This window comes from Salvelinus alpinus, chromosome 1 (genome assembly GCF_045679555.1).
Source record: "Salvelinus alpinus chromosome 1, SLU_Salpinus.1, whole genome shotgun sequence".
Lineage (NCBI taxonomy): Eukaryota > Metazoa > Chordata > Actinopteri > Salmoniformes > Salmonidae > Salvelinus > Salvelinus alpinus.
In genome coordinates this window covers 18,989,597-19,266,787 of record NC_092086.1, presented here as the reverse complement: position 1 = coordinate 19,266,787, position 277,191 = coordinate 18,989,597, and the positions used below count along the sequence as shown (strand labels likewise).

The window sequence follows — 277,191 nt, the reverse complement described above, 5'->3', positions numbered from 1 at the left end:
TTGTAAGAGTGTGCTTAACTGTATTTTTCATTTACTTTATAGTTCTCACGGAAGGTGATAATTCTGACTAAATCTACAGAATAAAGCCGCCAGTTAAAATCAAGGAACGGTTGTGCTCGTGATTACTGGAGGGAGCTACACGCCATAATACCAAAGAAGAAGACCCTTCCTTCGCAACAGCTCTGCTCCGTGTAGCGCAGGAAGGATGAATGCCCTAACTTCCACCAAGGCTGCTTCGCTGTCAATTGTTTATGGCCGCAACAGACGTCGGATTGAACAGACATCGGGTTTTACTGGTTCGCTCCACAGATAGCGCTGCTGTAACCCATCTAGTATTTTAAAGGCTACTTTTGCTGTGCCTGAGACAATTCAAACTAGCTGGACGGTCGAAGAGGACGTTGTTCCAACAGACTCTCGTGTAGAGGTAGACGATAACAGACAACAGGATTATTGGTGGATAGGGTGAACGTTTTATTGACTCTAATAGATCAGGTAAAATCTTATCCAGGATCGATCAGAAGTAAGATTAACCCACATCCGACATTTATTTGTCACAACTTAAATCGAGTTTTGATATTTAAAAATGTTTGATTGCTCTGGTCTAGCTGTTCTTTATCCGAACGCTGTAACAAAGAAAGTAACTAGTGTAGGCTAGCTACATATTTACTGTCACTTTTTTGTTGTTGAAGAAACGCTGAAGAAAGAATAGTTTACACGATGGATCGGGTAAGTTTGGTTTAATTTTATTAACAGTATGCTTACTGTGGTGTATAACATGTCTAGTTATCATCTTTGATCTCCCATATCCATTCGTTCCATTTGAACAGCTGGACAAAATAAACAATGATGGTAATAAACACTTGGGATATTTTGTCCTTCAGCAAAGTACCCTACTAGCCAAGGCCATGTGTAACGAGTAGGTAAAGTCAGAACCATGGAGAAATGAGGCCAAGCCTACACCTTGCAGTAGCGGTGTGTGGGTAAAAACACCGGGAAGGCAGAAAAAAGAGCCAAATTACAGCCTGTGTTGTGATAATTGCGTTGTTTGCTCTATAACCTGTTAGTTCATTTGCCTTGACTCAGACAAGACTTGAAGACAGTGGCAGAATAAATTCAACCACACCTTTTGTTCAATCATAAAACTGGAGAGCAACGTCTGTCCTGTGAAGTAAACAAAACATTTTGCATTCTAACAAACAGTTACATGACATACAGCATGGTCAAGCCAGTTAATTTTTCCGACATTTTCAAACTACTAAATAACTATTGGTTTAGTTACCACAAGTGTCATGGAAAAATTGCAAGATTATGTTATAATGCTTTTATTGCATCAAATGGTTGTTTTATTCGACAGAACAGAGTATTCTGTTCACTATTGTGGGTGTGTTCTACTGAGGATGGGCCTCTGGGAGATAACACTGACAGGAGATTTACCATGTCTTTTGGGTGATAAAACCTAAAGAGCATTCCAGAGGAGTTAATGTTTCTGCTCTATACCGTACCAGGGAGAGATGGTTCCCGTTTGGAGTCAGAGGGCCAGACACTGGTCTATACAATGAAAACTGTTGACACAGCAGATGCTGTCTGCTATGTATTATAAGTATCTTTCATACAAATCTTAACCTTGTGACCAATTCTATGTATCTGTTGTTCGTCATGTAGGTTGAAAGGGGTGTATCTTGGCTATAAAAGACCTTTGTACTTTTGTCTCGCCACTCTCAACGGATCATTAGAAATGGTGAATCGTTGACAAGTCATTGCTATTGCAAAGCTCTCATTATTAAAGATTTAGTTTAAGTATAACTCTGACTTGTGTGATAAGTTTGTCTCTCCTCATTTGATAGTAAAGAAACGAACCACCACACAAGTCACACAGAAAACAGGGGCTGCCTCCACTATTCCAGCACTACCTCACGTGAACATTTCCATCCATTAAGAACCAATGATGTGCGCCGGAAGAAATGGCGGCAGTTTTACGTGTGTCCAACCAATTGTGCTATTATGTGTTTTTCTCACGTTATTTCTAACTTATTTTGTACATAATGTTTCTGCAACCATATCTTATGGCAAAAAAGAGCTTCTGGATATCAGGACAGCGATCACTCACCTCGGATTAGACAAAGATTTTTTCTTCAACAAGCAGGACTCACAGGACATTCACCAAACACCCACCAAGGCCAACATCCCCGTTAAGAGGAAGAGACGCAGGTACAGAGGACACAGAGCGGGGTGCCTCGTTCGGATCCGCAGAAGGCGAGTGGGAAAGCTGCCGTTACCGTCAATATTACTCACCAACATGCAATCATTGGACAATAAATTAGACAATAAATTAGACGAGGTACGATCACGAATATCCTACCAACGGGACATCCAAAACTGTAATATCCTATGTTTCATGGAATTGTGGCTGAATGAGGACATGGATATTCAGCTAGCGGGATATACGCTGCACCGGCAAGATAGAACAGTAACAGAACAGAACACTATGTTAAGACGAGGGCATATTTGTAAACAGCAGCTGGTGCACGAAATCTAAGGAAGTCTCTAGATTTTGCTTGCCTGAAGTAGAGTATCTTGTGATAAATTGTAGACCACACTACTTGCCTAGAGTTCAGCTATACTTTTCGTGGCTGTTTATGTACCACCACAGACGGATGCTGGCACTAATACCGCACTCAGTCAGCTGTATAATCTTACTTTGCTACCTGACAACTTTACGGTTTTAACTTTTTAATTACCGTTTATATTTTTAGTTTTTCCCTCACACAACTTTTTTTTCATTCAACTTTTTCACTCCGGACATGGTTCGTCAGGACCTCCAACAGCCGAAGCTAAGTAGTAACATTAACATGATGCCTTCTAATTGCAGTCGCTGTACTCATAATATACAGGAGAATGATCGCCTTACGGCGAGGATAGCTGTGCTGCAAGCCCAGCTTCAGACGCAATCGTTAGGCAAGGGTAATTTCAGTGTAGGAAAGGATGAAACAGTGTCTGTGCCACCAGTAAGTACAGATAGTAGTATAAATCCCCTCGCACAGTCTCCGCAGCCGGACAACTTTCTCATGGCTTCTGGAGGGAAATGCTGTAGGAATGCTCAACCGGTGTCGCTCATTCAGCCGACAGAAACTTTCAACCGGTTCTCCCCATTAAGCAGCGAGTCGGAGTCAGAGGCCGAGCTTTCTCTGGTCTCTACTCCTCCCGTTACGGGGTCTGAGACACCGAAGCCTCCCACCATTAGCTCTGACAACTTGAAAACCCTAGTCATTGGCGACTCCATTACCCGCAGTATTAGACTTAAAACGAATCATCCAGCGATCATGCACTGTTTACCAGGGGGGCAGGGCTACCAACGTTAAGGCTAATCTGAAGATGGTGCTGACTAAAGCTAAAACTGGCGAGTGTAGAGAGTATAGGGATATTGTTATCCACGTCGGCATCAACAATGTTAGGATGAAACAGTCAAAGGTCACCAAGCGCAACATAGCTTCAGCGTGTAAATCAGCTAGAAAGATGTGTCCGCATAGAGTAATTGTCTCTGGCCCCCTCCCAGTTAGGGGGAGTGATGAGCTCTTCAGCAGAGTCTCACAGCTCAATCGCTGGTTGAAAACTGTTTTCTGCCTCTCCCAAAAGATAGAATTTGTAGTTAATTGGCCCTCTTTCTGGGACTCACCCACAAACAGGACCTAGAATGGCCTGTTGAGGAGTGACGGACTCCATCCTAGCTGGAGAGGTGCTCTCATCTTATCTACGAATATAGACAGGCCTCTAACTCCCCTAGCTCCACAATGAAATAGGGTGCAGCTGTTAGCCAGCCTGCCAGCTTAGTGGAGTCTGCCACTAGCACAGTCAGTGTAGTCAGCTCAGCTATCCCCATTGAGACCGTGTCTGTGCCTCGACCTAGGTTGGGCAAAACTAAACATGGCGGTGTTCGCTTTAGCAATCTCACTAGAATAAAGACCTCCTCCATTCCTGCCATTATTGAAAGAGATCGTGATACCTCACATCTCAAAATAATGTTAGATCCCTCACTTCCAAGGCAGTTATAGTCAATGAACTAATCACTGGTCATAATCTTGATGTGATTGGCCTGACTGAAACATGGCTTAAGCCTGATTAATTTACTGTGTTAAATGAGGCCTCAACATTTACGACAGCAAATTTCAATTTACAAAAACCCCCGACGTTTTTGTCTTTTGAGCTTCTAGTCATGAAATCTATGCAGCCTACTCAATCACTTTTTATAGCTACTGTTTACAGGCCTCCTGGGCCATATACAGCGTTCCTGAGTTCCCTGAATTCCTATCGGGCCTTGTAGTCATGGCAGATAATATTCACATTTTTGGTGACTTTAATATTCACATGGAAAAGTACACAGACCCACTCCAAAAGGCTTTCGGAGCCATCATCGACTCAGTGGGTTTTGTCCGACCTAGTTTTGTCCCATGGAATAAATGTTTTGGATCTTAATGTTTTTTCTCATAATCCTGGACTATCGGTCCACCATTTTATTACGTTTGCAATCGCAACAAATAATCTGCTCAGACCCCAACCAAGGAGCATCAAAAGTTGTGCTATAAATTCTCAGACAACCCAAAGATTCCTTGATGCCCTTCCACACTCCCTCTGCCTACCCAAGGACGTCAGAGGACAAAAATCAGTTAACCACCTAACTGAGGAACTCAATTTAACATTGCGCAATATCCTAGATGCAGTTGCACACCTAAAAACTAAAAACATTTGTCATAAGAAACCAGCTCCCTGGTATACAGAAAATACCCGAGCTCTGAAGAAAGAGCTTTTTCTGAAGAAAGCTTCCAGAAAATTGGAACGGAAATGGCACCACGCCAAACGTCTTCCGACTAGCTTGGAAAGACAGTACCGTGCAGTTTCGAAAAGCCCTCACTGCTGCTCGATCATCCTATTTTTCCAACTTAATTGAGGAAAATAAGAACTGTCTTTTTGATACTGTCGCAAAGCTAACTAAAAAGCAGCATTCCCCAAGAGAGGATGGCTTTCACTTCAGCAGTAATAAAATCATGAACCTCATTGAGGAAAAGATCATGATCATTAGAAAGCAAATTACGGACTCCTCTTTAAATCTGCGTATTCCTCCAAAGCTGAGTTGTCCTGAGTCTGCACAACTCTGCCAGGACCTAGGATCAAGGGACACTCAAGTCTTTTAGTACTATATCTCTTGACACAATAATGAAAATAATCATGGCCTCTAAACCTTCAAGCTGTATACTGGACCCTATTCCAACTAAACTACTGAAGAGCTGTTTCCTGTGCTTGGCCCTCCTATGTTGAACATAATAAACGGTTCTCTATCCACCGGATGCGTACCAAACTCACTAAAAGTGGCAGTAATAAAGCCTCTCTTGAAAAAGCCAAACCTTGACCCCAAAAATATAAAAATAACTATCGGCCACATATCGAATCTCCCATTCCTCTCAATTCTTTTAGAAAAAGCTGTTGCGCAACAACTCACTGCCTTCCTGATGACAAACAATGTATACGAAATGCTTCAGTATGGTTTTACACCCCATCATAGCACTGAGACTGCACTTGTGAAGGTGGTAAATTACCTTTTAATAGCGTCAGACCAAGGCTCTGCATCTGTCCTCGTGCTCCTAGACCTTAGTGCTCGCTTTTGATACCATCGATCACCACATTCTTTTGGAGAGATTGGAAACCCAAATTGGTCTACACGGACAAGTTCTGGCCTGGTTTAGATCTTATCTGTCGGAAAGATATCAGTTTGTCTCTGTGAATGCTTTGTCCTCTAACAAATCAACTGTAAATGTCGGTGTTCCTCAAGGTTCCGTTTTAGGACCACTATTGTTTTCACTATATATTTTACCTCTTGGGGATGTCATTCGAAAACATCAGCCGTATTTAGCACTAACAGAAGTTTATTTAGTGCGTTAAAGTAGAGCATTGCAGTAGTCTAACCTAGAAGTAACAAAACCATGGATACATTTTTCTGCTTAATATTTGGACAGAAAATGTTGGATTTTTGCAATGTTACGTAAATGGAAAAAAGCTGTCCTTGAAACAGTCTTGATATGTTCGTCAAAAGAGAGCTCAGGGTCCAGAGTAACGCCGAGGTCGTTCAGTTTTATTTGAGACGACTGTACAACCATCAAGATTAATTGTCAGATTCAACAGAAGATCTCTTTGTTTCTTGGGACCTAGAACAAGCATCTCTGTTTTGTCCGAGTTTAAAAGTAGAAAGTTTGCAGCCATCCACTTCCTTATGTCTGAAACACAGGCTTCTAGCGAGGGCAATTTTGGGGCTTCACCATGTTTCATTGAAATGTACAGCTGTGGTCATCCGCATATGCTAAATACGGCTGCTAGAATCCTGACTAGAACCCCAAAATTTGATCATATTACTCCAGTGCTAGCCTCCCTACACTGGCTTCCTGTTAAGCAAGGGCTGATTTCAAGGTTTTACTTCTACCTACAAAGCATTACATGGGCTTGCTCCTACCTATCTTTCCGATTTGGTCCTGCCGTTCATACCTACACGTATGCTACGGTCACAAGACGCAGGCCTCCTAATTGTCCCTAGAATTTCTAAGCAAACAGCTGGAGGAAGGGCTTTCTCCTATAGAGCTCCATTTTTATGGAATGGTCTGCCTACCCATGTGAGAGACACAGACTCGGTCTCAACCTTTAAGTCTTTATTGAAGACTCATCTCTTCAGTAGGTCCTATGATTGAGTGTAGTCTGGACCAGGAGTGTGAAGGTGAACGGAAAGGCACTGGAGCAACAAACCACCCTTGCCGTCTCTGCCTGGCCGGTTCCCCTCTCTCCACTGGGATTCTCTGCCTCTAACCCTATTACAGGGGCTGGCTTACTGGTGCTCTTCCATGCCGTCCCTAGGAGGGGTGTGTCACTTGAGTGGGTTGAGTCACTGACGTGGTCTTCCTGTCTAGGTTGCCCCCCCCCTTGGGTTGTGCCGTGGTGGAGATCTTTGTGGGCTATACTCGGCCTTGGCTCAGGAGGGTAAGTTGGTGGTTGAAGATATCCCTCTAGTGGTGTGGGGGCTGTGCTTTGGGAAAGTGGGTGGGGTTATATCCTGCCTGTTTGGCCCTGTCTGGGGGTATCATCAGATGGTGCCACGTTGATAGTCACTGAGCTCTTCAGTAAGGCCACTCTACTGCCAATGTTTGTCTATAGAGATAGCATGGCTGTGTGCTCAATTTTATATACCTGTCAGCACCGGGTGTGGCTGATATAACCAAATCCAATAATTTGAAGTGGTGTCCACATACTCAAGAATGTACTGTATTTATACTGTGGACTCCGACATTGCTCGTCCTAATATTATTATATTTGTTAATTTGATTATTTTACTTTTAGATGTGTGTATTGTGAATTGTTAGATATTACTCTACTGTTGGAACTAGGAACACAAGCATTTCGCTACACCTGCAATAAGATCTGCAAAGTCCATGGGAGTAGCTAGCTAGCATTGGAAAACCCTATTACATTGCATGCATTCTAAGGTAGCAGCGTGACAATTTGGTTTTGAACAGATGTAGCTAGCTAGCTATGTTTTGTGGAAAAATGTGGGCCTGGCATTTGGACGTGAACTTCCTATGTTAGCTAGCTTTTGTGTCGATGTCAGCTGTTGTCTGCTAGCTAGCTAATGGCTATAGTTATTTGTGTAAAAAACCTTCCATAAACAATTACAGCTAGTTAACTTTATTTGCCTGTTCGTTAGCTAGCTAGCTACAGAGGATAACTTAGCTGCTGGACTTTGGACAAGCAAGCTAACTTAGCTAATAGCAGCTGTATTGTTGCCAGGCAACAGAGATACTGACCAGGTTTGATAGAACTCTGAGATTTGTAGCACATCGTTGGTTCTTAATTAATGGACAAGTGCGCACGTGAAAGTTGCGCCCCTGTTTTTTGGTGTATTTGAGTTGAAGGAAAAAGGAAACCGCACACTGCTCTTGATAGTATCACCGATATTTAATAAGCTTACGTATCGGCCTTCGTCAGAGCTTTTGTGATTTTTTTAAAATTTGCACCCTTTATCTAGACCTGGCCCCACCCACATCCGTTCTACACATCGAAGGGGGTTGGAGGCAAAGGAAAAACAAATAAGTGCTACCAAATATAACAATATGCATTTCATAGATATTACAAAAGTGTATAAATAAGGCGTATTGAACTCGTCTGTAAAACCTCAATGAGGACATAGCAAGTTCTCATTAGTCATTGGGTACATCGTACGAAAAACGTCAGAGTAATCTACAATAGACGCATATTTCATGTTCAAATTCACAACATCACATACATAGGCATTTCATCATTAAGTCCTTTAGGAAATCATGTCTGGAGTGTCTTTTACTCAGAGTTTTATTAATCTCCCCTGTCTGATATCTTAACTTTCTCTATGCCACAAAATCTAAAGGTGGAAATGTCATGCTTCAGCTCATTGAAATGTACAGCGACTGGATAATCCCTGTCGTTTCTCCTAATTTAACTTTTATGTTCACTAATTCTCTGTTTGAGAGAGCGGGTGGTTTTACCGACATAAGAGCCCACATGGACATTTAATAATGTAAATAACATGGGTGGTGGAACACGTAATAATGTAATTTATTTGGAACCGTTTTTCTGTGTGTGGGTGACAGAAATATTCACACTTCATCATATTGTTGCACTGTGCGCATCCTCTGCATTTATAGCTACCATTTGGTAGAGGGCGTAAAAGAGCTTGGCTGATTTTCTTTTGTGGCTGGCAGTTGGCATGAACCAATTTATCGCATAAATTGCGACCTCTCCTATACACAATAAGTGGTGGATATTTAAATTCAGACGCTAAACTGTGTCCGATGATAAAATATGCCAGTGTTTCTTGACCACACCTCCCACTTTCGCGAATTCAAAGTATATGTAGTTGTGAACATTACGGAGTGTTCTTTAGCTTTAACGGGTCTTTTTTGTAGCAGTTCATGTCGTGTTTTTTCCAATATCAAATTATGAGCTTCATTCACACATTGTGACGAATAGCCTCTTCTTAGAAACCTCATGCGCATCTCCGCTGCTTTTTCTAGATAGTCCTCTGTGGAGTGGCATATACGGCGCAGTCTAAAAAAATGGCTTCTTGGAAGTCCTCTTTTTAATGGCTCAGGGTGGAAGCTGTCCCCCTGTAATAGAGTATTTCTGTCCGTTTCTTTTCTATACAGAGTTGTAAACAGGGTTCCATTTGATTTCTCAATCCACACATAGAGATAATGAACACGTTGAGTGTCACGTTCAAAAGTGAATGTGAGATAAGGGTCAATGTCATTGAGTAGTGCCATAAAATCTGACAGCTCTTCAGTTCCTTCCCATATACAAAAAATGTCGTCAATATATCGATACCACTTCAGGACTTTATTCAAAAATGGATTCTCGTTTTCATTATTAACAAAACGTTCTTCAAAAAGACCCATATAGAGGTTAGCATAGATCGGAGCAAATGTATCGATGTTCCATTCGTTTGGAGGTAGTATTCATCATCAAACCTGAAATAGTTATACGTCAAAACATATTCAGCCAACTCTAGAATGAAGTTTGTTGGTGGATATTCATTAGTATCTCTGTCTCCCAAATAGTGTGCTAGTACTGCCAGCCCCACATGGGAATGCTGGTATATAGACTCTCGACATCTAATGTGACCAAAATACAGTCTTCTTTTAAACCCGTTATTGGTGAGATCTTGTTTATGAAGTCTTTAACATATGATGGCAATGCTTGCACATGAGATTGAATAAAAGAGTCTACAAAATTCGACAATGGCTCTAGCATTGAGCCTATTCCTGCAATCACTGGTCTGGCTGGATAGTTGCCTTGTGTTTTAGGTTTGTGTAATTTCGGTAAAATGTATAGGCATGGACGTATGGCACATTTGCAGCAAAGATATTCATATTCAGGTTTTGAGATAAGGTGGTTTAATAGGGCTTGCTCCAGATTAGAGCATATATCCCTTTGGAACACCTGTGTGGGATCAACACTCAGTTTTCTATCGAAACGTTCATTGCTCAGATGTTCGAGTGCCTTTTTAATGTTGTATTACTATTGTTCACTCTGCACTCTGAAATCTTGTAAGTATACACATAAGTAAAAGACGTACCAAGTATACAATGGATCCACTACGAGAGATCAACTCACTTACCACGCATTGTGCGAGTACCCTTTCATTCACACAAGAGGCCAATAAGATTATTTTTCCTACCTCCAACATGGACAACCCAGTTCCACACTCGACTGTCGAACTGAAAATCCAACTCCAGAGACTCCGAGAGAAAGAAAGACGTTTGCACATGGCACCACTCTTAGAGTATTGGCGCAACAAGCGCATTCCAAGAGGACTGAGAATACAGAAGGAGCCTACAATAGGGAAAAACGACAAAACTTTCGTCCAGCAATGGAGTGAAATACTCAACAAATGCACATTAGATTTAATGCTATTAATCGTGGAACATGTGTCGAAGGAAGTGAAAGAAGTTAAGATTAGCGAACATGAGATTATAATGAAGGAGATTCTAGGCCCTAATTTTACAGCCAAAGACGACACGATCAAGCAGTCCATTGGGAAATACAGAGACTCTACAAGATCAAGAAATGCCAGTATCTGACGAAGGACGTGAGATTATTAAATATCGGTGATACTATCAAGAGCAGTGTGCGGTTTCCTTTTTCCTTCATCTTGTTCAATTGTTGCCACGCACCTGCAAATTAGTTTGCTCAGATGTGCGAGTACCTTTTGAATTTGGTGTATTTGAGTTGTCACTGCAGTAGACTAAGCATAGGTGATTATATGATGTTGAAGTTGAAATGGTGCTTGAATAGTGGAGGCAGCGCCTGTTTTATTTGCGGTAACTAATTCAATAGTTTAGTAGTCGGGAACATTAACTTGCTTGACCATTCTGTAGGAATTGTGAACCTAACAAGACAGATGTTGCTCTCCGGTTTCATGATTTAACAAAGGTGTGGTTGAAATGATTCTGCCACTGTCGTCTCGGCTGTGTCAAGGCATATGAAGTAACAGGCTAGAACAAAAAACGCAATTATCACAACACGTGGGTTGTAATATGGCTTCCCAGGTGATTTTACCTACACACCTCTACTGCAAGGTGTAGCCTTGGCCTCATTATTTCTCCATGGTTCTGACTTTAGCTGCTTGTTGCGCATTGCCTTGTATCAATCTGTGTGCTTAAGGCTAGTAGGGTACTTTGCTGAAGGACAAAATATCCCAAGTGTTTATTACCACCATTGTTTATTTTGTCCAGATGTTCAAATGGAACGAATGGATATGGAAGATCAAAGATGATAACTAGGCCTAGACATGTTATACACCACAGTAGGAATACTGTTCAACCAAACTTACCCGGTCCATAGTTACCTATTCTTTCTTCAGCGTTTAAAAGTGACAGTAAATCTGTAGCTAGCCTACACTACAGTTAGTTTCTTTGTTACAGCGTTCAGATAAAGAACAGCTATACCAGAGCAATCAGACGTCCTTTTCAATATCAAAACTAGATTTAAGATGACAAATAAGTGTCTGATATAGGCTAATCTTACTTCAGAAAGATCCTGGATAAGATTTGACCTGATCTATTAAAGTCAAAACGTTTAACACCCTATTCACCAAGAATCCTGTTGTCGTCTAACTCTACCCGAGCGTCACTTGGAACAACCATCCTCTTCGAGAGTCCAGGTAGTTGTATTGTCTGATGCCCAGTAAGTGTAGCCTATAAAATACCAGACTGGTTACCGCTGCGCTAGATTTGTGTGTCCCTTACCAATTAGAGGAGGGTGGTATGTGCATTAACATTAGGATAGTAATACATTAAAACATTGGTTTAGGTGTTATTACATGATCGGTTGAAGTCATTATGTTATTCATAAATGATTACTCACCTGATAACGTAACTTACTACATTAAATGGAAAACGTTATTACTATAACGATTCAATATTTTATAATTAACAATCAATATATTACATTTACCGGTTTTATTACATTATAAATCTAAAAGTTATTACATTAACCGTTGTTACAAGACACAACATGCATAGTTCTTGCCTTGACCCCATGGATATTTTTATTCAATGTATAATTGATTAATTTTTAGGAACAAATCAATTTAGATATTATAAAACAAATTAAAGTTATTGTTTAGAAGATAATGGCTTGAATTTTAAATCAATTGAATATATGATTTTTCTTTTAATTTAACCTTTATTTAACTAGGCAAGTCAGTTAAGAACAAATCCTTATTTAGAATGACGGCCTACCGGGGAACAGTGGGTTAACTGCCTTGTTCAGGGGCAGATGACAGATCTTTTACCTTGTCCGTTTGGGATTCGATCCAGCAACCTTCCGGTTATTGTTGAAACATTATTCTACATAATGACATTTAATAATAATAGTATCATGAGTATATGAAAGAAGATACAACTATCAACATCCCTCCCACACACACACACACACAGGTTCCCTATAACATTTCCTATGATAACATTTATCCATTTAGATCAATGTGTGATATTACATAGACACAGGGGAGACCTGATCCTAGATCAGAGCTGCATATTATGCTGCACAGAGGTTACCATGGTGATCAGACTGAGGCAACTGTTTAAGAATATGACTGTTCACTGGATGTTTTCTACTGATCCTTTATTTAGGGATCTGGAACCGGTGCCAGAAGGGAGGGAGACGAAATATGGCACGTTTGCTTTCTGGTGTTTTTTCATTGGCCCTGAACGAGCAAAGCTCTTCCCACATAGACAGACATAGGGTTTCTCTCTAGTGTGTGTTCGCTGGTGTGAATTCAGGGTCCCTGATTCAGCAAAGATCTTTCCACACTGATCACAGCTATAAGGCTTTTCTCCTGTGTGTGTTCGCTGGTGTGCAGTCAGGGTGGAAGCTCGAGCAAAGATCTTTCCACACTGATCACAGCTATAAGGTTTCTCTCCAGTGTGTATGCGCTGGTGTTTATTCAGGGTGGAAGCTACAGCAAAGCTCTTTCCACACTGATCACAGCTATAAGGCTTCTCTCCAGTGTGTACACGCTGGTGTATGGTTAGTTTATCTGATACAGCAAAGCTCTTCCCACACAGATTACAGATATAAGGTTTCTCTCCAGTGTGTATGCGCTGGTGTCTAATCAGGGTGGAAGCTACAGCAAAGCTCTTTCCACACTGATCACAGCTATAAGGCTTCTCTCCTGTGTGTACACGCTGGTGTATGGTTAGGGCTCCTGCATTAACAAAGTTTTTCCCACAATCAAGGCAGGGGTAAGGCTTCTCCCCTTCATAAATTCTCAGATGATATTTGAAGGTGTTATATGCAGCAAAGCTCTTCCCACACTGATCACAGCTATAAGGCTTCTCTCCTGTGTGTGTTCGCTGGTGTGCAGTCAGGTTGGAAGCTCGAGCAAACCTCTTCCCACACTGATCACAGCTATAGGGCTTTTCTCCTGTGTGTTTTCGCTGGTGAATTATGAAGGACCTCCGTGTAGTGAAACTCTTCCCACAGTCAGAGCAGCTGTGGTGAGATTTCTTCTCTGTACGTCTGTGCTGGTGTTTGAGGTGTTCTGATTGGGAGAGACTCTTCTCTGTCACGTCAGCAACATGATGTTGTTGAGGCTCCCCAGATGATAAGTCCCTCCCACTGAGAGAACGATGGTTAGGAGTGTCCCCTGTGAAACAAAATACATTTAATAACTAGGTTTTGGAAATATGAGTCCATAAACAAATATCAACAATATATTACTCAGTGGACAGTTTATTAGGTACGCTACCCCGTTCATGAAAATAGGTCACTCCTACAGACAGACTCCTACAGACGTGGCTATGGCTTGCTATATAAAGCAGACAGACAGGCAGGCAGAGACATTAAGTTCCTGTTTGATTGATCATCAGAATGGGCAAAACAAGTGACCTAAGCGACTGAGCGTGGTATGATCGCCGGTGCCAGGCGCACCGGATCCAGTATCTCAGAAACAGCCGCTCTCCTGGACTTTTCACACACGACAGTGTCTAGAGTTTACTAAGAATGGTGCATCAAAAAAGCAAACATCCAGTCAGCGGCAGTCCTGTTGGTGTAAACAGCTCATTGACCAGAGAGGTCGCAGGAGAATGGCAAGAATCGTGCAAGCTAACAGGCGGGCCACAAACAGACAAATAACGGCAGTGTATCTGAACATTGTCGCATCTGAACATTGTTGCTGACCAAACCCAATAGAGTATCTTTAGGATGAGATGGAACGGGCTGTTGGCAGTATGAATGTGCTGCCGTCCAATCTGTAGCAACTGCATGATACCATCGCGTCAGCATGAACCAACAACATCCCTGTGGTACGTTTCCGATACCTTGTAGAATACACGCTCCGGACAATTCAAGCTGTTTTGGAGGCAAAGGGGGGTCCGTTCCGGAACTGAATGGGCGTACCTAACAAACTGGCCACTGAGTATATATTGTTTATCAATCAATTAATAGAATTTGCAGAAGCAGATTGTAGTCTCATCCACCCCCCCACTGTTCTTACTTGATGAAATCAAATCTCCATCTCCCTCCTCGTGTCCTTCTCTCACAGTTCCACTCTGCCCTGGTGTTTTCCTGCAGTCGACCAGCCGCACAGACACCTTCTTCAGACCCAGCAGTAAGGCGCTACCAGGAGAGTTGTGACCCAGGGACTCCGGCAGGGTGGAGGGGGACGGGCTAGCACTGTTCTGGTGACCACAGGAAGTATTGTACATAGAATATCATTAGACCAATTTGTTTTATTACTTTAGTCCAAATCTCTGATTGATGGCTGTATCCTTATAATACCTCCTTTCTCCTGAAGTGTGTCATCGTTCACTACTTTCCACAAATGTACGTTTAAAAAAAAAAAAAAACTTTGGCACATTTTTCAAATGGAAGATGTTTATATTTTTTCACTCTTAAAACAAATGTCAAAACTGATAACTCTTAATGCCCCGTCTGATGTTCAGAACCTATGAGGATTAATTGGAGTTCACCCCTGAGTTAATATTGATTGATGCAAGATGGCGCAGACAGAGATGATCACCTCGCTTCGAGTCCTTAGGAAACTATGCATGTTTTTTATGTATTATTTCTTACCCCCAAGAAATCTTAAGTCTTATTACATACAGCTGGGAATAACTATTGGATATAAGAGCGACGTCAACTTACCAACATTACGACCAGGAATACGACTTTCCCGAAGCGGATCCTTAGTTTGGACCACCACCCAGGACAGTGGATCTAATCCCAGAAGCCTACCCAAAACAATGTCGCCGCAGAACAGGCAGACGGAGCGGCCTCCTGGTCAGGCTCCGTAGGCGTGCACTTTGCTCACCGTTTCCAAGTATACTACTTGCCAATGTCCAGTTGCCTTCCAGAGGGATTGCCTTCCAGAGAGACATCAAAGATTGTAACATTCTCTGTTTCATGGAAACATGGCTCTCTCGGGATATGTTGTCAGAGTCGGTTCAGCCAACGGGCTTCTTCATGCGTCGCACCGACAGAGATAAACACCTCTCTGGGAAGAAGAAGGGCAGGGGTGTATGCTTCATGATTAAAAATTCATGGTGTAATCATAACAACATACAGGAACTCAAGTCCTTCTGCTCACCCAACCTTGAATTCCTTACAATCAAATGCCGGCCATATTATCGCCCAAGAGAATTCTCATCAGTTATCACAGCTGTGTATATACCCCCTCAAGCAGACACCACGACGGTCCTCAAGGAACTTCTCTGGACTCTATGTAAACTGGAAACCATATATTCTCGGGCTGCATTTATTGTAGCTGGGGATTTTAGCAAATCACATTTGAGAACAAGGCTACCTAAATTCTATCAGCATATCGATTGCAGCACGGGCAATACACTCGATCCCTGCTACTCTAACTTCCACGATGCATACAAGGCCCTCCCTCGCCATCCCTTCGGCAAATCCGACCACGACTCCATCTTGCTCCTACCGTCTTAAAGGCAGAAACTCAAACAGGATGTACCCGTGACTAGAACCATTCAATGCTGGTCTGACCAATCGGAATCCACGCTTCAAGATTGTTTTGATCACGCCGATTGGGAAATGTTCCGGTCAGCCTCAGAACAACATCGATCTATACGCTGACTCGGTGAGTGAGTTTATAAGGAAGTGCATTGGAGATGTTGTACCTACTGTGACTATTAAAACCTACCCTATCCAGAAACTGTGGATGGATGGTGGTATACGGGCATAACTGAAAGTGCGAACCACCGCATTTAACCACTGGGAATATGGCCGAATACAAACAGTGTAGTTATTCCCTCCGCAAGGCAATCAAACAAGCGAAATGTCGGTATAGTGACAAAGTGGAGTCGCATTTCAACGGCTCAGACACGAGACGTATGTGGCAGGGTCTACAGGCAATTACGGACTACAAAAAGAAAACCAGCTACGTCACGGACAACAACGTCTCGCTTCCAGACAAACTAAACACCTTCTTTGCCCACTTTGAGGATAATACAGTGCCACAGTCGTGGCACGCTAACAAGGACTTCCCCCCCTCCTACTCCGTGGCCGACGTGAGTAAGACATTTAAACGTGTTAACCCTTGCAAGGCTGCTGGCCCAGATGGCATCCCTAGCCGCGTCCTGGTGTGTTTACGGACATATTCAATCGCTCCCTATCCCAGTCTGCTGTCCCCACATGCTTCAAGATGGCCACCATTGTTCCTGTACCGAATAAGGCAAAGATAACTGAACTAAATGACTAAAAATACCTCAAGATCTCATTGTGGTATTTTTGTGCATTCAAATTGACAATCGATAAAATGCAATGTTGTTCGTTGTCCGTAGCTTCTGCCTGCCCATACCATAACGCCACCATGGGGCACTCTGTTCACAATGTTGACACCAGCAAACCGCTCGTCCGCACGATACCATACACATGGTCTGCGATTGAGAGGCCTGGTTGGACGTACTGACAAATTTTCTCAAACGTAGTTGGAGTCGGCATATGGTAAAGAAATGAACAATACATTTTCTGCCAACAGCTCTGGTGAACATTCTTAGTCACCATGCCAATTGCATGCTCCCTCAACTTGGAGACATGCGGCATTGTGTTGTGTGACAAAACTGCACATTTTAGAGTGGTCTTTTATTGTCCCCAGCAAAAGGTTCACCTGTGTAATGAACACGCTGTTTAATCAACTTCTTGATCTGCCACACTTGTCAGGTGGATGAATTATCTTGCATTTAGAGAAATGCTCACTAACCAGGATGTGAACAAATTTGTGCCAAAAAAATTTGCTTTTTGTGCATCTAGAACATTTCTGTGATCTTTAATCTCAGCTCATGAAACATGGGACCAACACTCTACATGTTGTGTTTATATTGTTGTTCAGTGTATATGAAAGCAAGCTTTGATTTTACACTTGCAAGACCATCATGTTTAATTGACCAAGCAGTTTTTTCTTGTAGTAATGTGGAGCCTGACTGCATTAGCTTCAACCTTTGTTGTAATTGAGAAGAAAACAAATATTTCGTAACATATTTCTTGCCCTCAGTAGCCCCTCACCACTGGAATGGCGGTGCATGGCAGAGTTGTTGACAAATATCCAACACATGGGCTAGTCCAGCATCCAGATTGGAACTGTAAAAATAATCAACCCAGTCAATTGGCAAAGTACTTAGTTTGGCACTGTTGATCTGCACAGATTTGGATTAAAAATGTCAAGACAGGAGAAGGAGCATATTTTAATTTATTCTGGATGCTTGAAACTGGTGAGTTTGTCCTGATGTTAGCAAGCATCTGCTCACTGCAGTGGACAACATGCTGTTTATATTTTTGTATTGTTTTCTCAGCTACAGTTTGAGTTGTGTCCTGTCTGACAGTGAAATATGGCAAGATCTTGCCGTAGATTGGACTACAGAGTAGCTAGCTAGTGTTGCAAAAGCCAAATTGCATTGCAAGGTAGCATCGTGACACTTTACACAAAGTTTGGTGTTGGTTTTGAACTGATGTAGTTAGCCATCTATGTTTTGTGGAAATATTTAGCACTGGCATTTGAAAGTGAACTAGTTATCGTTAGCTACCTTCTGTGTTGAGGTTATATGTTGTTGTCTAGCTCTAGCTAGCTAATGGCTGAAGTTATTTGTGTAACAAATCTTCCATGAACAAATATAGCTAGCTACATTTCTTTGCCTATTCATTAGCTAGCTTTCAGCTGACTGGTGTTAGCCAGCTATTTACAGAGGCTAGCTGCTGGACTTAGGACAAGCAAGCTAACATTAGCTAATAGCAGCTGTATTGTTGCAGAGCAACAGTCGATGTTCCCGAACAGATTTCACTTGATTTCCCAAATTAAGCACTGGGTAGCTGTAGGAACAGGGTTGGAGAGCCCATGGCATACAGAGCACTGGGTAGCTGTAGGAACAGGGTTGGAGAGCCCATGGCATACAGAGCACTGGGTAGCTGTAGGAACAGGGTTGGAGAGCCCATGGCATACAGAGCACTGGGTAGCTGTAGGAACAGGGTTGGAGAGCCCATGGCATACAGAGCACTGGGTAGCTGTAGGAACAGGGTTGGAGAGCCCATGGCATACAGAGTTTGGGTGGAATATCACCTGTCGCGCAGCGAGAGTATGCTCCTCAAACAGTGGTTGATGAGTGAAATAAGTGTTTTTATATTTATTTCTTAGTTGCTCATATTAAGCACATGCTCTGCAACAACAACAACAAAAAAGTAGCCTACCTGGTCAGTGTGCTGCCACCATTTGCTATTCAAGTGCGTAAGGATGACATGTCTTTTCCCCCCTGTTCCCTTTCCTGCCCATTTGATAAAGGGCAATTCTAAATCAGAACAAGATTAAATTGAGAATAGTCTGATGGGTGAAAATCTGATCACTTGATGAGAGAACAGCTGTGCAGCCTGAGGCAAGGAACAGGGCACAAGCTTCTTCTTTTTTGTGCAACTTCCTGAAATCATCAATAGGCTGTAGTCACATTGTGCAGCCCATATATGTTTTGATTTCAAATACATTCTATAAGGTTTATAATTTACAAACGTTTATAATTGCCAAATAACTCCAAATGTAGCATATAGGACCCGGTTTCAAATGAACACTTTTACGCTCAACATGGCCACTTCATATTCGCTCCAGAATGGGAAAAATATCCTATTTTATTCAGCTAAGATCAATTATATTCTTCTTACTATAACAATTATTTAATATAAAAGAATGACATGGGCCTTAAGTATATTTTGTCAGCTAAATGAACAAGCCTACACCCTTTGCCAGCAGCATACCACACTGCGTCTGAAGCTAAGCAGGGTTGGTCCTAGTCGGTCCCTGGATGGAAGACTGGATGCTGCTGGAAGTGGTGTTGCAAGGCCAGTAGGAGGCACTCTTTCCTCTGGTCTAAAAAAAAAATCCCAATGCCTCAGGGCAGTGATTTGGGACATTGCCCTGTGTAGTGGGACGTCAGCTGACTGGAGTTAGCTAGCTATTTACGGAGGCTAGCTGCTGGATTTTGGACAAGCAAGCTAATAGCAGCTGTATTGTTGCTGACCAGTTTAGATAACATATTTTTAGCCGAATCTCAGAATTTATAATTGTCAGAAATGCTACAAAAAAGGAACTCATTGTTGGTAATGGACGGAATGTGCATGTGAGCGACACATTATGAAATGTAATAAAATCTATTGCACCTACAAACTTAAGTCAATCCATTTTTTTTTTTTATCAAATCAATTTATGGTAGCTATATGCTCGTTTCAATCTGACTTCTAGACTTTGAGCTAGGTGGGTGTAGAAAATACTCTGAAAACTCACCAAGGTAAAGTTGGTAACCCTAACCCTTTCAGACATTCGCCAAAGGCCATTTAAAATTGTAAAAATCAATAACTAATTAATTGATTGTCACAGAAACAAAGATAGATATGGTTTATTCTATAAATGTCAAGTATACTTTTACAACCTTTGTTTTTGATCTGATATAGATACATCTATAAAAACGCCATTTAAAGCAGTATAAATCAATAACTAATTTGATAGAATAATAATTGATACATGCCCTCTATCAAATCAAAACTGGAATTTCTGCTCAAAGCAAAGGTTGTAAAAGTATACTAGACATGTATAGAATAAATCATACCTAGTTTGATAATTCTGTCATAATCAGTGAAAACGTTGATTTATATAGCTTTAAATTGTATTTTATAGATTTGATGTCCAATCAAAACTGGAATGTTTACTCAAAAGGTTGTAAAAGTATGCTAGACATTTATAGAATAAATCATATCAATTTGATGATTCTGTGACAAACGGTGAATGAGTTATTGATTTATACAATTTTAAATGGCTTTTGGCGAATGTCTGTCCGAATGTGTGAATATAAACCCAACTTTCCCTTGGTGAAATCTCAATTGCTAAGGACCCTGTTAGAAATCTGGTATATGGTACTCTGTAACAGCTGGACAGATCACGATGAGGTGGGGAGTGTGTTGTGTATCTCCAATCAAGATCATTTGCGAGATTTAATCGACATTGGTGTAATAATGGCTTAGATATGATGGCAGGGAGATTTTAAATTTATCATTGCGCTTCAACCAATGCATAATCAGCGCGACTACAACATAATGGAATAGAACTATAAAATGTGAAAAATTTTGCAAAAGTGAGACGTTGCATGCATCATTGGTGTAGCTTCTCAATGGCCAATACGTAGCATCAGCAACCCAGGGTTTATATACATCACTGGTGTTGCCGATGCCTAATTATTTCTCCATGGTTATGACTTGACCTGCTGGTTGCGCATTGCTTGTATCATCAATCTGTGTGCGATTGGCTACTTTGCTGAAATTACCACCATGTTTTCTTTTGTCTAGATGTTCAAATGGAACGCCGGGTGTGGAATATCAAAGAAAACTAGACCTAGACATTGTATACACCACAGTAGGCACTGTTCATAACAGTCAACCAAACTTACCCGATCCATCGTGGAAGCGATTCTTTCTTCAACGTTTCTTCAAATATATAAAAAAAAAAACTAAATGTGTACGCTAGTTACTTTGTCACGGCGTTCAGATAAAGAAAAGCTAGACCAGCGCAATCAAACGCCCTTTTAAATATCAAAACTGGATTTAAATTGTGACAAACAAACGTCTCATGTAGACTAATTTTACATTTATTTGGATTGAAAACTCGATAGAGGATGTAACAAACAACTTCCTGTTGATGCTTTTCAGCTTCTTCTGTGGTGTTTGAGGTGCCGCCACCTACCGTACATAGTCATCAAGACTTCTTTTCAAGTGGGTGAGGCGGTTTAGGGAGGGTCATTTATTGCTAGAAAATAACTGTTTGTATTGCCACAAACATATTGTATGTTAAATGAATGGCAAAAATGTAGGCTATTTTTAGTATAATTAATACATCATTAATCTATTTAAATAGTAAATTATTAGATGTATCACGTTTTTTGTGTCATCCTCAATGCTTGTAAATGCATTATGTCCATGTGTGGTTGTACTGTTTTAAAATGGTCAAATACAATAAAAATCACAACAAATCGAAGGGATTTATTGGAACAACTAAAACAGCTTGCTGGCTGGCTGGCTGTGGTTTGCTGGAAGGTGGCAGGCCAAATTTGAGATGAGAGAAATTCCTTGTTATTGTCTTTCTTATGAACTCATTGATACCTTTGGTGGCATGTGTTGTGGGGTATGCTTTAAGAATTCCCTTCACTGGAACTAAGGGGCCAAGCCCGAACCATAAAACAGCCCCAGATAATTATTCCTCCTCCACCAAACTTTACAGTTGGCGCTATGCATTGGGGCAAGTAGCGTTCTCCTGGCATCTGCCAAACCCAGATTTGTCCGTCGGCGGCAAGCCTTCCACCACTCCAGCCGACACTTCGCATTGCGCATGGTGATCTGAGGCTTGTGTGCTGCTGCTCAGCTATGGAAACCCATTGCATGAAACTCCTGACGAACAGTTATTGTGCTGACATTGCGTTCAGAGGCAGTTTGGAACTCAGTATGGAATGTTGGAACTGAGACCGAACGATTTTTACACGCAATGCGCTTCAATACTCGGTGGTCCCATTCTGTGAGCCTGTGTGGCCTACCACTTCTCGATGGAGACATTGTTGCTCCTAGATGTTCTACTTCACAATAACAGCACTTACAGTTGACCAGGGTAGCTCTAGCAGGGCAGATATTTGACAAACTGACTTGTTGGAAAGGTGGCATCCTATCAGGGTGCCACGTTGAACATCACTAATCAGTAAGGCCATTCTGCTGCCAATGTTTGTCTATGGAGATTGCATGGCGGTGTGCTCAATTTTATACACCTGTCAATAAAGGGTGTGGCTGAACTAGACAAATCCAATCATTTGAAGGGGTGTCCACATACTTATGAATGCACTGTATTTATACTCTGGACTAATATTGTTATATTTCTTAATTCCATTCTTTAACTTTTAGATGTGTGTAACATTATTGTCGTGAATTGTTAGATATTACTGCAATGTTGGAACTAGGAACACAAGCATTTCACTACACCGGCAATGAGATCTACCAAGTATGTGTATGGACCAATACAATCTGATTTGATTTCTCAGCTACAGTTTGAGTTGTGTCCTGTCTGACAGTGAAATATGGCTAGCTCTTACCATAGCTTGAACTATGGCGTTGCTAGCTAGCGTTTGTGGTAGAAATTACAACATTGTTATTCAAATTACCTTTTATATTAGAATGTATTATTCAATTAGTACTTTCACACTGTCTGTTGGCCTGAGAGGAGCCTCTGAGGCTTAATGCTGGCAATTGGATTTGCGATGCCTTGGTGAAAAGACCTAAAGACTACATTCCATTGCATGATTAGTGTCTGTGTCAAATGCTGTTCTGTCTGCCAGGGGAACTCTCCCTCCATTTTCTCTCTCCCACATCGCAAATGCGATGCGTTATAAGGTAGCAGCGTGACAATTTGGTTTAACTGATGTAGCTAGCTAACTATGTTTTGTGGAAAAATGTAGGACTGCCGTTTGGACATGAACTAGCTGTTCTTGTCTGCTGGCTAATGTTGATCATTGGATATGGAGAAGGGTGAGCCGGTCAAGGATCGATTCAGACAAGGTGGTAAATTGTATGACAAGCGACAGTTTTATTTAAGAGTAAAGATATCTGGTACAAGCGTGCACGGACTTATTCATTTAGCTCATATGGAACTTGCAGAAAAAAGCCCAGATAACAGAGTGCATAGACATTTTATACAGCACAGAAAGTAGGTTGAGTCTGGAAGTTCTGGTCCTCTGGTTGGTCCTGATGAGTTGGGCGAGGTCCCCTTCAGGCTAGTATCACTGTCCCATTGGCTCTGAGTAGAGTTCTTTGTCTTCAAAAATGTTCAGCTAAAACAGGAGATTAGGTGTGTGCGTAGATGTGCCTATTTTGACATTTCTGTGTGTCTCTGTAAAATGTTCAGACTGAAGAGGAGATTTTGTGTGTGCGTAGATGTTCCTGTCTTATCAGTGTTTATAAAAGGTTTATGTCAGCCCTCTGTCCTTGGGTATGTGTGTGTCTCAGTATCTCGTGAAATGCAGTACCAAGCACCCTTTTCTTATCGGTGTTTTATGACAGGTTTACGTCAGCCCTCTGTCCTTGGGTGTGTGTGTGGGTCTCTGTATCTGTTTATGAGTTTGTGAGAAACCCTGTTTTTGAAAGAAGTTAGTTATAACAATGTAATAGCAATATGCTTGTGTTATTTTAAATGGTATTTATTACACTAACTAATGGCTGAAGGTATTTGTATAACAAACCTTCCATAAAAAAATGACAGCTCGCTACATGTCTTTGCCTGTTCGTTAGCTAGCTACATGGGTTAGCTACTGGACTTTGGGCAAGCAAACTAACGTTAGTTAATAGCAGCTGTATTGTTGCCTGGTTAAAAAGAACTAGGGTTGCCAACTGTCCCCGTATTCCCAGGATGTCCCTTATATTGGGCTAAATTGGTTTGTCCCATACGGGACCTCCCTTGTCCCGTATATTCTCCAATCACAGTATAGCATAAACCCGGCAATTTCTGCAAAGTAATTTCTGTTGTTGTTCGGTTGGTTTGGCATATCAAGGAAATATGGATAAACCTGCAAAAAAGAAAACTGTGCAGCTACAACAAACAATGTGAAGCAAAAAAGACTTGGGTTAAGCCCGTCAGTGGTGACTCGATGAAAGCTTTCTGTACTTTATGCCGTCGGGAATTCTCAATTGGCCATGGAGGGGAGAATGACCTAACTCGGCATGCATCCACAGAAATGCACAAGGCGGCCATGCTAGCTTAAGGTGCTAGCAATATCGGTGCTTTCTTCGTGACATCTGCGGAAAATGTTTTGTTTCATGACTCTGTTGTCATGAAAATGTTGTGAAGAAGATGCACTTGGTGAAGAACAAAAGCTGAGATGATTACAATTAATGTTTTTGGACCAAAGACTGCAGGATATTTTGGATGATCTGTCCCTGACCGAAGGTGAGGCAGTGTATTTCTCAGTTGCCAGTGATGCCTCCAACAAGGTAAATAGAAACATGTGTCCAGTGTGTGTGAGATATTTCTCTGTGTCTGATGGAGTGCAGTGCAAGTTACTTGACTTTTATGACGACAGTGATGAAACTGCAAATGGCATACATCAAGCTCTGATGAACCGTCTGGAAAAGCATGAACTGGAATTACATCACAGCCTATGCAGCAGATAATGCCAATGTCAACTTTGGAAAACACCTCTCCGTTTACCAGTTATTAAGCAGTGCCAACAATCACATTCTGAAAGCTAATTGCCCAGCTCACATAGCTCATAAATGCCTTCAAGCACGCCTGCGATCAGCTGTCAGTGGATATTGAGACAATTGTTATAAAGATCTACAGCCACTTCTCAGTATCTGCTTCCCTAAGAGAGGAAATGCCTGCATTTTTTGCCTTCGTTGACATTTAGTGGCGTAAAATTCTGTGACATGTTCGCACACGATGGCTCTCTCTTTGTACAGCTGTCGATCGTCTCCTGCAAAGCTGGCCAGCTCTTACATTATACTTCAGGTCCCTTGGGGAGACCTGTGCTGTTGCACTGAAGAGTATTTTTGAGTATGAAGAAAAAAACGGAAGCTGCTGAGATTTATCTGTGCTTTTTCCATAATGTGGGGTGTGTTTTCGACCAACTCGTAAAAAAGCTGGAGGAAACGACGCTCTGCAAGTCCAAAAGTTAAAAATGAATATGATTCAGCGAAAACAGGACAGCTTTTTTGGATACCAGACCAAGCAGTTGATGGACAAACGGCAGCAACAGGACTTTGTGAAATTCTATGACACATTGACAAGTGGTTTGATTTTGTCACGTTCCTGACCTTATTTCCTTTGTTTAATCTTTGTTTAATTTTTTCAGGACGTGAGTGGGTGTAGTCTATGTTATGTGTTTCTTTGTTTAGGTTTGTCTTATTGGCCTGATATGGTTCTCAGAGGCAGGTGTTTTACGTTGTCTCTGATTGGGAACCATATTAAGGTAGCCTGTTTTCACTGTTGGTTTGTGGGTGATTGTTCCTGTTCGTGCGTTCATGTGTTTTATGTTCTCTAGTTCAGGACTGTAGCTTCGTTGGTTTTCGTTTGTTTATTGTTTTGTTCGTATTGAAGAAGTATTCTAATAAATATGGATACATACCACGCTGCGCTTTGGTCCTCCTCTCCTTCTACCGACGAAAGCCGTTACAGATTTCTCACTAGAAAAGGTAATGGTGAAACTGAAACCGATGGGCCTCTATGAGGAGCTCCCCTTCACTGACCTGGAGCAGGTGGTGGTTGCCCTCAAAATGACAGAGACAGTCAGTATGGACCAATCCTTTGAAGAGGCTTGTGCTAGCCGGGAGGAAATCCAGAAATCCAGACAGGATACCATGAAATCCACCAGTGAGAAGTGGGTGGCAGTTTTCCAAAACCTAGGGAAAGCCAACTTGAGTCGTGGAAATATTCAGTCAATAATATTTCTCAAATACCAGAGCCTGTGAGTTCAATTAGACTTTATTACAAAGTAATAGAAGCCGAGCTTGTTCATGAAGTAACTCCTTTCCAGCCTTGGCACACACTTTTTATATAGTTTTCATCCTTACATCACACACAGTAACTCTTTATGTTAATGATTCATCCCCTCTGGCATTTAGCCACCGTTATCTTTTTGCCTTGCACTAATTTTAGCTTGGTTTCACATTAAGGCATAGATTCTGTTGGTGGCGTAACCATAGCGACAGCAAACATTAGGCCATAGCAATGGTACAAAAATAAACAGACATGCCCACTCCCAAGACAGATGCATATCTAATGGTGTCTAATGACCTAGATACACATATAGAGTGCACCTATCCTGCTGACTACTATGAAATGTCCAATGGGCACACATACTCTGGAAAATTCCCAATATATGTTCAGGATTGTCTCATTTGTCCTCAGTGTACCAGGCTCAAATGGATTTTCTCTCTGATGACCATTAACTGGTCAGACTCTAGAAACAGATGCAGCACAGATGTGACAGAGCTGATCAAAAATGAACTTCAAATATCTGTGAACTGTGACTTGTCATGTAAGGACTTTTCTCTAGCTATGCAAAAGGACAAAGGACTGCTTGAATCAGTCAAGAACAGCAAAAAATATTAATGGAAAAAATAAACCCCTCTTTTGCATTTGAAATGTAATGTTTTGTTGCTGTTAAGGTCCAAATTGGGATTTCTTTGATCATTTATTTTGAGGTTTATTCACATAAGTGTACATAATGATACAGTTTTAGTAAATCTATAAACTAAATGGAATATAAAAATGTTTTGCCTTTCCAATTGAATAAGAATATACACTGTATATTAATAAACACCATACCCACACCGCCGTGGCACCGTGCACGCCACCTTTTGTCCCTTATTTGGTAGTGAGAAAGTTGGCAACCCTAGATAGAACTCAGATTTGGCTGAAAAGAAATTACCAATATCAGAATGCTACAAAAAGGTAGCACATCAAATCAAAGTTTGTCACGTGCGCCGAATAATAAATGCTTACTTACAGGCTCTAACCAACAGTGCAAAAAAAAGTATTAGGTGAAAAGTAAAGAAATAAAAACAACAGTTAAAAGACTGAAAAATAACAGTAGGGAGGCTACATACAGGCACCGGTTAGTCGGGCTGATTGAGGTAGTATGTACATGTAGATATGGTTAAGGTGACTATGCATATATGATAAACAGAGAGTAGCAGCAGCGTAAAAAGAGGGGTTGGGGGGACACACACAATGTAAATAGTCCGGGTAGCCATTTAATTACCTGTTCAGTAGTCTTATGGCTTGGGGGTAAAAACAGTTTTTGTCGACTTGGCACTCCGGTACCGCTTGCCATGCAGTAGTAGAGAGAACAGTCTATGACTGGGGTCGCTGGGGTCTTTGACAATTTTTAGGGCCTTCCTCTGACACCGTCTGGTGTAGAGGTCCTGGATAGCAGGCAGCTTAGCCCCAGTGATGTACTGGGCCGTACACACTACTCTCTGTAATGCCTTGCGGTCGGAGGCCGAGCAATTGCCGTACCAGGCAATGATGCAACCAGTCAGGATGCTCTCGATGTTGTAGATGTAGAACTTTTTGAGGATCTCAGGACCCATGCCAAATCTTTTTAGTTTCCTGAGGGGGAATAGGCTTTGTCGTGCCCACGACTGTCTTGGTGTGTTTGGACCATTCTAGTTTGTTGGTGATGTGGACACCAAGGAACTTGAAGCTCTCAACCTGCTCCACTGCAGCCCTGTCGATGAGAATGGGGGCGTGCTCGGTCCTCCTTTTCCTCTAATCCACAATCATCTCATTAGTCTTGGTTACGTTGAGGGATAGGTTGTTATTCTTGCACCACCAGGCAAGGTCTCTGACCTCCTCCCTGTAGGCTGTCTCGTCGTTTTCGGTTATCAGGCCTACCGCTGTTGTGCCGTCTGCAAACTTAATGGTGTTGGAGTCGTGCCTGGCCATGCAGTCGTGGGTGTACAGGGAGTACAGGAGGGGACTGAGCACGCATCCCTGGGGGGCTCCAGTGTTGAGGATCAGCGTGGCAGATGTGTTGCTACCTACCCTCACCACTTGGGGACGGCCCGTCAGGAAGTCCAGGATCCAGTTGCAGAGGGAGGTGTTTAGTCCCAGGATCCATAGCTTAGTGATGAGCTTTGAGGGTACTATGGTGTTGAACACTGAGCTATAGTCAACGAATAGCATCCTCACATAGGTGTTCCTTTTGTCCAAGTGGGAAAGGGCAGTGTGGAGTGCAATAGAGATTGCATCATCTGTGGATCTGTTTGGGCGGTATGCAAATTGGAGTGGGTCTAGGGTTTCTGGGATAATGGTGTTGATGTGAGCCATTTCCAGCCTTTCAAAGCACTTCATGGCTACGGACATGAGTGCTACAGGTGTGTAGTCATTTAGGCAGGTTGCCTTCGTGCTCCTGGGCACAGGGACTATGGTGGTCTGCTTGAAACATGTTGGTATTACAGACTCAATCAGGGACATGTTGAAAATGTCAGTGAAGACACCTGCCAGTTGGTCAGCACATGCCTGGAGCACACATCCTGGTAATCCGTCTGGCCCCGCAGCCTTGTGAATGTTGACCTGTTTAAAGGTCTTAGTCACGTCGGCTACGGAGAGCATCCGTAACAGCTGATGCTCTCATGCATGCTTCAGTATTGCTTGCCTCGAAGTGAGCATAGAAGCGATTTAGCTCATCTGGTAGGCTCGTGTCACTGGGCAGATCGTGGCTGTGCTTTCCTTTGTAGTCTGTAATAGTTTGCAAGCCCTGTCACATAAGACGAGCGTCGGAGCCGCTGTAGTACGATTCAATCATAGCCTTGTATTGTCGCTTTGCCTGTTTGATGGTTCGTCGCAGGGCATAGCAGGATTTCTTATAAGCTTCCGGGTTAGAGTCCTGCACCTTGAAAGTGGCAGCTCTACCCTTCAGCTTAGTGCGAATGTTGCCTGTAATCCATGGCTTCTGGTTGGGGTATGTATGTATAGTCACTGTGGTGACAACGTCCTCGATGCACTTACTGATAAAGCCAGTGACTGATGTGGTGTACTCCTCAATGCCATCGGAAGAATCCCGGAACATGCTCCAGTCTGTGATAGCAAAACAGTCCTGTAGTTTAGCATCTGCTTCATCTCACCACTTTTTTATAGACCGAGTCACTGGTGCTTCCTGCTTTAATTTTGGCTTGTAAGCAGGAATCAGGAGGATAGCGTTGTGGTTGAATTCACCAAAAGGAGGGCGAGGGAGAGCTTTGTACACGTCTCTGTGTGTGGAGTACAGGTGATCTAGAATTTCCCCCCCCTCTGGTTGCACATTTAACATGTTGATAAAAATTAGGTAGAACTGATTTAAGTTTCCCTGCATTAAAGTCTCTGGCCACTAGGAGCGCCGCCTCTGGGTGAGTGGTTTTCTGTTTGCTTATTTCCTTATACAGCTGACTGAGTGTGGTCTTAGTGCCAGCATCTGTCTGTGGTGTAAATAAACAGCCACGAAAAGTATAGCTGAAAACTCTCTAGGCAAGTAGTGTGGTCTGCATTTTATCACAATATACTCTACTTCAGGCAAGCAAAATCTAGAGACTTCCTTAGATTTCGTGCACCAGCTGCTGTTTACAAATAATTAATCCAAAAGTGAAAATGCTGCCCCCTAAATCAAAGAAGTTAATGAATGGAAATGTTCACGTGAGGTAGTGCTGGAATAGTGGAGGCAGCCCCTGTTTTCTGTGTGACTTGCAGTAAAACTAAACCAATAGTTATTTAGTAGGTCGAAAATGTCTGAAAAATTAACAGGCTTGACCATGCGCTGTAGGTCATGTAACTGTTTGTTACATGCAAAATGTTTTGTTTACTTCACAGGACAGACGTTGCTCTCCGGTTTTATGATTGAACTAAATGTGCGGTTGAATTTATTCTGCCACTGTCTTCATGTCTTGGCTTTGTGAATGCAAATGAATTTACAGGTTATAGAGCAAACAACGCAATTATCACAACACATAGGTTGTAATTTGGCTCTTTTCTGCCTTCTTCCCGGTGTTTTTACCCACACACCGCTACCTCAAGGTGTAGGTTTGGCCTCATTTCTCCATGGTTCTGACTTTGCCTACTCGTTACACATTGCCTTGTATCAATCTGAGGGCTTTAGGCTAGTAGGCTACTTTGCTGAAGGACAAAATATCCCAAGTGTTTATTACCACCATTGTTTATTTTGTTCAGCTGGTTCATCCTTGGGAGCAATTTCCAAACGACTGAAGGTACCACGTTCATCTGTAGACACAATAGTACGCAAGTATAAACACCATGGGACCACACAGCCATCATACCGCTCAGGAAGGAGACGCGTTCTGTCTCCTAGAGATGAACGTACTTTGGTGCGAAAAGTGCAAATCAATCCCAGAACAACAGCAAAGGACCCTGTGAAGATGCTGGAAGAAACAGGTACAAAAGTATCTATATCCACAGTAAAACGAGTACTATATCGACATAACCTGAAAGGCCGCTCAGCAAGGAAGAAGCCACTGCTGCAAAACCGCCATAAAAAAGCTAGACTACGGTTTGAAACAGCACATGGGGACAAAGATTGTACTTTTTGGAAAAATGTCCTCCGGTCTGATGAAACAAATATAGAACTGTTTGGCCATAATGACCATTGTTATGTTTGGAGGAAAAAGGGGGAGGCTTGTGTAGTGGAAAATCACTTCAAATATAACTCTTACAAGAACTTTGTGAACTCAAATATGATTTTTAATACAAATTGTATCGCAATCTGGAATGTCCGCGGAACACACACCTCTCAGAAGTCCAGTCCTTTATATTTATACCCACATAGTATTGTCCATCCCTTATGAAGTCATTCACCACCATCTGCTTTCAATTAGTTTATAATGGTGGCCGGACCCTCTATCCCAGTGTGTCAGACCCCATGCCCCTTCCCTTCACCACTAAATCAATGCACTCTTTGTTCTGTTCTCCCCTATCCTTAGTGTGTCCAATTGCCTTAGGCGCCTCTCTGTCTGACATGTATGTATGTAATGGAATGGTCAGACCATATGTCTAGTGTCCAATTGCTTTAGGCGCCTCTCTGTCTGACATGTATGTACGTAATGGAATGGTCAGACCATATGTCTAGTGTCCAATTGCCTTAGGCGCCTCTCTGTCTGACATGTATGTTATTTTACTGTTCATCTATCTTATACCTCTATATGTTATCCATGTGTCTAATTGTACTCCTACACTTGCAAGCCGAAGAACACCATCCCAACCGTGAAGCACGGGGGTGGCAGCATCATGTTGTGGGGGTGCTTTGCTGCAGGAGGGACTGGTGCACTTCACAAAATAGATGGCATCATGAGGAAGGGAAATTTAATTGGATATATTGAAGCAACATCTCAAGACATCAGTCAGGAAGTTAAAGCTTGGTCACAAATGGGTCTTCCAAATGAACAATGACCCCAAGCATACTTCTAAAGTTGTGGCAAAATGGCTTAAGGACAAGAAAATCAAGGTATTGGAGTGGCCATCACAAAGCCCTGACCTCAATCCTATAAAAAATTTGTTGGCAAAACTGAAAAAGCATGTGTGTGCAAGGAGGCCTACAAACCTGACTCAGTTACACCAACTCTGTCAGGAGGAATGGGCCAAAATTCACCCAACTTATTGTGGGAAGCTTGTGGAAGGCTACCCGAAACATTTGACCTAAGTTAAACAATTTAAAGGCAATGCTACCAAATACTAATTGAGTGTATGTAAACTTGTGATCGACTGGGAATGTGATGAAAGAAATAAAAGCTGAAATAAATAATTTTCTCTACTATTATTCTGACATTTCACATTCTTAAAATAAAGTGGAGATCCTAACTGACCCAAGACAAGTACATTTTACTAGTATTAAATGTCAGGAACTGTGAAAAACCAAATGTATTTGGTTAAGGTGTATGTAAACTTCCGACTTCAACTGTACATCAGGTTTGTGTGTGTACGTTTTGAGGAAAGCTAAGCAATATGATATCTGAAATATATTTTATCTTCAATTAAACCTGAAATAAGTCCACTTCTCTTGGCTCTATCAACTTAACTTGCACGTCGGTGTTTTGTTTGTTACATGTACAAGGGGGAGGACGTATAATGCTTCCATGCAACAGTCTCTTTCAGCTCACAAGCCAGGCAGCACCCAATTTCATTGCTGTTTGCAGCAAATTTTTCTGTAGCAATTTTTTTTTGCTACTTTCCCGGTGTGCTCTACTGAACATAACCCAGGTCTTCATATGGTCACAGTGTGCTCTACTGAACACAACCCAGGTCTTCATATGGTCACGGTGTGCTCTACTGAACATAGCCCAGGTCTTCATATGGTCACGGTGTGCTCTACTGAACACAACCCAGGTCTTCATATGGTCACGGTGTGCTCTACTGAACACAACCCAGGTCTTCATATGGTCACGGTGTGCTCTACTGAACACAACCCAGGTCTTCATATGGTCACGGTGTGCTCTACTGAACATAGCCCAGGTCTTCATATGGTCACGGTGTGCTCTACTGAACATAACCCAGGTCTTCATATGGTCACGGTGTGCTCTACTGAACACAACCCAGGTCTTCATATGGTCACGGTGTGCTCTACTGAACATAACCCAGGTCTTCATATGGTCACGGTGTGCTCTACTGAACACAACCCAGGTCTTCATATGGTCACGGTGTGCTCTACTGAACATAACCCAGGTCTTCATATGGTCACGGTGTGCTCTACTGAACACAACCCAGGTCTTCATATGGTCACGGTGTGCTCTACTGAACATAACCCAGGTCTTCATATGGTCCCGGTGTGCTCTACTGAACATAACCCAGGTCTTCATATGGTCACGGTGTGCTCTACTGAACACAACCCAGTTATTCATATGGTCACGGTGTGCTCTACTGAACATAACCCAGGTCTTCATATGGTCCCGGTGTGCTCTACTGAACATAACCCAGGTCTTCATATGGTCACGGTGTGCTCTACTGAACATAACCCAGGTCTTCATATGGTCACGGTGTGCTCTACTGAACATAACCCAGTTCTTCATATGGTCACGGTGTGCTCTACTGAACATAACCCAGGTCTTCATATGGTCACGGTGTGCTCTACTGAACATAACCCAGTTCTTCATATGGTCACGGTGTGCTCTACTGAACATAACCCAGGTCGTCATATGGTCACGGTGTGCTCTACTGAACATAACCCAGGTCTTCATATGGTCACGGTGTGCTCTACTGAACATAACCCAGGTCTTCATATGGTCACGGTGTGCTCTACTGAACATAACCCAGGTCGTCATATGGTCACGGTGTGCTCTACTGAACATAACCCAGGTCGTCATATGGTCACGGTGTGCTCTACTGAACATAACCCAGGTCTTCATATGGTCACGGTGTGCTCTACTGAACATAACCCAGGTCGTCATATGGTCACGGTGTGCTCTACTGAACATAACCCAGGTCTTCATCCTTTGTTTCTGACATGAATAGCAGTAGTTAGTACACAACATTTCTACATTTCTTGTGTCCAATTGTTTTATTTCATACAAGGTCATGAATGTGTACAAAGGTCATTTTTGTACAGATATACAGATAATACAGATACAGGAACAGAGTGAGAAAATATTATAAAAGCGTATAAAATGTATTTGAAACCATTCTGGTGTGCCTAGCCAGTGGTTCACCTGTTCTCAAACAGTCGTCTAAAGTTGGATCCAACCAGTGGTATCTATTGAGACTCCGATTCATACACTCATATCAGTTTCTCTCATACCTCCACACTAACCAGCGTGACCACTGTCCATTCTCTGACCCCTATTGAAGACAATCGATAAGTGTCCAAAATGGCATCCTATTACCTACATAGTGCCCAGATTGGCTCTGACCAATAGTAGTGCACTAAAGGGAACAGGGTGTGATTTCAGATAGGCCTACAGTGTATAATACTGAGTCAGCATGATCACACTATGACAATAACATTCTATTTGATATTCTGAGGTGGGAAACTAAATATGAATGTCAAATCATATCAGCTATTATTTCTGCTGTAGCTAGCTAACATCTTATTATAAACTTATAATACTCACTTTAAAAAGAAGAAAATGTAGAAGGGAATTCATAGCATTTCTCTATTTGTATTCTACCATTAGAGTATGTAGTAGTACAGTAGTAGTTTAACATATTCAAGCAACAAAAACATTTTGTTTACAGTAGAATTACTTAGCTGATCAAACATTTTTAGAAAAATCTAAATCAAAGAAAATAACATTTGTGACATTCTGAAGAACAATATAACAAACAATATCCAGATAAAAGTGATCCATGTACCCTTTGCTTATAGCAGTGTTTTAGGATGATGATTTAACCTGAAGCTGCATAGGAAACGACAGACAGAAGGCACAGTTCCCATGTTACTGGGCATACTGTATCACGACTAGACAATATGGTGTGTTATTTATGATGGTCTATGGCCTGTACAGAAGCATTAGCTAATGTTTGCAGTTATGTTTGATCACATTCATTGTACATCACTATCCATTTCCATGAGCTGCTAAACGACCGCTGCCTTCGCTTGAGGACACATTGCTGTAAGGTACCTCATTCCACTGCAAAGAAGATCGGTATGGACTGAACAAGGAAGAGTTTTTGTGATATGCGTATCTCACCGGGTTTCTGCAAGCCTTCCTTCAATGCTCTACTATGCTCATACTTTAAGTTAGTAGTCTATCTATAGGATGTTCAATGTCAAATGTACAGTGTTGTATCAAAGAATACTGAGGTCTATTATGGAAAAACATGATTTGTACAAATTAAAACAAATGGATTGGTCTAACAAACTTCGACACCTTTTTAACTGCAAGAAGACATTAACTATCTACAGTGCCTTGCAAAAGTATTCATACCCCTTGGATTTCTTCACATTTTATTGTGTTACAAAGTGGGATTAAAATTGATATAATTGTATTTTTTTGGTCAACGATCTACTCAAAATACACCAAAGTCAAAGTGGAATATTTTTTAATATTTTTTTTGAAGATTGATAAAATCTAAAATATAGCCCCTTTGTTCAGGCAAGCCTAAATGAGTTTGGCTTAACAAATAACAAAAGTTGGCGCCGGAGCAGAAGGCAGACGTTTTACGTCCCCCAACCGATTGGGTTTTTGTGTTTTATCTGCGTTGTTTGTAACTTATTGTTTTACTATTTTTGTACATAATGTTACCGTCTCTTATGATTGAAAATGACTTCTAGACATCAGGACTGAGATTACTCACCACGGACTAGCAGAATCCTTTTTCTTCTTTCACAACTCTGACGAGCGCGAGGCGGAGGATATACGGCTCCCTCGGGAACAGGCCCGACCCCAGTGATCTGCGTGAAGAGGAGGTGGAGATAGAGGCCGGAGGGCGGACTGCCTTCTGAGGAGTAGGCGGCGATCGAATAAACCCCCACTCCCCGCAATTCTGCTCGCAAACATGCAATCTTTGGACAATAAAATGGACGAGTTATTGGGAAGATTAAACTACCAACGGGGCATTAAAAACTGTAGCATCATATGCTTCACGGAGTCGTGGCTGAACGACGACAATATCATCATACAGCTGGCTGGTTATACTATGTACCGGCAGGATAGAACAGCGGCATCTGGTAAGAGAAGGAGTGGCGGTCTATGTATTTTTGTAAACAACAGCTGGTGCACGATATCTAAGGAAGTTTCGAGCCATTGCTTGTCTGAGGTAGTTACTCATGATAAACTGCAGACCACATTACCTACCGAGAGAGTTTTCATCCATATTGTTTGTAGCTGTTTACATACCACCACGATAGCATTGGATGAGCTATATTCCGCCATAAGCAAACAAGAAAACGCTCACCCAGAGGTGGCGCTCCTAGTAGCCGGGGACTTTAATGCATGGAAACTTAAATCCGTTTTATCTAATTTCTATCAAGATGTTAAATGTGCAACCAGAGGGAAAAGAACTCTGGACCACCTATACTCCACACACAGAGATGCATATAAAGCCCTCCCTCGCCCTCTATTTGGCAGATCTGACTAATTCTATCCTCCTGATTCCTGCTTATAAGCAAAAATTAAAGCAGGAAGCACCAGTGACTAGATCAATAAAAAAGTGGTCAGATGTAGTAGATGCTGAGCTACAGGACTGTTTATCTAGCACAGACTGGAATATGTTCCGGGATTCCTCCAATAGCATTGATGAGAACAACACATCTGTCATTGGCTTCATCAATAAGTGCATCGATGACGTCATCCCCACAGTGACCGTACGTACATACCCCAACCAGAAACCATGGATTACAGGCAGCATCCGCTCTGAGCTAAAAGCTAGAGCTGCCGCCTTCAAGAAGCGGGACTCTAACCCAGAAGCTTATAAGAAATCCCCGCTATGACCTCCGACGAGCCGTCAATACAGGACTAAGATCGAGTTGTACTACACCGGCTCTGATGCTCGTTGGATGTGGCAGGGCCTGCAAACCATTACAGACTACAAATGGAAGCACAGCCCAGAGCTGCCCAGTGACACGAGCCTACCGGATGAGCTAAACTACTTCTATGCTCGCTTCGAGGCAAATAACACTGAAACATGCATGAGAGCACCAGCTGTACCGGAAGACTGTGTGATCACGCTCTCTGCTGCCAATGTGAGTAAGACCTTTAGACAGGTCAACATTCACAAGGCCGCAGGGCCAGACGGATTACCAGGACGTGTACTGCGAACATGCGCTGACCAACTAGCAAGTGTCTGCACTGACATTTTCAACCTCTCCCTGTCCGTGTCTGTAATACCAACATGTTTTCAGCAGACCATCATAGTGCCTGTGCCCAAGAACACGAAAGTAACCTGCCTAAATGACTACAGACCCATAGCATTCGAGTCTGTAGCCATGAAGTGCTTTGAAAGGCTGGTCATGGCTCACATCAACACCATCATCCCAGAAACCCTAGACTCACTCCAATTTGCATACCGCCCCAAAAAATCCACAGATGCTGCAGTCTCTATTGCACTCCACACTGCCTTTTCCCACCTGGACAGAAGGAACACCTATGTGAGAATGCTATTCATTGACTACAGCTCAGTGTTCAACGCCATAGTGCCCTTAAAGCTCATCATTAAGCTAAGGACCCTGGGACTAAACACCTCCCTCTGCAACTGGATCCTGGACTTCCTGACGGGCTGTCCCCAGGTGGTAAGGGTAGGTAACAACAAATCCGCCATGCTGATCCTCAACACAGGGGCCACTCAGGGTTGCGTGCTCAGTCCTCTCCTGTACTCCCTGTTCACTCATGACTGCACAGCCAGGCACGACTCCAACACCATCATTAATTTTGCCGATGACACAACAGTGCTCGGCCTGATCACCGACAACGAGACGAGCCTATAGGGAGGAGGTCAGAGACCTGGCCATGTGGTGCCAGGACAACAACCTCTCCCTCAACGTGATCAAGACAATGGAGATGATTGTGGACTACAGGAAAAGGAGGACCGAGCACGCCCCCATTCTCATTCGACGGGGCTGCAGTGGAGCAGGTTGAGTGCTTCGAGTTCCTTGGTGTCCACATCACCAACAAACTAACATGGTCCAAGCATACCAAGACAGTTGTGAAGAGAGCACGACAAAACCTATTCCCCCTCAGGAGACTGAAAATATTTGGTATGGGTCCTCAGATCCTCAAAAGGTTCTACAGCTGTACCATCGAGAGCATCCTAGCTGGTTGCATCACTGCCTGGTATGGCAATTGCTCGGCCTCCGACCGCAAGGCACTACAGAGGGTAGTGCGAATGGCCCCGTACATCGCTGTGGCCAAGCTTCCTGCCATCCAGGACCTCAGGACCAGGCAGTGTCAGAGGAAGGCCCTGAAAATGGTCAAATACTCCAGCCACCCTAGTCATAGACTGTTCTCTCTGCTACCACACGGCAAGCAGTACCGGAGCGCCAAGTCTAGGTCCAAGAGGCTTCTAAACAGCTTCTACCCCCAAGCCATAAGACTCCTGAATATCTAGTCAAATGGCTACCCAGACTATTCACATTGCCCCCCCCCCCCACCCCTGTCCACACCACTGCCACTCTCTGTTGTCATCTATGCATAGTCACTTTAATTAACTCTACCTACATGTACATACTACCTCAACTAACCGGTGCCCCCGCACATTGACTCTGTACCGGCACCCCACTGTAAATGTTATTTTTTACTGCTCCTCTTTAATTACTTGTTACATTTCTCTCTTATTCTTATCCATATTTTTTTTAACTGCATTGTCGGTTAGGGGCTCGTAAGTAAGCATTTCACTGTAAGGTCTACACCTGTTGTATTCGGCGCATGTGACTAATATCATTTGAAGTTATATGGACTCACTGTGTGTAATAGGGGTTGACATGATATTTTAGTGACTAACCCTTCCTCCGTCCCCCACACATACACCATCTGCCTTCAGTCAAGTATTGAATTTCAAGCACAGATTAAATTACAAAGACCAGGGACCTTTCTAAAGCCTTATACAGAAGGGCAGTGATTGGTAGATGGGTAACAATAACAAATCAGACATTGAATATATATTTAAGCATGGTGAAGTAAATTATTATTATGTGGATGGTGTATTTAACCACCCAGACACATAAAAGATGCAGTCCTCCTTTTGAACTGAGCAGCAGGATTGAAACACCTCAGGGATGTCACCATGGTGATTTAAAAAAAGCTGTGATGGGAGAAAACTGAGGTTGGCCCAACAACATTGTAGAGACTCCACAATAATGACTTACAATGGCAGATTGAAAAGAACAATACAAATATACAGAATAAAAATATTCCAAAACGTGCATGTTGTATGCAACAAGGCACAACATTAATACTTAAAAAACCCCACTGCAAAGCCTTACATTTGGGGCAAATCCAACAACACTGAGTAACTAACTGCCTCCTTATTTTTAAGCATGGTGGTGGCTGCATCACGGTATGGGTATGCTTGACATCGGCAAATACTGGGGAGTTTTTCAGGATAAAAAGAAACGGGATGAAGCTAAGCACATGCAAAAATCCTTGAGGCTTCAGTCTGCTTTACACCAGTCACTGGGAGAGGAATTCACTTTTCAGCAGGACAATAACCTACAACACAAGGCCAAATCTACACAGGAGTATTTTACCAAGAAGACAGTGAATGTTCCTGAGTGGCCAAGTTACAGTTTGACATAAATCTGCTTAAATCAATAGCGAGACTTCTTGACAGAGCTTGAAGAACTTTAAAAAGAATAAATGGGCTAATATTGTACAATCCAGGTGTGTAAAGCTTTAAAAGACTTACCCAGGAAGACACAGTCAAATGTATTGATTTAGGGGGCTCAATACTTATGTAATGACTATATTTTTGTTATGTAATCTCTATTCATATTAAATCAATAAAACACTTTGACTTGAGTATTTTGTGTAGATTGACAAAATGTTTTATTTATTTATTTTTAATCCCACTTTGTACCAACAAAATGTGAGGAAACCCGAGGGGTGTGAACACTTTTGCAAGGCAGTGTAAGTGTAGTGGTGGAGCCTCCCTAACGCCCATCCTAGTTGACAGCAGTTCTGGGCTAGCATGTAGGCCTGCTGCAGGGCTGCCCAACCCTCTTCCTGAAGACCTACCATCCTGTACTTTTTCACTCACTCACCTGATTCTAATTATTAGCAGGTCACCCAGACCTTAACTAGTGAAATCAGGTGTGTTTGATTACGGTTGGATTGAAAACCTACAGGATGGTAGATCTTCAGGAAGAGCGTTGGGCATACTTGGTTTAAAATATCAAGTAATAGTTTTAAATGAAAAAGTATTTACAAATGTACTTATGTTATACTGTACATCTACATCCAGTGTAACTATCAATTTACTGTAATATAACCAATATAGATACCACACGTTGTCCTCCCTCTCAGTATTTACCTTCAACCTCTTAGACAGTTTGCTGTACATTATTTAAAGTTACAGGAACATAGAAATGAAAAATATATGTTCATCATTATCAGTATTGTGACAGCTAGAGAGGCCAGAGACCTACAGGGGTCTTAAGGGGAGAGCGAGGGGCCAGGGACACACAAGCTGGTTAGGGGGAGGTGGTGGGGCCAAGGACCCCCAGGGCCCTACAGGGTGGTTAAGGGAAGGATGAGCGGCCAGGGACTCCCAGGGGCCTACAAGGGTGTTGTGAGAGGAGGATCGGAGGCCAGGGAGCCCCAGGGGCCTACAGGGGTGCTGTGAGGGGAGGGTGAGAGGGCAGGGGCCTACAGGAGTGCTGTGAGAGGCCAGGGACCCACAGGGGTGCTGTGAGGGGAGGGTGAGAGGCCAGGGGCCTACAGGGGTGCTGTGAGGGGCGGGTGAGAGGCTAGGGACCCACAGGGGTGCTGTGAGGGGAGGGTGAGAGGCTAGGGACCCACAGGGGTGCTGTGAGGGGAGGGTGAGAGGCCAGGGACCCACAGGGGTGCTGTGAGGGGAGGGTGAGAGGCCAGGGACCCACAGGGGTGCTGTGAGAGGCCAGGGACCCACAGGGGTGTTAAGGGGAGGATGAGGGGCCAGGGGCCTAGAGAGGTGTTAAGGGGAGGTTGAGAGGCCATGGACCCACAGGGGTGCTGTGATGGCCCCTGCTAGTAGAATATAGGGGCTGATCTGTCATCATTGATGGGTTGTCTGAAGTAAATCTCCAGGGCTCGGTCACTGTGGAGAGAGGGAGCAAGGAAGAGAGATGTTTAGTCTGGATAGAACACACATGGAAGACACTTGGGTCAAACCCCTAATCCCAACTCATCACCCCCCCTAAGGTATTCATCTTCAGTCTGCTGTTTGGTAGATTATAGTGACCCCTATAGAAACCAGAAAGTACAATAACAGTAGCCATTCTCCATTGACTAAATACTGTTGTTTCTGAATGTGTGTCTGTAGTTAATATTTATAAAGTGAATGTTAGAGGCAGCATGCAGGCGAGAACAAACAATGCTGTAGTGCTTATTATTGGAGTGAAGTGTTAAACATGTACTCTGAGAGTACAGAACAGACAGGCAGGGTTAGAAGGACTTAGGAGTCTTCTGACACTTTTACCTCCATGGAAAAACATTATTTTGCAACCCAGGGCCTCCTGGATTGGCTGGAAGAAACCCCGCCTCAGGAAGGAAAGCCAATCAGAGAGGTCGAAGGTTGGAAAAGGAAAAAACAAAAACAGGGATATCCAGCACCTTACTGAAGCCAGACAGCCAATGACAGCCAAGAGAACCAGAGAGAGTGTGATTAGTTGGTTGGCTGAGTGAGTGAGTGAGTGAGCGAGCGAGCGGCGATGGAGGCTGGTGACTTACTGACGTCCTGTTCTTTCAGAACCGGGACATTTCTGGACCCAAACTGGAAGGTAAAGAAAACCCTTGGGTTTGACTGCCTTAGTGTGCATCCAAAACTGCACCGTATTCCCTATGCAGTGCACTACGTTTGAGTGTACTATGTAGGGAATAGGGTGCTTAAAGCTCATCTCTCATAGTGAAGTCATGCATAGTGAGGTCACAGTTCTTAAAGGCATTGGCACAGCTAGTTAGTCTGATGTCAGATGAACATACATACGTTAACTGATATAGGGTTCATTTCCCAGGCACAAATTAAACCTGGAATGTGTCCACAACGGAACCCTATTCTCTATATAGTGCACTACTTTAGACCAGAGTCCTGATCAAAAGTAGGGCACTATAAAGGGATTAGGGTTCCATTTGGGGAGGCAATCTATTCCTGGTTTAAAAATCATGGTTACTTGAGAAATTATTTTTGTTCCAAGACTACAGGATTCATCTGTGTCTGGGAAGCCAGCTCTTTGACTGGATTTGTGAAGAATGATGGAAGACTGACAATACACATTTTCATGCCCTCAACTTAGCCAAGTCACAGCCTGATGTTTGTCTGCAGACATGATGTGTAAAAAGCCTATAGCACAGCACCTTCTCTACTACAGGTTTCCACAACCAGGGGTACTAGGACTATACACAGGGGGTACTAGGACTATATAACGGGTGGTACTAGAACTGTACACAGGGGGTACTAGCACTATACACAGGGGGTACTAGGACTATACACGGGGGGGTACTATGACTATACACAGGGGGTACTAGGACTATACACGGGGGGGTACTAGGACTATACACAGGGGTACTAGGACTATACACAGGGGGGTACTAGGACTATACACCAGGGGTACTAGGACTATACACAGGGGGTACTAGGACTATACACGGGGGGGTACTATGACTATACCAAGGGGGTACTAGGACTATACACGGGGGGGTACTAGGACTATACACAGGGGTACTAGGACTATACACAGGGGGGTACTAGGACTATACACCAGGGGTACTAGGACTATACACAGGGGGTACTAGGACTATACACGGGGGGGTACTATGACTATACACAGGGGGTACTAGGACTATACACGGGGGGGTACTAGGACTATACACAGGGGTACTAGGACTATACACGGGGGGGTACTAGGACTATACACAGGGGTACTAGGACTATACACAGGGGGTACTAGGACTATACACGGGGGGGTACTAGGACTATACACGGGGGGTACTTGAAAAGACTCATGAGACTACAGGGTTATTGGTAAAATGCATGGGTTTGGGGGGGTTACTCCGGGCACAGCAGAATTCAGTTGGTGGTACAGTAACAGAAACAGTTTGGGAACCACTGCTCTACTAGATACATCCACAGAGCCAGAAACTAGGGCAGCGTCCCAAATTACACCCTATATGGGCCTTGGTCAAATATATATATTTTAAATTAAACCAGGCAAGTCAGTTAAGAACAAATTCTTATTTACAGTGACGGCCTACACCGGCCAAACCCGGACGATGCTGGGCCAATTGTGCGGCGACCTATGTGACTTCCAATCACGGCTGGTTGTGATACAGCCTGGAATCAAACCAGGGTGTCTGTAGTGACTGCTGAGATGCAGTGCCTTAGACCGCTGCGCCACTTGGGAGCCCAAAAGTAGTGCACTGTGTAGGGAATATGGGTGTCGTTTGGGATGCGCCCTACGGCTTCAGGCTATAACCCTCATACAAACCAGGATTATATTCACATGGCAGCAAAACTAGAGACATACTGTCTAAAGAAGGAGAGGAGGCAGGAAGGAAAGGAGAGGAGGCAGGAAGAAAAGGAGAGGAGGCAGGAAGGGAAAGGAGAGGAGGCAGGAAGGAAAGGAGAGGAGGCAGGAAGGGAAAGGAGAGGAGGCAGGAAGGAAAGGAGAGGAGGCAGGAAGGGAAAGGAGAGGAGGCAGGAAGGAAAGGAGAGGAGGCAGGAAGGGAAAGGAGAGGAGGCAGGAAGGAAAGGAGAGGAGGCAGGAAGGGAAAGGATGTAGGAAGGAAAGGAGAGGAGGCAGGAAGGAAAGGAGAGGAGGCAGGAAGGAAAGGAGAGGAGGCAGGAAGGGAAAGGAGAGGAGGCAGGAAGGAAAGGAAAGGATGTAGGAAGGAAAGGAGAGGAGGAAGGAAGGGAAAAGAGAGGAGGCAGGAAGGAAAGGAGAGGAGGCAGGAAGGAAAGGAGATGAGGCAGGAAGGAGAGGAAGCAGGAAGGGAAAGGAGGTAGGAAGGAAAGGAGAGGAGGCAGGAAGGAAAGGAGAGGAGGCAGGAAGGAAAGGAGAGGAGGAAGGAGAGGAACACATCTATAGTGCCATTCACCACACACTGATACTCAAATGGTTCAAATCACATCATGATGACGTGGCGATCAGAGCTTGGTTGCTATGGGATGCCAGAAGTAGTGCATAGAGGATGAGGTGTGGACGATGCAGACGCCATGACAATACTTCATATGTGGGAAATTATGTGATGAGTGATGATTCACAAATAAAAAAGATGTCAGAAACAAGAACAAGTTTGGTCAGTACTGGTCCAAAACATACTGATGTCAATCAAAAAAAAAAAAACTTTTTCAATTTGTTTTCCAAAAAAATATATTTTTTAAGTCATTAATTTGACAGAACAGATTTCTCGTCTGAACAAACTGTTTATTAATATATAGATATGTTTTATTTAGAATACTTTTTGTAAAAAGTCACCATACATTCAATGTCAAAGTTCAATAGTATCACATTTCTGATCATTGCGCCGTAGCATGCTCAAAGATAATAATTACTTTTTATATTATTCAAATAAATATTTTGTATTTTTCTGGAAATCTTTTTACAACAACACTTAACGCATTTTTCAAAGAAATTAAGACCAAAAAAGGACATAATCACTCAGAACATACGATGATAATCATATTATTAAACATATTGTTTGTACTTTCCTTCAACTAGATCACAGCAGTTATGGAGAAAATTAGACAAAGGTCATGGAAGGTTCAAATAGTTGTAGAGGGGTCAATGATGACTGCCCCAACTGCTGAAAGAGCATATTCAGGGGTCAGAAAAGGTCCAAACTGAGGTCCATCAAATGAATATTTCAGACTGACCACTCATGGGATGGCTTGGAGGAGGTCCTAGAAAGGACTCGATGTATATAGTGTGATTTGAAACCAGATATATTTTGAACTGTGAAACATTTATTAATATTTTTTTCAAAAGAATCATCTTGATTTAAAGAATCATAAGAAGAGAAAAATACGAAATTCATCTGGGATGGTAATAATCACCCAGACAAAAGTTGATCAAATAAAAGTGATTCTTGTGTCAAATTTGAAGGGGTGTCCAAGTTAAACTATGATATTTATATTCCACAACCTAAGTTGCACATTAAACTACCACAGAAAAAAAGGAACATTTCAGAAGTAAGGCATAATGACTCAGTCGACAAAAACCTCAAATCGACATCAGCGTTGACAGGTCACACCAGGCAATGAGTGCAGCGCCACATAGTGTATATCAAAGGAACAACAGACAGAATATCTGCACAGCCTCACTGCAAACAAAGGCTATGTCCCAAATAGCACCCCTTCCCTATAGAATGGCCCCTAAGGGCCCTGGTCAAATTGTACATAGGGAATAGGGTTCCATTTGACACATCCAAAGTCTCCATTATCATGTTAAGTCATTCCACGTGCTTTAGAAAAGCAGTCCAGTCCAGTGGCTGAGTGAGTACAATGACTGTATACAATGTTGATATTTTTGGCACTTGTACCGTACACGAACATGTCTTTTCAGATTTAACAAAATGACACAACCATGTACATGCATGAAAGTCAAAAGACAAGCAGTGGCAAAGGCAGTCTCTTGTTTGAGATTGAGAGTTAGTAGTGTCCATTTCGTCTCTCGCACGGACATTGATTAGATAGAGAAGTTCAAAGTTTAGAGTTCAGAGTGGGAAACGCTGCAAGCCGATTGGTGGACGGGCTCCTCCCTGGCTCTCCCTCTCAGCGCCCTCCTCATCCTCTACCCACCAACCGCCACTGTCACCGCCACCGACCCGAGGAAGGAAGGAGTGAAGGAGGGATCAAGGAGAGGAAGAAAGGACAGAAAGGAGGGATGAGACTTGGAGCTCTTCCACTTAGAGAAGGAGTGCGTGGAAGCAGGGGGGAGGAGGGGGATACAGGGAGACTGAGGGGAGAGACAGGGAGGAGACTAAGGGGGAGACTAAGGGGAGCCTGAGGGGGAGAGACTAAGGGGGAGAGTCTAAGGGGTGAGATTGAGGTGGAGAGACTAAGTGGTGAGATTGTTGGGGAGAGACTGGAAAGGGGGGGGGGGGGGGGGCTGGGAAGAGAGGGGGAGGCCCCTGTGCTATCCGGTAGGGAGCTGTCTCTGTCTGTTCTCACACTGTCGAAATCAATTTGCCATCGGGATCAGAACTGTGGAACAAGGAACAAAGAGAAAGGAAGCTTGCCAGGTGGGAAGAGAAGAGACACACTCCGAGAGAAGATGGAGGGACAAGACAGCCACAAGGCAAGGAAGGCAGGCAGGCAGGGGTGGATTTGGGAGGAGCGGTGTAGGGAGGAGAGGTGTGCTGTACCATCAGCGTGTTTTGAGTGGATCAGTTTGAACAAGGCACAGAATCACTCATCTTGATCACACGATGAGTAGTGATCACTAGTTAGTTGGAGATCAGGGGTTCTGCACAGTCAGACTGCAGTGTCGTCCATCTCAAACACGCACCATGAGTAGCAAGTACCTCCCTCCCACCTAAACCTCCCACACCAAAACACACCTGGCTGCCATAGTTACCGAGATGGGACTTCCTTCATCAGGGTCATGTTCATTAGGACACACAAAACGCTTTGCAACAGACATTTGCATTTCTTATTGTACAAGTCCAGGTTAGTACCACTTGTTTCAGTCAGTTTTCCTCCGTTTGGTAACCTAATGAACACGACCCAGGCCTCTATATCACTATCTGCATATTAATGATGATAGCAGAAAACTAACTTTTGAAGGGTAAAGAAATTGAATGTATTGATAATTTGAATGTTTCACAGAATCACTTGTCTTTTTGAACAATAGGCAAATTCAACCCAAGTAACCTAGAGGCCATTTGTGATGAGGTAATCCAAGTCATCTGGTTGGCAGTGGGGGTCTGGTGTAAGATGAGTTCAGTGCCTCTAGGGTGGAGACACCCTGGGCCCGTTAGGTCTATAAATACAAGATCTGACCCAGAACCAGATATTCAGGAACAAAAGGAGTATGTAAAACGACCATAGACTTGGATAGACAGCTCAAGTGCAACAAAGCCTGTTTTAGCATGGACAGCTCCATTGAGGACATTCACTATTTTGAAGTAGTCAACTGGGTGGGACTTCCTATTGGTTATGGAAGGATCACATGATTCCATCCAGGTCATCAGGAGGGATCAGCCAATGAATGATACTACGGAACAAACATTATATAAATGGAGGTGGTTGTAAATAGCCAACCTTGGATTTATACCTGTTCAGACAACAGACTACAGGTGGCAGTGTTGATCATTTCAGTTTGTTAACCGACTGTCAATAGAAGAAGAAGAATAAATTGCCTTCTTTCTTTTAGAGGAAAACTCCACACAAAAGCGATCTTTTGGTATTTGTTTCATTAGTCCATTGTTGACATAGTCCCCCAAAAGTTTTGGTTGAAGTTACATATGTTGAAAACTTGATTGCTGACAGGTAAAACGTTTTTGGTACTACGTCAACAATGGACTAATGAAACAAATACCAAAAGATCGCTTTTGGGTGGAATTTTCCTTTAAAATGGAGAAATCCCTCAATGGTGCTACCAATGCTGTCACAGAAGCCATTATGGCAAAGATGCAAAAAAGAGCTCTCTATCAAACTCTATGTAGAAGGACTTGGAGCGCCAGACCAGAGCTCATCAGAGCTCCAGCCTCACCAAGCAGTGATGTCAACATGTGGTCAGAATGATGTAATTCGATATGTCACAACACACATACATACAAGTAAACACACGCACACACACGCGATTGCGCACACACACCTTCCCCATCGTCAGACAGACAGAAATAAATCAATCTCTTCAGATTAACCTAGGTTAACCCCTCCTCCCACAGCAGTGGATCTGACTTCTGATTGGATTACAGAAACGAACTCTGTCCCAAATGGAACCCTATTCCTAATTAGCTGCACTGCTGCTGAAAAGGGCCCATAGGGCTGTGGTCAAAAGTAGTGCACTATAGGTAATAGGGTGCCATTGGGCTCTGGTCAAAAGTAGTGCACTATGTAGGGAATAGGGTGCCACTTGGGATAGAGTCAGTTTGAGAGACAAACATTGACTCAGAAACAGTTGGAGAATAAACCTTCTAGACACTAGTTATATGAAATGCTGTTGTCATTAAATAACACAAGTCAATATAGCAGCTATGGAGTCTGAGGAAAAAGCAAGCAAGACCCAAAAAGAGGAGAAATGAAAGCTTCCTCAGAGCTGGACATCCAAGACTGGTCTTATATAATATATGCCATTTAGCAGACACTTTTATCCAAAGCCTGAAGAGCTGCAGTGTCTCCAAGTTTTAACTCCGACTAAACAACTAAACTTCCACATCAAAGCAATATCAGTCTTTAATGATCTATACTGAACCAAAATATAAACACAACATGTAAAGTGTTGGTCCCATGTTTCATGAGCTGAAGTAAAAGTTCCGAATTTTTCCATACGCACAAAACAGCTTATTTCTCTCAAATTCTGTGCACAAATTTGTTTACCTCCCAGTTAGTGAGAATTTCTCTTTTGCCAAGATAATCCATCCACCTGACAGGTGTGGCATATCAAGAAGCTGATTAAACAGCATGATCATTACAAAGGTGCATCTTGTGCTGTTGACAATAAAAGGCCACTCTAAAATGTGCAGTTTTGTCACACAACACAATGCTACAGATGTCCCAAGTTTTGAGGGAGTGTGAAATTGGCACGCTGACTGCAGGAATGTCCACAAGGGCTATTGCCAGAGAATTTCATGTTCATTTCTCTACCATGCCGCGTCCAATGTCGTTTTGGAGTATTTGGCAGTCCATCCAACCGGCCTCACAACAACAGACCACGTGTAACCACGCCAGCCCAGGACCTCCACATCCAGCTTCTTCACCTGCGGGATTATCTGAGACCAGCCACCCAGACAGCTGATGAAACTGAGGGTTTGCACAACCGAAGAACTGTCAGAAACAGTCTCAGGGAAGCTCATTTGCATACTTGTAGTCCTAATTAGGGTCGTGACCTGACAGGCGTCGTAACAGACTTCGCTGGCCAATGGCACGCTGGAGAAGTGTGCTCTTCACAGATGAATCCCGGTTTCAACTGTACCGAGCAGATGGCAGACATGGCGTTGTGTAGGCGAGTGGTTTGCTGATGTCAATGTTGTGAACGGGGTGCCCCATGGTGGCGGAGGGGTTATGGTATGGGCAGGCATAAAATAAGGACAACAATTGCATTTTAATCGATGGTAAATTGAATGCACAGAGATACCATGACGAGATCCTGAGGCCCATTGTTGTTCCATTCATCCGCCACCATCACCTCATGTTTCAGCATGATAATGCACGGCCCCATGTCGCAAGGATCTGTACACAATTCCTGGAAGCTGAAAATGTGCCAGTTCTTTCATGGCCTGCATACTCACCAGACATGTCATCCATTGAGCATGTTTGGGATGCTCTGGATCAACGTGTACAACAGCGTGTTCCAGGTTCCGCCAATATCCAGCAACTTTGCACAGCTATTCCACAGGCCTCAATCAACAGCCTGATCAACTCTATGGGAAGGTGATGTCGTGCTGCATGAGGCAAATCATGTTCACACCAGATGCTGACTGGTTTTCTGATCCACACCCCTACTTTTTAAGGTATCTCTGACCAACAGATGCATATCTGTATTCCCAGTAGTGTGAAATCCATAGACTAGGGCCTAATGAATTTATTCCAATTGAATGATCTCCTCTTATGAACTGTAACTCATGTTGCGCTTATATTTTAGTTCATTGTAGTTTTATTTTTACTCTCATATCCCAGTCTAGTCAGTGCTGTGTATCTAGTCATTCATACTACATCGTGATCAGTCATTCATACCACTCAATGTAACTACCAGGTAGGAACAGTAGTTCACATTCATACTACATCGTGATCAGTCATTCATACCACTCAATGTAACTACCAGGTAGGAACAGTAGTTCACATTCATACTACATCGTGATCAGTCATTCATACCACTCAATGTAACTACCAGGTCAGTACAGTAGTTCACATTCATACTACATTGTGATCAGTCATTCATACCACTCAATGTAACTACCAGGTCAGTACAGTAGTTCACATTCATACTACATCGTGATCAGTCATTCATACCACTCAATGTAACTACCAGGTCAGTACAGTAGTTCACATTCATACTACATCGTGATCAGTCATTCATACCACTCAATGTAACTACCAGGTAGGTACAGTAGTTCACAACCATACTACATCGTGATCAGTCATTCATACCACTCAATGTAACTACCAGGTCAGTACAGTAGTTCACATTCATACTACATCGTGATCAGTCATTCATACCACTCAATGTAACTACCAGGTCAGTACAGTAGTTCACATTCATACTACATCGTGATCAGTCATTCATACCACTCAATGTAACTACCAGGTAGGTACAGTAGTTCACAACCATACTACATCGTGATCAGTCATTCATACCACTCAATGTAACTACCAGGTCAGTACTGTAGTTCACATTCATACTACATCGTGATCAGTCATTCATACCACTCAATGTAACTACCAGGTCAGTAGTTCACATTCATACTACATCGTGATCAGTCATTCATACCACTCAATGTAACTACCAGGTCAGTAGTTCACATTCATACTACATCGTGATCAGTCATTCATACCACTCAATGTAACTACCAGGTCAGTACAGTAGTTCACATTCATACTACATCGTGATCAGTCATTCATACCACTCAATGTAACTACCAGGTCAGTAGTTCACATTCATACTACATCGTGATCAGTCATTCATACCACTCAATGTAACTACCAGGTCAGTACAGTAGTTCACATTCATACTACATCGTGATCAGTCATTCATACCACTCAATGTAACTACCAGGTCAGTACTGTAGTTCACATTCATACTACATCGTGATCAGTCATTCATACCACTCAATGTAACTACCAGGTAGGTACAGTAGTTCACAACCATACTACATCGCGATCAGTCATTCATACCACTCAATGTAACTACCAGGTCAGTACTGTAGTTCACATTCATACTACATCGTGATCAGTCATTCATACCACTCAATGTAACTACCAGGTCAGTAGTTCACATTCATACTACATCGTGATCAGTCATTCATACCACTCAATGTAACTATCAGGTCAGTAGTTCACATTCATACTACATCGTGATCAGTCATTCATACCACTCAATGTAACTACCAGGTAGGAACAGTAGTTCACATTCATACTACATCGTGATCAGTCATTCATACCACTCAATGTAACTACCAGGTCAGTACAGTAGTTCACATTCATACTACATCGTGATCAGTCATTCATACCACTCAATGTAACTACCAGGTCAGTAGTTCAGGACGGTTGATAATAAGGTTCTTACCTTGCAGCAGCAAAGCGACTGTCATAGTCCTCAAGGGCAGGCTGAAATGGAAAAGAACATTATCATGACACAGTTCATTCCTACATTAGAACACTCCTTAATAACACACAGTTCATTGCTACATTAGAACACTCCTTAATAACACACAGTTCATTCCTACATTAGAACACTCCTTAACACACAGTTCATTCCTACATTAGAACACTCCTTAACACACAGTTCATTCCTACATTAGAACACTCCTTAACACACAGTTCATTCCTACATTAGAACACTCCTTAACACACAGTTCATTCCTACATTAGAACACTCCTTAACACACAGTTCATTCCTACATTAGAACACTCCTTAATAACACACAGTTCATTCCTACATTAGAACACTCCTTAACACACAGTTCATTCCTACATTAGAACACTCCTTAACACAGTTTCTTAATATATTTTGTTTTATTGAACCTTTATTTAACTGGGCAAGTCAGTTGTTATTTACAATGACGGCCTACCAAAAGACAAACGGCCTCCTGCGGGGACGGGGGCTGGGATTAAAAATAAAAATAAATAAAAATGTATTAGAACACATTAGAACACTCCTTAATAGAGGCCGATTAATTAGGGCCGATTTCATGTTTTCATAACAATCGGTAATCGGCCTTTTTGGGACGCCGATTATGGCGGATTACATTGCTATCCACAAGGAAACTGCGTGGCAGGCTGACCACCTGTTACACGAGTGCAGCATCAAAAGGACCTTGTGGCTGCAAGGAGCCAAGGTAAGTTGCTAGCTAGCATTAAACTTATCTTATAAAAAACAATCAATCTTCACATAATCACTAGTTAACTACACATGGTTGATGAAATTACTAGGTTAACTAGCTTGTCCTGCATTGATTATATGCAATGCGGTGCCTGTTAATTTATCATCGAATCACAGCCTACTTCAACTTCGCCAAACGGGTGATGATTTAACAAAAGCGCATTCGCGAAAAAAGCACAATCGTTGCACAAATGTACCTAACCATAAACATCAATGTCTTTCTTAAAATCAATACACAGAAGAATATATATTTTTTAAACCTGCATAGTTAGTTAATATTGCCTGCTAGCATGCATTTATTTTAACTAGAAATTGTGTCACTTCTCTTGCATTCAGTACAAGCAGAGTCAGGGTATATGCAGCAGTTTGGGCCACCTGGCTCGTTGCGAACTGTGTTTCTTCCTAACAAAGACCGTAATTAATTTGCTAGAATGTTACATAATTATGACATAACATTGAAGGTTGTGCAATGTAACAGCAATATTTAGACTTAGGGGGTTGCCACCCGCTCGATAAAATACGGAACGGTTCCGTATTTCACTGAAAGAATAAACGTTTTGTTTTCGAAATGATAGTCTCCGGATTTATCCATATTAATGACCAAAGGCTCATATTTCTGTGTGATTTTATGTTATAATTAAGTCTATGATTTGATAGACTGTCTGAGCTGTCTGACTGAGCAGTGGTAGGCAGCAGCAGGCTCGTAAGCATTCAGTCAAACAGCACTTTCCTGGTTTGCCAGCAGCTCTTAGCAATACTGGGATGCACAGCGCTGTTTATGACTTCAAGCCTATCAACTCCTGAGATTAGGCTGGCAATACTAAAGTGCCTATAAGAACATCCAATAGTCAAAAGGTATATGAAATGCAAATGGTATAGAGAGAAATAGTCGATGCGTCATAATTCCTATAATAACTACAACCTAAAACTTCTTAACTGGGAATATTGAACCACCAGCTTTCATCTGCTCTCATGTTCTGAGCAAAGAGCTTAAACGTTAGCTTTCTTACATGGCACATATTGCTCTTTTACTTTCTTCTCCAACACTTTGTTTTTGCATTATTTAAACCAAATTTAACATGTTTCATTATTTATTTGAGACTAAATAGATTTTATTTATGTATTATATTAAGTTAAAATAAAAGGGTTCATTGTTCATTCAGTATTGTTGTAATTGTCATTATTACAAATATATGTATAAAAATCGTCTGATTAATCGGTATCGGCTTTTTTTGGTCCTCCAATAATCGGTGTCGGTATCAGCGTTGAAAAATCCTAATCGGTCGACCTCTAGTCCTTAATACACAGTTCATTCCTACATTAGAACACTCCTTAACACAGTTCATTCCTAAATCTCACAAATCCTGCCGTTAATAGTTAATACCTTACAAATCCTGCCGTTAATAGTTAATACCTTACAAAGATAACATTAGCATGGCCTAATGATACATCAATGACTGTGCGTAACTGTATTTTAATTTGACATTTTTTATTCATCTTTATTTAACTAGGAAAGTCAGTTCAGAACAAATTCTTATTTACAATGACGGCCTACCCCGTCATTGTTCTGAACTGACTTTTGGACCCTAACAACGCTGGGCCAATTGTGCGCCACCCTATGAGATTCCCAATCACAGCTGGTTGTGATAGTCTGGAATCGAACCAGGGTCTGTAGTGATGCCTCTAGCACTGAGACGCAGTGCCTCGGATCGCTGAGCCACTCGGGAGCCCCAAGTATGGTCATGTATGATCACTCACACAGTGTCTATTTTATAGATGTACTTTCAGAAACTCTCATGTATAAAAGCAGTTATTGAAAGAGAGCCTCCAGCAGATGGCGCCAGAGCCATGTTCCTACTCTATATCCCTGTGTTCTCCTGCAGTATTACTCCTTACAGTACATGGTGTTAACAGAACAATACACCAAAATGACTGGAGTCCTCCAGATAGCCAATCAGACACCTCTACTCTCCAGACTGAATCAACCACAGTGGATTACTGGGAAGAGGGCGTGTTCTGAGTGGGAGATTGTGTTTGTCGTGTGTCTTTAGAAGTATATGGCTGTCTGTTTCAGTTGTGTAGAGAAAATGGTTTTAGGGCCGTGGCCTGGTGTGTGTCAGCGTCCTTCCATCTGTGTGTCAGCATCTGTCCGACTGCGTGTTCGCTCGCAAACACTGACCTGTGTGGTAAAGCCTGCCATGCTGTAGGGCCTGGGTCTGCTCTGTGCCAGGCTCTGTGCCAGCAGGCGGGCAGTCAGGCCGTAGTCGGGCATGGGCAGAGACATGTCGCTCTCCAGCAGGTTCCCGGTGCTGCTGCTCTTCCCATGGTGCAGACTGGAGGGGACAGCAATCATTCAGTCAATCAAATCAATCTTTACTGACCGTGAAGAGATGAGATGGTACTGGACATGATCATATTATTGTTCCAGTCTGAACGGTATAGTCCTGGCTAGGATATTAGTTACTTCCTGAATGGTATAGTACTGGCTAGGATATTACTTACTTCACCTGAACGGTATAGTACTGGCTAGGATATTAGTTACTTCCTGAATGGTATAGTACTGGCTAGGATATTACTTACTTCACCTGAACGGTATAGTACTGGCTAGGATATTAGTTACTTCCTGAACGGTATAGTACTGGCTAGGATATTAGTTACTTCCTGAACGGTATAGTACTGGCTAGGATATTAGTTACTTCCTGAATGGTATAGTACTGGCTAGGATATTACTTACTTCACCTGAACGGTATAGTACTGGCTAGGATATTAGTTACTTCCTGAACGGTATAGTACTGGCTAGGATATTAGTTACTTCCTGAACGGTATAGTACTGGCTAGGATATTAGTTACTTCCTGAATGGTATAGTACTGGCTAGGATATTAGTTACTTCCTGAATGGTATAGTACTGGCTAGGATATTACTTACTTCACCTGAACGGTATAGTACTGGCTAGGATATTAGTTACTTCCTGAATGGTATAGTACTGGCTAGGATATTACTTACTTCACCTGAACGGTATAGTACTGGCTAGGATATTAGTTACTTCCTGAACGGTATAGTACTGGCTAGGATATTAGTTACTTCCTGAACGGTATAGTACTGGCTAGGATATTAGTTACTTCCTGAACGGTATAGTACTGGCTAGGATATTAGTTACTTCCTGAATGGTATAGTACTGGCTAGGATATTAGTTACTTCCTGAACGGTATAGTACTGGCTAGGATATTACTTACTTCACCTGAACGGTATAGTACTGGCTAGGATATTAGTTACTTCCTGAATGGTATAGTACTGGCTAGGATATTACTTACTTCACCTGAACGGTATAGTACTGGCTAGGATATTAGTTACTTCCTGAACGGTATAGTACTGGCTAGGATATTAGTTACTTCCTGAACGGTATAGTACTGGCTAGGATATTAGTTACTTCCTGAACGGTATAGTACTGGCTAGGATATTAGTTACTTCCTGAATGGTATAGTACTGGCTAGGATATTAGTTACTTCCTGAACGGTATAGTACTGGCTAGGATATTAGTTACTTCCTGAACGGTATAGTACTGGCTAGGATATTAGTTACTTCCTGAACGGTATAGTACTGGCTAGGATATTAGTTACTTCCTGAACGGTATAGTACTGGATAGGATATTAGTTACTTCCTGAATGGTATAGTACTGGCTAGGATATTAGTTACTTCCTGAACGGTATAGTACTGGCTAGGATATTAGCTACTTCCTGAATGGTATAGTACTGGCTAGGATATTAGTTACTTCACCTGAACGGTATAGTACTGGCTAGGATATTAGTTACTTCCTGAATGGTATAGTACTGGCTAGGATATTAGTTACTTCACCTGAACGGTATAGTACTGGCTAGGATATTAGTTACTTCCTGAACGGTATAGTACTGGCTAGGATATTAGTTACTTCCTGAACGGTATAGTACTGGCTAGGATATTAGTTACTTCCTGAACGGTATAGTACTGGCTAGGATATTAGTTACTTCCTGAATGGTATAGTACTGGCTAGGATATTAGTTACTTCCTGAACGGTATAGTACTGGCTAGGATATTAGTTACTTCCTGAACGGTATAGTACTGGCTAGGATATTAGTTACTTCCTGAACGGTATAGTACTGGCTAGGATATTAGTTACTTCCTGAACGGTATAGTACTGGATAGGATATTAGTTACTTCCTGAATGGTATAGTACTGGCTAGGATATTAGTTACTTCCTGAACGGTATAGTACTGGCTAGGATATTAGTTACTTCCTGAACGGTATAGTACTGGCTAGGATATTACTTACTTCACCTGAACGGTATAGTACTGGCTAGGATATTAGCTACTTCCTGAATGGTATAGTACTGGCTAGGATATTAGCTACTTCCTGAACGGTATAGTACTGGCTAGGATATTAGCTACTTCCTGAACGGTATAGTACTGGCTAGGATATTAGCTACTTCCTGAACGGTATAGTACTGGCTAGGATATTACTTACTTCACCTGAACGGTATAGTACTGGCTAGGATATTAGCTACTTCCTGAATGGTATAGTACTGGCTAGGATATTAGTTACTTCACCTGAACGGTATAGTACTGGCTAGGATATTAGTTACTTCCTGAATGGTATAGTACTGGCTAGGATATTAGTTACTTCACCTGAACGGTATAGTACTGGCTAGGATATTAGTTACTTCCTGAACGGTATAGTACTGGCTAGGATATTAGTTACTTCCTGAACGGTATAGTACTGGCTAGGATATTAGTTACTTCCTGAATGGTATAGTACTGGCTAGGATATTAGTTACTTCACCTGAACGGTATAGTACTGGCTAGGATATTAGTTACTTCCTGAACGGTATAGTACTGGCTAGGATATTAGTTACTTCACCTGAACGGTATAGTACTGGCTAGGATATTAGTTACTTCACCTGAACGGTATAGTACTGGCTAGGATATTAGTTACTTCCTGAACGGTATAGTACTGGCTAGGATATTAGTTACTTCCTGAACGGTATAGTACTGGCTAAGATATTAGTTACTTCCTGAACGGTATAGTACTGGCTAGGATATTAGTTACTTCCTGAACGGTATAGTACTGGCTAGGATATTAGTTACTTCCTGAACGGTATAGTACTGGCTAGGATATTAGTTACTTCCTGAACGGTATAGTACTGGCTAGGATATTAGTTACTTCCTGAACGGTATAGTACTGGCTAGGATATTAGTTACTTCCTGAACGGTATAGTACTGGCTAGGATATTAGTTACTTCCTGAACGGTATAGTACTGGCTAGGATATTAGTTACTTCCTGAACGGTATAGTACTGGCTAGGATATTAGTTACTTCACCTGAACGGTATAGTACTGGCTAGGATATTAGTTACTTCACCTGAACGGTATAGTACTGGCTAGGATATTAGCTACTTCACCTGAACGGTATAGTACTGGCTAGGATATTAGTTACTTCACCTGAACGGTATAGTACTGGCTAGGATATTAGTTACTTCACCTGAACGGTATAGTACTGGCTAGGATATTAGTTACTTCACCTGAACGGTATAGTACTGGCTAGGATATTAGCTCCTTCACCTGAACGGTATAGTACTGGCTAGGATATTAGTTACTTCACCTGAACGGTATAGTACTGGCTAGGATATTAGCTCCTTCACCTGAACGGTATAGTACTGGCTAGGATATTAGTTACTTCACCTGAACGGTATAGTACTGGCTAGGATATTAGTTACTTCCTGAACGGTATAGTACTGGCTAGGATATTAGTTACTTCACCTGAACGGTATAGTACTGGCTAGGATATTAGTTACTTCACCTGAACGGTATAGTACTGGCTAGGATATTAGTTACTTCACCTGAACGGTATAGTACTGGCTAGGATATTAGTTACTTCACCTGAACGGTATAGTACTGGCTAGGATATTACTTACTTCACCTGAACGGTATAGTACTGGCTAGGATATTAGTTACTTCACCTGAACGGTATAGTATTGGCTAGGATATTACTTACTTCACCTGAACGGTATAGTACTGGCTAGGATATTAGTTACTTACTTCACCTGAACGGTATAGTACTGGCTAGGATATTAGTTACTTACTTCACCTGAACGGTATAGTACTGGCTAGGATATTAGTTACTTCACCTGAACGGTATAGTACTGGCTAGGATATTAGTTACTTCACCTGAACGGTATAGTACTGGCTAGGATATTAGTTACTTCACCTGAACGGTATAGTACTGGCTAGGATATTAGTTACTTCACCTGAACGGTATAGTACTGGCTAGGATATTAGTTACTTCACCTGAACGGTATAGTACTGGCTAGGATATTAGTTACTTCACCTGAACGGTATAGTACTGGCTAGGATATTAGTTACTTCACCTGAACGGTATAGTACTGGCTAGGATATTAGTTACTTACTTCACCTGAACGGTATAGTACTGGCTAGGATATTAGTTACTTCACCTGAACGGTATAGTACTGGCTAGGATATTAGTTACTTCACCTGAACGGTATAGTACTGGCTAGGATATTAGTTACTTACTTCACCTGAACGGTATAGTACTGGCTAGGATATTAGTTACTTCACCTGAACGGTATAGTACTGGCTAGGATATTACTTACTTCACCTGAACGGTATAGTACTGGCAAGGATATTAGTTACTTACTTCACCTGAACGGTATAGTACTGGCTAGGATATTACTTACTTCACCTGAACGGTATAGTACTGGCTAGGATATTAGTTACTTACTTCACCTGAACGGTATAGTACTGGCTAGGATATTAGTTACTTCACCTGAACGGTATAGTACTGGCTAGGATATTAGTTACTTCACCTGAACGGTATAGTACTGGCTAGGATATTAGTTACTTCACCTGAACGGTATAGTACTGGCTAGGATATTAGTTACTTCACCTGAACGGTATAGTACTGGCTAGGATATTAGTTACTTCACCTGAACGGTATAGTACTGGCTAGGATATTAGTTACTTCACCTGAACGGTATAGTACTGGCTAGGATATTAGTTACTTCACCTGAACGGTATAGTACTGGCTAGGATATTAGTTACTTCACCTGAACGGTATAGTACTGGCTAGGATATTAGTTACTTCACCTGAACGGTATAGTACTGGCTAGGATATTAGTTACTTCACCTGAACGGTATAGTACTGGCTAGGATATTAGTTACTTCACCTGAACGGTATAGTACTGGCTAGGATATTAGTTACTTCACCTGAACGGTATAGTACTGGCTAGGATATTAGTTACTTCACCTGAACGGTATAGTACTGGCTAGGATATTACATACTTCACCTGAACGGTATAGTACTGGCTAGGATATTAGTTACTTACTTCACCTGAACGGTATAGTACTGGCTAGGATATTAGTTACTTACTTCACCTGAACGGTATAGTACTGGCTAGGATATTAGTTACTTACTTCACCTGAACGGTATAGTACTGGCTAGGATATTAGTTACTTCACCTGAACGGTATAGTACTGGCTAGGATATTAGTTACTTACTTCACCTGAACGGTATAGTACTGGCTAGGATATTAGTTACTTACTTCACCTGAACGGTATAGTACTGGCTAGGATATTACTTACTTCACCTGAACGGTATAGTACTGGCTAGGATATTAGTTACTTACTTCACCTGAACGGTATAGTATTGGCTAGGATATTAGTTACTTCACCTGAACGGTATAGTACTGGCTAGGATATTAGTTACTTCACCTGAACGGTATAGTACTGGCTAGGATATTAGTTACTTCACCTGAACGGTATAGTACTGGCTAGGATATTAGTTACTTCACCCGAACGGTATAGTACTGGCTAGGATATTAGTTACTTCACCCGAACGGTATAGTACTGGCTAGGATATTAGTTACTTCACCTGAACGGTATAGTACTGGCTAGGATATTAGTTACTTCACCTGAACGGTATAGTACTGGCTAGGATATTAGTTACTTCACCTGAACGGTATAGTACTGGCTAGGATATTAGTTACTTCACCTGAACGGTATAGTACTGGCTAGGATATTACTTACTTCACCTGAACGGTATAGTACTGGCTAGGATATTACTTACTTCACCTGAACGGTATAGTACTGGCTAGGATATTACTTACTTCACCTGAACGGTATAGTACTGGCTAGGATATTAGTTACTTCCTTCACCTGAACGGTATAGTACTGGCTAGGATATTAGTTACTTCCTTCACCTGAACGGTATAGTACTGGCTAGGATATTACTTACTTCACCTGAACGGTATAGTACTGGCTAGGATATTAGCTACTTCCTGAATGGTATAGTACTGGCTAGGATATTAGTTACTTCACCTGAACGGTATAGTACTGGCTAGGATATTAGTTACTTCCTGAATGGTATAGTACTGGCTAGGATATTAGTTACTTCACCTGAACGGTATAGTACTGGCTAGGATATTAGTTACTTCCTGAACGGTATAGTACTGGCTAGGATATTAGTTACTTCCTGAACGGTATAGTACTGGCTAGGATATTAGTTACTTCCTGAATGGTATAGTACTGGCTAGGATATTAGTTACTTCACCTGAACGGTATAGTACTGGCTAGGATATTAGTTACTTCCTGAACGGTATAGTACTGGCTAGGATATTAGTTACTTCACCTGAACGGTATAGTACTGGCTAGGATATTAGTTACTTCACCTGAACGGTATAGTACTGGCTAGGATATTAGTTACTTCCTGAACGGTATAGTACTGGCTAGGATATTAGTTACTTCCTGAACGGTATAGTACTGGCTAAGATATTAGTTACTTCCTGAACGGTATAGTACTGGCTAGGATATTAGTTACTTCCTGAACGGTATAGTACTGGCTAGGATATTAGTTACTTCCTGAACGGTATAGTACTGGCTAGGATATTAGTTACTTCCTGAACGGTATAGTACTGGCTAGGATATTAGTTACTTCCTGAACGGTATAGTACTGGCTAGGATATTAGTTACTTCCTGAACGGTATAGTACTGGCTAGGATATTAGTTACTTCCTGAACGGTATAGTACTGGCTAGGATATTAGTTACTTCCTGAACGGTATAGTACTGGCTAGGATATTAGTTACTTCACCTGAACGGTATAGTACTGGCTAGGATATTAGTTACTTCACCTGAACGGTATAGTACTGGCTAGGATATTAGCTACTTCACCTGAACGGTATAGTACTGGCTAGGATATTAGTTACTTCACCTGAACGGTATAGTACTGGCTAGGATATTAGTTACTTCACCTGAACGGTATAGTACTGGCTAGGATATTAGTTACTTCACCTGAACGGTATAGTACTGGCTAGGATATTAGCTCCTTCACCTGAACGGTATAGTACTGGCTAGGATATTAGTTACTTCACCTGAACGGTATAGTACTGGCTAGGATATTAGCTCCTTCACCTGAACGGTATAGTACTGGCTAGGATATTAGTTACTTCACCTGAACGGTATAGTACTGGCTAGGATATTAGTTACTTCCTGAACGGTATAGTACTGGCTAGGATATTAGTTACTTCACCTGAACGGTATAGTACTGGCTAGGATATTAGTTACTTCACCTGAACGGTATAGTACTGGCTAGGATATTAGTTACTTCACCTGAACGGTATAGTACTGGCTAGGATATTAGTTACTTCACCTGAACGGTATAGTACTGGCTAGGATATTACTTACTTCACCTGAACGGTATAGTACTGGCTAGGATATTAGTTACTTCACCTGAACGGTATAGTATTGGCTAGGATATTACTTACTTCACCTGAACGGTATAGTACTGGCTAGGATATTAGTTACTTACTTCACCTGAACGGTATAGTACTGGCTAGGATATTAGTTACTTCACCTGAACGGTATAGTACTGGCTAGGATATTAGTTACTTCACCTGAACGGTATATTACTGGCTAGGATATTAGTTACTTCACCTGAACGGTATAGTACTGGCTAGGATATTAGTTACTTCACCTGAACGGTATAGTACTGGCTAGGATATTAGTTACTTCACCTGAACGGTATAGTACTGGCTAGGATATTAGTTACTTCACCTGAACGGTATAGTACTGGCTAGGATATTAGTTACTTCACCTGAACGGTATAGTACTGGCTAGGATATTAGTTACTTACTTCACCTGAACGGTATAGTACTGGCTAGGATATTAGTTACTTCACCTGAACGGTATAGTACTGGCTAGGATATTAGTTACTTCACCTGAACGGTATAGTACTGGCTAGGATATTAGTTACTTACTTCACCTGAACGGTATAGTACTGGCTAGGATATTAGTTACTTCACCTGAACGGTATAGTACTGGCTAGGATATTACTTACTTCACCTGAACGGTATAGTACTGGCAAGGATATTAGTTACTTACTTCACCTGAACGGTATAGTACTGGCTAGGATATTACTTACTTCACCTGAACGGTATAGTACTGGCTAGGATATTAGTTACTTACTTCACCTGAACGGTATAGTACTGGCTAGGATATTAGTTACTTCACCTGAACGGTATAGTACTGGCTAGGATATTAGTTACTTCACCTGAACGGTATAGTACTGGCTAGGATATTAGTTACTTCACCTGAACGGTATAGTACTGGCTAGGATATTAGTTACTTCACCTGAACGGTATAGTACTGGCTAGGATATTAGTTACTTCACCTGAACGGTATAGTACTGGCTAGGATATTAGTTACTTCACCTGAACGGTATAGTACTGGCTAGGATATTAGTTACTTCACCTGAACGGTATAGTACTGGCTAGGATATTAGTTACTTCACCTGAACGGTATAGTACTGGCTAGGATATTAGTTACTTCACCTGAACGGTATAGTACTGGCTAGGATATTAGTTACTTCACCTGAACGGTATAGTACTGGCTAGGATATTAGTTACTTCACCTGAACGGTATAGTACTGGCTAGGATATTAGTTACTTCACCTGAACGGTATAGTACTGGCTAGGATATTAGTTACTTCACCTGAACGGTATAGTACTGGCTAGGATATTACTTACTTCACCTGAACGGTATAGTACTGGCTAGGATATTAGTTACTTACTTCACCTGAACGGTATAGTACTGGCTAGGATATTAGTTACTTACTTCACCTGAACGGTATAGTACTGGCTAGGATATTAGTTACTTCACCTGAACGGTATAGTACTGGCTAGGATATTAGTTACTTACTTCACCTGAACGGTATAGTACTGGCTAGGATATTAGTTACTTACTTCACCTGAACGGTATAGTACTGGCTAGGATATTACTTACTTCACCTGAACGGTATAGTACTGGCTAGGATATTACTTACTTCACCTGAACGGTATAGTACTGGCTAGGATATTAGTTACTTACTTCACCTGAACGGTATAGTATTGGCTAGGATATTAGTTACTTCACCTGAACGGTATAGTACTGGCTAGGATATTAGTTACTTCACCTGAACGGTATAGTACTGGCTAGGATATTAGTTACTTCACCTGAACGGTATAGTACTGGCTAGGATATTAGTTACTTCACCCGAACGGTATAGTACTGGCTAGGATATTAGTTACTTCACCTGAACGGTATAGTACTGGCTAGGATATTAGTTACTTCACCTGAACGGTATAGTACTGGCTAGGATATTAGTTACTTCACCTGAACGGTATAGTACTGGCTAGGATATTAGTTACTTCACCTGAACGGTATAGTACTGGCTAGGATATTACTTACTTCACCTGAACGGTATAGTACTGGCTAGGATATTACTTACTTCACCTGAACGGTATAGTACTGGCTAGGATATTACTTACTTCACCTGAACGGTATAGTACTGGCTAGGATATTAGTTACTTCCTTCACCTGAACGGTATAGTACTGGCTAGGATATTAGTTACTTCCTTCACCTGAACGGTATAGTACTGGCTAGGATATTAGTTACTTCCTGAACGGTATAGTACTGGCTAGGATATTAGTTACTTCACCTGAACGGTATAGTACTGGCTAGGATATTAGTTACTTCACCTGAACGGTATAGTACTGGCTAGGATATTAGTTACTTCACCTGAACGGTATAGTACTGGCTAGGATATTAGTTACTTCACCTGAACGGTATAGTACTGGCTAGGATATTAGTTACTTCACCTGAACGGTATAGTACTGGCTAGGATATTACTTACTTCACCTGAACGGTATAGTACTGGCTAGGATATTACTTCCTTCACCTGAACGGTATAGTACTGGCTAGGATATTAGTTACTTCCTTCACCTGAACGGTATAGTACTGGCTAGGATATTAGTTACTTCCTTCACCTGAACGGTATAGTACTGGCTAGGATATTAGTTACTTCCTGAACGGTATAGTACTGGCTAGGATATTAGTTACTTCCTGAACGGTATAGTACTGGCTAGGATATTAGTTACTTCACCTGAACGGTATAGTACTGGCTAGGATATTAGTTACTTCACCTGAACGGTATAGTACTGGCTAGGATATTAGTTACTTCACCTGAACGGTATAGTACTGGCTAGGATATTAGTTACTTCACCTGAACGGTATAGTACTGGCTAGGATATTAGTTACTTCCTGAACGGTATAGTACTGGCTAGGATATTAGTTACTTCACCTGAACGGTATAGTACTGGCTAGGATATTAGTTACTTCACCTGAACGGTATAGTACTGGCTAGGATATTAGTTACTTCACCTGAACGGTATAGTACTGGCTAGGATATTAGTTACTTCACCTGAACGGTATAGTACTGGCTAGGATATTAGTTACTTCACCTGAACGGTATAGTACTGGCTAGGATATTACTTACTTCACCTGAACGGTATAGTACTGGCTAGGATATTACTTACTTCACCTGAACGGTATAGTACTGGCTAGGATATTAGTTACTTCACCTGAACGGTATAGTACTGGCTAGGATATTAGTTACTTACTTCACCTGAACGGTATAGTACTGGCTAGGATATTAGTTACTTACTTCACCTGAACGGTATAGTACTGGCTAGGATATTAGTTACTTACTTCACCTGAACGGTATAGTACTGGCTAGGATATTAGTTACTTCCTGAACGGTATAGTACTGGCTAGGATATTAGTTACTTCCTGAACGGTATAGTACTGGCTAGGATATTAGTTACTTCACCTGAACGGTATAGTACTGGCTAGGATATTAGTTACTTCCTGAACGGTATAGTACTGGCTAGGATATTAGTTACTTCCTGAACGGTATAGTACTGGCTAGGATATTAGTTACTTCCTGAACGGTATAGTACTGGCTAGGATATTAGTTACTTCACCTGAACGGTATAGTACTGGCTAGGATATTAGTTACTTCCTGAACGGTATAGTACTGGCTAGGATATTAGTTACTTCCTGAACGGTATAGTACTGGCTGGGATATTAGTTACTTCCTGAACGGTATAGTACTGGCTGGGATATTTGTTACTTCCTGAACGGTATAGTACTGGCTAGGATATTAGTTACTTCCTGAACGGTATAGTACTGGCTAGGATATTAGTTACTTCCTGAACGGTATAGTACTGGCTAGGATATTAGTTACTTCCTGAACGGTATAGTACTGGCTAGGATATTAGTTACTTCCTGAACGGTATAGTACTGGCTAGGATATTAGTTACTTCCTGAACGGTATAGTACTGGCTAGGATATTAGTTACTTCCTGAACGGTATAGTACTGGCTAGGATATTAGTTACTTCCTGAACGGTATAGTACTGGCTAGGATATTAGTTACTTCCTGAACGGTATAGTACTGGCTAGGATATTACTTACTTCCTGAACGGTATAGTACTGGCTAGGATATTAGTTACTTCACCTGAACGGTATAGTACTGGCTAGGATATTAGTTACTTCCTGAACGGTATAGTACTGGCTAGGATATTAGTTACTTCACCTGAACGGTATAGTACTGGCTAGGATATTACTTACTTCACCTGAACGGTATAGTACTGGCTAGGATATTAGTTACTTCCTGAACGGTATAGTACTGGCTAGGATATTAGTTACTTCACCTGAACGGTATAGTACTGGCTAGGATATTACTTACTTCACCTGAACGGTATAGTACTGGCTAGGATATTAGTTACTTCCTTCACCTGAACGGTATAGTACTGGCTAGGATATTAGTTACTTCCTTCACCTGAACGGTATAGTACTGGCTAGGATATTAGTTACTTCCTAAACGGTATAGTACTGGCTAGGATATTAGTTACTTCCTGAACGGTATAGTACTGGCTAGGATATTAGTTACTTCACCTGAACGGTATAGTACTGGCTAGGATATTAGTTACTTCACCTGAACGGTATAGTACTGGCTAGGATATTAGTTACTTCACCTGAACGGTATAGTACTGGCTAGGATATTAGTTACTTCACCTGAACGGTATAGTACTGGCTAGGATATTACTTACTTCACCTGAACGGTATAGTACTGGCTAGGATATTACTTACTTCACCTGAACGGTATAGTACTGGCTAGGATATTACTTCCTTCACCTGAACGGTATAGTACTGGCTAGGATATTAGTTACTTCCTTCACCTGAACGGTATAGTACTGGCTAGGATATTAGTTACTTCCTTCACCTGAACGGTATAGTACTGGCTAGGATATTAGTTACTTCCTGAACGGTATAGTACTGGCTAGGATATTAGTTACTTCCTGAACGGTATAGTACTGGCTAGGATATTAGTTACTTCACCTGAACGGTATAGTACTGGCTAGGATATTAGTTACTTCACCTGAACGGTATAGTACTGGCTAGGATATTAGTTACTTCACCTGAACGGTATAGTACTGGCTAGGATATTAGTTACTTCACCTGAACGGTATAGTACTGGCTAGGATATTAGTTACTTCCTGAACGGTATAGTACTGGCTAGGATATTAGTTACTTCACCTGAACGGTATAGTACTGGCTAGGATATTAGTTACTTCACCTGAACGGTATAGTACTGGCTAGGATATTAGTTACTTCACCTGAACGGTATAGTACTGGCTAGGATATTAGTTACTTACTTCACCTGAACGGTATAGTACTGGCTAGGATATTAGTTACTTCACCTGAACGGTATAGTACTGGCTAGGATATTACTTACTTCACCTGAACGGTATAGTACTGGCTAGGATATTAGTTACTTCACTTCACTGAACGGTATAGTACTGGCTAGGATATTAGTTACTTCCTGAACGGTATAGTACTGGCTAGGATATTAGTTACTTCCTGAACGGTATAGTACTGGCTGGGATATTTGTTACTTCCTGAACGGTATAGTACTGGCTAGGATATTAGTTACTTCACCTGAACGGTATAGTACTGGCTAGGATATTAGTTACTTCACCTGAACGGTATAGTACTGGCTAGGATATTAGTTACTTCACCTGAACGGTATAGTACTGGCTAGGATATTAGTTACTTCACCTGAACGGTATAGTACTGGCTAGGATATTAGTTACTTCACCTGAACGGTATAGTACTGGCTAGGATATTAGTTACTTCACCTGAACGGTATCCTGAACGGTATAGTACTGGCTAGGATATTAGTTACTTCCTGAACGGTATAGTACTGGCTAGGATATTAGTTACTTCCTGAACGGTATAGTACTGGCTAGGATATTAGTTACTTCACCTGAACGGTATAGTACTGGCTAGGATATTAGTTACTTCCTGAACGGTATAGTACTGGCTAGGATATTACTTACTTCCTGAACGGTATAGTACTGGCTAGGATATTAGTTACTTCACCTGAACGGTATAGTACTGGCTAGGATATTAGTTACTTCCTGAACGGTATAGTACTGGCTAGGATATTAGTTACTTCACCTGAACGGTATAGTACTGGCTAGGATATTACTTACTTCACCTGAACGGTATAGTACTGGCTAGGATATTAGTTACTTCCTGAACGGTATAGTACTGGCTAGGATATTAGTTACTTCACCTGAACGGTATAGTACTGGCTAGGATATTACTTCCTTCACCTGAACGGTATAGTACTGGCTAGGATATTAGTTACTTCCTTCACCTGAACGGTATAGTACTGGCTAGGATATTAGTTACTTCCTTCACCTGAACGGTATAGTACTGGCTAGGATATTAGTTACTTCCTAAACGGTATAGTACTGGCTAGGATATTAGTTACTTCCTGAACGGTATAGTACTGGCTAGGATATTAGTTACTTCACCTGAACGGTATAGTACTGGCTAGGATATTAGTTACTTCACCTGAACGGTATAGTACTGGCTAGGATATTAGTTACTTCACCTGAACGGTATAGTACTGGCTAGGATATTAGTTACTTCACCTGAACGGTATAGTACTGGCTAGGATATTACTTACTTCACCTGAACGGTATAGTACTGGCTAGGATATTACTTACTTCACCTGAACGGTATAGTACTGGCTAGGATATTAGTTACTTCACCTGAACGGTATAGTACTGGCTAGGATATTAGTTACTTACTTCACCTGAACGGTATAGTACTGGCTAGGATATTAGTTACTTCCTTCACCTGAACGGTATAGTACTGGCTAGGATATTAGTTACTTCCTTCACCTGAACGGTATAGTACTGGCTAGGATATTAGTTACTTCCTGAACGGTATAGTACTGGCTAGGATATTAGTTACTTCCTGAACGGTATAGTACTGGCTAGGATATTAGTTACTTCACCTGAACGGTATAGTACTGGCTAGGATATTAGTTACTTCACCTGAACGGTATAGTACTGGCTAGGATATTAGTTACTTCACCTGAACGGTATAGTACTGGCTAGGATATTAGTTACTTCACCTGAACGGTATAGTACTGGCTAGGATATTAGTTACTTCCTGAACGGTATAGTACTGGCTAGGATATTAGTTACTTCACCTGAACGGTATAGTACTGGCTAGGATATTAGTTACTTCACCTGAACGGTATAGTACTGGCTAGGATATTAGTTACTTCACCTGAACGGTATAGTACTGGCTAGGATATTAGTTACTTCACCTGAACGGTATAGTACTGGCTAGGATATTACTTACTTCACCTGAACGGTATAGTACTGGCTAGGATATTACTTACTTCACCTGAACGGTATAGTACTGGCTAGGATATTACTTACTTCACCTGAACGGTATAGTACTGGCTAGGATATTAGTTACTTCACCTGAACGGTATAGTACTGGCTAGGATATTAGTTACTTACTTCACCTGAACGGTATAGTACTGGCTAGGATATTAGTTACTTACTTCACCTGAACGGTATAGTACTGGCTAGGATATTAGTTACTTCCTGAACGGTATAGTACTGGCTAGGATATTAGTTACTTCCTGAACGGTATAGTACTGGCTAGGATATTAGTTACTTCACCTGAACGGTATAGTACTGGCTAGGATATTAGTTACTTCCTGAACGGTATAGTACTGGCTAGGATATTAGTTACTTCCTGAACGGTATAGTACTGGCTAGGATATTAGTTACTTCCTGAACGGTATAGTACTGGCTAGGATATTAGTTACTTCACCTGAACGGTATAGTACTGGCTAGGATATTAGTTACTTCCTGAACGGTATAGTACTGGCTAGGATATTAGTTACTTCCTGAACGGTATAGTACTGGCTGGGATATTAGTTACTTCCTGAACGGTATAGTACTGGCTGGGATATTTGTTACTTCCTGAACGGTATAGTACTGGCTAGGATATTAGTTACTTCCTGAACGGTATAGTACTGGCTAGGATATTAGTTACTTCCTGAACGGTATAGTACTGGCTAGGATATTAGTTACTTCCTGAACGGTATAGTACTGGCTAGGATATTAGTTACTTCCTGAACGGTATAGTACTGGCTAGGATATTAGTTACTTCCTGAACGGTATAGTACTGGCTAGGATATTAGTTACTTCCTGAACGGTATAGTACTGGCTAGGATATTAGTTACTTCCTGAACGGTATAGTACTGGCTAGGATATTAGTTACTTCCTGAACGGTATAGTACTGGCTAGGATATTACTTACTTCCTGAACGGTATAGTACTGGCTAGGATATTAGTTACTTCACCTGAACGGTATAGTACTGGCTAGGATATTAGTTACTTCCTGAACGGTATAGTACTGGCTAGGATATTAGTTACTTCACCTGAACGGTATAGTACTGGCTAGGATATTACTTACTTCACCTGAACGGTATAGTACTGGCTAGGATATTAGTTACTTCCTGAACGGTATAGTACTGGCTGGGATATTAGTTACTTCCTGAACGGTATAGTACTGGCTAGGATATTAGTTACTTCCTGAACGGTATAGTACTGGCTAGGATATTAGTTACTTCACCTGAACGGTATAGTACTGGCTAGGATATTACTTCCTTCACCTGAACGGTATAGTACTGGCTAGGATATTAGTTACTTCCTTCACCTGAACGGTATAGTACTGGCTAGGATATTAGTTACTTCCTTCACCTGAACGGTATAGTACTGGCTAGGATATTAGTTACTTCCTAAACGGTATAGTACTGGCTAGGATATTAGTTACTTCCTGAACGGTATAGTACTGGCTAGGATATTAGTTACTTCACCTGAACGGTATAGTACTGGCTAGGATATTAGTTACTTCACCTGAAGGGTATAGTACTGGCTAGGATATTAGTTACTTCACCTGAACGGTATAGTACTGGCTAGGATATTAGTTACTTCACCTGAACGGTATAGTACTGGCTAGGATATTACTTACTTCACCTGAACGGTATAGTACTGGCTAGGATATTACTTACTTCACCTGAACGGTATAGTACTGGCTAGGATATTACTTCCTTCACCTGAACGGTATAGTACTGGCTAGGATATTAGTTACTTCCTTCACCTGAACGGTATAGTACTGGCTAGGATATTAGTTACTTCCTTCACCTGAACGGTATAGTACTGGCTAGGATATTAGTTACTTCCTGAACGGTATAGTACTGGCTAGGATATTAGTTACTTCCTGAACGGTATAGTACTGGCTAGGATATTAGTTACTTCCTGAACGGTATAGTACTGGCTAGGATATTAGTTACTTCACCTGAACGGTATAGTACTGGCTAGGATATTAGTTACTTCACCTGAACGGTATAGTACTGGCTAGGATATTAGTTACTTCACCTGAACGGTATAGTACTGGCTAGGATATTAGTTACTTCACCTGAACGGTATAGTACTGGCTAGGATATTAGTTACTTCCTGAACGGTATAGTACTGGCTAGGATATTAGTTACTTCACCTGAACGGTATAGTACTGGCTAGGATATTAGTTACTTCACCTGAACGGTATAGTACTGGCTAGGATATTAGTTACTTCACCTGAACGGTATAGTACTGGCTAGGATATTAGTTACTTCACCTGAACGGTATAGTACTGGCTAGGATATTACTTACTTCACCTGAACGGTATAGTACTGGCTAGGATATTACTTACTTCACCTGAACGGTATAGTACTGGCTAGGATATTACTTACTTCACCTGAACGGTATAGTACTGGCTAGGATATTAGTTACTTCACCTGAACGGTATAGTACTGGCTAGGATATTAGTTACTTACTTCACCTGAACGGTATAGTACTGGCTAGGATATTAGTTACTTACTTCACCTGAACGGTATAGTACTGGCTAGGATATTAGTTACTTCCTGAACGGTATAGTACTGGCTAGGATATTAGTTACTTCCTGAACGGTATAGTACTGGCTAGGATATTAGTTACTTCCTGAACGGTATAGTACTGGCTAGGATATTAGTTACTTCAACCTGAACGGTATAGTACTGGCTAGGATATTAGTTACTTCCTGAACGGTATAGTACTGGCTAGGATATTAGTTACTTCCTGAACGGTATAGTACTGGCTAGGATATTAGTTACTTCCTGAACGGTATAGTACTGGCTAGGATATTAGTTACTTCACCTGAACGGTATAGTACTGGCTAGGATATTAGTTACTTCCTGAACGGTATAGTACTGGCTAGGATATTAGTTACTTCCTGAACGGTATAGTACTGGCTAGGATATTAGTTACTTCACCTGAACGGTATAGTACTGGCTAGGATATTAGTTACTTCCTGAACGGTATAGTACTGGCTAGGATATTAGTTACTTCACCTGAACGGTATAGTACTGGCTAGGATATTAGTTACTTCACCTGAACGGTATAGTACTGGCTAGGATATTAGTTACTTCACCTGAACGGTATAGTACTGGCTAGGATATTAGTTACTTCACCTGAACGGTATAGTACTGGCTAGGATATTACTTACTTCACCTGAACGGTATAGTACTGGCTAGGATATTACTTACTTCACCTGAACGGTATAGTACTGGCTAGGATATTACTTACTTCACCTGAACGGTATAGTACTGGCTAGGATATTAGTTACTTCACCTGAACGGTATAGTACTGGCTAGGATATTAGTTACTTACTTCACCTGAACGGTATAGTACTGGCTAGGATATTAGTTACTTACTTCACCTGAACGGTATAGTACTGGCTAGGATATTAGTTACTTCCTGAACGGTATAGTACTGGCTAGGATATTAGTTACTTCCTGAACGGTATAGTACTGGCTAGGATATTAGTTACTTCACCTGAACGGTATAGTACTGGCTAGGATATTAGTTACTTCCTGAACGGTATAGTACTGGCTAGGATATTAGTTACTTCCTGAACGGTATAGTACTGGCTAGGATATTAGTTACTTCCTGAACGGTATAGTACTGGCTAGGATATTAGTTACTTCACCTGAACGGTATAGTACTGGCTAGGATATTAGTTACTTCCTGAACGGTATAGTACTGGCTAGGATATTAGTTACTTCCTGAACGGTATAGTACTGGCTGGGATATTAGTTACTTCCTGAACGGTATAGTACTGGCTGGGATATTTGTTACTTCCTGAACGGTATAGTACTGGCTAGGATATTAGTTACTTCCTGAACGGTATAGTACTGGCTAGGATATTAGTTACTTCCTGAACGGTATAGTACTGGCTAGGATATTAGTTACTTCCTGAACGGTATAGTACTGGCTAGGATATTAGTTACTTCCTGAACGGTATAGTACTGGCTAGGATATTAGTTACTTCCTGAACGGTATAGTACTGGCTAGGATATTAGTTACTTCCTGAACGGTATAGTACTGGCTAGGATATTACTTACTTCCTGAACGGTATAGTACTGGCTAGGATATTAGTTACTTCACCTGAACGGTATAGTACTGGCTAGGATATTAGTTACTTCCTGAACGGTATAGTACTGGCTAGGATATTAGTTACTTCACCTGAACGGTATAGTACTGGCTAGGATATTACTTACTTCACCTGAACGGTATAGTACTGGCTAGGATATTAGTTACTTCCTGAACGGTATAGTACTGGCTGGGATATTAGTTACTTCCTGAACGGTATAGTACTGGCTAGGATATTAGTTACTTCCTGAACGGTATAGTACTGGCTAGGATATTAGTTACTCCACCTGAACGGTATAGTACTGGCTAGGATATTAGTTACTCCACCTGAACGGTATAGTACTGGCTAGGATATTAGTTACTTCACCTGAACGGTATAGTACTGGCTAGGATATTAGTTACTTCCTGAACGGTATAGTACTGGCTAGGATATTAGTTACTTCACCTGAACGGTATAGTACTGGCTAGGATATTAGTTACTTCACCTGAACGGTATAGTACTGGCTAGGATATTAGTTACTTCACCTGAACGGTATAGTACTGGCTAGGATATTAGTTACTTCACCTGAACGGTATAGTACTGGCTAGGATATTAGTTACTTCACCTGAACGGTATAGTACTGGCTATGATATTAGTTACTTCACCTGAACGGTATAGTACTGGCTAGGATATTAGTTACTTCACCTGAACGGTATAGTACTGGCTAGGATATTAGTTACTTCACCTGAACGGTATAGTACTGGCTAGGATATTAGTTACTTCACCTGAACGGTATAGTACTGGCTAGGATATTAGTTACTTCACCTGAACGGTATAGTACTGGCTAGGATATTAGTTACTTCACCTGAACGGTATAGTACTGGCTAGGATATTAGTTACTTCACCTGAACGGTATAGTACTGGCTAGGATATTAGTTACTTCACCTGAACGGTATAGTACTGGCTAGGATATTAGTTACTTCACCTGAACGGTATAGTACTGGCTAGGATATTAGTTACTTCACCTGAACGGTATAGTACTGGCTAGGATATTAGTTACTTCACCTGAACGGTATAGTACTGGCTAGGATATTAGTTACTTCACCTGAACGGTATAGTACTGGCTAGGATATTAGTTTCTTCACCTGAACGGTATAGTACTGGCTAGGATATTAGTTACTTCACCTGAACGGTATAGTACTGGCTAGGATATTAGTTACTTCACCTGAACGGTATAGTACTGGCTAGGATATTAGTTACTTCACCTGAACGGTATAGTACTGGCTAGGATATTAGTTACTTCACCTGAACGGTATAGTACTGGCTAGGATATTAGTTACATCACCTGAACGGTATAGTACTGGCTAGGATATTAGCTCCTTACTTCACCTGAACGGTATAGTACTGGCTAGGATATTAGCTACTTACTTCACCTGAACGGTATAGTACTGGCTAGGATATTAGCTACTTACTTCACCTGAACGGTATAGTACTGGCTATGATATTAGCTACTTCACCTGAACGGTATAGTACTGGCTAGGATATTAGCTCCTTACTTCACCTGAACAGTATAGTACTGGCTAGGATATTAGCTACTTACTTCACCTGAACGGTATAGTACTGGCTAGGATATTAGCTACTTACTTCACCTGAACGGCATAGTCCTGGCTAGGATATTAGCTACTTACTTCACCTGAACGGTATAGTACTGGCTAGGATATTAGTTACTTCACCTGAACGGTATAGTACTGGCTAGGATATTAGCTACTTCACCTGAACGGTATAGTACTGGCTAGGATATTAGCTACTTCACCTGAACGGTATAGTACTGGCTAGGATATTAGCTACTTCACCTGAACGGTATAGTACTGGCTAGGATATTAGCTCCTTACTTCACCTGAACGGTATAGTACTGGCTAGGATATTAGCTACTTACTTCACCTGAACGGTATAGTACTGGCTAGGATATTAGCTACTTACTTCACCTGAACGGTATAGTACTGGCTAGGATATTAGCTACTTCACCTGAACGGTATAGTACTGGCTATGATATTAGCTACTTCACCTGAACGGTATAGTACTGGCTAGGATATTAGCTCCTTACTTCACCTGAACAGTATAGTACTGGCTAGGATATTAGCTACTTACTTCACCTGAACGGTATAGTACTGGCTAGGATATTAGCTACTTACTTCACCTGAACGGTATAGTCCTGGCTAGGATATTAGCTACTTACTTCACCTGAACGGTATAGTACTGGCTAGGATATTAGCTACTTACTTCACCTGGAGCTTCTCCTTCTCACTCTCTGGCAGCACACGTGTGTAAGAGAAGGGGAACCAGCCACGCCTGACGGGGAAACAGGTAAGATGAGTTAAGATGATGACGCATGCTGTAAACTACATTAGAGCTGAATCCTCCTGAGATCTGCGGTTAACTCTGACTTCTGTGGAAATCACACATTGATGTTAACCAAAGACTTGGGCAAAATCCTCAGTTCTGAATGTCAGTCTACAGGTTAATATGCAGCACAGGAGGTTGGTGGCACCTTCATTGGGGAGGACGGGCTCGTGGTAATGGCTGGAGCGGAGTAAGTGGAATGAAATCAAATGCATCAAACACATGGTTTTCATTCCATTTACTCCGTTCCAGACAGTATTATGAGCCGTTCTCCCCTCAGCAGCCTCCATTGATATGTAGTACTGAACACACAAGCTTTCATCCCATGTCTCTGTGATAGACACACACTTACATCTTGTTCTTCTCGTTCTCCCCGTAGTGCCATCCATCACGGGCCTCTGGGACCAGCAGGGTGATGACGTCTCCCTCAGAGAAGCTGAGCAGGGTGCCGTTGTCTCCGGCCGCGTGGGAGAAGATGGCCTGGACACGGGCACGACCGTTCTTCTCCAGCCCCGCTGCCATGGAGCTAGACCTGGGCAGGGTACGGGTCTCACCTGGGGCCGGGGTGGAGAAGGGGGACATCAGTGTGACGCTACACAGCACTATGTGGCTCCTGGAAGAGTTTTAACTAAGGAAGATGCTATGTTAGTTGATAACTTGGTTACTAAGACTAGCTGATTCACAACATCATTGTTATTCCCATCTGCTTTGGGGAGATTAACCTGTTTACGTGACGCTGGCAGTATACGCTTCTCTTACCAGAGAGTAATGTAACAGTATACAGTTATCTGCCAGAGACTAGCAGAGTTAGCTTAGGTTCTCTTACCAACAGAGGTCTTGTTCTTGGCAGGCTGGGGCCTGCGGACGGGCAGGGTATTGGAGTAGTGCTCACTGACCTGCATAGAGATACATGCATTACCTTTATATTATCTACATACAGTGTGTGTGTGAGATATATATGCTCAGTAGCCAGTTTATTAGGTACACCACCCCGTTCATGAAAATAGATCACTCTTCCAGACAGTGAGTCACGTGGCTGTGGCTTGCTCTATAAAGCAGGCAGACAGGCATCGAGGCATTCAGTTACTGTTCGATTGAACGTTAGAATGGGCAAAAACAAAGTGACCTAAGCGATTATCAATCACATAGAACGCTTCTCAACCAATCACATTGCTTGTTTTAACCCAGTGTAGAAGCAACAGTTACAGAATCATCTGCATCCACTTGAATATTAACAGACACACATTTACATTACATTTTAGCATTAGCAGACACTAAGATGGATCCCTGGAGGATACCAATTGTACATTCCCATCGCCAAGCAACTGTACAATATACTACCAGTATATACTATCTAAGTAATTCTGTGTTCTGTGCTGACCTGTCTCTGGGTGGGGGCCTGTCCCTGGGGTAGGGAAGGGGCCTGGGGGGAGGAGGGTCTTCCTTGGAGCTGGGAGACTGACACCCCTCCCTCCGTCCAGTACTCTTCCTCTCCGTGGAGTCCTGTCGTACCGTTCACCATGGACATCCCATCTGAACCCATCAGCCTCTGGAAACAGGGAATATATACATTCAGAAACATGCAGTACAGCAGGGATCATCAACTAGATTCAGCTGCAGGTTAAAGAAATGTTTTGAGCGTATGATCGGTGGGCCGGAACTTCATCATTTGTAGACTGTAAATTTGACGAGCCACCAGTTGGGGAACCCTGCACTACATGACACATTAACTACAGTAGTATATTGTACATACATTCATATACGGTCTGGTATCTATAGTGTGTGTAGGTTGTGTAGGAGAAGTTACAGTATATTCATATACGGTCTGGTATCTATAGTGTGTGTAGGTTGTGTAGGAGAAGTTACAGTATATTCATATACGGTCTGGTATCTATAGTGTGTGTAGGTTGTGTAGGAGAAGTTACAGTATATTCATATACGGTCTGGTATCTATAGTGTGTGTAGGTTGTGTAGGAGAAGTTACAGTATATCCATATACGGTCTGGTATTTATAGTGTGTGTAGGTTGTGTAGGAGAAGTTACAGTATATCCATATACGGTCTGGTATCTATAGTGTGTGTAGGTTGTGTAGGAGAAGTTACAGTATATCCATATACGGTCTGGTATCTATAGTGTGTGTAGGTTGTGTAGGAGAAGTTACAGTATCTCCATATACGGTCTGGTATCTATAGTGTGTGTAGGTTGTGTAGGAGAAGTTACAGTATATCCATATACGGTCTGGTATCTATAGTGTGTGTAGGTTGTGTAGGAGAAGTTACAGTATATCCATATACGGTCTGGTATCTATAGTGTGTGTAGGTTGTGTAGGAGAAGTTACAGTATATCCATATACGGTCTGGTATCTATAGTGTGTGTAGGTTGTGTAGGAGAAGTTACAGTATATCCATATATGGTCTGGTATCTATAGTGTGTGTAGGTTGTGTAGGAGAAGTTACAGTATATTCATATACGGTCTGGTATCTATAGTGTGTGTAGGTTGTGTAGGAGAAGTTACAGTATATCCATATACGGTCTGGTATCTATAGTGTGTGTAGGTTGTGTAGGAGAAGTTACAGTATATTCATATACGGTCTGGTATCTATAGTGTGTGTAGGTTGTGTAGGAGAAGTTACAGTATATCCATATACGGTCTGGTATCTATAGTGTGTGTAGGTTGTGTAGGAGAAGTTACAGTATATTCATATACGGTCTGGTATCTATAGTGTGTGTAGGTTGTGTAGGAGAAGGGAAGAATCGCCCTCCGACTGGAGGGGGGGGGGTATTAAAAAAGTGAGATGATGGATAAGCTTTTGGCAAAGATCCAGTTAGAGAATGAATATCCAGATAGAGGTGTTGTTCATAGGTCATATGTAAGCCTCCACTTCTCATCTTACAAAACAAGTCTAATACCTAATTAATAAGCTGCATCATTAAAAGTGTAATATGTAAATGAGTAGTTTAGTTTCCCCACCGAGGGCCAGAAGTCTCTGGCTACAGGCTGATTTAGTCTACTGTTTACTCAGGAAGCAGAGACAATTTATTCACAGACACACTCGCCTGAAATACAAGCTTAAATTAAGAGTATCAATTAATTTGTTGTAATTAGGTGTGTATTCTCTACATTTCTTATATACTCATGTTATTATTAGCGCTTAAACGATTTAAGCTATTAAAACGAAACCAACTTCCAAATATCCAGACTGCCCCAACCCGGGTTGCTTGAAAAAATATTTTGGATAGCATTTATACTTTTTAAACTATAACCATATTTAAATGAGCTCCTAATGCATTTCATATCGGGGGGGGGGGGGGGGGACATAGACTTGAATGGTAAAACATTTAATTTCTATTAATCTCCTCTTTCCCCATTTAAACTGTCAAACTGACCCAAACTGTCAAACTGCCAAACTGACCCAAATTAGATTAATTGCATTCAGTTAACATTTATACTTCATGTAACCATTTAAAAAATGTCAATAAAAGCTCCATAGGCTTGAATGGGAAGTATTTGGATTTGACTCTGCTCTTAAACCGTTTAAGCTATCAATGTCAAACTAATGTTCAGACTGACCCAACTTAGATTGCATGCATTCAGATTTAATACTGTTTATACTTTTTCAAATATAAGCATTTAAAATGTGCATATATTTACATGGGTTTGAATGAGAACCACAGTAATACAGTGGTAGGTATTTAAAATGGTCCTTCTCCTTGGCCAAATAAGCTACAAGACCAACTTAACTTCCTAACTATCCTAACTTCAAGATCGTTATTAACTTTAACTATAAATTAACTACACTGCTCAAAAAAATAAAGGGAACACTTAAACAACACAATGTAACTCCAAGTCAATCACACTTCTGTGAAATCAAACTGTCCACTTAGGAAGCAACACTGATTGACAATAAATTTCACATGCTGTTGTGCAAATGGAATAGACAACAGGTGGAAATTAAAGGCAATTAGCAAGACACCCCCAATAAAGGGGTGATTCTGCAGGTGGTGACCACAGACCACTTCTCAGTTCCTATGCTTCCTGGCTGATGTTTTGGTCACTTTTGAATGCTGGCGGTGCTCTCACTCTAGTGGTAGCATGAGACGGAGTCTACAACCCACACAAGTGGCTCAGGTAGTGCAGCTCATCCAGGATGGCACATCAATGCGAGCTGTGGCAAGAAGGTTTGCTGTGTCTGTCAGCGTAGTGTCCAGAGCATGGAGGCGCTACCAGGAGACATCAGGAGACGTGGAGGAGGCCATAGGAGGGCAACAACCCAGCAGCAGGACCGCTACCTCCGCCTTTGTGCAAGGAGGAGCACTGCCAGAGCCCTGCAAAATGACCTCCACCTCTTGCTAATTGCCTATAATTTCCACCTTTTGTCTATTCCATTTGCACAACAGCATGTGAAATTTATTGTCAATCAGTGTTGCTTCCTAAGTGGACAGTTTGATTTCACAGAAGTGTGATTGACTTGGAGTTACATTGTGTTGTTTAAGTGTTCCCTTTATTTTTTTGAGCAGTGTATTTAAATGTGCATCAATTACCATAAAATAACTCACCAACAGTAACTCTTCAACCGTTCAAGCTAGAATCACCAAACCAACTTTCACAGGTTCAAGCTATCCTAACTTCAAATTCTTAAAAACATTGATCAACTGTAACTGTATGAATTTGCATAAATGTGCACCAAATAACCCACCAACAGTAAGTTTTGAACCATTCAAGCTATAGGCAGCAAACCAACTTTCACAGGTACAGGCTATCCTTTTCAAATTCTTAACTTTGATCAACTAACTATATATATATATTTGCATACATTTGCATAAAATAACCCACCAACAGTAAGTCTTGAACCGTTCAAGCTATAGGCAGCAAACCAACTTTCTCAGGCTATCAATCAATCAATTAATTGATCCTTCACAAGCTAGCGTGCACACCACATTTTCTTCAGGATATGTACTTCTAGAGTTATGTTAGAGTCTGTTCTGTCATCTTCAAAGATATTGTACGCTTCCATGTGCTTCATATATTTGACACCTTTAACTGTTCTGACTCCTTTAACCGCTCTGACTCCTTTAACCGCTCTGACTCCTTTAACCGCTCTGACTCCTTTAACCGCTCTGACGCTCTGACTCCTTTACCGCTCTGACTCCTTTAACCGCTCTGACTCCTTTAACCGCTCTGACTCCTTTAACCGCTCTGACACCTTTAACCGCTCTGACTCCTTTACCGCTCTGACTCCTTTAACCGCTCTGACACCTTTAACCGCTCTGACACCTTTAACCGCTCTGACTCCTTTAACCGCTCTGACTCCTTTAACCGCTCTGACTCCTTTAACCGCTCTGACTCCTTTAACCGCTCTGACGCTCTGACTTCTTTAACCGCTATGACTCCTTTACCGCTATGACTCCTTTACCGCTATGACTCCTTTAACCGCTCTGACTCCTTTAACCGCTCTGACGCTCTGACTTCTTTAACCGCTATGACTCCTTTACCGCTATGACTCCTTTACCGCTATGACTCCTTTACCGCTATGACTCCTTTAACCGCTCTGACGATATGACTCCTTTAACCGCTATGACTCCTTTACCGCTCTGACTCCTTTAACCGCTCTGACACCTTTAACCGCTCTGACACCTTTAACCGCTCTGACACCTTTAACCGCTCTGACACCTTTAACCGCTCTGACACCTTTAACCGCTCTGACACCTTTAACCGCTCTGACACCTTTAACCGCTCTGACACCTTTACCGCTCTCTGACACCTTTACCGCTCTGACACCTTTAACCGCTCTGACGATATGACTCCTTTAACCGCTATGACTCCTTTACCGCTATGACTCCTTTAACCGCTCTGACGCTATGACTCCTTTAACCGCTATGACTCCTTTAACCGCTCTGACACCTTTAACCGCTCTGACACCTTTAACCGCTCTGACACCTTTAACCGCTCTGACACCTTTATCGCTCTGACACCTTTATCGCTCTGACACCTTTATCTATCTGATTGCATTAAACCTCTTATTTTGTATATAATTGCCTTAATGTTGCTGGACCCCAGGAAGAGTAGCTGCGGTCTTGGCAGGAACTAATGGGGATTGATAATAAACCCCAGGAAGAGTAGCTGCTGCCTTGGCAGGAACTAATGGGGATTGATAATAAACCCCAGGAAGAGTAACTGCTGTCTTGGCAGTAACTAATAAAAACAAATACAATTCACAGCTGAATATTAATATTCCCAACACCTACAGAGTAAGAGAAACCTTCCCCAGACATCAACATTACCAGCCCGCTCACCCAGACCCACCACTCACCGCCTGGTGCCCCAGCCCACCACCCATGAAGACGGCCAGTTCTGGGGGGACAGGGAGTGGCTGAGCCCCGGGGATGGGGTCAGAGATGACCAGGTTGGACAGGTTAGACTTGGAGGTGTTCAGGGGGCTGGAGCCGCCCATGGTCAGGGAAGCGGTGCCCGTGCTGGACCCGGAGCCCATCTGCTGGGCTAGGAGCATGGCCCGCTCTGGTAGCTTGTTGGGGTCTGAACAAGCCTGCTGCCATACTGGGATCTTCTGGGTCAGCAGGTCTTTACCCTGGACAGATAGAGATCAATCAATAAGCCAACACACACCAGATGAGGACAGACAACAGTCATTGATTAGTGTAACACATGGAAGCTATAACACATGACTACGACTTAGAGATCTACTTCTCTAGACGGAAGCTATAACACATGACTACGATTTAGAGATCTACTTCTCTAGATGGAAGCTATAACACATGACTACGATTAAGAGATCTACTTCTCTAGAATGAAGCTATAACACATGACTACGATTAAGAGATCTACTTCTCTAGATGGAAGCTATAACACATGACTAAGATTTAGAGATCCACTTCTCTAGACGGAAGCTATAACACATGACTAAGATTAAGAGATCTACTTCTCTAGATCCTTGTCGTCTTGACTACAACATCTATCACACCAAGCTCTTCTGATCTAACACATATCATCACCTTGAAGATCTCCAGTCCTCTTTCATGGTAACTTTCACTCTCCCTCCAACATTCCTGTTCTGTTCCTCTCTTATATTCTCTCTCTGCCTGAGTTCCAAATGGCTCTCTATTCCCACCCTACTTTGTATGGGCTCTGGGCAAAACTAGTGCACTATGTAGGGAATAGGGTGCCATTTAAGAGACAGGCTCTATTCAGCCCCATTCATCCCAGAGAGCAGAGCAGCTTCCCTGTGTGTGCCTGACCTATGGTACAGGGCTGAGTGGGCAGCACTGGAGACAGGGGCTATGTGTGTGTGTGTAGAACCAACCAGGCTGCACCAGTGAGTCCCAGGTGACTCAGACCACAATCTAGATGCTTCGCTGCGGCAGCTGTACTCTCACTCTCTCGCTCGCCAGTCTCTCTTACTCTCTCCGTCTCTCTCTCTCTGTGCGTCTCTCTCTCTTTCCCCTCACTCCGAGAGGACTCTTCAGCACAGCCTTTGAACTCGTCCCACACACACCCCCCTGTGCTGATTAAACCACTGGACTCCGTGTTCTAGAAATGGTCTGCAGTAGTGTGTGTGTTTGTACGTACTTGTCGCCCCGTCCGCCACACACACACACCAACCCTCCCTAGTAATCCCAGGAGACAGCTGCACTAACACCCACCCATCCACCCACACCTGTACAACCTCTTTACATATCCTCCTCTCCATAACAATGTTTCTCAGGACATACGTTAATATTAATAGGTCCCGTGTAGCTCAGTTGGTAGAGCATGGCGCTTGCAACGCCAGGGTTGTGGGTTCGTTTCCCACGGGGGGCCAGTACAAAAAAGTATGAATGTATGTACTTGTAAGTCGCTCTGGATAAGAGCGTCTGCTAAATGACTTAAATGTAAATGTAAATGTTAATATGCAGCAATGAAATTGACTATGAATATTATATCAACTGGATCTATCATGAAGCCAGAACATCTCCAAACTGCATGTCATATATTATGTCCCAAATGGTAACCTATGAAAAAGGGCCCTGGTCTAAAGTAGTGCACTACATAGGGAATAGGGTGCCATTTGGGATGATACCTTAATCTGTTTACCATTGAGACAGACAGATACCAAACCCATGCATTTTACATTGCCACCTGGACAACAAACCCCCCCTTCCCCCCACAGACCCAGTTGTGTTAACCCTTACCTTGCCGTGGTAGGCGCTGCTGTTCTTGGCTACAGCACACTGTCTGTCCACCAGGAAACAGTACCTCCTGCGCTCCTCAGACAGAGCCGTCTTGTAGCCCTCTGCTATGAAGGTGTCCAGTTCACTCTGCTTACTACTGATGGTCTCCACAAACTACAGGACAAAACACAGGAGACAAGAGGTTAGACAGTGGCCCTCCAAAACACACCTTTATATGTTAGGACAAAACACACCTTTATATGTTAGGACAAAACACACCTTTATATGTTAGGACAAAACACACCTTTATATGTTAGGACAAAACACACCTTTATATGTTAGGACAAAACACACCTTTATATGTTAGGACAAAACACACCTTTATATGTTAGGACAAAACACACCTTTATATGTTAGGACAAAACACACCTTTATATGTTAGGACAAAACACACCTTTATATGTTAGGACAAAACACACCTTTATATGTTAGGACAAAACACACCTTTATATGTTAGGACAAAACACTAAGTCCATGTAAACTGTGTTGTAAACATCCATTGTGCACCTGTGTGTGTTGATAATGAACTCAGTAATAACAGTGTCAGGTCTGTCTGTGTGTTGATAATGAACCCAGTAATAACAGTGTCAGGACTGTCTGTGTGTTGATAATGAACTCAGTAATAACAGTGTCAGGTCTGTCTGTGTGTTGATAATGAACTCAGTAATAACAGTGTCAGGTATGTCTGTGTGTTGATAATGAACTCAGTAATAACAGTGTCAGGACTGTCTGTGTGTTGATAATGAACTCAGTAATAACAGTGTCAGGACTGTCTGTGTGTTGATAATGAACTCAGTAATAACAGTGTCAGGTCTGTCTGTGTGTTGATAATGAACCCAGTAATAACAGTGTCAGGTCTGTCTGTGTGTTGATAATGAACTCAGTAATAACAGTGTCAGGTCTGTCTGTGTGTTGATAATGAACTCAGTAATAACAGTGTCAGGACTGTCTGTGTGTTGATAATGAACTCAGTAATAACAGTGTCAGGTCTGTCTGTGTGTTGATAATGAACTCAGTAATAACAGTGTCAGGTCTGTCTGTGTGTTGATAATGAACTCAGTAATAACAGTGTCAGGACTGTCTGTGTGTTGATAATGAACTCAGTAATAACAGTGTCAGGTCTGTCTGTGTGTTGATAATGAACTCAGTAATAACTCCGTGTGAGAACACTCGGTCTGGGAAAGAGAGTTTCTTCATCTCCGACACACTGGGGATCAGATATATGACTCTGTTCCAACACACACACACACACACACACACACACACACACACACACACACACACACACACACACACACACACACACACACACACACACACACACACACACACACACACACACACACACACACACACACACACACACACACACACACACACACACACACACACACACACGAACGAGTGGAGCTCCCAGCCAGTCAGCCATTCTTATTGACTTGTATCATATCTCTACAGTGTGAGTGACAGACACAGTATCTAATGAGACCGCTCTCTCACTCTCGATCCACACACAATACAGAAATCTCACAACAATCATATTCAATCATATTACCCTATTCTCCCGTAGCTTCATCAGTCGAGGCTGATTAGAGCTGAAAGGAACGAGGCTGATTAGAGCTGAAAGGAACGAGGCTGATTAGAGCTGAAAGGAACGAGGCTGATTATAGCTGAAAGGAACGAGGCTGATTAGAGCTGAAAGGAACGAGGCTGATTAGAGCTGAAAGGAACGAGGCTGATTAGAGCTGAAAGGAACGAGGCTGATTAGAGCTGAAAGGAACGAGGCTGATTAGAGCTGAACGGAACGAGGCTGATTAGAGCTGAACGGAACGAGGCTGATTAGAGCTGAACGGAACGAGGCTGATTAGAGCTGAAAGAGCTGAACGGAACGAGGCTGATTAGAGCTGAACGGAACGAGGCTGATTAGAGCTGAAAGGAACGAGGCTGATTAGAGCTGAAAGGAACGAGGCTGATTAGAGCTGAAAGGAACGAGGATGATTAGAGCTGAACGGAACGAGGCTGATTAGAGCTGAACGGAACGAGGCTGATTAGAGCTGAACGGAACGAGGCTGATTAGAGCTGAAAGGAACGAGGCTGATTAGAGCTGAAAGAGCTGAACGAGGCTGATTAGAGCTGAACGGAACGAGGCTGATTAGAGCTGAACGGAACGAGGCTGATTAGAGCTGAAAGGAACGAGGCTGATTAGAGCTGAAAGGAACGAGGCTGATTAGAACTGAAAGGAACGAGGCTGATTAGAACTGAAAGGAACGAGGCTGATTAGAACTGAAAGGAACGAGGCTGATTAGAACTGAAAGGAACGAGGCTGATTAGAACTGAAAGGAACGAGGCTGATTAGAACGAGGCTGATTAGAACTGAAAGGAACGAGGCTGATTAGAGCTGAAAGGAACGAGGCTGATTAGATTTGAAATGTGCCACTATACACTGAGCTCTGGGGTGTATTCATTAGACGAAGACCATAGCAAACAGTTGAAAAATGTTTTGTAATGGAAAATATTTACTCCAAATGGAAAACATTTGCAACAAAAAGGAGAGTTCAGTTATCTTCCATTAGGTTGTTTGGTTGTGTTTGGTGTGAGTTGAGACAGAGCAGTTACACATCTTCACCAGCACTGGGCGCTGCTTCCCCACTGACTAACACCAGCACTGGGCGCTGCTTCCCCAGTGACTAACACCAGCACTGGGCGCTGCTTCCCCACTGACTAACACCAGCACTGGGCGCTGCTTCCCCACTGACTAACACCAGCACTGGGCGCTGCTTCCCCACTGACTAACACCAGCACTGGGCGCTGCTTCCCCACTGACTAACACCAGCACTGGGCGCTGCTTCCCCACTGACTAACACCAGCACTGGGCGCTGCTTCCCCACTGACTAACACCAGCACTGGGCGCTGCTTCCCCACTGACTAACAGTGGACACCTGTACATTGGAATTCCAACTGTGGTGAAATCAACAAAACCAGACAGATGAAACTGAACAAAATCAAAACTACTTTAGTTGGATGAAATAGCTTGTGCATTAGGATAAACCCACTAACTATCCTTTACAACAACCTGAGATGGAAGGATCATGACTAGAGATTCCTGTCTCTGTGTGTGTTTTGTGTTTTGTGTCTGTGTCTGTGTGTGTTTGTGTTTGTGTGTATGCGTGTTACCTAGCCAGAGCAGAGCAATAAAGCTAGTCGTGATGGGAGCCATTTCAATGAACCATTACAGCACAGAATGGAACATAGAAGTCTGACAAGATGAAGATGGTTTTATTCTCTTTTTTATCAGTTATTTCTGTTTTGTGAAAAAGTTAGACTGCTGTGGAATGAGTCACGCTACATACTGCAGAGCGAGAGAGAGAGAGAAAATACATAGTATCTGGACCAGCACGTTTGAAAAGACGGCCTGACATTTCAGCCTGTTTTGGTGGGATGGAGCTTTGGCCTGCATGGCTCAGGTGGTGGCTGAGGTCCATGATGATCTTCTCTGCCTTCCTGTGACATTTCTTCAGCCTCCTATTGCGCCTTCTTCACCACACTGTCTGTGTGAGTGGACCATTTCAGGTTGTCAGTGATGTGCAAGCAGAGGAACTTGAAGCGTTTCAACCTCTCCATAGCAGCCCCATCGATGTGTTCTCTCTGCAAGTCCACGATCAGCTCCTTTGTTTTGTTGACATTAAGGGAGAGGCTATTTTCCCGGCACCACTCTGCCAGGGCTCTCACCTCCTCCTTGTAGGCGGTCATTGTTGGTAATCAGGCCAACCACTGTTGTATCATCGGCAAACTTGATGATTGAGTAAGAGATCAATAGTCAAGTCCATTATTCAAGACCAAGGAAGCTCCACTAATACATATAGCCTGTTCATTTCTGAACTGTGTGTAGGTGATAGTTCAGAAATTAACATGTAGGATGGGCCTATGTTCATTTCTGAACTGTGTGTAGGTGATAGGCCCATCCTACATGTATCTAGCAGTTCTGGGCATCAAAGACTAATAAAAGAATGAACAGTACATGATGCTATTCCTGTGCTTTATTCCTGCACACACAACCATCCTATCCATATATATATCTCTCTATCCATCCAGCCAGCCATCCATCCAGCCAGCCAGCCATCCATCCATCCATCCATCCATCCATCCACTACCGTTGAAAAGTTTGGGATCTTTCTTATGAAACTCATCAGTCTATTCTTGTTCTGAGAAATTAAGGCTATTCCATGAGAGAAATTGCCAAGAAACGGAAGATCTCGTACAACGCTGTGTACTGCTCCCGTCACAGAACAGCGCAAACTGGTTAGAACCAGAATAGAAAGAGGAGTGGGAGGCCCCGGTGCACAACTGAGGAAGAGGACAAGTACATTAGTGTCTAGTTTGACAAACAGGCGCCACACTCAAGTCCTCAACTGGCAGCTTCATTAAATAGTACCCACAAAACACCAGTCTCAACGTCAACAATGAGGAGGTGACTCCGGGATGCTGGCCTCCTAGGCAGGGTTGCAAAGGAAAAGACATATCTCAGACTGGCCAATAAAAATAAAAGATTACGATGGGCAAAAGAACACAGACACTGGACAGAGGAACTCTGCCTAGAAGGCCAGCATCCCGGAGTCGCCTCTCGAAAATCAAAAGAATTCAGCCAAAAATTGTACACCTCCACAAGTCTGGTTCATCCATAGGAGCAATTTCCAAACTGCTGAAGGTACCACGTTCATCTGTAGACACAATAGTACGCAACTATAAACACTATGGGACCACGCAGCCGTAATACCGCTTAGGAAGGAGACGCATTCTGTCTCCTAGAGATGAGCGTACTTTGGTGCGAAAAGTGCAAACCAATCCCAGAACAACAGCAAAGGACCTTGTGAAGATGCTGGAGGAAACAGGTACAAAAGTATCTCCATCCACAGTAAAATGAGTTCTATATCGACATAACCTGAAAGGCCGCTCAGCAAGGAAGAAGCCACTGCTCCAAAACTGCCATAATAAAGCCAGACTACGGTTTGCAACTGCACATGGGGACAAAGATCGTACTTTTTGGAGAAATGTCCTCTGGTCTGATGAAACAAAAATATAAAGTTTTGGCCATCATGACCATTGTTATGTTTGGAGGAAAAAGGGGGAGGCTTGCATGCCGAAGAACACCATCCCAACTGTGAAGCACGGGGGTGGCAGCATTATGTTGTCGGCGTGCTTTGCTGCAGGAGGGATCGGTGCACTTCACAAAATAGATGGCATCATAAGGAAGGAAAATGATGTGGCTATATTGAAGCAACATCTCAAGACATCAGTCAGGAAGTTAAAGCTTGGTCACAAATGGGTCTTCCAAATGAACAATGACCCCAAGCATACTTCTAAAGTTGTGGCAAAATGGCTTAAGGACAACAAAGTCAAGGTGTGGCCATCACAAAGCCCTGACCTCAATCCTATACAAAATTTGTGGGCAGAATTGAAAAAGTGTGTGCGACTTCAACCGTATATATATATATCCATCTATCCATCCATGACTCTTTCTATGTAAGCAACCTTTCGGGTGCAAATAAGGACTTGTCAAGAGTGTTCGTGTCCAGGGGCCTCCCGGGTGGCACAGTGCTAGCTGTGCCACCAGAGATTCTGGGTTCGAGCCCAGGCTCTGCCGCAGCTGGCCGCGACCAGGAAGCCCATGGGGCGGCGCACAATTGGCCCAGCGTCGTCCGGGTTAGGGAGGGTTTGGCCGGCAGGGATATCCTTGTCTCATCGCGCACTAGCGACTCCTGTGGCGGGCCGGGCGCAGTGCACGCTGACCAGGTCGCCAGGTGTTTCCTGCGACACATTGGTGCGGCTGGCTTCCGGGTTGGATGTGCATTGTGTCAAGAAGCAGTGCGGCTTGGTTGGGTTGTGTTTCGGAGGACGCATGGCTCTCGGCCTTCGCCTCTCCTGAGTCCGTACGGGAGTTTCAGCGATGAGACAAGACTGTAACTACCAATTGGATACCATGAAATTGGGGAGAAAAAATGGGTAAAATATATTTTTAATTAAAAAAAAAGTGTTTGTGTTCTACGGGAGGAGTGATCCTCCGTGATAATGCACTGGGTGACTACACTACAATACTTTACAGTATAGCATCAGGAAAGGGGATTCAGGGGGATTCACCAAGGGATTCAGCATCATTTCCTCCCCGTAGAACAGCGGTCCCTCTTCCTCCACCAGGGGATTCAGCATCATTTCCTCCCTGTAGAACAGCAGTCCCTCTTCCTCCACCAGGGGATTCAGCATAATTTCTTCCCCGTAGAACAGCGGTCCCTCTTCCTCCACCAGGGGAATCAGCATCATTTCCTCCCTGTAGAACAGCGGCCGCTCTTCCTCTACTAGGGGATTCAGCATCATTTCCTCCCTGTAGAACAGCAGTCCCTCTTCCTCCACCAGGGGATTCAGCATCATTTCCTCCCTGTAGAACAGCGGTCCTTCTTCCGCCACCAGGGGATTCAGCATCATTGCCTCAAGCTCTTTTCAATTCCTTCAATTCAGGTTACTGTAACGAATATATTACAAAAAGTACGAGATAAAGGGGATTTCATCCAATGTTTTAAGCCAAATAAATCACAACCAAAATATTTAAGGAGCTCCAGGGTCCTCTGAGACAGTCTGAGCTGTCATTAACAGACTGTGGAGTGGTGGAGAGTGTGTGGTGTTGGTGTGTGTGTGTGTGTGTGTGTGTGTGTGTGTGTGTGTGTGTAGTATTCATCTAAAGGTCCTTCCTGCTGCATCTAGCCTTGGTCCACTCTAGTCAACTACATAACGAGATCATTAGCAGCATTAACATCACAGGGCTACTAAGCAGCGTGTGTGTGTGTGTGTGTGTGTGTGTCATGCTACAAAAGGCAAAGAAAAAGCACTGAGCACAGAGATGTAGGAGGGGGAGGGAGGAGGGAAAGAGATGGTGAAAAAGCCAGAGAGACAGAGAGCGAACAACAAACACAGAGAACCTAACCATTCCTGTCATCCACCAGACTGCACTCACACATCATTTACTTCCATGACACAACAGAAGAGAAGAAAACATTCGGTCACACCCACCGCCATCTTAAACACATGTTTAGTGTGTGAATTATATTATGATGAAAAACAACATCAGCGTTCAACATTCACAACCCTGTTAGAAGGTGTGTGTGTTATAATGATTCATTCCAATCAATCAGCTTTTAATCAGTTTCTCTAATAGCATTCCCTTGTTAGTCCCCCCAGGCTGGTGAGGTACTACTGTAGCTGGCTGCTGTTCCCAGGCTGGTGAGGTACTACTGTAGCTGGCTGCTGTTCCCAGGCTGGTGAGGTACTACTGTAGCTGGCTGCTGTTCCCAGGCTGGTGAGGTACTACTGTAGCTGGCTGCTGTTCCCAGGCTGGTGAGGTACTACTGTAGCTGGCTGCTGTTCTCAGGCTGGTGAGGTACTACTGTAGCTGGCTGCTGTTCCCAGGCTGGTGAGGTACTACTGTAGCTGGCTGCTGTTCCCAGGCTGGCGGTATAAGAGTCTGTGTAGGACTGTAGGCTGCGGTTCTGTAGTCCCTGTGGGGCGTGTGAGTGCGCATGTGTGTGTGCGTGTGGGGGGGACTGTAAACTGTAGTTGTATTGTCCCTGTGGTGCTCCAGCACAAATTAGTTGACTCATCCCTCCCTCCCCCACAGTCATACTGTACGTGATATGATCAGGGAAATTGAGCAGTCTGAAAATGAGAAGGGAGATTGCTTTCTCCTCTCCCTGGTAAGGTACCGTGTATTATTAGTACCAAGGCTAGACGAGTTGGGACCTGTCTGCAGGTGGGCCCAACAAGCAAACAGCCAAGCCATACTTTTTTCATCAAATATCAACATACTAGGCTCACCCATACAGAGAATGTGTAACCTAAAGCGTAATTGCGTTGATTCCCGCCCGTGGTTGATTTGGGTGCATCATGTCCTCTTATCTCATTAACAGCTGTTGTCAAACAGTCAGTCTGGAAAGACCGTTCGCTTCCTCAGTGAATTCTACTAGATGAAAAGCCAACATGAGTATAACATCCTCACATTTAAAGCATTCCTGATTGTTTAAATTTCACACTATAAAACGTTCTATTCTCGAAAACCTAAAATGCCTACTCTTTAGAATGCAAGTATGGGAATTGGGACACGGCCAACGTGTTTGTTTTCTATGACATTGTTTTTGTTTGCATTTGTCATTCAGAGCTCATCTGGTCTCAGTTTGACTCCCTGATGAAATACAGGTAACATAAGCCTGCTAAAGGGATGGGGCTGGAGACAGTGTTAGATAGTGCTCTATATATTACAGTACTCAACACTCTCTCCCTAGTCCTGTGACAGACAATACCGAGACCTTGAGACTAAGGTCCAATCTGACATTTTTGTCAAATAGGAGTTAGTCCCATAGGAGTTAGTCCCATAGACATTGTCTTTAGATGGTTCTTGAAAAAGTACTAGACTATAAAGTTATATCTGCATAAACCCCAATGCAAACCAATCAAAAGCCTGAACAAATACAGACGGACCAATCAGAACACACGTCTTTGCCAGTAAAAACTGAACATGTCTAAAAACTGGACTGTGTCAGATAGGACCTTACGGCCCTGAAATATCGATCTGGGTTCAACCTTAAAAGGGTCTATCTGCAATTGCACCCCTCTAAAAAACTATATATTTACAAATGTCTCAGGATTTTGATCCTCTGCACTTTAGAACCTTTAAGGTGAGGACCTTAATGGGTTATGAAAGAAGAAGTCACTACCAAACAGTTCTGAGATCTGGGATTTGAAAACTTTGATGCTCAATTTCTCCGAACTATGCTTTGAACAGATAGAACGTTATCAAATCACATTTTATTGGTCAAATACACATATTTAGCAGATGTTACTGTGGGTGTAACGAAATGCTTATAGTCCCAACGTCACACAGTGGCAAGCCACATCTAACACTTATAGACTGTCCCTGTCACCAGAGGAAGGCCTGGAGCATCCAGACGAGAGGAAAGGCCTGGAGCATCCAGACGAGAGGAAAGGCCTGGAGCATCCAGACGAGAGGAAAGGCCTGGAGCATCCAGACGAGAGGAAAGGCCTGGAGCATCCAGACGAGAGGAAAGGCCTGGAGCATCCAGACGAGAGGAAAGGCCTGGAGCATCCAGACGAGAGGAAAGGCCTGGAGCATCCAGACGAGAGGAAAGGCTGGAGCATCCAGACGAGAGGAAAGGCCTGGAGCATCCAGACGAGAGGAAAGGCCTGGAGCATCCAGACGAGAGGAAAGGCCTGGAGCATCCAGACGAGAGGAAAGGCCTGGAGCATCCAGACGAGAGGAAAGGCCTGGAGCATCCAGACGAGAGGAAAGGCCTGGAGCATCCAGACGAGAGGAAAGGCCTGGAGCATCCAGACGAGAGGAAAGGACTGGAGCATCCAGACGAGAGGAAAGGCCTGGAGCATCCAGACGAGAGGAAAGGCCTGGAGCATCCAGACGAGAGGAAAGGCCTGGAGCATCCAGACGAGAGGAAAGGCCTGGAGCATCCAGACGAGAGGAAAGGCCTGGAGCATCCAGACGAGAGGAAAGGCCTGGAGCATCCAGACGAGAGGAAGGGCTGGAGCATCCAGACGAGAGGAAAGGCCTGGAGCATCCAGACGAGAGGAAAGGCTGGAGCATCCAGACGAGAGGAAAGGCTGGAGCATCCAGACGAGAGGAAAGGCCTGGAGCATCCAGACGAGAGGAAAGGCCTGGAGCATCCAGACGAGAGGAAGGGCTGGAGCATCCAGACGAGAGGAAAGGGCTGGAGCATCCAGACGAGAGGAAGGGCTGGAGCATCCAGACGAGAGGAAGGGCTGGAGCATCCAGATGAGAGGAAGGGCTGGAGCATCCAGATGAGAGGAAGGGCTGGAGCATCCAGACGAGAGGAAAGGCTGGAGCATCCAGATGAGAGGAAAGGCTGGAGCATCCAGATGAGAGGAAAGGCTGGAGCATCCAGATGAGAGGAAAGGCTGGAGCATCCAGATGAGAGGAAAGGCTGGAGCATCCAGATGAGGTAACAGGGGAGCCCAGCAAAACATGAAAAGCCCCCCCTAGGAGGGGTGTGTCACTGACGTGATCTTCCTGTCCGAGTTAGCGCCCCCGTCGGGTTCGTGCCGTGGGGGAGATCTTCATGGGCTATACTCGGCCTTGTCTCAGGGTAGTAAGTTGGTGGTTTGAAGATATCCCTCTAGTGGTGTGGGGGCTTTTTACTCACTCAATCACCGTGTTCCGGACCTGCTGTTTTCGACTTCCTCTCCAACTCTCGGCTATGAAAAGCCAACTGACATTTACTCCTGAGGTACTGACCTGTTGCACCCTCTACAACCACTGGGATTATTATTTGACCCTACTGGTCATCTATGAACATTTGAACATCTTGGCCATATACTGTTATAATCTCTACCCGGCACAGCCAGAAGAGGACTGGCCACCCCTCAGAGCCTGGTTCCTCTCTAGGTTTCTTCCTAGGTTCCTGCCTTTCTAGGGAGTTTTTCCTAGCCACTGTGCTTCTACACCTGCATTACTTGCTGTTTGGGGTTTCAGGCTGGGTTTCTGTACAGCACTTTGTGACATCGGCTGATGTAAAAAGGGCTTTACAAATACATTTGATTGATTGAAATATATTTTATTGATGGTCCCTGAACAAGCAGCAGTGTCAGGCTCCAGCTTTAATATCGATCAGTTGGATGTCTCTTAACCCTGACAGTTATGGCTGGCTACCCCTCACCACACTGCAGGCCTTACACTAACTCTGGAATCACACATTTACAAGAGCAGACCTGCTACAGCTACCAGACCTGCTTTTACAGAGCGTTCAGCCCAACCCTGTGGGCTGAGCTACAGTAACAGGGGACCTGAGCAGAGTGTTTCAATCACTGATACATGCCAGAGTAACACACACATACAGAGAAAAACTGAGTGAGGGTTTCGAAACAGGACAAGTAAACAGTTTGTTTTCTTACTTCCTGTGTGTCCTCTCTCTCCCTGCCCACTCAGGGCAGAGCAGTACTGTGTCCACGGTTCTCCAATACTCTCCACCCTCAGTCCTGGCCCTGGGTGCATCTAATCAGCATAATGAAAATACAGTATTCACATCTAAAGCTAGCCATCAGCCTGGTGGAGATGTATTACCAACTAACCATTTGAAGCTATCCATCAGCCTGGTGGAGATGTATTACCAACTAACCATCTAAAGCTATCCATCAGCCTGGTGGAGATGTATTACCAACTAACCATCTAAAGCTATCCATCAGCCTGGTGGAGATGTATTACCAACTAACCATCTAAAGCTACCCATCAGCCTTGAGGAGATGTATGACCAACTAACCATCTAAAGCTATCCATCAGCCTGGTGGAGATGTATGACCAACTAACCATATGAAGCTATCCATCAGCCTGGTGGAGATGTATGACCAACTAACCATCTAAAGCTATCCATCAGCCTGGTGGAGATGTATGACCAACTAACCATCTAAAGCTATCCATCAGCCTGGTGGAGATGTATGACCAACTAACCATCTAAAGCTATCCATCAGCCTGGTGGAGATGTATTACCAACTAACCATCTAAAGCTATCCATCAGCCTGGTGGAGATGTATTACCAACTAACCATCTAAAGCTATCCATCAGCCTGGTGGATATGTATGACCAACTAACCATCTAAAGCTATCCATCAGCCTGGTGGAGATGTATTACCAACTAACCATCTAAAGCTATCCATCAGCCTGGTGGAGATGTATTACCAACTAACCATCTAAAGCTATCCATCAGCCTGGTGGATATGTATGACCAACTAACCATCTAAAGCTATCCATCAGCCTGGTGGAGCGGTATTACCAACTAACTATCTAAAGCTATCCATCAGCCTTGTGGAGATGTATTACCAACTAACCATCTAAAGCTATCCATCAGCCTGGTGGAGATGTATTACCAACTAACCATCTAAAGCTATCCATCAGCCTGGTGGAGATGTATTACCAACTAACCATCTAAAGCTATCCATCAGCCTGGTGGAGATGTATTACCAACTAACCATCTAAAGCTGTCCATCAGCCTGGTGGAGATGTATTACCAACTAACCATCTAAAGCTATCCATCAGCCTTGTGGAGATGTATTACCAACTAACCATCTAAAGCTATCCATCAGCCTGGTGGAGATGTATTACCAACAAACCATCTAAAGCTGTCCATCAGCCTGGTGGAGATGTATTACCAACTAACCATCTAAAGCTATCCATCAGCCTGGTGGAGATGTATTACCAACTAACCATCTAAAGCTATCCATCAGCCTGGTGGAGATGTATTACCAACAAACCATCTAAAGCTGTCCATCAGCCTGGTGGAGATGTATTACCAACTAACCATCTAAAGCTATCCATCAGCCTGGTGGAGATGTATTACCAACTAACCATCTAAAGCTATCCATCAGCCTGGTGGAGATGTATTACCAACTAACCATCTAAAGCTATCCATCAGCCTGGTGGAGATGTATTACCAACAAACCATCTAAAGCTGTCCATCAGCCTGGTGGAGATGTATGACCAACTAACCATCTAAAGCTATCCATCAGCCTGGTGGAGATGTATGACCAACTAACCATCTAAAGCTGTCCATCAGCCTGGTGGAGATGTATTACCAACTAACCATCTAAAGCTATCCATCAGCCTGGTGGAGATGTATGACCAACTAACCATCTAAAGCTAGCTAAGATGGCACAAACAGATCTGGTCCTGAGGTGAGTAAAAGTGTGTTGACCCCTTTATCCCTTGCTTGTGTGAGCGAGTGAGTGAGTGAGTGAGAGAGAGCAGCCGTGTGTCCATGTGTCTGTACGCGTGTGCGTGCGTCCATGCGTGTAGCCGTGGGTGTGTGTGTATGCATGCGTCCGTGTCGGCCCTTCCATAGAGACTGACCTGCATCTCCTTCTCTCCGTACTTGGAGGGGTTCTTGCTGCCTTGGCTCTTCCTGCGGAGTTTCTTCAGTTCAGTCTGACACTTCTCCAGACTCTCTCCCTTACTCTTGTGCTCCACTTGGTACTTCTTCAACGCAGCCTGAAGGGGGCAGGAGAGAGCACACAGAAAGTTAGTTTATCAGCACTGGGGAGAACAAGCTGCCCTTTTAGAGTTTACCTTAGGTCAGTGTCTAGGGGGCAATGTCACCCTATATCGATCTGTCATAGAGTATGTAACAAGCTGCCCTTTTAGAGCTGGACAAACGCTTGTCTCTCTAAGGCCCTGTGGGAACTATCTATTAGCCTCCTGAAGCCCTGTCATCTTATCTGTCTGAGCACATCTCAACAGCTGTCTATCATGTGGCAGTGCTGGAGACAGACCATTATGGGAGGGCTAATCAGGATTACCATGATGTGTGTGTGTGTGTTCAGATCCTCCCTGCCTCACGTTAACTTTAATACGTTATCTCCCACTCCCACCCTAGCCAGATCCAGTAATCTGATCTATTCCATGACTAACACATGTGATTCAACTCATCAAGGGCTTGATGATTAGCTGACCAGTTGAATCAGGATCACACAGTGTGGAACAGAGGAATAGGTTTTGGGAGACACCTTTAATGGATAGAGATAATGTGGACTTTGTACTGGTCTCCAACTAGCAATCTATATGGGAACTTTGTCCAGCGGATTGGTAATCTATGGTAAATTTTCCTGTTCAACCGTTCAGCATTTCAGGAACTTGTCCAAGCCCTGACATCTGTGAGTGATTGAGAGCGGTTGTAAAATGCTGGTCAAGTAATCATTTTTCAGACAGAGCGCGAGAGAGATAAGTCAAGGAAGCCTGGTTTGTTGTAAAGTAAGCCTAATGTACTTTATATTGGTATGAGAGGATGAATCGTTCATTTCTGACAGGCAAACGGAACTTGATGAAGACTCGCTGCTATAGCAACTCTGCTTTGGTCTTGATGATAAAATGTAACGTGTAGCCTACAAACGAGACAATAAACCCTTTAATTGTCTGCACATACATACTTGTGAAATGTTGCATTATTCAATAGTGTAATATGTTTTAGAATAAAAGTGTGTCATTGTTGAATTGTTTGTGCTTACTGGCTAGTGGCTCCTGTGATATTGATATTTATGCTCAATTTGAGCTGCGGACCAAGCCACAACGAAAAGGTAAGGCAAGGGTGTAATGTGAAAAGTAGAAATCTCTTTCGCCACCCCGTTCCTCAGACTTCCTTCATGTCTCGTAGTGGGAAAAGGGACGAGGTCTTTAGGTGGCTTTCATTTGTTCATGTTGCTTACCCCCATGTTGTTTACCCCCATGTTGTTTACCCCCATGTTGTTTACCCCCCATGTTGTTTACCCCCCATGTTGTTTACCCCCATGTTGTTTACCCCCCATGTTGTTTACCCCCCATGTTGTTTACCCCCCATGTTGTTTACCCCCATGTTGTTTACCCCCATGTTGTTTACCCCCCATGTTGTTTACCCCCATGTTGTTTACCCCCATGTTGTTTACCCCCATGTTGCTTACCCCTTTTCAGATATACCAAGAAGATGCTCTAAAAATGCAGGCCTGGTAAATGAGTGGGATTCTGTCTGAGTATAAGTCAGTGAGAGAGAGAGAGAGATTCCTCCATGGGGAGGAACTATAGCTACAAGTTTCCTTCCTGATGGAAAATGTCTGTTTTCCTGAAATGACTCGCAAGCAACATTAATAATTCACAAAGCAAAACCATTGCTATTATCGCTGATGCCATTTTTTAAAAGGAATTCATTACTGTGAATGGATGGCATTTTAATACCCAGAACAGCAGTCTAAGGCTAGCTTCCAAATGGCACCCTATTCCCTATACCAGGGGTAGTCAACTCTTACCCTACGAGGTCCAGAGCCCGCTGGTTTTCTGTCCTACCTGATAATTAACTAGATCCACTTGATGTCCCAGGTCTAAGTCAGTGCCTGATTAGAGGGGAACAATGAAAAAAAAGTAGTGGAACTGGCTTCAAGGTCCAGAGTTGAGTTTGAGGGCCCTAGATAGTCCACTACTTTTAATGAAAGCCCATAGGGTAGTAGTGCACTATATAGGGAATAGGGTGCCATTCGAGATGGATGATAATGTATGAGGACTCTGGCTTGTTAGACAGATGGCATTCAGAAAGGAAAAGTGTTTTCTGTCTGTGTGTGTGTGTGTGTGTGTGTGTGTGTGTGTGTTTTCCTATTGAAAAGAATAAGCATCAGAGGATTAGTGAACCAATTGATCGTTGATCTCTTATCAGTGTAAAGGAACAGAAACATCTCTGATGGGTCTATAGCGGCATTAAAACACAGAGGTTCATTGTGGGAATAGCCTCCAGTTACTACAGAATGAGGCATATTTAACATCAGCTACTGGCAGGGTTTGGTTTGAACCCGGTTTCATAAGAGTTCCCAGAACACTTACTGGTCGCATCCCAAATGGCATCCTATTGCCTATACAGTGCACTACTTTTAACCAGAACCCAATTGATCTTGGTCAACAGTAGTGCACCACATAGGGAATAAGGTGGTACACACTGGGAGGTACACACAGTTGCCCACAGAACAGTGTGACAGAGAAAAAATAAATAAATGTTGACTTAAAAATAATAATAGAATTCTAAGAAAGACAGACCACAAACTGCCGGACAGAACAGAGACAAACAAGCTATGAATAGGAGAGGGCTGCTGGAGGGAAATCTGGATGTCCACACAGAGAAACAGACAGAAACCGTGCTTACATTTGTATAGGATCACGTGTCTCTATTATGCATGGGAATACTTGGGGAACAGATTTCTTCAAATAAAATCACTTGGAGATGATTTTCTGGTGTTTTTACAGTCTTACAGTATGTCCAACAATGAACATTTAAAAATAAAGAATAATAAAATAAAAAATATATACTACTTTTTTGGGCTCAGATAGAAACCCTGCGGGCCGCCAGTTGGGGAACCCTGGCGTAGCATACCCAACAGGCTAATGCTACAGCTAGTGTACCCAACAGGCTAATGCTACAGCTAGTGTACCCAACAGGCTAATGCTACAGCTAGTGTACCCAACAGGCTAATGCTACAGCTAGTGTACCCAACAGGCTAATGCTACAGCTAGTGTACCCAACAGGCTAATGCTACAGCTAGCGTACCCAACAGGCTAATGCTACAGCTAGTGTACCCAACAGGCTAATGCTACAGCTAGTATACCCAACAGGCTAATGCTACAGCTAGTATACCCAACAGGCTAATGCTACAGCTAGTATACCCAACAGGCTAATGCTACAGCTAGTGTACCCAACAGTCTAATGCTACAGCTAGTGTACCCAACAGTCTAATGCTACAGCTAGCATACCAACAGTCTAATGCTACAGCTAGCATACCAACAGTCTAATGCTACAGCTAGTACAATGGTGTATGATGATGACAACAACACCACCTCATCCCCCTATCCTGCAGCACAGACACACTGCTGCTCCTCCACATGGAGTTGGCTGGTTGCAGCCCGCTCACATCCCACTCATTCTAAGTATATCACTCCTGCTGCTTCAGACTTCAATGCATGCTGCAGGAAATGTTAGGTTGTAATTTTCTCTTTGCTTATTGGTTATGTAGTTTCTAAATATTCTAGAGTTGTTTTCTCTAAAGCTTCATTTTCGGGAAAAGGAGCCTTACTGTTTAAATGGAGGTCCAGAGTAAGAACACCAAACACTTTGGCAAAGACATGGTCTGAATAACTATGGTGCTGACGGGGGACAGTAGGTGAAAGTCTGACATGGTCTGAATAACTGTGGTGCTGACGGGGGACAGTAGGTGAAAGTCTGACATGGTCTGAATAACTGTGGTCTGAATAACTGTGGTGCCGACGGGGGACAGTAGGTGAAAGAGTAGCTGTTCAAAATAGAGGTTGACCGATTATGATTTTTCAACGCCGATACCGATACCGATTATTGGATGACCCAAAAATCGGTATCGGCCGATTTTTATTTATTTATTTGTAATAATGACAATTACAACACTACTGAATGAACATTTATTTTAACTTAATATAATACATCAATAAAATCAATTTAGCCTCAAATAAATAATGATAAGTTCCTTGCTCAGAACATGAGAACATATGAAAGCTGGTGGTTCCTTTTAACATGAGTCTTCAATATTCCCAGGTAAGACGTTTTAGGTTGTAGTTATTATAGGAATTATAGGACTATTTCTCTCTATACCATTTGTATTTCATATACAGTGGGGAGAACAAGTATTTGATACACTGCCGACTTTGCAGGTTTTCCTACTTACAAAGCATGTAGAGGTCTGTCATTTTTTATCATAGGTACACTTCAACTGTGAGAGATGGAATCTAAAACAAAAATCCAGAAAATCACATTGTATGATTTTAAGTAATTAATTAGCATTTTATTGCATGACATAAGTATTTGATCACCTACCAACCAGTAAGAATTCCGGCTCTCACAGACCTGTTAGTTTTTCTTTAAGAAGCCTCTCATACAATGATATTTTCTGGATTTTTATTTTAGATTCCGTCTCTCACAGTTGAAGTGTACCTATGATAAAAATTACAGACCTCTACATGCTTTGTAAGTAGGAAAACCTGCAAAATCGTCAGTGTATCAAATACTTGTTCTCCCCACTGTACCTTTGACTATTGGATGTTTTTACAGGCACTTTAGTTTTACCAGTGTAACAGTATAGCTTCCGTCCCTCTCCTCGCCCCTACCTGGGCTCGAACCAGGAACACATCGACAACAGCCACCCTCGAAGCATCGTTACCCATCGCTCCACAAAAGCCGCGGAGCAAGGGGAACAACTACTCCAAGTCTCAGAGCGAATGACGTCACCGATTAAAACGCTATTAGTGCACACCCCGCTAACTAGCTAGCCATTTCACATCGGTTACACCAGCCTAATCTCGGGAGTTGATAGGCTTGAAGTCATAAACAGCTCAATGCTTGAAGCATTGCTAAGAGCTACTGGCAAAACGCAAGAAAGTGCTGTTTGAATGAATGCGTACGAGCCTGCTGCTGCCTACCATCGCTCAGTCAGACTGCTCTATCAAATATCAAATCATAGACTTAATTATAACATAATAACACACAGAAATACGAGCCTTTGGTCATTAATATGGTCGAATCCGGAAACTATCATTTCGAAAACAAAACGTTTATTCTTTCAGTGAACCGTATTTTATCTAACGGGTGGCATCCCCCTAAGTCTAAATATTGCTGTTACATTGTACAACCTTCAATGTTGTCATAATTATGTACAATTCTGGCAAATTAATTACGGTCTTTGTTCGGAATAAATGGACTTCACACAGTTCGCAACGAGCCAGGCGGCCCAAACTGCTGCATATACCCTGACTGCTTGCACGGAACGCAAAAGTAGTGACACAATTTCCCTAATTATAAGAAATTCATGTTAGCAGGCAATATTAACTAAATATGCAGGTTTAAAAATATATACTTATGTAATGATTTTAAAGAAAGGCATTGATATTTATGGTTAGGTTTGGTGCAACAGTGCTAAATCATCACCCGTTTAGCGAAGTAGGCTGTGATTCGATGAGAAATTAACAGGCACCGCATCGATTATATGCAATGCAGGACACGCTACAAAAACTAGTAATAATATCAACCATGTGTAGTTAACTAGTGATTATGTGAAGATTAATTGTTTTTATAAGTTTAATGCTAGCCAGCAACTTACATTGGCTTCTTGCTGCCCTCGCGTAACAGGTAGTCAGCCTGCCACGCAGTCTCCTCGTGGAGTGCAATGTAAGGCAGGTGGTTAGAGCGTTGGACTAGTAACCGGTAGGTTGCAAAAATGAATCCCCGAGCTGACAAGGTAAAAATCTGTCGTTCTGCCCCTGAACAAGGCAGTTAACCCACCGTTCCAAGGCCGTCATTGAAAATAAGAATGTGTTCTTAACTGACTTGCCTAGTTAAATAAAAGGTGTAAAAAAAATATATAATATATATTTTTTAAATCGGCCAAATCCGTGTCCAAAAATACCGATTTCCGATTGTTATGAAAACTTGAAATCGGCCCTAATTAATCGGCCATTCCAATTAATCGGTCAATCTCTAGTTCAAACGCAAAGTGTGTTTGTGTGTTTGGGCCGGGATGATAATCGTTAGTATCTTGGGAAGGAAACAGAAAACAAAGCGGATTTAACTTCTTAAGGAAAACAGCCCTAATGTTGGAAACAAACATCATTATGTTGTCATCCAGAGTCCTGTATTTTCCCCAAGCTACAGCACACAATATTCTACAGCAGGTTTTTAAAAGGAACAAAGAGTTAAATCTGCTTTGTCTTTTCATTTTTGTCATGTAAAAAAATATTGCGATACTGATATGGTCACAGCCCTAGTGGGTGTGTGTGTGTGGTTCAGCCATTTAGTCAGATGCTCACCGTCAGGTAACGAGCATCCAGCTCAACCTTCTTCTCCAGCTCAGACAGCAGCTCGTTGTGGAAAGACTTCAGCTGCATGGACGGACAGATGGAGAGATTGAGGGGTGTAGAGAAGCACAGGGTTAATGGTGACGTCACTCTCACAACAGAACAGACTTAGGACCAGGTGATCATCCTGACCATGTGATCATATAGAGGATATATAGAGGAACATCATGTATTCTAAGCCTTATAATAACACAAATACATGCTTATAACGCTGGTTTTACAATAGCTGTTTTTTCTATACATCGGCAGGACAGAACGGCAGCGTCGGGTAAGCTCAGGGGAGGGGGCGTGTGTCTTTATTAACAACAGCTGGTGTGCAATCTCCAATATTATGGAAGTCTCCAGGTTCTGCTCGCCTGAATTACAATACCTCATGATAAGCTGTAGACCTTAAACTCTCTCGGTAAATAGTTTTCATCTATATTTTTCGTAGCCATCTATTTACCACCACAAACCGATGCTGGCACTAAGACCGCACTCAACGAGCTGTATAACACAAACCCTCCCCTAAGCAAACAGGAAGATGCTCACCCAGAGGCAGCGCTCCTATTGGCCGGTGATTTTATTTTAGAATTTTTTACTTTTACCCCTTTTTCTCCCAAATTTCATGGTATCCAATTGGTAGTTATAGTCTTGTCTCATCGCTGCAACTCCCGTATGGACTCGGGAAAGGCGAAGGTCGAGAGCCATGCATCCTCCGAAACACGACCCAACCAAGCCGCACTGCTTCTTGACACACTGCCCGCTTAACCCGGAAGCCAGCCACACCAATGTGTCGGAGGAAACACCGTACACCTGGTGACCGTGTCAGCGTGCATGCTCCCGGCCCAGCACAGGAGTCGCTAGAGCGCAATGGGACAAGGACAAACTCTCCCCTAACCTGGACGACGCTGGGCCAATTGTGTGCCGCCCCATGGGTCTCCCGGTTGCGGCTGGCTGCAACAGAGCCTGACTCGAACCAGGATCTCTAGTGGCACAGCTATCAACTGCGATGCAGTGCCTTAGACCACTGGCCCACTCGAGAATCCGGCAATTTTATTACAGGAAAACTGAAATCTGTTTTACTTAATTTCTACCAGCATGTCACCTGTGCAACCAGAAGCGGAAACTCTAGACCACCTTTACTCCACACACAGAGACGCATACAAAGCTCTCCGTCGGTCTCCGTTTGTCAAATCTGACCATAACTCTATCCTCCTGATTCCTGCTTACAAGCAAAGACTCAAACAGGAAGTACCAGTGACGTGTGCAATACAGAAGTGGTCCGATGAAGCGGATGCTTAGCTACAGGACTGTTTGCTAGCACAGAATGGAATATGTTCTGGGATTTATCCGTTGGCATTGAGAAGTTTACCACATCAATCACCAGCTTCATTAATAAATGTGTCGACTACGTCGACTCCATAGTGACCGTACGTACATATCCCAACCAGAAGCCATGGATTACAGGCAAAATACGCACTGAGCTAAAGGTTAGAGCTGTCGCTTTTTCAAGGAGAGGGACACTAATGCGGACACATAAGAAATCACGTTACGCCCTCTGACAAACCATCACAGGCAAAGCATCAATACAGGACCAAGATCAAATCCTACTAAACTGTCTCTGACGCTCGTCAGATGTGGCAAGGCTTGCAAACTATCACGCATTACAAAGGGAAACCCAGCCACGAGCTGCCCGGTGACGCAAGCCTACCAGACGAGCTAAATACCTTCTATGCTCGCTTCGAGGCAAGCAACACTGAACCATGCATGAGAGCACCAGCTGTTCCAGACAACTGTGTGATCACGCTCGCCGTAGCCAATGTGAGTAAGACCTTGAAACAGGTTAACATTAACAGGGCCAGACGGATTACCATGATGCATACTCGGCGCATGCGCTGACCAGCTGGCAAGTGTCTTCACTGACATTTTCAACCTCTCCCTGACCCAGTCTGTAATGCCTACATGTTTCAAGCAGACCACCATAGTCCCTGTGCCCAACAACACCACGGTAACCTGTCTAAATGACTATCGCCCCGTAGCACTCACATCTGTAGCCATGAAATGCTTTGAAAGACTTGTCATTGCTCACATCAACACCATCATCCCAGACACCCTGGACCCACTCCAATGTGCATACCTCCCCAACAGATGACGCAATCTCTACTTTACTCCACACTGCCCTTTCCCACCTGGACAGAAGGAACACCTACATGAGAACGCTGTTCTTAGACTACAGCTCAGCATTTAAATCAAAGTTAATTGACCTCTATTCCTACAGTACACCATCTCCTCTAGCAATCTGCTTATGATTGTGTCATAAAGTCCTTATGAAGGTTCATATACCCACCATCTCCTCTAGCTGTACTTGGATCTGTCTGTGGACCTCCGCCATCTGAAACAGCACGTCCCCTAAAGAGAAACACACAGAGCAGATGTCAACAAACATCCCTCACTACAGACAGGGGAGAGAGGGAGGAAAAGAGGGAAGAGGAAAGAGCGAGAGAGAGCGAAGAGAGAGCGAGAGAAAGTGGGAAGAGCGGGAGAGAGAGAGCGAGAGAGCGAGAAAGCGAGAGAGAGAGAGCGAGAAAGCGAGAGAGCGAGAGAGAGCGCGAGAAAGCGAGAGAGAGAGCGCGAGAGGGGAGAGAGAGAGCACGAGAGGGGAGAGAGAGAGCACGAGAGGGGAGAGAGAGACCCCAGTGTGCAGAGAACCCATGCAGCAACACAACGACACAACAGACGCACTAACAGACAGAGGACAGACTGGTAGCCAGGATGGTGCATGGTGGAACATTGGATGTCTCAACAGGAAACACATTTAACAGATAAATAAAATACAATGACACATTAAACAAGACAGAAAGGAAAGGAGGAGGGAAGGAAACGATGCAAATAAACGAGAAGGACCTCTTCTAAAGAAGATGTAGTGAAAGAAAGCACTTCAAAAAGGGGTACAAGCAAAAAATATATATTATTCAAACTTGATATAACTGCTGGTGTTTTATGTCGGGATCAAACATATTGCCTTGGTTGGTTTATCTTTATATTGGCAATATGACAAATAAATAAATAAAAAACAGCTAATCTCCAAACGAAAGAGGAGTGAAAGAGAGAGAACTAAAGAAGGAGAGGTGAGGGAGAGTCATGCAGCCAGTGGAAGACTTGTCCTGGTGTTTTTAATATACCTACATGCTGCCTCTTCTGATTATGCAATGCATTGTAAAGAAAAGGAACAAAATATCTAGATTGAGAAAAGAACAGAGAGCGGAGACCTTGAGAGACAGAAATACAGAGAGACCTTGAGAGACAGAAATACAGAGAGAGACCTTGAGAGACAGAAATACAGAGAGAGACCTTGAGAGACAGAAATACAGAGAGAGACCTTGAGAGACAGAAATACAGAGAGAGAGCGAGAGAGACAGAAAGAGAGAAAAAGAAAGAGACATTACAGAGAGGATGGAAACAGGTTCCCATTACCAAGTCCAAACCCTCCTTTAGCAAACACCAGAGGACTATGAACAAGACTAAACAGAGTGTCTACTCTAAATACACATTGGTAAAATAGTCAGACCCAGAGTGAATTTGTGATTAAAGCAAAGCCATTTATAATGGAAATACATTTTCAAATAGCACATTTATTAAATATTTGCGTGAAATATTTGTAAAGAACCTCTACCACAAAGTCAAGACTAGTTTTATGTGTTTGATGACCCTTTACTAAAGAACATTAAAGAGTCTAAGTCTTCAAACCTTAGAAATCTTTCTATCAGAGAACTCCTTCCATCAAGTCCTCAGAACCATCTGATGTTAAGAAGATGGGGCCTGATCCATCTCAGATCTAATGTTAAAAACACTCTGATCCATCTCAGTTCTAATGCTAAAAACCCTCTGATCCATCTCAGTTCTAATGTTAAAAAGACTCTGATCCATCTCAGTTCTAATGTTAAAAACACTCTGATCCATCTCAGTTCTAATGTTAAAAACACTCTGATCCATCTCAGTTCTAATGTTAAAAAGACTCTGATCCATCTCAGTTCTAATGTTAAAAACACTCTGATCCATCTCAGTTCTAATGTTAAAGACTCTGATCCATCTCAGTTCTAATGTTAAAGACTCTGATCCATCTCAGTTCTAATGTTAAAAACACTCTGATCCATCTCAGTTCTAATGTTAAAGACTCTGATCCATCTCAGTTCTAATGTTAAACACTCTGATCCATCTCAGTTCTAATGTTAAAGACTCTGCTCCATCTCAGTTCTAATGTTAAAAACACTCTGATCCATCTCAGTTCTAATGTTAAACACTCTGATCCATCTCAGTTCTAATGTTAAAAACACTCTGATCCATCTCAGTTCTAATGTTAAAAACACTCTGATCCATCTCAGTTCTAATGTTAAAGACTCTGATCCATCTCAGTTCTAATGTTAAAAACACTCTGATCCATCTCAGTTCTAATGTTAAAAACACTCTGATCCATCTCAGTTCTAATGTTAAAAACACTCTGATCCATCTCAGTTCTAATGTTAAACACTCTGATCCATCTCAGTTCTAATGTTAAACACTCTGATCCATCTCAGGTCTAATGTTAAAAACACTCTGATTCCATCTCAGTTCTAATGTTAAAAACACTCTGATCCATCTCAGTTCTAATGTTAAACACTCTGATCCATCTCAGTTCTAATGTTAAACACTCTGATCCATCTCAGTTCTAATGTTAAACACTCTGATCCATCTCAGTTCTAATGTTAAAAACACTGATCCATCTCAGTTCTAATGTTAAAAACACTCTGATCCATCTCAGTTCTAATGTTAAAGACTCTGATCCATCTCAGTTCTAATGTTAAACACTCTGATCCATCTCAGTTCTAATGTTAAACACTCTGATCCATCTCAGTTCTAATGTTAAAAACACTCTGATCCATCTCAGTTCTAATGTTAAAAACACTCTGATCCATCTCAGTTCTAATGTTAAAAACACTCTGATCCATCTCAGTTCTAATGTTAAAAACACTCTGATCCATCTCAGTTCTAATGTTAAACACTCTGATCCATCTCAGTTCTAATGTTAAAAACACTCTGATCCATCTCAGTTCTAATGTTAAAAACACTCTGATCCATCTCAGTTCTAATGTTAAAAACACTCTGATCCATCTCAGTTCTAATGTTAAAAACACTCTGATCCATCTCAGTTCTAATGTTAAACACTCTGATCCATCTCAGTTCTAATGTTAAACACTCTGATCCATCTCAGTTCTAATGTTAAACACTCTGATCCATCTCAGTTCTAATGTTAAAAACACTCTGATTCCATCTCAGTTCTAATGTTAAAAACACTGATCCATCTCAGTTCTAATGTTAAAAACACTCTGATTCCATCTCAGTTCTAATGTTAAAAACACTCTGATTCCATCTCAGTTCTAATGTTAAAAACACTCTGATCCATCTCAGTTCTAATGTTAAAGACTCTGATCCATCTCAGTTCAAATGTTAAAAACACTCTGATCCATCTCAGTTCTAATGTTAAAGACTCTGATCCATCTCAGTTCTAATGTTAAAAACACTCTGATTCCATCTCAGTTCTAATGTTAAAAACACTCTGATTCCATCTCAGTTCTAATGTTAAAGAGACTCTGATCCATCTCAGTTCTAATGTTAAAGAGTTTTTTTAGAGGGAGAACACAGTATAACTAGTCATTCTAACCCTATAGAGGGAGAACACGGTAGAACTAGTCATTCTAACCCTGTAGAGGGAGAACACAGTAGAACTAGTCATTCTAACCCTGTAGAGGGAGAACACAGTAGAACTAGTCATTCTAACCCTATAGAGGGAGAACACAGTAGAACTAGTCATTCTAACCCTGTAGAGGGAGAACACAGTATAACTAGTCATTCTAACCCTATAGAGGGAGAACACAGTAGAACTAGTCATTCTAACCCTATAGAGGGAGAACACAGTAGAACTAGTCATTCTAACCATGTAGAGGGAGAACACAGTAGAACTAGTCATTCTAACCCTATAGAGGGAGAACACAGTAGAACTAGTCATTCTAACCCTGTAGAGGGAGAACACAGTAGAACTAGTCATTCTAACCCTGTAGAGGGAGAACACAGTAGAACTACTCGTTCTAACCCTGTAGAGGGAGAACACAGTATAACTAGTCATTCTAACCCTATAGAGGGAGAACACAGTAGAACTAGTCATTCTAACCCTGTAGAGGGAGAACACAGTAGAACTACTCGTTCTAACCCTGTAGAGGGAGAACACAGTATAACTAGTCATTCTAACCCTATAGAGGGAGAACACAGTAGAACTAGTCATTCTAACCCTGTAGAGGGAGAACACAGTAGAACTAGTCATTCTAACCCTGTAGAGGGAGAACACAGTAGAACTACTCATTCTAACCCTGTAGAGGGAGAACACAGTAGAACTAGTCATTCTAACCCTGTAGAGGGAGAACACAGTAGAACTACTCGTTCTCTGAAAGTAAAAACAGAGAAACAGAAACAGAGCATGTTTTGATTGTCTGTCCATACTCATGTGATTAGCTAAGTTGTAGTTGTAACCTAGAGCCTTGGTATTGTGGTAAATAAACAGACTTGAACGGTGTACCAGGTAGACCGATTAGATTGAACGGTGTACCAGGTCGACTGATTAGATTGAACGGTGTACCAGGTCGACTGATTAGATTGAACGGTGTACCAGGTCGACTGATTAGATTGAACGGTGTACCAGGTCGACTGATTAGATTGAACGGTGTACCAGGTCGACTGATTAGATTGAACGGTGTACCAGGTAGACTGATTAGATTGAATGGTGTACCAGGTAGACTGATTAGATTGAATGGTGTACCAGGTAGACTGATTAGATTGAATGGTGTACCAGGTCGACTGATTAGATTGAATGGTGTACCAGGTCGACTGATGTTTTCTTCTTCTTTGTCTGTTTGGGAGACCAAGTGCAAGGAGAGAGTGCCTGAGTCTGAAACACACTGATCGTCCGTCCGTCCGTCCGTCCGTCCGTCCGTCCGTCCGTCCGTCTGTCTGTCTGTCTGTCCGTCGAAGCAGAGGAAGCGTTTCTAAGATGATGGAGATGTTTCCTGACTGAGTGTTACAACACTGATCGTCCGTCCGTCCGTCCGTCCGTCCGTCCGTCCGTCCGTCCGTCCGTCCGTCCGTCCGTCCGTCCGTCTGTCTGTCTGTCCGTCGAAGCAGAGGAAGCGTTTCTAAGATGATGGAGATGTTTCCTGACTGAGTGTTACAACACTGATCGTCCGTCCGTCCGTCCGTCCGTCCGTCCGTCTGTCCGTCTGTCTGTCTGTCTGTCTGTCTGTCTGTCTGTCTGTCTGTCTGTCCGAAGCAGAGGAAGCGTTTCTAAGACGATGGAGATGTTTCCTGACTGAGTGTTACAACACTGATCGTCTGTCGGTCTGTCAATCCAAGAAGCACAAGAGCAGGCCATAACATCCTGTCAGGCTGGCAGCTCCCGCACGCAGGCCTGCTAAGCCGATTACAGATAATACTGATCCCCTGATCACAGCCCCCAGGGGCTTAGGGAGCCGGGCATTCTGTTGGTCGGGTCTTAGTGGCTGGATCAATTAACAAATGGGTAGCTATTGGAGGGACGGTCACACACACACCATGACAACATTGTCACACACACACCCACAGTACTCCCCCGTTTCACTGGGTTTAATGTTATTCCTACCGAGTACAAGCCTCTCAGACACCCACACCCCCCCACCCCCAGTACTCCCCCGTTTGACTGGGTGTAATGTTATTCCTACGGAGTACGACCCAGGATTTCCTCAACAGGCGTGGCAGGTTGTTTACAACAGAAGACCTATATGATGGAGGGAAAATATGTTGAATGATGTTCTGGAATAAAGCAGGAATGAATAATACCGATGTCAAGCAGGTGGAGACACGTTGCATGATGCTGGAGCTGTTCAGATGGCATTCACTGGGAAAACATGAGGATGTTTCCAGCATGACATTGCAATGGAAATGTTCATTGTTGCCATGACAACTTTTATCTTGTATCAAACAGAAAATACGAAATCGGACACAAAAAAAACCACACGTTGGCATGGTTACTGCAGAGACTACTAGACAGAATCAGATGTATGTGTCTCAAATGTCACCCTATAGTCCATAGGCCCACAGGGCCCTGGTCTAAAGTAGTGCACTATATAGGGAATAAGGTGTCATTTGGCACTCAGCCTGAGACAGAATCAATATATGACGTTATTAGGAAACATTGTTTGACTCGGTTGTGTGCAATGATGGTGTGTGTGTGCGTGTGACAGAAACCAGCAGCCAGCAGAAACCTGAGAGGTTTGGCAGCTTCAACAAGGATGTCCGCATACCAGCTAATCACCATTCAGCTTTGCTATGACAGACGGGTTGATAGGAGAACACCCCCCCCCCCCTAATAAATACCACAGTGGTGTATCAGTGTATTACACCCCTCTCTATCCTAACACCACCCACAGCAACATGGAGAACAATAGGCCTGTGTGTGTGTGTGTGTGTGTGTGTGTGTGTGTGTGTCTGCAGGTGAGCTCATTTTAGTCCACACCTGCAGAGCAACAAGTGAGCACGTCTGACAGCTCCCAGGTATAAACAGAGCTCAGTGGAGTAAACACAGACCCTTTCCACATTCCCTCGGTTAGTGTATGGAAGCTTTCTCATTACAACACTGATATGTAGTCATCACCATCACAGACAGAAAACACCAGAGGAGAGGAGAGCCTGGAGAGGAGAGCCTGAGAGGAGAAGAGAGCCTGAGAGGAGAAGAGAGCCTGAGAGGAGAAGAGAGCCTGAGAGGAGAAGAGAGCCTGAGAGGAGAAGAGAGCCTGAGAGGAGAAGAGAGCCTGAGAGGAGAAGAGAGCCTGAGAGGAGAAGAGAGCCTGAGAGGAGAAGAGAGCCTGAGAGGAGAAGAGAGCCTGAGAGGAGAAGAGAGCCTGAGAGGAGAGGAGAGCCTGAGAGGAGAGCCTGAGAGGAGAGCCTGAGAGGAGAGCCTGAGAGGAGAGCCTGAGAGGAGAGGCTGAGAGGAGAGCCTGAGAGGAGAGCCTGAGAGGAGAGCCTGAGAGGAGAGCCTGAGAGGAGAGGAGAGGAGAGCCTGAGAGGAGAGGAGAGGAGAGCCTGAGAGGAGAGGAGAGCCTGAGAGGAGAGGAGAGCCTGAAAGGAGAGGAGAGCCTGAAAGGAGAGGAGAGCCTGAGAGGAGAGGAGAGCCTGAGAGGAGAGGAGAGCCTGAGAGGAGAGGAGAGCCTGAGAGGAGAGGAGAGCCTGAGAGGAGAGGAGAGCCTGAGAGGAGAGGAGAGCCTGAGAGGAGAGGAGAGCCTGAGAGGAGAGGAGAGCCTGAGAGGAGAGCCTGAGAGGAGAGCCTGAGAGGAGAGCCTGAGAGGAGAGCCTGAGAGGAGAGCCTGAGAGGAGAGCCTGAGAGGAGAGCCTGAGAGGAGAGGAGAGCCTGAGAGGAGAGGAGAGCCTGAGAGGAGAGGAGAGGAGAGCCTGAGAGGAGAGGAGAGGAGAGCCTGAGAGGAGAGGAGAGCCTGAAAGGAGAGGAGAGCCTGAAAGGAGAGGAGAGCCTGAGAGGAGAGGAGAGCCTGAGAGGAGAGGAGAGCCTGAGAGGAGAGGAGAGCCTGAGAGGAGAGGAGAGCCTGAAAGGAGAGGAGAGCCTGAAAGGAGAGGAGAGCCTGAGAGGAGAGGAGAGCCTGAGAGGAGAGGAGAGCCTGAGAGGAGAGGAGAGCCTGAGAGGAGAGGAGAGCCTGAGAGGAGAGGAGAGCCTGAGAGGAGAGGAGAGCCTGAGAGGAGAGGAGAGCCTGAGAGGAGAGGAGAGCCTGAGAGGAGAGCCTGAGAGGAGAGCCTGAGAGGAGAGCCTGAGAGGAGAGCCTGAGAGGAGAGGAGAGCCTGAGAGGAGAGCCTGAGAGGAGAGCCTGAGAGGAGAGCCTGAGAGGAGAGCCTGAGAGGAGAGCCTGAGAGGAGAGGAGAGCCTAAGAGGAGAGCCTAGGAGGAGAGCCTAAGAGGAGAGGAGAGCCTAAGAGGAGAGCCTAAGAGGAGAGGAGAGCCTAAGAGGAGAGCCTAAGAGGAGAGGAGAGCCTGAGAGGAGAGCCTAAGAGGAGAGGAGAGCCTAAGAGGAGAGGAGAGCCTGAGAGGAGAGGAGAGCCTGAGAGGAGAGCCTGAGAGGAGAGCCTGAGAGGAGAGCCTGAGAGGAGAGCCTGAGAGGAGAGCCTGAGAGGAGAGGAGAGCCTAAGAGGAGAGGAGAGCCTAAGAGGAGAGCCTAAGAGGAGAGCCTAAGAGGAGAGGAGAGCCTAAGAGGAGAGGAGAGCCTAAGAGGAGAGCCTAAGAGGAGAGCCTAAGAGGAGAGGAGAGCCTGAGAGGAGAGCCTAAGAGGAGAGGAGAGCCTAAGAGGAGAGGAGAGCCTGAGAGGAGAGCCTGAGAGGAGAGCAGAGCCTGAGAGGAGAGGAGAGCCTGAGAGGAGCGGAGAGCCTGAGAGGAGCGGAGAGCCTGAGAGGAGCGGAGAGCCTGAGAGGAGCGGAGAGCCTGAGAGGAGAGCCTGAGAGGAGAGGAGAGGAGAGCCTGAGAGGAGAGGAGAGCCTGAGAGGAGAGGAGAGCCTGAGAGGAACGTAAGCTGTGAATCAATCAGTGAAGGTCAGACAGGAATCACTATGGGTTGTCATGGAAGCAGCATAATGCTAGGGTTTTTGCCATGGGAGAAGTTGAGGCAGCTGTTTCAAAAAGAAAGTGTGTGTGTAGCTATTAACAAACACACTTAACACTGTCCTCTCCTACACCTTTTCCTTCATATGACATCAGCAATCTCTCTTCAGGTGACCCTGTCCCACAGCACACTGATGATGCAATCAGGGAGTGGTGTGTGTGTGTGTGTGTACCTAGCACACAGTCTCTATCCCTCAGGGGGAAACCGACATGAATACTGATAATGGGAGGATGAATAATGTGTGAGACAGGTAACAGCTGAAACCCCTGACAGAGACAGACAGACAGTGTGTGCAGGTGCATGTTACAACAAACAGAGCTAATCTTTACGCAGAGGCGGTTTGAGCTTATTTTCCAGATGATCCGTGTCTATGCACCCCACACATTAACTCTATTTATGAACCACGTCTCCTTCCCTCGTTCTCTATGCACCCCACACATTAACTCTATTTATGAACCACGTCTCCTTCCCTCGTTCTCTATGCAGCCCCACACATTAACTCTATTTATGAACCACGTCTCCTTCCCTCGTTCTCTATGCACCCCACACATTAACTCTATTTATGAACCACGTCTCCTTCCCTCGTTCTCTATGCACCCCACACATTAACTCTATTTATGAACCACGTCTCCTTCCCTCGTTCTCTATGCACCCCCACACATTAACTCTATTTATGAACCACGTCTCCTTCCCTCGTTCTCTATGCACCCCCACACATTAACTCTATTTATGAACCACGTCTCCTTCCCTCGTTCTCTATGCACCCCACACATTAACTCTATTTATGAACCACGTCTCCTTCCCTCGTTCTCTATGCACCCCACACATTAACTCTATTTATGAACCACGTCTCCTTCCCTCGTTCTCTATGCACCCCCACACATTAACTCTATTTATGAACCACGTCTCCTTACCTCGTTCTCTATGCACCCCACACATTAACTCTATTTATGAACCACGTCTCCTTCCCTCGTTCTCTATGCACCCCCACACATTAACTCTATTTATGAACCACGTCTCCTTCCCTCGTTCTCTATGCACCCCCACACAGTAACTCTATTTATGAACCACGTTTCCTTCCCTCGTTCTCTATGCACCCCACACATTAACTCTATTTATGAACGAACGTCTCCTTCCCTCGTTCTCTATGCACCCCCACACATTAACTCTATTTATGAACGAACGTCTCCTTCCCTCGTTCTCTATGCACCCCACACATTAACTCTATTTATGAACCACGTCTCCTTCCCTCGTTCTCTATGCACCCCACACATTAACTCTATTTATGAACCACGTCTCCTTCCCTCGTTCTCTATGCACCCCACACATTAACTCTATTTATGAACCACGTCTCCTTCCCTCGTTCTCTATGCACCCCACACATTAACTCTATTTATGAACCACGTCTCCTTCCCTCGTTCTCTATGCACCCCACACATTAACTCTATTTATGAACCACGTCTCCTTCCCTCGTTCTCTATGCACCCCACACATTAACTCTATTTATGAACCACGTCTCCTTCCCTCGTTCTCTATGCACCCCACACATTAACTCTATTTATGAACCACGTCTCCTTCCCTCGTTCTCTATGCACCCCACACATTAACTCTATTTATGAACCACGTCTCCTTCCCTCGTTCTCTATGCACCCCACACATTAACTCTATTTATGAACCACGTCTCCTTCCCTCGTTCTCTATGCACCCCACACATTAACTCTATTTATGAACCACGTCTCCTTCCCTCGTTCTCTATGCACCCCCACACATTAACTCTATTTATGAACCACGTCTCCTTCCCTCGTTCTCTATGCACCCCACACATTAACTCTATTTATGAACCACGTCTCCTTCCCTCGTTCTCTATTCACCCCACACATTAACTCTATTTATGAACCACGTCTCCTTCCCTCGTTCTCTATGCAGCCCACACAGTAACTCTATTTATGAACCACGTCTCCTTCCCTCGTTCTCTATGCACCCCACACAGTAACTCTATTTATGAACCACGTCTCCTTCCCTCGTTCTCTATGCACCCCACACATTAACTCTATTTATGAACCACGTCTCCTTCCCTCGTTCTCTATGCACCCCACACATTAACTCTATTTATGAACCACGTCTCCTTCCCTCGTTCTCGATGCAGCCCAGGTATCCACCCATCCCTTTTCTATCCAACTGTCTTATTAAAACTCTTCTCCCAGTGACCTCAGCCTCTGTGGAGGAAGCTTGTTGATCAACGCACTACATAACCAAAAGTATGTGGACACCTGCTCGTCAAACATCTCATTCCAAAATCATGGCCATTAATATGGAGTTGGTCCCCCCTTCTGGGAAGACTTTCCACTGTTGGAACATTGCTGTGGGGACTTGCTTCCATTCAGACACAAGAGCATTAGTGAAGACGGGCGCTGATGTTGGGCGATTAGGCCTGGCTCGCAGTCGGCGTTTCAATTCATCCCAAAGGTGTTCGACAATAACAGCACTTACAGTTGACCGGGGCAGGACTAGCAGGGCAGAAATTTGACGAACTGACTTGTTGGAAAGGTGGCATCCTATGACGGTGCCACATTGAAAGTCACTGAGCTCTTCAGTAAGGCCAGTCTACTGTCATTGTTTGTCTATGGAGATTGCATGGCTGTGTGCTAAATTTTATACACTTGGCAGCAACGGTGTGGCTGAAATAGCCGAATCCACTCATTTGAAGGAGTGTCCACATACTTTTGTCTATATAGTGTGTGTCTGTGTGTGAGGCATGATAGCACAGTGCTAAAAGTGTCAGAGCCTGGTGGCTGTGTAGTTCTCTGTGTGTGTGTGTGTGTGTGTGTGCGTGCATGTGTTTGTTTGTCAGAGCCTGTGTAGTCCCAGGCCACGGCTGCTCCCTACAGCCTACTGACCCAGTAACTTGTTCTACCATGACGTCATCACCCCTGCATGTAGGACAACAGCAGAGACAGTAGGGTCTGTTCAGGAGGGTGTAGTGTTACAGAACTTCAGATTGTATACATTTCTGAGACAGTAGGGTCTGTTCAGGAGGGCGTAGCGTTACAGAACTTCAGATTGTATACATTCCTGAGACAGTAGGGTCTGAATCACAGCTAAGGGTCACAGTCTCTACCTCAGTGGACTGAATGACAGCTAAGGGTCACAGTCTCTACCTCAGTGGACTGAAGGACAGCTAAGGGTCACAGTCTCTACCTCAGTGGACCGAAGGACAGCTAAGGGTCACAGTCTCTACCTCAGTGGACCGAAGGACAGCTAAGGGTCACAGTCTCTACCTCAGTGGACTGAAGGACAGCTAAGGGTCACAGTCTCTACCTCAGTGGACTGAAGGACAGCTAAGGGTCACAGTCTCTACCTCAGTGGACTGAAGGACAGCTAAGGGTCACAGTCTCTACCTCAGTGGACTGATTGACAGCTAAGGGTCACAGTCTCTACCTCAGTGGACTGATTGACAGCTAAGGGTCACAGTCTCTACCTCAGTGGACTGAAGGACAGCTAAGGGTCACAGTCTCTACCTCAGTGGACTGAATCACAGCTAAGGGTCACAGTCTCTACCTCAGTGGACTGAAGGACAGCTAAGGGTCACAGTCTCTACCTCAGTGGACTGAAGGACAGCTAAGGGTCACAGTCTCTACCTCAGTGGACTGACGGACAGCTAAGGGTCACAGTCTCTACCTCAGTGGACTGAAGGACAGCTAAGGGTCAGTCTCTACCTCAGTGGACCGAAGGACAGCTAAGGGTCACAGTCTCTACCTCAGTGGACTGAAGGACAGCTAAGGGTCACAGTCTCTACCTCAGTGGACTGAAGGACAGCTAAGGGTCACAGTCTCTACCTCAGTGGACTGAAGGACAGCTAAGGGTCACAGTCTCTACCTCAGTGGACCGAAGGACAGCTAAGGGTCACAGTCTCTACCTCAGTGGACTGATTGACAGCTAAGGGTCACAGTCTCTACCTCAGTGGACTGAATCACAGCTAAGGGTCACAGTCTCTACCTCAGTGGACTGAAGGACAGCTAAGGGTCACAGTCTCTACCTCAGTGGACTGAAGGACAGCTAAGGGTCACAGTCTCTACCTCAGTGGACTGATTGACAGCTAAGGGTCACAGTCTCTACCTCAGTGGACTGATTGACAGCTAAGGGTCACAGTCTCTACCTCAGTGGACTGAATCACAGCTAAGGGTCAGTCTCTACCTCAGTGGACCGAAGGACAGCTAAGGGTCACAGTCTCTACCTCAGTGGACCGAAGGACAGCTAAGGGTCACAGTCTCTACCTCAGTGGACAGAAGGACAGCTAAGGATCACAGTCTCTACCTCAGTGGAGAGTAGAGAGAGAGAGGAGAGTAGAGAGAGAGGAGAAGAGAAAGAGAGAGAGCGGGGAGAGGTCGAGGAGAGAGAAAAAGACAGAAAGAGGGATAGAAAGAGACAGAGGAGCAAGAGAGAGAGAGGGATAGAAAGAGAGACAGACAGACCCAGTCAAACTCAATAGTGTGACAGAGATAAAAATCGAGATAGTAACCTTAGTGCAAAGCAGGAGGAGGAAAACAACACAACAAAAGACTTGAGAATTGTCTCTATGAAATGACCTCCAGCAACACTTCCAGCTCAGCCAGCTGAGGAGCAGAGTCCTCTGTTGTCCAGGAGAATCCTACTTCTCTGCTTCAGACTACAGAGGCAATGGAAACAGCAGAGAGTGATGAGAATACTGCTCATCATGATGAGATGGAGAGAGTAAAGAGAGCGAAATATCCCTCTCGTGTGACCAAACTCCAGTCTGAAGACAATGGAAATCAGACAGCCTGTAATTTCCCCAGCACCCTCTACCACAGTAATCAGAACTGTATCAGGGAGCAGGGGAGAGGAGTGATTCACCACACAACTCTCTCTCTCCCTCACCGTCACACTACTAACCATACACACACACCTTACACACGCTAATTAATAAACACGTCCACCCCCCAAAAAGAGAGGGCAAAATCGTTGCTTGCTTTATTGAATTTTATAAAACATTCCATTCGGCACGAAGGTCTATTTTTCAGAATTTTCCAAAGTGGGCTTGGTGGTAAAGGTTTATGATTTAATAAAATATATGCACACAGAAAATCAAAAACCAAAGAACATCTTTATTTTTGCGAGGTCGAGGTGTGAGACAAGGCTGCAGTTTGAGTCCAAACCTTTTCAACATTTACATCAATGCATTAGCAGACAGGTTAGACCATTCTGCAGCCCCAGGACTCACACTATTTGGCACAGAGGTAAAACACCTGCTATATGTAGTACTGATGTATTTGTGTTGACAGTTGGTGGTAATGGTAGTAGTAGTCATGATGGTGGTAATGGTAGTAGTAGTCATGATGGTGGTAATGGTAGTAGTAGTCATGATGGTGGTAATGGTAGTAGTAGTAATGATGGTGGTAATGGTAGTAGTAGTAATGATGGTGGTAATGGTAGTAGTAGTAATGATGGTGGTAATGGTAGTAGTAGTAATGATGGTGGTAATGGTAGTAGTAGTAGTAATGATGGTGGTAATGGTAGTAGTAGTAGTAATGATGGTGGTAATGGTAGTAGTAGTAATGATGGTGGTAATGGTAGTAGTAGTAATGATGGTGGTAATGGTAGTAGTAGTAATGATGGTGGTAATGGTAGTAGTAGTAATGATGGTGGTAATGGTAGTAGTAGTAATGATGGTGGTAATGGTAGTAGTAGTAATGATGGTGGTAATGGTAGTAGTAGTAATGATGGTGGTAATGGTAGTAGTAGTAATGATGGTGGTAATGGTAGTAGTAGTAATGATGGTGGTAATGGTAGTAGTAGTAATGATGGTGGTAATGGTAGTAGTAGTAATGATGGTGGTAATGGTAGTAGTAGTAATGATGGTGGTAATGGTAGTAGTAGTAATGATGGTGGTAATGGTAGTAGTAGTAATGATGGTGGTAATGGTAGTAGTAGTAATGATGGTGGTAATGGTAGTAGTAGTAATGATGGTGGTAATGGTAGTAGTAGTAATGATGGTGGTAGTAGTAGTAGTACTGATGGTGGTAGTAGTAGTAGTACTGATGGTGGTAGTAGTAGTAGATGGTGGTAGTAGTAGTAATGATGGTGGTAGTAGTAGTAGTAATGATGGTGGTAGTAGTAGTAGTACTGATGGTGGTAGTAGTAGTAGTAGTAATGATGGTGGTAGTTGCAGTACTGATGTAATTGTGATGATAGTTGGTGGTAATGGTAGTAGTAGTAATGATGGTGGTAGTAGTAGTAGTAATGATTGTGGTAATGGTAGTAGTAGTAATGATGGTGGTAATGGTAGTAGTAGTAATGATGGTGGTAATGGTAGTAGTAGTACTGATGGTGGTAATGGTAGTAGTAGTAATGATGGTGGTAATGGTAGTAGTAGTAATGATGGTGGTAGTAGTAGTAGTAATGATGGTGGTAGTTGCAGTACTGATGTAATTGTGATGATAGTTGGTGGTAATGGTAGTAGTAAGGACAGCTGTAGTATTAGTGGTAATAATAGTGGTGGTAGCATTCATTTTAGTGGTAATAATAGTGGTGGTAGCATTCATTTTAGTGGTAATAATAGTGGTGGTAGCATTCATTTTAGTGGTAATAATAGTGTTGGTAGCATTCATTTTAGTGGTAATAATAGTGGTGGTAGCATTCATTTTAGTGGTAATAATAGTGTTGGTAGCATTCATTTTAGTGGTAATAATAGTGGTGGTAGCATTCATTTTAGTGGTAATAATAGTGGTGGTAGCATTCATTTTAGTGGTAATAATAGTGGTGGTAGCATTCATTTTAGTGGTAATAATAGTGTTGGTAGCATTCATTTTAGTGGTAATAATAGTGGTGGTAGCATTCATTTTAGTGGTAATAATAGTGGTGGTAGCATTCATTTTAGTGGTAATAATAGTGGTGGTGGCATTCATTTTAGTGGTAATAATAGTGGTGGTGGCATTCATTTTAGTGGTAATAATAGTGGTGGTGGCATTCATTTTAGTGGTAATAATAGTGGTGGTAGCATTCATTTTAGTGGTAATAATAGTAGCCTGTTCAATTTCCATGTTTAGCCTTTTATTGTCCCTGTTATGTACTCTGTTATTCTAGTACTATTCACTGCTGTTATTTATATTAGTTAGTTCATTATTACTGATAATCTTACTACAATAAAGCAACGGTGAGAGAGAGGGGAGCAAGAGCGAGGGGAGAGAGAGGGGAGAATGCGAGAGAGAGAGAGAGAGGAGAACGTGAGTGCGCGAGAGAGAGAGAGAGAAAGAGAGATTGTGTCAGCCACTGGTCTCCCAACATGCATTGCGTGTCACCTATATAGAGCAGGTGCAGGCAGGGAGGGACCTCTGGGAGTGAGGAGCTGAGCTAAGAAAAGAGCAGAGCTGAGCTAAGAAAAGAGCTCCCTGCTCCCATTCTAACAGAGCGAGGTGGTAGAGGGAGAGAGGTGGTAGAGGGAGAGAGGTGGTAGAGGGAGAGAGGTGGTAGAGGGAGAGAGGTGTGACAGACTACTGGAACAGTGGAAAAATCCCCGCTAGCTAGCACTGTGTATGTGAGCGCACGCGAGAGAGTGTGTGTGTTCTGATGTCATGGTTTGCTCTTGGTAGTTATAAACAAGAGCCATAAACTCCATTTACACATGAACGTGTGCGTGCATGCATGCGCCAGCGTATTGCTACATGTTACACATGCCTCTTGGAGGAGGGAACCCTGTTCCCCTGCTACACTCAACTCCCCGTGAGTGAAAGAGGTATGGGACTGTATGTGACCTTGACGATGTGGTGATTCATTCGTCTACTTGGTCTGATCCTCTCGCCACCTTGAAAAGTGTGTTTCAGTGGTTGGAGAATGCTGCTTTAACCCTCAATGTGGCCAAGTGTGAGTTTGGGAAGGCTACTGTGACTTACTTAGGGAAGCAGGTGGGACGAGGTCAAGTGTGAGTTTGGGAAGGCTACTGTGACTTACTTAGGGAAGCAGGTGGGACGAGGTCAAGTGTGAGTTTGGGAAGGCTACTGTGACTTACTTAGGGAAGCAGGTGGGACGAGGTCAAGTGTGAGTTTGGGAAGGCTACTGTGACTTACTTAGGGAAGCAGGTGGGACGAGGTCAAGTGTACCCAGTAACTGGCAAAGTGTTTTTTTATAAAGTGTGCAAAAGCAATTGTTGCTTTTCCTGCTCCCACGACTCGCCGCCAGTTGTGCAGATTCCTGGGGATGGTAGTGGTACTACGGTAGTAGTACGGTAGTAGCTCCCCTTACATCTCTGCTTAATCCCAAAGTACCATTTAAGTGGTCCCAAGAATGTAACTATGCTTTTGAGTCCGCCAAAGCGCTACTTTGTAGTGCCCCAGTGCTTGCCGCCCCCAACTTTGACAAACCTTTTAAGTTGGAGGTTGACGCTAGTATAGTGGGGGGGGGTGGGTGGGTGCGGTTCTCTTACAGGAAGATGAAGACGGAGGGGATCGGCCCGTCAGTTTCTTCTCCCGTAAGTTCAACTCGTGTCAGTCAAGGTACTCTACCATTGAACCAGAGACGCTGGCTTTATTGCTAGCCTTACAGTTTTTTTGAGGAATATGTGGGCTCCAGGGCCTTGCCTGTACTGGTCTTCACAGACCATAATCCTTTGGTGTTTTTGAAGCAAATGTACAAGTCAGAACCGCCGCCTTATGCGGTGGGCTCTGATTGTACAGGGATACAATATACAGATGAACTATGTGAAGGGTTCGGCGAATGTGGTTGCCGACGCTCTATCACGGGTTTAGTAACTGGGGATGCGTGTTGATTTTTGGGAGTTTGCAGGTTTTGGGGTGGGCTTGTTACGTTTCCCAGTTTCTGTGTTGTTTTGTTTGTATGTGTTTGAATGTGTGTATTTCAGAAAATGGATTCCTGGATTCTAAACAGCTGATTGGTCGGCCCCATCAACGATTGGAGCTCTGAACCCTCCCTCTCGTCAGGGGAAACAGCTGTTTTCCCCTGTTTCCCCTATTTCCTGAAATACACACATACAAACCCACCCCAAAACCTGCAAACTCCCAATTAGTCTTTTTGGGTAAATCTAAGAGCTTTATAAAATATTTGGCCATTATTCTTAAAAAATTATTGTTGGTTTTTGATCATTGCTAGAAAATAATTTAAGTCTTGCCATAGATTTTCAAGACAATTTGAATAAAAAATGTAACTAGGCCACTCACGAACATGCAATGTCATCTTGGTAAGCAATTCCAGTGTAGATTTGTCTTTGTCTTTTAGGTTTTTGTCCTGCTGAAAAGTGAATTTGACTCCTTGTGTCTGTTGCAAAGATGACAACCAGGTTTTGCCTGTGCTTAGCTGTATTCAGTTTATTTTTATCCCAAAAAACTCCCTAGGCCTTCCAATGACAAGCATACCCATAACATGATGCGCCCACCAACATTCTTGAAAATATGAAGCGGTACTCAGTGATGTGTTGGATTTGCCCAAAACATAACACTTTGTATTCAGGACAAAAAGTTAAGTAATACTGCAAAAATGTGGCAAAGAAATTAAGTGCCTTGATGCAAACAGGATGCATGTTTTGCAATATTTTTTATCTGTACAGTCTTCCTTTTCACTGTGTTATTTAGGTTAATATTGTGGAGTAACTACAATGTTTATCCATCCTCAGTTCTAATATCACAACCATTAAAGTCACCATTGGCCTCATAGTGAAGTCCCTGGGTAGCTTCCTCCCCCGCAACTCAGTTAGGAAGGACGCCTGTATCTTTGTAGTGACTGGGTGTATTGAAACATCATCCAAAGTGTAATTAATAACTTCACCATGCTCAAAGGGATATTCGGTATATTTCTTTGCGAGGCTTTAAAAAACCTCCCTGGTCTTTGTGGTTGAATCTGTGCTTGAAATTCACTACTCAATTGAGGGACCTTACAGATAATTGTATATATAGGGTACAGAGATTGATAGTCATTCAAAAATCATGTTAACCACTATTATTGAAAACAGAGTGAGTCCGTACAACTTGTGTGATTTGTTAAGCACATGTTTAGTCAAGGCTTGTCATAACAAAGGGGTCGAATACTTATTGACTCAAAACATTTCAGCTTTTCATTTTTTATGAATTTCAGAAATGTTCTACAACCAAAATTCCACTTTGACATTATGGGAGTATTATGTATGGATCAGTGACACAATAACTCTATTTAAATCCATTTTAAATTCAGGCTGTAACTCAACACAATGTGGGAAAAGTAAAGGGGTGTGAATACTTTCTGAAAGCTCTGTAGCTGCATCATATCCATTAACCTAAAAAAGACAATTACGCTAAATCACTTTTTATGCCTAATTTCCCCTGTGTCATCCTCATTACAGTGTGTGTGTGTGTGTGTGTGTGTGTGTGTGTGTGTGTGTGTTCTTCATTACTAAGGTAATCACCGTTAGATGCTACTTAATGTGTCAGGTGTCAAATAGTATTTGTTTTCTTTCAAATTACTTGAAACGTTTTAATGAGCATGTCTGAAGTTCCAGAAGGACACTTGCACTTTGGGACTATTCCATTGGTTCTATCACATCAGGTAGGCTCAATCATACACTGAAAAAAACATTATTTGAACCCAGGTCTGGTTGGTAATTACTGAGGGATGTTAGATGTTAATTACGTGCTACTCCCTCCAACCACTAGGTAAACTACGGTACTTGAGCCCTGATTTCCCACAGTACATATCAGTGTGCTGATTCCTCCGTGATTAGACCCTGATGGTAAAGTAAACAGAGAATATCATGGGGGTTTGTGAAGAGGGAAACAAGGCGTCTGCAAGTTGTGTTGTATTCTGACTAGCCTAGTCCCCCGCAGACTGTAGCTAGCCCAGTCCCCCGCAGACTGTAGCTAGCCCAGTCCCCCGCAGACTGTAGCTAGCCCAGTCCCCCGCAGACTGTAGCTAGCCCAGTCCCCCGCAGACTGTAGCTAGCCCAGTCCCCCGCAGACTGTAGCTAGCCCAGTCCCCCGCAGACTGTAGCTAGCCTAGTCCCCCGCAGACTGTAGCTAGCCTAGTCCCCCGCAGACTGTAGCTAGCCCAGTCCCCCGCAGACTGTAGCTAGCCCAGTCCCCCGCAGACTGTAGCTAGCCCAGTCCCCCGCAGACTGTAGCTAGCCCAGTCCCCCGCAGACTGTAGCTAGCCCAGTCCCCCGCAGACTGTAGCTAGCCCAGTCCCCCGCAGACTGTAGCTAGCCTAGTCCCCCGCAGACTGTAGCTAGCCCAGTCCCCCGCAGACTGTAGCTAGCCCAGTCCCCCGCAGACTGTAGCTAGCCCAGTCCCCCGCAGACTGTAGCTAGCCTAGTCCCCCGCAGACTGTAGCTAGCCTAGTCCCCCGCAGACTGTAGCTAGCCTAGTCCCCGGCAGACTGTAGCTAGCCTAGTCCCCCGCAGACTGTAGCTAGCCTAGTCCCCCGCAGACTGTAGCTATCCCTCTAGCTGTGTGTGTGTAGCGTCTTTCAAATCCTTCATTAAACATAACTTTATTAAAAGGCCCAGTGCAGTTCATTTATTTGAGTTTTTCCTGTGTTTTAAATATGTTCTGTTAAAATCTCCACCCGGCACAGCCAGAAGAGGACTGGCCACCCCTCATAGCCTGGTTCCTCTCTAGGTTTCTTCCTAGGTTTTGGCCTTTCTAGGGAGTTTTTGCTTGCTGTTTGGGGTTTTAGGCTGGGTTTCTGTACAGCACTTTGAGATATCAGCTGGATGTAAGAAGGGCTATATAAATACATTTGATTTGATATATATTTCCACGCAGGTTGGAATAATACTGTGAAATCATTAAAATAATTAGAATGCCCTTGTAGTGTAAGAGCTGTTTGAAAAGACCACCTGAAATTTCAGCCTGTTGGGTGGGAGGGAGTTTTGGCCTTCCATGGTGACATCACTATGCAGTAAATTAGTTAACAGACCAATAAGAAAGAGAGTTCCAAACCTCTGCCAGTAACAGTTAGTTTTCCCCTCCCAACTCAAACACTCCCACACAGCCCTAGCAAAATTCTTGCTTGTGAAATTGCTCTTTGCTAAGAAGCTATTAATACTTAATTGTTACCCAGAAATTATTTGACATTGAGATCAAAACAGCATTGGACCTTCAAACCTAATAGATGAGATCAATATTCCATTGTAGGCGTTTAAAAGGGCTCAATGTAGGTGGTTAACCCCATATAAATAGTATTATTAGAACAGGCATCCTCAACTGAGGCTAATTACCCAATCTAGTAATTATATTTGTATGGTTGAATCCAATCCTGTGTGTCTCATAGCTTCAGAATGTAGTGAAACTGAGGCTAACCATGTAGGGCAGCTGGCAGGGCGGAGCGACGAGCCCAGAGCAGAGCAGAGAAGAGCTCTGAACTCTTCACCTGAGCAGGGGGATATACCGGGGAAATGGAGCTCAGTATTTCACTAAGCATCATAATTTACACACATTGCGTCCCAAATTACACCCTATACCCTATATAGTGCACTACTTTCAACCTGAGCTCTATGGCACCCTGTGGGCCTGGTTAAAAGTAAGGCACTGTATATGGAATAGGGTGCTATTTGAGACACAGCCACAGGCTCTGTGCTGGCTTCTAAAGTCTAATAAATAAAACTAAAACATGGCGTGTCACTTTAGTTGATAATAAATAACAGCAGAGTCCATCTTCTGAAACCATCTGAAACCCTACCTCGTCAAAGAGAACCTTAAATAATCCCACAGCACCTTTCATGAACTTGACTGTTTCCCCTCCTCTTACTAGCTCTGACTCTGCTGATAGCTACTTTACTGAGGACAAATGTATTTACTAAGACTGAGATATGTGGATGGAAATGCCACCATTGTAATATGTGTCTGTTAAGCATATTCTTACCCTTCTACAGAGGAGGGAGTTAGGGGAGGAGAGGAAGACGTGGATGAAAGAGGGATGGAAGGAGGAGAGAAGAGGGAGAGAAATGTGGGAGAGAAGAGAGCTTGAAGAGGGAGAGAAGAGAGGAGGAGGAGAAGAGAGGAGGGCGAGAAGAGGGGGAGAACCTGGGGAGGAGGAGAAGAAAGCTGGGGAGGGAGAGAGAAGAGAGGAGGGAGAGAAGAGAGGGAGAACCTGGGGAGGAGGAGAAGAGAGGAGGGAGAGAAAGAGAGGAGGGAGAGAAGAGGGGGAGAACCTGGGGAGGAGGAGAAGAGAGCTGGGGAGGGAGAGAGAAGAGAGGAGGGAGAGAAGAGGGGGAGAACCTGGGGAGGAGGAGAAGAGAGCTGGGGAGGGAGAGAGAAGAAGAAAGAAGAGATGTGGGAGCGAGGACAGGAAAGGAGAGAGTTGGGAGGAGGGAAAGAAAGATGAGAGAAAGAGATGGAGTGTGAGGCGTGTGTGAGTGGGAGGAAGGGAGAGTGACGGGATGATTAGACCAAGCCGAGGAGGGGAATGAGTGTGTGTGGGGGTGGGGGTGGAGGGACCACAGTCTCCTTTGGCACAGGGAATACACACACAAACGTCTCAAACACTATATAGTCACACACACACCAGTCAAAGTCACATTCTATGATTTATCATATATTTATGTAAAGCTGAGGACTATAGTTTACAATGTAATGAAACCTGTACGGAATCAACCTGTGGAATATCTGATGTTCTGATAATAAAATGGCATGAGAGAACATTATCTCTAAAAGCAGTTTAAGTACACGCTTCAAGCATAATGAGAGAGACAGAGACAGAGAGACAGAGAGACAGAGAGACAGAGAGACAGAGGAGAGAAAGAGAGAGACAGAGGAGAGAAAGAGAGCGAGAGAGAGGAGAGAGAAAGGATGACAGTAAAAGCTGCCTTGTCTCAGATGTGTAGGTGGAACCATTTACAGTCAGTCTCATAATGAACCCAACGGCTTTAACAGACTAACAGCCACTAAACACGCAGAGAAAAATACAGATCACCCCCAGGCAGTCGACGTACCACAGCGCAACACACACATACACACCTGGACACACACACCAGCCACAGACACGCCAGAGAGAGTGAAGAACAAACATGCTGGTACAGGCCCTGTTGATGCTCTACTCCCCTGTAGCAGTGGAACAGGAAACCCCTAGCATGAGGTGCCTCACCTCTGACTGTGGCTGTCTCCCTAGAGAGAGAGCTACAACTACAGGGGGAAGTGTAGCCACAACGCAGCCACTGCTAGCTAGCCTACTTCAGCAGCACTGTATCATTTTAGTCAATAAGATTTCTTGCAACGTAAGTTTAACTTTCTGAACATTCGAGACGTGTAGTCCACTTGTCATTCCATCTCCTTTGCATTAGCGTAGCCTCTTCTGTAGCCTGTCAACTATGTGTCTGTCTATCCCTCTTCTCTCCTCTCTGCACAGACCACACAAACGCTTCACACCGCGTGGCCGCTGCCTGGTGGTCCCAGCGCGCACGACCCACGTGGAGTTCCAGGTCTCCGGCAGCCTCTGGAACTGCCGATCTGCGGCCAACAAGGCAGAGTTCATCTCAGCCTATGCTTCCCTCCAGTCCCTCGACTTCTTGGCACTGACGGAAACATGGATTACCACAGATAACACTGCTACTCCTACCGCTCTCTCCTCGTCTGCCCACGTGTTCTCGCACACCCCGAGAGCTTCTGGTCAGCGGGGTGGTGGCACTGGGATCCTCATCTCCCCCAAGTGGACATTCTCTCTTTCTCCCCTGACCCATCTGTCTATCGCCTCCTTTGAATTCCATGCTGTCACAGTTACCAGCCCTTTCAAGCTTAACATCCTTATCATTTATCGCCCCCCAGGTTCCCTTGGAGAGTTCATCAATGAGCTTGACGCCTTGATAAGCTCCTTTCCTGAGGATGGCTCACCTCTCACAGTTCTGGGTGACTTTAACCTCCCCACGTCTACCTTTGACTCATTCCTCTCTGCCTCCTTCTTTCCACTCCTCTCCTCTTTTGACCTCACCCTCTCACCTTCCCCCCCTACTCACAAGGCAGGCAATACGCTTGACCTCATCTTTACTAGATGCTGTGCTTCCACTAATCTCATTGCAACTCCCCTCCAAGTCTCCGACCACTACCTTGTATCCTTTTCCCTCTCGCTCTCATCTAACACTTCCCACACTGCCCCTACTCGGATGGTATCGCGCCGTCCCAACCTTCGCTCTCTCTCCCCCGCTACTCTCTCCTCTTCCATCCTATCATCTCTTCCCTCTGCTCAAACCTTCTCCAACCTATCTCCTGATTCTGCCTCCTCAACCCTCCTCTCCTCCCTTTCTGCATCCTTTGACTCTCTATGTCCCCTATCCTCCAGGCCGGCTCGGTCCTCCGCTCCTGCTCCGTGGCTCGACGACTCATTGCGAGCTCACAGAACAGGGCTCCGGGCAGCCGAGCGGAAATGGAGGAAAACTCGCCTCCCTGCGGACCTGGCATCCTTTCACTCCCTCCTCTCTACATTCTCCTCTTCTGTCTCTGCTGCTAAAGCCACTTTCTACCACTCTAAATTCCAAGCATCTGCCTCTAACCCTAGGAAGCTCTTTGCCACCTTCTCCTCCCTCCTGAATCCTCCTCCCCCTCCCCCCCCCCTCCTCCCTCTCTGCGGATGACTTCGTCAACCATTTTGAAAAGAAGGTCGACGACATCCGATCCTCGTTTGCTAAGTCAAACGACACCGCTGGTTCTGCTCACACTGCCCTACCCTGTGCTTTGACCTCTTTCTCCCCTCTCTCTCCAGATGAAATCTCGCGTCTTGTGACGGCCGGCCGCCCAACAACCTGCCCGCTTGACCCTATCCCCTCCTCTCTTCTCCAGACCATTTCCGGAGACCTTCTCCCCTACCTCACCTCGCTCATCAACTCATCCTTGACCGCTGGCTACGTCCCTTCCGTCTTCAAGAGAGCGAGAGTTGCACCCTTTCTGAAAAAACCTACACTCGATCCCTCTGATGTCAACAACTACAGACCAGTATCCCTTCTTTCTTTTCTCTCCAAAACTCTTGAACGTGCCGTCCTTGGCCAGCTCTCCTGCTATCTCTCTCAGAATGACCTTCTTGATCCAAATCAGTCAGGTTTCAAGACTAGTCATTCAACTGAGACTGCTCTTCTCTGTGTCACGGAGGCGCTCCGCACTGCTAAAGCTAACTCTCTCTCCTCTGCTCTCATCCTTCTAGACCTATCGGCTGCCTTTGATACTGTGAACCATCAGATCCTCCTCTCCACCCTCTCCGAGTTGGGCATCTCCGGCGCGGCCCACGCTTGGATTGCGTCCTACCTGACAGGTCGCTCCTACCAGGTGGCGTGGCGAGAATCTGTCTCCGCACCACGTGCTCTCACCACTGGTGTCCCCCAGGGCTCTGTTCTAGGCCCTCTCCTATTCTCGCTATACACCAAGTCACTTGGCTCTGTCATATCCTCACATGGTCTCTCCTATCATTGCTATGCAGACGACACACAATTAATCTTCTCCTTTCCCCCTTCTGATAACCAGGTGGCGAATCGCATCTCTGCATGTCTGGCAGACATATCAGTGTGGATGACGGATCACCACCTCAAGCTGAACCTCGGCAAGACGGAGCTGCTCTTCCTCCCGGGGAAGGACTGCCCGTTCCATGATCTTGCCATCACGCTTGACAACTCCATTGTGTCCTCCTCCCAGAGCGCTAGGAACCTTGGCGTGATCCTGGACAACACCCTGTCGTTCTCAACCAACATCAAGGCGGTGACCCGTTCCTGTAGGTTCATGCTCTACAACATTCGCAGAGTACGACCCTGCCTCACACAGGAAGCGGCGCAGGTCCTAATCCAGGCACTTGTCATCTCCCGTCTGGATTACTGCAACTCGCTGTTGGCTGGGCTCCCTGCCTGTGCGATTAAACCCCTACAACTCATCCAGAACGCCGCAGCCCGTTTGGTGTTCAACCTTCCCAAGTTCTCTCACGTCACCCCGCTCCTCCGCTCTCTCCACTGGCTTCCAGTTGAAGCTCGCATCCGCTACAAGACCATGGTGCTTGCCTACGGAGCTGTGAGGGGAACGGCACCTCCGTACCTTCAGGCTCTGATCAGGCCCTACACCCAAACAAGGGCACTGCGTTCATCCACCTCTGGCCTGCTCGCCTCCCTACCTCTGAGGAAGTACAGCTCCCGCTCAGCCCAGTCAAAACTGTTCGCTGCTCTGGCACCCCAATGGTGGAACAAACTCCCCCACGACGCCAGGTCAGCGGAATCAATCACCACCTTCCGGAGACACCTGAAACCCCACCTCTTTAAGGAATACCTAGGATAGGATAAAGTAATCCTTCTAACCCCCCCCCCCCCCCTTAGAGTTAGATGCACTATTGTAAAGTGGTTGTTCCACTGGACATCATAAGGTGAATGCACCAACTTGTAAGTCGCTCTGGATAAGAGCGTCTGCTAAATGACTTAAATGTAAATGTAAATGTAAGTGGGCGTGGTCTACCTAGAGAGAGAGCTTCAACTACAGGGGGAAGTGGGCGTGGTCTACCTAGAGAGAGAGCTACAACTACAGGAGAAAGTGGGTGTGGTCTACCTAGAGAGAGCTACAACTACAGGGGAAAGTGGGTGTGGTCTACCTAGAGAGAGAGAGCTACAACTACAGGAGAAAGTGGGTGTGGTCTACCTAGAGAGAGCTACAACTACAGGAGAAAGTGGGTGTGGTCTACCTAGAAAGAGAGCTTCAACTACAGGGGGAAGTGGGCGTGGTCTACCTAGAGAGAGAGATACAACTACAGGGGAAAGTGGGTGTGGTCTACCTAGAGAGAGAGCTACAACTACAGGGGGAAGTGGGTGTGGTCTACCTAGAGAGAGCTACAACTACAGGGGGAAGTGGGCGTGGTCTACCTAGAGAGAGAGCTACAACTACAGGGGGAAGTGGGTGTGGTCTCCCTAGAGAGAGAGCTTCAACTACAGGGGGAAGTGGGCGTGGTCTACCTAGAGAGAGAGCTACAACTACAGGGGGAAGTGGGTGTGGTCTACCTAGAGAGAGAGCTACAACTACAGGAGAAAGTGGGTGTGGTCTACCTAGAGAGAGAGCTACAACTACAGGGGGAAGTGGGTGTGGTCTACCTAGAGAGAGAGCTACAACTACAGGGGACAGTGGGTGTGGTCTACCTAGAGAGAGAGAGAGCTACGACTACAGGAGAAAGTGGGCGTGGTCTACCTAGAGAGAGATACAACTACAGGGGAAGTGGGTGTGGTCTACCTAGAGAGAGCTACAACTACAGGGGGAAGTGGGTGTGGTCTACCTAGAGAGAGAGAGCTACAACTACAGGGGGAAGTGGGCGTGGTCTACCTAGAGAGAGAGCTACAACTACAGGGGGAAGTGGGCGTGGTCTACCTAGAGAGAGATACAACTACAGGGGGAAGTGGGTGTGGTCTACCTAGAGAGAACTACAACTACAGGGGGAAGTGGGTGTGGTCTACCTAGAGAGAGCTACAACTACATGGGGAAGTGGGTGTGGTCTACCTAGAGAGCTACAACTACAGGGGGAAGTGGGTGTGGTCTACCTAGAGAGAGCTACAACTACAGGGGGAAGTGGGTGTGGTCTACCTAGAGAGAGAGAGCTACAACTACAGGGGGAAGTGGGTGTGGTCTACCTAGAGAGAGAGCGATACAACTACAGGGGGAAGTGGGTGTGGTCTACCTAGAGAGAGCTACAACTCAAGGGGGAAGTGGGTGTGGTCTACCTAGAGAGAGCTACAACTACAGGGGGAAGTGGGTGTGGTCTACCTAGAGAGAGCTACAACTACAGGGGGAAGTGGGTGTGGTCTACCTAGAGAGAGATACAACTACAGGGGGAAGTGGGTGTGGTCTACCTAGAGAGAGCTACAACTACAGGGGGAAGTGGGTGTGGTCTACCTAGAGAGAGCTACAACTACAGGGGGAAGTGGGTGTGGTCTACCTAGAGAGAGAGCTACAACTACAGGGGGAAGTGGGCGTGGTCTACCTAGAGAGAGAGAGCTACAACTACAGGGGGAAGTGGGCGTGGTCTACCTAGAGAGAGAGAGCTACAACTACAGGGGAAAGTGGGTGTGGTCTACCTAGAGAGAGCTACAACTACAGGGGAAAGTGGGTGTGGTCTACCTAGAGAGAGAGCTACAACTACAGGAGACAGTGGGTGTGGTCTACCTAGAGAGAGAGAGAGCTACGACTACAGGAGAAAGTGGGCGTGGTCTACCTAGAGAGAGATACAACTACAGGGGAAGTGGGTGTGGTCTACCTAGAGAGAGCTACAACTACAGGGGGAAGTGGGTGTGGTCTACCTAGAGAGAGAGAGAGCTACAACTACAGGGGGAAGTGGGCGTGGTCTACCTAGAGAGAGAGCTACAACTACAGGGGGAAGTGGGCGTGGTCTACCTAGAGAGAGATACAACTACAGGGGGAAGTGGGTGTGGTCTACCTAGAGAGAACTACAACTACAGGGGGAAGTGGGTGTGGTCTACCTAGAGAGAGCTACAACTACATGGGGAAGTGGGTGTGGTCTACCTAGAGAGCTACAACTACAGGGGGAAGTGGGTGTGGTCTACCTAGAGAGAGCTACAACTACAGGGGGAAGTGGGTGTGGTCTACCTAGAGAGAGAGAGCTACAACTACAGGGGGAAGTGGGTGTGGTCTACCTAGAGAGAGAGCGATACAACTACAGGGGGAAGTGGGTGTGGTCTACCTAGAGAGAGCTACAACTCAAGGGGGAAGTGGGTGTGGTCTACCTAGAGAGAGCTACAACTACAGGGGGAAGTGGGTGTGGTCTACCTAGAGAGAGCTACAACTACAGGGGGAAGTGGGTGTGGTCTACCTAGAGAGAGATACAACTACAGGGGGAAGTGGGTGTGGTCTACCTAGAGAGAGAGCTACAACTACAGGGGGAAGTGGGCGTGGTCTACCTAGAGAGAGAGAGCTACAACTACAGGGGGAAGTGGGCGTGGTCTACCTAGAGAGAGAGAGCTACAACTACAGGGGGAAGTGGGTGTGGTCTACCTAGAGAGAGAGAGCTACAACTACAGGGGGAAGTGGGTGTGGTCTACCTAGAGAGAGAGAGCTACAACTACAGGGGGAAGTGGGTGTGGTCTACCTAGAGAGAGAGAGCTACAACTACAGGGGGAAGTGGGCGTGGTCTACCTAGAGAGAGAGAGCTACAACTACAGGGGGAAGTGGGTGTGGTCTACACATAGTATGGAAGAGTAGACATTGGAACAACATTAGTTACGTAGTGTTATTATCAAAAACATGTTGATGTGTTGGAACTATTCACACTTTGATGTCACACACACACACACACACACACACACACACACACACACACACACACACACACACACACACACACACACACACACACACAGGAATGAATAATTCCAAATATATAGTTGAATCCGTTGAGAAAGCCTATGGAGAAGAGGGGGATCGGTTTCACACACACATCTATCCTGGAGACAGACACACCTCTATGGGACAGACATTGTGTTCCTGTAGAGAGGGTCTGAGCTGGGTAAATGGTTTGAGATATGGTCTGTTACCCACACATGTTAACACCTTGAAATCAATGGGGAACATCTAAGGGCTCAGGGCTGTGTCTGTGTCTGTGTCTGTGTCTGTGTCTGTGTCTGTGTCTGTGTCTGTGTCTGTGTCTGTGGTGTGTGTGTGTGTGTGTGGTGTGGAAAATCCCACAGCACCCCCCCCCCCCCCTCCTTACCCCCACAAAAAGCATACCTTTCATGAACTAACACTCCCACTTTCCCCCACTAGAGATACCTGTACTAATAGCTACTTTGATGAAAAATGTACTTACAATGACTGAGATATGTGGTCTCACCCAGCGCTCTTCAGATGAATTAACTAACTGTATGTCTCTCTGGATGAGAGCGTCTGCTAAATGCCTAACGTGTAAATGTAAAATGAAAAGCTCTTTTACTGAATAAAACATCCACACATACCTTGTCTTTCCCTCTGGCTGACTGATTGGCTCAGGGAAGCCCCACTACTACACCTGACAGAACCCCCCCCCCCCCAGCTGTCCTACTACAGAACACCCCCACAGCTGTCCTACTACAGAACACCCCCACAGCTGTCCTACTACACCCTACAGAACAGAGCCATGAAAACCTGTCAGAATCAACAGCTTGTTGTACATGGATCAAGGAGAGGAGAATCCTATCACAGAGACTGATGTCTTCACAGACACTGATGTCTTCACAGACACTGATGTTCCCAGAGTGGAGATAAAACATCGGGACCGCCAGCTGTTGCCACGGCAACTATTGTATCTGAGGGCAGCAGCTCTGGTCAACGTGTGGATCTGTAGACCTTTATAAATGGACCAGGACACAAGGAAGGACACACACACACACACACACACACACACACACACACACACACACACACACACCCTCTCTGAGCTGAAACCAATCCACCAAGCTGCTGTCTGTCACAAAATGAAATGACTTTTTGAAATCTAATTTGCAGAAGACGTCTCCTCTCGCTCTTTCTCTCTCCTTCTCTGCATCTCTTCTATATCCTCATCATACATGATAAATAGCTCTCCTCCACTTTGACAAGGTGTGAGTTCAAAATGGCACCCCACTACCCATAGGGCCCTGGTCAAAAGTTAGATCTTACCAAATGTCCAGTTAAGGGTTTCTGCTTGTATTAGACGTCGACCGATTTAAATCGGAATGGACGATTAATTAGGGTCGATTTCAAGTTCATAACAATCAGTAATCTTCATTTTTGGACGCCGATTACATTGTACTCCACGAGGAGACTGCGTGGCAGGCTGACCACCTGTTACGCGAGTGCAGCAAGGAGCCAAGGTAAGGTGCTAGCTAGCATTAAACGTATCTTATAAAAAACAATCAATCTTCACATAATCACTAGTTAACTACACATGGTTGATGATATTACTAGTTTAACTAGCTTGTCCTGCGTGGCATACAATCTATGCGGTGCCTGTTAATTTATCATCGAATCACAGCCTACTTCTCCAAAACGGGTGATGATTTAACAAACGCATTAGTGAAAAAAGAACTGTCGTTGAACCAATGTGTACCTCACCATAAACATCAATGCCTTTCTTAAAATCAATACACAAGTATATTTTTAAACCTGCATATTTAGTTAAAAGAAATGCATGTTCGCAGGTATATGCAGCAGTTTGGGCCGCCTGGCTCGTTGCGAACTGTGTGAAGACCATTTCTTCCTAACAAAAACCGTAATTAATTTGCCAGAATTTTACATAATTATGACATAACATTGAAGGTTGTACAATGTAACAGCAATATTTAGACTTAGGGGGTTGCCACCCGTTAGATAAAATACAGAACGGTTCCGTATTTCACTGAAAGAATAAACGTTTTGTTTTCGAAATGATAGGTCATTAATATGGTCAAATCTGGAAACTAAGGCTGGTATTTATGTGTGTTTATTATAATTAAGTCTATGATTTGATAGAGCAGTCTGACTGAGCGGTGGTAGGCAGCAGCAGCCTCGTAAGCATCCATTCAAACAGCACTTTACCGGTTTGCCAGCAGCTCAGCGCTGTTTATGACTTCAAGCCTATCAACTCCCGAGATTAGGCTGGCAATACTAAAGTGCCTATAAGAACATCCAATAGTCAAAGGTATATGAACTACAAATGGTATAGAGAGAAATAGTCCTACAATTCCTATAATAACTACAACCTAAAACTTCTTACCTGGGAATATTGAAGACTCATGTTAAAAGGAACCACCAGCTTTCATATGTTCTCATGTTCTGAGCAAGGAACTTAAACGTTAGCTTTCTTACATGGCACATATTGCACTTTTACTTTCTTCTCCAACACTGTTTTTGCATTATTTAAACCAAATTTAACATTTTTCATTATTTATTTGAGACTAAATTGATATTTATTTATTATATTAAGTTAAAATAAAAATGTTAATTCAGTATTGTTGTAATTGTCATTATTAGAAAAATATATATTAATAATAAATAAAACGCCCGATTCATCGGTATCGGCGTTAAAAATCATATTCGGTCGACCTCTAGCTTGTCTGATCTAAATTGCTATCATTTAATGATGACATCATCCATCTTTTCATATTTGTCAAATGGCTGTGTTGGTCGGCACTTTCTCCCTGTGTTGGTCGGCACTTTCTCCCTGTGTTGGTCGGCACTTTCTCCCTGTGTTGGTCGGCACTTTCTCCCTGTGTTGGTCGGCACTTTCTCCCTGTGTTGGTCGGCACTTTCTCCCTTTTAAAATTCTTTCTAAATCAGAAAATGGACAAAATTCAATGGATGTCAATCAACAAAGAAATAAGACTATGTTGAAGGCTATAGGTGCAGAGGACTGAACGGCCCACTAATGTGTCTGTAGGTGTACCGACGAGAAGGCACACAAAGGTATGTACAATTGGTATTGGTTTGTCACATAATGTTATGCAAATCACATGTAGGTTATCACCACATATGTATTAATGGTTTCTCTAAAACCTTCTAGCAGCAGTCATCTTCCTCCTCCCTGACCTCTTCAACAAAGATCCTACGTTATGGACAAGATGTGTGTATGAAAACCAGTCAAAAGTGAACAATGTTTTCATTGACATTTACAACAAAAAACAAGGTTTGAATACGGTCATGTGCACGTTTTGTTACTCATCTGTATAAGTCATATTTGAGTTTTCACAGACTTCACCCTCCCTACACCTCTGGTGAATAGAACTGGAAACCTGTTCCATCAGCATGCACTGAAAAACCATTCTGGCTGTGGATACCCAGGATATTTACATTTACATTTAAGTCATTTAGCAGACGCTCTTATCCAGAGCGACTTACAAATTGGAAAGTTCATACATATTCATCCTGGTCCCCCCGTGGGGAATGAACCCACAACCCTGGCGTTGCACGCGCCATGCTCTACCAACTGAGCCACACGGGACTATATCAACACACTAACATGCCAGGGGATAACCTGATTGAACGTGGAGCTCTGCTGGGAGTTTACCTCATATTTACATTTTGGAATTCTGCTTTTCCACTAAAATCATAAAACACTAAAATATTTTGTTATTGTTGTTGTTGATATGCATATTAATAATAGTCGTGGGTAAAAAAAAAAAGAACCCAAAAAGGTTATTTGAGGAACCATTAAGGGGGTTCTTTGAAGAACTTAGAGGTTCCCCCACAGTTCAATTTGAGGAATCCCTAAAAGATCTTCCAGGAAGCTTTTCTTTTTAGAGTGTATGAGTGACCCCACAATGCTGCCTGCGTGGAAAACGAAGACCGGGTCATCTCTCTACAGACCTGACATTACTGTGACACAAACACAGGAAGTGACAGTGTGTGTGTGTTGGCCAGCAGGAGAGCCCAGTTAACCGCCCCTTTAGGTCCAGGGAAGGGAAAGAGATATGTGGCAGCTGATAGACACGGACAAACTGACTTACAGTACAAACACTAAGACAAGCATTGAATAGCCCTTTAGGTCCAGGGACGGGCAGGACACAACAACATCCTGACAGACTACTCACCCATGTCCTTGGACCCCTGGCTCTCACTGGCCAGCTCTCCCATCCTCACCAGGGCATCAAAGTAGCCTTTAGCAGCAAACGTCACATCTGGGGACAGAGGAGGAACAGCATGAGATCAGGGTCAGAGGTAGAGAGGTAGAGGGCAACTCCGTAGCCTATAAAGCAGTACACACACACACACACACACACACACACACACACACACACACACACACACACACACACACACACACACACACACACACACACACACACACACACACACACAGAGAGAGAGAAGACACTGCTACAGTATTAATGGTGTGTCTCATGTGGAAAGAGAGGACGATGCTACAGTATTAATGGCGTGTCACATCGCTCCTGGGCGGCTGCAGGCACAGGCCCCATCTGTCACACATATTGGTGGATAATTCACCTCCTAACCAAACCAGCTCTACTGCCAGCCATCACTACTGACTGGTAATTATTACTTTCTCATTTAACACAGCTAGATTCATGGACAGTTCACCATCCTCACAGGTTGCTGTTGTCACTCACTGGGGACAGGCAGAGAGGAAGCAGCTCACGGGATCCTGAACAACGTGTTATTATGGCCTGTCTAGTGCAGCTAGCTGGATCCTGAACAACGTGTTATGGCCTGTCTAGTGCAGCTAGCTGGATCCTGAACAGAGTGTTATTATGGCCTGTCTAGTGCAGCTAGCTGGATCCTGAACAACGTGTTATTATGGCCTGTCTACTGCAGCTAGCTGGATCCTGAACAACGTGTTATTATGGCCTGTCTAGTGCAGCTAGCTGGATCCTGAACAGCGTGTTATTATGGCCTGTCTAGTGCAGCTAGCTGGATCCTGAACAACGTGTTATTATGGCCTGTCTAGTGCAGCTAGCTGGATCCTGAACAACGTGTTATTATGGCCTGTCTACTGCAGCTAGCTGGATCCTGAACAACGTGTTATTATGGCCTGTCTAGTGCAGCTAGCTGGATCCTGAACAACGTGTTATTATGGCCTGTCTAGTGCAGCTAGCTGGATCCTGAACAACGTGTTATTATGGCCTGTCTAGTGCAGCTAGCTGGATCCTGAACAACGTGTTATTATGGCCTGTCTAGTGCAGCTAGCTGGATCCTGAACAACATGTTATTATGGCCTGTCTAGTGCAGCTAGCTGGATCCTGAACAGCGTGTTATTATGGCCTGTCTAGTGCAGCTAGCTGGATCCTGAACAACGTGTTATTATGGCCTGTCTAGTGCAGCTAGCTGGATCCTGAACAACGTGTTATTATGGCCTGTCTAGTGCAGCTAGCTGGATCCTGAACAACGTGTTATTATGGCCTGTCTAGTGCAGCTAGCTGGATCCTGAACAACGTGTCATTATGGTCTGTCTAGTGCAGCTAGCTGGATCCTGAACAACGTGTTATTATGGCCTGTCTAGTGCAGCTAGCTGTATCCTGAACAACGTGTTATTATGGTCTGTCTAGTGCAGCTAGCTGGATCCTGAACAACGTGTTATTATGGCATGTCTAGTGCAGCTAGCTGTATCCTGAACAACGTGTTATTATGGCATGTCTAGTGCAGCTAGCTGGATCCTGAACAACTAGTTATTATGGCATGTCTAGTGCAGCTAGCTGGATCCTGAACAACGTGTTATTATGGCATGTCTAGTGCAGCTAGCTGTATCCTGAACAACGTGTCATTATGGTCTGTCTAGTGCAGCTAGCTGGATCCTGAACAACGTGTTATTATGGCCTGTCTAGTGCAGCTAGCTGGATCCTGAACACCGTGTTATTATGGCCTGTCTAGTGCAGCTAGCTGGATCCTGAGCAACGTGTTATTATGGCCTGTCTAGTGCAGCTAGCAGGATCCTGAACAACTAGTTATTATGGCCTGTCTAGTGCAGCTAGCTGGATCCTGAACAACGTGTTATTATGGCCTGTCTAGTGCAGCTAGCTGGATCCTGAACAACGTGTTATTATGGCCTGTCTAGTGCAGCTAGCTGGATCCTGAACAACTAGTTATTATGGCCTGTCTAGTGCAGCTAGCTGGATCCTGAACAACGTGTTATTATGGCCTGTCTAGTGCAGCTAGCTGGATCCTGAACAACTAGTTATTATGGCCTGTCTAGTGCAGCTAGCTGGATTCAACCTAGACCAGCCCTGCTGCTGTGGCTGTCAACACTCACAGGGGACTGACAGGCTGTGAGAAGTGAGAACCAGAGTGGGCCAGAGTCAGACACCACTGCTGCCTGCCAACCTGCCACTCCCCAAGCAGGTAGACAGGAGTAGTGGCCAACTCTGGCCCGAGTCTGACTGACCATGAACAAACCAGCCCACTATCCATCATCACTGACAGTGGACAAGCAGACTGACTAACTCTGGCCCACCTGTACAACTCCTCACTTGTCATATCCAGCCCAGCACAGCTGGTAGGGGAATCTGGGTTCAGATGGCTGTTGTTCTAGATTAGAAGACTTGTTCCAGCCTGTCTTGTGTAAGAGCTGGAGCAGTGGTTTGTATTGGCTGTATTGATTGACAGTAGAATGGAGATAAGATGAGGATTGAGTAGGTTATTTTAATCTCTAAAGGTGATTGATTAGTAACTGGTCCTTTCTAGTTTAAAAGCCCCCATGTAGTCGTTTTCATTTGATTTCTGAATCATCACTGTATGTCTAATAAATCTCTCTGTTTATTTCATGAAAATAAAATATATATTTAATACTTTATTTCCCTGTGCCTCCTTTTGCCATTGAAATGCTTAGTCTGATTATGTGGGCGTGTTGATATAAATGTAATGAAGAGGGACAGACAGGACCGACGTAATGAAGAGGGACAGACAGGACCAACGTAATGAAGAGGGACAGACAGGACCAACGTAATGAAGAGGGACAGACAGGACCAATGTAATGAAGCGGGACAGACAGGACCAACGTAATGAAGAGGGACAGACAGGACCAACGTAATGAAGAGGGACAGACAGGACCAACGTAATGAAGAGGGACAGACAGGACCAACGTAATGATGAGGGACAGACCAGAGGATTAGGGTCTATGACTGGGCAGCAGACAGCAGGTGGGGGAGAGAAGGGTCAGACAGGACCAACGTAACGATGAGGGACAGACGAGAGGATTAGGGTCTATGCCTGGGCAGCAGACAGCGGGTGGGGGAGAGAAGGGTCAGACAGGACCAACGTAATGAAGAGGGACAGACCAGAGGATTAGGGTCTATGACTGGGCAGCAGACAGCGGGTGGGGGAGAGAAGGGTCAGACAGGACCAACGTAATGATGAGGGACAGACCAGAGGATTAGGGTCTATGACTGGGCAGCAGACAGCGGGTGGGGGAGAGAAGGGTCAGACAGGACCAACGTAATGATGAGGGACAGACCAGAGGATTAGGGTCTATGACTGGGCAGCAGACAGCGGGTGGGGGAGAGAAGGGTCAGACAGGACCAACGTAATGAAGAGGGACAGACAGGACCAACGTAATGAAGAGGGACAGACCAGAGGATTAGGGTCTATGACTGGGCAGCAGACAGCGGGTGGGGGAGAGAAGGGTCAGACAGGACCAACGTAAAGAAGAGGGACAGACAGGACCAACGTAATGAAGAGGGACAGACCAGAGGATTAGGGTCTATGACTGGGCAGCAGACAGCGGGTGGGGGAGAGAAGGGTCAGACAGGACCAACGTAATAATGAGGGACAGACCAGAGGATTAGGGTCTATGACTGGGCAGCAGACAGCGGGTGGGGGAGAGAAGGGTCAGACAGGACCAACGTAAAGAAGAGGGACAGACAGGACCAACGTAATGAAGAGGGACAGACCAGAGGATTAGGGTCTATGACTGGGCAGCAGACAGCGGGTGGGGGAGAGAAGGGTCAGACAGGACCAACGTAATGAAGAGGGACAGACAGGACCAACGTAATAAAGAGGGACAGACAGAACCAACGTAATGATGAGGGACAGACCAGAGGATAAGGGTCTATGACTGGGCAGCAGACAGCGGTTGGGGGAGAGAAGGGTCAGACAGGACCAACGTAATGATGAGGGACAGACCAGAGGATTAGGGTCTATGACTGGGCAGCAGACAGCGGTTGGGGGAGAGAAGGGACAGACAGGACCAACGTAATGATGAGGGACAGACAGGACCAACGTAATAAAGAGGGACAGACAGGACCAACGTAATGATGAGGGACAGACCAGAGGATTAGGGTCTATGACTGGGCAGCAGACAGCGGGTGGGGGAAGAGAAGGGTCAGACAGGACCAACGTAATGATGAGGGACAGACCAGAGGATTAGGGTCTATGACTGGGCAGCAGACAGCGGTTGGGGGAGAGAAGGGACAGACAGGACCAACGTAATGAAGAGGGACAGACAGGACCAACGTAATAAAGAGGGACAGACAGGACCAACGTAATGAAGAGGGACAGACAGGACCAACGTAATGAAGAGGGACAGACCAGAGGATTAGGGTCTATGACTGGGCAGCAGACAGCGGGTGGGGGAGAGAAGGGTCAGACAGGGTAGTGATCCACCACTTCCAAGCTACATTAGCATAGAGAGAGGACACCATCTACCTCAGGGTTAGGACGCAACTCCCTTGACATGCAGAATTACAAATGGATTCCAAAAAGCCCCAGCCAACAGACGAGTCCTTTCCAGGGGGTGAACCTGTACACCAAGCTGCCTCACATTACAAAAACAAGACAGGCTCCTACCCTATGGGCCGTTGAGGCTCAGACTAAAGCTTAGTTACTACTGACGAACACAACCATATGGATTTACAGCATGTGTCCACCCACGCCCCCTCCTCTTCACTCACCTCTTAATGGCCTAACTGGCCTGGGCCAATCCTCCAGGTCTCCCTATTAGACCTGTCCAGCCTACCAGGAACAGATAAACTGGCATGGGGTGAAGGGGGGGGGGGGGGGGGGGGGATCAGAGACCAGCCACTCAGAGGGGGAGCTACATCCCCCTGACCCACCAACCCACTGCAGAGGGCAGACTCCTTCATGGATTATTATCCCACTGCAGAGGGCAGACTCCTTCATGGATTATTATCCCACTGCAGAGGGCAGACTCCTTCATGGATTATTATCCCACTGCAGAGGGCAGACTCCTTCATGGATTATTATCCCACTGCAGAGGGCAGACTCCTTCATGGATTATTATCCCACTGCAGAGGGCAGACTCCTTCATGGATTATTATCTCACTGCAGAGGGCAGACTCCTTCATGGATTATTATCCCACTGCAGAGGGCAGACTCCTTCATGGATTATTATCTCACTGCAGAGGGCAGACTCCTTCATGGATTATTATCTCACTGCAGAGGGCAGACTCCTTCATGGATTATTATCCCACTGCAGAGGGCAGACTCCTTCATGGATTATTATCTCACTGCAGAGGGAAGACTCCTTCATGGATTATTAACTCACTGCAGAGGGCAGACTCCTTCATGGATTATTATCCCACTGCAGAGGGCAGACTCCTTCATGGATTATTATCTCACTGCAGAGGGCAGACTCCTTCATGGATTATTATCCCACCGCAGAGGGCAGACTCCTTCATGGATTATTAACTCACCGCAGAGGGCAGACTCCTTCATGGATTATTATCTCACTGCAGAGGGCAGACTCCTTCATGGATTATTATCCCACTGCAGAGGGCAGACTCCTTCATGGATTATTATCCCACTGCAGAGGGCAGACTCCTTCATGGATTATTATCCCACTGCAGAGGGCAGACTCCTTCATGGATTATTATCCCACCAAGTTATCTGGATATAATCAGTGTTGAGGAGACAGTGATAGACTCTTCTGTCAGGTAATGTGTTATTGTGTCAGTGGTGTGTATTGGGGTGTTGACAGACCTGACCTACGGTACAAAGTGAGAGATATCTGAGCAAGTTAGGTTCAACTACCTTCTGTCCTCTGTGTGGTAAGGTCATCTGTACTCGTCTGCTCTCCTAAACTCCTTCACCTCTTTAGTAAAACCAAAGAGTGAGCAAACACACACACACCCACTTCCATTGTCTATCAGATCTATTATAGTGAACTGTCTATCACTCCACCAGAGGTACACAGTGCTCCATCTCTGCTCTGATTAGGACCCAGCCGTCGATTGTACTGCTGTTCTGCTCTGAAACACACCTCTCTGTGTGAGTCCCAAACAACACCCTATTCCCTCTGGTCTAAAGTAGTGCACTATGTAGAGAATAGGATACCATTTGGGAAACACACTCCCTCCTGAGGCTGTGCCAGGGGCTGCAGACCAGATGATAAGACTGGCTGTGGGACTGCTACAGTGTCAGGATGAGAAATATCATCTCTTTCTTTAAATGAGACGGCACAAAGGAGACTGGGAGCAGGAGGCTGGCTGCCTAGACCTGGAGAGGAGAGGGAGAGGAGTGGGAGGAGAGGAGAGAGTGCAGGAGGCTGGTGACTGGCTGCCTAGGCCTGGAGAGGAGAGGGAGAGGAGTGGGAGGAGAGGAGAGTGAGAGAGCAGGAGAAAGAGAAAGCGAGGTGAAGAACAGACGACAAACAGAGGAGAGAGGAGAATAACAGGCCACAGAAAGAAATTAGAGGAGAGGAAGAATAGAACACTCACTGGATAGGGCCTTCTCATAGCTCTTCCCCATGGCAACGAAGTTCCGCAAGCAGGGGTTGAACTGTTCCATGATGGACTGAAAGAGAGAGAAGGGAGGGGAGTTAGAGGAGAAACAGACAATAACAGTACAACTGACATACTACTGGAGTGGCCATAAATACACACACACACACACACACACACACACACACACACACACACACACACACACACACACACACACACACACACACACACACACACACACACACACACACACACACACGTGCGCTTGCTTGCCTACACACGCGTGCGCTTGCCCACACACATAAAACACAGCACTTCTCAATTTCTAGAATAACCATGTTGAATCAATAGTCCGCCTACAGTGCTTTTCAACATGTTATGTTATCAATGACTGTAGCAGGGAGGAGAGGGAGGGAGAGAGGGGGTCAATGACTGTAGCAGGGAGGAGAGGAATATGGAGGAGAGGGAGGGAGGGGGTCAATGACTGTAGCAGGGAGGAGAGGAATATGGAGGAGAGGGAGGGAGGGCCATTGATTATGTAGGTGGAATGAGAGAGAGACTGCAGAGGACTGAAATAATGCAGTGGTCTTTCTGCATAGTATTACATGGAAAGCACAGTGGAGGCTGCTGGGAGAAGGACAGCTGGAATGGAGTACATGGGATGGTATCAACCAAATGGAATACCATTCCACTCATTCATCTCCAGCCATTACAAATGGAATACCATTCCACTCATTCATCTCCAGCCATTACAAATGGAATACCATTCCACTCATTCATCTCCAGCCATTACAAATGGATTACCATTCCACTCATTCATCTCCAGCCATTACAAATGGATTACCATTCCACTCATTCATCTCCAGCCATTACAAATGGAATACCATTCCACTCATTCATCTCCAGCCATTACAAATGGAATACCATCCCACTCATTCATCTCCAGCCATTACAAATGGAATACCATCCCACTCATTCATCTCCAGCCATTACAAATGGAATACCATTCCACTCATTCATCTCCAGCCATTACAAATGGATTACCATTCCACTCATTCATCTCCAGCCATTACAAATGGATTACCATTCCACTCATTCATCTCCAGCCATTACAAATGGAATACCATTCCACTCATTCATCTCCAGCCATTACAAATGGAATACCATTCCACTCATTCATCTCCAGCCATTACAAATGGAATACCATTCCACTCATTCATCTCCAGCCATTACAAATGGAATACCATTCCACTCATTCATCTCCAGCCATTACAAATGGATTACCATTCCACTCATTCATCTCCAGCCATTACAAATGGAATACCATTCCACTCATTCATCTCCAGCCATTACAAATGGATTACCATTCCACTCATTCATCTCCAGCCATTACAAATGGATTACCATTCCACTCATTCATCTCCAGCCATTACAAATGGAATACCATTCCACTCATTCATCTCCAGCCATTACAAATGGAATACCATTCCACTCATTCATCTCCAGCCATTACAAATGGATTACCATTCCACTCATTCATCTCCAGCCATTACAAATGGATTACCATTCCACTCACTCATCTCCAGCCATTACAAATGGATTACCATTCCACTCATTCATCTCCAGCCATTACAAATGGAATACCATTCCACTCATTCATCTCCAGCCATTACAAATGGATTACCATTCCACTCATTCATCTCCAGCCATTACAAATGGATTACCATTCCACTCATTCATCTCCAGCCATTACAAATGGATTACCATTCCACTCATTCATCTCCAGCCATTACAAATGGAATACCATTCCACTCATTCATCTCCAGCCATTACAAATGGAATACCATTCCACTCATTCATCTCCAGCCATTACAAATGGAATACCATTCCACTCATTCATCTCCAGCCATTACAAATGGAATACCATTCCACTCATTCATCTCCAGCCATTACAAATGGAATACCATTCCACTCATTCATCTCCAGCCATTACAAATGGAATACCATTCCACTCATTCATCTCCAGCCATTACAAATGGAATACCATTCCACTCATTCATCTCCAGCCATTACAAATGGAATACCATTCCACTCATTCATCTCCAGCCATTACAACGAGCCCATCCTCCCCAATTAAGATGCCAACAACCTCCTGTGACGGAAACAGAGGTGTGTGTGGATCAGGAATAACAACGTCCACTATATATACAGAATAACATGCCCGGTCTTCTCTCTACAATGACAATGCAACCATTACTATAAACACGGAACAGGCTTGACATCTCCCATCCACACCTCCTCCTCCTCCTCCCTCTCATCCTCCTTCCAGAGTTTCTTCCAATTAGTCTAGTCCCAGTCTGACAGGTGTGTAAAGGCAGCTACTCCAAGCAGCCCCCCTGCTTCCTCAGTCCCTGTCCATACTGCTGGCAGGTCCATAGTACCTTACTCTGCTGTAGTTCTCCAATTATAAAACCCTGCAATGGTAACAATGTGTTCCAGGGTGAAAAATCCTTCAGTATCTGCACACCATAATGTGTAAACCACTCCAGTTTGGCAAGTCATTTGTGGTTCCCTACATCACTGTGTATCCTGTTAAACCAAGGGCAGTGCAGTCGCTCTTCAGGTCCACTAACTCCCTCCCTGGACACTGATTGGCTGACACCAGAGGTCACCTTCCTGGTTATGACAAACTTTCTGAACGTTTAGTAAAACTGGGTCTGGCCCTGAGGGGGGAACGGACTGGAGGAGAGAGACTTAGCGGGACGGAGCAAAACAGTGCACAGGGCCAGGAGTGGTGGCTCAGCGTTATCAGCATCTGCAGCAAACAGACACTCACGCATGCAGACAGGTGCACGCACACACACACACACACACACACACCAACAGAGCGTCAGCGTGAGTATCAATCTAACCGATGTTATAATGCCCTTTTTCACAAAGTGCTTATACAGAACACATGAAGTAGATGAGATAGGAAGATAACTACCGCTGCTACTGAAACACAGCCCTGCCTGAGAGCACTAGATCTAACAGGACAGTTTCTTCACAGGTAGAGGAAGGGTGATGTATTCAATGCAAAGGAGAGCTAGAGGCAGGCTTAGATGGGTTCCATGCAGAAAACAGAGATGTTCAGGAAAGGGAGTGGGGACCATCTTACAGGTAGATATTTTCCATGTAAGCAGGGAATGATAATTGTCTCAGGTAGACAGAGACATCTAGATGTTACAGTAAGGTAAAGGATCCTCCTCACAGGTAGATCAAGGTTATTGTTATTCCATGCAAGCAGGGAATTATAATACTGCAGATAGAACACAGAGATGTAATAATAATACTGCAGGTAGAACACAGAGATGGAATAATACTACTGCAGGTAGAACACAGAGATGGTATAATAATGCTGCAGGTAGAACACAGAGATGGTATAATAATACTGCAGGTAGAACACAGAGAAGGAATAATAATACTGCAGGTAGAACACAGAGATGGAATAATACTACTGCAGGTAGAACACAGAGATGGTATAATAATGCTGCAGGTAGAACACAGAGATGGTATAATAATACTGCAGGTAGAACACAGAGATGGAATAATAATACTGCAGGTAGAACACAGAGATGGAATAATAATGCTGCAGGTAGAACACAGAGATGGAATAATAATACTGCAGGTAGAACACAGAGATGGAATAATAATGCTGCAGGTAGAACACAGAGATGGAATAATAATACTGCAGGTAGAACACAGAGATGGAATAATAATACTGCAGGTAGAACACAGAGATGGAATTATAATACTGCAGGTAGAACACAGAGATGGAATAATAATACTGCAGGTAGAACACAGAGATGGAATAATAATGCTGCAGGTAGAACACAGAGATGGAATAATACTACTGCAGGTAGAACACAGAGATGGAATTATAATGCTGCAGGTAGAACACAGAGATGGAATAATACTACTGCAGGTAGAACACAGAGATGGAATTATAATGCTGCAGGTAGAACACAGAGATGGAATAATAATGCTGCAGGTAGAACACAGAGATGGAATAATAATGCTGCAGGTAGAACACAGAGATGGAATAATAATGCTGCAGGTAGAACACAGAGATGGAATAATAATGCTGCAGGTAGAACACAGAGATGGAATAATAATACTGCAGGTAGAACACAGAGATGGAATAATAATGCTGCAGGTAGAACACAGAGATGGAATAATAATACTGCAGGTAGAACACAGAGATGGAATAATAATACTGCAGGTAGAACACAGAGATGGAATAATAATGCTGCAGGTAGAACACAGAGATGGAATAATAATACTGCAGGTAGAACACAGAGATGGAATAATAATGCTGCAGGTAGAACACAGAGATGGAATAATAATACTGCAGGTAGAACACAGAGATGGAATAATAATACTGCAGGTAGAACACAGAGATGGAATTATAATACTGCAGGTAGAACACAGAGATGGAATAATAATACTGCAGGTAGAACACAGAGATGGAATAATAATGCTGCAGGTAGAACACAGAGATGGAATAATACTACTGCAGGTAGAACACAGAGATGGAATTATAATGCTGCAGGTAGAACACAGAGATGGAATAATACTACTGCAGGTAGAACACAGAGATGGAATTATAATGCTGCAGGTAGAACACAGAGATGGAATAATAATGCTGCAGGTAGAACACAGAGATGGAATAATAATGCTGCAGGTAGAACACAGAGATGGAATAATAATGCTGCAGGTAGAACACAGAGATGGAATAATAATGCTGCAGGTAGAACACAGAGATGGAATAATAATACTGCAGGTAGAACACAGAGATGGAATAATAATGCTGCAGGTAGAACACAGAGATGGAATAATAATACTGCAGGTAGAACACAGAGATGGAATAATAATGCTGCAGGTAGAACACAGAGATGGAATTATAATACTGCAGGTAGAACACAGATGGAATTATAATGCTGCAGGTAGAACAGAGATTGAATTATACTGAATAAAAATAGAAAAATGCAACAATTTCAAAATATATTTCTGAGTTAAAGTTCATACACTGCTCAAAAAAATAAAGGGAACACTTAAACAACACAATGTAACTCCAAGTCAATCACACTTCTGTGAAATCAAACTGTCCACTTAGGAAGCAGCACTGATTGACAATAAATTTCACATGCTGTTGTGCAAATGGAATAGACAACAGGTGGAAATTATAGGCAATTAGCAAGACACCCCCAATAAAGGAGTGGTTCTGCAGGTGGTGACCTCAGACCACTTCTCAGTTCCTATGCTTCCTGGCTGATGTTTTGGTCACTTTTGAATGCTGGCGGTGCTTTCACTCTAGTGGTAGCATGAGACGGAGTCTACAACCCACACAAGTGGCTCAGGTAGTGCAGCTCATCCAGCATGGCACATCAATGCGAGCTGTGGCAAGAAGGTTTGCTGTGTCTGTCAGCGTAGTGTCCAGAGCATGGAGGCGTTACCAGGAGACAGGCCAGTACATCAGGAGACGTGGAGGAGGCCGTAGGAGGGCAACAACCCAGCAGCAGGATCGCTACCTCCGCCTTTGTGCAAGGAGGTGCACTGCCAGAGCCCTGCAAAATGACCTCCAGCAGGCCACAAATGTGCATGTGTCTGCTCAAACGGTCAGAAACAGACTCCATGAGGGTGGTATGAGGGCCCGACGTCCACAGGTGGGGGGTGTGCTTACAGCCCAACACCGTGCAGGACGTTTGGCATTTGCCAGAGAACACCAAGATTGGCAAATTCGCCACTGGCGCCCTGTGCTCTTCACAGATGAAAGCAGGTTCACACTGAGCACATGTGACAGACGTGACAGAGTCTGGAGACGCCGTGGAGAATGTTCTGCTGCCTGCAACATCCTCCAGCATGACCGGTTTGGCAGTGGGTCAGTCATGGTGTGGGGTGGCATTTCTTTGTGGGGCCGCACAGCCCTCCATGTGCTCGCCAGAGGTAGCCTGACTGCCATTAGGTACCGAGATGAGATCCTCAGACCCCTTGTGAGACCATATGCTTGACCACAGTGCTACAGGGAGACAGGACAGACCGCTGATCGTCCTTGCAGTGGCAGACCACGTGTAACAACACCTGCACAGGATCGGTACATCCAAACATCACACCTGCAGGACAGGTACAGGATGGCAACGACAACTGCCCGAGTTACATCAGGAACGTACAATCCCTCCATCAGTGCTCAGACTGTCCGCAATAGGCTGAGAGAGGCTGGACTGAGGGCTTGTAGGCCTGTTGTAAGGCAGGTCCTCACCAGACATCACCGGCAACAACGTCACCTATGGGCACAAACCCACCGTAGCTGGACCAGCGTTTATCGTCGAAGGAATGAGCATTACACCGAGGCCTGTACTTTGGAGCGGGATCAATTTGGAGGTGGAGGGTCCATCATGGTCTGGGGCGGTGTGTCACAGCATCATCGGACTGAGCTTGTTGTTGTTGCAGGCAATCTCAACGCTGTGAGCTACAGGGAAGACATCCTCCTCCCTCATGTGGTACCCTTCCTGCAGGCTCATCCTGACATGACCCTCCAGCACGACAATGCCACCAGCCATATTGCTCGTTCTGTGCGTGATTTCCTGCAAGACAGGAACGTCAGTGTTCTGCTGTGGCCAGCAAAGAGCACGTCTGGGACCTGTTGGATCGGAGGGTGAGGGCCATTCCCCACAGAAATGTCAGGGAACTTGCAGGTGCCTTGGTGGAAGAGTGGGGTAACATCTCACAGCAAGAACTGGCAAATCTGGTGCAGTCCATGAGGACGAGATGCACTGCAGTACTTAATGCAGCTGGTGGCCACACCAGATACTGACTGTTACTTTTGATTTTGACCCCCCCCTTTGTTCAGGGACACATTATTCAATTTCTGTTAGTCACATGTCTGTGGAACTTGTTCAGTTTATGTCTCAGTTGTTGAATCTTGTTATGTTCATACAAATATTTACACATGTTAAGTTTGCTGAAAATAAATGCAGTTGACAGTGAGAGGACGTTTCTTTTTTTGCTGAGTTTATAATGACATGAAAATAAGTGATTCCAGTACATTGCCACCAGCTGATTATGACCTGGGGAAATCACCTCACAATCACAACTGACATGTAAAACAACGTACTCCTGTCCCTCCAAATGACTGACATGTAGAGATACACACTCAGTTCCCCTCTGAGGAAGTTAAACCACAACACTCCCCACGGGGTACCTGCTCATGTTTATTCCTCTCTCTGTCTCTGTCCTCTTTCTGTCTGTCTCTGTCCTCTTTCTGTCTGTCTCTGTCCTCTTTCTGTCTGTCTCTGTCTCTCTGTCTGTCTGTCTCTGTCCTCTTTCTCTTTGTCCGTCTGTCTCTGTCCTCTTTCTCTTTGTCCGTCTGTCTCTGTCCTCTTTCTGTCTGTCTCTGTCCTCTTTCTGTCTGTCTCTGTCCTCTTTCTGTCTGTCTCTGTCCTCTTTCTGTCTGTCTCTGTCCTCTGTCTGTCTCTGTCCTCTGTCTGTCTCTGTCCTCTGTCTGTCTCTGTCCTCTGTCTGTCTCTGTCCTCTGTCTGTCTCTGTCCTCTGTCTGTCTCTGTCCTCTGTCTGTCTCTGTCCTCTGTCTGTCTCTGTCCTCTGTCTGTCTCTGTCCTCTGTCTGTCTCTGTCCTCTGTCTGTCTCTGTCCTCTGTCTGTCTCTGTCCTCTGTCTGTCCTCTGTCTGTCTCTGTCCTCTGTCTGTCTCTGTCCTCTGTCTGTCTCTGTCCTCTGTCTGTCTCTGTCCTCTGTCTGTCTCTGTCCTCTGTCTGTCTCTGTCCTCTGTCTGTCTCTGTCCTCTGTCTGTCTCTGTCCTCTTTCTGTCTCTGTCCTCTTTCTGTCTCTGTCCTCTTTCTGTCTCTGTCCTCTTTCTGTCTCTGTCCTCTTTCTGTCTCTGTCCTCTTTCTGTCTCTGTCCTCTTTCTGTCTCTGTCCTCTTTCTGTCTCTGTTCTTATGTAAGGCATTGAGAGGAGATCAGACACACACACAGCTTTGTAAACAGTGGTAGAGTGTTGTTGACTGGTAGGATGATTACATAAAGCAGAGTCCACTACAGTCCAGCACAGCAGAGTCCACTACAGTCCAGCAGGTCAGCAGTATTGCATGTTGGCTCCCACAGAGACATACACATGCTCCCAGAGAGAAGGCACAGCTGTGGGACACAAAGGGGTGGAGGTGACCCACCCTCCTAGAGAGAAGACATGGTCTCTCCTACCCCCCGTCTTCCGTCTCCCTACCCCCCGTCTCCCCTACCCACCATCTCCCGTCTCCCTACCACCGTCTCCCCTACCGCCCGTCTCCCCTACGTCTCCCGTCTCCCCTACCCCCCGTCTCCCCTACCACCCGTCTCCCCTACCACCATTTCCTGCTGTACTGTGTAAAATATTAAAGGCAGGATTCAGATCTCCTTAAAAAACATCCACTAAAGCGTCCTGACGTGATTGACAGAGACACAGGTGACCAACTCCTGACCCCGACACAAAACCATAAGTACATAATAACTGGGTTGAGAATGTCAACATGGCTGTGTGACAGCTGGGGGCTCAGAGAGTGTCTGGTGGACCAGTCAAACTAGACTACTGGGTTGAGAATGTCAACATGGCTGTGTGACAGCTGGGGGCTCAGAGTGTCTGGTGGACCAGTCAGACTAGACTACTGGGTTGAGAATGTCAACATGGCTGTGTGACAGCTGGGGGCTCAGAGTGTCTGGTGGACCAGTCAGACTAGACTACTGGGTTGAGAATGTCAACATGGCTGTGTGACAGCTGGGGGCTCTGAGAGTGTCTGGTGGACCAGTCAGACTAGACTACTGGGTTGAGAATGTCAACATGGCTGTGTGACAGCTGGGGGCTCTGAGAGTGTCTGGTGGACCAGTCAGACTAGACTACTGGGTTGAGAATGTCAACATGGCTGTGTGACAGCTGGGGGCTCTGAGAGTGTCTGGTGGACCAGTCAGACTAGACTACTGGGTTGAGAATGTCAACATGGCTGTGTGACAGCTGGGGGTTCTGAGAGTGTCTGGTGGACCAGTCAGACTAGACTACTGGGTTGAGAATGTCAACATGGCTGTGGGACAGCTGGGGGCTCAGAGAGTGTCTGGTGGACCAGTCAGACTAGACTACTGGGTTGAGAATGTCAACATGGCTGTGTGACAGCTGGGGGCTCAGAGTGTCTGGTGGACCAGTCAGACTAGACTACTGGGTTGAGAATGTCAACATGGCTGTGTGACAGCTGGGGGCTCAGAGTGTCTGGTGGACCAGTCAGACTAGACTACTGGGTTGAGAATGTCAACATGGCTGTGTGACAGCTGGGGGCTCTGAGAGTCTGGTGGACCAGTCAGACTAGACTACTGGGTTGAGAATGTCAACATGGCTGTGTGACAGCTGGGGGCTCTGAGAGTGTCTGGTGGACCAGTCAGACTAGACTACTGGGTTGAGAATGTCAACATGGCTGTGTGACAGCTGGGGGCTCAGAGTGTCTGGTGGACCAGTCAGACTAGACTACTGGGTTGAGAATGTCAACATGGCTGTGTGACAGCTGGGGGCTCAGAGTGTCTGGTGGACCAGTCAGACTAGACTACTGGGTTGAGAATGTCAACATGGCTGTGTGACAGCTGGGGGTTCTGAGTGTCTGGTGGACCAGTCAGACTAGACTACTGGGTTGAGAATGTCAACATGGCTGTGTGACAGCTGGGGGCTCTGAGAGTGTCTGGTGGACCAGTCAGACTAGACTACTGGGTTGAGAATGTCAACATGGCTGTGTGACAGCTGGGGGTTCTGAGAGTGTCTGGTGGACCAGTCAGACTAGACTACTGGGTTGAGAATGTCAACATGGCTGTGGGACAGCTGGGGGCTCAGAGAGTGTCTGGTGGACCAGTCAGACTAGACTACTGGGTTGAGAATGTCAACATGGCTGTGTGACAGCTGGGGGTTCTGAGAGTCTGGTGGACCAGTCAGACTAGACTACTGGGTTGAGAATGTCAACATGGCTGTGTGACAGCTGGGGGTTCTGAGTGTCTGGTGGACCAGTCAGACTAGACTACTGGGTTGAGAATGTCAACATGGCTGTGTGACAGCTGGGGGTTCTGAGTGTCTGGTGGACCAGTCAGACTAGACTACTGGGTTGAGAATGTCAACATGGCTGTGTGACAGCTGGGGGTTCTGAGAGTGTCTGGTGGACCAGTCAGACTAGACTACTGGGTTGAGAATGTCAACATGGCTGTGTGACAGCTGGGGCTCAGAGTGTCTGGTGGACCAGTCAGACTAGACTACTGGGTTGAGAATGTCAACATGGCTGTGTGACAGCTGGGGGCTCAGAGTGTCTGGTGGACCAGTCAGACTAGACTACTGGGTTGAGAATGTCAACATGGCTGTGTGACAGCTGGGGGCTCTGAGAGTGTCTGGTGGACCAGTCAGACTAGACTACTGGGTTGAGAATGTCAACATGGCTGTGTGACAGCTGGGGGCTCAGAGAGTGTCTGGGGGGCCAGTCAAACTAGACTCAGAGTTCAGAACAACGACAGTGTTAGTTTACACTCTGTATCAGCCTACACTAGATCTGTTGATGGAGCACAACATACCACACATATTACGTCCATGTAAGAAACACTTTGAAAAGTCTCCCTCTCTCCATTCTCTCTCTCCTTGTTGTGTGAGCTAATTGGAAAATGGGGCCGAGGGGCAGTGAGAAGAAAGTGTGTGTGTCAGGGTTATTCCTGAGTCTACAGGAGAATGGGGCTGACTGCTCTGTCCTACATCAACAGCTCCAATTCAGTCACATACAGGAAGACAGAGAACACACACCCCTACAGTAAAGACAGGAAGACAGAACACACACCCCTACAGTAAAGACAGGCAGACAGAACACACACCCCTACAGTAAAGACAGGAAGACAGAGAACACACACCCCTACAGTAAAGACAGAGAACACACACCCCTACAGTAAAGACAGGAAGACAGAGAACACACACCCCTACAGTAAAGACAGGAAGACAGAGAACACACCCCCCTACAGTAAAGACAGGAAGACAGAGAACACACCCCCCTACAGTAAAGACAGGAAGACAGAGAACACACACCCCTACAGTAAAGACAGGAAGACAGAGAACACACACCCCTACAGTAAAGACAGGAAGACAGAGAACACACACCCCTACAGTAAAGACAGGAAGACAGAGAACACACACCCCTACAGTAAAGACAGGCAGACAGAACACACACCCCTACAGTAAAGACAGGAAGACAGAGAACACACACCCCTACAGTAAAGACAGGCAGACAGAACACACACCCCTACAGTAAAGACAGGAAGACAGGGAACACACACCCCTACAGTAAAGACAGGAAGACAGAGAACACACCCCTACAGTAAAGACAGGCAGACAGAGAACACACCCCTACAGTAAAGACAGGAAGACAGAGAACACACACCCCTACAGTAAAGACAGGAAGACAGAGAACACCCCCCTACAGTAAAGACAGGAAGACAGGGAACACACACCCCTACAGTAAAGACAGGGAACACACACCCCTACAGTAAAGACAGGGAACACACACCCCTACAGTAAAGACAGAGAACACACACCCCTACAGTAAAGACAGGAAGACAGAGAACACACACCCCTACAGTAAAGACAGGCAGACAGAGAACACACACCCCTACAGTAAAGACAGGCAGACAGAGAACACACACCCCTACAGTAAAGACAGGAAGACAGAGAACACACCCCTACAGTAAAGACAGGAAGACAGAACACACACCCCTACAGTAAAGACAGAGAACACACCCCACTACAGTAAAGACAGGAAGACAGAGAACACACCCCACTACAGTAAAGACAGGAAGACAGAGAACACACACCCCTACAGTAAAGACAGGGAACACACACCCCTACAGTAAAGACAGGCTACAGTCGGTGTTGTCAAGACGTCTTGGTACCTCTGGCTCTCCTCTCTCTCCTGGCTGATGTGATTAACAGACTAGCTGTACGGTTCTCATCATCTCCATGTCCTCTCCAGTCCCCATACATTCCTCTGTGATGACATAACAGTTCTGCTGTAGTCACAGTATGATGTCTGTTCATCACACACACACACACACATAAATCAGTAGTTTGAGTGCTTCTTGTGAACCAGATCAACTACTGTGTGTTCGTGTGCACAAGGTTGTGTGAGTCAGTCATTTGGATGGGGGGGGGGGGGGGGGGGTACATCGTTTTACATGTCAGTTGTGATTGTGAGGTGATTTCCCCAGGTCCTAATCAGCTGGTGGCAACGCACTGGAATCACTTATTTTCATGTCATTATAACCTCTGTGGGGATGCTGTGATGGTGAATAGAGGAGGAGGGTCTGTGTGTGTGTGTGTGTGTGTGTGTGTGTGTGTGTGTGTGTGTGTGTGTGTGTCCTAATGGGCTAATGTGTGTGAGAAGACAGGTGTGCAGAGTGGGTGAATGCAGGAGGATGGAGTTATTTACTACTGATCACAGAGTGGGTGAATACAGGAGGATGGAGTCATTAACTACTGATCACAGAGTGGGTGAATACAGGAGGATGGAGTCATTAACTACTGATCACAGAGTGGGTGAATACTGGAGGATGGAGTCATTAACTACTGATCACAGAGTGGGTGAATACAGGAGGATGGAGTCATTAACTACTGATCACAGAGTGGGTGAATACAGGAAGATGGAGCCATTAACTACTGATCACAGAGTGGGTGAATACTGGAGGATGGAGTCATTAACTACTGATCACAGAGTGGGTGAATACTGGAGGATGGAGTCATTAACTACTGATCACAGAGTGGGTGAATACTGGAGGATGGAGTCATTAACTACTGATCACAGAGTGGGTGAATGCAGGAGGATGGAGTCATTAACTACTGATCACAGAGTTTGTGAATACTGGAGGATGGAGTCATTAACTACTGATCACAGAGTGGGTGAATACTGGAGGATGGAGCCATTAACTACTGATCACAGAGTGGGTGAATACTGGAGGATGGAGTTATTAACTACTGATCACAGAGTGGGTGAATACTGGAGGATGGAGCCATTAACTACTGATCACAGAGTGGGTGAATACAGGAAGATGGAGCCATTAACTTCTTGCAACTATAGGGGGTGCTGTTCCGCATTAGCATATTTGGGTCTCCAAATTAAACTGCCTCGTGCTAAATTCTTGATCGTACAATATGCATATTATTGTTATTATTGGATAGAAAACAGTCTATAGTTTCTATAGGAGTTGAAATTTTGTCTCTGAGTGGTACAGAACAATTTTTACAGCACTTTTCATGACAGGGTTCAGATTTCAGAAATTTTTACCTCTGATCTGGGGTCTGTTTATAAGGCCACAGTGAATGCTATGAAGAAACCGACACTGCCTACGTCTTCCTCTGGGTGTCTGTACGTCATCACGTTTTCAATGAAATCGATGGGACGTTCACAGCCATTATAAATGACCAAAATGTACAGAGACCGCCCTTTCTCAACGTTCGCCTCAAGCGTGAAGGCCATCGGACCTGCCTCGTTCCAAATCGTTTTCTAACCAGCTATATTTCTCCGGTCATGTTTTCAGTCGTTATAGTTGTTAAAAACATCATAATGTGGTTAATTTTAACCGTTTTATAGCAATTTATATCCGTTTAGTGCGATTCTGAGGAATTTATTTGTCGTGCACTTTCTAGCTTTGGGAACGTTTCGCGGTCTCGGTCGTTGTTAGTGGACATTTCGAAGGACAGAGGACATCTATCGACCAAAAGACGTTTATAACATAGAAAGGATACATTGCCCAAGAATATGATGGAAGATCAGCTCAAAGTAAGCAATATTTAATATGATAAACCGTGTTTCTGTCGAAATATTTTAAACGCATACATCGCCATTTTGTTTGGTATAGCTTCACTTGGCCAACCCTGTATTGAAAAGTAAGGATAATTTTAAAAATGTAAATCAGCGGTTGCATTAAGAACTAATTTGTCTTTCGATTCCTGTCAACCCTGTATTTTTTAGTCAAGTATATGATTAGCTTTTAATTAAACTAGATCACTCTGATAGATGACGTCAGACATATTGAGGCTTGATTTCCTAGTATTTTTATTGTGTAACCACGGTTTTGTATGGCTAAATATGCACCTTTTCGAACAAACTGTATATGTATGTTGTAAAATGATGTTACAGGAGTGTCATCGGAAGAATTCTGAGAAGGTTAGTGAAAAAATTAATATCTTTTGGCGGTGATTACGTTATAGCGCTCTTTGGCTGGAATCGATGCTCTGGTAACGTTTTCACATGTAGTATGCTAACTTATCGATTTATTGTGTTTTCGCTGTAAAACGCTTAGAAAATCTGAAATATTGTCTGGAATCACAAGATCTGGGTCTTTCCATTGCTATGCTTTGTCTATTCTTATGAAATGTTTTATGATGAGTAAATTGGTCATACACGTTGCTCTATCTAGTAATTCTAGTCGATTTGCGATGGTCGGTGCAATTGTAAACTGTGATTTCTACCTGAAATATGCACTTTTTTCTAACAAAAACTATCCTATACCATGAATATGTTATCAGACTGTCATCTGAAGAGGTTTTTTCTTGGTTAGTGGATATCAATATCTTAGTTGAGCCGAATTGGTGATAGCACCTGAAGGAGTAAGAAACTGATGGAGTTAGAATAGTGGTGTATTTTGCTAACGTGTTTAGCTAATAGATTTACATATTTTGTCTTCCCTGTAAAACATTTTAAAAATCTGAAATGGTGGCTTTATTCACAAGATCTGTATCTTTCATCTGGTGTCTTGGACTTGTGATTTAATGATATTTAGATGCTACTATCTACTTCTGAAGCTATGCTATCTATGCTAATCAGTGTGTGGGGGGTGGGGGGTGATCCCGGATACGGGGTTGAGGTTCGGTAAAGGTTAACTACTGATCACAGAGTGGGTGAATACTGGAGGATGGAGCCATTAACTACTGATCACAGAGTGGGTGAATACTGGAGGATGGAGTTATTAACTACTGATCACAGAGTGGGTGAATACTGGAGGATGGAGCCATTAACTACTGATCACAGAGTGGGTGAATACTGGAGGATGGAGTTATTTACTAACGATCACAGAGTGGGTGAATGCAGGAGGATGGAGTCATTAACTACTGATCACAGAGTGGGTGAATACTGGAGGATGGAGTTATTTACTAACGATCACAGAGTGGGTGAATACTGGAGGATGGAGTCATTAACTACTGATCACAGAGTGGGTGAATGCAGGAGGATGGAGTTATTTACTAACGATCACAGTTAGATGAACGTCCCACAGGTACAGAGTCATTTATCTTTAAGACCCTGACCTCATTTTGTCTGGTTCCTTTCCATTGGGAGGTATTTATTTTGACTGGGATGGGAGTGGAAACCATTTATCCTCCTTTATTCTACAAAGAAAAGAAAAAAAACTCTGCTTCTCCCTCCAGCCTCATTCCCCCTTACAGCACTTAAACGTGTGTGTGCGTGTGTTTGTGTGTGTAATCATCTTTCTTTATTGTTCTCTGAAAAGACAAGGCCTCCCTCCCTGGTTCTCCCTCCAGCCTCCTCTTTCTTACTGAAACATTTTATCTGGCCTGTTCCATTTCCCTCTCATACTTCCTTTGATTGGCTCCTTTAATTTGAGCCCTCTGAGCTGCTATAATAATTCAACACTCCCAGGGGCTCTCATGTACAGACACGCTGACGGGTAACCTCGGAGAGAGCGAGTGCGAGCGCAAAGGACTATAGAAACTAGCAGCCTGCAGACCTCGATTCAAAACACCTCCAAATCCTTCAAATACTTAACGAGCGTCTGCTCTAGTCTGCCCGATAGAAAGGATTTGCGGTTTTGGGACTATTGTTCCATTAAGGAACAGCATCCAGGCAAACTCAATCAAGCAAAGATAAAGTATTGTGAATGACTCCAGGTAGTATTTGAAGCCCTGCAGTCTTTACTAAAGGATGGCAGAGGAGGAGGGATAGAGTCCAGTTCTTCATGTTGGCACAAAGAAAAGTCATTCTAGAAGCTCAAAAGTCCTAGATTATGAGGAATGTTCCTCTGTTCATAAAGGCTGTGACATCATAGTAGGTTATCTGCATTGTGTCCCTCCACCCACCACCCGCCAACCCCTCTTTACGCTACTGCTACTCTCTGTTCATCATATATACATAGTCACTTTAACTATATCTACATGTACATACTACCTCAATCAGCCTGACTAACCGGTGTCTGTATGCAGCCTCGCTACTTTTATAGCCTCGCTACTGTATATAGCCGGTCTTTTTACTGATATCTGAGTGAGTGACAAACAATCAATGGAGGACCCCTGGAGGCCAGGGCCACTGGAGGTCAGGACCAGGGCCACTGGAGGTCAGGGCCACTGGAGGTCAGGGCCACTGGAGGTCAGGACCACTGGAGGTCAGGACCACTGGAGGTCAGGGCCACTGGAGGTCAGGACCACTGGAGGTCAGGGCCACTGGAGGTCAGGACCACTGGAGGTCAGGGCCACTGGAGGTCAGGACCACTGGAGGTCAGGGCCACTGGAGGTCAGGGCCACTGGAGGTCAGGGCCACTGGAGGTCAGGGCCCCTGGAGGTCAGGGCCACTGGAGGTCAGGGCCACTGGAGGTCAGGGCCACTGGAGGTCAGGGCCACTGGAGATCAGGGCCACTGGAGGTCAGGACCCCTGGAGGTCAGGGCCACATTTTGAAATTGCACCTGGTGTATTCTACTATTCTAACTCTCGATAGGATGTTGAGACCTCGACTGAGTTCTTCAAAATAAAAATAGGCCACTTATGTTGCTTGTGCCTGGAGCCGGGCCTGTATTAGTAACTGTTCTGTTATTCCTCCTGTCTGTGACATGGTATAGGCCCTGTACTAGTAACTGTTCTGTAATTCCTCCTGCCTGTGACATGGTATCAGCCCTGTACTAATAACTGTTATGTTATTCCTCCTGCCTGTGACACGGTATAGGCCCTGTACTAGTAACTGTTCTGTTATTCCTCCTGCCTGTGACATGGTATAGGCCCTGTATTAGTAACTGTTCTGTTATTCCTCCTGCCTGTGACATGGTATAGGCCCTGTACTAGTAACTGTTATGTTATTCCTCCTGCCTGTGACATGGTATCAGCCCTGTATTAGTAACTGTTCTGTTATTCCTCCTGCCTGTGACATGGTATCAGCCCTGTACTAGTAACTGTTCTGTTATTCCTCCTGCCTGTGACATGGTATCAGCCCTGTACTAGTAACTGTTCTGTTATTCCTCCTGCCTGTGACATGGTATAGGGCCTGTACTAGTAACTGTTCTGTTATTCCTCCTGCCTGTGACATGGTATCAGCCCTGTATTAGTAACGGTTCTGTTATTCCTCCTGCCTGTGACATGGTATCAGCCCTGTATTAGTAACTGTTCTGTTATTCCTCCTGCCTGTGACATGGTATAGGCCCTGTATTAGTAACGGTTCTGTTATTCCTCCTGCCTGTGACATGGTATCAGCCCTGTATTAGTAACTGTTCTGTTATTCCTCCTGCCTGTGACATGGTATAGGCTCTGTACTAGTAACTGTTCTGTTATTCCTCCTGCCTGTGACATGGTATAGGCCCTGTATTAGTAACTGTTCTGTTATTCCTCCTGCCTGTGACACGGTATAGGCCCTGTATTAGTAACTGTTCTGTTATTCCTCCTGCCTGTGACATGGTATAGGCCCTGTATTAGTAACTGTTCTGTTATTCCTCCTGCCTGTGACATGGTATAGGCCCTGTACTAGTAACTGTTCTGTTATTCCTCCTGCCTGTGACACGGTATCAGCCCTGTACTAGTAACGGTTCTATTATACCTCCTGCCTGTGACATGGTATAGGGCCTGTATTAGTAACTGTTCTGCTATTCCTCCTGCCTGTGACATGGTATAGGCCCTGTATTAGTAACGGTTCTGTTATTCCTCCTGCCTGTGCCACATTATTCCGTCAGATACTGCTGTTCCATGTCCTGGATATTAGGGGTGGACAGGCCTGGCTTGGTGAACAGGGAGGCAGAGCTAGAAAGGCAGAAGCTCAGTGTTTGGAGTGGACAGGCCTGGTGAGCAGGGAGGCAGAGCTAGAAAGGCAGAAGCTCAGTGTTTGGAGTGGACAGGCCTGGTGAGCAGGGAGGCAGAGCTAGAAAGGCAGAAGCTCAGTGTTTGGAGTGGACAGGCTTGGTGAGCAGGGAGGCAGAGAGCTAGAAAGGCAGAAGCTCAGTGTTTGGAGTGGACAGGCTTGGTGAGCAGGGAGGCAGAGCTAGAAAGACAGAAGCTCAGTGTTTGGAGTGGACAGGCTTGGTGAGCAGGGAGGCAGAGCTAGAAAGACAGAAGCTCAGTGTTTGGAGTGGACAGGCCTGGTGAGCAGGGAGGCAGAGCTAGAAAGGCAGAAGCTCAGTGTTTGGAGTGGACAGGCCTGGTGAGCAGGGAGGCAGAGAGCTAGAAAGACAGAAGCTCAGTGTTTGGAGTGGACAGACCTGGTGAGCAGGGAGGCAGAGCTAGAAAGACAGAAGCTCAGTGTTTGGAGTGGACAGACCTGGTGAGCAGGGAGGCAGAGAGCTAGAAAGACAGAAGCTCAGTGTTTGGAGTGGACAGGCTTGGTGAGCAGGGAGGCAGAGCTAGAAAGACAGAAGCTCAGTGTTTGGAGTGGACAGGCCTGGTGAGCAGGGAGGCAGAGCTAGAAAGACAGAAGCTCAGTGTTTGGAGTGGACAGGCCTGGTGAGCAGGGAGGCAGAGCTAGAAAGGCAGAAGCTCAGTGTTTGGAGTGGACAGGCCTGGTGAGCAGGGAGGCAGAGCTAGAAAGGCAGAAGCTCAGTGTTTGGAGTGGACAGGCCTGGTGAGCAGGGAGGCAGAGCTAGAAAGGCAGAAGCTCAGTGTTTGGAGTGGACAGGCTTTGTGAGCAGGGAGGCGGAGCTAGAGAAATAGAGAGTGAGAGAGAGGCAGAAACTAAAGGCCTGCAGATTCATATCATCTCCAGCACCAACATCAACATCTGCACATTTCTATGTTTTGTAGTAAGAAAGATAAAGATGAGTGTTTCCAATGACATGATCAACCAATTAGTAGACAGTTAGTAGGCAATGCCTCTTCATAATTGGTTAAAATTCCGATGCACACCGATGATGTCATTGGGAACAGGCATCTTCCTCCATCTTTCTTACTATATAGAAACACACAATGTTGGAGTGGTGCTGGAGACTATGAAGTAGAAACATTTAGAAATGGGCAGAGGGAGCGAGGGCAAGGGAGCGAGGGCAGAGAGAGAGGGCAGAGAGAGAGGGCAGAGAGAGAGAGGGCAGAGAGAGAGAGAACACACTATTTCACCATTTAACCATCAGTACAGAGATGTCTCATGCAGCCATCTGGCTAGACTCCGGCAGGTAGTCTGAGATAGAGTGCTCTCTCTCTCTCTCTCTGTTGGTCCCATAGTCATCTATTAGCTAGAGGCTCAGGTAGTGAGAAGGAAGCCAGGTCTCCTGCCATAAACAGCCCTCCTCAACATCCTGCCTCTGTCAGGCTGCAGTACCAACACTCACTACCAGATGATCGTTGGCTGGAGGGGGAACGCTGTGTGATCTCCTGTTTGTTTATGGAGTACTACTAACCCTTCATCACCCCCTCCTCCTGGAACAACTCACTACCAGATGATCGTTGGCTGGAGGGGGACCGCTGTGTGATCTCCTGTTTGTTTATGGAGTACTACTAACCCTTCATCACCCCCTCCTCCTGGAACAACTCACTACCAGATGATCGTTGGCTGGAGGGGGAACGCTGTGTGATCTCCTGTTTGTTTATGGAGTACTACTAACCCTTCATCACCCCCTCCTCCTGGAACAACTCACTACCAGATGATCGTTGGCTGGAGGGGGACCGCTGTGTGATCTCCTGTTTGTTTATGGAGTACTACTAACCCTTCATCACCCCCTCCTCCTGGAACAACTCACTACCAGATGATCGTTGGCTGGAGGGGGAACGCGGTGTGATCTCCTGTTTGTTTATGGAGTACTACTAACCCTTCATCACACCCTCCTCTTGGAACAACTCACTACCAGATGATCGTTGGCTGGAGGGGGAACGCGGTGTGATCTCCTGTTTGTTTATGGAGTACTACTAACCCTTCATCACCCCCTCCTCCTGGAACAACTCACTACCAGATGATCGTTGGCTGGAGGGGGACCGCGGTGTGATCTCCTGTTTGTTTATGGAGTACTACTAACCCTTCATCACCCCCTCCTCCTGGAACAACTCACTACCAGATGATCGTTGGCTGGAGGGGGAACGCTGTGTGATCTCCTGTTTGTTTATGGAGTACTACTAACCCTTCATCACCCCCTCCTCCTGGAACAACTCACTACCAGATGATCGTTGGCTGGAGGGGGACCGCGGTGTGATCTCCTGTTTGTTTATGGAGTACTACTAACCCTTCATCACCCCCTCCTCCTGGAACAACTCACTACCAGATGATCGTTGGCTGGAGGGGGAACGCTGTGTGATCTCCTGTTTGTTTATGGAGTACTACTAACCCTTCATCACCCCCTCCTCCTGGAACAACTCACTACCAGATGATCGTTGGCTGGAGGGGGAACGCTGTGTGATCTCCTGTTTGTTTATGGAGTACTACTAACCCTTCATCACCCCCTCCTCCTGGAACAACTCACTACCAGATGATCGTTGGCTGGAGGGGGACCGCTGTGTGATCTCCTGTTTGTTTATGGAGTACTACTAACCCTTCATCACCCCCTCCTCCTGGAACAACTCACTACCAGATGATCGTTGGCTGGAGGGGGAACGCGGTGTGATCTCCTGTTTGTTTATGGAGTACTACTAACCCTTCATCACACCCTCCTCTTGGAACAACTCACTACCAGATGATCGTTGGCTGGAGGGGGAACGCGGTGTGATCTCCTGTTTGTTTATGGAGTACTACTAACCCTTCATCACCCCCTCCTCCTGGAACAACTCACTACCAGATGATCGTTGGCTGGAGGGGGACCGCTGTGTGATCTCCTGTTTGTTTATGGAGTACTACTAACCCTTCATCACCCCCTCCTCCTGGAACAACTCACTACCAGATGATCGTTGGCTGGAGGGGGAACGCGGTGTGATCTCCTGTTTGTTTATGGAGTACTACTAACCCTTCATCACCCCCTCCTCCTGGAACAACTCACTACCAGATGATCGTTGGCTGGAGGGGGACCGCTGTGTGATCTCCTGTTTGTTTATGGAGTACTACTAACCCTTCATCACCCCCTCCTCCTGGAACAACTCACTACCAGATGATCGTTGGCTGGAGGGGGACCGCGGTGTGATCTCCTGTTTGTTTATGGAGTACTACTAACCCTTCATCACCCCCTCCTCCTGGAACAACTCACTACCAGATGATCGTTGGCTGGAGGGGGACCGCTGTGTGATCTCCTGTTTGTTTATGGAGTACTACTAACCCTTCATCACCCCCTCCTCCTGGAACAACTCACTACCAGATGATCGTTGGCTGGAGGGGGACCGCGGTGTGATCTCCTGTTTGTTTATGGAGTACTACTAACCCTTCATCACCCCCTCCTCCTGGAACAACTCACTACCAGATGATCGTTGGCTGGAGGGGGACCGCGGTGTGATCTCCTGTTAACCCTTCATCACCCCCTCCTCCTGGAACAACTCACTACCAGATGATCGTTGGCTGGAGGGGGACCGCGGTGTGATCTCCTGTTAACCCTTCATCACCCCCTCCTCCTGGAACAACTCACTACCAGATGATCGTTGGCTGGAGGGGGACCGCGGTGTGATCTCCTGTTAACCCTTCATCACCCCCTCCTCCTGGAACAACTCACTACCAGATGATCGTTGGCTGGAGGGGGACCGCTGTGTGATCTCCTGTTAACCCTTCATCACCCCCTCCTCCTGGAACAACTCACTACCAGATGATCGTTGGCTGGAGGGGGACCGCGGTGTGATCTCCTGTTAACCCTTCATCACCCCCTCCTCCTGGAACAACCACAGTGCTCAGTTAGAAAGCAACAACAAAGCGCTGGTTGGTTTCTATGGCAACAGTGCTCTGTAAGGACTGCTGCTTATTGGGCTCCAGTTTGTCCCTAATTCACTCTCTCTGAGCTGCTAACTGTTACCAACTGAAGACATTCATAAATGTGTTATTTTGTTCAAAACAGGTGTGTATTGTACAGTATGAGTGAGAGGTGTGTATTGTACAGTACAGTATGAGTGAGAGGTGTGTATTGTACAGTATGAGTGAGAGGTGTGTATTGTACAGTATGAGTGAGAGGTGTGTATTGTACAGTATGAGTGAGAGGTGTGTATTGTACAGTACCGTATGAGTGAGCAATGACCAACGTCTTCTGTAGAGACCAGTAAGACTCCACTGACTGACTCACTCAACCATTGGCTAGTGGGCTAATGGAGGCACAGAATGGATCTATTGTACGGGTCAAAAGTTTTAGAACACCTACTCATTCAAGGGTTTTTCTTTATTTTTACTATTTTCTACATTGTAGAATAATAGTGAAGACATCAAAACTATGAAATAACTCATATAGAATCATATAGTAACCAAAAAAGTGTTAAATCAAAATATATTTTATATTTGAGATTCTTCAAATAGCCACCCTTTGACTTGATGACAGCTTTGCACACTCTTGGCATTCTCTCAACCAGCTTCATGAGGTAGTCACCTGGAATTCATTTCAATTAAACAGGCGTGCCTTCTTAAAAGTTCATTTGTGGAATTTCTTTCCTTCTTAGTGAATTTGAGCCAATCAGTTGAGTTGTGACAAGTTAGGGGTGGTACACAGAAGACAGCCCTATTTGGTAAATTACCAAGTCCATATTATGGCAAGAACAGCTCAAATAAGCAAAGAGAAACGACAGTCCATCATTATTTTAAGACATGAAGGTCAATCAATACGGAAAATGTCAAGAACTTTGAATGTTTCTGAAAGTGCAGTCGCAAAAATCATCAAGCGCTGTGATGAAACAGGCTCTCATGAGGACCGCCACAGGAATGGAAGACCCAGAGTTACCTCTGCTGCAGAGGATAAGTTCATTAGAGTTACCAGCCTCAGAAATTGCAGCCCAAAAGAAATGCTTCAGAGTTCAAGTAACAGACACATCAACTGTTCAGAGGAGACTGCTTGAAAAATCAGGCCTTCATGGTCGAATTGCTGCAAAGAAACCACTACTAAAAGGACACCAATAAGAAGAGACTTGCTTGGGCCACTGTAAAGCATGGAGGAGGAGGTGTTATGGTGCTTTGCTGGTGACACTGTGATTTACTTAGAATTCAAGGCACACTTAACCAGCATGGCTACCACAGCATTCTGCAGCGATACGCCATCCCATCGGGTTTGCGCTTAGTGGGACTATCATTTACTTTTCAACAGGACAATGACCCAAAACACACCTCCAGGTTGTGTAAGGGCTATTTGACCAAGAAGGAGAGTGATGGAGTGCTGCATCAGATGACCTGGCCTCCACAATCCCCCGACCTCAACCAAATTTAGATGTTTTGCGGCGCCAACACAGACAAAACATTTTTTTGGTATTATTATTATTATTATTATGTATATCGTTGTATTTTAAATGTGTGACTGTCCTTGTATATCAGTGTATCAATGTTTTGTTACTTGTCATGTTGTGTGTTTTGTGTGGACCCCAGGAAGCTGCTTCTGCAAAAGCTAATGGGGATCCTAATAAACAAACTGTTCGTCCAATCAAAACCAAATAGTATGTCACATGCACCAAATACAACAGGTGTAGACTTCACTTACTTGTATTTATTTTACTGACTTTACTTACAAGCCCCTTCCCAACAATGTAGTATTATAAAAATACCACAAGCGGAATAAAATAAAATACACAAGAATGAAGCTATAAAAAAAAAAAATGTTATAAAATGTATGCACTCTACTATAAGTCGCTCTGGATAAGAGCGTCTGCTAAATGACTAAAATGTAAATGTAAATGTCTATAAACATGGAGTATCAGTACCAGAACAGCAGCTGACCAGAGCTAGCAACAGCCGCTGACCGGAGCTAGCAACAGCAGCTGACCGGAGCTAGCAACAGCAGCTGACATGTTAAAGCAGGTGAAAGCTAGCCTTGCAGTAGCCTCTGCAGAGTCTCCAACAGCCAGACATGTTAAAGCAGATGAAAGCTAGCCTTGCAGTAGCCTCTGCAGTCTCCAACAGCCAGACATGTTAAAGCAGGTGAAAGCTAGCCTTGCAGTAGCCTCTGCAGAGTCTCCAACAGCCAGACATGTTAAAGCAGATGAAAGCTAGCCTTGCAGTAGCCTCTGCAGAGTCTCCAACAGCCAGACATGTTAAAGCAGATGAAAGCTAGCCTTGCAGTAGCCTCTGCAGTCTCCAACAGCCAGACATGTTAAAGCAGGTGAAAGCTAGCCTTGTAGTAGCCTCTGCAGTCTCCAACAGCCAGACATGTTAAAGCAGGTGAAAGCTAGCCTTGCAGTAGCCTCTGCAGTCTCCAACAGCCAGACATGTTAAAGCAGGTGAAAGCTAGCCTTGCAGTAGCCTCTGCAGTCTCCAACAGCCAGACATGTTAAAGCAGGTGAAAGCTAGCCTTGCAGTAGCCTCTGCAGTCTCCAACAGCCAGACATGTTAAAGCAGGTGAAAGCTAGCCTTGCAGTAGCCTCTGCAGTCTCCAACAGCCAGACATGTTAAAGCAGGTGAAAGCTAGCCTTGCAGTAGCCTCTGCAGTCTCCAACAGCCAGACATGTTAAAGCAGATGAAAGCTAGCCTTGCAGTAGCCTCTGCAGTCTCCAACAGCCAGACATGTTAAAGCAGGTGAAAGCTAGCCTTGCAGTAGCCTCTGCAGTCTCCAACAGCCAGACATGTTAAAGCAGGTGAAAGCTAGCCTTGCAGTAGCCTCTGCAGTCTCCAACAGCCAGACATGTTAAAGCAGGTGAAAGCTAGCCTTGCAGTAGCCTCTGCAGTCTCCAACAGCCAGACATGTTAAAGCAGGTGAAAGCTAGCCTTGCAGTAGCCTCTGCAGTCTCCAACAGCCAGACATGTTAAAGCAGGTGAAAGCTAGCCTTGCAGTAGCCTCTGCAGTCTCCAACAGCCAGACATGTTAAAGCAGATGAAAGCTAGCCTTGCAGTAGCCTCTGCAGAGTCTCCAACACCAGATGTTAGGTCCAACAAGCTTCTGCTAGGTTGGACTGGGTAGGCGTGACTGTAACCACAGCTTATTAGCGACAAAAACCACAGATAAGCCAGTTAAAAGCTAGCCTTGCAGTGAACTGGAAGAGAACTGCTAGGTTGCCTGGGTAGGTGGTTGTGACCAGAGACAGACCACAGCTAGCTAGCAACAGCCACAGACCAGGCCAGCCTAAAGGTGAGCTGCTGCTAGGTTGGCTGGGTGGGTGGGTGCGACCACAGCTAGCCACAGATGCGCCATGTCAGGCACAGGTGAACAAACCATTCCCACTGACCCACGATGACAGAGAGAGATAGAGGCCTCACACCACTTCCTGATCCTCTGTTTCTCTCCTTCCCCCACTCTCCCTCTCTGGGTAATTACAGACCAGATCTCTCACCAGTAATAAGGGACCATTGCCACTTCTCTCGCGCTTACTCCCCCCTCCTCTCTTTCCCCTTTCTCCCCCTGCTCGTCTGTCCCTCTCTGGCCAGGTCTTCCACCCCCTCATTGCAGTAGAGACTAGCCCAGCCATGTCTCTGTTCTGTTCTCCCCCCTCCTCTCTTTCTCCCCCTGCTCGTCTGTCCCCCTCTGGCCAGGTCTTCCACCCCCTCATTGCAGTAGAGACTAGCCCAGCCATGCCTCTGTTCTGTTCTCCCTCCTCTTCTCTTTAGCAGGAACCTCTGGCTGCTCCATCAAACGTGTGCATCATACAACCCTCCCAACACACTGTTGTCTCAGCTCTGATGGTCATATCTCCCTTTACACTGGTCTCCCTCTATCACCACACACAACTCAGATTTACACTGACTAATATTCCTTCAATGCTTCATTGTGGATTGACTGATTAGTCACCCTGGCGAGGCCCTTTGACAAAGCAGTGCAGCCTTGGGTTTCTATGCAGAGAAAGATGCGACAGAGAGGGAGCTATTCTAGCATTTCTTTAGAGAAACACTGAGGAAAAGAGAGAGGGAGATGGAGTGAAAGAGATGAGAGAGAGGAAAAGAGAGTGGGACAGAAAATGTCTAAGCCATCCGCCCCCGAAGGAGAGAAGGTGGGTGTGTAGATCATCTAGTCCTCACAGCTTCTCTCACAAAGGAACACACAGTTACACAGGCGCTCTCACACTCTCTCTCACACACACACATACCCATGTTATGATATCTCTGACAGATGCAATATTCCAGGCCTAAGGCGGTGTAATGGGGCTGAAATGCTGCTTCATTTCAGAAACACATTCTGGGGACTAGTACAAGTCATTTCAGACTCTATTAGATGTTCTGCAGAGCGAGGATGACATGGGTGATGAATTGCTATAGGTTGACAGTACAGGAGGACATGGGTGATGAATTGCTATAGGTTGACAGTACAGGAGGAGATGGGTGATGAATTGCTATAGGTTGACAGTACAGGATGACATGGGTGATGAATTGCTATAGGTTGACAGTACAGGAGGAGATGGGTGATGAATTGCTATAGGTTGACAGTACAGGAGGACATGGGTGATGAATTGCTATAGGTTGACAGTACAGGATGACATGGGTGATGAATTGCTATAGGTTGACAGTACAGGAGGACATGGGTGATGAATTGCTATAGGTTAACTGTAATACGATGATGGATGGCATCTTTATATAGTTGTCAGCGGTGACTGCAGGGTCGTTTTAAAACCCACTGGACCACCGAGACATATAGTTGTCAGGGTCCTTTTAAAACCCACTGGACCACCGAGACATATAGTTGTCAGGGTCCTTTTAAAACCCACTGGACCCCCGAGACATATAGTTGTCAGGGTCCTTTTAAAACCCACTGGACCAATGAGACATATAGTTGTCAGGGTCCTTTAAAACCCACTGGACCCCCGAGACATATAGTTGTCAGGGTCGTTTTAAAACCCACTGGACCACCGAGACATATAGTTGTCAGGGTCCTTTTAAAACCCACTGGACCACCGAGACATATAGTTGTCAGGGTCGTTTTAAAACCCACTGGACCCCCGAGACATATAGTTGTCAGGGTCCTTTTAAAACCCACTGGACCCCCGAGACATATAGTTGTCAGGGTCCTTTTAAAACCCACTGGACCTCCGAGACATATAGTTGTCAGGGTCCTTTAAAACCCACTGGACCCCCGAGACATATAGTTGTCAGGGTCGTTTTAAAACCCACTGGACCACCGAGACATATAGTTGTCAGGGTCCTTTTAAAACCCACTGGACCACCGAGACATATAGTTGTCAGGGTCCTTTTAAAACCCACTGGACCCCCAAGAAAACGGCTGCATCTCAAATGACACTACTCCTTAGTGCACTACTTTTGACCAGAGCCCTATGGGGATTAGGGTGCCATTTGGGATGGAGAGTTTCTATACATCCTTTACTGTCCCTATGGGCCCTGGTCAAAATCAGTGCAATATATAGGGAATATACTACCTGGGCCCTGGTCAAAAGCAGTGCAATATATAGGGATTATACTATCTGGGCCCTGGTGAAAAGCAGTGCACTATATAGGGAATATACTACCTGGGCCCTGGTCAAAAGCAGTGCAATTTATAGGGAATATACTACCTGGGTCCTGGTCAAAAGCAGTGCAATTTATAGGGAATATACTACCTGGGTCCTGGTCAAAAGCAGTGCAATTTATAGGGAATATACTACCTGGGCCCTGGTCAAAAGCAGTGCAATATATAGGGAATATGTTACCTGGGCCCTGGTCAAAAGCAGTGCAATATATAGGGAATATGTTACCTGGGCCCTGGTCAAAAGCAGTGCAATATATAGGGAATATGTTACCTGGGCCCTGGTGAAAAGCAGTGCACTATATAGGGAATATACTACCTGGGCCCTGGTTAAAAGCAGTGCAATATATAGGGAATATGTTACCTGGGCCCTGGTGAAAAGCAGTGCACTATATAGGGAATATACTACCTGGGCCCTGGTGAAAAGCAGTGCACTATATAGGGAATATACTACCTGGGCCCTGGTCAAAAGCAGTGCACTATATAGGGAATATACTACCTGGGCCCTGGTCAAAAGCAGTGCACTATATAGGGAATATACTACCTGGGCCCTGGTCAAAAGCAGTGCACTATATAGGGAATATACTACCTGGGCCCTGGTGAAAAGCAGTGCACTATATAGGGAATATACTACCTGGGCCCTGGTTAAAAGCAGTGCACTATATAGGGAATATACTACCTGGGCCCTAGTGAAAAGCAGTGCACTATATAGGGAATATACTACCTGGGCCCTGGTCAAAAGCAGTGCACTATATAGGGAATATACTACCTGGGCCCTGGTGAAAAGCAGTGCACTATATAGGGAATATAATGCTGTTTGGGAAATAGATCATGTGCCAGTTGATATGCTCTTTGTCAATAAAGGCTTTTAGAGAGAGATGAAACTGCTTTTCATTAGTCTCTTCAGGGTCTTTACACTCCACACACACCTATGTAAGCACACACACAAATACAAAGCACGAGGATGCTGACACACAAACACACTCTCTGTAAACCTCCACAGACACACAAACACACTCTCTGTAAACCTCCACAGACACACAAACACACTCTCTGTAAACCTCCACAGACACGGTATCTTCTCTCCTCAGCTGAAGGACAGAAACACATAACAGCATGTTGTTGCTAAGAAACCACCTGTTCTCCTCTCCCACATGAGAGATCTGTGGAACCGAGCGCAGAGGGGGGGAAGTCCTCTTATCACTGGCCCTAAACTAATCATTTCTCTCTCTGTGTGCCTGTCTGCAGTCATCAGCAATTGCTGAGGGAAATGTCACTGAAATGTTTCCACGAGAAAAAAAGAAAATGTATCGCTAAAGAGAGAGATCTAATGTCGGAGATAGAAACGAGACAACAGATAATGAGATTTAGTATAAGACCACTGATACAGAGACAGACATCTCTATCCTGGTATGTCAAAGTAGTAATTGATGAAAAACAGAGAAGATATAATAGACAGATAGTATATAGAGATGTCAGTAAGGGAAACTGAAGCACAGATAATGGGATTGGGCTGATGGACAGCAGTACCAGACAGACTGTACAGCACAGGCAGATGGGCATTTCCATGTAAAAAGACCTATGAGCACCAACATGTGACGTTTATAGCAGCGTGTCAAATGAAAAGGAGTCTATATTTGAGAAATTAAGGCAGATATTAATTTTTCAACAATGTTTCCATTCAACAACAACAAAACATGTTTAAGCAAAGGCTTTGATTTCTTGCCAAACAGATGGAACAGGAGTCTTACGGAAAACATCAACCAGAAAAAGTCTTAAGGTATAAAAAACTACATCAAAACACAATGTTGAAGTAAAAATTAATGCCAACTAATATCAACACCTATTTAGTTTAGGATACTTTTTTCCTACTTGTGTAAGTTTAAGAAACGTTGCCTTGTGCCTTGGAATTCCGTTACCAAAACAAACAACTTTCAGTTACTTTCTACTTCTCTCCCTCATGAGGGACGATAATGAACGATCACAGCAGTAACAAGTTAGACCTATCAATTAGTTATAACGTTTTTACTGATATCAATTTTGTTTTTGAATTAAGTAATTCGATCTCAAACTTCTGTTACCTAATCAGTAACAGAATTTCAGAAAAATCTAATGGTATTTCTGCCATTGAATTGTCTACAATGAGAAATCAAATCATAGCAGTCACAACCGACAGTTGTCTCATCTGCTACTACAACACAGATATCCTCCCTAGACTAGCCTACAACACAGTTATCCTTCCTAGACTAGCCTACAACACAGTTATCCTTCCTAGACTAGCCTACAACACAGTTATCCTCCCTAGACTAACCTACAACACAGTTATCCTCCCTAGACTAACCTACAACACAGTTATCCTTCCTAGACTAGCCTACAACACAGTTATCCTCCCTAGACTAACCTACAACACAGTGATCCTTCCTAGACTAGCCTACAACACAGTTATCCTTCCTAGACTAGCCTACAACACAGATATCCTCCCTAGACTAACCTACAACACAGTGATCCTTCCTAGACTAGCCTACAACACAGTTATCCTCCCTAGACTAACCTACAACACAGTTATCCTTCCTAGACTAGCCTATGTCATGACGTTGCCTGCGTGGGTATAGCAAACCCCATCCCCCTCTCCCTGCCTCCCCCTTTGCTCCTTCAACCCATGCTGTGATCACAGAGAGACGTTGTAAATTCCTGAGGATCTCCTCATGGCTAAACAGTATTAAGAGAGAGGGTAAACTTTCAGGACAAAGGAATTCTCTTCCACCTCACAGAACTTAAGGTACGAACAGATTTCATGTTCCGGAAAAAGAATTAAAGGCCGGTGAGGAGTCCAGCTATTAACAAGTCCATTTGTCCTCATGTGAGAAACTCAGGAGAGACTGTGGGCCCACATTACCATACCGCTGTTTATATAATAACCTCAGATATGAAGTTTACATCTGTGTGTTGTATAAAATGAATGAGTGAGTATGATACTGTTTGTATAATTGTGTAATATGATGTTGAACTGTTTAATGAAGGAAATACAACTCCCGGTTGTATTTGAACTAAATCCAAGGACCGCCCCTGAGCCAGTTCGGTCAGAGACCATGGAACCACCCCTCTCTGCTATCTGAATAAAAGCCAACTTTAAGAAATTACCAAACCAGGCCATGTTTCTCTCAATCACGAGAGGACAAAGGTTTGAGAACAGACTGCTGAATCTTTTAACCATCCCACGTGGTTAAAACTCTTATACGAATCATAACAAGTCTTTGATATTGACTTCTAGTCTGCAGCTAGGAATTCGGTATCATTGAACGCGAAGAAAGACAACCGCCGAAACAATCATTCTTTAACGAATGTCCATCTGAACAATACACAACCGAGACAGAACTTCACTCCAACCAAAACGAACTTCTCTCCAACGACACACACACTGGACGTAACTATATATATATTGATTGCAATTGTTCCCGAATGAGTGAGCGTTCATGTGTAAGGATTAGCATGTCAATTGTTATAATTATGGACTCTGTAGTGAATTCTTAGTCGAACGCAACTTTCCCTTTGTCTAACAGCCGCCATGCCGGTTTAGCCCACTAGGGCATATTCCTTCCACCATTTCATGTAACTATTTTAAGTTTGTTTGTTTATGCATTTCTGTGAATTAATTAGTTAGTAATAAATAAATGATTTAAGACAATTGATGTATGGATGACTCATAGTGAAGACTGGGTTCGTGCAGATCAGCGATTTACGACGTTTGGAATGAGACTGACGAAAGGTAGAATAAATACAAATTGAATTAGAAGACCATTGATCAGATAGGAAAATATCGGAAAGGTTATATTGGGAAATAATAACCTTGTAATCTAATAACTTTCCCTGGTGCCCTCGAATTCATAGTTAATTAGTTACGCTATTACTCAAGTGGTCGCGTAATCCCTAATTATAGGAATCTATGATAAAAACTAGTAAGTCTTCAATTTAACGATAGCAAAGACACGACATATATGGTGCCCCCTGTGAGGATCTAAGATAGAATTAGTTTCTGCTGTGTAATTCCAAATATCAATTGTGCAAACAGAAATTGTACAAACAGACTGCTTTCTATAAAAATTGGTTGCGTGTGTGTATTCCTATTTGAAGAGGCTACATTGCGCCTCTGGTAGCGGTCTTTTAGCGTCAGAGCAGTGAGTGGTAAATTCCAGATTTAGTACGTTAGGCCAAACGGTACTATTTCTGTCGGTCAATATTAACTTCTAGAGCCAATAAGGTTAGAAATTAGAAGATATTCGTTCGGTGACCGAGCCGAAGTATTTGTCTGCCTACCACACTGTGGAATGACTACAGGCATAGCTATATTTATGTACCGTGTCGCTCCGGTCAACATAACGCTAGCAAAGTAGGCCGAATGGTTTAACGTGAGACGTCACAAGTAAACCTACTCTCTCCATTTTGAGAGGGAACCCTATCCTACCCTTTCGTGCTTAGAACGTGATATTTCTGAACAACATAGGGTAAGCACGAGGTGGGAAATCCACGAGGTGCAAGCTAACATAGAGGGATTTTTTTTTCACGTTCTGTGCTGTTTGAATTCCTCAGCCTCGCGCGACGGAAGTCCCGCCCTTTGTACTTCCGTTTGATTTCAGCATTTCGCATCCTGCTGGTAAAGAACCGCAAGTACATCCCTGAAAAGAAGTGGCGAATATCCAAACGTGGATCACGGTTAAATAATCCAGCAATCTCAATTGTGTGGGTCTCATTCAATTTATTTATTTAAATTGTCGGACATACCTTTCTAGGTTCTTCCAATTAAATGAGACATCTTAAACTTCTCATATTAACCTAGATTAAGCACTTCTCAGGTTAATTAAAGTTTAATTCACAAATTGCCTATACAGGTTTGATTTATCATTAAATTGATCAATCAGTAAAATTTGGGTTTTTCAAAACCCAGTCAGTAATCCACTACTGACAGAAGCCCCGCCCCAGCGGGAATCCCATGTGGTTTCGGCCTTAGGGGGAAGTGTACCACAGTGTTGAATGTTCCAAACATTTGGTCTACTGTTACACTTATGATATCCAATCAACAGAGATTGTATGGATTATCGTCTCATTCAATTTAATAAGTTAAATTGTTGAACATAATTTAATGTTCTTCCAATCAAATGAGACACTTTTAAACTTATCATATTAACCTAGATGAAGCCACATCTCATGTTAATTAAAGTTTAATACCCAGATAGCCTACACGGGTAGGATTAATCATTGGCATTGATTAATTAATTCAATTTGCTTTTGCAAATTCATTCACGTCCAACTTCCACAGTACTGTCCAGTACTGATAGCTCATTAACGTCTATAAATAGATTAAACTTGTCTTTGCAGCTTCCAATATATTCCAAAACCAAATTTAGGAAAATTAGGAAAAACATTTTTCCTTTCAAAATGTTCTAATAATGTGCAAGCCATCAGAGGGGGTAATCCCCACCCGCCCGCTAATTAGTGAACCTCCACCCGCAAATGTATTGATCTCTGACCTCAGCAGCGATACCAACACTAATTATGCCCTTAGTGGAAAAGCAGACAACAGCACTTTCCAAAATCAACCATCAGGCGCAAGCCTCGTAAATGTTCTCTCCAGTCTAGCCCTGATGTCTTGCCACCCGAGATTGGCATCTGTCCAACACCGCAGTGCACAGCTGAAGCACGAGCAGGTGATGGTAGACATGGAGGGACAGGTGGAGAGAACCGGGAAACTAATGACAAATGCAGAAAATGGAAAAATTCTGCTAGCTATGGAGCTGCGCTTGAAAACTGAACAATTAAATAAAATTGCAAAAACGTATGACGATGAACAAGCACAAGCTCTTCAACAAAATCATTTTCTACAGGAACAAAATCAAATGCTACTGGAACAACTCGATTTAGCCAAAACTAAATACGATGATGTCCACGCCAAACTAGATAAATCTGAAGAGTTATCTACAAACAGGAGCGCTCAACTTGATAACATGCATGCAGTTATGTTGAACGTTACTCAAAATAACACGGTTCTACTCAAAACGCTGCAGACCAAAGACGATCAGTTAATGAACATAATGTCAAAGTTGGATGACAAATCAGCAGAACTCATTGAAGTCGCTGACCAAATGAATGATGAGAGAACTCAGGTGATGAAGATGGAAATATTGATTTCTAAGCAAGCAGCGGAAATCTCATCACTGAATCTCTCGCTCCGTACTCGAGACCTCTATTTGCAAACAATGACAGATAAGTTTGAGACCGAAAGGAGCAAGTGTGACACTCACGTGTCCAAAATCAGTACTCTAAGCGCTCAAGTGGACTCTGCAATGCAGCAGAATACCACCCTTAGGTACCATCTGGACGAAGTCCAGAATGGTCACGCTCTACAGCGCGACTACCAATCCAAGCAACCGGAGCCCTGTGCTCACAGGAGTAAAGACGATAGGTTTCAGACCTTGCCTCCCTCATGTGTCCCTCAGTCTTCTCCTCTTGGCCATTCGGCACTGAGTAATATTGCACCTCTTGGCCAACAACAACAAGGCTTGGCTTCTTCTCTTGGCCTTTCGGCCCCAATCTCTCCACAGGATGAAGCCAACCCTCTCCGCCCGCTTGGCGCGGAATACCTTGACAAACTCGTCAAGTATTTCCCCACCTTTGACCCCGTTCCAGGTCAGCCAAACGATACTGAGACGTTCCTAACTGACATAGAGGACGCGTTGGATGGCTACCCGAACGCTACAGCTTCTGACAGGGTGTACCTGTTGAAGCGAACGTCAAATAGACACGTGACAAGGTTCATTCGTCTACAACAGCAACACGTGCTAAATGACTACGCTAAACTTGCCACAGCTTTGAAAGTAGAATTCAGTGGTTCTGCGACTCGCAAACACAATAGCTCACTGGCTAACACCGTTAAACAAGCTCGGAACGAACACCCACAAGCTTACTATCATAGGCTTCGTTCAGCTTACTTTGGCCTATTCACTGAAACAGGCATGGAAGACCTGTTACCTTTTAAACAAATGTTCCTGTCGAACATGTATCCTACCTTCATTACCTACTTGGGCCCTGCCGCCCACGTTGGCTTGCCTATCTTACAACTCAGAGAGCTTGCAAGCACAGCTTTTGAGGCATCAAAAGTTCACAACGCTAAGAGCCCTGACCACTCGGTTTTGAAGTGTGACCAGGAGCACTCACTCCAGCGAGAGGGTGCATTATCAGGTATTGGAGCGTTGAGAGATGACGCACAACAACAGTTTCTACCACGAAACCATGATTCCAATAACCTCCGCGGTCGAAATAACTGTAAAGTACGTCGCAATCAACATGACTACCGCTACAATCGACCTGTTCGCTACGTTCCTGTACCCAACCCACACAAAGTGTCAGAGCACAAGGGTAACAAAGGGTTGAAGGACAATCAAAACGTAGACCAATGTTCCCCAGAAGTTCCACTACGGGAAGAACTAAAGCGAGAACAATTTGAGAAAAGGGTAAAAGATAAGTCACAAGGACTAGACGGGGAATTACCGGACACCAGGTCCGCAGGAATTAACACCCTTAGCAAGGACGTTAAAGTTCAAATTTCTCCCGCTCTCATTCAAGACCCTATCCAGGGCCCGCTTGATCAAGAAACAAGCCCCCGGGCTTTGTCTATAGACTCTGATACACAGGTTGCGAAGAAAAAGGTCAAACGCTTCGTTAAAGCCGAGCCCACTCAAAATCGTAAAAGTCGATCTGCTTCCACCTTGAACAGAAATGGCACATCACGTCGTTGCGAAAGACCACTCCACTTTGTGGGGAATATGTCCATTAAACACGAATCTAAACGCCCGTACCTGGAAACAGTCCTGGAGGACTGCTTAACTTGTCATGCGCTAATTGATTTGGGTGCGACAATATCACTCATCTCTCAAACATTGTTTGATGATCTCAAAAAGGCTTTGAAGCCAACTAAACGTTGGTTAAAAGTGGAACGATGCGACACTACACTTCGAGGGGTCACTCAGACTACCTCGCCTCTCACATTGAGAGTCATGCTGAAACTACACTTCAAGGACGTATCGCTCGTCCACCCTGTGTACGTTACTAGCCTCGAAACTGTACCCCTGCTACTTGGAGCAGACTTGATGGATCGGTTACTCCCATTGATGGATTGGAAAACCAACCAGGTATGGTCACAGGCCACCCTGCCTTCTCCACTGACCACACTGTCTTCCCCTAACGCTAGCTGCAACGCAGTCAGTCACGAGGGATATCTGTCAAAAGCACCCCTTGGGAAAAAGACGTTTAAAAACCTCTTGGGGCAGAATCCGATCCAAGGAGATATTACAATATCTCGACACATTCCATCAGCCAACCTGATGGACCATTCTTTTCATGACTTCGAGCCAGCTGTCTCTGTTAATAAGCAACTTCCCTCCTCCGTGCAGTCGTGCAATACGGTAGTTGAGATGAACTCCTCTTGCCCTTCAGACATTTCCGCAAGCACTGCGGCCGTCTCAGCAAGAAAAACATCGATGCGCAGAGTATACTCTGCTTCCGATGATACACCTTCCGCTTTGTTGGGGACTGTCAACCCTTACAATGACACTAATGGCGTCAGTCCAGCAACTGACCCGATGATTCCCACTGGTGAAACACTTTGCGATATCACAGACCGATATCCTCGTCTCAGTTCGCAGGTACTGAAGAGGTTGCCACACACGGTGGGGACTGACATGCCTCGACAGCCACTGAGCGTTTTGAAGCACAAACACCAGGAGATTTGGTTGAAAGGTTACAGCCATTCTCATAACAATGCGGCCGCTGACAACTCGTACATCGGGTCCGATCTTTTCATTTGCGCCTCGGACACCAACACCACCCGCTGGTGGGGGGGTCCCGAGACACAAAGGGGGGGAATAGTAGCCCAGACCCATGATGAGCCTCATCGAGGCCGGTGGGGGGGTCAAGACTACGGACAACACCGTACGAGGCCGCCAGAGCATAAATCAAATCTAGTTGTAAACTCCCCAATGAGAACATTGAGGAGCAGACAGGCCCCTAGACGGGGATTATCTTAGAGCACATCTAAAAATAGTACTGAGGTGTACCACACTGGTCGTAAAGGAAGTCCAGTGGACTTGTCCACCTCCAAAACAAATGGCAATAATAATCATTCCTTGCCATGCGTAGGTTCAACTACAATACAACTAGTAAAATGCTCCAATCATGTGTTCCGGTAGTATAATATTTCAAAATAAATCGGTAGGATAACTGGTCCCCTTGAGCACCAGTACCAATACCAGCAACAGTCAGTCTAACTACAATCAGTAAGAAGGTTAGAGACCTAACCAATCAAATTACCCTTGACAATAGCGACATAGGAGTCACTCAGAGTGCAACACAGGGAAGGGAATCTCCAGTGCACTCTTCCAATGGTTAACACACATGCCACTAATAAATAGAATCCTTCGTTCAGGAGGAAAATTATTAGAATCAACAACCATGATCACACCACGTACGACGGGTCTAATACTTAAAGAGTACTTCCGTCGTGAGGTCAGCTCCTCCGTGGATAACATAGCTATGAAATAGACTTCATACCTATCACCACTACAATAGTGGAAGACACAGTGACTTAGTAAAAACTACTACAGACTCCCTCGACACCAATTCTGACTGACCCTCAGGCATTGACCTGAAAATTACCTGACTACGTCAGACTCATTTCTGAACAAGTTGTAATCTGCCAGGATACTTGGTTTTCTTCCCTTGACATGCGCGCTTGTTTAAGCATAAACGCACATGCACAACGGAACATCCAATTAGGATTTATGCTAGGATCACTTAAGGGTCCAAGCAAAATACCAGCCTTAGTAAAGTTGAACATTTACTTCTAGGCCTTTGTCTCTACAGCACTCACCAGTTTTCTTCCCAGAAGTCCATAGGTCATCCCTGTAGACTGCCCAAAACTAGTGCCTTACAGCTGTAAAGTTATCATATAGTTATCAACTTAGGATAGTGCCTAAGCAACACACCAAGTAGGAAAACCCTAGATATGGCGTTAGAGACAATGCCATGATAGTCATTTTGCCAGAACATTGGACGTATATAGAATACAGTCCAATTAGATGATTTTTGTGTGAGAACTATATTTTGTATTTTTTTGTTTGTTTATGCTTTCATTCCTTTTCGGTTCAGTTCCTTTGACATTTAGGAAGTGATAGAGCCATAAACAACTTCCCCATACAACATTCACTTAGTGCCACAACGCCGCTCATTGGGGAATGAATGTAATTATATATATATTTCATGAGTGTGTGTGCGTTGTTAACATCTGCCTAAGTTACTGCTCAGATCTTCCAGTCTGGACGACAACCAGACGACGGGTCCGGAACGGCGACCCCAAATCCGGACACCCACGGCCCATCCTTGTGGCGGCATGCCCGCTGTCAGAGAGCCTACCAAGGTAAACCACCAAGGGGGGGACCACAACGGCGATCACCAACCAGGACATCTCCTGGCCCTCCCTGGGGTACTTTGCAGCTTCCAGGGAACCTACCAAGGTACATCACTAGAAGGGACCGCAACGGCGATCACCAACCGGACATCAACTGCCATCCTTGTGATGGACTGCTCCGCTTTCAGAGAAGCCTACCAAGTTCAACCACCAGAGGGGACTGCAACGATGATCTACAAGCAGGACACCACGTGTTCATGATTTTATGTTGATTTGTAACTTGCAGGACAAACAAGATCCAAACCACCAGGGGGGGTATGTCATGACGTTGCCTGCGTGGGTATAGCAAACCCCATCCCCCTCTCCCTGCCTCCCCCTTTGCTCCTTCAACCCATGCTGTGATCACAGAGAGACGTTGTAAATTCCTGAGGATCTCCTCATGGCTAAACAGTATTAAGAGAGAGGGTAAACTTTCAGGACAAAGGAATTCTCTTCCACCTCACAGAACTTAAGGTACGAACAGATTTCATGTTCCGGAAAAAGAATTAAAGGCCGGTGAGGAGTCCAGCTATTAACAAGTCCATTTGTCCTCATGTGAGAAACTCAGGAGAGACTGTGGGCCCACATTACCATACCGCTGTTTATATAATAACCTCAGATATGAAGTTTACATCTGTGTGTTGTATAAAATGAATGAGTGAGTATGATACTGTTTGTATAATTGTGTAATATGATGTTGAACTGTTTAATGAAGGAAATACAACTCCCGGTTGTATTTGAACTAAATCCAAGGACCGCCCCTGAGCCAGTTCGGTCAGAGACCATGGAACCACCCCTCTCTGCTATCTGAATAAAAGCCAACTTTAAGAAATTACCAAACCAGGCCATGTTTCTCTCAATCACGAGAGGACAAAGGTTTGAGAACAGACTGCTGAATCTTTTAACCATCCCACGTGGTTAAAACTCTTATACGAATCATAACAAGTCTTTGATATTGACTTCTAGTCTGCAGCTAGGAATTCGGTATCATTGAACGCGAAGAAAGACAACCGCCGAAACAATCATTCTTTAACGAATGTCCATCTGAACAATACACAACCGAGACAGAACTTCACTCCAACCAAAACGAACTTCTCTCCAACGACACACACACTGGACGTAACTATATATATATTGATTGCAATTGTTCCCGAATGAGTGAGCGTTCATGTGTAAGGATTAGCATGTCAATTGTTATAATTATGGACTCTGTAGTGAATTCTTAGTCGAACGCAACTTTCCCTTTGTCTAACAGCCGCCATGCCGGTTTAGCCCACTAGGGCATATTCCTTCCACCATTTCATGTAACTATTTTAAGTTTGTTTGTTTATGCATTTCTGTGAATTAATTAGTTAGTAATAAATAAATGATTTAAGACAATTGATGTATGGATGACTCATAGTGAAGACTGGGTTCGTGCAGATCAGCGATTTACGACGTTTGGAATGAGACTGACGAAAGGTAGAATAAATACAAATTGAATTAGAAGACCATTGATCAGATAGGAAAATATCGGAAAGGTTATATTGGGAAATAATAACCTTGTAATCTAATAACTTTCCCTGGTGCCCTCGAATTCATAGTTAATTAGTTACGCTATTACTCAAGTGGTCGCGTAATCCCTAATTATAGGAATCTATGATAAAAACTAGTAAGTCTTCAATTTAACGATAGCAAAGACACGACATATATGGTGCCCCCTGTGAGGATCTAAGATAGAATTAGTTTCTGCTGTGTAATTCCAAATATCAATTGTGCAAACAGAAATTGTACAAACAGACTGCTTTCTATAAAAATTGGTTGCGTGTGTGTATTCCTATTTGAAGAGGCTACATTGCGCCTCTGGTAGCGGTCTTTTAGCGTCAGAGCAGTGAGTGGTAAATTCCAGATTTAGTACGTTAGGCCAAACGGTACTATTTCTGTCGGTCAATATTAACTTCTAGAGCCAATAAGGTTAGAAATTAGAAGATATTCGTTCGGTGACCGAGCCGAAGTATTTGTCTGCCTACCACACTGTGGAATGACTACAGGCATAGCTATATTTATGTACCGTGTCGCTCCGGTCAACATAACGCTAGCAAAGTAGGCCGAATGGTTTAACGTGAGACGTCACAAGTAAACCTACTCTCTCCATTTTGAGAGGGAACCCTATCCTACCCTTTCGTGCTTAGAACGTGATATTTCTGAACAACATAGGGTAAGCACGAGGTGGGAAATCCACGAGGTGCAAGCTAACATAGAGGGATTTTTTTTTCACGTTCTGTGCTGTTTGAATTCCTCAGCCTCGCGCGACGGAAGTCCCGCCCTTTGTACTTCCGTTTGATTTCAGCATTTCGCATCCTGCTGGTAAAGAACCGCAAGTACATCCCTGAAAAGAAGTGGCGAATATCCAAACGTGGATCACGGTTAAATAATCCAGCAATCTCAATTGTGTGGGTCTCATTCAATTTATTTATTTAAATTGTCGGACATACCTTTCTAGGTTCTTCCAATTAAATGAGACATCTTAAACTTCTCATATTAACCTAGATTAAGCACTTCTCAGGTTAATTAAAGTTTAATTCACAAATTGCCTATACAGGTTTGATTTATCATTAAATTGATCAATCAGTAAAATTTGGGTTTTTCAAAACCCAGTCAGTAATCCACTACTGACAGAAGCCCCGCCCCAGCGGGAATCCCATGTGGTTTCGGCCTTAGGGGGAAGTGTACCACAGTGTTGAATGTTCCAAACATTTGGTCTACTGTTACACTTATGATATCCAATCAACAGAGATTGTATGGATTATCGTCTCATTCAATTTAATAAGTTAAATTGTTGAACATAATTTAATGTTCTTCCAATCAAATGAGACACTTTTAAACTTATCATATTAACCTAGATGAAGCCACATCTCATGTTAATTAAAGTTTAATACCCAGATAGCCTACACGGGTAGGATTAATCATTGGCATTGATTAATTAATTCAATTTGCTTTTGCAAATTCATTCACGTCCAACTTCCACAGTACTGTCCAGTACTGATAGCTCATTAACGTCTATAAATAGATTAAACTTGTCTTTGCAGCTTCCAATATATTCCAAAACCAAATTTAGGAAAATTAGGAAAAACATTTTTCCTTTCAAAATGTTCTAATAATGTGCAAGCCATCAGAGGGGGTAATCCCCACCCGCCCGCTAATTAGTGAACCTCCACCCGCAAATGTATTGATCTCTGACCTCAGCAGCGATACCAACACTAATTATGCCCTTAGTGGAAAAGCAGACAACAGCACTTTCCAAAATCAACCATCAGGCGCAAGCCTCGTAAATGTTCTCTCCAGTCTAGCCCTGATGTCTTGCCACCCGAGATTGGCATCTGTCCAACACCGCAGTGCACAGCTGAAGCACGAGCAGGTGATGGTAGACATGGAGGGACAGGTGGAGAGAACCGGGAAACTAATGACAAATGCAGAAAATGGAAAAATTCTGCTAGCTATGGAGCTGCGCTTGAAAACTGAACAATTAAATAAAATTGCAAAAACGTATGACGATGAACAAGCACAAGCTCTTCAACAAAATCATTTTCTACAGGAACAAAATCAAATGCTACTGGAACAACTCGATTTAGCCAAAACTAAATACGATGATGTCCACGCCAAACTAGATAAATCTGAAGAGTTATCTACAAACAGGAGCGCTCAACTTGATAACATGCATGCAGTTATGTTGAACGTTACTCAAAATAACACGGTTCTACTCAAAACGCTGCAGACCAAAGACGATCAGTTAATGAACATAATGTCAAAGTTGGATGACAAATCAGCAGAACTCATTGAAGTCGCTGACCAAATGAATGATGAGAGAACTCAGGTGATGAAGATGGAAATATTGATTTCTAAGCAAGCAGCGGAAATCTCATCACTGAATCTCTCGCTCCGTACTCGAGACCTCTATTTGCAAACAATGACAGATAAGTTTGAGACCGAAAGGAGCAAGTGTGACACTCACGTGTCCAAAATCAGTACTCTAAGCGCTCAAGTGGACTCTGCAATGCAGCAGAATACCACCCTTAGGTACCATCTGGACGAAGTCCAGAATGGTCACGCTCTACAGCGCGACTACCAATCCAAGCAACCGGAGCCCTGTGCTCACAGGAGTAAAGACGATAGGTTTCAGACCTTGCCTCCCTCATGTGTCCCTCAGTCTTCTCCTCTTGGCCATTCGGCACTGAGTAATATTGCACCTCTTGGCCAACAACAACAAGGCTTGGCTTCTTCTCTTGGCCTTTCGGCCCCAATCTCTCCACAGGATGAAGCCAACCCTCTCCGCCCGCTTGGCGCGGAATACCTTGACAAACTCGTCAAGTATTTCCCCACCTTTGACCCCGTTCCAGGTCAGCCAAACGATACTGAGACGTTCCTAACTGACATAGAGGACGCGTTGGATGGCTACCCGAACGCTACAGCTTCTGACAGGGTGTACCTGTTGAAGCGAACGTCAAATAGACACGTGACAAGGTTCATTCGTCTACAACAGCAACACGTGCTAAATGACTACGCTAAACTTGCCACAGCTTTGAAAGTAGAATTCAGTGGTTCTGCGACTCGCAAACACAATAGCTCACTGGCTAACACCGTTAAACAAGCTCGGAACGAACACCCACAAGCTTACTATCATAGGCTTCGTTCAGCTTACTTTGGCCTATTCACTGAAACAGGCATGGAAGACCTGTTACCTTTTAAACAAATGTTCCTGTCGAACATGTATCCTACCTTCATTACCTACTTGGGCCCTGCCGCCCACGTTGGCTTGCCTATCTTACAACTCAGAGAGCTTGCAAGCACAGCTTTTGAGGCATCAAAAGTTCACAACGCTAAGAGCCCTGACCACTCGGTTTTGAAGTGTGACCAGGAGCACTCACTCCAGCGAGAGGGTGCATTATCAGGTATTGGAGCGTTGAGAGATGACGCACAACAACAGTTTCTACCACGAAACCATGATTCCAATAACCTCCGCGGTCGAAATAACTGTAAAGTACGTCGCAATCAACATGACTACCGCTACAATCGACCTGTTCGCTACGTTCCTGTACCCAACCCACACAAAGTGTCAGAGCACAAGGGTAACAAAGGGTTGAAGGACAATCAAAACGTAGACCAATGTTCCCCAGAAGTTCCACTACGGGAAGAACTAAAGCGAGAACAATTTGAGAAAAGGGTAAAAGATAAGTCACAAGGACTAGACGGGGAATTACCGGACACCAGGTCCGCAGGAATTAACACCCTTAGCAAGGACGTTAAAGTTCAAATTTCTCCCGCTCTCATTCAAGACCCTATCCAGGGCCCGCTTGATCAAGAAACAAGCCCCCGGGCTTTGTCTATAGACTCTGATACACAGGTTGCGAAGAAAAAGGTCAAACGCTTCGTTAAAGCCGAGCCCACTCAAAATCGTAAAAGTCGATCTGCTTCCACCTTGAACAGAAATGGCACATCACGTCGTTGCGAAAGACCACTCCACTTTGTGGGGAATATGTCCATTAAACACGAATCTAAACGCCCGTACCTGGAAACAGTCCTGGAGGACTGCTTAACTTGTCATGCGCTAATTGATTTGGGTGCGACAATATCACTCATCTCTCAAACATTGTTTGATGATCTCAAAAAGGCTTTGAAGCCAACTAAACGTTGGTTAAAAGTGGAACGATGCGACACTACACTTCGAGGGGTCACTCAGACTACCTCGCCTCTCACATTGAGAGTCATGCTGAAACTACACTTCAAGGACGTATCGCTCGTCCACCCTGTGTACGTTACTAGCCTCGAAACTGTACCCCTGCTACTTGGAGCAGACTTGATGGATCGGTTACTCCCATTGATGGATTGGAAAACCAACCAGGTATGGTCACAGGCCACCCTGCCTTCTCCACTGACCACACTGTCTTCCCCTAACGCTAGCTGCAACGCAGTCAGTCACGAGGGATATCTGTCAAAAGCACCCCTTGGGAAAAAGACGTTTAAAAACCTCTTGGGGCAGAATCCGATCCAAGGAGATATTACAATATCTCGACACATTCCATCAGCCAACCTGATGGACCATTCTTTTCATGACTTCGAGCCAGCTGTCTCTGTTAATAAGCAACTTCCCTCCTCCGTGCAGTCGTGCAATACGGTAGTTGAGATGAACTCCTCTTGCCCTTCAGACATTTCCGCAAGCACTGCGGCCGTCTCAGCAAGAAAAACATCGATGCGCAGAGTATACTCTGCTTCCGATGATACACCTTCCGCTTTGTTGGGGACTGTCAACCCTTACAATGACACTAATGGCGTCAGTCCAGCAACTGACCCGATGATTCCCACTGGTGAAACACTTTGCGATATCACAGACCGATATCCTCGTCTCAGTTCGCAGGTACTGAAGAGGTTGCCACACACGGTGGGGACTGACATGCCTCGACAGCCACTGAGCGTTTTGAAGCACAAACACCAGGAGATTTGGTTGAAAGGTTACAGCCATTCTCATAACAATGCGGCCGCTGACAACTCGTACATCGGGTCCGATCTTTTCATTTGCGCCTCGGACACCAACACCACCCGCTGGTGGGGGGGTCCCGAGACACAAAGGGGGGGAATAGTAGCCCAGACCCATGATGAGCCTCATCGAGGCCGGTGGGGGGGTCAAGACTACGGACAACACCGTACGAGGCCGCCAGAGCATAAATCAAATCTAGTTGTAAACTCCCCAATGAGAACATTGAGGAGCAGACAGGCCCCTAGACGGGGATTATCTTAGAGCACATCTAAAAATAGTACTGAGGTGTACCACACTGGTCGTAAAGGAAGTCCAGTGGACTTGTCCACCTCCAAAACAAATGGCAATAATAATCATTCCTTGCCATGCGTAGGTTCAACTACAATACAACTAGTAAAATGCTCCAATCATGTGTTCCGGTAGTATAATATTTCAAAATAAATCGGTAGGATAACTGGTCCCCTTGAGCACCAGTACCAATACCAGCAACAGTCAGTCTAACTACAATCAGTAAGAAGGTTAGAGACCTAACCAATCAAATTACCCTTGACAATAGCGACATAGGAGTCACTCAGAGTGCAACACAGGGAAGGGAATCTCCAGTGCACTCTTCCAATGGTTAACACACATGCCACTAATAAATAGAATCCTTCGTTCAGGAGGAAAATTATTAGAATCAACAACCATGATCACACCACGTACGACGGGTCTAATACTTAAAGAGTACTTCCGTCGTGAGGTCAGCTCCTCCGTGGATAACATAGCTATGAAATAGACTTCATACCTATCACCACTACAATAGTGGAAGACACAGTGACTTAGTAAAAACTACTACAGACTCCCTCGACACCAATTCTGACTGACCCTCAGGCATTGACCTGAAAATTACCTGACTACGTCAGACTCATTTCTGAACAAGTTGTAATCTGCCAGGATACTTGGTTTTCTTCCCTTGACATGCGCGCTTGTTTAAGCATAAACGCACATGCACAACGGAACATCCAATTAGGATTTATGCTAGGATCACTTAAGGGTCCAAGCAAAATACCAGCCTTAGTAAAGTTGAACATTTACTTCTAGGCCTTTGTCTCTACAGCACTCACCAGTTTTCTTCCCAGAAGTCCATAGGTCATCCCTGTAGACTGCCCAAAACTAGTGCCTTACAGCTGTAAAGTTATCATATAGTTATCAACTTAGGATAGTGCCTAAGCAACACACCAAGTAGGAAAACCCTAGATATGGCGTTAGAGACAATGCCATGATAGTCATTTTGCCAGAACATTGGACGTATATAGAATACAGTCCAATTAGATGATTTTTGTGTGAGAACTATATTTTGTATTTTTTTGTTTGTTTATGCTTTCATTCCTTTTCGGTTCAGTTCCTTTGACATTTAGGAAGTGATAGAGCCATAAACAACTTCCCCATACAACATTCACTTAGTGCCACAACGCCGCTCATTGGGGAATGAATGTAATTATATATATATTTCATGAGTGTGTGTGCGTTGTTAACATCTGCCTAAGTTACTGCTCAGATCTTCCAGTCTGGACGACAACCAGACGACGGGTCCGGAACGGCGACCCCAAATCCGGACACCCACGGCCCATCCTTGTGGCGGCATGCCCGCTGTCAGAGAGCCTACCAAGGTAAACCACCAAGGGGGGGACCACAACGGCGATCACCAACCAGGACATCTCCTGGCCCTCCCTGGGGTACTTTGCAGCTTCCAGGGAACCTACCAAGGTACATCACTAGAAGGGACCGCAACGGCGATCACCAACCGGACATCAACTGCCATCCTTGTGATGGACTGCTCCGCTTTCAGAGAAGCCTACCAAGTTCAACCACCAGAGGGGACTGCAACGATGATCTACAAGCAGGACACCACGTGTTCATGATTTTATGTTGATTTGTAACTTGCAGGACAAACAAGATCCAAACCACCAGGGGGGGTATGTCATGACGTTGCCTGCGTGGGTATAGCAAACCCCATCCCCCTCTCCCTGCCTCCCCCTTTGCTCCTTCAACCCATGCTGTGATCACAGAGAGACGTTGTAAATTCCTGAGGATCTCCTCATGGCTAAACAGTATTAAGAGAGAGGGTAAACTTTCAGGACAAAGGAATTCTCTTCCACCTCACAGAACTTAAGGTACGAACAGATTTCATGTTCCGGAAAAAGAATTAAAGGCCGGTGAGGAGTCCAGCTATTAACAAGTCCATTTGTCCTCATGTGAGAAACTCAGGAGAGACTGTGGGCCCACATTACCATACCGCTGTTTATATAATAACCTCAGATATGAAGTTTACATCTGTGTGTTGTATAAAATGAATGAGTGAGTATGATACTGTTTGTATAATTGTGTAATATGATGTTGAACTGTTTAATGAAGGAAATACAACTCCCGGTTGTATTTGAACTAAATCCAAGGACCGCCCCTGAGCCAGTTCGGTCAGAGACCATGGGACCACCCCTCTCTGCTATCTGAATAAAAGCCAACTTTAAGAAATTACCAAACCAGGCCATGTTTCTCTCAATCACGAGAGGACAAAGGTTTGAGAACAGACTGCTGAATCTTTTAACCATCCCACGTGGTTAAAACTCTTATACGAATCATAACAAGTCTTTGATATTGACTTCTAGTCTGCAGCTAGGAATTCGGTATCATTGAACGCGAAGAAAGACAACCGCCGAAACAATCATTCTTTAACGAATGTCCATCTGAACAATACACAACCGAGACAGAACTTCACTCCAACCAAAACAAACTTCTCTCCAACGACACACACACTGGACGTAACTATATATATATTGATTGCAATTGTTCCCGAATGAGTGAGCGTTCATGTGTAAGGATTAGCATGTCAATTGTTATAATTATGGACTCTGTAGTGAATTCTTAGTCGAACGCAACTTTCCCTTTGTCTAACAGCCGCCATGCCGGTTTAGCCCACTAGGGCATATTCCTTCCACCATTTCATGTAACTATTTTAAGTTTGTTTGTTTATGCATTTCTGTGAATTAATTAGTTAGTAATAAATAAATGATTTAAGACAATTGATGTATGGATGACTCATAGTGAAGACTGGGTTCGTGCAGATCAGCGATTTACGACGTTTGGAATGAGACTGACGAAAGGTAGAATAAATACAAATTGAATTAGAAGACCATTGATCAGATAGGAAAATATCGGAAAGGTTATATTGGGAAATAATAACCTTGTAATCTAATAACTTTCCCTGGTGCCCTCGAATTCATAGTTAATTAGTTACGCTATTACTCAAGTGGTCGCGTAATCCCTAATTATAGGAATCTATGATAAAAACTAGTAAGTCTTCAATTTAACGATAGCAAAGACACGACACCTACAACACAATGATCCTTCCTAGACTAGCCTACAACACAATGAACCTCCCTAGACTAGCCTACAACACAATGATCCTCCCTAGACTAGCCTACAGCACAATGATCCTCCCTAGACTAGCCTACAACACAGTGATCCTTCCTAGACTAGCCTACAACACAATGATCCTCCCTAGACAAGCCTACAACACAGTGAACCTCCCTAAACTAGCCTACAACACAATGATCCTCCCTAGACTAGCCTACAACACAATGAACCTCCCTAGACTAGCCTACAACACAATGAACCTCCCTAGACTAGCCTACAACACAATGAACCTCCCTAGACTAGCCTACAACACAATGAACCTCCCTAGACTAGCCTACAACACAATGATCCTCCCTAGACTAGCCTACAACACAATGAACCTCCCTAGACTAGCCTACAACACAATGATCCTCCCTAGACAAGCCTACAACACAATGATCCTCCCTAGACTAGCCTACAACACAGTGATCCTTCCTAGACTAGCCTACAACACAATGAACCTCCCTAGACTAGCCTACAACACAATGATCCTCCCTAGACTAGCCTACAACACAATGAACCTCCCTAGACTAGCCTACAACACAATGATCCTCCCTAGACAAGCCTACAACACAATGATCCTCCCTAGACTAGCCTACAACACAGTGATCCTTCCTAGACTAGCCTACGACACAATGATCCTTCCTAGACTAGCCTACAACACAATGAACCTCCCTAGACTAGCCTACAACACAATGAACCTCCCTAGACTAGCCTACAACACAATGATCCTCCCTAGACAAGCCTACAACACAATGTTCCTCCCTAGACTAACCTACAACACAATGATCCTTCCTAGACTAGCCTACAACACAGTGATCCTTCCTAGACTAGCCTACAACACAGTTATCCTCCCTAGACTAGCCTACAACACAGTGATCCTCCCTAGACTAGCCTACAACACAGTTATCCTCCCTAGACTAGCCTACAACACAATGATCCTTCCTAGACTAGCCTACAACACAGTTATTCTACCTAGACTAGCCTACAACACAGTTATCCTCCCTAGACTAGCCTACAACACAATGATCCTTCCTAGACTAGCCTACAACACAGTGATCCTCCCTAGACTAGCCTACAACACAGTTAGCCTACAACACAATGATCCTCCCTAGACAAGCCTACAACACAATGATCCTCCCTAGACAAGCCTACAACACAATGTTCCTCCCTAGACTAACCTACAACACAATGATCCTTCCTAGACTAGCCTACAACACAATGAACCTCCCTAGACTAGCCTACAACACAGTGATCCTCCCTAGACTAGCCTACAACACAATGATCCTCCCTAGACTAGCCTACAACACAATGATCCTCCCTAGACTAGCCTACAACACAATGATCCTCCCTAGACTAGCCTACAACACAATGATCCTCCCTAGACTAGCCTACAACACAATGATCCTCCCTAGACTAGCCTACAACACAGTGATCCTTCATAGACTAGCCTACAACACAGTTAGCCTACAACACAGTGATCCTCCCTAGACTAACCTACAACACAATGATCCTCCCTAGACTAGCCTACAGCACAGTGATCCTTCCTAGACTAGCCTACAACACAGTTAGCCTACAACACAGTGATCCTCCCTAGACTAGCCTACAACACAGTTATCCTTCCTAGACTAGCCTACAACACAGTTAGCCTGCAACACAGTGATCCTTCCTAGACTAGCCTACAACACAGTTATCCTTCCTAGACTACAACACAGTTATCCTTCCTAGACTACAACACAGTTATCCTTCCTAGACTACAACACAGTTATCCTTCCTAGACTACAACACAGTTATCCTTCCTAGACTAGACTACAACACAGTTATCCTTCCTAGACTAGCCTACAACACAGTTATCCTTCCTAGACTAACCTACAACACAGTTATCCTTCCTAGACTAGCCTACAACACAATGATCCTCCCTAGACTAGCCTACAACACAATGATCCTCCCTAGACTAGCCTACAACACAGTGATCCTTCCTAGACTAGCCTACAACACAGTTAGCCTACACACAGTGATCCTCCCTAGACTAGCCTACAACACAATGATCCTCCCTAGACTAACCTACAACACAATGATCCTCCCTAGACTAGCCTACAACACAGTGATCCTTCCTAGACTAGCCTACAACACAGTTAGCCTACAACACAGTGATCCTCCCTAGACTAGCCTACAACACAGTTATCCTTCCTAGACTAGCCTACAACACAGTTATCCTTCCTAGACTACAACACAGTTATCCTTCCTAGACTACAACACAGTTATCCTTCCTAGACTAGCCTACAACACAGTTAGCCTACAACACAGTGATCCTCCCTAGACTAGCCTACAACACAGTGATCCTTCCTAGACTAGCCTACAACACAGTTAGCCTACAACACAGTGATCCTTCCTAGACTAGCCTACAACACAGTTATCCTTCCTAGACTAGCCTACAACACAGTTAGCCTACAACACAGTGATCCTTCCTAGACTAGCCTACAACACAGTTATCCTTCCTAGACTACAACACAGTTATCCTTCCTAGACTACAACACAGTGATCCTTCCTAGACTACAACACAGATATCCTTCCTAGACTAGCCTACGACAGTTATCCTTCCTAGACTAGCCTACGACACAGTTATCCTTCCTAGACTAGCCTACAACACAGTTATCCTTCTTAGACTAGCCTACAACACAGTTATCCTTCCTAGACTAGCCTACAACACAGTTATCCTTCCTAGACTAGCCTACAACACAGTTATCCTTCCTAGACTAGCCTACAACACAGTTATCCTTCCTAGACTAGCCTACAACACAGTTATCCTTCCTAGACTAGACTACAACACAGTGATCCTTCCTAGACTAACCTACAACACAGTTATCCTCCCTAGACTAGCCTACAACACAGTTATCCTTCCTAGACTAGCCTACAACACAGTTATCCTTCCTAGACTAGCCTACAACACAGTTATCCTTCCTAGACTAGCCTACAACACAGATATCCTTCCTAGACTAACCTACAACACAGTTATTCTACCTAGACTAGCCTACAGCACAGTTATCCTTCCTAGACTAGACTACAACAGTGATCGTTCCTAGACTACAACACAGTTATCCTTCCTAGACTAGCCTACAACACTGATATCCTTCCTAGACTAGCCTACAACACAGTTATCCTTCCTAGACTAGCCTACAACACAGTTATCCTTCCTAGACTAGCCTATGGTGCTTCTACACCTGCATTGCTTGCTGTTTGGGGTTTTAGGCTGGGTTTTTTGTACAGCACTTCGAGATATTGGCTGATGTACGAAGGGCTATATAAAATAAAAATAAACTGTAAACTATGGGTAATGTAATGAATAATTGCATTATTGTTTTCCAGTGAGTACAACATGCTAGTCTACTCTAGGCTGCAATGAAAATGTCATTTGAATAATGGCACAAAAGCCATGTAATTTGAATGTTTAATTTGCATCAGTTGTGGGTGGGCTGTGGACATGTGATAAGGTGTAGAAAGGCCCAGTAGCGGGCCAGTCTGGCTGGATGTTTACTTCTGACAGTGAGATGCACTGTCTGTTGCAGATCATCAGTCTCCCAAGCCGTCCTATAATAATGGGGCCACGTATGCTCCCGGCAGGCCCACTTATTCAGGACAGCTTAACATGTGCTCTGCCCCTCCCCCCAACACACATACATTCCTATTCTTCCCTTGGTCAACTCATATTTAACCAGTCACTATACCCTACCATTAAGTTCGTGGGGTATAATTGTGTCTGAGTGTTCCTTGCCACTGGCAGTGTGGTAGTGTTGACAGTTTGGGAGGGGTACTGGGAAGGGAAGGAGGGAACACCTGAGGGCAGGTAACGATGGGACACACCCTTCTCTCCTGGCCAGGCTGGCAGGGTGCGGTCGGTTGGTTAGGAACACAACCACTTGAAGAGAGAGGGAGAAGACTACCTCATCACTGCTGTTTCACAATCACTGTAAAGCACACAGAGACATAGAGATGTTTACATGGCTCAGATGGAAACGGTCCTAGTTTACACATTCTGGAGCCAGAGCATGTCAGACAGTTCCAACCTCTCCTAGACTCCTCCCCTTCTATTCTCTTCCCACCTCTCCCAACACCTCCTCACCTCGTCTCCTGTTTCCTTATTCCCTCCCAACACCTCCTCACCTGTTTCCTTATTCCCTCCCAACACCTCCTCCCTTATTCTCCTTCCCTCACCATCTGCCCCCCCCCCCCCCCTCTTATTTGGCAACCAAGATCAGTCCAGATGTGACATCCCCCTAACTGTTAAAATGAGGATTAGTGGGATGTTAATCAGACTGTGGTTAAGGAGCAGCTCCTACCTCTGTCCACCCCTCCCCCTCCAGACCCAAGCCACAAAGCTTGCTACAGATCTAGGATCAGGCCCCCACCCCGTCCATGTGTTGTTCTTCATTGTCTTCTAAAAGGCTAAACTGATCCTAAATCAGCAGTCCTACACAGACACTGATACATATGGCCTGTGAACTCTGAATTGGGCCTGAGGGTTTGAGGCCAGCCCCTCTTTTCCCCTCCCTCTCCCATCCCCCTGCCACAGTGTTGTGTCGTGTTGACTTTCCCCATTGTCTGCCCTCCTTGGTCCTAACAACCAAGTTGCCTAGTAATATCACACACCCACACACACATCCCCGCCCCCAGCCCCGCCCCGCGAGATGACAAGCTGGCCTGGTGGAGATCAGACGTATGCACACGCTCACCAAACCTAGGCTGTCAGTCTGGAGACTCCCCTGATCTCAGAAAGCCTTACTAAGCCTATGAGTGTCAGGATGACCGCGTTCTGGAGCGCCATGTCTAGATCTGCTCTGTCTGCCTCTCTGCCTCTCTGCCTGCCTCTCTGCCTCTCTCTCTGTGTGTAGCTGTCCGTCTCCCACTAAGGCAAATAAGTAGAGGGAGGGTGAGTCACCATACTGAGTCACTGTAGGGTTCAGAGGCCTGCCTGTCTCTCCTTCAGGTAGTAGAGGGATGGCAACTGATGGGAGTGGGGGCCACAAAAACTCTGAACTCATCATGAGGGGCCACAGTGGCTCGCGGGTCTGAGTACTCACATACATACCAACACATGCAGTCAGAGCCAGGGGACCGGAGCTAAATGGTCCCCCCGCGAACATAACATTTTAGCCCCCCCTTGACAGTAGAGAGAGATGTTTAAAGTTCATTTAAATTCAACACATTTTGCCATGGGGTGTAGAGAAAATGTTGCAGTTTTAAAGCAAGTTTGTTGCAATTCTACACATTTTGCCATGGGGTGTAGAGAAGGTTTTTAGTTTTTATTATGATATCTGAGTGAGAGTAACTAACAGAACTCTATGGGGGCTCCCCGGTCGGTAATTCCATCATGACTACTACAATGTTAGAAAGCTGGCTGTACAAACTTACCAATCCACAGCATGTTAGCTGACGTGGCTCATTGACAGACTGTTCATGACTGATATAAGCATTTTATTTTGACATAACACCTCTCAACAGTAAGTTGAGAAACCGACTGAGTAAATACAAATAAAAGGTTGTTTTATTATGTTTTGGGAGATGAATCCACTACAAAAGGGGGGCGTGGGCCACATGCCCATCCCTGAGGTAGAGCGTGAGATTCCAACACACCCACTGCTGTGCTTACAAACCCTGCCCTGTACTCATGTAGGGACTCAAACCAAGGAGTGCCCCTTTACTGAACAAACAGTGACACAATGAGATTCAACACACGCACGCACACACACACACACACACACAGCTGTGCTTACAAACCCTGCCCTGTACTCTGACACACACAGTGGTGTCATGTGAGTCACACCAGCGTGTTGGCATCTCCTCCACCCAGTGCAGCCAGCGTCTGCTTAGGCACGCGTCCACAAGACCGCGCTAATGCATTTCTCTAGTGAAATGACCCAGCAGGATTCAAATGTCTCCTAAACCACATCACAATCAATCCCCAGTCCTGCTAACAACCAATGAGGCTTGGGGAAACCCCAGACTAGTAGGAGACAGGAAACAGTATGGAGAGTGGAGTTCAAACCCAGTCAAGTCAGGTGACACGACCAGTCAGGTGCCAACGACCACGGCCAGTCAGGTGCCAACGACCACGGCCAGTCAGGTGCCAACGACCACGGCCAGTCAGGTGCCAACGACCACGGCCAGTCAGGTGCCAACGACCACGGCCAGTCAGGTGCCAACGACCACGGCCAGTCAGGTGCCAACGACCACGGCCAGTCAGGTGCCAACGACCACCGCCAGTCAGGTGCCAACGACCACCGCCAGTCAGGTGCCAACGACCACCGCCAGTCAGGTGCCAACGACCACCGCCAGTCAGGTGCCAACGACCACCGCCAGTCAGGTGACACGGCCAGTCAGGTGCCAACGACCACCGCCAGTCAGGTGACACGGCCAGTCAGGTGACAACGACCACGGCCAGTCAGGTGACAACGACCACGGCCAGTCAGGTGACAACGACCACGGCCAGTCAGGTGACAACGACCACGGCCAGTCAGGTGACAACGACCACGGCCAGTCAGGTGACAACGACCACGGCCAGTCAGGTGACAACGACCACGGCCAGTCAGGTGACAACGACCACGGCCAGTCAGGTGACAACGACCACGGCCAGTCAGGTGACAACGACCACGGCCAGTGGGCCTGTCTCCATGCCTTCACCTATACTACACTCATAGAAAAGCTGTTGTTGACCACCATTTATGTGTAACGTCTACTCTGACCGTGTCAGTTCTGAGAAGGGTGTAATTGCGGCCTGCAATTCAAGGCATTCCTGCATGTGGGCGTTTCTGCATGTGCAGGAACCCCTCTGATCTTCTATTGGTCCATGTTTAAACTAGGACAGACGGAAGGTGGGGGCACCCCAGTACAGTAGGTGGCGTTAATGCACAATAATGTTGGATGACAGCCACGATAAACCCCACAGAAGAAGGGGCGGGGTCGATAACGGTAGCTAGCTAGTGTTGGGCGGTATCCAGATGTTCCTATCGTCCTTCACTCATCCCGGGATTTACGGTGTTACCGGCTTAGGTGTAACACGACCCCTAAGTGTAACTTGCTAGTTATCTAAGTTGGTTAGTGAATGAATAAGGTGACGGGGCATCATATTGTGTTTCTGCCGTGTTTGACAAGTCAAAGCCCCGTGGAGGAGTTCTGTACAGCTGTCACTGCTAGCTTTTCATTTCCTTGTGGTTTTTCCCCTCTCCATTCTCGGCCGGTCTGCTCCTCCTCCTCCATCTTCTTCAGCAGAGCAGGCAGGCCCGTTGCTCTAGCGACTCTAGACAGACACAGCGTGTACACATGCTGCTCCAGAGCAGACAAGCATGCGTCAAAACTTTCATTTGCACAATGTCTCTCGTTCACATTGGCTTGTAAATGTAGATAGGAGCTAGGGTAGGAGCTAGGGTATAGGGTAGCGGCTAGGGTAGCGGCTAGGGTAGGGAATAGGGTAGGGAATAGGGTAGGAGCTACCGAATGTTATTTTTTGTGAGTTTGGACATTTACAAGCGAACGTGAACGAGAGACAATGTGCAAATGAAAAAGGTTGCCTTAATGTGTTTGGACCCCAGGAAGAATAGCTGCTACCCAATGGCAAACCCTAATAAATACAAGTAGTTCCCCCACAGCAGAGGCAGGTCAGTTTGTCATGGCTAGTGGGTCCCCCTCTCCTGTCAGAGGAGATCGAGCTGCCAGTTAAGAGGCCTTCAAACTCTCCATCCCCTCAGAGCATGTAAAGCTAGGCAGTTTATACATCATTCTACCATGGAAATGGACCTGGCTGTACCATGCAGTCACCCATAGCAGAGCCAACCAAATCAAATCAAACTTTATGTCACATGCGCCGAATACAACAAGTGTAGACTTTACCGTGAAATATACCTATATACCTACTGCAACTACAACACAGGGCCAGATACCTACTGCAACTACAACACAGGGCCAGATACCTACTGCAACTACAACACAGGGCCAGATACCTACTACACCTACACAGGGCCAGATGACTACTACTACTACTACTACACAGGGCCAGATACCTACTACTACTACTACTACACAGGGCCAGATACCTACTACTACTACTACACAGGGCCAGATACCTACTACTACTACTACTACTACACAGGGCCAGATAACTACTACGACACAGGGCCAGATAACTACTACGACACAGGGCCAGATACCTACTACTACGACACAGGGCCAGATACCTACTACGACACAGGGCCAGATAACTACTACGACACAGGGCCAGATACCTACTACGACACAGGGCCAGATACCTACTACGACACAGGGCCAGATACCTACTACTACACAGGGCCAGATACCTACTACTACACAGGGCCAGATACCTACTACTACACAGGGCCAGATACCTACTACTACACAGGGCCAGATACCTACTACTACACAGGGCCAGATAACTACTAAAACACAGGGCCAGATAACTACTAAAACACAGGGCCAGATAACCACTAAAACACAGGGCCACTAAAACACAGGTACAGATAACTACTAAAACACAGGGCCAGATACCTACTAAAACACAGGGCCAGATAACTACTAAAACACAGGGCCAGATAACTACTAAAACACAGGGCCAGATAACTACTAAAACACAGGGCCAGATAACTACTAAAACACAGGGCCAGATAACTACTAAAACACAGGTACAGATAACTACTAAAACACAGGGCCAGATACCTACTAAAACACAGGGCCAGATACCTACTACACAGGGCCAGATACCTACTACACAGGGCCACTACTACACAGGGCCACTACTACACAGGGCCACTACTACACAGGGCCACTACTACTACTACTACACAGGGCCACTACTACTACTACACAGGGCCACTACTACTACTACACAGGGCCACTACTACTACTACACAGGGTCACTACTACTACTACACAGGGTCACTACTACTACTACACAGGGCCACTACTACTACTACACAGGGCCACTACTACACAGGGCCACTACTACTACACAGGGTCACTACTACTACACAGGGTCACTACTACTACTACACAGGGCCACTACTACTACTACACAGGGCCACTACTACTACTACACAGGGCCACTACTACTACTACTACACAGGGCCACTACTACTACTACTACTACACAGGGCCACTACTACTACTACTACACAGGGCCACTACTACTACTACACAGGGCCACTACTACTACACAGGGCCACTACTACTACTACTACTACACAGGGCCACTACTACTACACAGGGCCACTACTACTACTACACAGGGTCACTACTACTACTACACAGGGCCACTACTACTACTACACAGGGACACTACTACACAGGGCCACTACTACACAGGGCCACTACTACTACTACACAGGGCCACTACTACTACACAGGGCCACTAATACTACACAGGGCCACTACTACTACACAGGGCCACTACTACTACTACTACACAGGGCCACTACTACTACTACACAGGGCCACTACTACTACTACACAGGGCCACTACTACACAGGGCCACTACTACTACTACACAGGGTCACTACTACTACTACACAGGGCCACTACTACTACTACACAGGGCCACTACTACTACTACACAGGGCCACTACTACTACTACACAGGGCCACTACTACTACTACACAGGGTCACTACTACTACTACACAGGGTCACTACTACTACTACACAGGGTCACTACTACTACTACTACACAGGGCCACTACTACACAGGGCCACTACTACTACACAGGGCCACTACTACTACTACACAGGGTCACTACTACTACTACACAGGGTCACTACTACTACTACACAGGGCCACTACTACTACTACACAGGGCCACTACTACTACTACACAGGGTCACTACTACTACTACACAGGGTCACTACTACTACTACACAGGGCCACTACTACTACACAGGGCCACTACTACTACACAGGGCCACTACTACTACTACACAGGGCCACTACTACTACTACACAGGGTCACTAATACTACTACACAGGGTCACTACTACTACTACTACACAGGGCCACTACTACTACACAGGGCCACTACTACTACTACACAGGGTCACTACTACTACTACACAGGGTCACTACTACTACTACACAGGGTCACTACTACTACTACACAGGGCCACTACTACTACACAGGGCCACTACTACTACTACACAGGGTCACTACTACTACTACACAGGGTCACTACTACTACTACACAGGGTCACTACTACTACTACACAGGGCCACTACTACTACTACACAGGGCCACTACTACACAGGGCCACTACTACTACACAGGGCCACTACTACTACTACACAGGGCCACTACTACTACTACACAGGGCCACTACTACTACTACACAGGGCCACTACTACACAGGGCCACTACTACACAGGGCCACTACTACTACTACACAGGGTCACTACTACTACTACACAGGGTCACTACTACTACTACACAGGGTCACTACTACTACTACACAGGGTCACTACTACTACTACACAGGGCCACTACTACTACTACACAGGGCCACTACTACTACTACACAGGGCCACTACTACTACTACACAGGGCCACTACTACTACTACACAGGGCCACTACTACACAGGGCCACTACTACTACTACACAGGGCCACTACTACTACTACACAGGGCCACTACTACTACACAGGGCCACTACTACTACACAGGGCCACTACTACTACTACACAGGGCCACTACTACTACACAGGGCCACTACTACTACACAGGGCCAGGAGGAATCATTATCAACACTGGAGGACTAATGATTCATCAAAGTGCATTTATAGAGAAACAGTATCAGCTGTCTCCATCCAGAGAACAAACACTTCCCTCCCTCCTTCAGGGTCTCTAAAAGAAACACTTCCCTCCCTCCTTCAGGGTCTCTAAAGAAACACTTCCCTCCCTCCTTCAGGGTCTCTAAAAGAAACACTTCCCTCCCTCCTTCAGGGTCTCTAAAGAAACACTTCCCTCCCTCCTTCAGGGTCTCTAAAAGAAACACTTCCCTCCCTCCTTCAGGGTCTCTAAAGGAAACACTTCCCTCCCTCCTTCAGGGTCTCTAAAAGAAACACTTCCCTCCCTCCTTCAGGGTCTCTAAAAGAAACACTTCCCTCCCTCCTTCAGAGTCTCTAAAAGAAACACTTCCCTCCCTCCTTCAGGGTCTCTAAAAGAAACACTTCCCTCCCTCCTTCAGGGTCTCTAAAAGAAACACTTCCCTCCCTCCTTCAGGGTCTCTAAAAGAAACACTTCCCTCCCTCCTTCAGAGTATCTAAAAGAAACACTTCCCTCCCTCCTTCAGGGTCTCTAAAAGAAACACTTCCCTCCCTCCTTCAGGGTCTCTAAAAGAAACACTTCCCTCCCTCCTTCAGGGTCTCTAAAAGAAACACTTCCCTCCCTCCTTCAGAGTCTCTAAAAGAAACACTTCCCTCCCTCCTTCAGGGTCTCTAAAAGAAACACTTCCCTCCCTCCTTCAGGGTCTCTAAAAGAAACACTTCCCTCCCTCCTTCAGAGTCTCTAAAAGAAACACTTCCCTCCCTCCTTCAGGGTCTCTAAAAGAAACACTTCCCTCCCTCCTTCAGGGTCTCTAAAAGAAACACTTCCCTCCCTCCTTCAGGGTCTCTAAAAGAAACACTTCCCTCCCTCCTTCAGGGTCTCTAAAAGAAGCATCTCCCTCTCATCCTCTGGCCTCCTTTCTGACGTCTGACAGATTCCCAAAAGAACAGCAAGAGACCTCAGCTCCCCTCAGCCCTATTCTGGGATCCTACACGTCCTTCTTTCAGAGTAGAACTGTGCCTGGCGAAGGCGAGAGGAGAGGGGAGTCGGAGCACTGCAGTGAACAGGGCAAATGGGTGGTTAGTTGGATGTTGGGGTTTGGGTGGTGTTCAGTAGGGAGAAAACGGTTTGAAGGATTTTGAATTATAGATGGTAGAAACTGAACAATAACCAATAAGAACAAAGATTTGGTTTCTTTTGCCAAACCTTTTTCTACGGTGGGCCCTACTAACACTGCCATGGTCTCTCCACCTTGAAAAGCTGAGAGGAGGACATGGAGGCTGTGTGTGTAGAATCATAGTGATGTGATTCCATGTGTAACAGGAAGTTCTTAGTGCCCTCATAACCAGAGAGTTATGTTAGCATTCCACAACAACCATGCACCAGGTGTTTCATTAAAAAGGTTCATGCCCGGTAGCCAAGCGCTAGGAAGTCAACATGAGCCCTATGGCCAGCCAACATGTGATAGTTGAGACCCTTAGCATATTTTAAAATGGTTACAACTGAACTGAGTGTTTTAGTCCAGGTATTTCTGTAGGCTTATATATGCAGACCCCCCACTACAACAAAATACATTGTTTCAGGTCCAAACCTCCAGGCCCTTCCATATTCTGTAAGCTAGTTCGTTTCCTATAGGCCTAGGGCTCTAGGCTATGCAGTGTAAAAGGAAGGTTCTGTTCCCATCTGAAATCTCAGCCTTCAGGTGTCAACTAGTTCAGGGTTTCCCAAACGTGGTCCTGCCCCCGGTTAACATGTTGTTTTTTGCCCTAGCACTACACAGCGACTCAAATATTCAAAGCTTGATGAAGAGTTGATGATTTGAATCAGCTGTGTAGTGCTAGGGGGAAACAGTGCACCCAGGGGGCCCAGGACACCCCCCTTCTCTGAAACACCGCCTCTCCCCGCTCTCTCTCTCTCCCCCTTCTCTGAAACACCGCCTCTCCCCGCTCTCTCTCTCTCTCCCCTTCTCTGAAACACCACCTCTCCCCGCTCTCTCTCTCCCCTTCTCTGAAACACCGCCTCTCCCCGCTCTCTCTCTCCCCTTCTCTGAAACACCACCTCTCCCCGCTCTCTCTCTCCCCTTCTCTGAAACACCGCCTCTCCCCGCTTCTCTGAAACACCGCCTCTCCCCGCTTCTCTGAAACACCACCTCTCCCCGCTCTCTCTCTCCCCTTCTCTGAAACACCACCTCTCCCCGCTCTTTCTCTCCCCTTCTCTGAAACACCACCTCTCCCCGCTCTTTCTCTCCCCTTCTCTGAAACACCACCTCTCCCCGCTCTCTCTCTCCCCTTCTCTGAAACACCGCCTCTCCCCGCTCTCTCTCTCTGAAACACCGCCTCTCCCCGCTCTCTCTCTCCCCTTCTCTGAAACACCGCCTCTCCCCGCTTCTCTGAAACACCGCCTCTCTGAAACACCGCCTCTCCCCGCTTCTCTGAAACACCACCTCTCCCCGCTCTCTCTCTCCCCTTCTCTGAAACACCACCTCTCCCCGCTCTTTCTCTCCCCTTCTCTGAAACACCACCTCTCCCCGCTCTCTCTCTCCCCTTCTCTGAAACACCGCCTCTCCCCGCTCTTTCTCTCCCCTTCTCTGAAACACCACCTCTCCCCGCTCTTTCTCTCCCCTTCTCTGAAACACCACCTCTCCCCGCTCTCTCTCCCCTTCTCTGAAACACTGCCTCTCCCCACTCTTTCTCTCCCCTTCTCTGAAACACCACCTCTCCCCGCTTCTCTGAACCGCCTCTCCCCGCTCTCTCTCTCCCCTTCTCTGACACCGCCTCTCCCCGCTCTTTCTCTCCGCCCAAGTATGTTAAACTAGTTACATTATTCTTTTGAATTTCTGACTTTGATTTCAAATCAAAATGTATTTATAAAGCCATTTTTACATCAGCAGATGTCACAATGTGCATGTACAGAAACCCAGCTTAAACCCCCAAACAGCAAGTAATGCAGATGTAGAAGCACGGTGGCTAGAATGTAAAGCCCCAGGAGCGACTGAGAAACCCTGAACTAGCTAGTAATACACAGATCTAGCTGTCCTAGTGGATCAGTTGGTCGGCTGTTCTCTTAGGTCATCCATGGAACATGAACGCCTGGAAAGAAGCTCTTCCCAATATGAATCTAAGACAGAGGCTCCAGGATTATTTCTGCTGAACAGGTTTTGTGATGTTGAAATCCCCAGGGCCAATGTTTGAAGTACCTGTTACAACACAGCCTGCTAGCTGCCCTACCTCTACCTCCTCCTCCTTCCTGCCCTGTCAACCAAACACAAATGTGTAGGAATGTCTCCCTCACACACACACACCCTGTTCTAGTGGACACAGTAGGGTGCCAACATGAAATACATTGAAAGAAGTTAATGTGTAATGAATCTATTGATTAAATGTGACTGTGCCACGGTGTGTGTGTCATATGTAGCCGGTCCATTACATGTTCACTATCTCTCACATCAACATAATATGGAGCCTGAACGTATTACAAACATGATCTAGCTATTATGGCAGAAGCATAGCGCAGTATGACATGTCTGAACAGTGGCGTGTAGCCTACATTGTGCGGCTGCGCCGAGGAGCGCTGATTTTCCTGTAGAAATGTAGTCCTACCTGATGACCCACGGGCGGCAACAAAATGAAAGCTACGCGTTGCTATTGACTGTAAAATACATATAATAACTCACAGAATGTCATTAGGGAGGTAGGTCGTAATTTTGAAAAGTACATTTATTCAGAAAAGTAGGCCAATATAATTGAACAGGGAGACTTTCAATAAAGAGCTTCGAATGTTCCCTCGGGAATTCTCTTCGAGTGAATAGAGATTCTAATCGACGTTCAAGATGCGCACCGAATGGTGGGGGGGTGGCAAAAATGCTATTAAATCACTAATAAAAACACATTCCAAAATATTTACATAACTTATATTATGAGTAGGCCTATATCGTCTGTCAATAACCTGTGGCATCAAACTTTTTATAGTTGTAGAAGCTTACCTTGTAGACATTCTCCGTTATGCGGTGAACCTCGTCGGTGCGAGACATCTTGAAATCTTCGGTCAAAACCATAAACAGTATTTTCCTTTAGAGAGAAGTTATCCGAGTGAAATACGCCGAATGGGTAGAGAGAGTAGCCTAAACGAAGAGAAGATGTGATGCGATTGACCGCGAAGGTACGTGTGGCTAAAAGAAAGACAGTAAACGGAAGATTCTCTAGGTCGGTTGCACCCACTCAAATCCCTCTCACGCACTCAATCTCTGCGGTGTTCGCCAAAGCGTCTTGTCACATCGCGGAGCTTTTCCAATTACAAGAGCACCACCCGCCTTCTCTGAAACACCGCCTCTCCCCGCTCTTTCTCCCCCCTTCTCTCTCTGCCCAAATATGTTAAACTAGTTGCATTATTCATTTGAATTTCTGACATTGATTTCAAATAAAATGTATTTATAACGCCAAATGCATTTATAAAGTGCTTACACAGAAACCCAGCCTAAAACCCCAAACAGCAAGCGTTGCAGAAGCACGGTGGCAAGGATTTATTATAGTTCTATAAAGCTTTATATTTCATAAATATATACAGTGCCTATAGAAAGTCTACATCCCCTTGAACTTTTTTCAAATTTTGTTGCATTAAAATGTGGGATTAAAATAGATTTCATGTTTGTTTTTTGATTTCATGTTTGTTTTTTTACTCAATTATAAATGATATGGATTCCCTCTGTGTGAAATAATAGGGCTTGACATGATTTATGATTGACTAACCCTTCCTCTGTCCCCCTTACACACATCTGGAAGTTCCCTCAGTCAAGTATTACATTTCAAGCACAGATTCAACTACAAAGACCAGGGGGCTTTTCGAAAGCCTCAAAGAAGGGCAGTGATTGATTGGTAGATGGGTAACAAATCAGACTTTGGATATCTCTTTAAGCATGGTCAAGCTAATAACTATGCTGTGGATGATGTATTAAACCATCCAGACATCAAAGATGCAGTCCTCCTTTGAGAACTGAGCTGCAGGACAGGAAGAAAACTGCTTAGGGATGTCACCATGCGGCTGTTGGTGATTTTAAAACAGTTACAGAGTTCAGTGGCTGTGATGGAAGACAACTGAGGATGGACCAACAACATTGTAGTGACTCCACAATCCTCAATTGACAGAGTGAAAAGAAGAATACAAAATATACAGGAATACAAATATTCCAGAACATGCATCTTGTATGCAATAAGACACTAAAGTAATACTGCAAAACACATGGCAAATATTTCCATATGTCTGTATTTCATTTTCAATAAATTTACTAAATGTTCTACAAACATGTTTTCACTTTATTATGTTGTATTGTGTGTAGATGGCATTTTATCTAATCAATATGTTTTATTTTTCATTCATCTTTAACATTTTTTTTGTGTAGCTTGCTGAAATAAAACAAAAAAGTATCATTTTTAATCCCACTTGAACACATTGAAATGTGAATAAATCCAAGGGGCTGTAGACTTTCTACAGGGGCTGTATGACTGCATCTACACTTCAAGTGATATAGTGAAATTAAACATCACAAAAATATTTAAAACAAAGAATGATGATTACCTTATTTTTTTTAAAATCACTATCATCATGGAAATATTTGTTACCAAACAAAATCAATAGCCTCACATACCAATCCTACAAATCATGTAACACCAATTCAGACTGTATGAAACTGAACAAAGGCCTGGTGAAGGACACAATTATACTTCCCCTTCTTCTCACAGGGGAAGTATAATTGAAATGGTCAGTTGCTGCTGGAAAATAACACCAGGGAATGTTTTCATGAAGTGTCCTAGAAGTCTCATAATGTGACGTATTCAGTGGAGGACACTGCTGTGTAGAACACACCCACCCTTATGGCTACTAGGTTTTTTACATGGAGAGATGATCCATTCTACAAGGAGCCAGCATAGTTTATGAAGGAAGATGTCCACAACATTACAAGACAACCTTTCACAGGCATGTGAACCAGACTTCCTGTTCCTGATCAGCTAGTCACCAGCAGTAGGAGGTCTGTAGTTCTGGCTTCAGGGAACCAGACTTCCTGTTCCTGATCAGCTAGTCACCAGCAGTAGGAGGTCTGTAGTTCTGGCTTCAGGGAACCAGACTTCCTGTTCCTGATCAGCTAGTCACCAGCAGTAGGAGGTCTGTAGTTCTGGCTTCAGGGCAGCAGCGGTGTGGGCCGAAGCCTTGTGGGTGGAATCCAGTCCACATCTGACTTGGGCTCCAGCCAGCCAGGCAGAGAGCTGTGGTATACTGCTCAGAGAGAGACAGGCAGGCAGAGAGCTGTGGTATACTGCTCAGAGAGAGACAGGCAGGCAGAGCTGTGGTATACTGCTCAGAGAGGGAGACAGGTAGTCAGAGAGCTGTGGTATACTGCTCAGAGAGGGAGACAGGCAGAGAGCTGTGGTATACTGCTCAGAGAGGGAGACATGTAGTCAGAGCTGTGGTATACTGCTCAGAGAGGGAGACAGGTAGTCAGAGCTGTGGTATACTGCTCAGAGAGGGAGACAGGTAGTCAGAGCTGTGGTATACTGCTCAGAGAGGGAGACAGGTAGTCAGAGCTGTGGTATACTGCTCAGAGAGGGAGACAGGTAGTCAGAGCTGTGGTATACTGCTCAGAGAGGGAGACAGGTAGGCAGAGCTGTGGTATACTGCTCAGAGAGGGAGACAGGTAGGCAGAGAGCTGTGGTATACTGCTCAGAGAGGGAGACAGGTAGTCAGAGAGCTGTGGTATACTGCTCAGAGAGGGAGACAGGTAGTCAGAGCTGTGGTATACTGCTCAGAGAGGGAGACAGGTAGTCAGAGCTGTGGTATACTGCTCAGAGAGGGAGACAGGTAGGCAGAGCTGTGGTATACTGCTCAGAGAGGGAGACAGGTAGGCAGAGAGCTGTGGTATACTGCTCAGAGAGGGAGACAGGTAGTCAGAGCTGTGGTATACTGCTCAGAGAGGGAGACAGGTAGTCAGAGCTGTGGTATACTGCTCAGAGAGGGAGACAGGTAGTCAGAGCTGTGGTATACTGCTCAGAGAGAGACAGGCAGGCAGAGAGCTGTGGTATACTGCTCAGAGAGGGACAGGTAGGCAGAGCTGTGGTATACTGCTCAGAGAGGAAGACAGGTAGGCAGAGCTGTGGTATACTGCTCAGAGAGGGAGACAGGTAGTCAGAGCTGTGGTATACTGCTCAGAGAGGGAGACAGGCAGTCAGAGCTGTGGTATACTGCTCAGAGAGGGAGACAGGCAGGCAGAGAGCTGTGGTATACTGCTCAGAGAGGGAGACAGGTAGTCAGAGCTGTGGTATACTGCTCAGAGGAAGACAGGTAGGCAGAGAGCTGTGGTATACTGCTCAGAGAGGGAGACAGGTAGTCAGAGCTGTGGTATACTGCTCAGAGAGGGAGACAGGTAGTCAGAGCTGTGGTATACTGCTCAGAGAGGGAGACAGGTAGGCAGAGCTGTGGTATACTGCTCAGAGAGGGAGACAGGTAGGCAGAGAGCTGTGGTATACTGCTCAGAGAGGGAGACAGGTAGTCAGAGCTGTGGTATACTGCTCAGAGAGGGAGACAGGTAGGCAGAGAGCTGTGGTATACTGCTCAGAGAGGGAGACAGGTAGTCAGAGCTGTGGTATACTGCTCAGAGAGGGAGACAGGTAGGCAGAGAGCTGTGGTATACTGCTCAGAGAGGGAGACAGGTAGTCAGAGCTGTGGTATACTGCTCAGAGAGGGAGACAGGTAGTCAGAGCTGTGGTATACTGCTCAGAGAGGGAGACAGGTAGGCAGAGAGCTGTGGTATACTGCTCAGAGAGGGAGACAGGTAGTCAGAGAGCTGTGGTATACTGCTCAGAGAGGGAGACAGGTAGTCAGAGCTGTGGTATACTGCTCAGAGAGGGAGACAGGTATTCAGCGAGCTGTGGTATACTGCTCAGAGAGGGAGACAGGTATTCAGCGAGCTGTGGTATACTGCTCAGAGAGGGAGACAGGTATTCAGCGAGCTGTGGTATACTGCTCAGAGAGGGAGACAGGTAGTCAGAGCTGTGGTACACTGCTCAGAGAGGGAGACAGGTAGTCAGAGCTGTGGTATACTGCTCAGAGAGGGAGACAGGTAGGCAGCCAGAGAGTGGGAGAGAGATGCCAGTGCCAATACTCCTGTCCTCACCATGACTAGGCTAGTAAGTGGACTGTTGTGGGAACAGTTCTACTAACCCACACAATGACATCATAGCTTCATGTTCCAATGTTTGACTGTCAGACAGGTCCAACATATTGTATCCTCTTTAAATACAGCAACAATACCTTATCTGGTCATGTAAACATGCACTACAATAATGATATACAATCATCTGCATAAACATATTTCAATAGAAAACTTTATTGTACCCTATACCAGGGGTATACAACTCTTACCCTATGAGGTCCAGAGCCAGCTGGTTTTCTGTTCCACCTGATAATTAAATTGTACCCACTTGGGTGTCCCAGGTCTAAGTCAGTCCCTGATTAGAGGGGAACAATGTAAAAAATGCAGTGGAACTGGTTTCAAGGTCCTGAGTTAAGTTTGAGGGCTGTAAACAATAGCATTATGTAAGGTAGGAAACCCATGGGGGCAAACTAATTGTTTTCCATAGCACCGTCCGTGGGTGATATTGTTCACACAGAATGGAGAATTGGTGTTAGCTCATTGTTCATCCAAAGTGTTCTCTTTAGTGTAGTCCTGGCTGTAAACAATGCAGTGGCTTTCTCACCTGGATACAACATCTCACACATCACGGCCCAATCCCAAACTGACCCCTAGAGTGGAGCAATATGGTAATAGCTCCAACTTGCCCTCTGATAGGCTAGGTCAAGGGTAGGCAACCCTGTTCCTGGAGAGTATGGAGAGGTATGCAGTATTTTGCTTTAACCGACCTGGAAGACCAGGTGTGTTGAATTTAGTCAATCACTGATCTGACCAACTGAGCTAATTGATCAGTTCAGCGAATTACTCAAATTCAACACACCTGGTCTTCCAGGTTGGTTTAAAGCACAATCCTGCGACTCTCCAGGAACAGGGCTGCCTACCCCTGACCTAGGGGAAAGTTTCACCATACTGCTTATACCAATCAAATCCTCTCTGAATAGGTTCTAGGGGTTGATTTGGATTGGGCCTCTCTTTTCTTTGCCAATAACACTTACACGTCTCTAAACTGGTTCCGAGAACTCTCTCACTGGTGTCTAGTGCCACCTTGTGGTGAGATTATATACTACAAACTGAATATGGTCTTCAGTGAGCATCTATGAAAAGAGATCATGTTGCTAAAAAACAACCATCAAATATGACTTTAAAATAATTAAAATAGTGTTTCTGATACATGAATAGTAAAATGTGGACATATAGTGTAATTAGTTGTGCTGTGTTTAACTTGTTATTGACCTAGCAGAGTACAATAGGAGATGAGGTGAAAAGACCAAGACACAGAGTTGTCTGTAAGCCACAGATCTGCCTTTTAATTACGGAAAACAATGGTTTTAAAATGACATCTATCTTCGGTTACGTCTAACTTCATTTTTCAGTCGTGTGAATTATAAAGGAATTTGTACAGTGACAACATGCTACCATTCAATCCAAACCATATACTGAGACGGCAATCATTTTCCCTTCAGTGTTTAATTCATCATTAGAAAGAGAGTGACCAGAGGAGACTTCAGCACAAGTGTTCTCCTAGGCCTCGGGGGGTGTGTGTGTCTGCTTGTACACATTTGTTCCTGTTTTTGCTACATATCATATTGTCCAACGTTGGGACAATAAAGTTTTTACGAAGAGGAATGTGTACTTCTGGCGTACCTGCACTCCATTCTATGAGACAGAGAGGGATCAGGGACTGGACAGACCAGCAGAGTGAGTCTGGATGGATTCTGCTCCTCCATGCAGTGAGAGACCAGCATGATGACTAGCTCCATCCACAGCTACTGTTGATGTTGTTGAGTCAGTTGGACTAGCTCCATCCACAGCTACTGTTGTTGTTGTTATTGAGTCAGTTGGACTAGCTCCATCCACAGCTACTGTTGATGTTGTTGTTGAGTCAGTTGGACTAGCTCCATCCACAGCTGCTACTGTTATTGAGTCAGTTGGACTAGCTCCATCCACAGCTACTGATGTTGTTATTGAGTCAGTTGGACTAGCTCCATCCACAGCTACTGTTGATGTTGTTGAGTCAGTTGGACTAGCTCCATCCACAGCTACTGTTGTTGTTGAGTCAGTTGGACTAGCTCCATCCACAGCTACTGATGTTGTTATTGAGTCAGTTGGACTAGCTCCATCCACAGCTACTGTTGATGTTGTTGAGTCAGTTGGACTAGCTCCATTCACAGCTAATGTTGATGTTGAGTTAGTTGGACTAGCTCCATCCACAGCTACTGTTGTTGAGTCAGTTTGACTAGCTCCATCCACAGCTACTGTTGTTGTTGAGTCAGTTGGACTAGCTCCATCCACAGCTACTGTTGTTGAGTCAGTTTGACTAGCTCCATCCACAGCTACTGTTGTTGTTGTTGAGTCAGTTGGACTAGCTCCATCCACAGCTACTGTTGTTGAGTCAGTTGGACTAGCTCCATCCACAGCTACTGTTGTTATTGAGTCAGTTGGACTAGCTCCATCCACAGCTACTGTTGAAGTTGTTGAGTCAGTTGGACTAACTCCATCCACAGCTACTGTTGTTATGAGTCAGTTGGACTAGCTCCATCCACAGCTACTGTTGATGTTGTTGAGTCAGTTGGACTAGCTCCATCCACAGCTACTGTTGTTGTTGAGTCAGTTGGACTAGCTCCATCCACAGCTACTGTTGTTGTTGAGTCAGTTGGACTAGCTCCATCCACAGCTACTGTTGTTGAGTCAGTTGGACTAGCTCCATCCACAGCTACTGTTGTTGAGTCAGTTGGACTAGCTCCATCCACAGCTACTGTTGATGTTGTTGAGTCAGTTGGACTAGCTCCCTCCACAGCTACTGTTGATGTTGTTGAGTTAGTTGGACTAGCTCCATCCACAGCTGCTACTGTTGTTGAGTCAGTTGGACTAGCTCCATCCACAGCTACTGTTAATGTTGTTGAGTCAGTTGGACTAGCTCCCTCCACAGCTACTGTTGATGATGTTGAGTCAGTTGGACTAGCTCCCTCCACAGCTACTGTTGTTGTTATTGAGTCAGTTGGACTAGCTCCATCCACAGCTACTGTTGTTGTTGTTGTTGAGTCAGTTGGACTAGCTCCATCCACAGCTACTGTTGTTGTTGAGTCAGTTGGACTAGCTCCATCCACAGCTACTGTTGTTGTTGTTATTGAGTCAGTTGGACTAGCTCCATCCACAGCTACTGTTGTTGTTGAGTCAGTTGGACTAGCTCCATCCACAGCTACTGTTGTTGAGTCAGTTGGACTAGCTCCATCCACAGCTACTGTTGTTGAGTCAGTTGGACTAGCTCCATCCACAGCTACTGTTGATGTTGTTGAGTCAGTTGGACTAGCTCCCTCCACAGCTACTGTTGATGTTGTTGAGTCAGTTGGACTAGCTCCATCCACAGCTACTGTTGTTGAGTCAGTTGGCCTAGCTCCATCCACAGCTACTGTTGTTGAGTCAGTTGGACTAGCTCCATCCACAGCTACTGTTGTTGTTGTTGAGTCAGTTGGACTAGCTCCATCCACAGCTACTGTTGTTGAGTCAGTTGGACTAGCTCCATCCACAGCTACTGTTGTTATTGAGTCAGTTGGACTAGCTCCATCCACAGCTACTGTTGAAGTTGTTGAGTCAGTTGGACTAACTCCATCCACAGCTACTGTTGTTATGAGTCAGTTGGACTAGCTCCATCCACAGCTACTGTTGATGTTGTTGAGTCAGTTGGACTAGCTCCATCCACAGCTACTGTTGTTGTTGAGTCAGTTGGACTAGCTCCATCCACAGCTACTGTTGTTGTTGAGTCAGTTGGACTAGCTCCATCCACAGCTACTGTTGTTGAGTCAGTTGGACTAGCTCCATCCACAGCTACTGTTGTTGAGTCAGTTGGACTAGCTCCATCCACAGCTACTGTTGATGTTGTTGAGTCAGTTGGACTAGCTCCCTCCACAGCTACTGTTGATGTTGTTGAGTTAGTTGGACTAGCTCCATCCACAGCTGCTACTGTTGTTGAGTCAGTTGGACTAGCTCCATCCACAGCTACTGTTGATGATGTTGAGTCAGTTGGACTAGCTCCCTCCACAGCTACTGTTGTTGTTATTGAGTCAGTTGGACTAGCTCCATCCACAGCTACTGTTGTTGTTGTTGTTGAGTCAGTTGGACTAGCTCCATCCACAGCTACTGTTGTTGTTGAGTCAGTTGGACTAGCTCCATCCACAGCTACTGTTGTTGTTGTTATTGAGTCAGTTGGACTAGCTCCATCCACAGCTACTGTTGTTGTTGAGTCAGTTGGACTAGCTCCATCCACAGCTACTGTTGTTGAGTCAGTTGGACTAGCTCCATCCACAGCTACTGTTGTTGAGTCAGTTGGACTAGCTCCATCCACAGCTACTGTTGATGTTGTTGAGTCAGTTGGACTAGCTCCCTCCACAGCTACTGTTGATGTTGTTGAGTCAGTTGGACTAGCTCCATCCACAGCTACTGTTGTTGAGTTAGTTGGACTAGCTCCATCCACAGCTACTGTTGTTGAGTCAGTTGGACTAGCTCCATCCACAGCTACTGTTGTTGAGTCAGTTGGACTAGCTCCATCCACAGCTACTGTTGATGTTGTTGAGTCAGTTGGACTAGCTCCCTCCACAGCTACTGTGGATGTTGTTGAGTCAGTTGGACTAGCTCCCTCCACAGCTACTGTTGATGATGTTGAGTCAGTTGGACTAGCTCCATCCACAGCTACTGTTGATGTTGTTGAGTCAGTTGGACTAGCTCCATCCACAGCTACTGTTGATGTTGTTGAGTCAGTTGGACTAGCTCCATCCACAGCTACTGTTGTTGTTGTTATTGAGTCAGTTGGACTAGCTCCATCCACAGCTACTGTTGTTGTTATTGAGTCAGTTGGACTAGCTCCATCCACAGCTACTGTTGTTGTTGTTGTTGAGTCAGTTGGACTAGCTCCATCCACAGCTACTGTTGTTGTTATTGAGTCAGTTGGACTAGCTCCATCCACAGCTACTGTTGTTGTTGTTATTGAGTCAGTTGGACTAGCTCCATCCACAGCTACTGTTGTTGTTGAGTCAGTTGGACTAGCTCCATCCACAGCTGCTACTGTTATTGAGTCAGCTGGACTAGCTCCATCCACAGCTGCTACTGTTATTGAGTCAGCTGGACTAGCTCCATCCACAGCTACTGTTGTTGTTGTTATTGAGTCAGTTGGACTAGCTCCATCCACAGCTACTGTTGTTGTTGAGTCAGTTGGACTAGCTCCATCCACAGCTGCTACTGTTATTGAGTCAGCTGGACTAGCTCCATCCACAGCTGCTACTGTTATTGAGTCAGTTGGACTAGCTCCATCCACAGCTACTGTTGTTGTTGTTGTTGAGTCAGTTGGACTAGCTCCATCCACAGCTACTGTTGTTGTTGAGTCAGCTGGACTAGCTCCATCCACAGCTGCTACTGTTATTGAGTCAGTTGGACTAGCTCCATCCACAGCTACTGTTGTTGTTGAGTCAGTTGGACTAGCTCCATCCACAGCTGCTACTGTTATTGAGTCAGTTGGACTAGCTCCATCCACAGCTACTGTTATTGAGTTAGTTGGACTAGCTCCATCCACAGCTGCTACTGTTATTGAGTCAGTTGGACTAGCTCCATCTACTGTTGTTATTGTTGAGTCTTGTCTCTACGCTGCCAGCATCTCTCTGTTCTCCTTGTTCCTGGCTGGTCTTCTCTCTTGAGAACAAAGAAACCATGGTCAGGGACTGTATCTACAATGTGTCTCAGAGTAAGAGTGCTGATCTAGGATCAGGTCCCTCTGTCCATATAATCCTATTAATACATGACCTAAAAAGGCCAAACTGTTCCTAGATCAGCTTTTACTGTGAGACTGTCAATACTTACCATCATAATGATTGAGGTAATGTAACAGGGTAGACAGTACTACTACTACCACCATAATGATTGAGGTAATGTAACAGGGTAGACAGTACTACTACTACTATCATAATGATTGAGGTAATGTAACAGGGTAGACAGTACTACTACTACCATCATAATGATTGAGGTAATGTAACAGGGTAGACAGTACTACTACTACCACCATAATGATTGAGGTAGTGCAACAGGGTAAAGACAGTACTACCATCATAATGATTTAGGTAATGTAACAGGGTAGACAGTACTACTACTACCACCATAATGATTGAGGTAGTGCAACAGGGTAAAGACAGTACTATTACCACCATAATGATTGAGGTAATGTAACAGGGTAAAGACAGTACTACTACTACCACCATAATGATTGAGGTAGTGCAACAGGGTAAAGACAGTACTACTACTACCACCATAATGATTGAGGTAATGTAACAGGGTAAAGACAGTACTACTACTACCACCATAATGATTGAGGTAGTGCAACAGGGTAAAGACAGTACTATTACCACCATAATGATTGAGGTAATGTAACAGGGTAAAGACAGTACTACTACTACCATCATAATGATTGAGGTAATGTAACAGGGTAGACAGTACTACTACTATCATAATGATTGAGGTAGTGTAACAGGGCAGACAGTACTACTACCACCATAATGATTGAGGTAATGTAACAGGGTAAAGACAGTACTACTACTACCACCATAATGATTGAGGTAGTGCAACAGGGTAAAGACAGTACTACTACTACCATCATAATGATTGAGGTAATGTAACAGGGTAGACAGTACTACTACTATCATAATGATTGAGGTAGTGTAACAGGGTAGACAGTACTACTACTACCACCATAATGATTTAGGTAGTGCAACAGGGTAAAGACAGTACTACTACTACCACCATAATAATTGAGGTAATGTAACAGGGTAGACAGTACCGTTACCTGGCTCTGTCTCAGCTGGTTCTGGGACCTCTGGTAGAGGCTCAGTGGGGACCTCTGGAAGTTCTACATCTTCACCCTGCAGCAGTAGAGGGAGACAACGGTTACACAGGTTAAACAGGACTTGATCAGGTCAGGTCAGACCTGGGAAACCAGTTCAAGTGCAATTAACTACCAGGTGGAAAAGAAAACCAGAAGTGTTTTGGTCCTCCATGGCAGGTGTTGTTTCACCACCCTCTTCCTCTTCCTCCTGGTATTATACCCAGAGGAGACTGATGTAGCTCAGTATGATACACACCTGAGTGATCGTCTCCAGTTCAGATAACAGCCAGAGGAGACTGATGTAGCTCAGTATGATACACACCTGAGTGATCGTCTCCAGCTCAGATAACAGCCAGAGGAGACTGATGTAGCTCAGTATGATACACACCTGAGTGATCGTCTCCAGTTCAGATAACAGCCAGAGGAGACTGATGTAGCTCAGTATGATACACACCTGAGTGATCGTCTCCAGCTCAGATAACAGCCAGAGGAGACTGATGTAGCTCAGTATGATACACACCTGAGTGATCGTCTCCAGTTCAGATAACAGCCAGAGGAGACTGATGCAGCTCAGTATGATACACACCTGAGTGATAGCCTCCAGCTCAGATAACAGCCAGAGGAGACTGATGTAGCTCAGTATGATACACACCTGAGTGATAGCCTCCAGCTCAGATAACAGCCAGAGGAGACTGATGTAGCTCAGTATGATACACACCTGAGTGATCGTCTCCAGTTCAGATAACAGCCAGAGGAGACTGATGTAGCTCAGTATGATACACACCTGAGTGATCGTCTCCAGTTCAGGTAACAGCCAGAGGAGACTGATGTAGCTCAGTATGATACACACCTGAGTGATCGTCTCCAGCTCAGATAACAGCCAGAGGAGACTGATGTAGCTCAGTATGATACACACCTGAGTGATCGTCTCCAGCTCAGATAACAGCCAGAGGAGACTGATGTAGCTCAGTATGATACACACCTGAGTGATCGTCTCCAGCTCAGATAACAGCCAGAGGAGACTGATGTAGCTCAGTATGATACACACCTGAGTGATAGCCTCCAGCTCAGATAGCACAGCATCCTCATCCTCCTGAGTCAGGGAGCCTGACAGCATCTCATCTATTTGCTGTAGGATCAACCAGAGCAGAGCATGTCAGCTGGGCAGCAACAGGCAGCAACACACTGAAGACTGAAGAACTTGGGATGGATTAAGAGTTAGGACTGTAAAAAGGGGTATATCAAATTGATTGATGACACCATGGGAACAGAGAATCTCACCCTCTGGTATTCTATAGCATCCTGGGTCTCATCCATGATCCTCTCCACGTCCTCTAGTGACATGGCCTGAGAGGACGAGACAGGGACAATGTCAAGTTAGGAGCAGAAAGTCTTCTAGTTTACTTATTCTGTGTGTGTGTGTGTGTGTGTGTGTGTGTGTGTGTGTGTGTGTGTGTGTGTGTGTGTGTGTGTGTGTGTGTGTGTGTGTGTGTGTGAGAGAGAGAGAGAGATTAAACATTTTCTCTCTTAAAGAGAATAATTCTCTGAGCAGGTTGTGGCCAGACAGACAGACAGACAGACAGACAGACAGACAGACAGACAGACAGACAGACAGACAGACAGACAGACAGACAGACAGACAGACAGACAGACAGACAGAGAGACAGACAGACAGACAGACAGACAGACAGACAGACAGACAGACAGACAGTGTAACCCAGGATACGCAGCAGCAGTCACACCACTAGGCTCGCTGTAGTCAGGGATTTGGAACCTAATCCTTTAATCTTCAAACAATGTGCACAGTGACGCTAGTTAACACACAGTCTGTTTTTCTGGGGTGCAGATCACAAAAAAGAGGTTACATGCCAGTGGAGGGTTGATTCATGAACACTTAGGACACTGAGCTGAACGTCTTACACCTGTGTGAGTGTGTGTGCATGCCTAACCATACGTGAGTGTGTGTGCATGCCTAACCGCACGTGAGTGTGTGTGCATGCCTAACCATACGTGAGTGTGTGTGCATGCCTAACCGCACGTGAGTGTGTGTGCATGCCTAACCGCACGTGAGTGTGTGTGCATGCCTAACCATACGTGAGTGTGTGTGCATGCCTAACCGCACGTGAGTGTGTGTGCATGCCTAACCGCACGTGAGTGTGTGTGCATGCCTAACCGCACGTGAGTGTGTGTGCATGCCTAACCGCACGTGAGTGTGTGTGCATGCCTAACCGCACGTGAGTGTGTGACTGTGAATGTGGGCTTATTCTGTCATGTGATTCATTTGTATTCTGAGGAAGAGCAGATTCCCCCCATAGAAAACCGTGGACTAAGAAGCGAACCATACCCTACCTCATGCATACTCTTCAGACAGTCATTTCCAACCTTCAGCCCCTCAATGACTTTCATCTCGATCTGGACAAACTCAATGTCTTGAACCTGTGAAAACATATCAGTACGTTAAGTAAGATAGCGTTCACCATACAGAACATCCAAGATATACCCAGCCAGGACACCTTTTAGAAGAGAGGTTGGCTGTGCAAAACATTACATCAATGTAGTTACGTTGTATAAAAAGTCCCCATCGGACCCAAGAAGAGCCTCAGCCTCACCATGCGTTCCAGGTTTGATATCTGCTTCTCAGTCTTGTCTAGCAGTTGATCCTGATAACGCTTCTTCTTGAGAAGAACCAGTGCCTTCCTACGGAGTGGAAGAACAACACACTGCACAATAAACCAAGTCCTAACATAACTGTTTATTTTGCTTATCATCAAGCAGCTAGTCATGCATTGATCAGATTCAGTCAGTACACAATTCAAAGGTCAGATTCTGGTGATATACATGCATTGGTGATTTGACTAGACTTGATAAAGCTTCGTAGTCCCAGCTGTTTGCTAGTGTAATGGGACATTTAAGATGAATAACGTTCATATGCAGTTAAGTGGTTTAACACAATGTATTCTACTTTTTCATTCTGTAATACACCGGATTGTATTTGAGCAAGGTTGAATGTTATGGCCAGTTCTACGTGCTGATAGTGTGGGAGCCAGTCTAACGGTGCCAGTTCTATGTGCTGATAGTGTTGGAGCCAGTCTAAAGGTGCCAGTTCTACGTGCTGATAGTGTTGGAGCCAGTCTAACGGTGCCAGTTCTATGTGCTGATAGTGTGGGAGCCAGTCTAACGGTGCCAGTTCTATGTGCTGATAGTGTGGGAGCCAGTCTAACGGTGCCAGTTCTATGTGCTGATAGTGTGGGAGCCAGTCTAACGGTGCCAGTTCTACGTGCTGATAGTGTGGGAGCCAGTCTAACGGTGCCAGTTATACGTGCTGATAGTGTGGGAGCCAGTCTAAAGGTGCCAGTTCTATGTGCTGATAGTGTTGGAGCCAGTCTAAAGGTGCCAGTTCTATGTGCTGATAGTGTGGGAGCCAGTCTAAAGGTGCCAGTTCTATGTGGTGATAGTGTGGGAGCCAGTCTAACGGTGCCAGTTCTATGTGCTGATAGTGTGGGAGCCAGTCTAAAGGTGCCAGTCAGTTCTATGTGCTGATAGTGTGGGAGCCAGTCTAAAGGTGCCAGTTCTATGTGGTGATAGTGTGGGAGCCAGTCTAACAGTGCCAGTTCTATGTGCTGATAGTGTGGGAGCCAGTCTAAAGGTGCCAGTTCTATGTGCTGATAGTGTGGGAGCCAGTCTAAAGGTGCCAGTTCTATGTGCTGATAGTGTGGGAGCCAGTCTAAAGGTGCCAGTTCTACGTGCTGATAGTGTTGGAGCCAGTCCAAAGGTGCCAGTTCTATGAGCTGATAGTGTGGGAGCCAGTCTAACGATGCCAGTTCTACGTGCTGATAGTGTTGGAGCCGGTCTAAAGGTGCCAGTTCTACATGCTGATAGTGTGGGAGCCAGTCTAACGGTGCCAGTTCTACGTGCTGATAGTGTTGGAGCCAGTCTAAAGGTGCCAGTTCTACGTGCTGATAGTGTTGGAGCCAGACTAACGGTGCCAGTTCTATGTGCTGATAGTGTGGGAGCCAGTCTAAAGGTGCCAGTTCTATGTGCTGATAGTGTTGGAGACAGTCTAAAGGTGCCAGTTCTATGTGCTGATAGTGTTGGAGCCAGTCTAAAGGTGCCAGTTCTACGTGCTGATAGTGTTGGAGCCAGTCTAACGGTGCCAGTTCTATGTGCTGATAGTGTTGGAGCCAGTCTAAAGGTGCCAGTTCTACGTGCTGATAGTGTTGGAGCCAGTCTAAAGGTGCCAGTTCTATGTGCTGATAGTGTGGGAGCCAGTCTAAAGGTGCCAGTTCTATGTGCTGATAGTGTGGGAGCCAGTCTAAAGGTGCCAGTTCTATGTGCTGATAGTGTGGGAGCCAGTCTAAAGGTGCCAGTTCTACGTGCTGATAGTGTTGGAGCCAGTCTAACGGTGCCAGTTCTATGTGCTGATAGTGTTGGAGCCAGTCTAAAGGTGCCAGTTCTACGTGCTGATAGTGTGGGAGCCAGTCTAACGGTGCCAGTTCTATGTGCTGATAGTGTGGGAGCCAGTCTAAAGGTGCCAGTTCTACGTGCTGATAGTGTGGGAGCCAGTCTAACGGTGCCAGTTCTATGTGTTGATAGTGTTGGAGCCAGTCTAAAGGTGCCAGTTCTATGTGCTGATAGTGTGGGAGCCAGTCTAAAGGTGCCAGTTCTATGTGCTGATAGTGTTGGAGCCAGTCTAAAGGTGCCAGTTCTACGTGCTGATAGTGTTGGAGCCAGTCTAAAGGTGCCAGTTCTACGTGCTGATAGTGTGGGAGCCAGTCTAACGGTGCCAGTTCTACGTGCTGATAGTGTTGGAGCCAGTCTAATGGTGCCAGTTCTATGTGGTGATAGTGTGGGAGCCAGTCTAACGGTGCCAGTTCTATGTGCTGATAGTGTGGGAGCCAGTCTAAAGGTGCCAGTTCTATGTGCTGATAGTGTGGGAGCCAGTCTAAAGGTGCCAGTTATACGTGCTGATAGTGTGGGAGCCAGTCTAAAGGTGCCAGTTCTATGTGCTGATAGTGTTGGAGCCAGACTAAAGGTGCCAGTTCTGAGGACACTAGTTTGTATTGTTGTAACTGTAGACTGTGTGAGTCACTGCCTTGTCTTATGTCTTAGGTCATGTGTTTAGAGAACATATGTGATTAGAAATGGATGTAAGGGCCTGCTCAGAAACGGCTCGTTATTTTTGCTCTGCTTCTGTGCTGGAGGCGTCTCCCTGTTGCAACGTGTATTAACCCAGTGACTTCAACAACCGCGCCGGTCTTCATTTCACCTGGAAACACCCCATTACAACAAGACAGAACAAACAGATCTGGGACCTGGCTATAGCCTAGATGACGCCTGAACAAGTGAAGTATCCAGTCTCACTCTTTCTTTCCATCCTTCAGCAGCTGCTTGGCCAGACTCCTCTCCTTCTCCAGCTGCAGGGTGACTCTCTTCTGGTAATGCTTCAGTTTATCTCTCTGCTGTTTCAGTTGCTGGAGAGTTGAACATACACAACGGGACAATCAGACACCACCTCAATACACTCTTTTCTGAACATTGTTTACCATGTAGATAGCTAGCTAGCTAATTCTGCCATGAAAATAGTTAGCTGGCTACAGTCCCTAGCTAGTTAGCTATAAAGACCTGTCACACCCTGTCATTTGCAGGCTCAGGCACTGCTGATGCGATCACAACTGGCTAATCTAATAGTTAGCTGGCAACTGTTGATCACTTTGAGACGTCATGTCACAGTTTTAACAACTGTGACTGTCCCATGATCGCGCCTGGGTGTTGATAACTATCTAACGTCAGCTAGCAGGCATTGTTAGTGTGTAGATCAGACAGCTAGCTAACGTTAATCCAGGCCAGCAAGCTAGCTAGCATCCCTACTATTGAAACAGACTAGCAACAACAACTGACCAGAATCGCTCGGTCTTGTTCTGTAACTCGAGAAGGGCGACTCTTTCTCCCGAAAACGTTTCCCATAACGTAGCCACATCCCCGCCACAATCCTCTACTTTGATACAAAAGCTATTTTTTCTTGGGGTAACATGTTTTTGTCATGATGCTTACAAGTCGTTGTTCTTAGCTAACACATTTTGGTAACGTAATTCAAAGCCACATCCTGTCCGGGTTTAGTACGGCATCCGGGACGGGTCCATGTATTCCAATGACGTATGTAAACCCTGGATTGCGCATGCTATGTATTGGCACTGAGAGCCTTTGAAACCACCTGTCGGCTATATTGGCACTCCCCAGTGGTGCACCCGATTAGCCACCAATCGCCCCATTAAAAGATGGAAAAACCTTGCGTAGGAGCAGTCTTCCATAGGACTGAATATAATTCTACAGTATTTCAATTAAATATTTCAAGGACAAATTACATGTATTTAAGTATTTGTTTGTTGTTGTGGGGACACTTTCTAAGTCTTAGAAATAAACGTTATGTTTCACTATATTGGATCGCTCCAATATATTGGTATCCATCCGAGGTGAGGATTTACAGATTTACTCCCGTGTACACCTGTGTCACGGATGGATTCCGCCCCTATTTAAATATACACCCATGGCTGCGACACACGTTCTCTTTCATTTTCTCGGAGGACGTCCGTATGGTTTGAGGTACAAACTTTCTGAAGTTCGCTTGGTAAGTCAGTGGTAAGTGTAATATCTTGCGTGGAAGTATACTCACTAGTGGGAGGAGTGTGTCGAGTTCCCACGGGTGTTCGTGTCACCACGGTGGGCGACCGTAGTTTGTGACGCTGGACCTGAGGGATGCATATTTCCATGTTCCTGTTCACCCATCTCATTGGCAGTACCTCCGATTCGCTTACGAATTCATGGTTCTTCCCTTCGGCCTCTCCTTGGCACCCGCTGTCCTGGCACCTCTCACTTACCGAGGGTTGTTGATCCTCAATTACCTGGACGATTGGCTGATTTGTGCACCAACCAGGACCCAGGTCCTGTCAGACAGAGACAGGCACCTGACCCACATCGGCGGGCTGGGCATTACGCCAGAGGGTGGCCTTCATTGGCATGGAACTGGACTCAGTCCTCATGAGAGCACGCCTGCCCACCAGAAGGGTTCAGGCGATCTTAACTTGCTTCAACCACTTTCGGCAGTGGCGGATGGTATCCGTCCTAACCCGCCAACGCCTGTTGGGCTTGCTGACGGCGCCCTCGTTGCTGACTCCCCTGGGCCTGCTCCATCTCCAGCCTCTTCAACGGTGGTTCAACGCCCACCGGCTGCACCCAAACCGCTACCGTCACCGCCAGCTGTGGGTGACCTCACAGTGCCTCAGGGCATTGTTGAAGTGGCGCTGTCACTCCTGGAGATGCTGAGGATGTGCTGCCGGGAGCTGGTCAGCACAGACACCTCCCAGTTCGGCTGGGGGGGGTGTGACCAAGGGCAGGTCGGCCAGCGGCTGTTGGCTACCCCCTTGGAGCGGCAGGCACATCAATACACTAGAGCGCCGAGCTGTACTGCTGGCCCTGCAGTCTTTCCTTCCACATCTGAAGGGAAGACATGTCCTGGTGAGAACGGACAACATCACAGTGGTGGCTTACATCAACCATCAGGGTGGACTGAGGTCGCACTGCCTCCATCTTATCATTCAAACAGAGATGTCTCCCTGGCAACCAGTGCTTATTTCCAACCTGTTTGTATATAAGGAGAATAACATCTCAAAACTATGCTGGTATTCTTTTGTCCATTATTGAATTGTTTATTATATATGCTTAGCTTAATTACTGTTTATTAGTATTTGCCATAAATCATAAATGGCATCATACAGGGTTCTCTATGGAACCATTTTGGCTCAGTGAAGAAGAACCTCTAGAGTTCTGAACAAAGATGGATTCTATATAAAACTTTTAGAGGTTCCATATATGAAGCAAGCGATAGGACACTTTGGTTTTATAAGGAACTGTTTTTTCTAGGTGTATGGTGACACCATTTACCAGAATTCAGCCCTACTCTTAAATATTTGAATGCCGTCTACCATTGCGCCCTTCGCCTTATCACAGGCGACAGTTTTCATATGCATCACTACATCCTGTATGAAAAGGTTGGCTGGTCCTCGTTGAAGTCCCGTAGATCACTTCACTATTCCCTTTTTTTTTTTTTTTTTTTTTTACAAAGCTCTACTACACAAGTATAAAAACATGAGATACCAAACCTGTTCACAGGGATGGTTAACTCTGGAGGTTCCTCGGGCTCCACCAAATTAGCTAAATCCACCTTCAGTTTTAAAGCTGCAATATGTAACTTTTTGGGTGACCTGACCAAATTCACATCGACGTGTGTGTTACCGATCTGTCATTCTCATTGAAAGCAAGTCTAAGAAGCGGTAGATCTGTTCTATGTGCACTATTTCTATGCTTCCTGTTATGTTTTCTCTGAAGATCGGAATTAGAAGGGCCTTATATGTACTTAATATAGCAAGAAATGCTGAGTGCCTTACAATCTATAATGCTGTGTGCCTTAAAATCTATAATGCTGTGTGACTTACAATCTATAATGCTGTGTACCTTAAAATATATAATGCTGTGTACCTTAAAATATATAATGCTGTGTACCTTAAAATATATAATTATGTGTACCTTAAAATCTACAATGCTGTGTACCTTAAAATCTAGAATGATGTGTACCTTAAAATCTATAAGGATGTGTAGCCTTAAAATATATAATATGTGTAGCCTTAAAATCTATAATGCTGTGTACCTTAAAATCTATAATGCTGTGTACCTTAAAATATATAATGCTGTGTACCTTAAAATCTAGAATGCTGTGTACCTTAAAATCTATAATCCTGTGTACCTTAAAATATATAATCCTGTGTACCTTAAAATCTACAATGCTGTGTACCTTAAAATCTATAATCCTGTGTACCTTAAAATATATAATCCTGTGTACCTTAAAATCTAGAATGATGTGTGCCTTAACTATAACTGTGGTTCCTGTTTTTGCAGGAACAAGCTTGTATCGGCTTCTAGTGGTTCCTGCTTTTCTATAAATAACAAGTACAAAGCCTCCCCGAGCTGGCTCGGCTACCCCAAGAACATCAACCTGGTGGTGGGCCGGCTACCCAAACAACATCAACCTGCTGGTGGGCCGGCTACCCCAACAACATCAACCTGCTGGTGGGCCGGCTACCCCAACAACATCAACCTGCTGGTGGGCCGGCTACCCCAACAACATCAACCTGCTGGTGGGCCGGCTACCCCAACAACATCAACCTGCTGGTGGGCCGGCTACCCCAACAACATCAACCTGCTGGTGGGCCGGCTACCCCAACAACATCAACCTGCTGGTGGGCCGGCTACCCCAACAACATCAACCTGCTGGTGGGCCGGCTACCCCAACAACATCAACCTGCTGGTGGGCCGGCTACCCCAACAACATCAACCTGCTGGTGGGCCGGCTACCCCAACAACATCAACCTGCTGGTGGGCCGGCTACCCCAACAACATCAACCTGCTGGTGGGCCGGCTACCCCAACAACATCAACCTGCTGGTGGGCCGGCTACCCCAACAACATCAACCTGGTGGTGGGCCGGCTACCCCAACAACATCAACCTGCTGGTGGGCCGGCTACCCCAACAACATCAACCTGGTGGTGGGCCGGCTACCCCAACAACATCAACCTGCTGGTGGGCCGGCTACCCCAACAACATCAACCTGGTGGTGGGCCGGCTACCCCAACAACATCAACCTGCTGGTGGGCCGGCTACCCCAACAACATCAACCTGGTGGTGGGCCGGCTACCCCAACAACATCAACCTGGTGGTGAGCCGGCTACCCCAACAACATCAACCTGCTGGTGGGCCGGCTACCCCAACAACATCAACCTGGTGGTGGGCCGGCTACCCCAACAACATCAACCTGGTGGTGGGCCGGCTACCCCAACAACATCAACCTGGTGGTGGGCCGGCTACCCCAACAACATCAACCTGGTGGTGAGCCGGCTACCCCAACAACATCAACCTGGTGGTGGGCCGGCTACCCCAACAACATCAACCTGGTGGTGGGCCGGCTACCCCAAGAACATTAACCTGCTGGTGGGCCGGCTACCCCAACAACATCAACCTGGTGGTGGGCCGGCTACCCCAACAACATCAACCTGGTGTTGGGCCGGCTACCCCAACAACATCAACCTGGTGGTGGGCCGGCTACCCCAACAACATCAACCTGGTGGTGAGCCGGCTACCCCAAGAACATCAACCTGTCCACTAGGTGTCAGACTACACCACTTTTGTTACTGGCATGTCTTTCTTTGTGCTTCATGCCAGTTCATCTCTGTTTTACCACTTGGCTAGATACGTCAACTACACAGTGCTTGACACCTGCACTTGTCTTTTCTTACTATCAGTGACTGTGCTAATAGCTGCTTCATTGAGGGAAAGTTGTACTTACTATGACTGTAATATATGGTTGTATCACCTACAGTGGGGAGAACAAGTATTTGATACACTGCCGATTTTGCAGGTTTTCCTACTTACAAAGCATGTAGAGGTCTGTAATTTCTATCATGGGTACACTTCAACTATGAGAGACGGAATCTAAAACAAAAATCCAGAAAATCACATTGTATGATTTTTAAGTAATTAATTTGCATTTTATTGCATGACATAAGTATTTGATACATCAGAAAAGCAGATCTTAATATTTGGTACAGAAACCTTTGTTTGCAATTACAGAGATCATACGTTTCCTGTAGTTCTTGACCAGGTTTGCACACACTGCAGCAGGGATTTTGGCCCACTCCTCCATACAGATCTTCTCCAGATCCTTCAGGTTTCGGGGCTGTCGCTGGGCAATACGGACTTTCAGCTCCCTCCAAAGATTTTCTATTGGGTTCAGGTCTGGAGACTGGCTAGGCCACTCCAGGACCTTGAGATGCTTCTTACGGCGCCACTCCTTAGTTGCCCTGGCTGTGTGTTTCGGGTCGTTGTCATGCTGGAAGACCCAGCCACGACCCATCTTCAATGCTCTTACTGAGGGAAGGAGGTTGTTGGCCAAGATCTCGCGATACATGGCCCCATCCATCCTCCCCTCAATACGGTGCAGTCATCCTGTACCCTTTGCAGAAAAGCATCCCCAAAGAATGATGTTTCCACCTCCATGCTTCACGGTTGGGATGGTGTTCTTGGGGTTGTACTCATCCTTCTTCTTCCTCCAAACACGGCGAGTGGAGTTTAGACCAAAAAGCTCTATTTTTGTCTCATCAGACCACATGACCTTCTCCCATTCCTCCTCTGGATCATCCAGATGGTCATTGGCAAACTTCAGACGGGCCTGGACATGCGCTGGCTTGAGCAGGTGGACCTTGCGTGCGCTGCAGGATTTGAATCCATGACGGTGTAGTGTGTTACTAATGGTTTTCTTTGAGACTGTGGTCCCAGCTCTCTTCAGGTCATTGACCAGGTCCTGCCGTGTAGTTCTGGGCTGATAACTCACCTTCCTCATGATCATTGATGCCCCACGAGGTGAGATCTTGCATGGAGCCCCAGACCGAGGGTGATTGACCGTCATCTTGAACTTCTTCCATTTTCTAATAATTGCGCCAACAGTTGTTGCCTTCTCACCAAGCTGCTTGGCTATTGTCCTGTAGCCCATCCCAGCCTTGTACAGGTCTACAATTTATCCCTGATGTCCTTACACAGCTCTCTGGTCTTGGCCATTGTGGAGAGGTTGGAGTCTGTTTGATTGAGTGTGTGGACAGGTGTCTTTTATACAGGTAACGAGTTCAAACAGTTGCAGTTAATACAGGTAATGAGTGGAGAACAGGAGGGCTTCTTAAAGAAAAACTAACAGGTCTGTGAGAGCCGGAATTCTTACTGGTTGGTAGGTGATCAAATACTTATGTCATGCAATAAAATGCAAATTAATTACTTAAAAATCATACAATGTGATTTTCTGGATTTTTGTTTTAGATTCCGTCTCTCACAGTTGAAGTGTACCTATGATAAAAATGACAGACCTCTACATGCTTTGTAAGTAGGAAAACCTGCAAAATCGGCAGTGTATCAAATACTTGTTCTCCCCACTGTATCTAGTACATTCATCTTAAGGTAGCTAACTATAAGTCACTCTGGATAGAGTTACTCATATGTAATGATATGTAGTATTTGTGCAGTATAATATTGTGTAATCTCTAAATGACTGTATATCTTATACAGACAGTGTGTGTGCGCAAAATAGACAAACACAGAAACCTTTTTTTTTTAATGTAATTGATACACCTGGTCCAATACTTTAACAAACTTATAAAATATACAGCAGTTGACAGGTTTCAAACAAAGAAGAAAAGCATGACCACAACCAAGAATTCACACTGTACAATGATGGGTTGTCTGACTGTTAAGGGCCCCTGCAGTACTGTACAATGATGGGTTGTCTGACTGTTAAGGGCCCCTGCACAATGATGGGTTGTCTGACTGTTAAGGGCCCCTGCAGTACTTTTCTTTGACCATGTCTTAACCAATTATATGTACTGTATAAATCTATGGTCTTAACAGACCCAGGTGCATGCATTGTGCTTATAGCACATCTCACCAAATGTATATTTTGTCATTCAACATGGAACTGAAGGGATGGATGAATTGGGAGAATGACTGCCTTACTGTAATTCTGATTTCATATCAGTCACATTGTGTCTTACTGTGATTGTGTCCAACTCGTAATAAACAAACAAACATCCAATAAACGTGACACGAGTGATAATACTTACCAGTAATTCACCATCAACACCATTTCAGTTGTTGATGGTTTACTCTCCTCCTATCCAGGGAATGTTTAACATGCTAATGTACAGGCAGTAGGCCTATAGTCTAGAACCTAATTGTAATATTACTGTAATTCAGACGGCGCATCCCAATGCTCTCTCCATCTTCCTGAAGTGTGAACTCATTCACTACTCCCTACAAGTTCAAAAGCATTGGATTGGTGTAGAAACGGGTTAGAGGGACAGTCATTTCCTTTCTAATCCATGCAGGGAAGTGAACAAGTGAGAGATTATTGGAACACAGCCACAGATTCAAGTGACACAATAGTGAACCAGAGCAATATTCAGTTGAGATGCCAAGCTACGGGAAGCCCTCGGTGTTGTCCTGAAATGAACTGGCATGGAACCTAAACTGAATATCGCTTTGTTGTATTCCTTTCAATGATTCACTGACACAATAATGAAACGGACTGATATTCAGTCGGGAATCCAGGCTAGAATTGAGCAGGACACAGCATGCAGGATGACACAGCATGCAGGATGACACAGCATAGGAGAACAGAGAGAAACAGGTCAGAGGAAATAAAGGCTTTAGAAACATCGTCATGCATCCTTTCTCCTCAGTCCCCCTTACACATACATATAGAGTACACTCTTAGAAAACAGGGTTCTAAAAGGGTTCTTCGGCAGTCCCCATAGGAGAATCCCTTTCGGTTCCAGGTAGAACACTTTTGAGTTCCATGTAGAACCCTCTGTGGAAAGGGTTCTACATGGAACCTCAAAAGGTTCTACCTGGAACCAGAAGGGTTCTACTCGGAACCAAAAAGGGTTATTCAAAGGGCTCTCCTATGTGGACAGCCAAAGAACCCTTTTAGGTTCTAGACAGCACCTTTTTCTCTAAAAGTATAGACATCATCACATGAAAATTATCTGTTTTCCAGTCACATTTAAAAATGAGTCCATTATATTTGCCATTCCTTGACATCAATGAATAACCTGAAAGTTAAGTGACAATACAGTATCCGTTTTCATCAAGTTTGACTCATCATTCTGAGGGAAGACATTATGAAGACTTTGGGTTGTGTCAAATGTGTAAGAGCTGTGTAGTCAAGTGTAAGAGGAGCTGAATGCTAGACTGGTTAGATGACACTTTGTAATAGTGATGACAGGTTGGGGAAGACTGAAGAGAGTTCATGTAATAACCATTTAACAGTCTATGGCTGTGAAGGAAATCAATCTGGTTATTTGTTGTCCCCTGAAATCCATCGAAGGTGACGTCACTCGCAGGAAAAAATATAAATGTTCAACTTGGTCCATAACAATCATGTCTTCTGATCTGGCTCGAGACGAACACTCACATTTGAAGAAAACACATAACTGAAGTGTCGGTGTGTTTGGGGAGAGATGCACTTTACACTCAGGGTTCTATGTAGTCTCCTGGTTTCTACACGTACAGTACAGGACTTTGAGAGCGTCAGTGTGTTCCTGAGCTGTTGTTGACCCCATACCTCCTGCATTTAAGTAACAGATGGCCAGGAGAGCAGGGTGAGACATCCATGGACAGGGTTATCTGTAAACTCTGCTTCCTCAGTACAGTGGTAGTCCCAGACAGACCCTTCCTGAGGGGGACCGGTAGGCCATAGTTGGGGGCTATACCTGCTGGAAGTTTGTCCCAAAGTGTCTGATCTGTGCCTCAGTCATAGACAGGTAGGTGGTTCTCATTCTGGGAGAATACTGTAGGACGAAGGAACAAAATACACATTAGATCCAATAACTGTGTGAAAGAAAAATTGTTTTTCTATCAATCAAACTTTGAAAGAAATTGCAGAAATTTTCAGACATTTGTTTTGATTAGGAGGTGCTAGGTGGTGGGTAGGTTAGAGAGTTGTGTGACTCAGTGTTCTGAACTACAGGGTCACGGGTGAAGGGCAGGCAGAGGTCAAAGGTGAGTGGTGTGTGGCCGAGTTTTGGGTTAGTGGCGGGAGGGCACATCACATGAAAAGTTCCACTCACAGGTTAACACACTGAGGGCACAACATCGCCGGAGGTCAGAGTTCACACAGCTGAGGTTAGAGGTTACAGAGCTTAGAGAGGTCACATTGTGGTCAGGACCAAACGAGCTGATTGGTTAATAATGGTCAGTCTCATTCCGGAGGTGTAGGGTTACAAGAGCAATAATTAGAACTAAGAACTAGAACTAGAACTAAGAATTACAAGTAAGACTTAGAACCACCTCTTATTAGATGGGCGGAAGGAGAATGAGAGCGGTACGACAAAGGAAAGTATTCTCCTTAACAAAGGAAAGGGTAGTGTAAAGGTACAGTAAGGTTGTGTGTAGTGCATCCTCCTTAACAAAGGAAAGGGTAGTGTAAAGGTACAGTAAGGTTGTGTGTAGTGCATCCTCCTTAACAAAGGAAAGGGTAGTGTAAAGGTACAGTAAGGTTGTGTGTAGTGCATCCTCCTTAACAAAGGAAAGGGTAGTGTAAAGGTACAGTAAGGTTGTGTGTAGTGCATCCTCCTTAACAAAGGAAAGGGTAGTGTAAAGGTACAGTAAGGTTGTGTGTAGTGTATCCTCCTTAACAAAGGAAAGGGTAGTGTAAAGGTACAGTAAGGTTGTGTGTAGTGCATCCTCCTTAACAAAGGAAAGGGTAGTGTAAAGGTACAGTAAGGTTGTGTGTAGTGCATCCTCCTTAACAAAGGAAAAGGTAGTGTAAAGGTACAGTAAGGTTGTGTGTAGTGTATCCTCCTTAACAAAGGAAAGGGTGGTGTAAAGGTACAGTAAGGTTGTGTGTAGTGTATCCTCCTTTACAAAGGAAAGGGTAGTGTAAAGGTACAGTAAGGTTGTGTGTAGTGCATCCTCCTTAACAAAGGAAAGGGTAGTGTAAAGGTACAGTAAGGTTGTGTGTAGTGCATCCTCCTTAACAAAGGAAAGGGTAGTGTAAAGGTACAGTAAGGTTGTGTGTAGTGTATCCTCCTTAACAAAGGAAAGGGTAGTGTAAAGGTACAGTAAGGTTGTGTGTAGTGCATCCTCCTTAACAAAGGAAAGGGTAGTGTAAAGGTACAGTAAGGTTGTGTGTAGTGCATCCTCCTTAACAAAGGAAAGGGTAGTGTAAAGGTACAGTAAGGTTGTGTGTAGTGTATCCTCCTTAACAAAGGAAAGGGTAGTGTAAAGGTACAGTAAGGTTGTGTGTAGTGTATCCTCCTTAACAAAGGAAAGGGTAGTGTAAAGGTACAGTACGGTTGTGTGTAGTGCATCCTCCTTAACAAAGGAAAGGGTAGTGTAAAGGTACAGTAAGGTTGTGTGTAGTGTATCCTCCTTAACAAAGGAAAGGGTAGTGTAAAGGTACAGTAAGGTTGTGTGTAGTGTATCCTCCTTAACAAAGGAAAGGGTAGTGTAAAGGTACAGTAAGGTTGTGTGTAGTGTATCCTCATTAACAAAGGAAAGGGTAGTGTAAAGGTACAGTAAGGTTGTGTGTAGTGCATCCTCCTTAACAAAGGAAAGGGTAGTGTAAAGGTACAGTAAGGTTGTGTGTAGTGTATCCTCCTTAACAAAGGAAAGGGTAGTGTAAAGGTACAGTAAGGTTGTGTGTAGTGTATCCTCCTTAACAAAGGAAAGGGTAGTGTAAAGGTACAGTAAGGTTGTGTGTAGTGTATCCTCATTAACAAAGGAAAGGGTAGTGTAAAGGTACAGTAAGGTTGTGTGTAGTGTATCCTCCTTAACAAAGGAAGGGGTAGTGTAAAGGTACAGTAAGGTTGTGTGTAGTGTATCCTCCTTAACAAAGGAAAGGGTAGTGTAAAGGTACAGTAAGGTTGTGTGTAGTGCATCCTCCTTAACAAAGGAAAGGGTAGTGTAAAGGTACAGTAAGGTTGTGTGTAGTGTATCCTCCTTAACAAAGGAAAGGGTAGTGTAAAGGTACAGTAAGGTTGTGTGTAGTGTATCCTCATTAACAAAGGAAAGGGTAGTGTAAAGGTACAGTAAGGTTGTGTGTAGTGTATCCTCCTTGACAAAGGAAAGGGTAGTGTAAAGGTACAGTAAGGTTGTGTGTAGTGTATCCTCCTTGACAAAGGAAAGGGTAGTGTAAAGGTACAGTAAGGTTGTGTGTAGTGTATCCTCCTTAACAAAGGAAAGGGTAGTGTAAAGGTACAGTAAGGTTGTGTGTAGTGCATCCTCCTTACTAAAGGAAAGGGTAGTGTAAAGGTACAGTAAGGTTGTGTGTAGTGCATCCTCCTTAACAAAGGAAAGGGTAGTGTAAAGGTACAGTAAGGTTGTGTGTAGTGTATCCTCCTTAACAATGGAAAGGGTAGTGTAAAGGTACAGTAAGGTTGTCTGTAGTGTATCCTCCTTAACAAAGGAAAGGGTAGTGTAAAGGTACAGTAAGGTTGTGTGTAGTGCATCCTCCTTAACAAAGGAAAGGGTAGTGTAAAGGTACAGTAAGGTTGTGTGTAGTGTATCCTCCTTAACAAAGGAAAGGGTAGTGTAAAGGTACAGTAAGGTTGTGTGTAGTGTATCCTCCTTAACAAAGGAAAGGGTAGTGTAAAGGTACAGTAAGGTTGTGTGTAGTGTATCCTCATTAACAAAGGAAAGGGTAGTGTAAAGGTACAGTAAGGTTGTGTGTAGTGCATCCTCCTTAACAAAGGAAAGGGTAGTGTAAAGGTACAGTAAGGTTGTGTGTAGTGTATCCTCCTTAACAAAGGAAAGGGTAGTGTAAAGGTACAGTAAGGTTGTGTGTAGTGTATCCTCCTTAACAAAGGAAAGGGTAGTGTAAAGGTACAGTAAGGTTGTGTGTAGTGTATCCTCCTTAACAAAGGAAAGGGTAGTGTAAAGGTACAGTAAGGTTGTGTGTAGTGTATCCTCCTTAACAAAGGAAAGGGTAGTGTAAAGGTACAGTAAGGTTGTGTGTAGTGTATCCTCCTTAACAAAGGAAAGGGTAGTGTAAAGGTACAGTAAGGTTGTGTGTAGTGCATCCTCCTTAACAAAGGAAAGGGTAGTGTAAAGGTACAGTAAGGTTGTGTGTAGTGTATCCTCCTTAACAAAGGAAAGGGTAGTGTAAAGGTACAGTAAGGTTGTGTGTAGTGTATCCTCATTAACAAAGGAAAGGGTAGTGTAAAGGTACAGTAAGGTTGTGTGTAGTGTATCCTCCTTGACAAAGGAAAGGGTAGTGTAAAGGTACAGTAAGGTTGTGTGTAGTGTATCCTCCTTGACAAAGGAAAGGGTAGTGTAAAGGTACAGTAAGGTTGTGTGTAGTGTATCCTCCTTAACAAAGGAAAGGGTAGTGTAAAGGTACAGTAAGGTTGTGTGTAGTGCATCCTCCTTACTAAAGGAAAGGGTAGTGTAAAGGTACAGTAAGGTTGTGTGTAGTGCATCCTCCTTAACAAAGGAAAGGGTAGTGTAAAGGTACAGTAACGTTGTGTGTAGTGTATCCTCCTTAACAATGGAAAGGGTAGTGTAAAGGTACAGTAAGGTTGTCTGTAGTGTATCCTCCTTAACAAAGGAAAGGGTAGTGTAAAGGTACAGTAAGGTTGTGTGTAGTGCATCCTCCTTAACAAAGGAAAGGGTAGTGTAAAGGTACAGTAAGGTTGTGTGTAGTGTATCCTCCTTAACAAAGGAAAGGGTAGTGTAAAGGTACAGTAAGGTTGTGTGTAGTGTACAACAGAACACTTACTGTTTCTAAATGTCTGCGAGTAAAAGAAAAAACAAAAATAAAGTTAGAAGCAAAATATGAGTTAGTTGTCCGGTTAGGATTGTAAAATAACAAACTGTTCTTTAGGACAGCATAAAGAGATATGTGAGGTTCTGGCCTATAGCCTATATGGTAGATGTAGAAAAACCAAAAGGCCAGTATGACTGGCACACAAAAAGGTTTTTGTCTCTGTCATTTGTACAAAAATAAAATATTTTTACAATATAAGATGGACAACTGCATATTGGCAACGGCTTAAAAACATCCAGTGGAAAATATAACGCTTCATAAATAAATAGGTTCCATTTATCCACATAAATCCACATCTGAATTGGATCTGTTTAAAAGACAGCTTCCTATCATCTAGTCCCACTTGTTTCCTGATGCCAGAGACTGACCCTGTGTGTCAGGGGTAGCATCTAGTCCCACTTGTTTCCTGATGCCAGAGACTGATCCTGTGTGTTAGCGGTAGCATCTAGTCCCACTTGTTTCCTGATGCCAGAGACTGATCCTGTGTGTTAGCGGTATCATCTAGTCCCACTTGTTTCCTGATGCCAGAGACTGACCCTGTGTGTTAGCGGTATCATCTAGTCCCACTTGTTTCCTTATGCCAGAGACTGACCCTGTGGGTTAGCGGTATCATCTAGTCCCACTTGTTTCCTGATGCCAGAGACTGACCCTGTGTGTTAGCGGTATCATCTAGTCCCACTTGTTTCCTGATGCCAGAGTCTGACCCTGTGTGTTAGCGGTATCATCCAGTCCCACTTGTTTCCTGATGCCAGAGACTGACCCTGTGGGTTAGCGGTATCATCTAGTCCCACTTGTTTCCTGATGCCAGAGACTGACCCTGTGTGTTAGCGGTATCATCTAGTCCCACTTGTTTCCTGATGCCAGAGTCTGACCCTGTGTGTTAGCGGTATCATCTAGTCCAACTTGTTTCCTGATGCCAGAGACTGACCCTGTGTGTTAGCGGTATCATCTAGTCCCACTTGTTTCCTGATGCCAGAGAATGATCCTGTGTGTTAGCGGTAGCATCTAGTCCCACTTGTTTCCTGATGCCAGAGACTGACCCTGTGTGTTAGCGGTATCATTTATTAAACAGCGGCTGACAGTGTAGCTGTTCAGTTGTAATAACACCACCACTGGGCCTCTCCTCTCATGGCAGGGTATACAGCACACCCTGTGTTCTGAACAAATGTACAACAACAAGCACTCTTGTCTTGACTTCTGTGCAGACTTAAGTGCTCTGTAGTTTCGCTTGCATGTGTGTGTGCATGTGTGTGTGTGTGTGTGTGTGTATGTGTGTGTGTATGTGTGTGCATGTGCGTGTGCGTGTGCATGTGCGTGTGTGTGTGTGTGTGTGTGTGTGTGTAAGAAGAGACTAAGTGTTCTGACTCTGACGAGTTTGATTCTCTCCCTGCACACAGCAGCACTAGAACAATGGTTCTGCTTCACAGCAACATACTGTAACATTACCAGTCAGGTCATACTGTAACATTACCAGTCAGGTCATCCTGTAACATTACCAGTCAGGTCATACTGTAACATTACCAGTCAGACCATACTGTAACATTACCTGTCAGGCCATACTGTAACATTACCTGTCAGGCCATACTGTAACATTACCAGTCAGGCCATGCTGTAACATTACCAGTCAGGCCATACTGTAGAACATACTGTAACATTACCAGTCAGGCCATACTGTAACATTACCTGTCAGGCCATACTGTAACATTACCAGTCAGGCCATACTGTAACATTACCTGTCAGGCCATCCTGTAACATTACCAGTCAGGTCATACTGTAACATTACCAGTCAGGTCATACTGTAACATTACCTGTCAGACCATACTGTAACATTACCAGTCAGGCCATACTGTAACATTACCAGTCAGGCCATACTGTAACATTACCAGTCAGGCCATCCTGTAACATTACCAGTCAGGTCATACTGTAACATTACCAGTCAGGTCATCCTGTAACATTACCAGTCAGGTCATACTGTAACATTACCAGTCAGGTCATACTGTAACATTACCAGTCAGACCATATTGTAACATTACCAGTCAGGCCATCCTGTAACATTACCAGTCAGGTCATACTGTAACATTACCAGTCAGGTCATCCTGTAACATTACCAGTCAGGTCATCCTGTAACATTACCAGTCAGGTCATACTGTAACATTACCTGTCAGGCCATACTGTAACATTACCAGTCAGGCCATGCTGTAACATTACCAGTCAGGCCATACTGTAACATTACCAGTCAGGTCATCCTGTAACATTACCTGTCAGGTCATCCTGTAATATTACCTGTCAGACCATACTGTAACATTACCAGTCAGACCATACTGTAACATTACCTGTCAGGCCATCCTGTAACATTACCAGTCAGACCATACTGTAACATTACCTGTCAGGCCATACTGTAACATTACCTGTCAGGCCATACTGTAACATTACCAGTCAGGTCATCCTGTAACATTACCAGTCAGACCATACTGTAACATTACCAGTCAGGCCATACTGTAACATTACCAGACAGGTCATCCTGTAACATTACCAGTCAGGTCATCCTGTAACATTACCAGTCAGACCATACTGTAACATTACCAGTCAGCCCATACTGTAACATTACCAGTCAGGCCATCCTGTAACATTACCAGTCAGACCATACTGTAACATTACCAGTCAGGTCATACTGTTACATTACCAGTCAGACCATACTGTAACATTACCAGTCAGGTCATACTGTAACATTACCAGTCAGACCATACTGTAACATTACCAGTCAGACCATACTGTAACATTACCAGTCAGACCATACTGTAACATTACCAGTCAGGTCATACTGTAACATTACCAGTCAGACCATACTGTAACATTACCTGTCAGGTCATACTGTAACATTACCAGTCAGACCATACTGTAACATTACCAGTCAGACCATACTGTAACATTACCAGTCAGGCCATCCTGTAACATTACCAGTCAGGTCATCCTGTAACATTACCAGTCAGGTCATCCTGTAACATTACCAGTCAGGTCATACTGTAACATTACCAGTCAGACCATACTGTAACATTACCAGTCAGACCATATTGTAACATTACCAGTCAGGCCATCCTGTAACATTACCAGTCAGACCATACTGTAACATTACCAGTCAGACCATACTGTAACATTACCAGTCAGGCCATACTGTAACATTACCAGTCAGACCATACTGTAACATTACCAGTCAGGCCATACTGTAACATTACCAGTCAGGCCATCCTGTAACATTACGTGTCAGACCATACTGTAACATTACCAGTCAGACCATACTGTAACATTACCAGTCAGGCCATCCTGTAACATTACGTGTCAGACCATACTGTAACATTACCAGTCAGACCATATTGTAACATTACCAGTCAGACCATCCTGTAACATTACCAGTCAGGCCATACTATAACATTACCAGTCAGGTCATACTGTAACATTACCAGTCAGGTCATCCTGTAACATTACCAGTCAGGTCATACTATAACATTACCAGTCAGGTCATACTGTAACATTACCAGTCAGGTCATCCTGTAACATTACCAGTCAGGTCATCCTGTAACATTACCAGTCAGGCCATACTGTAACATTACCTGTCAGGTCATCCTGTAACATTACCTGTCAGGTCATACATTACAGTAGCATCTCTCTATGGTCAGTAGCAGGTTAGCCTCTCTCTAGGGTCATTAGCAGGCTAGCATCTCTCTACGGTCATTAGCAGGTTAGCCTCTCCCTAGGGTCATTAGCAGGCTAGCATCTCTCTACAGTCATTAGCAGGTTAGCCTCTCCCTAGGGTCATTAGCAGGCTAGCATCTCTCTACAGTCATTAGCAGACTAGCATCTCTCTACGGTCATTAGCAGGCTACCATCAACCCTCCTCTCCTCCCTTTCTGCATCCTTTGACTCTCTATGTCCCCTATCCTCCAGGCCGGCTCGGTCCTCCCCTCCCGCTCCGTGGCTCGACGACTCATTGCGAGCTCACAGAACAGGGCTCCGGGCAGCCGAGCGGAAATGGAGGAAAACTCGCCTCCCTGCGGACCTGGCATCCTTTCACTCCCTCCTCTCTACATTTTCCTCTTCTGTCTCTGCTGCTAAAGCCACTTTCTACCACTCTAAATTCCAAGCATCTGCCTCTAACCCTAGGAAGCTCTTTGCCACCTTCTCCTCCCTCCTGAATCCTCCTCCCCCTCCCCCCCCCTCCTCCCTCTCTGCAGACGACTTCGTCAACCATTTTGAAAAGAAGGTCGACGACATCCGATCCTCGTTTGCTAAGTCAAACGACACCGCTGGTTCTGCTCACACTGCCCTACCCTGTGCTTTGACCTCTTTCTCCCCTCTCTCTCCAGATGAAATTTCGCGTCTTGTGACGGCCGGCCGCCCAACAACCTGCCCGCTTGACCCTATCCCCTCCTCTCTTCTCCAGACCATTTCCGGAGACCTTCTCCCTTACCTCACCTCGCTCATCAACTCATCCTTGACCGCTGGCTACGTCCCTTCCGTCTTCAAGAGAGCGAGAGTTGCACCCCTTCTGAAAAAACCTACACTCGATCCCTCCGATGTCAACAACTACAGACCAGTATCCCTTCTTTCTTTTCTCTCCAAAACTCTTGAACGTGCCGTCCTTGGCCAGCTCTCCTGCTATCTCTCTCAGAATGACCTTCTTGATCCAAATCAGTCAGGTTTCAAGACTAGTCACTCAACTGAGACTGCTCTTCTCTGTATCACGGAGGCGCTCCGCACTGCTAAAGCTAACTCTCTCTCCTCTGCTCTCATCCTTCTAGACCTATCGGCTGCCTTCGATACTGTGAACCATCAGATCCTCCTCTCCACCCTCTCCGAGTTGGGCATCTCCGGCGCGGCCCTCGCTTGGATTGCGTCCTACCTGACAGGTCACTCCTACCAGGTGGCGTGGCCAGAATCTGTCTCCTCACCACGCGCTCTCACCACTGGTGTCCCCCAGGGCTCTGTTCTAGGCCCTCTCCTATTCTCGCTATACACCAAGTCACTTGGCTCTGTCATAACCTCACATGGTCTCTCCTATCACTGCTATGCAGACGACACACAATTAATCTTCTCCTTTCCCCCTTCTGATGACCAGGTGGCGAATCGCATCTCTGCATGTCTGGCAGACATATCAGTGTGGATGACGGATCACCACCTCAAGCTGAACCTCGGCAAGACGGAGCTGCTCTTCCTCCCGGGGAAGGACTGCCCGTTCCATGATCTCGCCATCACGGTTGACAACTCCATTGTGTCCTCCTCCCAGAGCGCTAAGAACCTTGGCGTGATCCTGGACAACACCCTGTCGTTCTCAACTAACATCAAGGCGGTGGCCCGTTCCTGTAGGTTCATGCTCTACAACATCCGCAGAGTACGACCCTGCCTCACACAGGAAGCGGCGCAGGTCCTAATCCAGGCACTTGTCATCTCCCGTCTGGATTACTGCAACTCGCTGTTGGCTGGGCTCCCTGCCTGTGCCATCAAACCCCTACAACTCATCCAGAACGCCGCAGCCCGTCTGGTGTTCAACCTTCCCAAGTTCTCTCACGTCACCCCGCTCCTCCGCTCTCTCCACTGGCTTCCAGTTGAAGCTCGCATCCGCTACAAGACCATGGTGCTTGCCTACGGAGCTGTGAGGGGAACGGCACCTCAGTACCTTCAGGCTCTGATCAGGCCCTACACCCAAACAAGGGCTCTGCGTTCATCCACCTCTGGCCTGCTCGCCTCCCTACCACTGAGGAAGTACAGTTCCCGCTCAGCCCAGTCAAAACTGTTCGCTGCTCTGGCACCCCAATGGTGGAACAAACTCCCTCACGACGCCAGGACAGCGGAGTCAATCACCACCTTCCGGAGACACCTGAAACCCCACCTCTTCAAGGAATACCTAGGATAAAGCAATCCTTCTGCCCCCCCCCCCCCCCCCCCTTAAAAGATTTAGATGCACTATTGTAAAGTGGCTGTTCCACTGGATGTCATTAGGTGAATGCACCAATTTGTAAGTCGCTCTGGATAAGAGCGTCTGCTAAATGACTTAAATGTAATGTAAATGTACCATCTCTCTAGGGTCATTAGCAGGCTAGCATCTCTCTACGGTCATTAGCAGGCTACCACCTCTCTAGGGTCATTAGCAGACTAGCATCTCTCTATGGTCATTAGCAGGCTACCATCTCTCTAGGGTCATTAGCAGGCTAGCATCTCTCTACGGTCATTAGCAGGCTAGCATCTCTCTACGGTCATTAGCAGGCTACCACCTCTCTAGGGTCATTATCAGACTAGCATCTCTCTATGGTCATTAGCAGGCTACCACCTCTCTAGGGTCATTAGCAGACTAGCATCTCTCTATGGTCATTAGCAGGCTACCATCTCTCTAGGGTCATTAGCAGGCTACCATCTCTCTAGGGTCATTAGCAGGCTAGCATCTCTCTACGGTCATTAGCAGGCTACCATCTCTCTAGGGTCATTAGCAGACTACCATCTCTCTAGGGTCATTAGCAGGCTAGCATCTCTCTATGGTCATTAGCAGACTACCATCTCTCTACGGTCATTAGCAGACTACCATCTCTCTAGGGTCATTAGCAGGCTAGCATCTCTCTAGGGTCATTAGCAGGCTAGCCTCTCTCTAGGGTCATTAGCAGGCTAGCATCTCTCTACGGTCATTAGCAGGCTACCATCTCTCTAGGGTCATTAGCAGACTAGCATCTCTCTATGGTCATTAGCAGGCTACCATCTCTCTAGGGTCATTAGCAGGCTAGCATCTCTCTATGGTCATTAGCAGGCTAGCCTCTCTCTAGGGTCATTAGCAGGCTAGCATCTCTCTACGGTCATTAGCAGGCTACCATCTCTCTAGGGTCATTAGCAGACTAGCATCTCTCTAGGGTCATTAGCAGGCTAGCATCTCTCTACGGTCATTAGCAGGCTAGCCTCTCTCGAGGGTCATTAGCAGGCTAGCATCTCTCTACGGTCATTAGCAGGCTACCATCTCTCTAGGGTCATTAGCAGGCTAGCATCTCTCTACGGTCATTAGCAGGCTACCATCTCTCTAGGGTCATTAGCAGGCTAGCATCTCTCTACGGTCATTAGCAGGCTACCATCTCTCTAGGGTCATTAGCAGGCTAGCCTCTCTCTAGGGTCATTAGCAGGCTAGCATCTCTCTAGGGTCATCTGCAGGCTAGCCTCTCTCTAGGGTCATTAGGGTTAGGGTTGCATCAGAGCATCAGGCCAAATAATGGCACAAGGGAGAAGAACTTGTACTGTTTTGTCTGTATTTCAGTCCATGACCAGCAGAGAGCAGTCTTTCACCATAATGTGCAGTGGAAGGGCCAATCCCAAATCGACCCCACAAATAAACCCTAGTGGAAATCTGAGAGTATTTGAATTGGTATAAGCAATATGATGAAACGTCCAGATAGCCTATCAGATAGCAAGGTGGATCACAAGTGCATAGGGCACAGGTTTTAGGGGACAATTTAGGACTGGGCCAGACGCTCTTATCCAGAAAGATTTACAGGAGCAATTAGGGTTAAGTGCCTTGCTCAAGGGCACATCAACAGATTTTTCACCTAGTCAGCACAGAGATTTGAACCAGTGACCTTACGGTTACTGACCCAACACTCTTAACCGCTAGGCTACCTGCTGTCCACAGGAGGTTTCTGTCAGGCTGTGGATACTGTATGGCCGACACAGTGAAGGCAGCAGGGTGTCTTGGAGAATGTCTGTGGTCCTTCAGTACAATATGTGTTAGTGTTGATGCCATTATCTAACAAGGGACCTGTCTGGCCTCTGGCTCTACACACAGTAACTCTACATGAGTGTGTCTGTGGTCCTTCAGTACAATATGTGTTAGTGTTGATGCCATTATCTAACAAGGGACCTGTCTGGCCTCTGGCTCTACACACAGTAACTCTACATGAGTGTGTCTGTGGTCCTTCAGTACAATATGTGTTAGTGTTGATGCCATTATCTAACAAGGGACCTGTCTGGCCTCTGGCTCTACACACAGTAACTCTACATGAGTGTGTCTGTGGTCCTTCAGTAGAACGGAGCACTGTTAATGTTAATGTCAGTGACATCATCACACGAGGGACCTCCAGAACGAGAGACCTGACCAACGCACCGAGGGTGGCGGGGATCCCCTCCCGATCAGAGGAACGTTCTCATAACGAGGGTTCTCTCCAAACAGCATGGACTGATTCCTATAGGAGAGAGACATGGAGATAGAGATAGAGAGAGAAAGAGAGAGTGAGAGAGAGAAACAGACAGAGAGAGAGAGTGAGGGGGGGTGCAGAAAGAGAGAGAAAGAGAGACAGAGTGAGAGAGCGAGAGAAACAGACAGAGAGAGAGTGAGAGAGAAACAGAGAGAGAGAGAGAGAGAGAGAGAGAGAGAGAGAGAGAGAGAGAGAGAGAGAGAGAGAGAGAGAGAGAGAGAGAGAGAGAGAGAGAGAGAGAGAGAGAGAGAGAGAGAGAGTCAACTTATCTGATAAAACAGACACACACACATGGACACAGATACGGACAGGGATAGGGACACGCACACGGACAGGGACACACAGGCCGACACAGACACCCTACCGCACCTCCTCTCTCTACTTACATGTACTCTGAGGTGGGGAGGATGGCGGCAGTCTGTGGTGGAGGGTGTGGACTGGCCTGGCTGTCCAGACTGCTGCTGAAGCTACAGAAGCTGTGTACATGGCTGGCTCTACTGGGGTTGAAGGCCATATGACGGGCCTGGGGGTTAAACGGATCCTCCTCGTCGATGTCGTCATAGTCCCTGTCCCTGAGATCACCACAGGGGAGAACACAGTCAGTCAGAGCCAGGCTTTCTGTTACTTTCATTTCAAGGAAGGGCACAATGGTGCCCAAAGCAACATCCAGGCCCTCTAGCATCAACATCCAGGCCCTCTAGCATCAACATCCAGGCCCTCTAGCATCAACATCCAGGCCCTCTAGCATCAACATCCAGGCCCTCTAGCATCAACATCCCGACCCTCTAGCATCAACATCCAGGCCCTCTAGCATCAACATCCAGGCCCTCTAGCATCAACATCCAGACCCTCTAGCATCAACATCCAGGCCCTCTAGCATCAACATCCAGGCCCTCTAGCATCAACATCCAGGCCCTCTAGCATCAACATCCAGGCCCTCTAGCATCAACATCCAGGCCCTCTAGCATCAACATCCAGGCCCTCTAGCATCAACATCCAGGCCCTCTAGCATCAACATCCAGGCTCTCTAGCATCAACATCCAGGCCCTCTAGCATCAACATCCAGGCCCTCTAGCATCAACATCCAGGCCCTCTAGCATCAACATCCAGGCCCTCTAGCATCAACATCCAGGCCCTCTAGCATCAACATCCAGGCCCTCTAGCACACAGGAGGTTGGTGACACCTTAATTGGGGAGGACAGGCTCATAGTAATGGCTGGAGCGGAGTCGGTGGAATGGTATGAAATACATCAAACGCATGGTTTCCATGGTTTCCAGGTGTTTGATGCCATTCCATTGGTTCCGTTCCGGCCATTATTATGAGCCGTCCTCCCCTCAGCAGCCTCCACTGGTCTAACATCAACATTGTTCATTGAAACCAATAAACACAATAGAACCACTATAGCAAGCATCTTTTAGGCCGTGAATCTCCCAGTCCTTATTTGGTTAGGCTTAGGTGTAAAGGTCAAGGTCGGGGATGTGGTTACAGGTAGGTTGAACACACATAGACCAGATACAGTGTTACCAGTGCCTACCTGCTGGTGATGAGGGTCCATGCCCGGGGGATGGCACACAGCATGACACAGAAAGCACTGACCGACAGCAGAGAGAAGAGGCAGAGGTAGAGGAGACCCTCCACCCCGTCATAACACATCCCCATCAGACCATCCAGGTAGTTCTACAACACAACATACCCTCACTGTTATCATCACTGTTATCCTCACTGTTACACTCACTGTTACCCTCACAGTTACCCTCACTGTTACCCTCACTGTTACCCTCACTGTTACCCTCACAGTTACCCTCACTGTTACACTCACTGTTACCCTCACTGTTATCCTCACTGTTACACTCACTGTTATCCTCACTGTTACCCTCACTGTTACCATCACTGTTATTATCACTGTTACCATCACTGTTACCCTCACAGTCACCATCACTGTTACCCTCACAGTTACCCTCACTGTTAGTTACCCTCACTGGTACCCTCACAGTTACCCTCACTGTTACCATTACTGTTAAGATTCGAACTCCTTTTCTATTTCTGGTATAATCACAAAGTGGAGTGTTGTGAGATAATAGTTTTTGGGGGATTTCAAAGAACCTAAGAGCACCTTTTGTCTTTTCATTCAAGTGTCTCTGGGTATGTTCTCATTCTACAGACGCATTCAGACTGTAACCATGACGTGCTCTCGTGTCAGGGTAATCATCTCACCTTATGGAGCCCCCTGCAGTCTAGCAGGGCTGTTAACTGGTTCAGGTTGAACTCTGTAGAGTTCAGCAGGCGCTGGATGCCCAGAAGGTCTCTCTGTAGACAAGGTATGAAGATAGTGTGAGGAAAAACTCACTATGTATCCTCCTGTAACACTATGGGTTCTCCTATAACACTATGTATCCTCCTGTAACACTACGTGTCCTCCTGTAACACTATGTGTCCTCCTGTAACACTATGGGTTCTCCTATAACACTATGTGTCCTCCTGTTACACTATGTGTCCTCCTGTAACACTATGTGTCCCCCTGTAACACTATGTGTCTTCCTGTAACACTACGTGTCTTCCTGTAACACTATGTGTCCTCCTGTAACACTATGGGTCCTCCTGTAACACTATGGGTCCTCCTGTAACACTATGTGTCTTCCTGTAACACTATGGGTCCTCCTGTAACACTATGGGTCCTCCTGTAACACTATGGGTCCTCCTGTAACACTATGTGTCTTCCTGTAACACTATGTGTCCTCCTGTAACACTATGTGTCCCCCTGTAACACTATGTGTCCTCCTGTTACACTATGTGTCCTCCTGTAACACTATGTGTTCTCCTGTAACTCCATGTATCCTCCTGTAACACTATGCATCCTCCTGTAACACTATGCGTCCTCCTGTAACACTATGCGTCCTCCTGTAACACTATGCGTCCTCCTGTAACACTATGCGTCCTCCTGTAACACTATGTGTCCTCCTGTAACACTATGTGTCCTCCTGTAACACTATGCGTCCTCCTGTAACACTATGTGTCCTCCTGTAACACTATGGGTCCTCCTGTAACACTATGTGTCCCCCTGTAACACTATGTGTCTTCCTGTAACACTATGTGTCCTCCTGTAACACTATGCGTCCTCCTGTAACACTATGTGTCTTCCTGTAACACTATGTGTCCTCCTGTAACACTATGTGTCCTCCTGTAACACTATGCGTCCTCCTGTAACACTATGTGTCCTCCTGTAACACTATGTGTCCTCCTGTAACACTATGTGTCCTCCTGTAACACTATGTGTCCTCCTGTTACACTATGTATCCTCCTGTAACACTATGTATCCTCCTGTAACACTATGTGTCCTCCTGTAACACTATGTGTCCTCCTGTAACTCTATGTGTCCCCCTGTAACACTATGTATCCTCCTGTAACACTATGTATCCTCCTGTAACACTATGTGTCCTCCTGTAACACTATGTGTCCTCCTGTAACTCTATGTGTCCTCCTGTAACACTATGTGTCCTCCTGTAACTCTATGTGTTCTCCTGTAACACTATGTATCCTCCTGTAACACTATGTGTCCTCCTGTAACTCTATGTGTCCTCCTGTAACACTATGTGTCCTCCTGTAACTCTATGTGTTCTCCTGTAACACTATGTATCCTCCTGTAACACTATGTATCCTCCTGTAACACTATGTGTCCTCCTGTAACAATATATGTCCTCCTGTAACACTATGTGTCCTCCTGTAACACTATGTGTCCTCCTGTAACACTATGTGTCCTCCTGTAACACTATGTGTCCTCCTGTAACACTATGTGTCCTCCTGTAACACTATGTGTCCTCCTGTAACACTATGTGTCCTCCTGTAACACTATGTGTCCTCCTGTAACACTATGTGTCCTCCTGTAACTCCATGTGTCCTCCTGTAACACTATGTATCCTCCTGTAACACTATGTGTCCTCCTGTAACTCCATGTGTCCTCCTAGCTCCACTAGTCTAAGGATAACATTTCACTCTTCTATACACAGTGGCATAGAGCACTAATTAACCCTAACATGTTAAACAGACATGCAGGATTTGACCATTCATCTCCATGAGGGCTTTAACAGCGTTTTAACGCTCTGCCCGTACATGTTGAGAAGAGAACATTGTCACCATGAGCACCAGATGTTGAACTCCATAGAGATATATGTAGTGAATATAATAAATATAATCCTATTTCTATGTTGACGGCTGCTCCATCCACCCACCTCAGCAGTAGGGAAGACAGGTACAGAGAACTGTAGTAGTCCTTGTATCTGTCCCAGTCACTCACCTCAGCAGTAGGGAAGACAGGTACAGAGAACTGTAGTAGTCCTTGTATCTGTCCCAGTCACTCACCTCAGCAGTAGGGAAGACAGGTACAGACAACTGTAGTAGTCCTTGTATCTGTCCCAGTCACTCACCTCAGCAGTAGGGAAGACAGGTACAGAGAACTGTAGTAGTCCTTGTATCTGTCCCAGTCACTCACCTCAGCAGTTGGGACGACAGGTACAGACAACTGTAGTAGTCCTTGTATCTGTCCCAGTCACTCACCTCAGCAGTAGGGACGACAGGTACAGACAACTGCAGTAGTCCTTGTATCTGTCCCAGTCACTCACCTCAGCAGTAGGGAAGACAGGTACAGACAACTGCAGTAGTCCTTGTATCTGTCCCAGTCACTCACCTCAGCAGTAGGGAAGACAGGTACAGAGAACTGTAGAAGTCCTTGTATCTGGATCTGCATGGTGGTCAGAGACCTCTGGAAGATAGTCAGAGACTGATGCACACACACACACAAAAAAAATAATTGTAGAGTCAAAGCTGTGTAGAAACATGAGTGAAAATATGTCATAAAGTGTGTCATTATGGACGCTTAATGGAGGACATGTTCATATCAGATGGAGGGCCCCAGATTATCCAGATTACCCCACACACCCCAAAACACCCTCCCCTCCTGATCCCTAGCACAAACAACAGACAATATTTCCATTGGCTCAGCCATAAGAGGGCACATTATCTGTGTCTACTTAACAAGGCATAACACAAAGCTTTAAATGGATACTGCTGTGTGTGTGTGTGTGTGTGTGCGTTGTGTGTGTATTTACTGGCCCTGAGGATGTATCTACTGCTTGTATATTACCTCAATACACGGACCATTAATGCTGCCCTTTAAGTACGTTATATCCCCGACATGGTAAATAAATACAAGGGATTTGTGGATGGAGGGGGGGAGTTGGTCTCTCTGTGTGTGTGTGTGTGTGTGTGTGTGTGTGTGTGTGTGTGTGTGTGTGTGTGTGTGTGTGTGTGTGTGTGTGTGTGTGTGTGTGTGTGTGTGTGTGTGTGTGTGTGTGTCTGTCTGTCTGTCTGTCTGTGTCTGTGTCTGTGTCTGTGTCTGTGTCTGTGTCTGTGTCTGTGTCTGTGTCTGTCTGTGTGTGTGTGTGTGTGTGTGTGTGTGTGTGTGTGTGTGTGTGTACTGTGTAGTCCTTGAGGCAGACTATACACACTGTCTATGTCTACACCCCACTAATTATCTCCAAACCCCACTGATAACATGGACTTGGATCAAAGTGTATTTTTGTTGTGGTCTTGAAGTCATTAAATTAGTAGTGCTGCTTGTTTTTATCCCCAGAAGCTCAAAAACGTTTTCATTAACATCTGCTTCTGAACTAATCAAACTAATGAAGGTAAACTACTTTTAAAAGTAAAATATTATTAATGTGTGTGTGTGTGTTTGTGTGTGTGTTAGAAGGTGATTTCAGTACCTGTTGGAAAGGGTTGGGTAGACTCTGACTGCAATACAGGTAGTAGTGTGTCACTTCTGTTAGGAGGAGAGAGAGAGGAGAGAGAGGGGGGAGAGAGAGCAAGAGAGAGCGAGAGGGGGGATAGTGTGAGAGGAGAGAGAGGGTGGGAGAGAGAGAGGGGGAGACAAAGAGAGCGAGAGATGGAGGGAAGTGGAGAGAGAGAGAGGTGAGAGAGGGAGTGACAGGGAGAGAGACATAGAGAGGGGGGAGGGGGATAGAGAGAGAGAGAGAGAGAGAGAGAGAGGGGGGGAGGGAGAGAGAGACCGTGAGAGAATGAGAGAGAGACAGGAAGAGAAAGGGACAGGGAGAGAGAGGGGGAGGGAGATTGGAGAGCATGAGAGAGAGCGGGAGAGGAGAGAGGGAGAGAGAGAGAGGAGAGAGAGGGAGGAAGGGGGGGGGAGATGGGGAGAGAGGGGGAGAGGAGAGTGCAAGAGAGAGAGCGGGAGAAGATAGAGAGAGAGAGAGTCAAACAACCAAAGCTCATCCCAATGAAGATGAACCCAAACACACACTGTACTAATTATGTTCATTCATTTTAGAAAGAAAAGACAACATAAACACATCTTAACATGTAGGATTTGTTCTGAAACAGTGATTCTATCTGGCCAGTGGTTCTATCTGGCCAGTGGTTCTATCTGGCCAGTGGTTCTATCTGGCCAGTGGTTCAATCTGACCAGTGATTCTATCTGGCCAGTGGTTCTATCTGACCAGTGGTTCAATCTGACCAGTGATTCTATCTGGCCAGTGATTCTATCTGGCCAGTGATTCAATCTGCCCAGTGATTCAATCTGCCCAGTGATTCTATCTGCCCAGTGGTTCTATCTGCCCAGTGGTTCTATCTGCCCAGTGATTCTATCTGCCCAGTGATTCTATCTGCCCAGTGGTTCTATCTGCCCAGTGGTTCTATCTGCCCAGTGATTCTATCTGCCCAGTGATTCTATCTGCCCAGTGATTCTATCTGCCCAGTGGTTCTATCTGCCCAGTGGTTCTATCTGCCCAGTGGTTCTATCTGCCCAGTGGTTCTATCTGCCCAGTGGTTCTATCTGCCCAGTGGCTCTATCTGCCCAGTGGTTCTATCTGCCCAGTGGCTCTATCTGGCCAGTGATTCTATCTGACCAGTGTGGACTGTGAAGATAACTTGCATAAATCACTGCTATTAGTAAAACTTGAACTTGAACAGGAAGGTACCTCACCTGCACTGAGGAACTCCTTGGTCCTGTTTGCTATGAACTTGTCTGGAGACACACAGAAGTCACTGGTGCCCTGAAGGGAAAACAAGATAATATACCGTCAGAAGTTACTGGTGCCCTGAAGAGGAAACAAGATAATATACTGTCAGAAGTCACAGGTGCCCTGAAGAGGAAACAAGATAATATACTGTCAGAAGTCACTGATGCCCTGAAGGGGAAACAAGATAATATACTGTCAGAAGTCACTGGTGCCCTGAAGAGGAAACAAGATAATATACCGTCAGAAGTCACTGGTGTCCTGAAGAGGAAACAAGATAATATACTGTCAGAAGTCACTGATGCCCTGAAGGGGAAACAAGATAATATACCGTCAGAAGTCACTGGTGCCCTGAAGAGGAAACAAGATAATATACTGTCAGAAGTCACTGATGCCCTGAAGGGGAAACAAGATAATATACTGTCAGAAGTCACTGATGCCCTGAAGGGAAAACAAGATAATATACCGTCAGAAGTCACTGGTGCCCTGAAGAGGAAACAAGATAATATACTGTCAGAAGTCACTGATGCCCTGAAGGGGAAACAAGATAATATACTGTCAGAAGTCACTGGTGCCCTGAAGGGGAAACAAGATAATATACTGTCAGAAGTCACTGGTGCCCTGAAGAGGAAACAAGATAATATACCGTCAGAAGTCACTGGTGTCCTGAAGGGGAAACAAGATAATATACTGTCAGAAGTCACTGGTGCCCTGAAGAGGAAACAAGATAATATACTGTCAGAAGTCACTGGTGCCCTGAAGAGGAAACAAGATAATATACCGTCAGAAGTCACTGGTGCCCTGAAGAGGAAACAAGATAATATACTGTCAGAAGTCACTGATGCCCTGAAGGGGAAACAAGATAATATACTGTCAGAAGTCACTGGTGCCCTGAAGAGGAAACAAGATAATATACCGTCAGAAGTCACTGGTGTCCTGAAGGGGAAACAAGATAATATACTGTCAGAAGTCACTGGTGCCCTGAAGAGGAAACAAGATAATATACCGTCAGAAGTCACTGGTGCCCTGAAGAGGAAACAAGATAATATACTGTCAGAAGTCACTGGTGTCCTGAAGAGGAAACAAGATAATATACCGTCAGAAGTTACTGGTGCCTTGAAGGGGAAACAGGACACTATACAGTCAGAAGTTACTGGTGCCCTGCAGGTAACAGGACACTATACAGTCAGAAGTTACTGGTGCCCTGCAGGGGAAACAGGACACTATGCAGTCAGAAGTTACTGGTGCCCTGCAGGAGAAACAGGACACTATACAGTCAGAAGTTACTGGTGCCCTGCAGGGGAAACAGGACACTATACAGTCAGAAGTTACTGGTGCCCTGCAGGGGAAACAGGACACTATGCAGTCAGAAGTCACTGGTGCCCTGCAGGGGAAACAGGACACTATACAGTCAGAAGTTACTGGTGCCCTGCAGGGGAAACAGGACACTATACAGTCAGAAGTCACTGGTGCCCTGCAGGGGAAACAGGACACTATACAGTCAGAAGTCACTGGTGCCCTGCAGGGGAAACAGGACACTATACAGTCAGAAGTTACTGGTGCCCTGCAGGGGAAACAGGACACTATACAGTCAGAAGTTACTGGTGCCCTGCAGGGGAAACAGGACACTATACAGTCAGAAGTTACTGGTGCCCTGCAGGGGAAACAGGACACTATACAGTCAGAAGTTACTGGTGCCTTGCAGGTAAACAGGACACTATACAGTCAGAAGTTACTGGTGCCTTGCAGGTAACAGGACACTATACAGTCAGAAGTTACTGGTGCCCTGCAGGTAAACAGGACACTATACAGTCAGAAGTTACTGGTGCCCTGCAGGAGAAACAGGACACTATACAGTCAGAAGTTACTGGTGCCCTGCAGGAGAAACAGGACACTATACAGTCAGAAGTTACTGGTGCCCTGCAGGAGAAACAGGACACTATACAGTCAGAAGTTACTGGTGCCCTGCAGGGGAAACAGGACACTATACAGTCAGAAGTTACTGGTGCCCTGCAGGTAACAGGACACTATACAGTCAGAAGTCACTGGTGCCCTGAAGGGGAAACAGGACACTATACAGTCAGAAGTTACTGGTGCCCTGCAGGGGAAACAGGACACTATACAGTCAGAAGTTACTGGTGCCCTGCAGGGGTAACAGGACACTATACAGTCAGAAGTTACTGGTGCCCTGCAGGTAAACAGGACACTATACAGTCAGAAGTTACTGGTGCCTTGCAGGTAAATAGGACACTATACAGTCAGAAGTTACTGGTGCCCTGCAGGGGAAACAGGACACTATACAGTCAGAAGTTACTGGTGCCCTGCAGGGGAAACAGGACACTATACAGTCAGAAGTTACTGGTGCCCTGCAGGGGAAACAGGACACTATACAGTCAGAAGTTACTGGTGCCCTGCAGGGGAAACAGGACACTATACAGTCAGAAGTTACTGGTGCCCTGCAGGTAACAGGACACTATACAGTCAGAAGTTACTGGTGCCCTGCAGGAGAAACAGGACACTATACAGTCAGAAGTTACTGGTGCCCTGCAGGAGAAACAGGACACTATACAGTCAGAAGTTACTGGTGCCCTGCAGGAGAAACAGGACACTATACAGTCAGAAGTTACTGGTGCCCTGCAGGTAACAGGACACTATACAGTCAGAAGTTACTGGTGCCCTGCAGGTAACAGGACACTATACAGTCAGAAGTTACTGGTGCCCTGCAGGGGAAACAGGACACTATACAGTCAGAAGTCACTGGTGCCCTGCAGGGGAAACAGGACACTATACAGTCAGAAGTTACTGGTGCCCTGCAGGAGAAACAGGACACTATACAGTCAGAAGTTACTGGTGCCCTGCAGGAGAAACAGGACACTATACAGTCAGAAGTTACTGGTGCCCTGCAGGGGAAACAGGACACTATACAGTCAGAAGTTACTGGTGCCCTGCAGGAGAAACAGGACACTATACCGTCAGAAGTTACTGGTGCCCTGCAGGGGAAACAGGACACTATACAGTCAGAAGTTACTGGTGCCCTGCAGGTAAACAGGACACTATACAGTCAGAAGTTACTGGTGCCCTGCAGGTAACAGGACACTATACAGTCAGAAGTTACTGGTGCCCTGCAGGGGAAACAGGACACTATACAGTCAGAAGTTACTGGTGCCCTGCAGGTAACAGGACACTATACAGTCAGAAGTTACTGGTGCCCTGAAGGGGAAACAGGACACTATACTGTGCAGTGTTGGAGTCAACTCCATTCGAAATGGATAGTGCTTTTACAGAACAAAGAAAATTGAGGACCCGTCATAAACACTTCAGCCTCAAATCCCTTCCCAGAATCTCAATGACTGTTTTGTTTTATTAGACAGTCGATGGAGGCTGTGACAGAAAATAACATCCTGTCCAAGTAAATCAACTATAGATCACACAAGAGGGCTGTTAGTTACAACAGTCTACACGCCTCTTTAACCTGTGCTGAACGTAGCAGAACCAACCCTGGCATACAGTCTGTGTGTGTGTGTGTGTGTGTGTGTGTGTGTGTGTGTGTGTGTGTGTGTGTGTGTGTGTGTGTGTGTGTGTGTGTGTGTGTGTGTGTGTGTGTGTGTGTGTGTGTGTGTGTGTGTGTGTGTGTGTGTGTGTGTGTGTGTGTGTGTGTGTGTGTGTGTGGAAGAGGAGAATGAGGAACGCAGGGAAAAAAACGAGGGAGTTGATAATGTTCCAGTGACAAGGTTTGATAATCCACTTTACTGCATCACAGTATCTGTGTTTTACTGCTAGGGATTGACCTCTACCCTAATCTCCATAGACCACATCACAGTATCTGTGTTTTACTGCTAGGGATTGACCTCTGACCTAATCTCCATAGACCACATCACAGTATCTGTGTTTTACTGCTAGGGATTGACCTCTACCCTAATCTCCATAGACCACATCACAGTATCTGTGTTTTACTGCTAGGGATTGACCTCTACCCTAATCTCCATAGACCACATCACAGTATCTGTGTTTTACTGCTAGGGATTGACCTCTACCCTAATCTCCATAGACCACATCACAGTATCTGTGTTTTACTGCTAGGGATTGACCTCTACCCTAATCTCCATAAACCACATCACAGTATCTGTGTTTTACTACTAGGGATTGACCTCTACCCTAATCTCCATAGACCACATCACAGTATCTGTGTTTTACTGCTAGGGATTGACCTCTACCCTAATCTCCATAGACCACATCACAGTATCTGTGTTTTACTACTAGGGATTGACCTCTACCCTAATCTCCATAGACCACACCACAGTATCTGTGTTTTACTGCTAGGGATTGACCTCAACCCTAATCTCCATAGACCACACCACAGTATCTGTGTTTTACTGCTAGGGATTGACCTCAACCCTAATCTCCATAGACCACACCACAGTATCTGTGTTTTACTGCTAGGGATTGACCTCTACCCTAATCTCCATAGACCACACCACAGTATCTGTGTTTTACTGCTAGGGATTGACCTCTATCCTAATCTCCATAGACCACATCACAGTATCTGTGTTTTACTGCTAGGGATTGACCTCTACCCTAATCTCCATAGACCACATCACAGTATCTGTGTCTGGCTCCCAAATGGTGCCCTATTATCTAACAAGGGGACTATGTAGGGAATAGGATGCCAGTTGGGACGCAGCCTACTGTATATCCTGACCCCCAACAGATACTGACTCTGCAATTACCAGCTGGAGAAGTGTGGCATGCTTACTGTGGCATCATGTTATTCTAGGTCAGAGGTCGTGTCATTATTCTAGGTCAGAGGTCGTGTCATTATTCTAGGTCAGAGGTCGTGTCATTATTCTAGGTCAGAGGTCGTGTCATTATTCTAGGTCAGAGGTCGTGTCATTATTCTAGGTCAGAAGGTCGTGTCATTATTCTAGGTCAGAGGTCGTGTCATTATTCTAGGTCAGAGGTCGTGTCATTATTCTAGGTCAGAGGTCGTGTCATTATTCTAGGTCAGAGGTCGTGTCATTATTCTAGGTCAGAAGGTCGTGTCATTATTCTAGGTCAGAGGTCGTGTCATTATTCTAGGTCAGAGGTCGTGTCATTATTCTAGGTCAGAGGTCGTGTCATTATTCTAGGTCAGAGGTCGTGTCATTATTCTAGGTCAGAGGTCGTGTCATTATTCTAGGTCAGAGGTCGTGTCATTATTCTAGGTCAGAGGTCGTGTCATAATAACACAGACACAATGGTTTCTGTAGCTGGCTGGTTGTGGATCAACTGGTCAGTGATGTCAACATTGCATGCATTACTGTAATTCTGACTGTTGTTGTGATATTGTTGCAGTGTTTTTTCTGGTCAAATAAATGAAGACTCATGCTTTCCTCATGTCACTCAATCCCTCCTCCTCTCTCCTCCCTCTCCCTCCAGCCTGCGTCAGAAGCACAGCTGCCCAGCCTCTGGATAATCCTAGTCCCACCATGCTGGCTCCTCTCTGGGATGGAGGGAGGGGGGAGAGGGATCCTGAATGGCCCTGTTATTAACAAAGTCTGCCCCATTAACCCCACTAAGACTAGACATACTGTAGACACACATACACTACATGACCAGTATGTGGACACCTGCTCGTCAAACATCTCATTCCAAAATCATGAACATTAATATGGAGTTGGTCCCCCCTTTGCTGCTATAACATCTTCCACTCTTCTGGGAGACTTTCCACTGTTGGAACATTGCTGTGGGGACTTGCTTCCATTCAGACACAAGAGCATTAGTGAGGCTGGGCACTGATGTTAGGTGATTGGGCCTGGCTCGCAGTCAGCGTTCCAATTCATCCCAAAGGTGTTCAATGGGGTTGAGGTCAGGCTCTGTGCAGGCCAGTCAAGTTCTTCCAGCTTGTGTGGCCTACCACTTTGTGCCTGAGCCGTTGTTGCTCCTAGACGTTAGCCTTCACAATAACAGCACTTCAAGTTGACCAGGGCAGTGCTAGCAGGGCAGACATTTAATGAACTGACTTGGAGGAAAGGTATCATTCTATGACGGTGCCACATTGAAAGTCACTGAGCTCTTCATTAAATCCATTATACTGCCAATGTTTGTATATGGCGTATGTATGGATGTATGCTCGATTTTATACACCTGTCAGCAATGGGTGTGGCTGAACTACCTGAATACACTAATTTGAAAGGGTGTCCACATACTTTTGTATAGATAGTGTATGTGTAGGACAGGTCATAGTTTGGTTGTTATCTGGCCAGATAATCAGAATATAACCAGTGAAAGACTTTCAAAAAAACAATAATTTTGCAATCAGAACACAACCTGACCATGACGTCACAAAAGACATAAGAATGAGATCACTTGAATCAGTTTTTTAATTTGAGCATGTTTGGTGATGACGGGACAGAACAGACACTCACCACAGCAGTAGCAGTGCCTGCTCCAAGTGTTCCCCAGCTCAGGACCAGAGATATCACCCCAAACACCATGATCCTGAAACAGAGAGAGAGAGAGAGAGAGAGAGAGAGAGAGAGAGAGAGAGAGAGAGAGAGAGAGAGAGAGAGAGAGAGAGAGAGAGAGAGAGAGAGAGAGAGAGAGAGAGAGAGAGAGAGAGTGAGAGAGGGGGAGAGAGAGAGAGTGAGAGAGGGGGAGAGGTAGAGAGAGAAGACAGGAGGAGAAAGATAAATAGAGTGAGAAAGAAAAGGGCTCCCAGATGGTAGTAAAAATTCTGGGGATGGTTTCAGCTCCTATCTCTCTGGTAGTCTTACAGCAGCAGTAAAGTGGTTGAAAGCTCACGGTAATGAGTTAAGGGCATTAAGGGCATGGTAGTACACATACTGGAGAGCAGGCCGGTCGATAGACATTAGTGGACACCATCAGAGAGAAGACAAGAAGTCTTCAGCAGAATCGTTCAGCAACACTGATACAGTCAGACAGAGATATTAAAGGGGAAAGAGATATGAGGAGAATTACTGGGATGTTGTTGACTTGTTTTAACTCCACTGCTGGACACAGATATTGAATAGTGAGGTGTTTTCTTGTCAAGTTTTGTGTCAAGTCTATATAACTGGGCTTTTGTGTCCATTGTCCAGAGGGGGTAAGAAACCACCTCTACAGTAACTTACTGTATGTTGTTGGTAGTCGTCTCAGCTCTACAGTAACTTACTGTATGTTGTTGGTAGTCGTCTCAGCTCTACAGTAACTTACTGTATGTTGTTGGTAGTCGTCTCAGCTCTACAGTAACTTACTGTATGTTGTTGGTAGTCATCTCAGCTCTACAGTAACTTACTGTATGTGGTTGGTAGTCGTCTCAGCTCTACAGTAACTGTTACTGTATGGGGTTGGTAGTCGTCTCAGCTCTACAGTAACTTACTGTATGGGGTTGGTAGTCGTCTCAGCTCTACAGTAACTGTTACTGTACGTGGTTGGTAGTCGTCTCAGCTCTACAGTAACTGTTACTGTATGGGGTTGGTAGTCGTCTCAGCTCTACAGTAACTGTTACTGTACGTGGTTGGTAGTCGTCTCAGCTCTACAGTAACTTACTGTATGTTGTTGGTAGTCGTCTCAGCTCTACAGTAACTGTTACTGTATGTGGTTGGTAGTTGTCTCAGCTCTACAGTAACTTACTGTATGTGGTTGGTAGTCGTCTCAGCTCTACAGTAACTGTTACTGTATGTGGTTGGTAGTCGTCTCAGCTCTACAGTAACTGTTACTGTATGTGGTTGGTAGTCGTCTCAGCTCTACAGTAAATGTTACTGTATGTGGTTGGTAGTCACCTCAGCTCTACAGTAACTGTTACTGTACGTGGTTGGTAGTCGTCTCAGCTCTACAGTAACTGTTACTGTACGTGGTTGGTAGTCACCTCAGCTCTACAGTAAATGTTACTGTATGTGGTTGGTAGTCACCTCAGCTCTACAGTAACTGTTACTGTACGTGGTTGGTAGTCGTCTCAGCTCTACAGTAACTGTTACTGTACGTGGTTGGTAGTCACCTCAGCTCTACAGTAACGGTTACTGTATGTGGTTGGTAGTCGTCTCAGCTCTACAGTAACTGTTACTGTATGTGGTTGGTAGTCGTCTCAGCTCTACAGTAACTGTTACTGTATGTGGTTGGTAGTCGTCTCAGCTCTACAGTAACTTACTGTATGTGGTTGGTAGTCACCTCAGCTCTACAGTAACTGTTACTGTATGTGGTTGGTAGTCGTCTCAGCTCTACAGTAACTGTTACTGTATGTGGTTGGTAGTCACCTCAGCTCTACAGTAACTGTTATTGTACGTGGTTGGTAGTCATTTCAGCTCTACAGTAACTTACTGTATGTGGTTGGTAGTCACCTCAGCTCTACAGTAACTGTTACTGTATGTGGTTGGTAGTCACCTCAGCTCTACAGTAACTGTTACTGTATGTGGTTGGTAGTTGTCTCAGCTCTACAGTAACTGTTACTGTACGTGGTTGGTAGTCGTCTCAGCTCTACAGTAACTGTTACTGTATGTGGTTGGTAGTCGTCTCAGCTCTACAGTAACTGTTACTGTATGTTGTTGGTAGTCGTCTCAGCTCTACAGTAACTGTTACTGTACGTGGTTGGTAGTCGTCTCAGCTCTACAGTAACTGTCACTGTATGTGGTTGGTAGTCGTCTCAGCTCTACAATAACTGTTACTGTATGTGGTTGGTAGTCGTCTCAGCTCTACAGTAACTGTTACTGTATGTGGTTGGTAGTCACCTCAGCTCTACAGTAACAGTTACTGAACGTGGTTGGTAGTCGTCTCAGCTCTACAGTAACTTACTGTATGTGGTTGGTAGTCACCTCAGCTCTACAGTAACTGTTACTGTATGTGGTTGGTAGTCGTCTCAGCTCTACAGTAACTGTTACTGTACGTGGTTGGTAGTCGTCTCAGCTCTACAGTAACTGTTACTGTACGTGGTTGGTAGTCGTCTCAGCTCTACAGTAACTGTTACTGTATGTGGTTGGTAGTCGTCTCAGCTCTACAGTAACTGTTACTGTATGTGGTTGGTAGTCGTCTCAGCTCTACAGTAACTGTTACTGTACGTGGTTGGTAGTTGTCTCAGCTCTACAGTAACTGTTACTGTACGTGGTTGGTAGTCATTTCAGCTCTACAGTAACTTACTGTATGTGGTTGGTAGTCACCTCAGCTCTACAGTAACTGTTACTGTATGTGGTTGGTAGTCACCTCAGCTCTACAGTAACTGTTACTGTACGTGGTTGGTAGTCGTCTCAGCTCTACAGTAACTGTTACTGTATGTGGTTGGTAGTCGTCTCAGCTCTACAGTAACTGTTACTGTATGTGGTTGGTAGTCACCTCAGCTCTACAGTAACTGTTACTGTACGTGGTTGGTAGTCGTCTCAGCTCTACAGTAACTGTTACTGTACGTGGTTGGTTGGTAGTCGTCTCAGCTCTACAGTAACTGTTACTGTATGTGGTTGGTAGTCGTCTCAGCTCTACAGTAACTGTTACTGTACGTGGTTGGTAGTCACCTCAGCTCTACAGTAACTGTTACTGTATGTGGTTGGTAGTCACCTCAGCTCTACAGTAACTGTTACTGTATGTGGTTGGTAGTCACCTCAGCTCTACAGTAACTGTTACTGTATGTGGTTGGTAGTCACCTCAGCTCTACAGTAACTTACTGTATGTGGTTGGTAGTCCCCTCAGCTCTACAGTAACTGTTACTGTACGTGGTTGGTAGTCACCTCAGCTCTACAGTAACTGTTACTGTATGTGGTTGGTATTCGTCTCAGCTCAACAGTAACTGTTACTGTATGTGGTTGGTAGTCGTCTCAGCTCTACAGTAACTTACTGTATGTGGTTGGTAGTCACCTAAGCTCTACAGTAACTGTTACTGTACGTGGTTGGTAGTCACCTCAGCTCTACAGTAACTGTTACTGTATGTGGTTGGTAGTCACCTCAGCTCTACAGTAACTGTTACTGTACGTGGTTGGTAGTCGTCTCAGCTCTACAGTAACTGTTACTGTATGTGGTTGGTAGTCACCTCAGCTTTACAGTAACTGTTACTGTATGTGGTTGGTAGTCACCTCAGCTCTACAGTAACTGTTACTGTACGTGTTTGCTAGTCACCTCAGCTCTACAGTAACTGTTACTGTATGTGGTTGGTAGTCACCTCAGCTCTACAGTAACTGTTACTGTATGTGGTTGGTAGTCACCTCAGCTCTACAGTAACTTACTGTATGTGGTTGGTAGTCGTCTCAGCTCTACAGTAACTGTTACTGTACGTGGTTGGTAGTCACCTCAGCTCTACAGTAACTGTTACTGTACGTGGTTGGTAGTCACCTCAGCTCTACAGTAACTGTTACTGTATGTGGTTGGTAGTCACCTCAGCTCTACAGTAACTTACTGTATGTTGTTGGTAGTTGTCTCAGCTCTACAGTAACTGTTACTGTATGTTGTTGGTAGTTGTCTCAGCTCTACAGTAACTGTTACTGTATGTTGTTGGTAGTTGTCTCAGCCTTACAGTAACTGTTACTGTACGTGGTTGGTAGTCACCTCAGCTCAGTACCAGTTACTGACACAGAGCAGAGTGGGTACCAGTTACTGGCACAGAACAGAGTGGGTACCAGTTACTGACACAGAGCAGAGTGGGTACCAGTTACTGACACAGAGCAGAGTGGGTACCAGTTACTGACACAGAGTAGAGTGGGTACCAGTTACTGGCACAGAGCAGAGTGGGTACCAGTTACTGACACAGAGCAGAGTGGCTACCAGTTACTGGCACAGAGCAGAGTGGGTACCAGTTACTGACACAGAGCAGAGTGGGTACCAGTTACTGACACAGAGCAGAGTGGGTACCAGTTACTTACACAGAGCAGAGTGGGTACCAGTTACTGACACAGAGCAGAGTGGGTACCAGTTACTGACACAGAGCAGAGTGGGTACCAGTTACTGACACAGAGCAGAGTGGGTACCAGTTACTGGCACAGAGCAGAGTGGGTACCAGTTACTGACATAGAGCAGAGTGGCTACCAGTTACTGACACAGAGCAGAGTGGGTACCAGTTACTTACACAGAGCAGAGTGGGTACCAGTTACTTACACAGAGCAGAGTGGGTACCAGTTACTTACACAGAACAGAGTGGGTACCAGTTACTGACACAGAGCAGAGTGGGTACCAGTTACTGACACAGAGCAGAGTGGGTACCAGTTACTGACATAGAGCAGAGTGGGTACCAGTTACTGACACAGAGAAGAGTGGGTACCAGTTACTGACACAGAGCAGAGTGGGTACCAGTTACTGACACAGAGCAGAGTGGGTACCAGTTACTGGCACAGAGCAGAGTGGGTACCAGTTACTGACACAGAGCAGAGTGGGTACCAGTTACTGACACAGAGCAGAGTGGGTACCAGTTACTGACACAGAGCAGAGTGGGTACCAGTTACTGGCACAGAGCAGAGTGGGTACCAGTTACTGACACAGAGCAGAGTGGCTACCAGTTACTGACACAGAGCAGAGTGGGTACCAGTTACTGACACAGAGCAGAGTGGGTACCAGTTACTGACACAGAGCAGAGTGGGTACCAGTTACTGACACAGAGCAGAGTGGCTACCAGTTACTGACACAGAGCAGAGTGGGTACCAGTTACTGACACAGAGCAGAGTGGGTACCAGTTACTGACACAGAGCAGAGTGGGTACCAGTTACTGGCACAGAGCAGAGTGGGTACCAGTTACTGACACAGAGCAGAGTGGGTACCAGTTACTGACACAGAGCAGAGTGGGTACCAGTTACTGACACAGAGCAGAGTGGGTATCAGTTACTGGCACAGAGCAGAGTGGGTACCAGTTACTGACACAGAGCACAGTGGGTACCAGTTACTGACACAGAGCACAGTGGCTACCAGTTACTGACACAGAGCAGAGTGGGTACCAGTTACTGACACAGAGCAGAGTGGGTACCAGTTACTGACACAGAGCAGAGTGGGTACCAGTTACTGACACAGAGCAGAGTGGGTACCAGTTACTGACACAGAGCAGAGTGGCTACCAGTTACTGACACAGAGCAGAGTGGGTACCAGTTACTGACACAGAGCAGAGTGGGTACCAGTTACTGACACAGAGCAGAGTGGGTACCAGTTACTGACACAGAGCAGAGTGGGTACCAGTTACTGACACAGAGCAGAGTGGGTACCAGTTACTGACACAGAGCAGAGTGGGTACCAGTTACTGACACAGAGCAGAGTGGGTACCAGTTACTGACACAGAGCAGAGTGGGTACCAGTTACTGACACAGAACAGAGTGGGTACCAGTTACTTACACAGAGCAGAGTGGGTACCAGTTACTGACACAGAGCAGAGTGGGTACCAGTTACTGACACAGAGCAGAGTGGGTACCAGTTACTGACATAGAGCAGAGTGGGTACCAGTTACTGACACAGAGCAGAGTGGGTACCAGTTACTGACACAGAGCAGAGTGGGTACCAGTTACTGACACAGAGCAGAGTGGGTACCAGTTACTGGCACAGAGCAGAGTGGGTACCAGTTACTGACACAGAGCAGAGTGGGTACCAGTTACTGACACAGAGCAGAGTGGGTACCAGTTACTGACACAGAGCAGAGTGGGTACCAGTTACTGGCACAGAGCAGAGTGGGTACCAGTTACTGACACAGAGCAGAGTGGCTACCAGTTACTGACACAGAGCAGAGTGGGTACCAGTTACTGACACAGAGCAGAGTGGGTACCAGTTACTGACACAGAGCAGAGTGGGTACCAGTTACTGACACAGAGCAGAGTGGCTACCAGTTACTGACACAGAGCAGAGTGGCTACCAGTTACTGACACAGAGCAGAGTGGGTACCAGTTACTGACACAGAGCAGAGTGGGTACCAGTTACTGACACAGAGCAGAGTGGGTACCAGTTACTGACACAGAGCAGAGTGGGTACCAGTTACTGGCACAGAGCAGAGTGGGTACCAGTTACTGACACAGAGCAGAGTGGGTACCAGTTACTGACACAGAGCAGAGTGGGTACCAGTTACTGACACAGAGCAGAGTGGGTACCAGTTACTGGCACAGAGCAGAGTGGGTACCAGTTACTGACACAGAGCACAGTGGCTACCAGTTACTGACACAGAGCAGAGTGGGTACCAGTTACTGACACAGAGCAGAGTGGGTACCAGTTACTGACACAGAGCAGAGTGGGTACCAGTTACTGACACAGAGCAGAGTGGGTACCAGTTACTGACACAGAGCAGAGTGGCTACCAGTTACTGACACAGAGCAGAGTGGGTACCAGTTACTGACACAGAGCAGAGTGGGTACCAGTTACTGACACAGAGCAGAGTGGGTACCAGTTACTGACACAGAGCAGAGTGGGTACCAGTTACTGACACAGAGCAGAGTGGGTACCAGTTACTGACACAGAGCAGAGTGGGTACCAGTTACTGACACAGAGCAGAGTGGGTACCAGTTACTGACACAGAGCAGAGTGGGTACCAGTTACTGACACAGAGCAGAGTGGGTACCAGTTACTGACACAGAGCAGAGTGGGTACCAGTTACTGACACAGAGCAGAGTGGGTACCAATTACTGACACAGAGCAGAGTGGCTACCAGTTACTGACACAGAGCAGAGTGGGTACCAGTTACTGACACAGATCAGAGTGGGTACCAGTTACTTACATGGTGAGTAGCCACCGGGACTGCTTTGCCACCCCCAGACAGGCCACCAGGCATATAACCAGATCTAGGATCAGCAGTAACAGGTAGGTCAGCCACCTAGAGAACAGAGAGGGCACAGTGTTACAGATCTAGGATCAGCAGTAGCAGGTCTGTGTGTTTGTGTGTGAGTGTGTGTGTGTGTGTGTGTGTGTGTGTGTGTGTGTGTGTGTGTGTGTGTGTGTGTGTGTGTGTGTGTGTGTGTGTGTGTGTGTGTGTGTGTGTGTGTGTGTGTGTGTGTGTGTGTGTGTGTAGCCTCTTAGTTAGATCTCATCTGCAGCAGGTCATTTCCAGTATGTTAAGTTAATAATTGAACAGGACAAATCCATGGACATAGATAATACATGTCCTACAGTGTCTTCTACAGGAACTAACCTCTGTTTCTCTCTCTACCTCTCTCTACCTCTCTCTGTTTCTCTGTTTCTCTCTCCCTCAAAATTTAATTCAAGGGGTTTTATTGGCATGGGAAACATATGTTAATGTTGCCAAAGCAAGTAGATAATATACAAAAGTGAAATAAACAATAAAAATGAACAGTAAACATTACACTCACAGAAGTTCCAAAAGAATAAAGACATTACACATGTCATTGTATGTCTATATACAGTGTTGTAACGATGTGCAAATAGTTAAAGTACAAAAGGGAAAATAAATAAACATAAATATGGGTTGTATTTACAAGGGTGTTTGTTCTTCACTGGTTGCCCTTTTCTTGCGACAATGGGTCACAAATCTTGTGATGGCACACTGGTATTTCACCCAGTAAATATGGGAGTTTATCAAAATCGAGTTTGTTTTCTAATTCTTTGTGGATCTGTGTAATCTGAGGGAAATATGTGTCTCTAATATGGTCATACATTTGGCAGGAGGTCAGGAAGTGCAGCTCAGTTTCCACCTCATTTTGTGGGCAGTGTGCACGTAGCCTGTCTTCTCTTGAGAGCCAGGTCTGCCTACAGTCTGCCTGCTATTGCCTTTCTCAATAGCAAGGCTATGCTCACTGAGTCTGTACATAGTCACAGTTTTCCTTAAGTTTGGGTCAGTCAGTGGTCAGGTGTTCTGTCACTCTGTATTCTCTGTTTAGGGCCAAATAGCATTCTAGTTTGCTCTGTTTTTTTGTTAATTCTTTCCAATGTGTCAAGGAATTATCTCTCTGTCTCTCTCTCTCTCTGTCTGTCTCTCTGTCTCTCTCTCTCTCTGTCTGTCTCGCTCTCTCTTTCTTCTATGTAAATGTGTATTTGCAGTATGTGTGTGTGTGTGTGTGTGTGTGTGTGTGTGTGTGTGTGTGTGTGTGTGTGTGTGTGTGTGTGTGTGTGTGTGTGTGTGTGTGTGTGTGTGTGTGTGTGTGTGTGTGTGTGTGTGTGTGTGTGTGTGTGTGTGGAGTCTACATAAAGCCACGTTTCCACTGCACTGGCCCCTGTGAAAAAATCATGACGCTTCTAGCTTTGAATAAGAGGGATATTGAGGTCAAAGTGCAAACCTACGGTCACCTCTAGTGCAATAGTGACATCATACTTGGCGAACTAGGGAAGAATCCATAGTGTGAGAGTCTTGAAACGGCCATTTGGAATGGAATGTATTGGATTGAAATGGCTTGGAATGGGCCCCAAACCACTTATCTGTTTGGTAACCCCACACCACGATAGCCTGTAGTAAATTGACCAAAACATATCTTTATAGAGAAGAGACTGGGTGGGTGAGGAGTAGCACTAAGCGATCGCTATGCTATTACATTTGTCTAGATAAATGTCTGTATAAATGCAGACAAATGTGTTCTAATGAAAGGAAGTAAAGGAGAGAGAGAGAGAGAGAGAGAGAGAGAGAGGGAGAGAGAGAGAGAGAGCCTTCCATCCCCCTCTGCCCTCAGTGAAACAACACCTCTTCATCAATACATACTGCATCCTCCACTGGCACAGTACCCCCTCTAGCAGTCACTTCATAACACACTGACTCACCAGCCTTGGAAAACCAATATATATAGGTGTCAGATTACACCAGTCAGTCAGGCCGGAGTAACAGGCCCAGTCTAGAGCCTTGACTACAGTGAGAGAAGACACATACACTGGCTGGTAGTCACGATGAGGACGTCAATTATAATAGACATAGGTCAGTGACAGCAGCACTGTCTGCCTGCCTGTCTGCATATCTGTCTCCCTGTCTATCTGCCTGTCTGCATACCTGTCTCCCTGTCTATCTGCCTGTCTCCTCTTCTCACCTGTAGTACTCTACGTAATCTGTCTGATCAGCGATGGCCGACAGGTCCACCTTGGCCTTGCTGAGGTCCGGCATGGCGGTCAGCTGTCTGATGATGTTGTCAGCCATCAGATCCATGAACCTCAAGGCCTGGACATAGTCTCCCCGCGTAGCAAAGATCTCATCCAGACGATCCAGGTGCTGCTTCAGACCCACCTCCATACTGCCCAGAGAACTGGAGACCTGGAAGAGAGAGAGAGAGATGAGATAGAGAAGGTGGAGGGAGAGAGAGAGAGATGAGATAGAGAAGGGGTCGAGAGAGATATGGAGAAGGGAGAGAAAGGGAGAGAGAGAGATGGAGAAGGGAAGAGAGGGAGAGAGGGAGAGAGAGAGATGAGATAGAGAAGGGGGAGAGAGAGAGAGATGGAGAAGGGAGAGAAAGGGAGAGAGAGAGATGGAGAAGGGAAGAGAGGGAGAGAGGGAGAGAGAGAGGTGAGATAGAGAAGGGGGAGAGAGAGAGAGATGGAGAAGGGAGAGAAAGGGAGAGAGATGAGATAGAGAAGGGGAGGGAGAGAGAGAGATATGGAGAAGGGAGAGAAAGGGGGAGAGAGAGATAGAGAGATAGAGAGAGAGAGAGAGAGAGAGAGAGAGAGAGAGAGAGAGAGAGAGAGAGAGAGAGAGAGAGAGAGAGAGAGAGAGAGATGGAGAAGGGGAGAGAGAGAGAGATATGGAGAAGGGGAGAGAAAGGGGGAGAGAGAGATATGGAGAAGGGGAGAGAGGGAAAATGGGAGAAAGAGAGAGAGATGGAGAAGGGAAGAGAGGGAGAGATATGGAGAAGGGGAGAGATGGAAAATGGGAGAAAGAGAGAGAGATGGAGAAGGGGAGCGAGAGGGAGAGATATGGAGAAGGGAAGAGAGGGAGAGATATGGAGAAGGGGAGAGAGAGGGAGAGATATGGAGAAGGGGAGAGATGGAAAATGGGAGAAAGAGAGAGAGATGGAGAAGGGGAGCGAGAGGGAGAGATATGGAGAAGTGGAGAGAGAGGGAGAGATACGGAGAAGGGGAGAGAGAGGGAGAAGGGAGAAAAAAGGAGAGAGAGAGAGAGAGAGGTTATTAACAACATCTCATTCAGGTCTTTTAGATGCTGCTGCAGAACCACTTCCATACTACTCAGAGAGGAGCTGACCTGATGGGAGAGGAGGGGGGAGTGGAGGTTATTTAGAAGAGCTCATCCATACTACTCAGAGAGGAGCTGACCTGATGGGAGAGGAGGGGGGAGTGGAGGTTATTTAGAAGAGCTCATCCATACTACTCAGAGAGGAGCTGACCTGATGGGAGAGGAGGGGGGAGTGGAGGTTATTTAGAAGAGCTCATCCATACTACTCAGAGAGGAGCTGACCTGATGGGAGAGGAGGGGGGAGTGGAGGTTATTTAGAAGAGCTCATCCATACTACTCAGAGAGGAGCTGACCTGATGGGAGAGGAGGGGGGAGTGGAGGTTATTTAGAAGAGCTCTTCCATACTACTCAGAGAGGAGCTGACCTGATGGGAGAGGAGGGGGGAGTGTAGGTTATTTAGAAGAGCTCTTCCATACTACTCAGAGAGGAGCTGACCTGATGGGAGAGGAGGGGGGAGTGGAGGTTATTTAGAAGAGCTCATCCATACTACTCAGAGAGGAGCTGACCTGATGGGAGAGGAGGGGGGAGTGGAGGTTATTTAGAAGAGCTCATCCATACTACTCAGAGAGGAGCTGACCTGATGGGAGAGGAGGGGGGAGTGGAGGTTATTTAGAAGAGCTCATCCATACTACTCAGAGAGGAGCTGACCTGATGGGACAGGAGGGGGGAGTGGAGGTTATAGACACCAGAGGAGAGGAGGGGGGAGTGTAGGTTATAGACACCAGAGGAGAGGAGGGGGGAGTGGAGGTTATAGACACCAGAGGAGAGGAGGGGGGAGTGGAGGTTATAGACACCAGAGGAGAGGAGGGGGGAGTGGAGGTTATAGACACCAGAGGAGAGGAGGGGGGAGTGTAGGTTATAGACACCAGAGGAGAGGAGGGGGGAGTGGAGGTTATAGACACCAGAGGAGAGGAGGGGGGAGTGGAGGTTATAGACACCAGAGGAGAGGAGGGGGGAGTGGAGGTTATAGACACCAGAGGAGAGGAGGGGGGAGTGGAGGTTATAGACACCAGAGGAGAGGAGGGGGAGTGGAGGTTATAGACACCAGAGGAGAGGAGGGGGGAGTGTAGGTTATAGACACCAGAGGAGAGGAGGGGGGAGTGGAGGTTATAGACACCAGAGGAGAGGAGGGGGGAGTGTAGGTTATAGACACCAGAGGAGAGGAGGGGGGAGTGGAGGTTATAGACACCAGAGGAGAGGAGGGGGGAGTGGAGGTTATAGACACCAGAGGAGAGGAGGGGGGAGTGGAGGTTATAGACACCAGAGGAGAGGAGGGGGGAGTGGAGGTTATAGACACCAGAGGAGAGGAGGGGGGAGTGGAGGTTATAGACACCAGAGGAGAGGAGGGGGGAGTGTAGGTTATAGACACCAGAGGAGAGGAGGGGGGAGTGTAGGTTATAGACACCAGAGGAGAGGAGGGGGGAGTGGAGGTTATAGACACCAGAGGAGAGGAGGGGGGAGTGTAGGTTATAGACACCAGAGGAGAGGAGGGGGGAGTGTAGGTTATAGACACCAGAGGAGAGGAGGGGGGAGTGGAGGTTATAGACACCAGAGGAGAGGAGGGGGGAGTGTAGGTTATAGACACCAGAGGAGAGGAGGGGGGAGTGGAGGTTATAGACACCAGAGGAGAGGAGGGGGGAGTGTAGGTTATAGACACCAGAGGAGAGGAGGGGGGAGTGGAGGTTATAGACACCAGAGGAGAGGAGGGGGGAGTGGAGGTTATAGACACCAGAGGAGAGGAGGGGGGAGTGGAGGTTATAGACACCAGAGGAGAGGAGGGGGGAGTGGAGGTTATAGACACCAGAGGAGAGGAGGGGGGAGTGGAGGTTATAGACACCAGAGTGGTGGTCTTCCCCAGGTGGTTGGTGTAAAAGAAAATGTGTTCTCAATCAACTTACCAGGTGAAATGAGGGTGTAGTGGCTAGGTTCTAACATCTATAGATCTATAGATATAGCCACTTCTAGAGATGCTTCTACCGGCACGGTTCAATTTTGAGTTTGCGTCCCAATATTACACTTTATATACATCACAGAAGATTGAAATATAACAAAACTGTTTGACATAGAAATACCGGATTTTCATAAAAAAAAAGAAAAGTGTATTAATTATGAAATGATGAAAAATATGAACAACATTCCACCCATGAGGCCACCAGAGGGAGATTTGGTCATTTGATGACAGGAAAGGGCAACCAGAATATAACGTTTTAAAAGGGATATTTTCACTGGACAGTAACTTTAAAACTTTTTCTCTCAGCTTCATGGCAAAATGTGAACATTAGCATGAGATGAGCTATAATACAGCAAATGTTTCACTCTGCCCCATGACAAAATGTCTAGAATTGCAAAAAATGTGCTTTAAAACTGCCACATTTTCTCTCAGACTCATGACAAAATGCGTAGAATTTTTTCTCTCAATGTACAAATTTTTCTGCCAATGTACAAATGTGTTGAAATGTTTTTCTAAAATAAAAATCTGGGGGGTTGGGGGCATTCCAGTTATCCTTCCACTTATCCTTCCACTTATCCTTCCACTTATCCTTCCACTTATCCTTCCACTTATCCTTCCACTTATCCTTCCATTGATACTGTTTTCAAATTACCCCTCCATATACAGTACTTCTCAAAATACCCCTCAAGAGAGGCATATAACAGTAAGACATGTCAAACTGTTTAGAATAGCAGGAAATGCATTTTTTTTTAAATGTTCCCAAAACAATTCAGGGTGAGGACCCCCCGTCTACTGTTCTTCCTCCCCAATATCTACACCACAATTTTGCCCTTGCCCTTTACAGACACAGATTTAGACTTAGAGCAAAATGTTACATAAACCTCATTATAATCTTACAGAGTGATTTCTGTTTTTAAAATGTTCTTCATCAATGTGCGTTATAAGGAGGCGATTATTTACCTTTAGTTTAGTAACCTGAGAAATACATAAGTAACCCTAACCATTTTAAATGTAGTTGAAGAAAACTTTTAAATTGGAAAGAACATCATATCTTTGCAACCCTCATAAGATGCAGAATCTTCAAACCACAAACTTTAAAATAGCACTTGTTTTTCATCATCAGCTTCATATTTTTATCTGTGGTATTTTACCACCTCTGCTAGCTCTGCTCTGACACATCAGTCCTCCAGCTACTCAGAGGAAACCAGATCTTATCCGAGTACTGCTAGGTGTTATCTAGGGATCTATGGGCTCTGGTCAAAAGTATATAGGGAATAGGGTGCCATTTGGCATGTAACCTATAACATGCTAATGTAGCCATGGTGAAGGGAGAGAGTAGTAACAACAAGATGAGCGATGTCTGTCTGTCTGTCTGTCTGTCTGTCTGTCTGTCTGTCTGTCTGTCTGTCTGTCTGTCTGTCTGTCTGTCTGTCTGTCTGTGTCATGTTTTGTCATTGATTATCATGTCTTGTCCCTGTGCTTCCCTTCTATTCGTTTCCCTCTGCTGGTCTTATTTGGTTCTTTCCCTCTTTCTATCCCTCTCTCTCCCCCTCCCTCTCTCCCTCTCTCGCTCTCTCTCTCTATCGTTCCGTTCCTGCTCCCAGCTGTTCCTCATTCTCCTAACTACCTCATTTACTCTTTCACACCTGTCCCCTATTTTGCCCTCTGATTAGAGTCCCTATTTCTCCCTCTGTTTTCCGCTTCTGTCCTTGTCGGATCCTTGTTTGATGTTTGCTGTTCTGTGTCCTTGTTCCGCCCTGTCGTGTTTTTGCCTTCTTCAGATGCTGCGTGTGAGCAGGTGTCTATGTCAGCTACGGCCTGTGCCTTCCTGAAGCGACCTGCAGTCTGTGGTCGCGTCTCCTGTCGTTCCTCTCTACTGACGAGAGGATTTCAGTTTTCCTGTTTTGGATTTACCTAAGATAATATCCAGGAGTATCGGTTTTTGTTTAAGACTGGAATAAAGACTCTGTTTCTATTAAGTCGCTTTTGGGTCCTCATTCACCAGCATAACAGAAGGATCCGACCAAGAATGGACCCAGCGATTACGGATTCTCGCAACACTGCCGTCGAGTTCCAGGGAGCAATGCTCGGCAGACACGAGCAGGAATTGTCTGCTGCTCGTCATGCCGTTGAGACCCTGGCCGCTCAGGTCTCCGACCTCTCAGGACAGTTTCAGAGTCTTCGTCTCGTGTCACCAGCTACTTCCTGGTCTTCCGAGTCTCCGGAACCTAGGGTTAATAACCCACCATGTTACTCTGGGCAGCCCACTGAGTGTCGCTCCTTTCTCACCCAGTGTGATATTGTGTTCTCTCTCCAGCCCAACACATACTCAAGAGAGAGAGCTCGGATCGCTTACGTCATATCACTCCTTACTGGTCGGGCTCGGGAGTGGGGCACAGCTATCTGGGAGGCAAGGGCTGAGTGTTCTAACGATTATCAGAACTTTAAAGAGGAGATGATACGGGTTTTTGATCGTTCAGTTTTTGGGAAGGAGGCTTCCAGGGCCCTGGCTTCTCTATGTCAAGGTGATCGATCCATAACGGATTACTCTATAGAGTTTCGCATTCTTGCTGCCTCCAGTGACTGGAACGAGCCGGCGTTGCTCGCTCGTTTTCTGGAGGGACTCCACGCTGAGGTTAAGGATGAGATTCTCTCCAGGGAGGTTCCTTCCAGCGTGGACTCTTTGATTGCACTCGCCATCCGCATAGAACGACGGGTAGATCTTCGTCACCGAGCTCGTGGAAGAGAGCTCGCGTTAACCGTGTTTCCCCTCTCCGCATCTCAACCATCTCCTCCCACCGGCTCAGAGACTGAGCCCATGCAGCTGGGAGGTATTCGCATCTCGACTAAGGAGAGGGAACGGAGAATCACCAACCGCCTTTGCCTCTATTGCGGTTCTGCTGGACATTTTGTCATGTCATGTGCAGTAAAAGCCAGAGCTCATCAGTAAGCGGAGGGCTACTGGTGAGCGCTACTACTCAGGTCTCTCCATCAAGATCCTGTACTACCTTGTCGGTCCATCTACGCTGGACCGGTTCGGCTGCTTCCTGCAGTGCCTTGATAGACTCTGGGGCTGAGGGTTGTTTTATGGACGAAGCATGGGCTCGGAAACATGACATTCCTCTCAGACAGTTAGGGAAGCCCACGCCCATGTTCGCCTTAGATGGTAGTCTTCTCCCCAGTATCAGATGTGAGACACTACCTTTAACCCTCACAGTATCTGGTAACCACAGTGAGACCATTTCCTTTTTGATTTTTCGTTCACCTTTTACACCTGTTGTTTTGGGTCATCCCTGGCTAGTATGTCATAATCCTTCTATTAATTGGTCTAGTAATTCTATCCTATCCTGGAACGTTTCTTGTCATGTGAAGTGTTTAATGTCTGCTATCCCTCCTGTTTCTTCTGTCCCCTCTTCTCAGGAGGAACCTGGTGATTTGACAGGAGTGCCGGAGGAATATCATGATCTGCGCACGGTCTTCAGTCGGTCCAGAGCCAACTCTCTTCCTCCTCACCGGTCGTATGATTGTTGTATTGATCTCCTTCCGGGGACCACTCCCCCTCGGGGTAGACTATACTCTCTGTCGGCTCCCGAACGTAAGGCTCTCGAGGATTATCTGTCTGTTTCTCTCGACGCCGGTACCGTGGTGCCTTCTTCCTCTCCCGCCGGAGCGGGGTTTTTTTTTGTTAAGAAGAAGGACGGTACTCTGCGCCCCTGCGTGGATTATCGAGGGCTGAATGACATAACGGTTAAGAATCGTTATCCGCTTCCCCTTATGTCGTCAGCCTTCGAGATTCTGCAGGGAGCCAGGTTCTTTACTAAGTTGGACCTTCGTAACGCTTACCATCTCGTGCGCATCAGAGAGGGGGACGAGTGGAAAACGGCGTTTAACACTCCGTTAGGGCATTTTGAATACCGGGTTCTGCCGTTCGGTCTCGCTAATGCTCCAGCTGTCTTTCAGGCATTAGTTAATGATGTACTGAGAGACATGCTGAACATCTTTGTTTTCGTTTACCTTGACGATATCCTGATTTTTTCACCGTCACTCGAGATTCATGTTCAGCACGTTCGACGTGTACTCCAGCGCCTTTTAGAGAATTGTCTCTACGTGAAGGCTGAGAAGTGCGCCTTTCATGTCTCCTCTGTCACATTTCTCGGTTCTGTTATTTCCGCTGAGGGCATTCAGATGGATCCCGCTAAGGTCCAGGCTGTCAGCGATTGGCCCGTTCCTAAGTCACGTGTCGAGTTGCAGCGCTTTCTCGGTTTCGCTAATTTCTATCGGCGTTTCATTCGTAATTTCGGTCAAGTGGCTGCCCCTCTCACAGCTCTGACTTCTGTCAAGACGTGCTTTAAGTGGTCCGGTTCCGCCCAGGGAGCTTTTGATCTCCTCAAGAAGCGTTTTACATCCGCTCCTATCCTTGTTACTCCTGACGTCACTAAACAATTCATTGTCGAGGTTGACGCTTCAGAGGTGGGCGTGGGAGCCATTCTGTCCCAGCGCTTCCATTCTGACGATAAGGTCCATCCTTGCGCTTATTTTTCTCATCGCCTGTCGCCATCGGAACGCAACTATGATGTGGGTAACCGCGAACTGCTCGCCATCCGCTTAGCCATAGGCGAATGGCGACAGTGGTTGGAGGGGGCGACCGTTCCTTTTGTCGTTTGGACTGACCATAAGAACCTTGAGTACATCCGTTCTGCCAAACGACTTAATGCACGTCAAGCTCGTTGGGCGTTGTTTTTCGCTCGTTTCGAGTTCGTGATTTCTTATCGCCCGGGGAATAAGAACACCAAGCCTGATGCCTTATCCCGTCTCTTTAGTTCTTCTGTGGCTTCTACCGACCCCGAGGGGATTCTCCCTGAAGGGCGTGTTGTCGGGTTGACTGTCTGGGGAATTGAGAGACAGGTAAAGCAAGCACTCACTCACACTGCGTCGCCGCGCGCTTGTCCTAGTAACCTTCTGTTCGTTCCTGTCTCTACTCGTCTGGCTGTTCTTCAGTGGGCTCACTCTGCCAAGTTAGCTGGCCACCCCGGCGTTCGGGGTACGCTTGCTTCTATTCGCCAGCGGTTTTGGTGGCCTACTCAGGAGCGTGACACGCGCCGTTTCGTGGCTGCTTGTTCGGACTGCGCGCAGACTAAGTCAGGTAACTCTCCTCCTGCCGGTCGTCTCAGACCGCTTCCCATTCCTTCTCGACCATGGTCTCACATCGCCTTAGACTTTATTACCGGTCTGCCTTCGTCTGCGGGGAAGACTGTGATTCTTACGGTTGTCGATAGGTTCTCTAAGGCGGCACATTTCATTCCCCTCGCTAAGCTTCCTTCCGCTAAGGAGACGGCACAAATCATCATTGAGAATGTGTTCAGAATTCATGGCCTCCCGTTAGACGCCGTTTCAGACAGAGGCCCGCAATTCACGTCACAGTTTTGGAGGGAGTTCTGTCGTTTGATTGGTGCTTCCGTCAGTCTCTC

At 45.1% G+C, this 277,191-nt stretch overlaps 5 protein-coding genes across 10 annotated transcripts in view; all 5 read right to left on the bottom strand.

Annotated features, from left to right (window-relative positions):
• LOC139570966 (zinc finger protein 271-like) overlaps positions 1-21,015 on the bottom strand; it is a 35,079-nt gene extending 14,064 nt beyond the window's left edge. The window contains exon 1 of the mRNA XM_071393353.1: positions 21,003-21,015. Within this exon, the coding sequence (XP_071249454.1) occupies positions 21,003-21,011 (9 nt within the window). The 5' untranslated portion in view covers positions 21,012-21,015. The remainder of the gene's footprint in view (positions 1-21,002) is intronic.
• On the bottom strand, positions 10,434-21,286 carry LOC139571009 (zinc finger protein 180-like). Its single transcript, XM_071393452.1, has 4 exons — positions 21,003-21,286; positions 15,214-15,562; positions 14,564-14,747; positions 10,434-13,714 (listed from the first exon to the last, which is right to left on the bottom strand). The coding sequence occupies exons 2-4, from the start codon at positions 15,217-15,219 to the stop codon at positions 12,666-12,668; spliced, it is 1,239 nt and encodes a 412-aa protein (XP_071249553.1). The 5' UTR covers positions 15,220-15,562; positions 21,003-21,286; the 3' UTR covers positions 10,434-12,665.
• A 12,318-nt stretch (positions 21,287-33,604) lies between these two features.
• Positions 33,605-208,344, bottom strand: LOC139570932 (BAR/IMD domain-containing adapter protein 2-like). 4 transcript variants are annotated; one of them, XM_071393304.1, is made up of 16 exons: positions 208,025-208,343; positions 145,032-145,107; positions 138,438-138,524; positions 105,599-105,660; positions 103,222-103,293; positions 96,739-96,876; positions 83,773-83,925; positions 81,897-82,172; positions 76,967-77,134; positions 76,412-76,481; positions 75,938-76,139; positions 75,466-75,534; positions 54,136-54,289; positions 51,141-51,181; positions 41,425-41,467; positions 33,605-40,792 (listed from the first exon to the last, which is right to left on the bottom strand). In XM_071393304.1, the coding sequence occupies exons 1-15, from the start codon at positions 208,094-208,096 to the stop codon at positions 41,440-41,442; spliced, it is 1,668 nt and encodes a 555-aa protein (XP_071249405.1). In that variant the 5' UTR covers positions 208,097-208,343; the 3' UTR covers positions 33,605-40,792; positions 41,425-41,439. The 4 variants fall into 4 exon arrangements, with proteins under 4 accessions (XP_071249405.1, XP_071249390.1, XP_071249396.1 ...); XM_071393289.1 differs by lacking the exon at positions 41,425-41,467 and having other exon boundaries at positions 208,025-208,344; XM_071393295.1 differs by lacking the exons at positions 33,605-40,792; positions 41,425-41,467 and adding an exon at positions 44,097-45,895 and having other exon boundaries at positions 208,025-208,344.
• Positions 208,345-209,614: 1,270 nt separating this feature from the next.
• LOC139570917 (charged multivesicular body protein 6-like) lies at positions 209,615-225,230 on the bottom strand. Of its 3 annotated transcripts, none has more exons than XM_071393252.1 (8): positions 224,982-225,230; positions 224,445-224,554; positions 221,693-221,780; positions 221,433-221,519; positions 220,365-220,430; positions 220,132-220,212; positions 219,045-219,120; positions 209,615-210,309 (listed from the first exon to the last, which is right to left on the bottom strand). In XM_071393252.1, exons 1-8 carry the CDS (start codon positions 225,045-225,047, stop codon positions 210,215-210,217), a joined length of 669 nt encoding a protein of 222 aa, XP_071249353.1. In that variant the 5' UTR covers positions 225,048-225,230; the 3' UTR covers positions 209,615-210,214. The 3 variants fall into 3 exon arrangements, with proteins under 3 accessions (XP_071249353.1, XP_071249361.1, XP_071249367.1); XM_071393260.1 differs by lacking the exon at positions 209,615-210,309 and adding an exon at positions 217,707-217,900 and having other exon boundaries at positions 219,039-219,120; positions 224,982-225,228; XM_071393266.1 differs by lacking the exon at positions 209,615-210,309 and adding an exon at positions 217,707-217,900 and having other exon boundaries at positions 224,982-225,226.
• A 6,045-nt stretch (positions 225,231-231,275) lies between these two features.
• Positions 231,276-277,191, bottom strand: part of LOC139570902 (protein tweety homolog 2-like) — an 87,432-nt gene continuing 41,516 nt past the window's right edge. Inside the window, exons 2-12 of the mRNA XM_071393218.1 lie at positions 268,619-268,839; positions 266,371-266,466; positions 259,148-259,220; positions 252,710-252,779; positions 251,478-251,533; positions 250,400-250,492; positions 247,933-248,025; positions 247,253-247,395; positions 246,104-246,289; positions 245,627-245,705; positions 231,276-233,521 (exon numbers count right to left, since the gene is read on the bottom strand). Of these exons, the coding sequence (XP_071249319.1) occupies positions 233,438-233,521; positions 245,627-245,705; positions 246,104-246,289; positions 247,253-247,395; positions 247,933-248,025; positions 250,400-250,492; positions 251,478-251,533; positions 252,710-252,779; positions 259,148-259,220; positions 266,371-266,466; positions 268,619-268,818 (1,173 nt within the window). The 5' untranslated portion in view covers positions 268,819-268,839 and the 3' untranslated portion in view covers positions 231,276-233,437. The remainder of the gene's footprint in view (positions 233,522-245,626; positions 245,706-246,103; positions 246,290-247,252; positions 247,396-247,932; positions 248,026-250,399; positions 250,493-251,477; positions 251,534-252,709; positions 252,780-259,147; positions 259,221-266,370; positions 266,467-268,618; positions 268,840-277,191) is intronic.

What these genes read in the sequence shown, in the direction of transcription:
- LOC139571009 (XM_071393452.1), bottom strand. An exon ending in TGGAGATTTGATTTCATCAA is followed by an intron (nt 13,715 to 14,563) that starts GTAAGAACAGTG and finishes TTTGTTTCACAG; the next exon opens with GGGACACTCCTAACCATCGT.
- LOC139570932 (XM_071393280.1), bottom strand. Translation starts at nt 208,096, where the DNA reads ATGGTTTTGACCGAAGATTTCAAGATGTCTCGCACCGACGAGGTTCAC. An exon ending in GAGAACGAGAAGAACAAGAT is followed by an intron (nt 75,535 to 75,937) that starts GTAAGTGTGTGT and finishes TTTCCCCGTCAG; the next exon opens with GCGTGGCTGGTTCCCCTTCT. An exon ending in TGGCAGGCTTTACCACACAG is followed by an intron (nt 51,182 to 54,135) that starts GTCAGTGTTTGC and finishes TTTCCATTTCAG; the next exon opens with CCTGCCCTTGAGGACTATGA.
- LOC139570917 (XM_071393252.1), bottom strand. Translation starts at nt 225,047, where the DNA reads ATGGGAAACGTTTTCGGGAGAAAGAGTCGCCCTTCTCGAGTTACAGAA. An exon ending in AACAAGACCGAGCGATTCTG is followed by an intron (nt 224,555 to 224,981) that starts GTCAGTTGTTGT and finishes TCAACTCTCCAG; the next exon opens with CAACTGAAACAGCAGAGAGA. An exon ending in TATCAAACCTGGAACGCATG is followed by an intron (nt 221,520 to 221,692) that starts GTGAGGCTGAGG and finishes ATGTTTTCACAG; the next exon opens with GTTCAAGACATTGAGTTTGT.